Here is a 270,345-nt window from a genome sequence, read left to right on the forward strand (position 1 = left end):
AAAAATAGACTATAAAGGAACAGCATTTTTCCTTGTTTATTTTTATTAACTTGAGCTTTTGTTGAATAGAAAAGCAATTCTTTAGAATTACTTTATAATGTAAACGAAGAAATAAAGAATATTTTATCGTCATTATGTTTTATAGCTGTGTGTAGTTCTGGGCTGTAACAAAATCTTTTTATTCCATGTTTCAAAGCTTCAGTTTTGCAATTTGTGCTATTTATAATTCTGAACTAGATTTTTTTTTTTTCTTCATTATTTAAATCTTTTTTTTTTTTTTTTTTTTTGCAATTGCTGTGAAATGGAGGAAGCTTCTAGAAGCCTTTCTCATATCTGTCACTCTGTGGCTGTCGATTGAATGCGTGGGAAGAATCTGAAGAGTGCGAGAGTTGTGCTACTCTTTTTTGTAATATTGTAATAATAAAATAAAGTTCTAATTTATGCTTTCAAGTATGACTCCATTTAATTTATTGATTGTCAAAAAGCTGTTTTTTCTTCTTTAATTCTTCAACCTTGAACTGGTCATAAATGTTCATATACCCTCATCCAGTCTTCAAGGACTTTTGGACACTGACTCTTCTCAATCAGTGTCTGCTCATCAGGCTTTTATATATGATTAATTTTATATATTTTATATATGACTTAATGTAGCTATTACAGGAAATGCCAGACCATCCCACACTAAAAACAGGAAAGCGAACAAAATGAATCTGCTGCTCTTGTCACAAAATCACATTGCTTTGGCGATGAAGGAGTGAATGTTGTTGGTAGTGGTTACTAATAAGGTCTGTCTACTCTTGCAGGTACACAGCCTACAGGTAATGCAAACCAAATGAAAATGAAAATTCTGCTCTCACTTCTAAACCGATGAAGAGTTTCTGAGGCATTGTCCTCACAAATTATGCATTGCAGGCCCACGTCAGTTCTGGTAACAAAGGTCTTCTAATTCTTACACCGCCAATATATTGCTAAAAAAAATTAAATGATGACAGTTTTCAAGATGGCTTGTTTTGCATACCGGTAGTCCACTGAATTATACTCACATTTTATTAGTTTATTACTGTTCACAATACAAATTGTTAACATCTTTACACAGCGTATACATCCATTAACAGTTACTATATTGAGTAAAACTACATGTGTGTTTCATGTGTGAACAGTTGAATGGAATCATTCTGTTAAAATGTCGTGATGATGCTTAGAGGACCTCTTATCCTAATTTAAGAGAAAGAGTTCTTATTCAGGACTGAAAAGTCAACATTTAGAGGGAAAACTGCTCCCATTCCGGGTGAGGCAACTTTTCAATTGGCTGTCTCAGTTACGTATGATTATTACAGCTTGTTTTATTTCAAAGGGATACAGCGCCGGAAGTGACGCGCACCGACCGTGCACGTCGTCGCACATTTAAGCCGTCTGGTGCAGATGTAAATTTTAGTTACACAACAGGGCACAGCAGGACACTAGAGATCTGACTGAGGTCACAGCATCTCAGCTCTGCAGTGAAATAATGGCCAATGACATGACCCATCCACAACTGAACTTTAGTGAGCGTTCAGTAAAACAAGTAATGGGCTCTTGTGGACGCTTCCAATAATAGTGGAAATAAGTAGGCTAATGTTAAGCACAGTGGATTCATCATGTATGGACCTTATTTGCATTATCCTGTAATGCTTCTCGGTTGTTGTGTTACGTCAGTCACCACAAGAGGGCGATATACACAAACAGTTTTCCACATTGCCTTAAAATCAATCCAGCTGATCTTGCAATATCGTGTTTTTAATTTTCTCATTAATTAGCCTACATTATATTATCTGTTAAAAGTGAACGGTACAGTATATGTAAATATATAACGGTATAGATGCACTTAAATGTTCTGAAATAAAAGATGCTTAGCCAACATCTTTGTACAGTTTTGCATAGGCTACATTAGGTCATTCTAATTATGCAGAACATTTCCATGTCACCATTATGCGTCTCAACTCTTGCATCTTGTATATTTTGTTGTATACTGGTATATAGACACGTTTGAAAGGCTGGAGAGACATGAAATGTGATTTTTGAGTGTTGGAAACTAGGTTGGCTATTTGTGGTGCTTTTACTGTAAAAGTTTTACATATTGTTTTTAAATATTCATATTTTCAAAATGGAAATCATATTTTTATTAAGTGACCATTGGGTTGAATATTAGATACTTACTTTAATTTAATTTCAAGATTGAGTAGACAATGTCACAATTTTTTACTCTCTCCAAACTGACCGTTTGAGACACATTTGATGCTCAATAACATCCTGGGCTGTGTTTCGCAAAAGCACCATGAATGTTGTATGTTCTCTAAATGAACAACAGTCAAGTTTTATCCGGTCATATAATATAATTATTCCTATACCAGTTGTAATGAAAGGGAATTGCAAAATAGATAGAGATTCTAAAAGCATCAGACGGAGGTAGAGGCCTCAGCTAGAGGATCCAGCTCCTGTACATCTCTGTGCGGTCGTCTCTGTGTCCAGCGCTTACTGAACGTTTGTAGGAGTCCCCGCTGACTGGGCTCTGTAACAAATACATATGACATCATGTAGGATTAAAATAACACACACATACACACATATTTGTTTAACATTGACTACCTCTCTGAGGTTTAGTTGGGGAAGGTACACTTGTGCATATCCCAGGATCCTCGTTAATTATACCCATGTTTCTGTTCCATTGGTTCCAGTTGACTTCCTCCACACTGAAAGAAAGATTGTTCATTGTTTACGGTTTCACTCATAACTGTTTAATAGCAAACACAGAGGGTAACACAGGGTAAGTGTGCATTATTATGTTTGCATGCTAATATCATCTTTTCATAATGTATCATCCAATTTCAGATTTCAGACAAATGCAAACTTCAGATGTTGTGGAAGCCACCAGGGTCACCTGAAGCACCAGCGTCGATCAGGCTCTTGCCCTCCGCCCAGGTCCTTCTCTTCCCCTGAACGAAGCTTTGTCTTCAGACAATGGGGAAAAATCCACTCCATGTCCAAGGTGGTGATTGCACGCTGTGATCAACAATCATACTTATTGCCTAAATGAACAACTAAAATGGCAAATCAGTTCAGTGTAGAAATGGGTTGACCGTTTTCATTTTGCATTTGATTTTACCTGTAGTTTCCAGATGCTAGTGCTATCCTCAGACATCTCCTCCACGCTTCGACTCATCAGAGCGATCAGCATGTTCAGCATCAGAATGTATGTCATCACTATATACAGAATCAGCAGAATATAGAACACCTCCTTATATTTATAGTCATTGGTGAACTCCAGATCTCCCATGCCAATTGTAAACTTGAACAACTCCAGAGTGGTGAAGTAGATGTCGTTGAATGTGGGCTTGTTGCAGTCCTCAGTTCCATTAGCCTTAATTAAATGAGATTGCTTCATAGATTGCTCATCAAGGAGAGTGACCACGGCTGATGAGTAAGAAACAAATCATCAATGCACACTACCATTCAAAAGTTTGGGGTCAGTGTGAAGTTTTTGAAATAAAACCAAGGCTGCATTTATTTGATCAAAAATATGGTAAAAGCAGTAGTATAATTGCAAATTAAAATAACCATTTTCATTAAAATGTAATTTATTCCTGTGATGGCAAGGCTGAATTTTCAGCATCATTACTCCAAGTCTTCAGTCACATGATCCTTCAGAAATCATTCTGATATGCTGATTTTGGTGTTTAAGAAATATTCCTTATCATAATCAATGTTTAAAATAGTTGCATCATAATTTTGTGGAAACCATGATACTTTTTGTCAGGATTCTTTGATGAATAAAAAAGTTCAAAAGATCAGCATTTATTTTAAATAGATTTCTTTTTTTCACTTTTCACTTGCGATCAATTTAATGCATCCTTGCTGAATAGAAATTTAATTTCTTTATAAAACAAAAAACTAACTGACCCAAAATGTTGCAAATTTGTTGTGTTATGATGAACATTAAATTAATTGCAATGAAAGAATCATGTAAATTGCTGAATGTATGCAAAGGAGAAGGATACCTGTAGAGAACCCAATGAGGAAGACCATGTACACAACAAGGAATTGACGAATTTCTCCAAGAATCATCTGACAATAATTAAAGAGTGTACAAGTGTATTACGCACAGGAAGTAATGGTGTAGGTCCTGTTTCAACTGTAAGGACTAGACTATACTACAAGGAGACATTAAATGTGTTGCATTGCATCTTAGCACCCTATTTAACTAATACCCTACTCTGAAGGCCAGAGTGAAGGATGCTGGATAAGAGAGACAAATATCCCTTACCTTTTGTATCATGATACTGTAGATTCCCATATGTTTGGACCCTCTGAAGAAATAGAGTAGATTTACCCAGCTCAAGGCAAGACTTAGCACTAGAAAGGCCAGAAATTCATCCTGACCAAAACAGTACAGTACAGCAGAGACCAAGAGAAGCACGGCCTGCAGAAAACTAATGCAACAAAAAGCATTTAAGCGGGAGTAAACACTGTATGCACTTATTGATTGAGGTTTTATGTAGTAAAAAGTAGTTATACTGGTGCAGTTTAGCCATGTGCATATAGAGTATATAAATAGTGATTTCAAAAACTTAACCTCGCTGTGATAAGTTTTAACTAGTAGAATTATTGGCAAAGAATGTCATTTCATGCATGTATTAGGAAATGATTAATACTGAAATAAAACAAGAGTGAAGCGACTCACAAAAGCTGATCGGAAAATCCGTCTATGACCAGGGACTGAAATCTCGGGCGCTTCCTTAACATATCTATTAACTTGAAAGACAAGGGAATGCAGTTATTTCTGTAAAAAGTAAATAATAATAATAATACAAATATTTTGCATTTAAAGTTAAACATGAATTTGTTGTAAATCAACAGCATAATATTAAATAGACACATACCCCTTTAATAAAGAAGTATAGTGCTCCAATGAGAGTGATGATCTGTCCTGTCTGAAGCTTGAGACATGGCATTAAGTGTGCATATTTTTCAGAAGAAATTTTTATTTTTATTTTGAATGAATGAATGAATGAATGGGTCCCCACCTCCGGACTGCTGTGTATACCTACTTGGTTTTTACTGTGGTCTTTCCCTTCTTCGCGGTGATAAGCTACAGCAGTGAAGATGAAAAGGTAGATAATATAAATGATAAAGTTGAACATGAACATCCGTTTCGCAAATCTATTCCACTTTTCTTCAATTAGTCTGTTTAATGGCTCAATATGGAGCATCTTGTGGCGATTCTGAAATGAGATGAAATAACCAAACATGTTGCTATCAACAGCATTTATCGGAATACATATGCCAAATTAACATCCAGTGAACAAAAATATGTTCAAGAATGTTTTGCTAATGTTCCCATTAAAGGGATAGTTCTCTTACGAGTGTACTCTCGTGTTGCGTAAGTTTAGCTTACGCTACGGGAAAACTCCTTTTCTCGAGAATACTGAAGCAAAAAAAATTATCCTTAATTTTTAGAATGTAAAACGCATTTGCTGCAGCAAGCAGACCTAGGCGAGACAACTCGCGCACCTATTGGCTGCTCTGCGGCAACTGCTGCATCCTATCAGTGCGTCAGACATGACGTCAGCGCCAATGAGAGGCTCGCCTCGCGCTACGTCATGGCCCGCCAAGATGGGTGTGGCCTTAGCCTATAAATACCCATCGCTCAGGTTGCACTATGATTTCGTCTCCTTTCAGCGAGTGATTACACTTCGCTGGATCTCTGAGAGAAGAAGCTGCGCCATCGAAAAGCACTATCAGCGGGACGAGCTCGAGTTCTGAGGACGTCGGCTGGATATTTGCCGCCTTCACTCGCCGTACCTGTTGCGCCATCCGGCGCTTATATCCTTTTACTGCTCCGTGTGTGTTCGCCGCTGCGACACACACGTTTCTCTCTAAAAGAGCCAGGCATTTCTAAATGCCTTCCATGTTCTGCGGCTCGTGCAGAGCAGTCCTCAGTGACGGGGACTGCCACGTGCTGTGCGCTTCCTGCCTGGGTAAAGACCACGTGCTTGCCGATGGCGGCTGCCGTGAATGCGAGTCATTGCCTCTCTCGACCCTGCGGGCTCGACAGGCTTTGTTCGTCATCAAGTCCGCCTCTCCCATGTCTTCTGTTGGGCCGCGCCGTAAGAAGCGCCGCTCACAAAGGCCACCAGAAGCTTCGGTGAAAGAGCACTCACTGGTGGCGTCCCCGTGAGCCTCTTTCTCAGAGTCCCCCGTCTCCTTCCTTGACAGCCAGCGGCCCGCGGCGGCCAAGGAGATGGGGGATGTCGTGGAGGACGACAGCTGCTCTCTCCTTGCGTCCGGGAGTGAGGAATGGTCGGGTTCCATCCCTGACCCCGCCCCGTCGTCACAGGAGTCCAGTGTGAGGGCTTCCGTCGATGCTGAGCTTCTCCACCTCCTCACGAAGGCCATGGAGGACCTCGGCCTTGACTAGACTATGCCCAAGTAGCCCACGCCCAACAGGTTGGATGGCTGTTTTCTGCCGGGATGCCGCTCTGCACCTGTTTTGAGGCCTACTCCCTTCCTCTCCGAGCTGCACGATGAGCTCTCCAGGTCGTGGGGAGCCCTGTACTCGGCCAGGCTGAGGTCCTCTGTCTCTTCGACGCTCTCTGCGGTCGACGGCGCGAAAGACAAGGGATATCTCTCTATTCCTCCGGTGGAGGAAGCCGTAGCGACGCACTTGTGTCCGCCCTCTGCGGGATGGCGGTCCAAGTCGAGTCTGCCTACCAAAGCCTGCCAGATCACTTTGGCGTTGATTGGCCGCGCCTACGCTGCCGCCGGTCAAGCCGCATCTGCACTACACGCCATGGCTGTTTTGCAGATTTATCAGGCCAACCTTCTCCGTTCACTGGACGAGGCTGGACCAACGAAGGAGTGTGTGACGGACTTAAGGAGCGCGACGGACTTAGGTCTCAGAGCTACTAAAGCCGCCGCCCAGGCCATTGGCTGCAACATGGCCTCCCTCACCGTCACAGAGCGTCACCTGTAGCTAACGCTGTCCGACATGTCCGAGTCCGACCGCGCCACCTTTCTGGACGCTCCTGTTTCACCAGCCGGTCTCTTCGGTCCCTTGGTGCGATACTCGGAGGTGCAGAAAACGTCTCAAGCTATGAGACACTTTTTGCCGTGGCGCTCCAGCTCTGCAGCAGGCCACGCTAAGAAGCAGCCGCCCGCTCGAAGAACAGCGCCCCCACTGCCTCCTCCACCCACCCCGCAACATCGCCAGGCCCGGGATGCACGTCAGCGCTCGCGCTCTACTAGTCGCCGCAGACCGCCTCCTGCCCGGGGACCCAGGCCCAAGCTCCTAGCCCCCCTAGGAAAGCGCCGATGGTTAAGTCCCGCTGCGGCCGGACTCAGCACGACCCACTCTCTCAGTTCCCTCAAAGAGTGTATTCAGCAGCCAACGAGTCAGTTCCTCAATTCGCTCGCCTGCACACAAACGGCGTTTTTACGGCGACCCACATAAATCTCAAAAAGAGCATTATGTCTGGACATATTCCGGCTCAGGCCGAAGATGTTTTGAATGTAGGAAAGGTGCCCACTGCCCAGTGCCCACCCCTGCACACAAACACTACCCTCTCTGTGTGTCACACTCATCCAGGGTCGAAAACAATAAAGCTGGCTCAGGCCGCTCGACCGCTAAGATGGCAGTGTTTCAAGAGCAGATCACGTGTCTGCCTCTCAGCACACACACTTTGTGAAAAGCACTCTGTGCCTCGCGCCGCGAGCCCACACAGCTGTGTCTGTAATACAACATCTCCCCCTTTCTACGGCCGGGGTGCCAGTTACAGAGCCACCGCACGAAGTGCCGACTGCCCCATTCAAAATGAGCATGGTGAATGAAGTACGTCATCATGACTGGGTTTCCGGGTCCCCGAATACGAGCGACCGGAGCCCAGATTTCATTCTACCCCTGGCCATTCACGTGAAAGCATGGGAATTGATCCCAGGGGTCTCAAAATGGGTGCTAAAGATAGTGAAACAGGGCTACTCGCTACAATTCGCTCGCAGACCGCCGCGCTTCACAGTCTGGGTCGAAACTTCGGTGAATCAGGAAGTAGCACACCTACTTCGCACCGAGATAGCGAATTTGCTGAGAAAAGGGGCGGTGGAAACCGTCCCCTTGGCCGAGAGTGAGTCAGGGTTTTACAGCCGTTACTTCCTGGTACCAAAGAAGGATGGCGGGCTCCGCCCTATACTAGATCTCAGACGTTTGAACAAAGCGCTGATGATACGCTCGTTCAAAATGATCACACCCAGACAAATCCTCGCTCGAATTCGACCGAGGGACTGGTTTATATCAGTGGATCTGAAATTTCAGATCCAAATAGCAGCCCGTCACAGGCCATTCTTGAGATTCGCCTTCGAGGGCCAGACTTATCAGTACACCGTCCTTCCGTTCGGCCTGTCTTTAGCACCTCGTACATTTCCGAAGTGCATGGACACGGCGCTCGCGCCCCTCAGACGAAGGGGCATGAGAGTCCTGAACTATCTGGACAACTGGCTAATTATAGCAGTCGAAGGAGGAACTGGTGTTGCACAAAGCATTACTGTTGGCCCATCTGGAACAGCTGGGTCTCAGAGTCAACTGGGCCAAAAGTATTCTATCCCCCAGCCAGGAAATATCCTTTCTGTGGATAGAGTTGGACTCCAGGTCTATGGTGGCGCGCCTGACGCGAGAACGCATGGCATCGATCCAGCGCCTAGCAGCGACATTCACTGTAGGGAAGAATCTTCCCCTCAGAGTGTTTCAGAGGATGATGGGTCTCATGGCCTCAGCCTCGACGGTGCTGTGGCTGGGTCTGCTATACATGCGCCCCTTTCAGCTGTGGCTGAGACGGCGTGTGCCAGCGTGAGCGTGGACATCAGGTTTGCTTCGTCTCATGGTGAATCAGACATGCGCAGCAGCTCTGAAACCGTGGATGAGAGTTGGTTCGTACCAGTCCGGCATGAACCTGGGTATCGCCTCACAAATCAAAGTAGTCTCGACAGATGCTTCCAACATGTGTTGGGGCGCCCTTTACGAAGAGAGACCTTCTATGGGCCTGTGGTCAGATACGGAGAAGCGTCTACACATAAACTGTCTAGAGATGAAAGCGGTCAAAGACACCCTTCAGTTTTTCCTCCCCGCGTTAAGGAACCACCATGTTCTGGTCAGAACAGACAACACGTCAGTGGTGTCCTATATTAATCGCCAGGGCGGCCTCAGGTCCCGGAGCCTTCTTGCAATAGTAAAATGCTTCCTCATATGGGGCCAGCACAATCTGTGCTCGCTGAAAGCGGCTCATGTGCCGGGCGTCCTGAACATGGGCCCAGATATGCTATCCAGGGCCAAGCTTTCCCCAGGGGAGTGGTCCCTGCATCCCCTGACGGTGCAAAGCATCTGGGACATTTTCGGCAGAGCAGAGGTAGACCTGTTCGCGACGCAAACCAACGCTCACTGCCCAATGTTCTTTTCGAAAGAAAGAGACGCGCTGGCCCTAAACTGGCCAAGGCGCCCTCTCTATGCATTTCCCCCAGTCCCCTTGTTACCACAGTTAATCAAGCGAGTCAGGGAGAGCAAATGCTCGATACTCCTGGTAGCCCCGCTATGGGAGAATCAAGTTTGGTTCCCAGAACTGATAGAACTGGGGAACACAGCTCTATGGCCGATTCCGCTGAGGAAGGACCTGTTGTCCCAGGCCCAGGGCGCAGTTTGGCACCCATACCCCGAGCTGTGGGCCCTACATGTGTGGGCGATCAACTATCATCATTTCACCTCCCGGAGGGAGTGCTGAACACGATAACAGAGGCTAGAGCTCCGTCTACTAGACGGCTCTATGCGTCTAAATGGTCAGTGTTCGCTGAATGGTGCTCAGCTCATGACTTAATCCCGCTAGATTGTGAGGTAACGGCAGTGCTTTCTTTCCTACAAGAGCTGTTGGACAGCGGGAGAACCCCATCCACGCTCAAGGTGTATGTGGCGGCTATAGCGGCTTTTACGAAGCCTGTGAATGGCCAGTCGCTGGGAAAGAATGACCTCTTAAACCTTTTCCTCAGGCGAGCTAGGAGGCTGAACCCTCCTCGGCCACCCTCGGTTCCAGCTTGGGACCTTTCCACGGTCCTAAAGGCCATGAAAGGTGGACCATTCGAACCATTACACGCAGTGGAGCTAAAGTACCTGTCCTTCAAAACCGCTTTTCTGCTGGCACTTGCCTCAGTAAAACGGGTGGACGACCTACACGCGCTCTCGGTGAGCGCTACGTGCCTGGAATTTGGGCCTAATGACTCTAAGGTCATCCTCAAACCAAGGCATGATTACGTCCCAGAGGTGTTTGCGACTCCGTTTAGAGCGCAATTTATTTCCCTTTCGGCCCTCCCTGCGTCCGACAGTGAGGTTGGGGTTAACTTCCTTTGCCCAGTAAGGGCTTTAAGGATTTATGTGGAGCGCTCTGCTGCCTTTAGGCAAACGGAGCAGCTTTTCGTTTCGTTCGGTGGCCGTGTCAAAGGGCTAGCCATCTCGAAACACACCCTGTCCAGATGGATAGTAGACGCTATTGTGTCGGCTTATGCGTCCAAGGGCTTGGATTGCCCCTTGGGGGTTAGGGCCCACTCTACTAGAGGCATGGCCTCGTCGTGGGCCTGGACAAGTGGGGTCTCACTTCATGACATTTGTATGGCAGCAGGCTGGGCCTCACTGTCTACATTTGTAAGGTTTTATAACCTAGAAGTACCCGCCCTACAGGCAAGGCTGTTCTCAGTCCGATTATGCCATGTTAACATTGTCTACCCAACTCAGTTTGATTAGACTGTTGATATGCTGCAACGTCCTGTGGGCTTATGCAGTTTCAAGGTTGATGTACTGCCTTAACTGTATATATGTGTATGCACCTATCTCACAATACCGAGTCGTCCCGCCCTGTTCTGCCGTTGCGACCGTTCCACTTATACATGAGCCCCGGGCTACTGCCCTTGGGACATAAGTGTTGGAATCTCAGCACGCACGGCGCTTTACATAGGGTTCCTGTAGCGTAAGCTAAACTTACGCAACACGAGAGTACTCTCGTAAGAGAACGACACTCGGTTACTAACGTAACCTCGGTTCTCTCTAGAAAGGGAACGAGTGTTGCGTAGCCTGCTGTGCTTGTGCTGCGCTATGGTTTTGCTTCCAGTCGACTGAAATCATAGTGCAACCTGAGCGATGGGTATTTATAGGCTAAGGCCACACCCATCTTGGCGGTCATGACATAGCGTGAGGCGAGCCTCTCACTGGCGCTGACGTCATGTCTGACGCACTGATAGGTTGCAGCAGTTGCCGCAGAGCAGCCAATAGGCGCGTGAGTTGTCTCGCCTAGGTCTGCTTGCTGCAGCAAATGCGTTTTACATTCTAAAAATTAAAGGATAATTTTTTTGCTTCAGTATTCTCGAGAAAAGGAGTTTTCCCGTAGCGTAAGCTAAACTTATGCAACACTCGTTCCCTCTCTAGAGAGAACCGAGGTTACGTTAGTAACCGAGTGTCGTTCACCCAAAATGAAAATTATGTCATCATGTACTCAAAACTCATCATTTCTTTTTTCTGCTGAACACAAAAGAAAATATTTTGAAACAGTTGATGGACCCCATTGACTTCCATAGTATGGGGGAAAAAATACAAACATCCTTCAAAATGTTTTCTTCTAGGTTCAACAGAACAAAGAAACTCATACAGGTTTGGAACAACCTGAGATTGAGTAAATGATGACAGAATTCCCCTTTTTGGGTGAACTGTCCCTGGTATAAAATAGCCAATGTTAAAAAACGTTAAAGTTATTAAATACCAGACAACTTTGAACGAGCAGTATATTAATGTTACTGGAAAAGACATTTGTTCAAAACTTTGAGAGAACCTTGCCAGAATGTTAGCCAAAATTCTGAAAACAATTCCTCTCAGCTGGGATTTTGCTTCAGTAAAGTATACAAAATCTAAGAAATTATGCATTTTTGATTCTAGAATGAATCAGTATGAAATGAACAGGATGTCTTCTCACGGGAATCTCACTGCCATAAACGATTATCTCCAGTGCGGAGTTCTTCTCGTAGGTGTCAAGGGAGGCGAGGTCATACAGAGACGAGCACACGGGACCGTAGGCCCACTCCGTGATCTTGCGGGACAGATGTCTGCACCCCTTAAACTCCCGCTGTACGATGTGCTCAAACAGCTAGTTAACAAATGAAAAATTACATCTGAATGATTTTATCAAACAGGCACTTTCAAACCTATGCTAATAACATATAATTTCAAAATTGTTTTATTTAGTCACTTTTTAGTCTTTTAGCAATTTGCTCATTTTAGTAATCAGCCATGCCCAGCAGCAACATCAGCTAAAATATACAGAACAAAGGAAATAAAATAAATAAAAACATTAAACTGTGACTATAGGTTAAATAAGACAATGACTGTCACTGTATGACTGTGAATCAGTCTGCTGTCTGATTTAATGCCTTCTAAAGGAAAATAACATGTCAAATCACATGAGGACTAATCATCTGTAAAAAACCAGGAACATCCAAAAACAGAACTGACACTTACTGGGCACGCACTGCTTCAAATGAATCACTTCTTCAAATACATTTAGGCATTTTGCAAAACATAGTGAAATTGTTCATATTGGCACTCAAAAATCAGTAAACAACAGGGGGGAAAAGGTTTACCCTCAATTTTCCTGTTTTGGCGGCTAGTTGGATTGGTGTGAGTCCCTTATTATTTTCGATTTCCTCCAGTTTGATCTTGGGGTGAAGTTGGTCGGCTTTGATTAAGATGTGGTCATACATGGCAATGACAAACTTTGTGTTTTCAGGACTATCATCAGCTACGGATACTAGTGCGTGAAGCACCATGTTCCCATGAGAGTCCCTCTTCCTGACATCCACCGCCTGGTAACAGTTGTCCATAAGGAAGTCCACAATGTCTGGCTGATTAGTGCAAGCGGCCAGCGACAAGGGCAACTCACCTGTGCACAGAAGGTGTGAAAGATACAGGTAAGCCCAGGTACCCACAAAATGGGTCAGTAACATTGAGAACATTATGTGGAAGATTTTACCATTTCTACTGTATAAATTGTTGTCAGAATTATCCGTCTGCAAAAGTTCAACCTTATCGTTAGACCTACCAAAATAGAAGCACATTTCTTGATTGGGTTGAAAGAATTTCCCACAGGCCTTAGCATGGACATCGGCCCCTTTCTTAACCAGCATCTTTACAAATTTTGCACTCCTCCTTTCAATTGCAACATGGAGTGCTGTCTGACCTGCCAAAGAGATCAATCAATAACATTGTAAAATAGATTACATTTTAGCTACAATAATATAAAACTACATCTAATAATCAAATATTATGTAAAATGAAGCTATGATGGCTCTGACCTTTGTAGAAACTGTCTGTGTAAGCAGCGTTGACAAGATTTTTTAAATCTCCCAGTTTCTCTGCAATGTCCAGCAGATGTTCAATAGTGTCATTCTCGCCTTGCCTCAAATTTAAAAGCGCTTTCAGCAGGGCTGTCTTTCCATTGGACTTATCTGAAGAAGAAAAAACTGTTGTTTTATTATGTATTAAATATCAGTCATGAATTCACAGTACTATTCTGTGTATTCTTTGTACACTACCAATCAAATGTTTGGAATCAGCAGTGTTGGGGAGTAACGGAATACATGTTCATGTTCGCGTTACGTATTCAGAATACAAATTATGAGTAACTGTATTCCGTTACAGTTACCGTTTAAATAGTTGGTATTTAGAATACAGTTACATTGTTGAAATCAATGGATTACGTGACGATACGTCTCTGTTTCACGAGTTTATTCACTCTCTAAAAAAATTAAGGCAACTCCATGCATTTCCCAGAAGCCCCAATATGGAGAGGAAAAAAAAAAAAAAAAAAAAAAAAAAAAAAAAAAAAAAAAAACGCGGTTTGCGTGATCAGTCACAATGGAGATGGAGCCGGAACAACAGAGCAGGGCAAGAATGCGTTTCTATCTTGGAAATTCAAACAGCATTTCACATTAAAGAAAGAGAAGGGAGAACGAAATATAACTGTGCAGTGCAACTGCTTGCCAGCAACCAACCTCCTTTCAGCGTCCAAAGACTCCACCTCAAACCTGAAGAAGCATCTTAAAGTAGGCCTACGTTTTTTTTCCAAATACGTGCAGTCAAAACTTGAAATATAAATTCTCAGAAAATGCATTAATACCATAGTGAAATGTCTGTATATATCCATACTCCCTTAATAAAGGAGTCCAGACATTAGAAAAATATCGATCTACATGCGTTTTATATTTAATATGAGGGAAATAAAACATGCGTGACACAAAAAATCTTTAACTTTTAGGTGCCAATCTGTGAATTACACTGCGCAAACCAAAAGTAGGCCTACTCACCGGATGAATAAGGGTTGGCTCTCCACAGAACATCAAATATTTATTTTATTTTATTTTTCGTTTTCGCAGGCATTTATGAGGAAAAAAACCAATGTTATGGTCGTGAAAGTTCTCTGTTACGGACGTGAGCGCTCTGAAAGCGGCACTAAAAGACTGCTTTAAAACGTTCACAGAGACCTCAAACAGAAAGCACAAAGCCTTTCTTTAAAGTGAATTTCGTTTTGTATTAATTGTATCTTAATTTTAATCAATATTTCATCAACCAATTGCCTGGATTTAATAATAAGTAAATATAGCAGACAATAATCACGGAGGGGCCAGCCCGTGAACTGGAGCTGGGGTGCGTTTAAAGCATCGTTAGCCAACTATGGTCGCAAGTTCCGTCGTTATCAGCATAGTTCAACGATTTGGTGTTTCCCGAAACCATCGTTCCAACGAACGTTCGCAAACAGCATTGCAAACTTGTGTGGTTGGAACGACAGCTCTCGAGCTGTGGTTAGCATAGTTTCTAGTTTAGCCTACATGAGATGTAGACTGAATAAATCCTTATCTTTAGCAAAATAAGCAAGATGACATTCAGTACAACCCGTGTTATTTATTTAGAATACATACAAATGTAATTTACGTCTTTTAGTTTGTCAAGAGATTTAAAGCACCGTTTTTGAAGACTGCGCATGTGCGAACGTGCTCTACTATGTAAGAACGAGCCAAGTATTGAGTCTGGTAATAAAGCAAAATAACTGAGAAAAATTAGAAATGGTCTTCAGATGCCATGTCTGTAACTTATATGACAAAATCTAGCGTTAATTCGATCTCAAACAGATTAATTAAAATAAGTTATCAGTCCACCACGTGCGAGACGTCATAAACCAACGTGGTTGAACGATACTTTGCGACATACGGTTTCGGGAAACAGTCGTGACTAGCTACTTGATTTCTCCAACGATGCATCGTACTAGTTAAGCAGCGAGCTATATAGTTGTACGGGAAACGCATCCCTGGTTTCACAAATGAACGCCCGTTTCACACATAGCCTTGGCTACTCTGTTTGCAGTGCGTGTGCTACCGTATTTTTTCTCTCCCGTACCCATGTTAACAGGTTAGAGCTTTCACACTGCGGTCCATTTATCCGTTCCAGGAGCGGTGCGTATACAGCAGTGCAGCGATCGTTTCGATTTCTCAGCGATCGTCACCGAGTCTATTTCTGCTGTTCTGCAAACGCTGAATTAAAGTGGCAGCGCATGTTTCGTGGTCAAAATAAACACAGATTGAGCTGAAAATGTAGTAATTTCACCATAAATGCATATAATTAAATAAAATGTAGTAATACCATCATAAATGAATTTAATTAAATAGGCCTACTGCTTTTTTTCCCCTGGTCATCTGTTTATTTAAGATCAGGGTAAAACAATGAAAACTAGGCCTACAGTTTACTTTAACAAGGCGAAATAATGAACAACACTCGTCTGATTCATGGAGGTTGAAAAACAAGTTATTTGTGGCATGCAAGATTTAGCCTATTGTATTAAAATTTAAATGCAAAAGAAAAGGCATGAGAGTCGGCTGTTTTTGTCAATTTTGTTTTAATTTAAAATGTCTGTGATTTTAATAGCCTACATGTTAAATATGTTACCACTTGCTTGAACAACTTAATCTATATAGAAGTTATGCATTGATTAATACGTTGTTTAAATTGTTTAAACTTGAATACGTCTATTAAAGAGTGTGTAGGCTACAAAGAAAATTGCACCGGTGACAAAGCTTTTTTTAAATAAAAGTTGCTGAAACCTTCTGGATTTGAAATACAAATATTGTGTATGTGTTTGTGGTATCAGTGGATCAGTTACGCACTGCAAACGCATCATATGTGAAAGCACTATAGGGCGTGCTGCTCCTGCACAGCATACGCACGCAACACACAGCGCATACGCACTGCACACGGAGTATGTGTGAAACGGGCAGCGTATAAGGTAATGGGCCCTACTTGCCTCACAGACATGTCTACTTTTAAACAGAACAATTCAACACGAAAGAATTGCTCTCTGCATATGTAATCCGTATAAAATGTGCATTTCTCTCTGCAGCGTTCACTACTGCGAAGATCACGAGTCAGCATCGTGAACTTCATCTTTGTAGCCGACACTGACAAAGAAAACACTTGTTTAATAAACAATTAAAATATCTCCTTTCTATATTTGACATATTCATAATTATTACTTTTGCCGGTTCTTTGTGACAGCTTTTAGGTGCTTTATTGGCATACGCGTCACCACCGCATCACCGCACCACACCCCACAAGAATAGGCCTGTTTATTAAGCAGGATTTGATGTCTGACACTTATAAAATGCAATTCAATGTGGAAGTAATCCAAGTATTCAGAATACGTTACTCAGATTGAGTAACATAACGGAAGTCGTTACAAATTACATTTTTGGGCATGTATTCTGTATTCTGTAACGGAATACATTTTGAAAGTATCCTTCCCAACACTGGGAATCAGTGAGAATTCTTTTTTTTTTTTTTAAGAAATTGATACGTTTATTCAACAAGGATGGATTAAATTGATCCAAAGTAACAATAAAGACATTTATAATGTTTCAAAATATTTCTTTTTCTACTTTTCTACTTGTGAAAACTCTGTTCATCAAAGGATCTAGAAAAATGTTTCCACAAAAATGTCAAGCAGCACAAATGTTTTCAACACTGATAATAAAAAGAAATGTTTCTTATAAGCACCGATTCAGCATATTAAAATAATTCTGAAGGAATTTTCTGAATGTGACACTGAAGACTGGAGTAATGGCAGCCTTGGTGAAAACAAGACACTTCTTTCAAAACTCTTACCGACCCCAAACTTTTCAAAAGTTGTGTATTTTTTCTTCAATACAATTACATTGAGAGTCGGTGAGGCGTTTCATGTTTTTGTGCAGGTACTGATGTAAACCCTGCAGTTTCGACACCTCGCCACTGGACACAGCCTCAAACAGACTCTTGATGGTAAACCTCTCACGGTCCTGAGCCGGTTCCTCTTTTACTTTTCTGATTCCCCTGTATGCAGAATGTATGTGTTAAAGTTATGATTTCTGATTATATATTTGTCATACACTCCAGTGTGGTTTGATATATTAAGGAGCCCCACTTACCTGTCAAAGTTTAGGTTAAATTTAATTGTGGTTGTAGGTTCCTCTATGTCATCCAGGTAGTTAGAATCCATGGGCCTCTTGTCCTTTAAGGCACCTTTCTTCATCTGTTTGGCCTTTGACCTCTCCTCCTCTGTCTGGTCATCCGTCTCCAGAGTGAATGATGAGGTGTTGCTGTCTTTTGGTTTACTCATAGTGATGCCTTCTTAGTCTCACAGCAGAAGCTGTAAACTCCATAAAAGTGATATCATTAGCAGATACAGGACATTAGGTTTTAATTCCATACAAAAACGACCTAGGAAATGTGAGCCATGATCACAACTGGTGATTTATTTTTTTATAAGCAAATGGGACATTAGGAGTTGTGCATTGTTGGTAGTTCACGAAATGTTGCTTCCTTTGTTAATAATCAAATTACTATAATGTTTTTTTATATATAATGTGACTGAGAGTTGCTTCTATAAGGAGCTACTTGAGAGTCATAATGTATCTCAGAGCGTCTTCTTGTTATAAGAGCCATTAAAAGAGGAAGGACTCACAAATGATCCAAATGGAAACCCTATGACAGGAAGTCTGAACTACTGCTGCTGTTATAAATGGCTCACATTTGTTCATCTCATTGCTTTACATTGGAGGTGTGATTATAATGCAGCCATGATCATAAGAGCATAAACACATAACCCATCTAATGGATCTGTGGTTATCTTGGGTACACAACAAATCCATTCGTCATCAAAATAAAAATGTGGATTAATTTACAGATTTTCAAAGATTCAAGAGATAGAACCAAATACAAGAGTCAGAAAGCAGGTTCAGTTTATATGTGCAAGTGAAGATCTCTAATAGACCTTTGTTAACTGAATTATTGATATTCCGTCATGCTGTTATTTGCTATATGATCGCATCCAGGGAATAGGCCATGATTTTCCCATCACGGAAAACTTTCCCAGAGAATACATGGAAATGCATTTCTAACAGAATTCAGTGTCTAATACATTGGATATTTTTCGGTTTAGAATATTATAACTTAGTCTATCTGTAAATGGTTTCATATAGCATTACATACAGAGGAAATAGACTGTAATCCTGCATTAAGAAACTCCATTACACTGGCTTTGGGTAATCATGTAGCACAGGGTCAAAAGCCCTTGATTTTGTAAGGAAAAATGTCCATAGAAACAAGCTACTATCATCTCTGTTTTGACCGGGTTCCTGAGCATACATGTGATCTATCTTGTGACATTTTACCATGCATCTCTCACAAAGCTGGTTTTGTATTTAAAAGATGTGTCATTTTTACATGAATCAGTTTCTTTAAAGATGATAGAAAGATTTTGCTTTTATAAGCCAATGTGACATTCTAATACCAGCGTTAAGATCAGCAATTATGCTTGGATGCTTTTTCAGTATTTATTCTTTCTTAGGGGACCAATCAAATTACAAATCATTTATAAAATTATTCTATTAACAGACAGTGAGAACAGGAGCTATAAGGGATCATCTAAGCACCAGTTGAAAGAGGAAGGGGACAAAAACTATTCAGATAGAAACTCTGTGACAGGAAGTTGCAGTATCGAAGGAAATGCAAAATTTACAAGATATAAATCAATGTTTTGAGCATATTTGTATCTCACTTGCACATTAAACAAGAACTCAAATTGCTAAAATAGGGATTCATTATGTATAATATGAGTCATCCACTGTTCCTCATTTAGGGCATACACACTATTAACACAATAGATAACCATAAATAGACCTCTGGGATTTTAAAGACATTATTTAGATTTGTCAAAACAAGGATTGATGTTTAATGATCCTATCACAGCAAAGAAAGGGTGCTTAGGATACTAAAGATATATGAAATCATTTTCAGTCTGAATGTGCAAGCAGACTGCTCTATGGGTGAGGCAGCATAGATTGTTACAGCGTCTAACAGATATTTGATCGACGAATTATATCGCTTAATGTTGTTTTACGCTAGATGATGACCTAATATGCAATTACAAGATGCTGGATAGTCTTACTTACTAGAATATTATGACATGGCCTCTCTGCAAATTGGTTCAGATAACATTACAGTGGAAACAGTAAGACAGACACAATCTTTAGATTATCATATTGTCAGATTTAAAAAGACAAACTTTAAAACTGATCTGCAGAAATATGTACTAAAGTAGATTTCACAAGGACTTGTGAAGACATTTGGCAGTGAAAATCTTTAAACTTTAACATTTATTTAATGATTTACTACATTAGCAAAATCTAAATGTATTTAAATACTGCATTCTATTATGGTAAACCATTAAAATCCAAGAATAAAGTATCAAACATTTGTACTCACAAATCAACTTTGGTTTTCTAGTATCCCGTGTTGATGGTCCACTATGTTCAACTGAGCTTGCCAGAGGTATGATTCCTTGAACACAATGACGATGATGGCTCACGCTCTCTCAGTTTCATAGAGGAAGAGGGCGAGATGTTTTGAGGTTGCTGAGAGCCTTACAGAAAGGCGGGTTTATTGATTTTTAGAGTGTGTTGTTACGTATGTTTTGCCATGTCCATGCATGCCTTGTATCATTTATAATCACCCAGTCCTACATTTATATACCACATAATGCACTAAAAACCATCAAGCTTCTACTTAAATTGCTTCACTTATCTAGCAACACTGTATTCTACTATACATCTGAACTATCCAAATGAGCAATTGTTCATGTGCTGGAATATATAATATATATAATCAAAAAGGTACCTTTCTGAACAGCATATGTTTGGTTAGTCATAAGTCATCTGCACTTGTCTGCTGAGACGGTTCTGAGAAATTTCACTTTTCTTAACATGTACGGTTTCCTGCATGACAATGGTGGACTGTGGCTGAGTAAGATGGTTTGGCGCATATACATGGTGGTTTAGGTGCACACGTCACATGAACAAAATGAAACCTTGACATGCTGTTGAGGTTTAATGCACATGTGGTAAAGAATTTGCTCCTCGTCTTTATGTTATTTGAAGAAACAAACAGAAACTTAATTTATAGCCATACGCATCACATGTAATATATTGTAATTCTTTATTATCCACCAAGGTGGAAAATTGGCTTTGGTTCACCAGCACATAAAATAACTATACAGACAGTAGTAATAAACAGATTCACATTACATAAATATAAAAATACAGTTCATGCTACTATTATTTGGTTTATCGATCACTTGTGGAGTTGAGAATTTTAATAGCGTTTAAAATAAAAGACCTCTTAAACATTTTTATTCGCTAGAGGTATTCTATAGTGCCTACCTGATTTCAAGGGCTCAAATTGACTAAAGAGAGGGTGAGAACTATCTGCAAGAATAATCATCGCCGCCTTCTTTGCCCTTTCAGCATAAAGTTGTACTAAGGGCTTCTGTGGTCTGCCGACTATTTTGCTTGCCATTGACACAATTCTGGTGAGTTTGTTCTTAGATCTACAGTTAAAGTGATCGTACCAGTAGATTATATGTCTAATTTTGTGCACATAATTAATTATTTTGTCTTTGCAACTAATTTCTAATTGACTCAAATGACACCTAGTTTCAAGGGCCTTAGTGTGAGGCAGGTAGGCATCATGTAGAGTGGTAGTTTTGTCCAGTAGGCCAACTAATGCCATATCATCAGCGTATTTAAATAGTCAAGTCAAGTTAAGTCAAGTCATCCTCATTTATATAGCGCTTTTAACAATGTAGATTGTTTCAAAGCAGCTTTACAGAGATAAACGTATAATTTAAGGAAAGATTTTTGGCTTTATAGCGGTTCTTTAATAAAGTTATTTTCCAGCTAAAGTTAGTTTTGATTGATTCGCTTCCGTCGCAACGATCATTTGTTATTAAATTAGGGGCCGCTAAGACGACACCATTCTCTCTACACAGACTTTAAACGCGAACCTGTGAGAAACGCTGATGGCGTTCACATGCGCATTAAGAATTGGTTCTATAGTAATGTGGTTTGAATGTGCGCAGGTTTGGAATTCCCTACAAACCAAGCCTAAACAAAGTACAGGTCTTTCCTTATAAATTTTGATACAGAATTTTATTTTATTTTGTCACTTCGGGGTAGGTATGCGAAACGAATTTTCCCGAAAACGCTTTATCTGTAGAGTGGTAAAGGGATCATCCATAGGGAGAGACGAAGGTCCTTCGTCAGATCTGGATACGGCCTGGATCCGGCAGGCTGCGAGAAAACCTTGGGATAAACAAAGACACTAAAATTAGCGTAGATGCCATTCTTCTTATGATGTAACGAGTACACCAGGATTTATGGGAAGTGTTCCCGGTTCCAGCTGACCTAATCTATGCAGCCTGCTGTGTATGCTAGGTCAAAGATGTGTCTTTAATCTAGCTTTGAACTGACAGAGTGTGTCTGCTTCCCGGACAATGGTAGGGAGACTGTTCCAAAGTTTTGGTGCTAAATAGCAGAAGGATCTACCGCCAGCAGTCGATTTTGATATTCTAGGTATTATTAACTGGCCGGAATTTTGAGATCGCAATAGACGTGAAGGACTATAATGCGTTAAGAGCTCGCTCAAGTACTGCGGAGCTAAACCATTTAGTGCTTTGTAAGTCATCAGCAATATTTTAAAATTGATGTGATGTTTAATAGGGAGCCAATGCAGTTGTAAGACTGAAAATACTGGTTGAGGCCCTGGTCTGAGACAAAGGGCTAATTACCATTTGACCTCCCCCATACGACCTCACTTCCGCAAACTACTAAGAACTCACACAAGAATATGGTTTAATGTGAATGTTTATCATTGACTGTTATGTTTTTGGTGTCATTTGAAATGTCTCAAAGTGAGTGGTACAGATATCTCATATCCAGATAGATAAAATAAAAGGTAATAAGGTTTATAGAAGTTTAGAGAAAACTGGTTAAGCCATTTGAGGGTGGTTTTCCCCATCCCCCATATCACCTGGGCAAACAGGATAAAGGAAGGTGTGCGTGCTTTATCTGGTCTCTTTTTGGCTGGGTACGAATGGAGTAGGTGGTCTTTTTCTCTCTCTCCCTCTCTCTCTTTCTCTCTCTCTCTCTCTCTCTCTATCTCAGGTACAAGCTGGGGTAAGATTATTTGGTGTAACCAATGTATAACCATTGTACTAGATATTTGAATTGATTGTGGAATTAATCTCTGATATCTGAAACATTAAATTGTTACATTTGATTATTCTAACTGATTTGACATTGTTCATTTAATGGTTAAAGGGAATAGTCAAACATTCGCTCACTTTTATTGAGGCACAGATATTATTAAAACCTTTCATTTATGGAGTCAGATGAAATAACGAGAATACAACCAACCAATACTTTGCATGAGTGAGGACAGAACACGTGATAACCTTCCCCGTGTATTGGCGAACCGGCAATTGGACCAATATATAACGGGCCTTACACAGTGTTGACAGAACTGGGCTAATATGGTCATACTTCTGGTAAGAACTCGAGCTGCTGCGTTTTGGACCAGCTGTAATTTGTTTATTAAGCGTGCAGGACAACCACCCAGTAGAGCATCACAATAATCTAGCCTTGAGGTCATGAACGCATGAACTAATTGTTCCACATTTGTCACTGAGAGCATATGGCGTAATTTAGATATATTTTTAAGATGGAAAAATGCGGTTTTACAGATACTAGACACGTGACTTTCAAATGAAAGATTGGTATCAAAGAGCACACCCAGGTTCCTAACCGACGACGAAGACTTAAGAGAGCTGCCATCAAGTGTTAGACATTATTCTAGTTTATTACGTGAGGAAGTTTTTTGTCCAATAATTAGAATTTCTGTTTTTCAGAATTTAGTAGTAGGAAATTACTAGTCATCCAATTTTTTATATCAGCTATGCATTCCGTTAATTTTGTGAATTGGTAAGTTTCGTCTGGGCGTGAAGAAATATAGAGCAGAGTATTATCAGCATAACAGGGAAAACTAATGCCATGCTTCCTAATGATATCTCCTAATGGTAGCATGTACAGAGTGAACAGCAGCGGTCCTAGTACTGAGCCTTGTGGTACGCCATACTGAACTTGTGATCGATAAGACATCTCTTCATTTACTGCTGCAAACTGATAACGGTCTGATAAGTATGATTTAAACCATGCTAGTGCAATTCCACTAATGCCAACATAATTTTCGAGTCTATTTAAAAGAATGTTGTGGTCAATAGTGTCAAATGCAGCACTTAGATCGAGTAACACTAATAGCGAGATACAACCACGATCGGATGATAGGAGCAAATCATTTGTGACTCTGATGAGAGCAGTCTCGGTACTATGGTACGGTCTAAATCCTGACTGGAAATCCTCGCAGATGGTTTTCCCAGTATCAGCAGAAGCCACAGTTGAGGCCGGAAGAGAAGAGAGTGAAGGGCTAGCGAACAGGCCTTTTAAAGCTTGACAGAAGGCACACCTTGCAGGGCTGGCTCAACCAATCAGAAAGGGGGAATTTCTGAGGGGAGTTTTCTCTGTGGGAAGGATTTATGGCGTCATCTCAAGTGTGGTTAGACATCTGCCTTACCTCTTTTCTGTTCATTAATGCTCAGATAGATATAACAAACCCACACTGCATTCTAAGAGAAGGTGATGTACATCAAAGTGTGAGTCATTAAATGAGGATTAATTAGATAGGAGACATGATACAGGTAAGGTTACATTGACTGTTGGTTGGTTGTATAATAAAATACATACCATAGTATATACTATTACACAAGACACAGTCAATCATTCACACAGTTTCTGGGATGCATGTTCATAGATCAGTTCGTCTATGATTAATGCAGCAAAGTCTGTATTAAAGATTGTTTCTGTCTTCCCATTTTCTCTCTCTTGAGCATGTGGTCACATTCTTTTACACCCATAAAACCAACTTATCTGATCATGGTAGGACCTTCTTGCCCTGTTTGGGTGATGGGACCACAGATCCCAGAGTGAAGTTTAAAGATTTTTTGGTACATATACCAAATAATTGTTTCTGATTTGTCTCAGTCGTTACAAATGTGTTTGGTCACACTTTATATTAGGTGTCCTTACTACTATGTACTTACATCAAAAAATAAGTAAAATGTACTTATTGTGTTCATGTTGTATAGCAAAACACTTTTGCTGCTGAGGTGGGATACGTCTACGGTTAGGCACAGGTTTGATGGTTTTGGTAGGTTTAAGGATGGGTTAAGGTGTAAGGGAAGGGTCAACAGTGTAATTATAGATGTAATTACAGAAATTAATTACAGCTGTAATTACATGCAGGTATTTTTTTTAAATATAAGTAGAGTGTAAAAACATGTATGTACACAATAAGTGAATTTTATCAAATAAAAAAACATATCTTTACTGTCACTTTGGATCAATTTAATGCATCCTTGTGGAATAAAACCATTAATTTCTTTCCAAAAAATTCTTAATGACCCCATATTTTTGAACGTTAGTGTATAAGTAAAAATGCTACAGTCCACAACACTGATGTGGATGCAGTATAAAGTACTCAAGCCCACACACATGCTGGTTTAGCTGCTACACAGTTTTGTGCAAACTACAAAATCATATTCATTTTTAAAAAAAGAAAAGAAAAAATGACTCAGGAGATCATATAACTAAAAGCATTTGTGTTGCTAATATCATGTACAGCACATTCAGCATAATTTCCCCACTGCCAAATAAAAGTAATCCTTTCTATCATGTGCTGACAGATATTAAATCAAAACCATCTATGGCAGGTAGATAAAATCTTTAGCACATTTTTTGGTTTTAACAAAAATGGGTAAACATATTTATGGCCGAACAAATCATGTTTAAGTATTTAACATACTATACAGTCCTCTTTTTAGCATAAGCTTGAGCTGCTGCGCAGAAATATCAAATTTACAAGAACCCATGAAACACATAATATCTCTCATGCCCATGCCCTTGAGAGAGGACGCTGAAATATGAGTACAAAATCTGCCATGTTTACATGTGCTCATTGCAGTCGCATAACATCTCCACCTGGAGGCTGAACTAGTAAACACATAAACTGACCTCAGATTGAGTATGTACTGTATGTAGCTGATACAACTACAGTAGTCTGTAGGTCATGACTGTAGGTCATTTACTGACCAAGTCAATGAATTTTAGAAAATTCTAAAAAAGAGGCATCTAATCAACACTGCACCTGCATCTCCTTTGTCAGTCATGCAGGAGTACACACTACATTGGAAGTCTCCCAGTGCCGCCCCGACCGGTGTGTGAGCAGGGATGCCGTACCACTCAGAGAAAGTGTAACCAGCCACAGCCCCTGACTCCACCACCACAGGCAAGAGGTGCACAGGGAAACCCGCATCCTTCAGACTGGAGGACAATATATAAACACAGTCAATTCATGCTGTTGCAGAGACTCATCCAAACACAGGCATTCAGTTCAACACAGAGTAACTGTAATATTAAACATCATAGATTAGTTAGAGTCAGTTCCCTTATCGGTCGGTGACTTACACGTACGTCGTGACCGACTGTTAGGAATCTCGCTAGAGAGGCCAATCTACTTTGAGTGAAACTAAAACGAGCCAATACACATTGGCATGCAATCATTTCCATCAGCTATTCAGCGTTGCAGCGCGAGTATATAATGAGCAGCAGGTGTGATTGCATTTCAGCTTTTTGCTTCAGAGCCAAGCACTTCGATGCTCTCTACAAACTCCCAGGAGACTGAGAAACTTCGAGCCAGCTTTTTTCTCTGACTTCTCCACTTTGGTGCGGGCGTGTACAGCACGGCACAGCAGCGCGAGCGGTCTTCTTTTCTTTCTCTTCTCTCTCTTTTTTGTTTTGCCTTGAGCAAACAAAAAGCTGTTGTCACAGCTGGTAAGGTGCGCAGTGAGAGCGCTCAACAGCCGTTTTCACGGCTGGTAAGATCAGCGAGAGAGAAACAGCGCACAGACAGGTGCACATTCCTGTCTGTATTCGCAGTGACCGTTCCCCTGCGTGCCTCAGCACCAGTGATAGCAGTCCCTAAGAGAGCTTACACAGATAGAGCGCGTCTTAAAAAAAAAAATTCTATCTGTGTGTTTCTGGATGTCGTTACCTGGGATCGCGGGATGGTCACGATCGCTGCCTCGTGTGTCTGGCCTTCGAACACACTGAGGCAGCCTTCGTGGATGAGTACCCATTGTGGGAAGATGACCATCTCGGAGCTGCGGTCGAGACTCTCGTTCCTGCAAAGGGGCGGAGTCCCCGTGCCTGCGCCTTGATCTAACCCTCCTCAGAGGGTTGCTTCAGGCTCTGACACGGGAGACCTGAGGATCACGGTGAGCGCGCTTCCTTCAGGGAACCAACCCGCTAGGAACCGGAGATGGACCTGGAGATGATGGCCATGCTTTCCCGGGCCGCCAACAGGATCGGGCTCGTGTGAAACCCTACACCTCAAGGCTGGATGATTGGTATCTCGGGGTGGCGCGCGCTGGTTCTCAGTGCCTTTCTTCCCGGAGGTGAACGAGGAGCTCACGGGGACGTGGACGGCAACTTTTACTGTCAGAAACCATTCCGGTGGCTCCTCCTCCCTCCCCACCCTTGATGGTGGGGCAGCTAAGGGATACACACGTACCCCGCCAGTGGAGCGGGCCATTGCTATGCAGCTGTGCCCTAACTCCACTTGGTGCGGAGAACCGTGTCTTCCTTCCCGGGCCTGTAAGTACTCGTTCAAAGGCAGGACGGCGGTCACACTGAAATTCTTTCAGAGGCTCCTGGGGCATGTGGCAGCGGCAGCAGCGGTAACCCCGCTCGGGCTGCTCCATATGAGACCGCTTCAGCACTGGCTTCACGGCCGAGTCCCGAGATGGGCATGGCATCACAGCACTCACTGGGTGACAATCACACCGGTGTGCCGCCAGACCTTCAGCCCGTGGTCAGACCCCTCGTTCTTGCAGGCAGGATTCCCCCTGGAACAGGTGTATATAACGATATAGATGCACTTAAATGTTCTGAAATAAAAAATGCTTAGCCAACATCTTTGTACAGTTTTGCATCTAGGCTACATTAGGTCATTCTAATTATGCAGTACATTTCCATGTCACCATTATGCGTCTCAACTCTTGCATCTTGTATATTTTGTTGTATTCTGGTATATAGACACATTTGAATAATATATATAATAATATATATATACTTTTACATAAATGCTTCCTTAAATTACAACACATGCATATTAATTTAAAAATGTACAGTGTTCAAAAGATATGATGACCCTTGAGGTGCATGTTCTCTAAATGAACAACAGTCAAGTTATCTGGTCATATAATATAATTATTCCTATACCAGTTGTAATGAAAGGGAATTGCAAAATAGATAGAGATTCTAAAAGCATCAGACGGAGGTAGAGGCCTCAGCTAGAGGATCCAGCTCCTGTACATCTCTGTGCGGTCGTCTCTGTGTCCAGCGCTTACTGATCGTTTGTAGGAGTCCCCGCTGACTGGGCTCTGTAACAAATACATATGACATCATGTAGGATTAAAATAACACACACATACACACATATTTGTTTAACATTGACTACCTCTCTGAGGTTTAGTTGGGGAAGGTACACTTGTGCATATCCCAGGATCCTCGTTAATTATACCCATGTTTCTGTTCCATTGGTTCCAGTTGACTTCCTCCACACTGAAAGAAAGATTGTTCATTGTTTACGGTTTCACTCATAACTGTTTAATAGCAAACACAGAGGGTAACACAGGGTAAGTGTGCATTATTATGTTTGCATGCTAATATCATCTTTTCATAATGTATCATCCAATTTCAGATTACAGACAAATGCAAACTTCAGATGTTGTGGAAGCCACCAGGGTCACCTGAAGCACCAGCGTCGATCAGGCTCTTGCCCTCCGCCCAGGTCCTTCTCTTCCCCTGAACGAAGCTTTGTCTTCAGACAATGGGGAAAAATCCACTCCATGTCCAAGGTGGTGATTGCACGCTGTGATCAACAATCATACTTATTGCCTAAATGAACAACTAAAATGGCAAATCAGTTCAGTGTAGAAATGGGTTGACCGTTTTCATTTTGCATTTGATTTTACCTGTAGTTTCCAGATGCTAGTGCCCTCTTTAGACATCTCCTCCACGCTTTTATTCATCAGAGCGATCAGCATGTTCAGCATCAGAATGTATGTCATCACTATATACAGAATCAGCAGAATATAGAACACCTCCTTATATTTATAGTCATTGGTGAACTCCAGATCTCCCATGCCAATTGTAAACTTGAACAACTCCAGAGTGGTGAAGTAGATGTCCTTGAATGTGGGCTTCTTGCAGTCCTCATTTCCATTAGCATTAATAAAAAGAGATCGACTCCTGATAGATTCCTCATCAAGGAGAGTGACCACGGCTGATGAGTAAGAAACAAATCATTAATGCACACTACCATTCAAAATTTTGGGGTCAATGAGAAGTTTTTGAAATAAAACCAAGGCTGCATTTATTTGATCAAAAATATGGTAAAAACAGTAGTATAATTACAAATTAAAATAACCATTTTTAATTTGAATATATTTTAAAATGTAATTTATTCCTGTGATGGCAAGGCGGAATTTTCAGCATCACATGATCCTTCAGAAATCATTCTGATATGCTGATTTTGGTGTTTAAGAAATATTTCTTATCATAATCAATGTTTAAAATAGTTGCATCATATTTTTGTGGAAACCATGATACTTTTTGTCAGGATTCTTTGATGAATAAAAAAGTTCAAAAGATCAGCATTTATTTTAAATAGTTTTTTTTTCACTTTTCACTTGCAATCAATTTAATGCATCCTTGCTGAATAGAAATATTAATTTCTTTATAAAACAAAAATCTAACTGACCCAAAATGTTGCAAGTTTGTTGTGTTATGATGAACATTAAATTAATTGCAATGAAAGAATCATGTAAATTGCTGAATGTATGCAAGGGAGAAGGATACCTGTAGAGAACCCAATGAGGAAGACCATGTACACAACAAGGAATTGACGAATTTCTCCAAGAATCATCTGACAATAATTAAAGAGTGTACAAGTGTGTTACGCACAGGAAGTAATGGTGTAGGTCCTGTCTCAACTGTAAGGACTAGACTATACTACAAGGAGACATTAAATGTGTTGCATTGCATCTTAGCACCCTATTTAACTAATACCCTCTTCTGAAGGCCAGAGTGAAGGATGCTGGATAAGAGAGACAAATATCCCTTACCTTTTGTATCATGATACTGTAGATTCCCATATGTTTGGACCCTCTGAAGAAATAGAGTAGATTTACCCAGCTCAAGGCAAGACTTAGCACTAGAAAGGCCAGAAATTCATCCTGACCAAAACAGTACAGTACAGCAGAGACCAAGAGAAGCACGGCCTGCAGAAAACTAATGCAACAAAAAGCATTTAAGCGGGAGTAAACACTGTATGCACTTATTGATTGAGGTTTTATGTAGTAAAAAGTAGTTATACTGGTGCAGTTTAGCCATGTGCATATAGAGTATATAAATAGTGATTTCAAAAACTTAACCTCGCTGTGATAAGTTTTAACTAGTAGAATTATTGGCAAAGAATGTCATTTCATGCATGTATTAGGAAATGATTAATACTGAAATAAAACAAGAGTGAAGCGACTCACAAAAGCTGATCGGAAAATCCGTCTATGACCAGGGACTGAAATCTCGGGCGCTTCCTTAACATATCTATTAACTTGAAAGACAAGGGAATGCAGTTATTTCTGTAAAAAGTAGGGGTGTAACGATACTCTCATGTCACGAGTTGATACATATCACGATACTGAACTCACGATACGATATAATTGCATACATATGATAAAAGGTTAACAAAAAATTAACTGTTAATTAAAATGCTAAATTTGATATTACATTGTGGGTGTAAATGGTTGGCTTGGACTTGGTGCTGGAAACCCAATGCACAGGACAATAGGGACACCATAAAAATATTCATTATTCTGATGCAGAAAATACAGAATTAGTTTTAGACAAATATGCTTGCACTCTGTCACTGACTAGATATATTTAAAATAATGTAGGACACTTTTTACTGGTAACATAAGACATTTGGCATTTTCAGGACCCACAATATTCCTCCATTGCATTATTATACATTATATTCAACATTATATATTTTAGTTTAATGTAGTACTGACACTAAAACTGTGTGAATTTTTTCCTCACACAGTAACTTTTGTTTTGGGTGAACTATACACAATACATATTGTCACTATCCACGATACATATTGTTGCATTTTTGTACTGCGATATATTGTGACACGATATATTGTTACACCCCTAGTAAAAAGTAAATAATAATAATAATAAAAATATTTTGCAATTAAAGTTAAACATGAATTTGTTGTAAATCAACAGCATAATATTAAATAGATACATACCCCTTTAATAAAGAAGTATAGTGCTCCAATGAGAGTGATGATCTGTCCTGTCTGAAGCAGGTAGCCTTCACTATCTTTTCTATAATGAAACGGAGGCTTTAATGACTGAAAGAAAAGTGGGAGTGGGAATGAGACATGGCATTAAGTAGTGAAACATTTACATGTTAACAAGTTAGCATGCATAATGAGTAGTTTGAAGTTGGAAAAGGTTGATTGTCTGGTTCAGGTCAGTGTGCATATTTTTCAGAAGAAATTTTTATTTTGAATGAATGAATGAATGAATGAATGGGTCCCCACCTCCGGACTGCTGTGTATACCTACTTGGTTTTTACTGTGGTCTTTCCCTTCTTCGCGGTGATAAGCTACAGCAGTGAAGATGAAAAGGTAGATAATATAAACGATAAAGTTGAACATGAACATCCGTTTCGCAAATCTATTCCACTTCTCTTCAATTAGTCTGTTTAATGGCTCAATATGGAGCATCTTGTGGCGATTCTGAAATGAGATGAAATAACCAAACATGTTGCTGTCAACAGCATTTATCGGAATACATATGCCAAATTAACATCCAGTAAACAAAAATATGTTCAAGAATGTTTTGCTAATGTTCCCATTAAAGGGATAGTTCACCCAAAATGAAAATTCTGTCATCATGTACTCAAAACTTCTTTTTTCTGCTGAACACAAAAGAAAATATTTTGAAACAGTTGATGGACCCCATTGACTTCCATAGTATGGGGGAAAAAATACAAACATCCTTCAAAATGTTTTCTTCTAGGTTCAACAGAACAAAGAAACTCATACAGGTTTGGAACAACCTGAGATTGAGTAAATGATGACAGAATTCCCCTTTTTGGGTGAACTGTCCCTGTAAGGTATAAAATAGCCTATGTTAAAAAATGTTAAAGTTATTAAATACCAGACAACTTTGAACGAGCAGTATATTAATGTTACTGGAAAAGACATTTGTTCAATGTTAGCCAAAATTCTGAGAACAATTCCTCTCAGCTGGGATTTTGCTTCAGTAAAGTATACAAAATCTAATTATGAATTTTTGATTCTAGAATGAATCAGTATGAAATGAACAGGATGTCTTCTCACGGGAATCTCACTGCCATAAACGATTATCTCCAGTGCGGAGTTCTTCTCGTAGGTGTCAAGGGAGGCGAGGTCATACAGAGACGAGCACACGGGACCGTAGGCCCACTCCGTGATCTTGCGGGACAGATGTCTGCACCCCTTAAACTCCCGCTGTACGATGTGCTCAAACAGCTAGTTAACAAATGAAAAATTACATCTGAATGATTTTATCAAACAGGCACTTTCAAACCTATGCTAATAACATATAATTTCAAAATTGTTTTATTTAGTCACTTTTTAGTCTTTTAGCAATTTGCTCATTTTAGTAATCAGCCATGCCCAGCAGCAACATCAGCTAAAATATACAGAACAAAGGAAATAAAATAAATAAAAACATTAAACTGTGACTATAGGTTAAATAAGACAATGACTGTCACTGTATGACTGTGAATCAGTCTGCTGTCTGATTTAATGCCTTCTAAAGGAAAATAACATGTCAAATCACATGAGGACTAATCATCTGTAAAAAACCAGGAACATCCAAAAACAGAACTGACACTTACTGGGCACGCACTGCTTCAAATGAATCACTTCTTCAAATACATTTAGGCATTTTGCAAAACATAGTGAAATTGTTCATATTGGCACTCAAAAATCAGTAAACAACAGGGGGGAAAAGGTTTACCTTCAATTTTCCTGTTTTGGCGGCTAGTTGGATTGGTGTGAGTCCCTTATTATTTTCGATTTCCTCCAGTTTGATCTTGGGGTGAAGTTGGTCGGCTTTGATTAAGATGTGGTCATACATGGCAATGACAAACTTTGTGTTTTCAGGACTATCATCAGCTATGGATACTAGTGCGTGAAGCACCATGTTCCCATGAGAGTCCCTCTTCCTGACATCCACCGCCTGGTAACAGTTGTCCATAAGGAAGTCCACAATGTCTGGCTGATTAGTGCAAGCGGCCAGCGACAAGGGCAACTCACCTGTGCACAGAAGGTGTGAAAGATACAGGTAAGCCCAGGTACCCACAAAATGGGTCAGTAACATTGAGAACATTATGTGGAAGATTTTACCATTTCTACTGTATAAATTGTTGTCAGAATTATCCGTCTGCAAAAGTTCAACCTTATCGTTAGACCTACCAAAATAGAAGCACATTTCTTGATTGGGTTGAAAGAATTTCCCACAGGCCTTAGCATGGACATCGGCCCCTTTCTTAACCAGCATCTTTACAAATTTTGGACTCCTCCTTTCAATTGCAACATGGAGTGCTGTCTGACCTGCCAAAGAGATCAATCAATAACATTGTAAAATAGATTACATTTTAGCTACAATAATATAAAACTACATCTAATAATCAAATATTATGTAAAATGAAGCTATGATGGCTCTGACCTTTGTAGAAACTGTCTGTGTAAGCAGCGTTGACAAGATTTTTTAAATCTCCCAGTTTCTCTGCAATGTCCAGCAGATGTTCAATAGTGTCATTCTCGCCTTGCCTCAAATTTAAAAGCGCTTTCAGCAGGGCTGTCTTTCCATTGGACTTATCTGAAGAAGAAAAAACTGTTGTTTTATTATGTATTAAATATCAGTCATGAATTCACAGTACTATTCTGTGTATTCTTTGTACACTACCATTCAAATGTTTGGAATCGGTGAGAATTTTTATTCAACAAGGATGGATTAAATTGATCCAAAGTAACAATAAAGACATTTATAATGTTTCAAAATATTTCTTTTTCTACTTTTCTACTTGTGAACACTCTGTTCATCAAAGGATCCAGAAAAATGTTTCCACAAAAATGTCAAGCAGCACAAATGTTTTCAACACTGATAATAAAAATAAATGTTTCTTATAAGCACCGATTCAGCATATTAAAATAATTCTGAAGGAATTTTCTGAATGTGACACTGAAGACTGGAGTAATGGCAGCCTTGGTGAAAACAAGACACTTCTTTCAAAACTCTTACCGACCCCAAACTTTTCAAAAGTTGTGTATTTTTTCTTCAATACAATTACATTGAGAGTCGGTGAGGCGTTTCATGTTTTTGTGCAGGTACTGATGTAAACCCTGCAGTTTCGACACCTCGCCACTGGACACAGCCTCAAACAGACTCTTGATGGTAAACCTCTCACGGTCCTGAGCCGGTTCCTCTTTTACTTTTCTGATTCCCCTGTATGCAGAATGTATGTGTTAAAGTTATGATTTCTGATTATATATTTGTCATACACTCCAGTGTGGTTTGATATATTAAGGAGCCCCACTTACCTGTCAAAGTTTAGGTTAAATTTAATTGTGGTTGTAGGTTCCTCTATGTCATCCAGGTAGTTAGAATCCATGGGCCTCTTGTCCTTTAAGGCACCTTTCTTCATCTGTTTGGCCTTTGACCTCTCCTCCTCTGTCTGGTCATCCGTCTCCAGAGTGAATGATGAGGTGTTGCTGTCTTTTGGTTTACTCATAGTGATGCCTTCTTAGTCTCACAGCAGAAGCTGTAAACTCCATAAAAGTGATATCATTAGCAGATACAGGACATTAGGTTTTAATTCCATACAAAAACAACCTAGGAAATGTGAGCCATGATCACAACTGGTGATTTATTTATTTATAAGCAAATGGGACATTAGGAGTTGTGCATTGTTGGTAGTTCATGAAATGTTGCCTCCTTTGTTACTGATCAAATTACTATAATGTTTTTTTTATATATAATGTGACTGAGAGTTGCTTCTATAAGGAGCTACTTGAGAGTCATAATGTATCTCAGAGCGTCTTCTTGTTATAAGAGCCATTAAAAGAGGAAGGACTCACAAATGATCCAAATGGAAACCCTATGACAGGAAGTCTGAACTACTGCTGCTGTTATAAATGGCTCACATTTGTTCATCTCATTGCTTTACATTGGAGGTGTGATTATAATGCTGCCATGATCATAAGAGCATCTAAACACATAACCCATCTAATGGATCTGTGGTTATCGTGGGTAGGCTACACAACAAATCAATTCTTCATCAAAATAAAAATGTGGATTAATTTAAAGATTCAAGAGATAGAACCAAATACAAAAGTCAGAAAGCAGGTTCAGTTTATATGTGCAAGTGAAGATCTCTAATAGACCTTTGTTAACTGAATTATTGATATTCCGTCATGCTGTTATTTGCTATGATCGCATCCAGGCATAGGCGTCCATTTCGGTGGGGACCAGATTTCGTCGTGAGTCATTTTGTACCCACCACTTTTAACTTAACGTCCATAAATAATTGTACTTTGGGTTAGAATTTTTGACAGTTGTCAGTGGTTATGAGGAGCGCTATGAGAGAGAAATTTGGTGATCGTTGTTTAGGTACATTAAACCACGTAAAGCTTTTTCACGTTAGGACTTATAAAGCCCATGAGAACCGTGGGGAGTCAACCCACAGCCGCTCCGCTGCCCTGCTGAAAATGTGAAGCAGAAACGCTTAATGTCAGATAACGTCCATAATAATTGGACTTTGGGTTAGATTTTTTGACAGTTTTCAGTGGTTATGAGGAGCAATGTGAGAGAGAAATTTGGGGATCATTGATCGTTGTTTAGGTACATTAAACCACGTTAAGCTTTTTTCCTTTAAGCAGAAACGCTTAATGTCAGATTACGTCCATAATTTGACTTTTGGTTCGATTTTTTGACCGTTTTTAGTGGTTACGAGGAGCAATGTGAGAGAGAAATTTGGTAAGCATTGTTTAGGTAGCCTACAATAAATCACGTCATGTCATATTGTCAACATTATGAAGCAGAATAGTGGGTCATAGTCTAATGCTTTTTGAAAACTTAAGGCTTTCTTCTTCATAAAACGAGTCGGACATCATCACATTTTTGTATACATTTTTATTTACTTACTTAAGTAAGCTACAAGACATCGTCTTTAAAAACATGACCTGCGCGAAAGAGGAAAAAAAATGAATGCGTCATATGCGCTACCCAGCACTTCTGAAAATGCACTTCCGAATGCGTCTCTCTCCCCAGCACATTTCACGCCAAACTGACGCCCATAGGCCATGATTTTCCCATCACGGAAAACTTTCCCAGAGAATACATGGAAATGCATTTCTAACAGAATTCAGTGTCTAATGCATTGGATATTTTTCGTTTTAGATATGGTTTCATATAGCATTACATACAGAGGAAATAGACTGTAATCCTGCATTAAGAAACTCCATTACACTGGCTTTGGGTAATCATGTAGCACAAGGTCAAAAGCCCTTGATTTTGTAAGGAAAAATGTCCATAGAAACAAGCTACTATCATCTCTGTTTTGACCGGGTTCCTGAGCATACATGTGATCTATCTTGTGACATTTTACCATGCATCTCTCACAAAGCTGGTTTTGTATTTAAAAGATGTGTCATTTTTACATGAATTAGTTTCTTTAAAGATGATAGAAAGATTTTGCTTTTATAAGCCAATGTGACATTCTAATACCAGCGTTAAGATCAGCAATTATGCTTGGATGCTTTTTCAGTATTTATTCTTTCTTAGGGGACCAATCAAATTACAATTCATTTATAAAATTATTCTATTAACAGACAGTGAGAACAGGAGCTATAAGGGATCATCTAAGCACCAGTTGAAAGAGGAAGGGGACAAAAACTATTCAGATAGAAACTCTGTGACAGGAAGTTGCAGTATCGAAGGAAATGCAAAATTTACTAGTTATAAATCAATGTTTTGAGCATAGTTGTATCTCACTTGCACATTAAACAAGAACTCAAATTGCTAAAATAGGGATTCATTATGTATAATATGAGTCATCCACTGTTCCTCATTTAGGGCATACACACTATTAACACAATAGATAACCATAAATAGACCTCTGGGATTTTAAAGACATTATTTAGATTTGTCAAAACAAGGATTGATGTTTAATGATCATATCACAGCAAAGAAAGGGTGCTTAGGATACTAAAGATATATGAAATCATTTTCAGTCTGAATGTGCAAGCAGACTGCTCTATGGGTGAGGCAGCATAGATTGTTACAGCGTCTAACAGATATTTGATCGACGAATTATATCGCTTAATGTTGTTTTACGCTAGATGATGACCTAATATGCAATTACAAGATGCTGGATAGTCTTACTTACTAGAATATTATGACATGGCCTCTCTGCAAATTGGTTCAGATAACATTACAGTGGAAACAGTAAGACAGACACAATCTTTAGATTATCATATTGTCAGATTTAAAAAGACAAACTTTAAAACTGATCTGCAGAAATATGTACTAAAGTAGATCTCACAAGGACTTGTGAAGACATTTGGCAGTGAAAATCTTTAAACTTTAACATTTATTTAATGATTTACTACATTAGCAAAATCTAAATGTATTTAAATACTGCATTCTATTATGGTAAACCAATTAAATCCAAGAATAAAGTATCAAACATTTGTACTCACAAATCAACTTTGGTTTTCTAGTATCCCGTGTTGATGGTCCACTATGTTCAACTGAGCTTGCCAGAGGTATGATTCCTTGAACACAATGACGATGATGGCTCACGCTCTCTCAGTTTCATAGAGGAAGAGGGCGAGATGTTTTGAGGTTGCTGAGAGCCTTACAGAAAGGCGGGTTTATTGATTTTTAGAGTGTGTTGTTACGTATGTTTTGCCATGTCCATGCATGCTATGTATCATTTATAATCACCTAGTCCTACATTTATATAACACATAATGCACTAAAAACCATCAAGCTTCTACTTAAATTGCTTCACTTATCTAGCAACACTGTATTCTACTATACATCTGAACTATCCAAATGAGCAATTGTTCATGTGCTGGAATATATAATATATATAATCAAAAAGGTACCTTTCTGAACAGCATATGTTTGGTTAGTCATAAGTCATCTGCACTTGTCTGCTGAGACGGTTCTGAGAAATTTCACTTTTCTTAACATGTACGGTTTCCTGCATGACAATGGTGGACTGTGGCTGAGTAAGATGGTTTGGCGCATAAATGGTGGTTTAGGTGCACATGTCACATGAACAAAATGAAACCTTGACATGCTGTTGAGGCTTAATGTTGAGGGTAAAGAATTTGCTCCTCGTCTTTATGTTATTTGAAGAAACAAAAAGAAACTTAATTTATAGCCATATGCATTACATGTAATATATTGTATTATATTGTAATTCTTTATTGTCCACCAAGGTGGAAAATTGGCTTTGGTTCACCAGCACATAAAATAACTATACAGACAGTAGTAATAAACAGATTCACATTACATAAATATAAAAATACTGTTCATGCTACTATTATTTGGTTTATCGATCACAGAATTTTAATAGCGTTTAAAATAAAAGACCTCTTAAACATTTTTATTCGCTAGAGGTATTCTATAGTGCCTACCTGATTTCAAGGGCTCAAATTGACTAAAGAGAGGGTGAGAACTATCTGCAAGAATAATCATCGCCGCCTTCTTTGCCCTTTCAGCATAAAGTTGTACTAAGGGCTTCTGTGGTCTGCCGACTATTTTGCTTGCCATTGACACAATTCTGGTGAGTTTGTTCTTAGATCTACAGTTAAAGTGATCGTACCAGTAGATTATATGTCTAATTTTGTGCACATAATTAATTATTTCGTCTTTGCAACTTTAATTTCTAATTGACTCAAGTGACACCTAGTTTCAAGGGCCTTAGTGTGAGGCAGGTAGGCAACATCATGTAGAGAGGTAGTTTTGTCCAGTAGGCCAACTAACGCCATATCATCAGCGTATTTAAATAGTCTAAAATGTTCCTCCTTAATCGTAAACTCATTAGTAAAAAGAGAAAAAAAGCACAAGGGAAAGAACACAAACTTGTGGGCAGCCTGTGCTTAAAGTGAGCACTTCTGACACAATCCCTCTAACACAGACCCTCTGTGGACGGCAAGAAAGAAAGTTTCTAATCCAGAGGACTAAAGCTGTATTAACATCAAGATCAACAAGCCTTTTTAAGCAAATGTGTCTTCATTGAATTAAAAGCCGAGCTAAAATCCACAAATAAAACCCTGACATATGCTTTAGGATACGTGAGATGTTTTGTAACTGTATTAAGCAGGGTCAGTACAGCATCATCTGTGCCTCTGTTACTCTTATATGCAAACTGAAGTGGATCTAACCTAGAGGCAACAGTTGAAGTTAGATGATTAGCCAAAACTTGCTCCATATTTTTGCACAATATAGAAGTTATTGCAATTGACCGGAAATCATTTAGCATACTCGCACCTGGCCTTTGTGCCACAGGGCTAATTATTGATCATTTCCACAGTTTCGGGCACTGTACTTGTGTTGTGTCCAAAAGAAGCTGGAACAGCCTTGCAAAAACTCCTTTTAATTGAGGAGCACAGTCTTTAAGAAGGTGGGCTTTTAAACCATCTGGGCCAGTGGTCTTATTTGGCCTCAATTTACTAAGGCTTGCAATAACATCACCTTCATTAATAACTATTGATGTTTCTGCAGGGAGATTTTTACATATCTCATCACATTCTGTCTTACCGTCCACATTGTCAAATCTGCCATAAAAGTTATTTAAGTGGTTAATGAAAGTTTGGCTTTTACTTACAAAATGATCATCCTTTTTATTAGACCTTCCCATAGCGTGTTTAATCCCTCCCATCCCTGTTTTATATAAACAGTTAAAAATTTACCCTCTATCTCATTTTTAAAATCAATTTTTGCTATATATTTTTTATATACAGCATAAACTCAATTATAAGAAAAGAATTAGAATAAAAACAGCATGAAATTTGATGCATCAGAATCCAACTGTTTATTAACATCTGAAATGCCACTGAACATTGTAAACAAGAGTATTTTGTGGTTTTAAGGCTCTGTTCAGTCATTTAATGGAATTCAGAAATATTCTTTAAAAATACAAATGGTTTTGTATACAGTAGTTGTATAATGAGTGTAAATATTAAAAAAATTAAACAGTAGATCTTGACAGTCAAAAAATTAATCAACAAATGATATAGTATACAATTATAAACTGATCGATGTATAGTATTAAAACATTTTTAAATTAAATACACTTAATTGCAAAATGTGATTATTTATACATTTAACTGAACAGCAAAAAAAAAAAAAAAAAAAAAAACAGTTTTTTTTACAGTCCCATTATAGTAGGTCAGGTGTCTCAGAGACAAACGTCATAGGCACAGTGTCTTCTTATGTTTGGTCATTAAACACCATGGCAACTCCAACTGCTGAGTCCACATCTTTTCCGTAGACAACAGGAAATGGAAACACTCTCTCCACTTCCTGTTGCAGAACGGGGTTACATGACAGAGCGCTGCCACTGCCAATAATACACCTCACCCCAGCAGCCTGCATGCTCTGAGGGGGCATCATAGTGGCCAGGTTTTCAATAATGCCCCTGCACACAGCTCGAGTCATGTGACCCAGAGAGAGGTTAGAGGGCGAGATTTGCGAGACACTGGCACTGGTGGTGGGGTCGTGCCGCTCTCCTAGTAGAGTCGGAGTCACGGTTAGGTCAGTATTAGGCTGTGCCAAGGCAGACTGGATCAGCTGGGAGTAGATTCTGGACTCGTTTACTTCCAATGCTATGAGATAAAACAATGAATAATACACCTGAGAACCAAAAGCATACAACAAGAATACAACACTCTCAAAAATAAAGGTTCTTTATTGGCATCTAATGTAAAACCTTTAACATCCATGGAACCTTTCCATTACACAAAAAACTCTTTATAGTGGAAAAAGGTTCTTTAGATTATTAAAATGTTCTTCACACTAAGGAAAAAAATGGTTCTTTTAAAAACTGATCACTGAAATGTTCCTTGGGGACCCAAAAATGGTTCTTCTATGGCATTGCTGTGAAATCCCCCTTTTAGAACCTATATTTGTAAGAGTAATTTTATTGTTGTCTCTATTTTAAAGAATAAATGATTAATCTACGATATAAAAAGGTCAATTGGTCAAAAGTCAAAAAGGTTAACAATTGTTGATTTACCAAATTCCTTCATCCATGAGTCCAGCATTCTGACGAAGGTGGCCATGACATTGCCTCCATTTAGTGATGCGGCCACTGCCAGATAGGAGCCGTGCAAGTATGGGAAATAAGCGACAGGGCAGAGGGTGTCTGGAGAACTGGGAGGGCTGAACTCTGCAGGCATGCCGAACGTCAGCTGGGCTGAAGTGCTCATGTTCAACACTAGTGATTTAACATAATTCACAATTAATTTGTGTGTATCTGCCTTGTGTACACAGCAGTTCAAAAGTGTGGGGTTTATAAGATTTTTTTATATTTTTGAAAGTCTCGTGCTCAAAAATGTTGCTTTTTTTTTAAGGGATTCTTTCATGAATAGACATTAACTAGAAAATATAATTTATTTTAAAGGAGAACTTGGTAACTTTTTTAACTTAATAAAACTGTCTAGAAACCATTTGGATGGTTAAACAACCTGTTCTGGTAATATTGGTGACTTTCCCCGCTCCCCCCAGCGTTCCCAGGCGGAAAACCAACCTTGCAACTTGGGGACTACCGTCCCGGCAAAATAGAAATTGGAAGTCTCGTGAGAAGCGAGAACGAGAACGAAACACGAATCGCTTTACGGCAATTAGACATAAACACACACGCATGTATGATGTATTACCAGATTACCCACCTCGGTAGACAAAGCTCCACACGATTCAGTTGGCTTGCTCCGATCAAAACAAACGCACATGAGCAGCGGTAGAGAGGGGGAGGAGGCCGCCGCAAGTGAGTTTTTTACGACCGTGTTGTGACATATACGCCCCCCCACAGCTGTAGGGGGAGCTCGTGGGGAAAACATGCGACAACAAAAGGGAAAATCAGCGAAGAAGTGACTAGAGTTCGCTAGAGTTGCCGAGTTCTCCTTTAAATACAAATAATTTATAACATTATAAATGTGTTTGGTCACACTTTATATTAGGTGTCCTTACTAATATGTATTTACATAAAAATGTTGTTGTATAGCAAAACACTTTAGCTGCTGAGGTGGGATACGTGTACGGTTAGGCACAGGTTTGATGGTTTTGGTAGGTTTAAGGATGGGTTAAGGTGTAAGGGAAGGGTCAACAGTGTAATTATAGATGTAATTACAGAAATTAATTACAGCTGCAATTACATGCAGGTATTTTTTTAAAATATAAGTAGAGTGTAAAAACATGTATGTACACAATAAGTGAATTTTATCAAATAAAAAAACATATCTTTACTGTCACTTTGGATCAATTTAATGCATCCTTGTGGAATAAAACCATTAATTTCTTTCCAAAAAATTCTTAATCACCCCATATTTTTGAACGTTAGTGTATAAGTAAAAATGCTACAGTCCACAACACTGATGTGGATGCAGTATAAAGTACTCAAGCCCACACACATGCTAGTTTAGCTGCTACACAGTTTTGTGCAAACTACAAAATCATATTTTTAAAAAAAGAAAAGAAAAAATGCCTCAGGAGATCATATAGCTAAAAGCATTTGTGTTGCTAATATCATGTACAGCACATTCAGCATAATTTCCCCACTGCCAAATAAAAGTAATCCTTTCTATCATGTGCTGACAGATATTAAATCAAAACCATCTATGGCAGGTAGATAAAATCTTTAGCACATTTTTTGGTTTTAACAAAAATGGGTAAACATATTTATGGCCGAACAAATCATGTTTAAGTATTTAACATACTATACAGTCCTCTTTTTAGCATAAGCTTGAGCTGCTGCGCAGAAATATCAAATTTACAAGAGCCCATAAAACACATAATATCTCTCATGCCCATGCCCTTGAGAGAGGACGCTGAAATCTGAGTACAAAATCTGCCATGTTTACATGTGCTCATTGCAGTCGCATAACATCTCCACCTGGAGGCTGAACTAGTAAACACATAAACTGACCTCAGATTGAGTATGTACTGTATGTAGCTGATACAACTACAATAGTCTGTAGGTCATGACTGTAGGTCATTTACAGACCAAGTCAATGAATTTTAGAAAATTCTAAAAAAGAGGCATCTAATCAACACTGCACCTGCATCTCCTTTGTCAGTCATGCAGGAGTACACACTACATTGGAAGTCTCCCAGCGCCGTCCCGACCGGTGTGTGAGCAGGGATGCCGTACCACTCAGAGGAAGTGTAACCAGCCACAGCTCCTGACTTCATCACCACAGGCAAGAGGTGCACAGGGAAACCCGCATCCTTCAGACTGGAGGACAATATATAAACACAGTCAATTCATGCTGTTGCAGAGACTCATCCAAACACAGGCATTAAGTTCAACACAGAGTAACTGTAATATGAAACATCATAGATTAGTTAGAGTCAGTTCCCTTATCGGTCGGTCACTTCCACGTACGTCGTGACCAACTGATAGGAATCTCGCTAGAGAGGCCAATCTACTTTGAGTGAAACTAAAACGAGCCAATACACATTGGCATGCAATCATTTGCATCAGCTATTCAGCCTTGCAGCACGGGTATATAATGAGCAGCAGGTGTGATTGCATTTCAGCTTTTTGCTTCAGAGCCAAGCACTTCGATGCTCTCTGCAAACTCCCAGGAGATTGAGAAACTTCGAGCCAGCTTTTTTCTCTGACTTCTCCACTTTGGTGCGGGCGTGCACAGCACGGCACAGCAGCGCGAGCGGTCTTCTTTTCTTTCTCTTCTCTCTCTTTTTTGTTTTGCCTTGAGCAAACAAAAAGCTGTTGTCACAGCTGGTAAGGTGCGCAGTGAGAGCGCTCAACAGCCGTTTTCACGGCTGGTAAGATCAGCGAGAGAGAAACAGCGCACAGACAGGTGCACATTCCTGTCTGTATTCGCAGTGACCGTTCCCCTGCGTGCCTCAGCACCAGTGATAGCAGTCCCTAAGAGAGCTTACGCGTCTTTAAAAAAAGAATAAAAAGATGACGTTCTGGATGTTTCTGGATGCGGTCGTTACCTGGGATTGTGGGATGGTCACGATCGCTGCCTCGTGTGTCTGAGCTTCGAACACACTGAGGCAGCCTTCGTGGATGAGTACCCATTGTGGGAAGATGACCATATCGGAGCTGCGGTCGAGACTCTCGTTCCTGCAAAGGGGCGGAGTCCCCGTGCCTGCGCCTTGATCTAACCCTCCTCAGAGGGTTGCTTCAGGCTCTGACACGGGAGACCTGAGGATCACGGTGAGCGCGCTTCCTTCGGGGAACCAACCCGCTAGGAACCGGAGACGGACCCGGAGATGATAGCCATGCTTTCACGGGCCGCCAACAGGATCGGGCTCATGTGAAACCCTACACCGTGTCCCGAGCCCTCGAGGCTGGATGATTGGTATCTCGGGGTGGCGCGCGCTGGTTCGCGCAACCCCGCGCAACCCCCCCCCCCCATTGCCTTTCTTCCCGGAGGTGAACGAGGAGCTCACGGGGACGTGGACGGCACCTTTTACTGTCAGAAACCGTTCCGGTGGCTCCTCCTCCTTCACCACCCTTGATGGCGGGGCAGCTAAGGGATACACACGTATCCCGCCAGTGGAGCGGGCCGTTGCTATGCAGCTGTGCCCTGACTCCACTTGGGGACGTGTGAGAACCGTGTCTTCCTTCCCTGGCCTGTAAGTACTTCAAAGGCAGGACGGCGGTCCCACTGAAATTCTTTCAGAGGCTCCTGGGGCATGTGGCAGCGGCAGCAGCGGTAACCCCGCTTGGGCTGCTCCATATGAGACCGCTTCAGCACTGGCTTCACGGCCGAGTCCCGAGATGGGCGTGGCATCACGGCACTCACTGGGTGACAATCACACCGGCGTGCCGCCAGACCTTCAGCCCGTGGTCAGACCCCTCATTCCTGCGGGCAGGAGTCCCCCTGGAACAGGTATTCACAGATGCCTCTGCCACCGGCTGGGGTGCCATGTACAACGGGCATGCAGTGTCAGGGGTGTGGACGGGCCCCCAACTGCATTGGCACATCAACTGCCTCGAGTTGCTAGCAGTACGTCTCGCTCTGAGCCACTTAAAGAGGCCCCTACAGGGCAGAGACGTGCTGGTCCGTACGGACAACACTGCGACCGTTGCGTAAATCAACAGACAAGGTGGTCTACGTTCCCGTCGCATGTCGCAACTTGCCCGCCATCTCCTCCTCTGGAGTCAGAAGCATCTGAGGTCGCTTCGAGCCATGCATGTCCCCGGTGTGCTCAACCGTGTGGCCAACGAGCTATCACAAGCTGTGCTCCCGGGAGAATCTTGTCTGGAGACACAGGCGTAGAGTCGGCCATCTTGTCTATAGACACAGGCGTAGATTCAGGCATCTTGTCTGGAGACACAGGCGTAGAGTGAGGGATGGTGGAAGCCTTCTTCCTCCTCTCCCTCCGTTTATGATTGTGAGGCGGTGGCATCAAGCTTACCGCCTTTGGGGGCGCTGCAGTGTCTTTGGCCGCCTCTGGGGGTGCTACAGTCTCTTGCAAGGGCATGGCGGCCATCTTGCCTGAAGAGATGGGCGTAGCTGGTGTTGCCCATTGGCTATGATGATGTAGATACGTAGTGAAAGTCCAGGATTTCAAGCCCCTTCATCTCCCACCGAGGCAAAGGGTCATCAAGGCAGTTATTAAAAAGATCCTTCAGTGCTGCATCATTATAACCCATGCCTCTCGAGAGAGTCCAAAATGCCTGAGACAGACAACCCACCGTCCGGCCCTGCTAACGTAGGGTCGCTAAATTACAGAGTCGTCCCCTCCTCTCCTTCTCAGTGGTTGGGGGAATGATACGAAAACCCGTACTGCTGGATCTATACATTTTGATGGAGTCCTTCTGTCACGATATGCACACAAAAAGGTAAGATCCATGTGCAGTTTAATGGGGTAATCCGTAATCATAAAACCAGCCAGGCAAAGGGTCAAAATCCATACAAAGACAGTCCAAAAAACAAGAAACAAAACAGGAATGGAACTCAGAAGTGCAATCAGACATCAAACAAGGACTCCATGACAATAACTAAAACAGACAGGGTATAAATAGACAGATACAAACAATGTGAGTGGGGACAGCTGTGTGCAATGATCAGTGATGAGTTCAGACAAAGGATTATGGGAAATGCAGTTCATGCAGTGGTGGTGACGGTATGGGGAAGAGACCTCTAGTGGACACCCAGGGTTCACCAACCAGACACTGTGACATATAGATGGCAAATCAGTGGGAAAGCACAACCTGGTCGTCAGGTTCTTTAGGGGTGTGAGACGGTTAAACCCTCCTCGACCCCCCTCCATACACTCTTGGGACCTTTCCCTGGTGCTTCGAGCACTTCAGGATGCTCCCTTTTGAGCCTTTGCAGTCAGCAGACTTAAAGCTTCTCTCTTTGAAGATTTTGCTGCTGATTGCACTGGCCTCGATCAAGAGGGTAGGGGACCTGCAAGCATTTTCGGTCGACGAATCGTGCCTAGAATTCGGGCCGGGTGACAACCACGTTGTACTGAGACCCCGGCCTGGCTATGTGCCCAAGGTTCCTACCACTCCCTTTAGAGACCAGGTAATGAACCTGCAAGCGCTGCCCCTGGAGGAGGCATACCCAGCCCTGGCTTTGCTCTGTCCCGTTCGTGCTCTGCATATGTACATGGACAGAACTCAAAGCATCAGGACCTCAGATCAGCTCTTTGTCTGTTACGGAGGCCAGCAGAAGGGAAAGGCTGTCTCCAAGCAGAGGATGGCCCACTGGATAGTGAATGCCATCGCCTTGGCTTACCAACCTCAAGGTGTGCCCTGCCCGCTCAGGTTGCATGCTCACTCCACGAGAGGCGCTGCATCCTCCTGGGCGCTGGCACGTGGCTCCTCGCTAACAGATATCTGTAGAGCTGCGGGCTGGGCGACACCTAACATGTTCGCTAGATACTATAGCCTACGTGTAGAGCCGGTCTCCTCCCATGTTCTCACCCTAAACGGGTAGAAGCACTGAGAGGCCCGGCTCTGTCGGCTTGCTGGAGCATACTGTGCTCCTTATTCTCCAGAGTGAAAAACCTGTGAGTCCTCCAACACCCTCAGCCCGGACATGGTGGAACAGCTGATGCAAATGATTGCATGCCAATGTGTATTGGCTTGTTTTAGTTTCACTCGAAGTAGATTGGCCTTAGGGTTGCGCGATATGCTCCATTTTCATATCGTCCTATCGTCAGCCTGTGAGATCGGCGATACACGATATTATCGTGAGGGGGGCGGGGCTTACTTATTTGATTATTAACTTGCTTATTTACTCATCAATTTGCTTGTTTTATTACTTCGTTTTAAATGAGAATCTTTTTCTATTTTGCTAGCAAAGGTGGAGTGTTTATTAATAGGCTAAATCAGGTTATTTCCTGGTATAGTGAGGTAAAAAAAAAGATCCTAATCATTCTTGTATCTGACCATTCTTGTATATTTCAACATGTCAGCGGGAAATTTACGGACACACATGATCCCCTCATGCCGTTACTGATGCAGCATTTTGACTGTAGGCTGCTTCTGCACGAGATCATGAGAACACGTTTTAATTTATTGGGTCAAGAAAGAGTCGGAGTCTGCGATATGTCCTCCTACCAGTGCTCTCTCTGTCTGGATGCACTTCACTTATGCGCACCGCACTTCAATAAGCCGAAATAACGCGGGTTTTAAATGCCGGGAGAAATCAGAGGCAAAAATCTAAAAGTCGATCGGTACTTACTTATGACTTGACTCTGATAAAGGAAAATGGGTTAATCCGTTTACATGACCACATGCATTGTCAGTTTATTCAGCATAATCGAGTTAATAACGTGCATGTAAACGCGATCATTCCCTGAAAACGAAAGCAGAAACGGACTGCGCTTTCACTGCATTAACTGCGCGTTCTCTCAGAGACGACGGTGGATATAACGGTAGGCTACAGCATCTTAATTTACTGGCTTAATATTTCTCTTGTGGACTTACATTATTGACAGTGAAAAAAATAGAAGAATATTTCTTGTTAAACAAGTTTGAAGTTGCTTGTGATTTTCACAGGCAGAGTTTCACAGATGCTTCGTGTAGCCTACTAAAGACTTTATTAGGCCTAGGCGGCCTATATAATTTTATTGATATTATTATTATAATTAATATTTTGTAATTGTACTGTTTTTAGTGTTTTTACTGTCATTAAATATTTTGTTAATGTGCTATGGAAACAAAATACTGACGAACAACGATGCCGCGTCTTCATCTTGGCTCTGTATAAGAATGATGCGTCTGTTAAAACAAGCACTCTTGGCAATTTGTGAATGGATCACCTTGCAATTCAATTTCGTTGTGGGATGTAATTTTTTTCTGTTTTAAAAATATTTTCTTTGAGGAGTCCTCATACGCGCGCGTCGGTGACGTTGCATGTGTGGTTATGTGATGTCGCAAGTGTGGTTATGTGGTGAGATGTCGTTATGAATTTAGGCAAGGCAAATATAATTGTAACTATACTAGCTTCATAATAATAATAATGATTTAATACATTAATAGGAAAACGAGCCAATTATCGTATTGATATCGTCAAAGGCATCTGCCATCGGCGATATCTCTGTCTATCGTCGATACACGATACTATCGTCTATCGGCACAACCCTAATTGGCCTCTCTAGCGAGATTCCTATCAGTTGGTCACGACGTACGTCTCCGTTCCCTCCCTCAGGGAACGAGGGTTACCATATGTAACCGAGACGTTTCACTTGAAACGGGACTCGCAACAGAAGGGGCTTCCGCTTGTGCTCGAAAAGAGCCCTGCCCCCCAATATCACACCTCACACACAAGATGTGGAAATTAATGGGGGCTCAGGGCAAAAATGTCATAAAAAAAACAAAAAAACATTTTAAATGCCCCAAAAATTCAACAAATGGGGGAAAATGTCCCTATATAAGTTCTGGTTTTTAATATTTATAACAGGATAGTTAAGCAACATCACACACAAGCAAGTAGATATTATCGACCGATATTAGGCATTTTCCAAACTATCGGTATCGGCATTTATAATGGCCGATAAATGAATATTTAAAAAATAAAATAGAAGCAGCTAGGGCTGGACCCAAATATTTGAATATTCGTTCAGTGGGTTGGTATTCGATTTGAAAATTTGACATTTGAATATTCGTTTTCTTTTTTTTTCTAGAATGCCTAGATAGTGGTATATGGATTGCGTTTAAAAAATATATTATTAAGAGTGAAATATGAGATAACATTGTTTCAACAGTCTGTCTATTTTTCTCACTGGGGTTGGGGGGTTGGGGGGGGGGGCTCAAACTGTTTCTTTGAAACAGGTCTCTGAATTGCAAAGGCCACCTCTAAATATAATATCAGACTTGACTCACATTTGTGTGTTCCATTGGTTGGTGGTTGTGTTAAAGTAACCCCAGCTGGCAGCATTTTGTCCAGTCATGACACATTTGTCAAGACCTCCCAGCATGGAAACCACATAGTCTTGGATGGTGCCTGCATCACTGAAGTCTGACAGGAACTCCGGCCTGAATCAATGACATATCATTAAAACAAATTCAGTGCGGAACAATTGTATTTTTGCTGAAATAATTTAGTCTGAAATCTTGAGTGTGATTCTACCTGTGTTTCATATACCAGAAAATGGTGGCACAACCAAAGCCAGTGGCCACACTCAGGTGGGAGTCTGGTTTAGGTAAGGAAGACAAGAAGTCAGCGCTGCAGCGCCCATCCTGCCAGGTGATCAGCTGACTGACGTCTTTGGGAATGAATCTAATGATTTCATCTTTACTTAGCCATTCACAGCCTAATTGAGATGGATGACAGTACAAGTATTGATACCATTTAATTTAGGATTTATGAATGATCATGAGTGCCTTCACCACAGTTCCAAACCACAATGCCAGAAGCATTAAACATGCTTTTAATAGTTGTTCAATGATGTGTTCAGTGTTTAACCTGATTTAGATTTCCACAACACAATGCCATGCATTTGTCCACATACTCCAATGCACTTGACTTTTTTCAGCTTGTCTTTGGGTAAAGCGTCCATGCATTGGTCCAGAGCGGCAATTATTAGTGCAGGATCCTGCTCTTTGGCCTATTACAACAACAACAACAACAACAACAATAAATAAAGCACATTAAACAACACCCCCTCCTCCTCCTCCTCCTCCTCCTCCTCCTCCTCCTCCTCTTCCTCCTCCTCCTCCTCCTCCTCTTCCTCCTCCTCCTCCTCCTCTCTCTCTATATGTATGTATGCATGTATGTATGTATGTATGTATGTATGTATGTAGCGTCCCCTGCTCTCTTAGGATTTACCCCTCCTCTAAGTTCTGCTAGGGAGGAGCACCAGGTTCTGGTAATAATAATTACCCACTTCTGGTATTAATAGAAGTTATAAGCTGAGTTTTAATTTTCTGTTCTGTAGCAGGATAGATGTAGGATGCCAATGTTAAAGGATTTCACACTACAGGTAAGTATAGGTAAATATAGAAACGATATTGTTTTATTATTACAGAATATAGATCAATAAATAGTTAATGGATGTCAATAAATATATAAATGTCAATAAATAGATCAAATAAAATAAAATAATAAATAAGCCGATAAATAAACAAATCAATAAATAGTGTGTAAAGAGTAATAAAATATATCTATAAAACACTCTCAGTATAACATAAGTACCACATATACGTGTTTTCCCACAATACTTCTTGAGGTTAATTTCTCTCTATAGTCTAACTGTATCTTTTGACTGCCATCGCTTTAATCAAACATCTGTTACCTACATGTGTGTCTGTGGTGCAGCTGATATCAGAGTTTGTAGGGAAACTTCTACTGTCTGTCACTCTGTTGGACTGCGCCTCCAGCAGCACGACTTTAACTGATGTGGTGCCCAGATCCATGCCGAGAACAAAGTCACCAGAACAACTCTGTAACGTCGCCATGATCTCTAAAGAAATTACTACTTTTGTGCAGTCAGAGGAAAATGTGCAGTATGTGCATGTTGAAAATAAACTGCTCTGAATTTTACTACGTTGTTGTCGATGACCCGATCTAGCGATGTCCGATTGATGAACGAATCGCTCTTGTTTCGAATCTTTAGAATGAATGTGTTGAATCGGTTCAAAAAACTATTCTGGATGATTAATTTAAGAATCGGATTGAATAATTTGTTCAGTTCGCGAACAGCTCTTATTGACCGAGAACCGTCTCTTTTGAATATGTCGTATTCATAAACACCCATAAGTTATTAATACGTTTATGTATTTTTCTTGAGTGTCAAATCGAGTTCGAAAGAACCGAATCTCGCAAATGATTCTTACATCCCATCACCATTTTTGAACCTTCGCGGATCCCGTAGAGTGGGTGAAAGGTAAGGTAAATGAAATAAGCATATATTTAAACCGTAATTTTGTTCAGAGTTCAGAGTCTAATAATACACAAACGTGTATTACTAGACATATTATTGTTTGAAATGAAGTATAAGTTGGGCATGAAGATTAAACAAAATTAGAACTAGATTTTTATTTAAAGTCCCATGATGCTTAGCGAGAAAATGGCTGACCGAGAATGACACACGCTCTGTTTTATCCAGAATTTACCAAACCATTTTTTGAATACAGTCCTAGTTAAAATATAGGCTTAAACAAATATCTTATGAGGTTCGAGTGTTTAATGTAAATTATGCTTTCTTGAATCACGGAGGCTGACGCTTCGTTTGTGTTTATCAATATCTTGACCCTAACGGTAAGTGGAGGAGGGGATTTCACGTGAATGTATGATCTCTCAGTCGGCTTTATGTGGTCATCTGTCTTTCGCTTTTCCCCTGTCTCCTCTCAGCGTGTTTTTAGCATCACAGCATGGCCACAGTAGCAGCCAAACGCGAGGGACCGCAGTTCATCAGTGAGGTGGCCGTCAGAGGAAACAACGCGGTGCTCGACTACTGCCGCACGTCCGTGTCTGCTCTGTCCGGGGCGACAGCGGGCATCCTCGGGCTAACTGGACTTTACGGCTTCGTCTTTTACTTCCTTGCCTCTTTCCTGCTGTCTTTGCTCCTGATTCTCAAAGCCGGTCGACGATGGAACAAGTGCTTCAAATCTCGACGTCTGCTTTTTACAGGAGGCCTCGTGGGCGGCCTCTTTACTTACGTGTTGTTCTGGACTTTCCTCTACGGAATGGTGCATGTGTACTAAGGGACTCGGACAGTGCCGCAGCCGTGTAGATGTAGAACATGGCTTACCAACCTAACCAGTACTAGTAACATGATAGAGATGCTGTCTCAGGGTAGAGAGTGCTGATTGATGTACCACAGATCTTGTCCGTGACCATACTTACGTTTAGCCATTCAAAAAAAAAAAAAAAAAAAAAAAATTCTCAGTACTAATTGCACTGAACTTTAGATATTTAAAAATTGTGTGTTGTCTTTTTCTTTCCTCTTGTAATTTAATATTTTCCTAACACTTGTTCCAGGGCAGGGTTGGGTTTGGATCTAGTGTTGTCCAACAGGGAGACTCATTTGTTTTCAGCTTGCTTTCTATATATGATGTGCAAAACTCTGTGAACTCCAGGCATCAATCAGAACTATGTAAAAACACAATACCAACTTTAAGCTGTATAAATCACCTACTTTTATTTCAAATGTTTTGAGAAAATTAAATCATTAACCTCATGGATTAAACTGTGTGGTTATTTGAAGTGCATTATAAATATGAAGCAGCATTTAATATATTTTATTATTTGTTCTTTATCAATGAAATATTAAATATTGTGTAGCCTGTGTGTGGATAGTGTGCCAATTATGACTAGCAGTGTACAGTTTTTTGTTCTGGATTACTCATGGGTATTTTTATTTTTTTAAATTATAACACTTAAATTACTGTAGTGTAGTTTGAATTAAATATTTTGTCATTTTTGAGAGAGAGAGAAAAAAAAAAACCTGTTTGTTTATTCAGAATGAATAGGTGCAATCATATTTCTGGGTGTCCTCAGTGCCTAAACTCCGCTTTTAAAATACTTTTTGTGCCAATCGCAGTAGTAGTATAATCCATATGTAGACAATGTATACGTTATTGCAAGCATCCAGATATTCACACTACCATGCAAAAGGTTGGGATTGATAAGATTAATTTGTGTTTTTTAAAAAGAAGTCTCTCATGCTCACCAAGCATACATTTATTTGATCTAAAATACAGTACAAAAAATTATACTGTGAAATTGTACAATTTAAAATGACTTCTATTTTAATATATTTAAAAATGTATTTCTGTGATGGAAAATTTTCAGTGTCACATGATCCTTCAGAAATCCTGTTCAAGAAACATTTCTTATCAATGTTGAAAACTGAAAACGTGATGCATTTTTTGTTTTCAGGGTTCCTTCAAAAAAGTATTTATTTAAAATAGAATCTTCTGTAACATTATAAATGTATTTACTGTCACTTTTGATCAGTTTAATGAATCCTTGAATACAACTATTAATTTAGTAACAAAAAGAACAGTAGTTCAGAATACATTTTTTGAGATAGTACTGTTTTCACATTTATTCAAAATGAAAGCAACCCAGTGACCTAAGCCTTGTTCTTCAAATATTTTACGGTTTATTCAACTTTGGTTTGACAGTTTTGTAACAAAAACATCCATTGGCATTTAAAACACTACACTCAAACAAAGATGGTTCTTTACACGTAGTAACAGTTCTATTTAGAACTGTATCGTCATGAAGAACACCTTGCTGAAATGGTTCTTTGTGTTAAGAGTTTAGGGTTCTTTATTCCCGCCTTTTTGTTTTTCAAATCTGTAACTGTCAAAGCCTCCTCATTACTGGTTTTCTGGAGCTCAGCCATTCAACTACACAGACTGTCAACATACTCTCAACAGGTAAATGATTTCTTTCTTAAAATGTCTATACATTTTAACTTAATTTGTAACTGTTTTCCTACCAATCTTGTCTTTTTCTCTTTTTAGTTTAACAGAAGATGTAATTGTGACCAGCTCTGTTCTGTCTGAAGAACCCAAATTTGGTACTGTTTAGAACCATTTTAAGAGTAGGAGAGCATAAACAACACTGACACTATTCATCTTTGGTATGACAGAGCACAGACCCGTTATAACAACTCCCTTCATACATCCACAGTAAATCCAATGGGATTCAGCATCAGAAAAATCCTCTACTGGTTGCGTGGTGTTCTCAAAGTTGAAACAGGAGAAATGGTCTGTTTTTCTGTCCTGAATGACACTGTAGCCTGTGGCTTTCTCTCGGGACTGTGGGTTTTGAGCGCTGAGCTTGTGGGCTGGATCTGTTTCTCTGGGTTGTTATTGGGCTGAGATGACACTGATGTCAAAGGCTGCATCTCTATTTCCTGTTTCTCCTCCCTCTTGTGTCGCCCATCTTGTCGACGATGACCGTGGTGTCTTACATGCTTTCTCTCTCTGTGCTTTCCAGATTGTTTTCTAGAGGTGCAAATAGTATGAATGGTAACCATATGTAAATAATAACAAATCCACTGCAGTTAAACTGTTTAAAAAGCACATGACACGTTAGTACATTATATGAAATCACGAGTATAATCTTACTTTGTGATTGCCTCGAATTTTGTCTCTCTGTAGAAGGAGCTTTTGCTCATCATGTAGAGCAGAATCATGTCACAGACAAAAACCCCCTGTGGAATGAAATGAGCACCGATCACACAAGAGTCTGAGAAACATCTTTTATATATCAACCATTAGTGACACTGTCGGGAACTGGCTTATATACTCACAGCACCCATTAAAGCAAGTCCAGAGCCAATATTGATCGCTGTAGGAATGATACTGAATTTCCCGGCCTAGAAAACAAATAAGCTGGCAAAGTAAATACCATATTTTTACTATTTCACCATGACCTCAACAACAGGAATCTGTAATCATTTTGATTATCTCTTACCTTGCCATTCACTAATATATCAATGCGAATGCCATACACTTTAAATAGATTCCGATAGGTTTGACCTGCTGCATCACTGTAGTATCGAGCAAATCTTGAAAATGAGAGAAACATGTCAGCCAGTGTAATGATACAGTGCTCACCATCAAAATGCTTTGAAAGAAAAGTAAAGGTATAGAAAACTTAGCAAAATCAATAAATCCAAAATCAATAAATCAGAGCTATACCTAAAGTTGTAACCAGAGGTGACAGAGGACTGTGACTTGTCAGAGGAATCCAAGCGTGTGAAGCTATATTCAGGGTTACACTGAGATTCATCTTTATCCAAATCACAATTCCACTCGATTCCTACTGCAATTGAACCACCCTGTGTGTGTATATGAAAGAAAAGACAACATAACAATAACATTATCATCTTATTAAAATTACACTTTGTGCCAAATATGGTGCATCATGATATTCTTTTGCAGTTTGGGGAGTTAACTGTTCCCGTCAAAGTTTTAAAAATTTTGCATATAAAAATTAAATATGCTTAATCCATAAAGTGCCAGATGACACTTTTGCTGGAAAATGATGGCATGTCATAATTTCAACCCATTCTAAATGATGCTTCTAACACTATCACAGGTCACTGTTTTGCTTGTGATATTTTGTTATATTTGAATTATATAGCAGACACATAAGGGCTTGGTTTCACAGACAGGGCTTAGATAAAGCCAGGATTAGGCCATACAAAACAATAGCACTGATATATCTTAAGATATATCAGTGCAATTTGCTTTCAGTTAAAACAGCTCAAACATGCTTTAAAGTCCGAGACTAGGCTGAAGCCTTGTCTGTGAAACCGGGAGAAGGTGTTCAAATATATTTAAGTGTGGCTTAAGTGTCCAAATACTTTTTTAGGTACCTGGATCAACCTCTTGATATTATTGGTACGAGTAGCTTTTACAAAAATCCCAAAATCATACACTAAAAAAGAAGCTAGTCTCAATGTGGACATGGATATGATCTCTATTTGCTTATACACTGAACTGCTGCTTGAACATCAACCATGTGTTTACAATGTTGAAGACTTGCTTGTTTTAACTTGTCATGTCGTTTGAAGCACTTGCCTTTGTTGCCAAGTTCTGGAAATTGTATCCAGTCCAGTTAATCACATCTCCCACAAGAAAGATGGGACAATAGGGATGATGGTCCTTGTCATATCTGCATGACTTAAGGTATGTGCTGTTGGTGGTAGGCAGGATGTTCGATCTTGAGAAGAGAGAAAAGGAAAAAGGGGCGAAACATTATTTAATATACTGTATATGATGACATTGTGAAGATCATGCAGCATCATGAGATCATATGTAAGGACAGATGAACAACTGTCAGCCTGTCACTGAAATGGGCTGAGCACAGGATATCAAGACAGTAAGTCTCAGTGTATGCACCACACGCTGTGTTGGTATAAATAGAGATGAGTAAGCCTCAGACATTCAGAGCAGCTTGTGCTGTGTCGTGCTGTGCCATCAGTATCCAAACATAACACTTTACTGTGTGCAAGCAGGTCTACTCTTTCACACAGCTACAAACTTTTTATAAAGCATTTGGTTTTGCTGGTTTTCTCTGTTTTTTAGTATGCGGCTTTGTAACGACTCAGTGAGGAATTACTCTATTTCTGGTAAAAAGAAAAAAACAAGGCGGAATTGCAATACGGTGGTGCTCAGTTTGGATTAGTTCATGTGTTCAGGATTGCATGGGCTCTTTAAATAACTGCTTGCCAGATGACACTTTGCTTTTGAGCCACAGAAATGATCCTACACTGAGTGAACCATGAACTTTCTTATTCAGCATGAGTTTGAAATGACAACAGAACATCCTGTGCTGACAGAGAGAATCAATCCTGTTCAACTGCAGCATGAAAACAGTCCAAACAAATAGGTTCATGTTACTCAGCTGGTGTCCATACCTCACAAGCTAGAATTGCGAGATTTAATCTACATATTTTACGAGAAAGGGCTTTAGCAACAGTATCCTGTTTGGGGGGATTTTATGCATGTTATTGTTGCTCAGCCTAAAACTCTGATGGTGCTTTGCAAAGGAAATAACATGCAAAACATGAATCTGTAGAAAACCTAGTTGAAAAGCTTTAAAAAAGACTATTGGATGTTAGTTCAGTTCTGTCAACAGCATATGTGGCATGCACACATGAGCATAAAACTATGAGTGCATTACAAGTTCCAATCACTTGTTAGATTACTAAATGCTTTTGCAATTAGTGGCATTTCTGTCTGAGCATACTAATTTAGTTTCTGGAAAGTGAGAAAATTGATTCTATTGGCTTTAATACAAACATAAACACTGACACGATGGCTCTAGGCTTCACTTACTTGGAGAAGGCAAATTTTGGAAACTTGATGAAGTTCTTTACAAAGACTGTGAAGTTTTCTGCCTTTGCCAGCATGGGCTCCCTGTTGCAACATTTGGCACATTACAGGTACACACTAATATGTTTTTATTAAATTTTTTTAAATAGTTTCATACAGGCATGAATAGGGAATCATATTGCAAAAACTGCAACTGGTACAAAGCACTGTTCTCTTACGTTGGTGTGCGGCCATGCTCAACAGGGCACCATCCTTGAATCTCACAGGTTCCTGTGTCGTTTAGACAGCGGCCTGTCTTCACTCCTGAATAAACAACAGTAAAGTGTAGTCCCTTTAAGGCTTGGAATTTTAAACATACTAGTGGGTCATAGTATAAAACAATGTAACATCCTTTTTTTCTGAACAAGAATCTTGCACTTTCACAAAAGTCTTCCTTTTATGTAAATTCAGGAGTACAGTCATAAGGGAACAAAAGGCTTGGTATTTCATGCAGGTTTTGTGCTTACCATGCCCTGCTATAACAGTTTCCCCTTCCACACATTCACTGTTATTATTACAAAGACCATCTGGCACTTTAGGGCTCTGAAATAAGTAGAATGAAGTGAACACATACAACAAACTCAGTGGTTTTAAAATGTACAGATATCAAAAAATCCTCTAACTTCTATATGAATACAGCTCTCTAATTAAAACTAATAAAACTAAAAAACAACCTGTCTCTTACCTCAGGGCAGAAACCCAGTCTTTGGTTTGGTGTCACTAGGTAATTTGTCACAATAAAGAAGACCCTGTCCCCCTGTTAAAAATAATTGATGACATATTCTTACATAAAACATTTTCAACAGCAAATTAATGGAATGTGATACTCTCGCTTCAACTCTGAATCAACAAGCTTCATAATTTAAGGCTTTAGTAAATTAATTCTTTATCTGATAAAAGGAGAAAAAAAATCTTGCCTCTAATAAAAGCCCAAGGGAATGAGCTTCCAAGGCTAAAGCTTTAAATAAAAACTAGACTCCCCAAAAGCTGCCTGTGGCATATTTGATCCAGCTCATCTTACACAGCATCTTTTGTCTTCAAAGCTTCAATGCCATTAATGAACATAATGAAGGCATAACACTTTTCTGCAAACACAGTTTCGCAAAAGCATTAGGGGACTGAATTGGAATAGAAGGCTTTGGTTTGATTAATTCTAAACTTTAATACAAATGGTGAAAAATATTAAAGACTTTAAATAAATACCCCTCTATCAGTCTCTCAGCTGTAAGATTCAACTGTTCTGCATGAATTTAAACACAATTTTGACCAAAAAAAAAAAAAAAAAAAACCCCAGCTACTCATTTAGAGGACATGTAGATGAAAATAGATTTTCCATTATGTAACATTATAAACACAATGAATGATTATTGTTTAAATTCTTAGCAAACAATATGTATGTCATGTCATTATCTACAGTTATCTCCATAATCTAACAGATAAAATGGAGATAATTTTTGAGAAAGTCTATTAATAACAGAGTACATATGGTTTACAAATAGGTACTATACATTTCTTTCAAAGCAAATATACAGGTGAGAAGTGTAATTACTTGTGGAGGGATGACATAGTCCTCTGCACCCCATAGCTGCAGACCGAACTGAGAGCTGTTGGTGAAATCTACACCCTTGAGTTTGGTGATCACAGAACTCTGGATGGCTTCCTCAGTCTCCTGATATCCTTTCTTCCAAATAAAAACCCACCTTTAAGAAGACACACCCAATAAAAGAAAATAAACAACAATAAGTATAACTACCATTTACATTGTAAGAAATATAAAAAGACATTTTAATGGTTATTTAGAGTTTGTGTGATACATAGAGTAATGCTATAAGTCACATGTATGGCCAAGACACCATGAAGGACATAATAACTGCATTCCTTTAAGTTTTATAATAGTTCTTTTTTTGTAAAGGACAAGAAATAAGCAGCTTTAAATGGTGTTAAGTGGGCTGGTGCTTTTGTGTGTAGCATTTGGCCACAGCACATGTGATCCAGGTCATCTTACATTCAGCACCTTTTGCATCAGTTGCATGGTGTATGAAGCCCAAAAAGCACGTGGAAGAATTGGGAAGCAGAAGTGAAGAAACTATTGTCTGGTTCTAATAAATCCATGGACTGAAAATGGTGATTACGAATCTAAATCAAAACAGAAATCTTTTTCACTTCATGCAGAACGTGCAGAGACAGTGCAATGGTTTCAGTCTACTACAGGCTACTTGATATAAATAACATCCGAGACGTGGTGCGTTAACTGTCGGCTTATATTCGGTTTGATTAAATTAACATACAGTGACCAATGTGAGCATAAACAAACACGTAACGACCTTTTAAAACATTTACTTTTTAAGATTAAATCTTCAAAAAACTGACCGAGCCCGCTTGCTCACAGCAACGTCTAGATTTAGAGAAGCACAAGACACCTACCCGATCAGATATCCGACCACCGCCAGCTGAAAGAGTCTGAACAGAACTCCGATCTTTTTGTTTTTAGCGATGACAAATTTCTCAGTCTTGTAATCGAGTAGAGAGAAGAAAAAGTTACCCCAGCTCTGAGCCATGGTTCCTGTGTCATTGACGGCCTCGAAGCAGCTGTCAACTGCTCTGCGCTGACGACTGTAGCCAGTTCTTCCCACTAAAACATTTCGTCGAAACTTTTGGATTTCTGTTTTCTACTTTTGTTCCGGATATATTTCTTTATTTTGTCAACATTCCTATCAATGAATTTAACTGATGCAAGCAGTAAATAAGGACGAGGTTTTTAAGGACGAAACAAAAGTAACGTCTCAAATGAGCTTTCTGCTATAGCTTACTCAGCGGATAGCCTTTCCATATTTAAATGGTGGCAACACTTATGAGGTCCAACTTGTTTACATTAGTTAATATACCGGTATCATGTAATAAATACTTTTACAGCATATTAATCTAGGTTTATATTCATTGTGTTAATTTCATTTATACTATTACATTTTAACCCTTTCATGCATGAATTATGATAACCTCAGTCAGGATTTTTTTTCCTATGTGTTTTTATTGCTCTTAGGGCATGAAAAACAAGAATTGATTTTTATTTTATTTTTTTACAAATTTTTCAAAGAGATCTTCAGATGTCCACTTGAGTGGACAGCATGTGGTTGGTTTAAACTGAAGATATACTGTATTAAATATAAGACAATAATCAAACAGATAAAGTATGTGAATTTAACAAACTAATCAATGCAATTATATCAAATCATGTGAAAACTATAAAATATATACAAAAAATATAAATGCAAAATATTGCAATGGCTTCATACAACTTCATACAAGTTGCACTTTGCGTATCTATGATATCAGAACATGAGGACGTGATTCCATCAGAATTTTCTACAGCCTGTCAAGGTACAACTGTGGAAACCACTCAGATGCTCCCTCCAGTGCACCAGAGTATGGGGATTTACCCTTATTAGCTGATAATTCTGATTATGTTCAAGATGGACATGCACATTTCTATCATAGCCCTCCTCTGAGAAAACCTAGCGATACGTTTTTTCAATCTCATCTGAAATGATCAGTGTTGGGGGTAACGCATTACAAGTAACATGCATAACCCATTCAGATTACTTTTTTGATGTTACAAGTAAAGTAATGTGTTACAAGTAACATGCATTACCTAATCAGATTACTTTTTGATCTAACGAGTAATTAACTACAAGTAATGTGCATTACCTAATCAGATTACTTTTGATGTAACGAGTAAAGAAACGCATTACAAGTAACATGCATTACGTAATCAGATTACTTTTTGATGTTATGAGTAAAAAAACGCATTACAATAACGCACATTACATAATCAGATTACTTTTTGATGTTATGAGAAAGGAAATGCATTACAAGTAACATGCATTATGTAATCAGATTACTTTTTGATGTTATGAGTAAAGTAACACATTAAAAGTAACATGCATTACGTAATCAGATTACTTTTTGATGTTATTAGTAAAAAAACGCATTACAATAACATGCATTATAAAATCAATTACTTTTTGATCTAACAAGTAAAGTAATGCATTACAAGTGTCATACATTATGTAATCACATGACTTTTTTCGATGTCAATGAAAATTACATTCTAATAATACAAATACATTTATTTACAGTAGAAAAAGTCAATGCATATTAAGTTTTTAAGTTTTAAATTTCAAAAACAATATTCACATTATAATTATGAATTGTAGCTGAAATATAGCCATTGCATGCATGACGTCCACTACAGTGGACATGTGATTAATCAGAGTTTTCTTTCAATCTAAAATCAAAACTTGGAAATTTTTACTGTGATATGACCCATTAGATATTGCTTGATGCTGCAATATTTTTTTTTACCTACAAGAGTCTCCTAGGATAGAAGGAATCGGTGGATATTCTGGAGCAACTTGGCATGTCTGACTGACCCTTGGCCATCTTGGTTTGGAGGGGGAAAAAATCGAAACACAAAGGCTTGCCACTTGGTTGCAATTTATAGGATGATGCACCAGGGTCCAATGAAGAGATTGATGTGCAACTTTGCCATAAAAACCCGTGCAAATTCAAGAAAATGCTTTTTTAATAGCTGTCCACTGTAGTGACCACTATGCGTGAAAGGGTTAAGTTGTAAATTAACATGAATAATTAAGGAATATGAATGAATTATAAATGAATTAATAATGAATTATAAATCGACCTAGATTAATAAATGCAGTGAATTAATTCATAATACCTCATTAAGTAATGTTATGGAATTTAAACTTATTGTAAAGTGACTATTTTTCATTTATCAGCTGTTTAAGGATGCCGCGTTTGTACCAGTCTATGGTTTGGACGAGCCTTCATTTCCATGACCTTTCGGTGTTGTTACTATAGGCAAGGATTTATTTTTAGAAATAATTGTAGGCTATATAGGCCTAATGCGATGTCCATATGTGAAATAATTTGGAATAATAGATTTGAACAATTTATTTTCTCTACACAAACACTATAGCCGATTAAATATAGGCATGAACAAACATCATAGTAATTTCCATGACTAAAGGTTTTTTTTTTTTTTTTTTTTTACGTTCACCAGGAAAGCCCAATTAAAATTAATTGACCAACAACAAATAATAGGCTAATAAAGAAGGTACGCAATTCATAAAGTTTTGTTTAAAGTTACGTTAGAATTTCAGCTGGGTTATTTTAACAGACACTCGATGGCACCATCTTACCATTTTTGAAATTGATAGCAGCAGCTGTTAGAACAGGACCACCACAGGTGTTACTGAACTAGTTTTTCACCCCAGGTTCTTACCAACCAAATATAATATAACCAAATTAGGTATCTGCCATTCAGCTTTTAAATTAAACAATCTTTAATATTAATTTGTTACACTTATATAGCGCTTTCTAGGTACTCAAAGTGCTTTACAAGGAAGGGAGAAATCTCCTCAACCACCACCATTTAAAATAAAAAGCAAACAACAAGAAACATCACCCCAACTGCGATCCATTATCTATAGAAATGCTAGTGCTTGGCTCCAGGAATTTTTATTTGTTTGAAAATAAGTCCTATTTCACTCTTTTTAACTTTTACCAGATCTTGTATTACTAGTCATGCACAAACACAAAATCCACAATTTTTCATTTCAATGCTTTTATTTAGTCATTCTGAAGATAAAAAAACAGGTGGAAAAACATTAATACATGTAATGATTCAGATAAAGTATGAAGAGAAGAGGAGAAAAGTGGTGAGTGCATGGGGCTACTGAAATAATTAAATGTCCATCCCTGAGACTGTCAGTTTAAATATCTGAACCTCCTCTGAGACGCAGCACCAGATGCAAGGTGGACTCTTTCTGGATGTTGTAGTCGGACAGCGTGCGTCCATCTTCCAGCTGTTTGCCAGCAAAGATCAGCCTCTGCTGGTCAGGGGGAATGCCTTCTTTGTCCTGGATCTTTGCCTTGACATTCTCAATGGTGTCGCTTGGCTCGACCTCAAGGGTGATGGTCTTGCCTGTCAAGGTCTTGACGAAGATCTGCATTCCTCCCCTGAGACGCAGCACCAGATGCAAGGTGGACTCTTTCTGAATGTTGTAGTCGGACAGTGTGCGTCCATCTTCTAGCTGTTTGCCAGCAAAGATCAGCCTCTGCTGGTCAGGGGGAATGCCTTCTTTATCCTGGATCTTTGCTTTGACATTCTCAATGGTGTCGCTTGGTTCGACCTCGAGAGTGATGGTCTTGCCTGTCAAGGTCTTGACAAAGATCTGCATGCCTCCCCTGAGACGCAGCACCAGATGCAAGGTGGACTCCTTCTGAATGTTGTAGTCGGACAGTGTGCGTCCATCTTCTAGCTGTTTGCCAGCAAAGATCAACCTCTGCTGGTCAGGGGGAATGCCTTCTTTGTCCTGGATCTTGGCCTTCACATTCTCAATGGTGTCACTTGGCTCGACCTCAAGGGTGATGGTCTTACCAGTTAGGGTCTTGACAAAGATCTGCATGCCTCCCCTGAGACGCAGCACCAGATGCAAGGTGGACTCTTTCTGAATGTTGTAGTCGGACAGTGTGCGTCCATCTTCCAGCTGTTTGCCAGCAAAGATCAGCCTCTGCTGGTCAGGGGGAATGCCTTCTTTATCCTGGATCTTTGCCTTGACATTCTCAATGGTGTCGCTTGGCTCGACCTCGAGAGTGATGGTCTTGCCTGTCAAGGTCTTGACGAAGATCTGCATGCCTCCCCTGAGACGCAGCACCAGATGCAAGGTGGACTCTTTCTGAATGTTGTAGTCGGACAGTGTGCGTCCATCTTCCAGCTGTTTGCCAGCAAAGATCAGCCTCTGCTGGTCAGGGGGAATGCCTTCTTTATCCTGGATCTTTGCTTTGACATTCTCAATGGTGTCGCTTGGTTCGACCTCGAGAGTGATGGTCTTGCCTGTCAAGGTCTTGACGAAGATCTGCATGCCTCCCCTGAGACGCAGCACCAGATGCAAGGTGGACTCCTTCTGAATGTTGTAGTCGGACAGTGTGCGTCCATCTTCTAGCTGTTTGCCAGCAAAGATCAGCCTCTGCTGGTCAGGGGGAATGCCTTCTTTGTCCTGGATCTTGGCCTTCACATTCTCAATGGTGTCACTTGGCTCGACCTCAAGGGTGATGGTCTTACCAGTTAGGGTCTTGACGAAGATCTGCATGCCTCCCCTGAGACGCAGCACCAGATGCAAGGTGGACTCTTTCTGAATGTTGTAGTCGGACAGTGTGCGTCCATCTTCCAGCTGTTTGCCAGCAAAGATCAGCCTCTGCTGGTCAGGGGGAATGCCTTCTTTGTCCTGGATCTTGGCCTTCACATTCTCAATGGTGTCACTTGGCTCGACCTCAAGGGTGATGGTCTTACCAGTTAGGGTCTTGACGAAGATCTGCATGCCTCCCCTGAGACGCAGCACCAGATGCAAGGTGGACTCTTTCTGAATGTTGTAGTCGGACAGTGTGCGTCCATCTTCCAGCTGTTTGCCAGCAAAGATCAACCTCTGCTGGTCAGGGGGAATGCCTTCTTTGTCCTGGATCTTGGCCTTCACATTCTCAATGGTGTCACTTGGCTCGACCTCAAGGGTGATGGTCTTACCAGTTAGGGTCTTGACGAAGATCTGCATGCCTCCCCTGAGACGCAGCACCAGATGCAAGGTGGACTCTTTCTGAATGTTGTAGTCGGACAGTGTGCGTCCATCTTCCAGCTGTTTGCCAGCAAAGATCAGCCTCTGCTGGTCAGGGGGAATGCCTTCTTTATCCTGGATCTTTGCCTTGACATTCTCAATGGTGTCGCTTGGCTCGACCTCGAGAGTGATGGTCTTGCCTGTCAAGGTCTTGACGAAGATCTGCATGCCTCCCCTGAGACGCAGCACCAGATGCAAGGTGGACTCTTTCTGAATGTTGTAGTCGGACAGTGTGCGTCCATCTTCCAGCTGTTTGCCAGCAAAGATCAGCCTCTGCTGGTCAGGGGGAATGCCTTCTTTATCCTGGATCTTTGCCTTGACATTCTCAATGGTGTCGCTTGGCTCGACCTCGAGAGTGATGGTCTTGCCTGTCAAGGTCTTGACGAAGATCTGCATGCCTCCCCTGAGACGCAGCACCAGATGCAAGGTGGACTCTTTCTGAATGTTGTAGTCGGACAGTGTGCGTCCATCTTCCAGCTGTTTGCCAGCAAAGATCAGCCTCTGCTGGTCAGGGGGAATGCCTTCTTTGTCCTGGATCTTGGCCTTCACATTCTCAATGGTGTCACTTGGCTCGACCTCAAGGGTGATGGTCTTACCAGTTAGGGTCTTGACAAATATCTGCATCTGTAAACAAATTAAGAAAAATAAGATTAGCAACCATGCATAAACCAATATAAAAATATTGGCACACATTCAGTTACAGCAAAATAAAGGCAGAGCTCTTTCATGAATGCCTAAAGCTTCAGAAAGAGATAGCCTAGTATTTTTTGGAACACCACACATAAAATGTACCTATGGTCTAACAAGTATCTGTTAGGGATGGGTGTATTGATGCTGAAGTATTGATATATCAATACTGTACCAAAAGTAGCCTATAATATGAAACCATTTAGCCTATGCTTTTGGGAAACGCAGCATAGAACAATGCTTATCAGAGGACAGAAAAACATATGTTTGAGTTATTTCTAGGGGTGTGCACGAATTATCATTCCAAAAATACAATTTTAATTTTACTACATTGATTTGCTGGCTGTAGGCTAAATGTACTGAATCCATGATAAATGCCAAGCACTAAAACTCACAGATATAATTAAATGCACTGGGTGGCGCTGTGGAGCATGTTTAACAAGTTTTTTGTATTTTGATCTCATAATGTCGCTGTCTGCCTGGAGAAGTTTGAAATTACTTAGATGAAAATGATAACTAAATGATCTTACAAAATGGAATTACTTTTGATCACATGAATTAAGGAAACCAAGTTATCATAATATAAACCACCACAATGAGAAATCACATGAAATCCAAACACCAGTCCAATGAGGAAAGAACAAAAAAAAAAATTCCTAGTATCTGTGTTAGTCAATCAGAAAATGATGGAGGCAGTTCTGTCAACCTCAACCAATGGCATGAATTTAGGGTGGGGCTAAAAAAAATTTTTTTTGGGGGGGGGGGGGGGGGGGAATTTTTTCTGCCACAGTACAGCTGCATCATACATGACAATCTGTAACAAATACAATAGGCTAGGCCTACATCTATGGTGTATCAGAGTGTATTAATTATTTTTTTCTTAAAAAAGTAATGACAAAATAGGAATATGAGCCAAATCCATTTTATTACAGTGGGTTGTCTCTTTCAAAGGACTGCTTCCCAAAAAAAGAAGAAAGAAAAAAAAAACCGAGGGGGGAAAAAATGCATTATATAGCATTACAATTTTCTATGAAACCATTTTCCTCAAAGAACATGGAAGGCAAAATACATACGAAGTACGTGCTAAATTGTCTTAATTGTATTAAGACCATTTAGATTGTTACAAGTTATATTGAGTATTTATTGAATTTCCAAAAAGTGTTGAGCAAACAAACTAGCAAGAGGGCAAACCTACAAGATATTTTGTTTTATTTAAAAACTGAACTGCGCAACACCAAACATCATCTTCACTAACATGGCGGCTGTACAGTAACATCCGGGTTCTTTGTTCAAAGAATACTATGATTCAGCAAAAATACATAAGACAAAACTAACCAAATCGAAAGCAAAATACATGAACTTCACAATTAAATAATACATCCATTTCGGTAACGTAAGATGTTCAAGTCATTAACGTTACTTAACTTAGACGAACGCATTATAAATAACACAATACAGGTTAATACGTTTAGACATCCAGAAAACGACCGTATCAATTCAATAACCACAAGAAAAACGAAACATTAAGTCTTAAAGAACGTTATAAAACAAACTAAATGTTGAGTCTTACCTTTTATAACTTGAAATCGCTCCTCTCTGTGCTAGGAAACTGCCGTTGAATGCGACTGATACTGTATTTATACAAACCCAGGGGCGTGACGTTTACGGTACGTCACATGACCTGATTCTTCCGCAGTCAAACCTTTATTTGTTAAAACATTTAAATATGCTTTACGCTAAAGATTTATGATAAAAAAAACACATTTAGGAATGGTATGTTTTGTATCCGTATTTTAAGTGTATAATTATTATCATACAGTATCAAAAAAGGAAGTCTCCAGAATATGCCAGAATGGGCTATTCTGGTGATACACCCGAGGCAGTGATTGGCTGGTTGGGTTGTTTGTTCTCTTTGCTATTGGTGAATCAGACCATTGGAATCTGGACCAGACAAAGAACGAGCAGGCTATGTCATACAGTGATAGAAACAAAAAGAATAATCTGGAATTCATTATCTTAAACCAGTCTTGCTAATAAGTGTGTCAAAACTACAACCTGGGACCAGTTCTGCATGCTTTTAACTTTTTTAAACTTATAAATATAATAGGCCTACAGAAATGACAGGCTGTTATCCTTTGGTATGGTTTCTTCACAAATTACTGTTCCATGAAGTACATTATTTGTGTTTTAGCAGAGGCTTTTGTGAGACTTGTGCATGTCAACCAGTGCACTTAATATAGAACACAACTTGTGATGGCATTGCTTTGAAACATGTTGGCCTCAGACTCTCCGCAGTATCTGTTGCAGCAATGTAGGTCATTTTCTCTGGATGAGCAGACAGACAGTAACTCAGCTGGTCAACACTGCGACAAAGCTGGGTCTGAATTGCAAATTAAAAAATGATGGGATTTTGTTGAAGTTTTACCTTGTTGGAGTTTTTGTATAACCTCTTAAATTTTATTAAAGAAAGGTGTAATGCTTAAATTGTAATAATTGTCAGGGCTTAATTCTGTATTCTATAATACTGTACACAATTGCCCGGATTCACAGACAAGGCTTAGACTAAAATGCATGTTTGAGCTGTTTTAATCTTAAAATAGATCAGTGCCATTGTTTTGTTTCATGATGTTTTTTTTCTAAGGCACGTTTATAAAAGCTACTTAAATGTCCTAATTGAACTAAGGCCTAATCCTAGCTTAACCTAACCCCTGTCTGTGAAACCAGGCCTATGTGGTGGACAAGAAACTTTCTGTTTATTCCCATGTGACTTTGTGTTGCCATGCATGAACAACACTACAAACCAGAAGAACTAGCTCAAAGCTTGCTCTAAGGTTTCTGGTTACCTCTTGGTAATTCTTTCATCAGCACTTACAGTGCTGTGGGCAGGCTATTAAAATAAATACCACAAAATAGTTACCCAATTTAGGTAAACATTAATCAGTTTGCTCTTCAAAAAGAGATGGTATTGTGAAACTGCTCTTTGAGCCTTGTTTATCTGGACGGTCATCCTTAGTCGATTAGTATCGTTGTGGAATCAGGTCCTTGCTAATTCTTCCATGAGCTTGAACAGCTGCTAACAGATTATCTAGATCACCCAACTGGGCCAGTTTTCTTGAAACTGGGTGGTGGTGAAGGTGTTACATTTTAACTGATTTCACTCCTGATCATATACTGAAATTAACAATAAGTACATGGTAAAATAATCACCATCTGAGGGTTTTAGAGGGCAAGGACAAGATAGTAGTCCTTAAGATAGCGTAATCATCAGTTTGTTTTTAGCCTTATAGATATGGCCTGGTCTGCCCCGCGAGACTTGGCATTTGAAAGTGCTCTAATAATATCACAGGCTGGTCAGCATTTATGTTCATGTTATAAATGAGAGATTCTTTAAGCCCACTGCTCCCCTAAGGTGAAAATGTAATTTGTAGTGATTTTGCTTTTTGTTTTTAACAGCAAAGATAGGCTATATTTTCTATTGAACAACATACAAGGAAATTGTTTCTAAGACAATTACGGGAAATACATAACATAAATGTTCTTAAATTCACAAGCAATTTCCTGGTTACTATCGCCTGACCCACTGAAACACATCACACGAGCTGCCACATCACCAGACTGAACTCAAAATAATTTTTGTTCAGAAAGTTCCACATCACGTGTACCTTGAACTTTCAGGAGAGTGTGTTTGTGCGTATATCACTTGAACTATTTAACATCTAACTGTAACTTAATCTGTCATCAACATCAGACATTAGAAATACAGGGTGTTAAGAAATAATAATATTATATAATATTTATATAGGCAAACTTGCCTGTTTAAAAGTTTTACCACATTGTCAATTTAAACAGTCAATTTAAAGTTTTATATAACATCTTACTTTTGTGTCAAAATACAAATTGTTTAGGCTCATTTGGAATTTATATATTTTATTTAACAGCACACTGTCCAATGTGACACTGGATATCTGTATTAGGTTATACATTATTTGTTTACAATTCAGTCTATTTCGAAGAGAACAAGTTTTTCTTTCTGCTCTGATACTGTCGTGGACTTTGTCTGGGCTTGTTTTGCAACAGCTGAACGGGTGGAACCAGATGACGCCGAGGGCAAATGAGCTGGCTGAAGCATGTGACCCAGGCAGCCAGTCAAGTCAACAGTGTGCGTGTGTGTGTGTGTTTCGCAAGCAGGGCGATGGCTATCAACCAAGTATATAATGTTCTACAGGAGAGCATGCTGTAACAGTTTAAACCGGTTAGGTTGTAGACGACAAACAACTCCACCTTTACCATATAAGTTAAAGGTGCTAAACGAATGGCGTGCATAACTAAAGACGAAAGGTAGGCTATGTAACCTTCACTTTCACTGCGTAATGCAGACATTCACAGTGACGTGGACAAAACTGTGATCGAAAAAAAAGAACATTGGCACACATAAAATACACGGGTGTTTATCTTGCTGCCCACAAAAAAAAAAAAAAAAAAAAAAACCAATCCCTTAAAAACGCGAATGAAGTCTGTTGATTACATACATTGGTAAATACATGAGCCAATGAGGCACAGACCGTCTCCTGATGTAAATGATCTGTTGTTTGCAGGGAGCGTGATGGTCTTGTGAAACACACCGGAGGTTGTCACTGCGGCGCGGTGCGTTTTGAGGTGTGGAGCGCTCCAGATTTACACGTGTTCACTTGCAAGTAAGAAACATCTTCAACCATTAGCACAGTCACAGTCACAGTACAATGATCTAAGCGTGTGCTCACGTGGTTGCCTTTTGAATAGTCATTCGCGATGCATTTAGCAGTTGAATACCTTGCGAAATGTCATCTGGGTCATTCCACGATTGGGATGTCTTTTGCTGAAAAGACTTAGTTCTGTCAGGTCTTTGTCTACAAAGATTCTAGAATCTATTTCACGTCGAACAAAAAAGACTTGACATTATGTCATGACGATGTCGTTATGAAATCAATTTTATCTATGGAATTGTATCCCTTCTGAGAGGGAAAGAATAATCAGAAAGAGCTTTATTGCCAAGTATGTTTGCACACACAAGGAATTTGTTGTGGTGACAGAAGAAGCTTCCAGTACACAGAGACAACAACAGTAAACAGGGCTCAACCAACCTGGGTGGGAACACAACTTGAAGTACTAGGCCTAAATAAATATTATGTCTAATAGGTTACTAGGAATAATACATAGGCATGTATTGTGTGAATATGGGTTGGTTCACTGGTTGAATGTACGGTTTAATGACAAATGTATTGGAAATAGTACATTGGTAACCACACATATCGGTTTACTTTAGATACATTGATTTGATCAAGTACACATTTGCTCCTGTCACATTTACAGAGACGTTGTCCCAGTATGTAGATGCTTTAAATCTAATGAAAATGCTTTTATTAAACCACTACTACTACTTATGTCTGTGAGTGTGTTGTTAATTTATTACTATGTACTATGAAATCCTCCCACAAATTTAACACGAGTAATTAAGAAATCTCTGTAGGAAATACTATATTAGAATACTCATATTAGAATATCATGTGCACTTTATACAATGTGTTTTAGTTGTATTCTTTGTTTTAACTTAAAAGAATAATTTGACATCTCAAAAACAATTGTGACAACCCCATCAACTCGCCAGCAAACTAATCCTTACCAATATATTTGAACAAACAAAACATATTTTGACAAACGGATGTATGAACAAATCATTGTATCTAAAACAATGTAAACTTCAAGAAACCAACGTATAGCCTACTTAAAAATATACTTGTGTATACCCATGTATAAATGGTCAAAGCAATATATACTTGAACAAACCAATACTTGATTAAACCAGTGTATACTTCATCAAACCAATGTATCTAAACCAGTGCATGCTTGATGAAACCAATGTATACTTGAAAAAAACAATATGTACTTAGAGTAAAGTGTATGTGTATTTGGCGTGCTGTCCGAGGGGAGGGCTCCAACCTCAGAATTTGGCCCGAACCCAGAGTACAACCCACATATCCCTGGCTGGGATAACCAGCCGAGAGTGAGGAGTCGGGGGGGTGGAGGGATGCAGAAAACTGTCGAGGAACATAGTTGAGTCTATATATATATATATATATATATAGGCCTCCTCTCATGCTGATTGAATAGATCATTTGAACGTGTTCCTCCCAAACTTTGTTAATAAAACATCATATACAAACCCATGCATCTAAACCAATACATTGACAAAGCTAATGTATGCTTGAACAAACCCATGTATACTTGATCAAACCAATAAACCATTATACTTGATTAAACCAATGTATACTTGATCAAACTGATGTATACTTCATCAAACCAATGTATACTTGATCAAACCAATATATACTTGTGCCAATGTATCTAAAACAATATATAGTTGAAGAAACCAATGTATGCTTGAACAATCACATGTATACTTGATCAAACCAATACTTGAGCCAACTGATGTATCTAAACTCATATGTACTTGAGGAAACCACTGTATAATTGAACAAACCGTTGCATAAAGAAACAAACCCATGTGTATTTGATCAAACTACTGTATCTAAACCTATATATATATATATATATATATATATATATATATATATATATATATATATATATATATATATATGTGGTTATACCAATGTATTATAAACCAAAGCGTTCATCATTAAACCATACGTTCAACCAGTGAACCAATCCACATTCACACAATACATGTATTATTTCCTAAATAATCATTTTATTTATTTTATGTGGTGTGCAGAGTGAGGCAAAGCCACTTTGGGCCCCTTAGTACCAACTGAGCATTGTTTAAATGCCACAGCTTACCTGAGTGAGGGGGCAATCATGGTAACTTGTCTGTATTCATGGTAAAACTGCTGAAATTGTGTATCTAAGATGTATTTATATCTGGTTGTCTAAAATGTCTTTATTTCATGGATATCGATGAATCGAGTTTTCAGATTGCCTAGGCAATTTTCTTTTTTATGTAGTAATAATCAGTGCTCTGCCATCTGTATTTGCTCAGTATAGTTTCAGTTGTACTAGCGTTGGGTTTGTTTACGGTCTGACAAATATGTGAAGGGGCCACATGCATTTTTCTAGCTGGGGATACTTTGCGTTACGTCATCATCGCACCCTTTCGTTAATTCAGACAATATTCGTCTCTTCAGTGCTTCGCTGGCACCGGCTCGAATGGAGGAATGGAAAGAGCCAATACAAAAATGCCTGTAATAAAAGTTGGTTCACAAGTTGGTGTCAGCTTTTCATTGTTAGTCATTGTATTCACATCACATGAGAGAGACTTTTCATGAGGTAACCCACCTCCTGATGGTTTTGATTGCTGTTGTGTTTTGATTGCTGTTGTGTCTCAGTTGCAGCATTTGCACAAAGAAACAGAATCGTCACTTCATTGTGCCAAAATCCCAGTTCACCTTGCTGCAGGTATGTGTTTTGAAGCATGTACACAGGATCTTTTTGAGCAGAATGCATATAAGGTTATAATGTTATAGTTAATTATATAATTATGTTTCATAGGGATCAGACAACATGACCACGTACACATTTAACACACACATGGCCAAGCACACATTCTGCAAAACGTGCGGTGTCCAGAGTTTCTACACTCCACGTTCCAACCCTGATGGATTTGGTGAGTTTAATACAAGGTGGACCATTATTGGGATGTTTTTTTTTTTTTACAGACAATTTTTACCGCATTTTATAGACAAACCGCACTTTATCTTGCTTTGTTTTGAACTATGGAGCATTTCCTTTTTTATGTGAAGAAAAAGTTCTCTTATTTGGGTGTATTTTCACATGTATTTTGCCATGACTTTACAGGTGTGGCACCTCATTGTTTGGACACTGGAACAGTGAGAAGTGTGACTGTGGAGGATTTCTGTGGGCAAAACTGGGAGGAAAGTATGCAGAAGCATCATACTATTAGAAGTATGTCAAAACCAACAACGGACACATAATTGACGGTTTTCTATGGCCTTTTGAATAGTTTGACTTTCAGACTGCAGCTTCAGCCAGATGATTTAAGATGCTGTTTACACGACACTATTTTAAACTAAAAATGGAAAAAAAATTATGCGTTTTGGCAGTTCATTTACACGACAATGGCGCTTTGGGGGTCTGAAGACGCAAACTTTTGAAACGGGTTTCAAAGTGGAAGTTTTTGAAACTTTGGTGTCATGCGTATTGTGTTCGGTCTCAAACAACAAAATAACATCAACTACTGGCCTGGCAAGCATAATACAGCGCTTTTAGTCATCATCGTTTTGACAACGTTGTTGTCTGCACTTGAAACTACAGGGGAAAAAAACATCAGTTAATAATATATTGTTGTCGTGTAAACGTAACCTTAGATTGTACTCTCCTGGTTCTTAAGACATTTTTATCAGTGTAATTGTTGACAAAATTCACCTTAACAGACACAAATTTACAAAAATATTTCTCTTATGAAAAAAAATGGACCAAAAATATTGTATAATATGAAATATTAAATGACATACGGTCTAGACCTCCCCCTATATCAGGGGTGCCCAACCCTGCTCCTGCTGATCGACTGTCCTGCACAGTTCATCTCCAACCCTAATCAAACACACCTGAAGCAACCAATTAACGTCTTCAGGATCACTTGAAAATTAAAAGCAGGTGTGTTTGATTAGAGTTGGAGATGAACTGTGCAGGACAGTCGATCGGCAGGAGCAGGATTGGGCACCCCTGCCCTATATCCTAGAGCTAATTTCTAGGGATTTTATGATGATGAAGGGACGATCTCTTTGGTATTTTTTATTAAGAAATGCATCAACAGGAAAAACATTATGGTAAATGGAATGGAAATCATACTCGTAAAATGGAAATCATACTCTAATAGATATTTAGGACATCAAATGAGGATTGATATTTGTATTGTCTTCCAACTTTGTATTGAGGATGTTATGTCATGTATAAGGAAAACCACTAAAACCATTTATTTTCAAAAAGAAAAAAAGTTCATGGTGTTTTTTCTCACTTTATCAAATTTATTTTAAACAGTTGTTGCATTACTCCACATTGTTATATATATTCATAACTCAAGTCAAAACAGAGAACATCATAAACTTCCTAGAATTAAAGATTTGCTCGGAAAGAATTCAGAAGTACATGCCAGTTTTGAAACCATACTGAATCACAAAATTTGGTACAGTATTTGTTGATCCGTTTGGAACAGTGCTTTAACTTAAGTCAAATAAACGCAGTAAACGCAAATGTAAACAATATACAGAATCAAATTTAGTTTTCTCCATTCCCTGCACATACAAAGGCACAATCTGTTCTTTGGATTGAGCTACTCTATTAAAGTGCTTATCTAGGCTAAACCTTCCCAGAAAACTGGCTTTCAGAATATTGACTGGTTTGGGGTACAGTGTGTATAGGTCCATTATACCAGCATTTCTCCATCAGTGTCTGCAGGTTGAATATGTTCGCTGAACCTTTTTTAATATGCTGTCACTATATAGTATTTTAATGACAGCATATTTGGAATGGGGTTATTTAAAGAAATAAGAAACATGAAGTTAACCTTTACATAAAAAATGCAGTGCATAACTTTTAGTCCTACATGGACAGGAACAGTGTCCAAGACAATCTAATCTAATAAATTTTCACATTCTTTGTTTCCACAACGATGGCCTGGAACGTGTTTATGAACATGTAGCGTGAGAACAGTATGTAGAGCCGGCGGAACCACAGCAGCTGAGAGCGATGACAGAGCATGGCTTTCTGAGGAACGAAGAGGAGAGAGAAGTGAACAGACAGCAACACAGAGCAATTACTTAAATTTGCTGGGTTACTGTGCACTAATTTACTTTTTTTTTTTATAGCCCTTATAATAAATCAGGTAGATGACCTGACCAAAGATCACAAACTGACACACGAGGGCTTAACATGCTACTGTAAGGAGCCAGACTGGTAGAGGCAGTTCAGACAGAGAAACTGCATCATTCAGAGACCTCTCGGCAGGCTTAGTTAATGCTTACAGTAAAGGTTCAAAGTACTAATGTGTTAATCAGCAACAAGGAGCTTTTTACAGCTATGAATGTTCTGTATTCATGGTCTGCTATTCAGTCTTCAGTCTGGGAATACAGTGCTTAGCATAAGTGAACACACCCATGCTAAAGTTGACTAAAAAGAGGAATAAAAATCATCTTTTGAAAATTGATCTTAATGTCTTTAAGGACACCAGTTTTCTTTGTGAATGAATAATGTATTGTAAATAATGTTCTTCCTTAAAATACAGGATGCATAAGTCAGGACACCAATGTAACAGGACACCAGGAAACCATCATCACATACCCTTCACCATACCTAGAGATTGGCATGATTTTATTTCAGTTAGCCTAATAGCTAGTTTGATTTGCAGTGAGAGATGATCTTATGGAAGGAACCCCATGCCAATCTCTAGGTATGGTGAAGGCTATGTGATGATGTGGGGCTATTTTAATTCCAAAGGCCAAGGGAACTTTATCAGGATGCATAGTATCCTGGATCCATGAAATAATTAAATAACTGGCCTTTAAAAATAATGGGAATTTAACATAGGGGTGTCCTGACGACTTATGCACCCTATATTTTAAGGAAGAACATTTATTGATTTACGATACATTATTCATTCACAAAGAAAACTGGTGTCCTTAAAGGTTGGAGTTTTCCTCATTTTTTATTCCTCTTTTTAGTCAACTTTAGCATGGGTGTGTGAAGACAGCTGTACTGTAGAAGCTGAGAAACACGTGAGACACTCGTAACGTTTCATCGGGTCTAATCAGAGCTTAAGCTTTTTGTTTAAACAGTGACTCGTGACACACCTTGGCACGTTTATACTCCTCCTGTCCAATGAGACAGCAGAAATCAGAGGGGAGGAGCCAGCTGACCGGCAGCTCTAAGACTGATAGATACTTTCTGAGGATGCTGATGGAGTGAAGAGAGAAGATCTGACAACCTGTAGGAACAGATGGATTAAAAAAAAGTTAAGCTTAGTACTGGGTTTCCACACCTTTTGGACTTTTCTAAAGCTTTTACAGTTGATTATTATTATAGGAAGAGGATTTAATCAATCATTTCATAGAGATTGTAGTCACAATAAGCTGTTTCAATGGTGTTGTCTACATGCTACTAAATATTTTTTATCAAATACAACTGAATACATATACTGTAATAGACTAAGTGAAAAAAGAGGTGTAAAAACCTGCACCAGTTTGTTTCTTAAAAAAAAAATATATATATATATATTTGGTAAGGACTCACCTATAAACAATACTGTTCAAAAGTTTGAGGTCAGTAAAATCTTGTTTTATGAAGAAATTAATACTTTTATTCACAAAGGATCCATTAAATGGATGATTTAAATGTTACACATTTCTATTTCTAAAACTGCTGCTCTTTTGAACTTTCTAGAATCTAGATTTTTTTTTAAAAGCAGCACGACTGTTTAAACATTGATAATAATAAGACATGTTTCTTAAACAGCAAATCAGCATATTAGAATGATTTCTGAAGGATCATGTGACACCGAAGACTGAAAATTCAGATTTGCCATCACAGGAATAAATTACATTTTAAAATATATTAAAATAGAACACAGATATTTAAAATTACTCTTACAGTCTTACTGAATTTTGATCAAATAACCCTTTGAACATAAGATCATTTTAAAAAATCGTACATACCCTAAACTTTTGAATGGTAGTGCATAAAGGGCATGAACAAGCTTCTTGATGCGGTCACAGATAAACCTCCTAGTACTGAGAGTTAATGACAGGGTTATCAGAAAGAAGATCTGTCTGATTAAAGAAACACTGGGGCCTAGAGGTTCACTGAGGATCTGTGATGTAAAATACGATTTATCCAGAAACAGATGGGAAACACCGGATTAACAGGACTAACCTGTCCTCAAGTATGAGTGGACATACACTGAGAAATTTAAGTTAAATATAATAAAGCACATGTGTCAGTTTATAAAAAATAAATAAAAAATCATATAGCCACTGATATGTAACCCTTTGAAAATATTTTAATCACTAGCCTACTGAAACCAGAAGACATCTTCGTGTGACAGCATATCGACCCCTAGTGGTCTGAGTCGTGAACTGACCAGTTCATTTGCACCAATTTTGCACTAATCAATCAGATGTCTTTTCTCCCGATTGTTCTGTTCTTTCTGACACAATGTAGACACAGCAGAACAATGATCTCAGCAATTTCTCCGCTTGGGTGTAAGAAAGGGTTGGTCTAGCTCAGTGGTGCTCCTGGGAAACTGTTTATGTAAGTATACTGGAAATGTTTTCCAGAGTGCACTTAATACAGTGTACCAGTAGGTGGCGTACTTTGCCTAGAAAACATTCACAGCACTACCAACAAGGGCAAGATTTAAACTGTCAAGTCTTACTCTACAAAATGATGAATAATATTTCAAATAATATTATGCTAAATATATTTTTGAACGTAATGTAATAAGACGTACCTTCAGGTAGTCGTCCAGCAGAAGCCAGATGACTGTTGCCAAAGACATGAAAGAGAAAAAATATGATTAATGTAACACACCAAACTCAAACGCACATACACTCCAAAAACATTCTTAATGAGCATTTTTGTTTCCTTAAAACTTAAATTAACCTGATAAGCAGACTTGCTTAATTTTGAAACTTAAATGTCTTTCTCTTTAAGCATTTTATTTTGTTCTCTGGGGTCCTGTAGTTAATTTGCAAATCAGTTTCTTCTTATTTATTTTTAAATAATTTTTATTTAGTGTATCCAGGTAACAATTAAACAAAAAAATTAGATATAACAATAGCAAGAGGATATAACGAAATTAAGAACTGCAGATTTACTGTAGTACTTTTGACAATAAATATTATTCCAAAACTAAATGAAAATAATTTGCTAATCACTGTGTGCTTCCTAGCACCACTTCAGTTTGAAACTTCCTAAATTAACTAGAATAAATGTATTTTCTCATAATTTTTGTTTGTTCTGCCATTACAAATGCACTCTTCACTCAGCACACCTATATTGTATATCACATATTCTATATACGTGTAACTTGGCCAATAAACCAATATACTAATACTGATGATAACTCTGATTTATTTGTCTGCAGTCTTCGGAAGTGCCTCTCTCTTTCTCTTCTATTACACTGTGTGTGTGTGTTTGTCTTAAGGACACACACACTTCCTGAGGTCTGGGTTTTTCTCAGATTAGAGTGAGCTCTAAATCCATATGCAGTTCTTGGAACTGCCTGTCATGGCCTGGCTCTCCCAGTCACAGCACCTGTGTTGGCCCCGGAGCTCAGCCCACAACGACCAAGTCCCAGCGCCAACTTCACCACTGCTTCTTCCTCCCTCTCTCTCTCAGGCACAAACACTTGTCTGGTTCACTATCTTTGTGGGGACTCTCCATAGATGTAATGATTTTTATACTGTACAAACTGTATATTCTATTCCCTTACACAAACCCTATCCCTAAACCCACCCATCACACAAAACTTTCTGCATTTTTACATTTTCAAAAAAAATTATTCTGTATGATTTATAAGCTTGTTTCCTCACTGACACGAGTCCCCACAAGTCTGTGTGCATTCAGGGTGAAGTCCCCACCGGGATTGAAAAACATGTACACACACACAAAATAAATTCATCTACAACAGCACAGAAGAGACAGATGTCCGAGAAGATTGGCTCTGTTTCTTATAACCAAACATTGCTCAATACCTAAATGCGGTTTGTTCTGACTGTTTTACTGCGAGCCTTCATGTAAGTCATTGCAGGATTAGGATTCATACAGTATTTAAGGTATCAGGCAAAGTCCTGCAGTGCATTGTTGTAGCTTGAACAACAAGCTGTCTGATCTGAGACAGAGGATCTGTTTTTTCGTACTTTCTGAACTGATTCAGTATTTTGCTGCTCTGCTGGAATGTGTGTAATGTGAGCTTTTATTTGTGTAGTGATGGTATGATAGTCAGTTATGCATATTTCTTATGCATATGTTGTGATTATTTGATGATTATTTTAATTCCTTTTCTATGTAAAGCGCTTTGAATTACCACTGCTGTGTATGAAATGTGCTATATAAATAAACTTGCCTTGCCTAGATACAGTTGAGTAAATATTATACAGTAATACAACATTGTGAAATATTATTACAATAAAAAATATATATATATTTCAATATATTTTAAAATGTCATTTAATTCTTGTGTTGGCAAAGCTGAATTTTCAGCATCATTACTCTAGTCTTCAGTGTCACATATTCCTTCGATTTGGTGCTCAAGAAATATTTCTTATTATCATCAGTGCTGAAAACAGTTTTGTGCGAAATCATGATAACATTATTTTCAGGATTCTTTTAATAGATAGTTCAAAAGAACAGAATTTATTTGAAATCGAAATCCTTTGTAACATTATAAAAGTGTTTACTGTCACTTTTGATCAATTTAATTAATCCTTTCTGAATAAATGTATTCATTTCTTTCTTTTTTGTTAATCTTACTTACCCCCACAAGTAAAATATGAAATAACTGTAAATATAAAATCAGAGAAATTCTAAAAATGTTAAGATCCCTTTTATTTTGTCTGTTTGACTTTGCATTAAACTGCACTGTACTGCATTGCGCCAAATCAGAGAGAAGTGTATGTCACAGAGTCATTAAATATCTTCACACCACTTTACTGCAAGGCCAGTGTACATTTCTGGCTGGTCCTGGCTGGTTTATCTGGATTGGTTATAGTCTAGGTTGTGGGTTAACACAGCCAAACTGTTCACATGCAAAATCTAGATGGTAAAGCTGGCTAACTAAAGACATCTTGCTGATTAAGCTAGCTAAGATACAGGTCTGTTCAGCAGGGTATGCGGGCAATATCAAATCTACTGTAAACAGTGCATCAATTTAGCAAGAATGAAGCTCTTTCCTAATTCATCTGGACCCACTAGGAATAATTCAGGTAATGTTAAATAAGCAACATTAGGCTGTTTCCTTTTCGTAATTATAACAAGAAACATCAAACAGCTGGCCTGACTTCAGAAAGTCTCTATTCTTGGCTAAGCTATTGTTACAGTTGCTTTAAAAAAAAGTCATCATTTTTTTAGAAATGAACTACAATGTACAACTATTTATTTTTTAACTTATACAAATCTACTTTGAGTAACCACTAACATCCTGTTGTTGTGGAGTTAAATATTGCATTATGAAATCAGCACAAAGGTACCTGAGGGTCTTGTAGATGGCAATATGATTGGCATGTCCACTCACACCTCTGCCATCAAATGTCAGCACCTGCAGAAACACACCATAAATCAGAGAATGATAAATGCACTGTTATGCACACCACATTATATATTATTGTTATATTATACATATAATGATATAAAAATTACAGCCATTATGCATAAGCTTGAATTCACATTAAATACAGTAGCCTACATGTATTTTAAATTAAAATAAAACTTTACAATACAAAATGTTTACATTTATTGTAGACTAAGGTACCGTGAACTAACAATGAACATTACTTTAACCTACAGTATTTTTTAAAGATTTTTTCAGATTTATAATGTTACAAAAGATTTCTATTTCAAATAAATGCTGTTCTTTTGAACTTTCTACTCATCAAAGAATTACTCAAAAATATTTAGCAACTGTTTTCAACATTGATAATAAATGTTTCTTGAGCAGAAAATCAGCAAATCAGAATGATTTCTGAAGGATCATGTGACACTGAAGACTGGAGTAATGATGCTGACAATTTAGCTTTGCCATCACTGGAATAAACTGCATTTTAAAATGTATTCAAATAGGAAACACTTATTTTAAATTTCACATTATTGCTGTTTTCACTATATTTTTGCTCAAATAAATGCAGCCTTGGTGAGCATAGGAGACTTCTAATACAGTTTTAATATTTTAAGATCAGTAATAACATTTTCCATCTGCATTCTTTCTTCTCACTGAAGAACAGGGTGAAAAGGTGAACACAAGGTGATAAAAAAAGCAAAAGCAAAAGAAAAGAACTTGAAAATAAGATGAAACACAAGCCAAAGAAAAGCAGTAATTTGAAGACTCAGCAGTGGACTTGGGAGTGGGAGTTGTTGCCAGAACTGTGTGGAAAGGCTTCTATCTGTGCATCGTCTGCTGTGTCACCAGGCGAGGGATTCTGTCTTTGGTAATGGGTGCTTTCCAAGCGGCCGCTGCACATAGCTCAAGCTCCAAGGGTGGAGGAATATATGGTTGACAAAATAATAGATTGAGGCAGGTATGTAGAATGTTGCCAAACACAATGAGGCGAGTGAGTCAGCTTTCAGAAGAGACTATCGGCATGAGTGAGACAGAGAAACTCTAAATGCTGTGAACAGCAGAGAGGACAGAATAAATATGTTTATACATGCATGGTTATAGTCCAGCTACAATTTTTCTAATTGTCTATCTGCCCACAGTGTGCAACACATGTAAAATTTTATTTTCTAAGTATTAAAAACCTGTCGCACGTCATCTATGTCTTTCAAAGCATGTGCACAACAGTAAGAGTAAGGGCCAATAGCAGTCTCATTAATATGTGTACATGCTGGATTATCTAGGTCTGTTAGTAACTTCACATAAACAAAAATCGGACTGGTATGGTTTCAACTTGATGAAAGAATTTACACAACCTTAAAAAAAAAAAAGAGAAATTATTGCTTTAGTCCGACTGAAATTGAACTTTAACATACTGATATTTGCCCGCAAGAAGAACAAAACATAACCATGTTTACATACTGTACACACATATTATGTAAAGCATAAGGATCCTGGTACGACCAGCAGTAATGCACATCTGATTAAACCAGATGAGTCTATTTGTGTAATAGTGCCCTACCCACAATCCTCTGCTCCTTGTGAGAGAGCGGTAAAGAGCACAAGATGGCCACCACTCTTTTCCCACACGTTTGAAAGCCAAAATCAAATTGGAGTGTAATGTTATAGTTCAACATCAGTATTTCCATCCCCACAGCCTCTTCGACTTAAATCAAACATGAAATTAAGGGTGCAGCGGAACCGTGTGCTGATCCACTGGATTCAGCAGCCTGTATTAGTGAGTGAGTGTGCGGTTTAAAGTCCGACTGGACTGTTGCTGCAGTTGGCAGTCTGGTAGGAAGGATACCGGCTGCTCTTTGCATGTACACTTATGGATGTAAGGCGATGGAGGTAAACCAAGTCATGTTGCAAGGACATTGCTTTGTTTTCTGGCTTGTTTATGCAAGTCCTCCGTGCTTGGCTTTCTTTGGGAATTTCATGGCATGCGGGCTGAGAAAGAGGGAGAGTGAGGGACAAAAAAAACATTAAACAGTACACGTGAGAAAAAGAGAGGAGGAAAAAGAGGGAAAAATCTTTGTTCTAATCTTGATTTCAATTTTTTTAGGAGATCTTTTCTGGAAGTCCTTAGAGCAGGCTGATAGCTATCTGCGTTGGCTTGCCAGCAGTGACCCTGGGGAACCACGTGTCTGCTTCAGTGGTATTATAGGATATTACAGCACGTGTAATTAGGGCTAAATACAGGGGGGCAATGAAAAGCTTGTCTGAGTGAATTAATCTAGTTGATATGGTCTTAGACTCAAAGCAACCTCATGATTTAGACTTAAGCTATCAGATAAGCACAGTAAAATGTCCATTTAGATGGACTATTATTGAGACCTGACTGTCACATGACCATTTAAAGCCTCCATCCAGTCTAGGACCAGTGTTTTATGATGAAGTAATTATTTATTATTTCAACACTATTATATGGAGAGGTCTACATACTGTATATGACAGATTCTGTCAGAGCCAGTGGAATGCTAATTTCTCATCTCTCTTGCTGATTATTGTATGTTTATTTATCATATATTTATCTTTTGGTTTGTCCAAAAGTTCATCTGCAACCTTGTGTTCCCTTATCATCAGCCTCTTTTGTGTCTATCCAAGTGCCGGTTCGTTCTCAATACATTATTAATAATGTCTGAAACAAACATTTTAGATAGATATCCTTTGGGAACATTCTGCAAAAAAGCACACACTTGTTTCTTCTTTTTTGGGAACTTTTTTAGTGCACTCAACTCTTTCATAAATTTAAAAGGCCTATCACTGGTCTCAACTTCACGACTGTACCGCTGTCATGTCAGACTGCTCCGAGAGCTCTCCCAACCTGCCGATGTGTTCTAGAGGAATTTCTGTAGGTTTAGGTCATGCAAATAAACTCCAGTCTTCTGGATGAGGTGGACCTGGATGTATGGAAGTTTCCTACCAGACTGATGCCGTAGTTTTGGGTGTGTTTGAGGATCAGAGAGGAGACCAGTGCAGTGCTCCACTGGACCGCAGGGTCATCTGGAAGCTCTCTGCGTGAACAAGAGGAGAGAAGGAGAAAAGCATAAGTGTCATATGGAGATTTCACACATTTTTAAAATGAGACATAGTATGTAGGCAACTAGATTTTACAATTTTGAGTGTAAAATGGCTTTCAGAGTGAAATGTTCAGAGTGGTTCAAAGTGAGTTGATATATGGTTGAAAGGAGTGGAATGATGGAAGCCCATTAGTGCCACAAAATAAAAAAATAATTCTGCGATAAAGTAAGAAATAAAAATAAAGTCAGAGATATAAAGTCGCAATGCATCAAAATAAAGTCAAATTGGGACAAAGTCATAATTACCTTTGTATTTTTTTTCTCAGAAACAGGCTTTCATAGGTCCTTCTATCAATGTGTTTTTTATCGTCTGGGAGAAAACTTTATGTTAGAGTGATTAGATAAGTAATTAAACACCTCTCTCCAATATGCCACATCATTATAAGGGTATCATCCATACTTATAAATATGCCGTCTGTGGCACAGATGGTGCAGGACAAATTACACACCAAAGTTTAAGTGTGAGCAATGGTAATAGTGACTCTTGATTTTAGCAAGCACAACTAATGAGTGGCATTATATTCAATACTAAAGACACAAATGATGGAAGAGGTTTGTATATACTGTACTGTCCATGTTCTTTTTGTAAGTTTGATTTAGACTGAGCAAAAAGCCTCTATGTGCCAACATACACACAGCTGCAACAAAACAGCGAGGTCCTGGAAGGGCAGGTTTTGGCCCGGGGGCTACAGTGGCGAGCGAGAGTCTCTCTATCTGATTTACTGCCACAGTCTCACTACCGCTCAGCTTGAATGCATCCCACAGTCCTCTCTGAAGTCTGGGATCAAAGGTCACCCGGGCTTTTCCCTCTCATTCATCTGTAACTACAACTCAGGGAAAACAAGGGCCATGCATTAATCTCTCTCTTTTTGTTCTCTTTCTCTCACACACAACTTTCACTTGAACACCCCACATAGCTGCTGTGTAATGTATTGGGGTCAGAAGAAGCTCTGCCCACTGCGTACAATCACTTAAATGCATGTTGTTTTGTTTTCTTGCTGTTTTACTCCTAGACACCTTTATCAAACATCAAATATTAGAACAGCAAAAAGAAAGATAAAGAACAGTTGAGCAAGCAAGAGTGTAGGGATCTGGATTAAGAGACAGAAGCTCCAAAACATAGCGAGCTGCCTACCTAGACATTATTTTAAGTCATCGTAGGTGTGCTTGAGATGTGAAGGTTGTTCCAAAAGGTCTGTCTAAGACAACTTTTTTTGTGTGCAAAATTCTAAGGCAGCATTAGATATAGAGACGGGAAATGTCAATCCAATAATGCAGTGCATTAGATGGTATATGATTTAGGAGAAAAGTGGCAATAAAAGTAGTTACTTATTATAAATATAAGATAAGACTTTTAAAACATAGCCAGAGAAACATTTTCAGAGCTGAAAAAGTTTATAATTGAATTCTGGCAGGCAGGAAGGCAAACAAATTCACTGGAGGACTCTGTATCTACAATGATTCAATGGCCAGATTTTGGATATGGCAGGGCATAGTGGACTGTGATTGGCTGAGAGGGCCGGGTTGGCAGCGCGTACAAGTTGGCACTGAATGTGTTAAAGACAGCCGGTAGCAAAATCCCAGCTCAAGGTCAGGGGGTAAGACGAGAAGGGGGGGGGGGGGGGGGGGGTGAAAGTCAGAGTGAGAGAGAGAGAACAGATAAAGAGAGAGAGAAACAGAGCCAGTTGAATTGAGGCAACCTCCCTCTCTTGACAATGGGGCTCGACAGTTGTTTCTGTTCTTTTGTGATGGATCTGCACACAAATCAAATGCTGGTCAGGGTCACAAGGTCAGCTCTGAAGGATACCCTATCAGAGGCGGGGTGGGTGCGAGGTGATATGCTAGAAAATGGGGTGACTTAGAAATTGGGCAGTAGCAGTTAGGATAAGACAAAAGAGAGCACAGACAGATCTAATGTACAAAGACTCATACGATAATGTAAGAGATGGGACTTGACTTGAAAAAGAGGTATGAATGCCGTCAAGACATCTTTCTACCTACTTATCACAAAAAATAAAACCATTGATTTTATCCAAATATTATGAATTTGATGTATTATGATTTATTCTGCAGCACAGCTGAAGCAAAAGTATAATTATTAGCTTGTAAGGCAGCTTGATATTAGCGTGATATTCATCAAACAAATAAACAGTATAAATAATGATTTTTCGAAATTTGTATATAAAAACATTAGTAAAACGTACTCCAGAAAATTTTTACAGAAAAATACTATTTCAGTTTTTCAATATCAAAAATTCATGTTTAATCAATGTGTTACTTGTGGTTTCTTTGAAACTGTTTGTGAAATTTGTGTCTACACCAATTTTTCAGTGCACTAAACCTCTTAATACAATTTTTGTTTGACCAAAATAAAGGATATTTCCATCTTTGATTTTGCTTTCTATTTTTTTCTTTTTACATTTAATGAAATCTAAACATTTAGTTAAAGCTTAGAACTTTGAATAAATTTTAGTTTAGAAACCCCCATTGGCATTGACTTACATTTTATTAGAATGTTGCAAAAAAACGTTTGGACTGCACAAGTCACTTGGACAACAAAAATATTACATCACTGTCAATGATGCCAAACTGCTTTGGCTCTTACATGTCTGCTTTTAAAACAAAGCTATCGCATTTGACCTCAAAAGACAGAGAATATGGCACATGGGCCACTTTTACGATACTTTTATGGTGTTTTGGCATTTTGGAGCTTGACAACCTCGCCCCCTTTCACTTTTTTTATTATGTAAAGCCAGGATACTCTTCAAAACTTCACATTCAACGTCCAAAGGACAAAAAATAATGCGGCTTCAGTATGGCATGAGGATGAGTAAATTATGACAGAATTGTGGGTGAACTGTTGCTTTAATAATTGTAGCACATACACAAACATTCTTTCCAAAGTCAACAACAACTTGAGTGTTCAGGCTTTTTCGAGGCATTTTACTACACTGCCCTTTTAAGGGAAGAAACTTTCAAAGCTTACACCTAATCTTCTAGAACCAAGAACAAGGAACAGAAAGAGAGAATGATAATGAAATAAAGAAAAAAAAAAAAGAAGAGAAAAACACATGATCTACCAGACCTTTTTCAGAATGGATCAATGCAGTGTTGGCCTCGCTATAGCAACAGTGTCAAATGCCCCATAGTAACCTCTCTTCTCCCTCCCTTCCTTCTCTCTCTTGCTCGCTCGCTCGCTCACTCATCCGCATGTGCAATTGCTTGCAGGCATCTGAATGCAGCAGATGAACTTTAGCCTACTGAGGAGGCGGTGTGTGTATGTGTGTGTGTGTGTGTGTGTGTGAGAGAGCAGAGAGGGTGGGGGTGGGGGGTGGGGAGACTGGCAGCGTTTGTTTTGTCTGGTCACATGGGGCCAGGGCCGCCTTTCCTACAAGGCCCCGATGCATGCTGGGAAAAGCTGACTGCTGAACGACAGTTAACCCTTTCAGCATGGAAAATATCTGACTGAAATGGGTTAAGGTTTGCAGTTATGTTTGTGCAGATTTATGGAGTATAAGAAGCACTTTTATCAGTCAGTAGCTCTGCAGTGCAGCAAACTGGAAAGCTCAAGCTACATACTTCATTCATTTAGATGTTCAGGAGCAGCCAAACAGACTTTTTCAGCCAAATTTAGAACACCTATTAAAATAAAATTACACTCTCAAATACTTGGCACAAAACAGCCCTGCAGCTTTCAAAATATAATACAGAGAACATTGAGAAAAGTCAAAATTTTTACATAAAAAGCTGACATTTTTTTCATAATTACGAGACGGAAAAAAGTCGAAATAACAAAAAGTCACACACAGACAGAAGCATAGGCTACATGTGCACAGAAATTTGTTGTTAGCGCTGCCTGGTGATCGTATAAAACAGTTTCATAACTGAAAAGCTAAATGACAATTCTCAGTAGCAAGGTGGTAACGTTTCTGTTTTTGAAGCAGTTCAACTTATAGCTTTGCTACTAGTAGAGACGCTGCTGCCAAACACTGTTGAGAGTTCAATTATTCCTAACATAATTTCCAATTAGTATATATTCTACTTTTTAACTTATAATTATGACTTACCAAAGAATGATTTTTTTCTTATTTAACAGAAATGAGTTTCCATACATATTATATTGATATTAGTATTTTTTATTACATGTAATCATTTAAATAATTATAACACTTTATTTGGAATTAAATGAGAAAATTTATTTGCTGAGAAAACATCCAACCTTAAGATTATAGGTTAGGTTCCTTTATAAATTCTCAGACAGCCACTATGGGAATGCAAGAGCTCTTTTCTCTGAGAAACTGTATGTATATCTGGCTTAGTTCAAGGAAAACTTGCAGGATAATCTTACAAAAACTAACCTAACACCCACTGAAAGCTCTCAACACATGACAGAGACACAGAGAGAGACCTGTAAAAGGAAGTAAACAGAGGACAGGCTCTCAACCTGATGTCACCCTGCCAGGCAGGTGGACTGTATGGTCTGTGTTCAGACAGATGTCTGCCTCAATGAATAATACAGAAAAAGAGAGAGAAAAAGAGCGTGGGGGTCGACTAAGTACAAGTTCAGTGGAGCGTGTTCAGATGTGCTCTTATCACAAAAGCACTCCCATGATGCATTGCCTCGGTCAGAGTGTAGGCGGTCAATGCAGCTGTGCACCAGAGAGAGCAAAGCAACTCTGAGAAGAGGGTCACACGACTCATTCAGAGCCCATGAGGACACACTCTGAGACGGTAAGATACAACAAAGTGAGATACAACAGAACTTTACAATCAGAGTGTAAAATGAAATGGATATCACGTACACTCACATAACAATTCAATGAATCAGAAAGACAACTTTTAATTGCCAGCAAACAAGTCTACACAGATAATATAATTAGAGATGATAATCACAAGTTCATGAGGTTTACATCGTCCTGTACCACATTAAAAGCTGGTATAATGTCTGATCCACTCTGCAGATAATTCTGACTGAAAACCACCAACTTAAACAGGAAGAGGCTGTAGGAATGCACTAATTACAATGCTAGCTGTTATCGATAAGCTCATACTAAAAAAAATCAATACTATTTTTGTTTAAATTAACCAACTAAAACTAAAATATACTTTTTTGTCAATGTCAAAGCAATGTTATGATGCTTAAAGGTGCAGTAAGCAATTTTTGAAAAAAGCAGCTGAAACTGGATTGGACAGAGCTCCACAACAAACTTGTAGCCAATCAGCAGTAGGGGTGTCAACTCATGATGGGAGAGGAGAGAGAGTGAGCTGAGCAAGAGGGAGATTTGAAGAAAGACTTTAGAAGGAGAGACGGCTGAGAGACAGAGTTTTCCTGTCTTGCCATTGCCCTAAATGTACTGAGATTTCTCTGGATTCCCTGAATCTTCTCACAATATTATGTATGGTAGATATCGAAAGACCTAAATTCTTTGCAATCTTGCATTAGAAATGTGATTTTTGAATTGTTTGACAATTATCTCATGATATTTGGCATGAAGTGATGAGCCACTTCTTTGCTTGCAAAGACAGAAAAGCTCATTTTACACCCAATCACAAGACCCTCACCTATTACCAATTCCCCAATTTATCAGGGACTGTTTTAAAAAAAAAATTACCTTGGATATTCTATGAGCTTTTCACTTTTATTTTGCCTCTGTCCCAACTTTTTTGGCGTGTGTAGCAGCCATCAAAATAAAATAAAAAATTATATTAACAAAATACACTTAAGTTGGTCAGTGAAAACTTTGCAAATCTTTTCTTTGTACTTTTGTCAGTTTTGTCTGTTTTCTATTTGACTGTTTAAAAAAGTAATTTATTCCATTGATGTTAAAGCTGAATTTTCAGCATCATTACTTCAGTGTAACATGACCCTTCAGAAATCATTCTAATATGCTGATTTGATGCTCAAGAAACATGTCTTGTTATTATCAATGTTGAACAGTTGTGCTGCCAAATATTTTTGTGGAAACCCTGATACTTATTTTCAGGATTCTTTGATGTAGAAAGAAAGAGAAAGTTATATATATATATATATATATATATATATATATATATATATATATATATATATATATATATATATATATATATATATATATATATATATATATATATATATATATATATACACAGTGAAGAAAATAAGTATTTGAACACCCTGCTATTTTGCAAGTTCTCCCACTTGGAAATCATGGAGGGGTCTGAAATTGTCATCGTAGGTGCATGTCCACTGTGAGAGACATAATCTAAAAAAAAAATCCAAAAATCACAATATATGATTTTTTAACTATTTCTTTGTATGATACAGCTGCAAATAAGTATTTGAACACCTGTCTATCAGATAGAATTCTGACCCTCAAAAACCTGTTAGTCTGCCTTTAAAATGTCCACCTCCACTCCATTTATTATCCTAAATTAGATGCACCTGTTTGAGGTCGTTAGCTGCATAAAGACACCTGTCCACCCCATACAATCAGTAAGAATCCAACTACTAACATGGCCAAGACCAAAGAGCTGTCCAAAGACAAAATTGTACACCTCCACAAGGCTGGAAAGGGCTACGGGGAAATTGCCAAGCAGCTTGGTTAAAAAAGGTCCACTGTTGGAGCAATCATTAGAAAATGGAAGAAGCTAAACATGACTGTCAATCTCCCTCGGACTGGGGCTCCATGCAAGATCTCACCTCGTGGGGTCTCAATGATCCTAAGAAAGGTGAGAAATCAGCCCAGAACTACACGGGAGGAGCTGGTCAATGACCTGAAAAGAGCTGGGACCACCGTTTCCAAGGTTACTGTTGGTAATACACTAAGACGTCATGGGAGAAAGTCATGTGGTCAGATGAGACCAAAATAGAACTTTTTGGTCATAATTCCACTAAACGTGTTTGGAGGAAGAAGAATGATGAGTACCATCCCAAGAACACCATCCCTACTGTGAAGCATGGGGGTGGTAGCATCATGCTTTGGGGGTGTTTTTCTGCACATGGGACAGGGCGACTGCACTGTATTAAGGAGAGGATGACCGGGGCCATGTATTGCGAGATTTTGGGGAACAACCTCCTTCCCTCAGTTAGAGCATTTAAGATGGGTCGAGGCTGGGTCTTCCAACATGACAATGAGCCGAAGCACACAGCCAGGATAACCAAGGAGTGGCTCTGTAAGAAGCATATCAAGGTTCTGGCGTGGCCTAGCCAGTCTCCAGACCTAAACCCAATAGAGAATCTTTGGAGGGAGCTCAAACTCCGTGTTTCTCAGCGACAGCCCAGAAACCTGACTGATCTAGAGAAGATCTGTGTGGAGGAGTGGGCCAAAATCCCTCCTGCAGTGTGTGCAAACCTGGTGAAAAACTACAGGAAACGTTTGACCTCTGTAATTACAAACAAAGGCTACTGTACCAAATATTAACATTGATTTTCTCAGGTGTTCAAATACTTATTTGCAGCTGTATCATACAAATAAATAGTTAAAAAATCATACATTGTGATTTCTGGATTTTTTTTTTTAGATTATGTCTCTCACAGTGGACATGCACCTACGAGGACAATTTCAGACCCCTCCATGATTTCTAAGTGGGAGAACTTGCAAAATAGCAGGGTGTTCAAATACTTATTTTCCTCACTGTGTATATATATATATATATATATATATATATATATATATATATATATATATATATAATCACTATTTACAGATTTAGTCCAGGTATATTGTGCCTCCCTGTAGTTTAAATAAAGTCTAAATATTGAGAGGGGACCCTGATGCCAGGATATTATGTAGCAGGCTAGCCGCCAGCCAGTCAGTCAGATAGCAATTGCTGACTTCAACCAGTTCTTACCAGTTTTGCAACCAATGTACGTGAGTGAGCAGTCTGTGGACGTCTGAGACTAAAGTCCACAAGACTTTTTGTCACTCTAACTATGTGCACTCATGTAACCTTTATCTACTCAGTTGAGTGTGTGTGTGTGTGTGTGTGTGTGTGTGTGTGTGTGTGTGTGTGTGTGTGTGTGTGTGTGTGTGCGCGTGCGTTCAGAACTCTGAGTACGACAACAGTTGCTGCTGACTACAGGGTATGAATAGGATCATTGCATGCACACCAATCCCTGATCACTAGACAGCGACCTTTCCTGAACCAGCTCAGATCCCAGATGACCCTGCCAGGACGCTGACACTGACACACACACACGCAAAAGCTTAAACGTGCACATGAAAGCCAGAGATTATCACAGTTTGCTGAGGTCATGCTATGCAACCGAAAGACCCAGAAGCTCATCTTTCAGATTTACGTGTTATCAGTTCACTGCAGTCGTCAGTTATCTATGCTCCAGTGAAATCTGTAACAAATTAGATTAAAAAAAAGATCAGGATGACATTGATTAGAGTATTTGAGAGTGAAGTGATCTATGCTGTACCAAAGCTTACTTTTAGTCACTCACAAACTGGGTTTTTGACAAATGTGGGGTGAGATTTAAGCCTTGTTTGTTTGTGTACGTGCTTGTAAATGACTATAGAGGAAAGGATCATAAAGATTACAGTGTCAGCTCCCGGGTAAAGACTGAGATACGGTGGATAAGGTGGATAAGGTGAACGAGGAAAATTAGTCAGAATGGATCAAAGTTTATGCTGTGTGTACATTAGGTTAAAAAATAAAGATAGGGTGAGAGAGAGAGAGAGAGAGAGAGAGAGAGAGAGAGAGAGAGAGAGAGAGAGAGAGAGAGAGAGAGAGAGAGAGAGAGAGAGAGAGAGAGAGAGAGAGAGAGAGAGAGAGAGAGAGAGAGAGAGAGAGATACAGGCGGCCTGGGCGTTGTGCCAGCTTATTATGAAAGGTCCAGGTGGGTGTCTGAGTTTACATGATACTTATGACCTAGTCAACACACACACACACAAACACTCCCAGGCTTCTCAGAACACACCCTGATTCCACGTACCCTCACTAGAGCGGTCTAAAACAAGATGACTGTTCACTGACCCCACACTTACACAAAGAGTGCGTACCACACACACACACACACACACACACACACACACATACACACAGTGATCTAAATGACCCACATGGAGGTAAATGTGACAGCTGTGTCCAAAGCAGTCAAAACAAGGGTGTATCTGATCGTCCAACACACCAGGAAATGTCTTGTTACATTTGGGACAGCTAGAGGGTCCATTCTACTTTAGTTTTTCCATCCTTCCAAGAAACCAACAAACTCTAAATGTGGAGAAGTTTCAGCCATGCGATGGTGTTTTGGACCTCTGGGGATCTGCAGAATTTAAGCACGAAAACACCAATGCCAAGAAGGAAGCATAGAGCGCACGAATACATGCAGGGAAGAACTGCAGGCAGGGTGGGTCATTGCACTTGGAAAACAGCCTGGAAAACATATTACCATGACTATGCAAATTCTTTTGGGAGAACTTGAATTTGTGACACATACATCATATTTTTTGCCTGCCATTCTCTGGGTGGACAGGAAAACTCTGGTTTATGTCATTTAACAAAATCCCATTCGAGCAAAGTTTTTGAATTTTTTTTTAAATATTATTTATCTAAAATGCCTTCATATGATTTTTCAGCAAGAGACTTGCAATTATTTCCAGAGGAACTGGACTAGCTAACGACAATACAGAGTACAAGCTGTCTGAATTTTATTGTCATCCAGCCTGTCCAACATTTTAATTATTTTTAACAAAAAGCAAATACTCATTTCCAAACCCATTTGACTGGGATGAACCGTTACTGTGGCACAAGGGCACACACTGCAAAAAAATCTATTTTAACTCAGTATTGTCTTGTTTCAGTAAAATGCCTAAAAATACATTTATCTGAGAAACAAGATATTAAGTGTTGTTTTCAAAGAATTCCAAAAATCTTTAGACAGGTTTATTTAATGCAGTAATACACTAAAACCGGTTTTCCCTTTGAATGGACTTGTGGCTTTTTTACATTTTAAGCATAAACCTGACTAAGCTAAGAACTTCTTTGTCAAATATCTTTTTTTTTTTTTCAAACCAGCTGCAAGCTGAAATCCAAGCACACCGTGACAAAGTGTTATCTGAAATGCTGAAGGATTCCTAACTACATTCCAACTGTGGATTTAGGGTCTTTGGGAATAAAAAGTGTTAAGTTTACTTTAAAGAAATGACAAAAAATGCTTCAAAACTAAAAAATCCTAGCAGTAGCAGTATGCTCTGAAGAGACAACATTTTATAATCATGTATAAATGATCTCTAAAGTTAAAAAGAACAGCATTTATTTGAAATAGAAATCTTTTGTCACACTATAAGTGCCTTTACTGTCCCTTTTGATCAATTTAATGTGTTTTCAATGGTGTAAATATTACTGATACATGTCTCCTACTGTTGGTTACATGTACTTCAGCCAGACTCTGGCACAGCTAAGCAGTGTCAGAAAATGTGGGTAGGAAGAAATCTTATTTGGCCTGCCTGTATTTTGGAAATCTGAAATATAGTTAATATTTGAGAAAAACAGCTGATGATTCAGGAAAACACTGAAAATTCAACCGTACCACACAGATGTGACATGTGAGTGATATTGGTAATTGTGGGATCACAATGACTATTTTAGAAATCATGCCCCGTGTACTCTTTTTTTTTTCCAGGCCGTGTCATCATAGAGTTCTCAGGGGGGTTAACGACTGCCCTCTTTTAGTCTCCCGGCCTGGTTGTTTATGTTGGTGACAGATCAAGCTCCCATACATCATCTCGAGCTGTCTGTGCCTCTGTTGCAACAAGAATGGAAGGGTTTAATTTCTAGCCCAGCCACTCTTTGCTCACAGGGCAGCCAGGGGAGATAAGGAGGGGCCTGACCCAGACACCCTCAAAGGTACAATATGTCATTTTTTTCGCTGCTAGGGGTCGCTAACCTCTTACAATAACAAAGGCATAGGTTGATGACGCATAAGCAGAATTATGGAACTTGTCGTCATGCTGATGGATCTAATAATGTTTATGGATGAATGAATACATTGATGTTTTTTAACATGACTGTGGTGTGAAGCAGGGCGCGATTGCTAATGAGAGACAGATATCAGCACCACGCGCGAGTCCCGCGGATATAAGGGAATAAGGACATTTCATTCTACCGAACTACCCGCAAGTGCTGAATTACTACTCACACAGGTCAGTTTATTTGACGAATTAAACTTGTGAGGTAACGCAGCGCTGTTTCACTTGGTCTACACTATCACACTAAACTGCATTTGAGTGTGTTGAAAGTTATAATGTTATTCTATGTGTTAGTTTGTTGGCTGTATGAGACTAACAGTAAGCTAGATCAACATTAGAATAACATACTGATCATAATCTAACATTTCATCATGTTGAGCTATATAACATTGATTCGTTTTATGTACATTTGCTCCCCTGTCTAATAAAGTACATGCAAGAGCAGTGTCTCTGTCAAGTCGAAGTTAGTCACGGACGTGAAGCTCTCGAAAACGCCACGCTGATATTGATCCTCATTTTAGTTCTCCTTTTGTCCCAAAGACTGCTTGCCCTGGTCCATAATATTTGAACGAAACAACAACAGCGTGAGCGTGCCGCTAGACGTTACGCAGTTGTCCACGTCTGTCACCATGTTTACTATGGCAGTACGAGCTGAAACCAGGGACAACACGGATATTATGTCATTGACAGGCGACAATGACCAGGGACGAGCCATTATTTAAAATTGGAATTTCTCTGAAATTAAAAATCTTTGGTAACTTTTGGGATATTGTAAGTACACAACTGCAGTAAGCACATCACACTGTGCAAGTGATTTTTGGATATTTTATTACAAAAATCTTACATATTGTACCTTTAAAGGGGTCATCGGATGCCCATTTTCCACAAGTTGGTATGATTCTTTAGGGTGTTCATATAAAGTTTGTAACATACTTTGATTAAAATTCCTCAATGGTTGTGTAAAACAACACCCTTTTACCTCCTCAAAAACAGCTCTGTTCACAGTGACCTGTTTCAGTGCATGTCTCTTTAAATGATAATGAGCAACTGCTCACCCCACCCCACTCTTCCATGGAGGGTGTCGAATGGCTGATGGCAGAAATTCTAATTCTAAGTCAGTGGTCGTGGGCGGAGCATGAGCTTTATTACATCATAGTGCTCAGAAAATCCAAACTGCCTAATTATTGAGAGTGTTTAAACTTTTTGAGGATTTAAAAAAAAAAGGAGTGAGTGGATTTTTTTCATTGTATGGTGGTTGTGTCCACACACTGCAAAGACAGATTTATATGCAAATGCCAAAAAATTCATATAAAAGTGAATTTTGCATCCGATGACACCTTTAATGAGTTTGCTCACTCCGGCTGAAGCCTCAGGGGGATGGCCATACTGGAACTAAATGTTTATTTTCATAGCATGAATAAAACACCCCCACCAAGAGTAGACTACGGCTTATTGTCAGGGTTGGGAGCTGATTGATTGACACAGTCTTTATTATCTTTATGGAGTTATGTTGAAGATCAGGGTTGGCAGGTCTGTGCATCTTAATCATCAAGTGAGGACTTAATCATGTGCATTCATTCATAAGAAGAAACTGCATAGTCCAAGAAAATCTCCCATATATGCCTTAGCTGTGCTCGAGTCAAGTTCTAATTAATTAATTAATTTAACAGTAATTGTAGCGAGACATCTTGTTATATGTTTTCAAAATGATTTTATATTGTTCTACAGAATGTCACGAAAGAAATGTATATACACACATATGCATATACGTGTATTTTATTGTTGAAAACAGTTTTTGCTGCTTAATATTGTGTAAACGGTGATAATTTTTCCAGGATTCTTTGTTCAAAAGAACAGCATTTATTTGAAATAGACATCTTTTGTAGCATTATAAATGTCTTCACGCTCACTTTTGATCAATTTAATGCAACCTTGCTGAATAAAACTATTAATTTCTTTAAATAAAAATACTTACCCCAAATTGCTAAATAATAAGAAATGTTTCTTGAGCACCAAATTAGCATATTCACATGATTTATGCAAATTCAGCTTTGCCATCACAGGGGGAAAAAAATCATTAAATTATGTAAATCCAATGCAGTCTTTTAGATTTCCATTCAAGAAGTTATTCAGATGATTAAGATGTTATATTTATGACCACAAGTCATACAGGTTTGGATCAACTTGAGAGTGAGCAAATGATGACAGATTTTACATTCTGGGGTGAACAATTACTTTAAATGAAAATTGTGTAACCTGTGTGTGTAAGCCCTTACTTGTCTTCTATGACAGTGACATGGTTGGATGGAATTCCCAGCACTGCACAGCTGTCAAGCAGTTCCCTTTTGCGTTGGAGTCCTTGATTGTTGTAATTGCCTGAGGATTGCAGAAACATTTGATGCGTCTCTTTTACATTACACAAGCATGTCAAATATTTCAGCAGAAGTCCAGATTTCTTTACCAAATCATAGATTATTTATGCAAATTACATTATTAAAAAGCATGCATTTGCAAGGTAAAAAAAAAAAAGGGATCTGGCTTTCAATAGAACTGAAAAAATGATTCAGGTTATGGTTATAATTTATTTACAGAATAGTAAACCTACCTGTTGACAAACATAACAAATAAACGGATGCTTGTGATTCAACAAGTTTCAATATTGTAGGTGCAAAGAACATGCATTCGTCATCTGGATGTGCAGTGACTAAAAGAGCTCGAGTCTCGTTTGCTGTCATGCGCTGCTTGCCATCCTCTGAGTTTCGTAAGAGTGCGCCGGACCTCTTTTGTGTTGGACAAAATTGTGCGTTTCCAAAGGTGTATGAAGGGGTGGATATTTTATTTCGTAAGCGTGGCCATAACTGGCTAAATCTGTAATACACAAACTTTATAGAAACTGTGTAAGCCACTAAGACAAATATGATGGAAACGAAAACAAACATCTCGACCGCGCCATGAAAGAGTCCGTGTAGAACATCGTTTCCTGACTAATGGTTCCTATAGACCTGCAGATCGGATTGTTTGAACAAAAAACACTGGGTTATTGTAGGATATTATTTGTTTCCAACTTATATACACCTAATATAATTTTGAAGTCAGAAAAAAGCACAACTGCACGACAGAATTGATTAAATTATATTTAATAAACTCCTTAGCTGGAATAATTTCAAATGCGGAAGCATAAAACAATTATTAATACGGGAAACAATTCGTTTCAAAAAGTTGATTTTTAATACAACATAATTTCCCTGTATTTCTGGTGTGCAGCAATATACGGAGATTGAGGCTTGGGTGGGGTGAAGGCCGTGGGGAGAGTTTGAACGTCACACCGTTTCATCCTGTTTGCTTGAGAAAAAGTCTTTCACTCCATCTCCTCAGGTGCACCAGAGCTGCACAAAATGCAAACCACCGGGCATTCAGCAAGAAGAACCCGCCATACTTGTGACGTATATTAACTTCTGGCGCAGAATCTTAAATAAAACGACTCGAATTTATATCCACGACTCAGTGAGGACAAATAACAAGCCTGTGTTTGAAGTGTGTGTGTGTGTGTGTTTGCTCGCGCAGTCTCACTGCCGACGAGTTACATTACCGCACGTTTGAACCGCACAGACTCACCTTTCAGCGCTTATTGGAGTATCTTTAAGGACATGAGGTGAGTGTATTATTTAATGTGAATATTTTGAGCGCTTTGTGGTGAATTACACGCAGGCTCGTGAGAGCTGAGCGCGTATGTTCAAGATGGCGACGCAATTTTGAATGCAAAGGTGCAACATTCAGCTAACGGATGTTTCCCTTAAACTCTCCCCTGGCTCACTATATATTGATTTAGGTGATCTCTTATGAGGCTGATTTACATCTCTGTCTACCCGAGATATTAAGATTTTGTTTGTGGTTTCCGGTTAAATGTTGTTCCTCGGATTAACTAATATTAGCTTGCTGGCTAACGCCATTAGTGTGAGTTCATACCACAGCCAGGAGTTTATGGCTGAAAATCATCATTAAAGTCTGCTCCGTAATATACACACATGAGCTTTAAACATTAAATGTGTTATTCTTTTCTTGCATGTAAACAGTAACGTTAGTGTCTAAAATCATGCTTGAAACGAGAATAACAAGTGCTGAATGTGAAACCCACTGTATTCAGTAGGCTATGTCAGTTTCGCTGCCTGGAAATTAGGCTACATAAAGTTTGGACTTGTGCACCTATATACGCTTCACAACTGATGACAGTTCTTTGCAACAGTCTGTTGAAGTTATCAACCTTATAGATAAAACGTACTTTAATGACATACACGTTTACCAGAGACATTCAAATGTACTCATAAATATTGCATTGACTTGCTTGGGACAAATAAACAGTCTATTAGACAGGATTTTCCTTTATCTCAGTGTTTTGAAGTATTTTTGATATTTATATTTCATATTACACATACGTATGTATGTGTGTGTACAAACAGTGTATGTATATATTTGACTATAATGCTGAGATTTAAAGAAAAAAAAAAAACTATTTATGGTGTGTTTGTGTATATATAATGTGCCTTTATGTGCCTTTTCCCCCTTTTAGTGTAGGATGCACCCCTGTAAATTCAATGTGCATAACATCTAAATGAGTTTGTGCTCACTTCATAATAGGACTTGTATATTGAAGGGGAAGTACCAGCAGTTCCAGCATGAGATTGAGTGTTTTAGTCACTTGCAACATTTTGTTGTTGGTGAGTGTCAACTTCTAGCATGTCAAAATGTCGACTAGCACCCAGAAACGAGTGAAATGTGCAGCCAGAAATGTAAATATGTTTTCAGGAAATATTTTTCAGATCTGTTAATTAGGGTGCAGAGTACATGCACTGGCATAAAGGCAGAAGTTCACAGTGAGCATGTTCATAACTGCAGAAGGTAAGAAAAGTAGTTGTCGTTCACACTTACAGCCCACAATTAAGCAATGCTGGTGAATCCAGCATCTCTCTCTCTCTCTCTCTCTCTCTCTCTCTCTCTCTCTCTCTCTCTCTCTCTTTCTGTCTGTCGACCCTGCAGCAGAACCCAGCTCTGTTTGCGGCTCCACTTGCAACTTAATTAGGCTTGCCATCAGGAGAGATACAGAGTGTAAAGAGCCTGTAAAGAGTGCCAGGCCTGCAACAGAGTGCCCCCCCCCATCATTGCTGTTGCCTTATGTGCTGGCTGAGGGACAGTGGAGTGAAACACAGGACATGTAACTGTTGTGCTGCCGTGTCTGTGGCCAAGCGTGGCACGGTAATGCTAGTGAGCGAGCAAGCACCGGAAAATACTTAGAGGCAAGCTGCCACGTTGACTAAGTTTTGGAGGGGTTTTGTTCCCATTGTGCCATTAAAATTAGAGAGATATATTGATATGTTTTTTATAACTGATAGCAATTATTTGCATGTTTATGTGCCCGATAACTGATATACAGAACTGATTTATTACTGATAAATTAACTGATTCTATATTTGTTTAATTTCTGTTTTTGACAATTATAACAACAGTAATGAACTGAACAAACTGTTTTATTTAACACTTTTTAAATACTGCAATTTCTGCAGTTTCACTCTCTTCTTGCATACAAAACAAAACACACTTCTACATCAATAAATGGTCTGAAAGAGTGCAAAAAAAAAAAAACTTTGATAAAGGTAAACAAACAGGTAATGAATATAGCATGTACAAATAATTCTAACAAATAAAAAAGCATGGAACATTCTAAACCACCTAAATAATAAAAAAAACATTACTTTAGTGTAGCTTAATAATCCCAGTTGCATCTTTTTATTTATAACAACAGGATTAATATTAACAACATCAGTGTTTTTTTCTCTCCAGATAAGTAATACCAAATATGTTATTTACAGTAATGCTATAGATTGTTGTTTTATTTGAGAATCAAATAAATAAGCTTAACAAATATTAACTTTACAATGAAGAATTTAATTGAAGTTTTTAGGCGTTTAAAAACAGGGCTTATGCAAAACACCATTCATATTAGGATACTCTGGCTTATTAAAGAGCCTACAAGACTTAAATTACAAGACTCAAGCTTTCAAATCACTTGTTCTTAAATCACTTGTTCTTAAATCACAAGGCTTAAAAACGCATTGTTTCTTGAGACAGCATGATGATATGACTCAGGTGCTAAAGTCTGACATCATCAATTGACAATCGGTTCGTGAGATCGGCCTATTTTAGTGACTCCCGATCGAGTCATAGAATGTGATGATCAGCTGATACTGATCTCCAGAGCAGATCAATCGTAGCATCCCTATATCTGCGCTTTATCTGTGCGTTTACACAGAACTTCTCGCGAAGATAATTAATTTCCACAGAGCTGTAATTATTTAGCTAATTATTATAATATAACTAATAAAAGTTATATTGTAGAAGTTAATATAATTTAAGGAGTTTCAGTTTTTAATTTAAGGGAGTTTTCCTTTTTCATGTTTTCCTTTTTCTTTAGTGTGTTATGTAGCTGTTCATATCTCAATGTCTCCCACAAAAATATTTATTCTATCTAAAAGAGAAGACAGATCCAGACCTAGCTAAAACACCTCGATCGAATTCTACCTCACCGACCTACGTCACTAGGTGGAAATATTCGCATAATGCCGCCCAAATCCATACGCAAAGAAAGAAGGGGTGGCTTCAGTTATCAGTAGTGTTGTTGCCACCATGTTGTGAGACGCTGTGTGTTTCTATGCAAAAGCAACACTTTATTTGGCCTTCCAAAGGTGGACGCAGTTAGGAATCAGTGGTTGATTTATTTACAACACTGTTCCAGAACAGTACAACTCAAATGTTCGTTGCATTAAAGGTATAGCAGAGGATTTTCCCGAATTTTAGAAAAGAACCGCCCTACCTGCTCCCGAGAGGGAACGCCTATTAAACGTGTGCACGAGAGAGCATGCACGAGCTAATCATAGCTTACATTAACTTTTACTAGCAGTGATTTTAAATGGATTTCTCCAAATAGCATGCCAAACTTTACCTGTCGAGTAGAATCTTCGCGACCGAGGCATCAGTGGGAAGCCCAACCTGTGTTTTGAGCGCACGCCATCGTGTGAATCGTGTGCACGAGCACGTGCGACGGCCTTACTTAAACATATCACCAGAATGATTGACACTTAGGAGGACCAATAGTCTTGATGATCCACCCGGAAAAAGAAAATCCTCCGCTATACCTTTAATGGCTGTTATGTTAAATAAAGTTATCAAGTTATTTTACCTTTGAAGTTTGAACACCTTGACTCATCTCCCCTCAGATGCAGTGCTTTAAAGGTGCCTTGTGTAATGTCCGCCAAAAAATCAATTCATACTCATACACACATTCCATACCAGATGGGGGCAGTATACCTCCAGAAAGTGAGTTGGTCTACTCTAGAGTAACAACCGAGAAACGGCATAGTCTCTATGCTCCGCCCCTACCTTCACAACGACCCTAGAGCCATAGCCGAAGCCGAGCCAACTCCTAATAGAGGACGTTTTGACTCCAGAGGAACATTGGTTGATGTCAAGTGATTTTGAAATATGACATCTTCAAGCTACTCCCCTTCACCTTTACCAGTGAATATGTTCATATTTGTTTTGTTCATATTACATTTTTATTGTTAGTTTGAATTACATTAATTTGACAGACAGCTTTCTCTGATGTTGACCAAGCTAGGGCCAACGTAACCAGAGCTGCCAACTCTCACGCATTCACCGTGAGACACACGCAATTGACACTTTTCACATGCTCTCACGCCACACATCAATTTTCTCACGCACAGAAAAATCGCGAAGCAAAGAGGACACTGAGACCGACAGACTAGACAGAGCAGGTTACTTTATGATATAAAAGAATCTCAGCTCTCAGATTCTGTCAATTTTATTACGCAATTCAAACAATAAATACCGTTTTGGCGCTTGTAAATGTTACACGACAGATCCCTAGCGCACGTGAACCGATCATCTCTACTAGCTAATAGTAAAAAAACGCGAACACTGTTGAAAGATACAGTAGGCTACAACTTACCAAAATGTATTCCTCATACATAATATCTCTTTCCTGAACTGAAATGTAGTAGTGGGCTGTACTTTCCACACGATTGACATCAGGTTCAAGTACGCCCACAAGCCGTGCGAGTTATTCGTGTATTGCAGTTTGGCTGGTGGTTATGTTGCCCGCATACCGCCTCCCATGGCCGAAACTGGTATTATGACACCTGTCGGGCTGTGGCTAGTAATTTAGCATGCTAATTCAGGTTGATATCTCTGCAGCACTATAACTTGTCATTTTTTTAATGACATCACCGCCCTTATTTCTTCTCATTCTTTTGATGCGTGTAGCTCATTTTTTGGATATTTTTACCTCAATTCTTACACATGGCACCTTTAAGGTTTAAGGCATTGTTTGTAGAGAGATGATCAAGGACTCCAGATATGTATGAGGCACATAGATACCAGGGAGTGTGTTAAAGTTGCCATGAAATGGAAATCTATTTTCTAAATGCATCTTAATGGTCTTATTGTGAATAATTCATCCATGCATGTTATTATTAGGAATGCACAAAAAATTCCCCTACTGAAAATTTTCTGTTTCGGGCCAAAATGGTTGTGAATGCCCGAAATCATTGACTAATTAACGCTTCCCCGAATGGCACATTTTGACTTCAGCGTCTATTTTGTGCACATAACAGATAAACTACAACAGTTAAACGTGTCCGCTGTGTCATGTGCCATGACTGTTTGACATGATCGATTTCTCTATTTTAATCGATACTGAAATGGATTCTTAAAGCCCCCCTGTGGCGAAAATCAAGTTTTTAATGTTCATATGGTTTAAGACAAACCATGTGCAAATTTATAAGTTAACACCATTGCTGCGTATTTTCTCCTTAGAACTGCAGGGAGCCAAATACGGTCTCATAAACATGGTTTGAAATCACTGGTGTTTCTGGCGTAATAAAATGCGGCATATACACGACGTATCTTTTTTTTTTTTTTCTCAAAACCCAATTTTATATGTGTAGCATTTTTTTCCAACTATGCAGGTAACGTTTTACAATATCTTGAAAAATTACTTGTATTACTTTTTAAACTGTTTAACTGATGATTATTATTAGTAGTAGTATTAATCGGTCTAAATTCTTACTGTCGCTTAATGGTTAACCAGTTAATTTTGAGCATCCCTATTGGCGACTTTAAAGGGATAGTTCACCCTATCCCTGTCGTTCTAAATCTGTATGACTTTCTTCTGTGGAACACAAGATATTTCTAAGATCTTTGGAGTCCAAACAACATAGACCCAACTGAAAGTCAGGTTAGTAACAACATGAGGGTGAATAAATGATGATTTCATTTTTATTTTTTTGGGTGAACTGTCCCTTTAAGATTGGCTAGCACAGAGAAACATCCTCTGGGAGAGGTTGTCATTTCATTCTGATATGGGTTGATCCTCCTCTGCCCAATAGTAATCTTGACCATCAGAACTGTTCTCAGATCATTGTTAAAGTTAAGATTTAACAATAAGCTTCCCCAGCACAAATGGATGTAGAGCTTTCAGTTAGACTTTTGCATATTTCCTTGACCGATCAAATCATGTGCAGAGTGGTGGTTTAGTGAATCTTTATATATTAATATGTCTCTATTGTGGGGTTGATGGGGCCAAATGACATCAGTGTGGCAGATGTTTCTGACAAATCCTGGATTTTGCAGGATGTGGGAGTGTTATGCTCGCTGTCTGCGCTCTTGTGCTGAATATTTAACTTTTACAGTGTTTCATTGTCAGGTTTAATTTATAAGTGATGTGTCAATGTTTGATATGTTTTATGAATGCTACCTGTTCAGTATTTTTCTCTTTGTGGATTGCTTTTGATATAGCCCTGAGACATATTTTGGGGGTAAGTGATGACAAAAGGTTGAATTTATGGCATGAATGGATGCAAGAAGATGGAGGGGCAGGTTGAACCTGATGAAAGAGAGACAAAAGGTACAAAAGTGAAGTGTGGACATATCAAACAATAGGTCTCCTCCTGATTAGGCTGTATTTTTGTTCAGGCTCTGACAGATAAGCATTATGATGTGTGTATGGAAAATCCAATCCGCACACACTCTGAGCTGAGGAGCACTCAGCCAGCTCCAGTCATGGAGATTCCTGCTGACTGATTTGGGTATGCAAACAGACTCTCGTGTTGATACGTGGGACAGAGCTTATTAGTGTGTACTGAAGTGTGACCTGTGATCTGAAAGCCAAATAAATGCCCTTGACCTTTTGACCTGATATGAAAATTTATTAACAGAATTTTTCAGGGTTATACAAAAAGCTTTCTTGCTAATATTCAAGTAAAATGGTAATGCATGGAACAGTCTAGCATTTGCTCTAATGATAATGCATTGATTTGAATGGAGGAATAGAAGTGTTTGTGGGGTCACTGGAATAGCCCAACTATTACTTGGTTTACAGTTTGTCTATGATAATGGAAAGATTGTGGACTTTGCTACAGTAAACCACTGAACCCTTCAGTAGCATCTGTTGTTGCATTTTGCTGTACGTGTCTTGTGTCAGGAGAGATGGATGCTGTCCAGCCACAGATAGCAAGGGCTTTGAGCCTAAGGTCTGAGTCCACAAATACTGTGTACATGTCCATGTCACCCTTACATTATTATCATTGCATTATTTTTACCTTTCTGTTTAAACAGAAAGTCATTTATGTGCTGCACTGAGTGTGCATTTTTACATTAATACATGACCTCTGGTGTACCAGTGCTTTGGCAACAAGTCATCTTTATTTTTATAGTGCTTTAAACAATAGATTTGTTTTCCCAAGCACCTTTACAATAACAAAGAGGAAAGTAACAGAATTAATGATGCAACCTTCATCAAATATAAGACAAATTTTCCTGTAAAGCAGCTGTAGAAATATATTATTATTGTTATTATTTGTGTTTATTTGGATAGGAACAGATGCATTATACATAGATAAATGCCAGCCATCTAATGCAAGTTTCATAGTTAAGGGTGTAATGGCACACACACCATGTCTCGATACGATATGAAACTATTGTGATACTTTAAGCCAAATTAAAGAAGATGGTTATATTATTATTAGGGATGCACTGATATGAAAATTTTGGCTAATACCGATAATTCTTTATTTTTAAAAGCCGATAACGATAGGCCTATATATTGGCCGATAAATCTAAATCTAAATCCAAATTTTATATGATTTTTTTGAGAGCCTGATTACAAAAGCAAAAGTCTCGCCATTAAAAGCCATGTCCCAAGCACTTCAACATAAATCAAACCTAAACAGTACAGTAGCCTATAGTGAACCAGTGTAAGATTCGTTAACTTTGAGTTCAAAATGAAGAGCTTCAACCCATATTCAGTGTGCAAATTGAAAAAGGAAAAAGTACTTGATCATCAAGTACTTGACTTGTACCTGAACTTTAAAGGGGATTTTTCATATGACAGTAATAGCCATATATGGTAAAATAAATGAAACTTTAACAAAGTTTTGCTCTAATTTCTATACATGCAAGAGATAAACCTGTGAGCTTTTACAAGTTTACAAACATGTCTCTAGGGGTGGGTGATCTTCCTAAAATTTCATATCACTATCTTATAACAAACAATAACGATCTGAATCGCGATCTTCCCAATTTTGAGGTGTACTATCGAGAATATCCAGACTGTAAACAAGCCTATGGACTTTTCTGTTTTCACAATTTAAAACAATTATTGCAATAAACAATCAGTTTTCAAAATAGTGGTCGTTGACTGATATATATATATATTTTTTTATGGCCGATGCCGATATCCTAAAGAGCAGGCCAATATAAATCCTATATATTTTAATTAATATTTAAATTGGAAATTAATTTTTTTAAAAATCTATAAATTAAACAGACTTCCTTTAGATTGTAACTTCTAGATTCTGTAATCGTATTAAATTATTTTTCAGAATGTTGCCGTCAGCGGGCAACCAGGTGAGACACAGGGCCCACGACCGATCTAAATTATCCAGATAGAAATTTGTTGCCCATTCTCAGTAGGAAAGTGCCAAACAACATCGCTCTGCAACATTGCTCAAAAAGTTGCCCTGTGTATCATCACCTTAAAGGAACACACCGACTTTTTGGGACTTACAGCTTATTCACCGTATCCCCCAGAGTTAGATAAGTCCATACATACCCTTTTCATCTCCGTGTGTGCCGTAACTCTATCTGACACACCCACCGCTAGCCTAGCTTAGCACAAAGACTGGAGGTAAACGACTCCATCTAGCATACTGCTCCCAATAAGTAACAAAAAAAGCCAACATTTTCCTATTTACATATTGTGATTTGTATAGTCACAGCGTGTACAAATAACAAGGTCACATGAGACAGCACAGCCATCTTCTAACCGTATACATACTGGGAACTATATTCTCAGAAGGCAAAGCACTGCTACTTCTGCGGAGTGATTTACTCCAACTCTGAGCTTCTCAGGTGCTGCAAGTAAATCACTCCACAGAAGTAGCAGTGCTTTGCCTTCTGAGAAATCCAGTTAGAAGTAGCAGTGCTTTGCCTTTTGTATACAGTATACAGCAGTATGCTAGCTGCAGCCGTTTACCTCCAGTCTTTGAGCTAAGCTAAGCTAGCGGTGGGTGCGTCAGTTACGGCACGCACGGAGATGAAAAGGGTATGTAAGGACTTATCTAACTCTGGGGGATACGGTGAATAAGCTTAAAGGTGCTCTAAGCGATGTCACACGTTTTTTAGGCCAAAACATTTTTTGTCACATACAGCAAACATTTCCTCACTATCCGCTAGCTGCCTGTCCCCTGAACACACTGTAAAAAAATGCGGTCTCTGTAGACAGGCCAGGCTCCACAAACGGCAAGAAAAACAAACTGGCCCAGCCTGGACCACGAAACATAACAAACAGTGTTCCAGCCAATAACCGACAAGAATGATTTGGGGGTGGGGGTTAGTGTGTGTGTGCACATGAAGGGGGGTGTTGGGAGTGGAGGAGAGAGAAGCATGAAGAGGGAAGTTAGCTAGAGGAGAGATGTCCTAGACAACGACTAACGTTGGAATTATATTCTCTTGAATTTTGATATGGCCGACACACGACCAAAGAGACGACGTTCTGATGAACAAATAGCAAAGAAGAGGGAAAAGGAGAAGGAACGTGCAAAGTCCCGAATTTACATCGGAAAAGCCTCTGACTCGTTCATGACTGCTTCAGGAAGCACGAAAGGGAGGGGGAGGGGACGGGATGAGGAGGAGGGAGGGTCGAGCTAGCCTCCGTTTTGTTTGACAATAATTCGAACGTCAACAAGAAGTGATGTCACCCAACATCGCTTAGAGCACCTTTAAGTCCCAAAAAGTTAGCTTGTTCCTTTAAGTTTGTGTGCACTGGAAATCATATTTATTCAAATAAAGACAAGCTAACACTAATTTTACATACAGCACACTGAAAATGACAAGAATATGACATAGCGGGCAACTAAATATAGTGCAGCATAGTTTGAAATCAAGCGTTCAGTTTGTTAATCGTGTGTCTCAAGTGAAGCTGAACTCTCCTGTCCGCATTCAATTTACACAGACCGACTGTCAAGCACAGTAATACGCGATCATACAGGCTGCAAATGCGGACTTCAAAATAGCTGACTGCTGGATTCGACTTAGCCTGCAAGGTTTGTGAAATTAAAATGTTTATTAGATATTTAAAGATTTGTTTAAATGATATAAATACGCATTTGCTGAATGCTGACAGTAAATAGGAAAGTATTAGTAGTGTTTGCCTTTTTGTTACTAATAATATAAAAGCAAACGCTATTATATTCTTTTGTATACAGTTTACTTTCTGTGTTTAACAGTTCTATCCAGTAAGACAAAACTTGTTAAACCGAGACCATAACTAATGAAGACGGAGAATGTGAGCGCTGTGTGCTCAGAGCCGTCCAAATAAAAGTCCGGCTATTATGAGGACATAGAAGATCACAATCTCTACGATTCACTTGAAAAGTAGATCATGGACGTTCACGATATAAAATCATCAGATTGCCCACCCCTACATGTCTCATTACAAATCTAGTGAAGTGCTGTAATCGTCAACTATGCAAATGTTGCAGTCTCTTACTCTACCTCGACTTAGGAAGCTGAATTCTTAGGACAGCCAGTTACTTTGGAGGAACTTAAAGGGGCGTTACAAGGTGCTAAGAAAAACAAAGCGAAGCGCCAAGCTTAAGGACCACACACACCGGGACGAATATCGGCGTGTGTTATTCGCCAGCGCTTTTCAACACGTTTTTTGTGTTCACACCCAAGCGATTTTCGCTGACGATGAGCCGAGTGAACATGCAAATTCATTCCCTGACATTAGATGGCGCTTAATACCACTCCATAACAGTTCTTTTATCAATATTTTTGTAGTCGCTGTCGCGTTTGTCATATAGTTCTTTATGTTCCGTCACCAACGAGACCAGCAGCTCTACATTCATCTTGCCTTGCATCTTCCTCGTCTTATTTCTTCCCGGCAGTGTAGACGCTACTTGGCGTATATCTTCTTCGCCGTTACGTATGTGTGCTCGGCAAGACCGTTTTGTGTTTGAGCGCCCCCAAGTTGTGTTTTAACTTCAGAAGCTCCAGACACGTGAGCAAAAGCGGCGATCTCATTGGTCGGATAGTTTTTGACGCGGCGCGTCAAACCAAAAAAACGAACCTGAGGCGTTTTTTAAAAAATGACGCTTTTACGCGTGGCGTTTTTCGCGTCGGTGTGCACACTCACATTGGCGCCCTTTGTTTAGTCACCAGGCATTAAACGTCGGCGAATATCGCGCGCGAAATTCGTCCCGGTGTGAACAGGCCTTTAGACAGGATCCCGGCAGAATTATTTCTTAAATATTTTGATCTACTCGGCCCTGTCTTCCTGACAGCCATCCACGCGGCAGTAGAGGTTGGGGCCTTTCACCCACTGATGAATACGGCACTTATATCGCTGATATCCAAAAAAGGGAAAGATCATTCAGATTGTGCAAACTACAGACCCATTAGTTTGCTAAACACAGATATAAAAATGTATGCCAGAATTCTGGCCTTGCGACAACAGCGGTATCTGAATTCATTAGTCCACCCTGACCAGTCTGGCTTTATGCCAAAAAGATTAGCCGCGGATAACATTCGGAGACTACTGCACGTCATTCACAAATCCTGGGTTGTCCCACTCCAGCTGCGGGTTCTTTCGTTGGAAGCAGAGAAGGCGTTTGACAGGCTGGAGTGGGGCTACCTCTGGTCTGTTTTGGATGTGTTTGGCCTTGTAGAAACCCCACAGCCTCTGTTATGACTAATGGAGTACATTCTCTACCCTTTAATTTACAACAAGGCACAAGACAAGGGTGCCCTTTATCCCCAATGCTATTTGCAATGTCACTCGATCCCCTAGCCCAACTGATAAGACAGGAAAATCTCTGTTCAATTTCAGTTAACTCTTACAAACAACACATATCACTCTATGCAGATGATATTTTACTGTTTATTTTGGATCTTCAAGTTTAATTTCCCCAGATACTGAAGGTATTTGAAAAGTTCAGTATGATCTCTGGGTACAAAATGGATTGGGATAAATCCTCTTTGCTTCCACTTAATAGTATGGCTAAGAAAGTTAGACTGCCATGCAATATTTCCATTCAAACTTCAATAAGTTACTTAGGCATTGTTGTTCATTCTTTCCTCCATAGTATACCTGATGCCAACTATCTACAAATTCTGACTAGAGTTGAACAAGATCTCCAAAAATGGACCTCGTTGCCACTATCATTACGTGTCAGAATAGCGAGTGATAAAATTAATGTTTTGCCACAAATCAATTTTCTCAGTTCCGTGATTCTGTTACATGCACCAATTTTTTTTTTTTGCCACAAACTCAATTCTAAAATTGGTAAATTCATCTGGAATGGCAAGCAACTGAGATGGAAATTTGAAACACTGCAGCGTGCAAAACATAATGGAGGATGAGCGCTTCTGAATTGTATTATAAGGCCTCTCAAATAAAATTCATTTTGGTAGGTGGGTAGTTGAATTCATTTGTGTTTTCATGTTCTCATTCTGGCATGTTTATTGTCAAAAAAATTTAATATAATAAAAAAAACAAAAAAAAAACAATGCAAATGTCAAAATAATGTGTAACTGATGCCCGCTACGTTCCTAAATGCACCCTTAACTCAGCACATGCACAGATGGAGCTCACTGCATTAATTTACTGTGAACTCAGATGAGCCCCTTTCACACAGAGATTCCGGAAAAAACACGGATAAAGTGACCCGGGATTTGACCTGGGTTCGTTTGATTTGGTTCATTCACACTGCCAGTGATTTTCCGGAATCAGAGTTGTTCACACACAACCTGTAAAAATCCCGTAAAGACACGTGACATCGATGTGACTCTCAGCAGCGTCTTAAGTTTGCTTATGAGCTGCGATTTCTCTCTCGAGAAACCATGCTTGTGTATTTTTTTCTCTGATTCGATCATAAACTTGCGCATTACGTACCGTTTCACAGCTGTTGAACAATCCCGGCTTCAGCGTCATCACTACGACACGGCATTATTACGGCTTTTGTTCACACACCGCGCGTTCCGGGACTGAACACGGCAATGTTACTAGGTCCCCAACCCGGCATCGATCCCGGCATCAATCCCGGGTCGTGTTTGCGTTCACACAGAAGGCGTTCTGGCAATTTACCGGCAATTTACAAATCGCTGAACAAATCGTTAAAAGCGCTGTGTGAAAGGGGCTACGCAGAGCTGATCGTGTGAGCAAAGTGCACACTTCTCTTTGCGCAGTGCAGTCAGACAGTCTTTTGCAATTTGAAAAGGACACAAAGCTTTATCGAGCTTTCTGTGTTAGTGTTTTTTTTACAGCAATGGCGGAAAACACGACATTAAAGACCTTTTATGTTATCATGAGAAGTTGAATATATTTTTGGGCCGCCCCGCCAGAGTCTAGTTAATGAATGGGAAGCACTGAAATCTATTTGAGGTGGTCAGTGTTGATATTGTGGCAGCTGCCACAAATATATCAGTGTATGGGAAACACTGAGGTTTATAATATTACAATTTGAATATTTAACTTTAATTCACAAGAGTGTGTTCAATATATTAGTTACTATTGAATATTGTTGTGCTATAGCAACCCTCTACACACACCTTGACAAAATAATTAAAAAGTAATTTTTTTAGTTTACTCGCCAGACAGATATATTTGAAATATGATTCCACCAAATCAGCTTAAATTTGTAAAATGGCACATCTTTTTAAATATCGGGACGTACACTTAACATCAGTCAATCAAGCATTATATTATGATGATATGATAATTAAGCAATATTTAATGATAGAACTTAAGTAATTAGAACTAAAACTTTGTAACCATGTATAAATGCATATTTGTCATTTTAACTGAACATAGGACTGGTGGTGGTGTTTAAGATATTGTTGGTCATTCAGTGTTTCTGTAAAAAAATAGATAATAGTAATAATTATTATTAAAAGATAATACTACTACTACTGATTCTACTACTAAGAAAAACAATATACATACAATGCACTAAGGATTGATGAGCTGCTGGGTTCATGGATATTAATTAGCCTCTAACACACACTGGCGAGTAAAATTTGAGAATTTATTAGCCAATGTCTAATGATAGAAATGATTTAGTCGCCCAGAGTGAAGATTGTCACATATGCGAGTGATTTACTCGCAATGAAGAGGGTTGTATAGAGAATCAAATATTGGTCTTGACTACTGAAATTTTGGTATGGTGACAAACCATCTCAAGATGGTGTACATAAATGGAGGTGATCATAGATTTACTTCACTGCAGGCTCTGTGATGTATAGAATGTGAAGGATTTTTAAGCCTCAAAATGTTACAAAAAACCTGCAGATAGGCAGAGCCATGGAGCATTGAGTCATTCTTGAAGAGACAGATGCCACATACTGCAGTCAATTTCTTTGATGTGCTTTGTGTCGACGTATTGACATCATTAGAAATCTCATGGGCTTGATTAGATTTGAAATATCTTTTGTTGCTTTTAAGAAGCCAGCACTTTTTCTGGAAAACCAAGCAGAACATTTGCTTAGCAATCCTGTAAAACAAAGCATGTTTCATCAATAGGTCGCACATTGTAATCTGAGACCATGAAAAACTTTTTGTACCCAAGACTCCTTCAGAATTTTTGGCTCTTGAAATGTTCTTATATATTTTTTCCTTTTTCTCTCTCTTCCTCAGGTGGTTTGGCAGCACGATCATGCCGTCGTTGAGGCCTTGATTGAGTAGCAGTGCTCCAGGCCCCTTCTGAGCCTCCGGCACCCCACCAGGCAGCCGCAGCATGTCCAGTTCAGGATTTCCCCCCAGCCAGGGGTCCTTCAGCAGCGAGCAGAGCCGTTACCCACCACACTCAGTGCAGTACACCTTCAGCTCCACACGCCACCCAACGGTCAGTACCACAGACACCTTCACCTACACCGCACGATACACTGCCAACAAACTACATAACAGGAATGGTGCTAAAGTAGAATTGTAACAGTAACTTTCCTTTCCCTGAGTCGCTTCCACAAGACTAATAGCACCACCTTTTCTTTCAGAGCAGGCCTGATATACTGCTGCAAACAGCTAAAATTACATGTACTTAGTTTAAAGGGATAGTTCACCCAAAAATTCAAATTAGCACTTTATCAACTAAAATAACTAGCTTCCGGCAGACGGCCATATGCATCAATTTACGCCAATAGAGTAACACTGAACTTGCCGCACAACGTAATGACGAACCCGGTTGCCCAGTCCTGTTTGTTTGAACCGTGAGAGGTTGCTCTCATTACGAGTCAATTGCCGTCATTACGTTGTGGGTCAAGTTCAAGTGTTACTCTTTTGGTGTAAATTAATGCGTACGGCTGTCTGCCGGAAGCTAGTTATTTTAGTCAATATTTTTCTTACACAAACGCATTGCTTCACTTCAGAAGACCTTTATTAAACCCCTGCAGAGCCGTTTCGAGCACTTTAAATATGAATAGATGCGCTTTAATGGACTTCTAAAGTCAAACAGCCATTCACTCCCATTATAAAGCTTGGAAGAGCCAGGACATTTTTTTTATATAACTCCGATTGTATTCCTCTGAAAGAAGAATGTCATATACACTTAGGATGGCTTCAGGGTGAGTAAATCATGGGCTAATTTTCATTTTTGGGTGAACGAGAAAGGTGTTTTGTAAACTTTATAAACAGGTAAACTTTATAAACAGGAAACAGGTTTGATGGGGTTTATACAGCCTCTGTTTATCCCTAAATGTCAATAACAGTAGGACATTAAATACCAACAACCCATGTTAGTTAGACATGTACTTGCAGGGCTCAACGCTAAGAATTTTTTTTTCTACTGGTCCAGTTGGGTCAGGTCGGCCATTGGTTTAAATTTTTACTTGCCCTGCAAAAATTTCCACTGTTTACCTCTTTCCTCCTAAAAGCCAGACCTAACCCACTTAATTATAATAATTCATTACATTTATATAGCGCTTTACATGAAAGGGGGAATCTCCTCAACCACCACCAATGTGTAGCATCCACTTGGATGATGCGACGGCAGCCATATTGCGCCAGAACGCCCACCACACACCAGCTTACTGGTGGAGAGGAGACAGTGATGAAGTCAATCAGTATATGGGGATGATTAGGAGGCCATGATGGACAGAGGCCAAGGGGCAAATTTGGCCAGGATGCCGGGGTTACACCCCTACTCTTTTTCGAAGGACATCCTGGGATTTTTAACGACCACAGAGAGTCAGGACCTCGGTTTAACGTCTCATCCGAAGGACGTAATTGTTCACCTCTGTATAATGAGTGCTGTGTCATGGGGTGTTCACACATACAGCAGTTTTATTGCTAGAGTGGATGTATTATTGGTTGTAGTGGGCGTTTCTACTGCTGGATAATATCACATTGATTGGCTGCGTAACTGCCCATAGCTTTTTGAAATCTTACCACAAATAGTATGTGTTGCTGGTGTCATGGACAATTCAGTCCACCTGATAAGCTGAGTTTGTCTTGGACCCCACAGAATAGCTGTTTGTAATGTCTGATCAGACAAAAATATTACTTAATATATTAAAAAATTTATTGTAATATAATTAAACATTTGTGTTGAATGTAGGCTATATGTAGAATAAAGGCTAAGCGAGCGGTTAGCTTGTAAAACCTAAAGGCTCGAATGCACTACACCCCGACTTCCGATCTGGAAGAGTCAACGCTAATTGCAAAAAGTCAGAGCCAGTCTGCAGATTGTGGGCAGTGGAGTTTGATTTTTAATCGGGTACTGAATAGAGTACCCATTAAAGGTGACATATCATGAAAATCTGACTACTTCCGTGTTTAAAGGGTTAGTTAACCTAAAAATGAAAATTCTGTCAGTAATTACTCACCCTCATGTTGTTCCAACCCCATAAGACTTTCGTTCATCTTCAGCGTCGGCCAATAGCGAGCCTACATGGTGACGTACAACCCAGATGCGCTGCGCTGTTACACTACGTGAATTCATTCAGGCCCACACAGACGAAAATTAATAGTTGAATAAAGTCGTTATTTTTGTCGTTTTTTGCGCGCAAAAAGTATTCTCGTCGCTTGAGAAACTTGTGGTTGAGTCACTGTAGTCACTTGGACTATTTTAACAATGTCTTTACTAACGTTTCTGGGCCGGCAAGTTTGGATCCCATAGAAGCCTATGGAGGAGTGATCCAGCTCTCAGATTTCATCAAAAAAATCTTAATTTGTGTTCCGAAGATGAACGAAAGTCTTACGGGGTTGGAACAACATGAGGGTGAGTGATTACTGACAGACTTTTCATTTTTGGGTGAACTATCCCTTTAAGTGCTATAAATGGTTCCCAGGTGCCGTTATCAAAACGATCCCCGTTCACACGGATCTGTGAAAACAACTAATAACGCTGTATTATGCATGCCAGACAAGTAGTTGCCAATGTCACTTTGTAAAGGAGACTACGCACCAAACTTTCCAAACTGTAAATGGTTAGTTCATCCAAGAATTTTAATTCTACATTTACTCACTCTCATGTTGTTTTTGCGTGTCACGCAAGCGTTTGAACTTACTTGTTCACTGCAGTATGCGCATCGTTGTAAATCTGTTCATCATATAAAGCCATCGTGTCTCTTCAGAAGACTTGGATTTGGATTAGACTACTCAATTGATAATTTTTACGATGCTTTCATGACATTTTTTGGATCTTTTAAGTTTTAAAGAAATGTACTTTAAATGGCGGCTTTCATAAATATCTTAATTTGTGTTTGGAAGTTGAATGAAAATCTTATAGGTTTGAAACAACATGACAGAATTTACATTTTTGGGTGAATTATACTTTATAGAGCTGCACGAATCTGGAAAAATTGAGAATCACGATTTTCTCGTTTCATTTACATTTATTCATTTAGCAGACTCTTTTATGCAAAGCGACTTACAAATGAGAACAATAGAAGCAGTTAAACTAACAATAGGACAACAATATGCAACTGCTATGGCCCTTCCCAGTTTAATCTAGCGCAATACATGTACTTTTATTTATATATATATATATATATATATATATATATATATATATATATATATATATATATATATATATAGAGAGAGAGAGAGACAGAGAGACAGAGAGAGAGAGAGACAGAGAGAGAGAGAGACAGAGAGAGAGAGAGACAGAGAGACAGAGAGAGAGAGAGACAGAGACAGAGAGAGAGAGAGACAGAGAGACAGAGAGAGAGAGAGACAGAGAGAGAGAGAGACAGAGAGAGAGAGAGACAGAGAGAGAGAGAGAGGTATAGTTATGGAATAGAATAGAATAAAGGAGAAAGTGGTTGTATTAATGGATCAAGTGTTGCCGAAAAAGATGCGTCTTCAGCCGTTTCTTGAAAATGGCTACGGACTCAGCAGCTCGAGTTGAGTTGGGCAGATCGTTCCACCAGCAGGGAACAGTCAAGGTAAAGGTCCGAGAAAGAGATTTTGTGCCTCTTTGAGATGACACCACAAGACAAGATTCTCCCATGATTCTGAACCGACAAGAGACAACTAAACAAAATAACTTAATTTACTAGAGGTTCTGACAAAATGTTAGACTGGGTAAACCCAGCCTGATCTGCCGGCGATTTGATTTGATTCAGCTCAGGCTGGAAACCTGTACATTTTTCTATCCTGCCTCCGTTACAAATCTGTGGGGACCAATCACAAACTGGCTTATCCACCTGGCGCGCTATTGGCGATGGCAAGCAGCTTTTTGTTTACATTCAACATGGCGGCCACCGAAGCGCAGCAACCCGTTGATGCCGCTGTCGCTGCTGTTTTAAAAGATTAAACCGCTGATTAATGCTACAAACCAACACGTTTGTTGACACGTTTCCTGCCTGGAGTTTTCGCATCACTCTGCAAAGTACGTCACCTGGATCGTTGGTCTGATTGGTTGAAGGACTATCCAATTGTGTACCGAGTCATTTGATCTATGCCTGTTGATCACGCCTCTTGTGCAGTAGAAAATACAGAGCGGACTCCCCAGACTAATGTTCAATCTTAAAAGATTGAGCTTGGTCTGGTGATAGCCAGACTGACAAATTGTTAATTGCTGCAGTCTATTAAAAATGTCTAATTAATTTGAATTAATTATTTTTAGCGCAATTTTCCTACGGACAAAATTGCGATTGTTAACTCATGATTTCTGTTCTGTCTGTGCGCACCAATCTTGCACTTCTATCTCCTCCTCAACCAGACAACCTAGAGACTTCGGGTTTTCGGCATTATGTTAAGGAAGGTCTAATCTCGGGAACGCACACACAAAAAAAAAAAAAAAAAAAAAAAAAAAAACATAAAAAGATTTACTATCTCTTAGTGTTGTGATCCCATGACGTCAGATAATTGCGCTAAAACACTCACTGAGTTTTTATTACTTGTTTAAATATGTTTGAATGAATGATTCAGTGACTCAAACATAAATACTTGACTTGTTTCATTGCTGGATGAATCAGTTTTTTTTAATGAATCTCTTGATGAATGATTCAATTACATAGCCTACATTTTTAAGTCACTTGTTTCCAACTGGTGGCGTAATGAAATAATTGATACAATCGTTATTTGAAGCGCCAAGTTACTTTCAAAAGGATTTGCTCTATTTTGATAGCTTTCGTAGACATCATCAGTGTTTATATCAAAGCTATAAACTTTTATTTCAGTACTTCTGAGATAATCTGAAAATTTGTAACACAAAAATAACGATACTGTGTGGTTGACAAGATGCTGTTTCATACCTATTCATTAACTCTGGCTCTCTGGGTCTGCAGCAGCGTCAACGCAGATTTGAATGTTCCGCTGTGATTTTGTCAAAGGTTATTAGAAGGAGGAGAATTGTGGTATTTTTAGGAATAAGATCTCGGGGGTGTATGAATCAAGGTTGCGATCTTTTAGCGATTAATCGTGCAGCTCTAATACCTTATAAATACAGTAAGCTGAGTCTTGGATAAAACTAACTCTGTATCGCAGATCATATCGTTTCCATCAATGATACATATCGTCACATTTTTATATTTCGATATCTCGATATAACGATGTGTCTTTACACCCCTAGTTTTGACTGCAAATCGCTTGTAAGCTTAGTTTCTCTCTTCCCCAACAATCCCCCTCTGTCTCTGATGAAAGGAGGCCAGAAATGGCTGGGCCTCAACGTTACAAATCAATTTGGGTATCACTGTAGTACATTCCTCAGAGCTAAAGAAGCAGAAATAAACAGACCCCAGCTGTTCTCTCTCCTTTTTGGCGCTTTTTCTCTTTTTTATTCACATTACTCAATTATTTACACATTTCTTGTTTGCAGACATGGACATGACCATGTTTGTTCTGAGGTTGTTAGCAGTTTAGAATAGGGATGTGTGAGACTAGCTGACAAGTCGATTAAACGATACTGCTGCTACTAGTCAACTTGTAAATACTAATCATTTACAAAAACATTTTTTAATGTTTTGCTTTATTTTTTTTTTACAAAGGCTAATTTACCGTCAAGTTAATGTTACATTTTTAAATTAATAAATAATTTTGAAAAGTGTATATCTGCAGCAGAAGACAGTCATTTAATTGTACCTCAGGTTTTGCATGCGTTGGTTCTTTCTGTGGTACTCGTGGCAGTTCAGACTCAGAGAAATGTTCACTTGGAAGATGAGCAAGGTGAGGGAGTATTTTGACAGTCTACGCAAAACTTTTACATTTTCTTCTATGTCATGTCAAACTAGTATATAACTATTAAAGGAGAAACATTATGAATGGAACTTACTTGACACTTGAACAGTTTCTATATCAACATCCTAATGAAAAGAAGGCGCTTAAATAATATATAGTTGACAGAAAATGTCAGGCTTTTTTTGCCACTCGTCATGTAACCAGATACTTTTCATACAATTTTTCATACTTTTAACCCCTTAACTGTCACCGTCCCGTATACGGGACGCCTAACTTTACTTCCCTATATTACTATTTAATCCTAATCTAATTATGACAAACTATATATCGTTGGAAAGTTCTAAGACTCCTAAATAGATATTTAGGACTGTTTTTTTGTTATAAATTATGTAGGAACAGAAATAGATGAATTTATGACAAGAGTGCACCTAAAAAAATCTACATAATAACAGGAGTTCTGACCTTCGTCACAAAAAGTTGACGCACACACTTTTAATAATTGATATGTTGGTTTTTATGCTAAAATTTCATTAGAAAATATATAATCTAGTATTTGTCAATAAAAAATTATAAAATAATATTATCTTCTAAAAAGTATAATATATATTATCCTCTAAAATATTGTATTATATTTTTTTATCGCTTTTTTTTATTATATTACATATTTTATTAGTTATCATAAATTAGGTATCATTTGAAAGCTTATGATCTCAGAATTCATCCTGTGAAAACTGTTTTGAAATTGGACATTGTGTTACCATAGAAACGGTACTCTAAATTATTTTATCAGGCTCCTCCCCTTTTGGGCATCCTTATGTTTCATAATTTATGATCAAAATATTTTCTAATCTTGACAAAACACATATTGTCAGAAAGGTCTGAGTCTCAAGGTTCCATATTTTGTGACAGAAGTGATATTTGGACAGAAATGTATTAATTTGTTATGGTAGAATGCATACAGTAAAATTCAATGGAATTCAATGACACCCGGTGGCTATTTTTGGTAATACGCCTAAACAAAATCTCATGGGAACTTCATTTTTTGTGATATCAACTTCAAATTTGGAACACAACTTGGTTAGATATTTGGCTTTGATTTTATAGTAATTTTTTTGTAAAACATATTTTGTAAAATATATATTTTATATAAAATAAAAATATTAAATAAATTATATTTGATTTAATGTAAATTTAAACTTCCATAACTTTTTCATACTTTAATTTTTTGAAGTGCTTTCACTTCAGCAATAATCTGCTATTTTTTACCTTTAAAACAAGACCAAACTTAGGTCTATACTCCAAAGCATTCTTGAATTACAACCATTTAAGCTTGAATAGTGCATTTTAATGTCCATTTTCAAAAAGGGGGGTGACAGTTAAGGGGTTAATGTTTTTTGAAGTCTCTTTATAATAGGCTATTGGGTTTGAACTTCTTGGTCCTGCGATTCCTTCTGACTCAGTTGATTTGAATAAATGCGTCTACAATGGCTAACGTTGCTTAAGTGAACACTCAAGTTTAATATACAATAATCATAATGCAAGGCAAGCACGGGGGCGGGGGTTAGACTAGTCGACTAGTCAGTTGCAAAGTTTCTGTTGCCATTATAAAACTCTAATGAAATTAGTTGTTGCGCATATCCCTAGTTTAGAAGCATCTCTTGCAGTTGCACAGATGGTCACAAAGTGTGAGTGGTTTCTAGAGGAAATCTGATGTCTATCTATTTCAGTGAGGTGACCTCATACCAGAAGATCTTGCAGTAATCCTGCTGTACCACAGCCAATTCAGACAACTGTGATTGCATTGTCACCTTTTAGCGATACAAAACTGTCTGATCAGTATTAATTTTATAACATTAAATGTTTTTCATTTATTCTGACAAGATCCTACTGAAAGCTCTCTGAAACTGAGAGATTTAAAAAAATACTAAAATGCTAAGAAATGAGTCTGATCAGTGTACGCTTGACATGAGCAAAGCCAGTCAGGGATTCCATAAGACCAACTAGTCGTAGTGAGAGAGCCCATGACTGGTCCGTTTTGTCTGTAGATTTGCACTGAATAATTGTGATGCATGAGCACTATAACACTTATTGCCACATTGATGGAAATAATTCTTTAACTTGATGTTGTTAAAGTATGTCTTTTGCACTGATTTTGCACACTTCTTTTTAACTGAACTTTAGTCAGAGTGTGACATGGCTCACACATGGCAGCTTCGGTTGCTGAGCTGCTCTCAGTCCTGCTCTGCTGGTGTCTGTGGTTTTCTAATGGTATGATGAATAGGGTTGGGTATTGTTTGAATTTGAGTAATTCTGCATGTGTTATCGAATCCACGGTTCTTGGAAATTGGTTCTAAAATGGACACCAGCCCTAATGATGAATTGAGTGATTATGATCATCTCATCTGTAAAAGGTGCAATAAGTGATCTGGGAAATGCAAACTTTATTCATATTTTGAATATTTGAAAATATTCAACCCCCCCCCCCCCCCCCCTTCCTGCCCTGCAAATTGCCCCCCAAAGCCACGCCTCCTCCAAAACACAGGAACACGCTCAGACCAGAAGCGAGACGATCAGACACAACGTTATTGGATTACATTGTGTGTCATGCACAGATGAGAAAACTTTACAGTATAGTGAGTAACAGTACCACAATAAAGAATGTAAACAACTGTTTGCCTGCCATTCTCGCTCTGTCTGCACATTGTAGGGCTGAGGAAATATGGGCAGAACTCTTTACTGCACTCTTTACTACTTCAGAAATACCTTTTAAAAGGTATCCATGTGAATTAAACATGGCACAATGGCCTTCATCATCACAGTATGCTAATGCCTATCTAGTGCAAGGGATTTCATCAATATGCTGATTGAGGACTGTTGGGACACTCCAGGCACAGGATGGTTCTGTCGGGAGAGACGGAGTCGTTTGCACCTCAATGACACCTCTGTACCATTTGATTCACAGGACATATGCTTTCAACTACATACTGTTTATTTACTAGTGTGTAATATGTATACAATTCTAATATGTAACTGACATGTTTGGTCTCATCTGACAGCTTATAAACTGAAATGAATGGTGGTGAACTTAATAGAGATATTAAAGTATCCTAATGTACAATGGTTATTGGTAACTATTGGTTAAACATGCATTGAGGAGGATATGTTAATGTTCTTCTCCCCCTCTTGATCACCACATGTTTGCCTCATCTTTTGGTTTCCTGTCGGTCAGTCGGTTTCGGTGTTGGTATTCCACTCATGTTTAACAATGCTTTGCTCAGGGTATAAGAAGGAAAGGTAACTGTTGATCTGAGAAAGGCTTTAACCCATTCCCGCACACCAGTGTGTAACCTCATACTATGAGAAAGGCACAACAGTGCATTATTTGTTACAACTAAGTTTTCTATACAGAATGTTTTTCCATTCTACTGTCTGTATATTATTTAAACATGTAACTTAATAAATAACTTTGCGTGCTTTAAAGGCTTTGAGAATCTTTCCTTTTATCACTGATGACGTTAAAAGCTAAAGTGATTATAAATTTTGTTCAGGTTAAATCCTACGTTTTCCTATCAGTTCTTGGAAAGACCTTTACCTTTAAAGAATAAGAGGTTAAAGAATAACAACAACTTTAATGGAGTCAGATTAATTATATTGGAGTCAGATAAATATTTGAATTATACACATCATCCTTCAACTGCCTTTTGTTCTGATCATTGGTTCAAAATAGCAGCGTAAGCTTCCAGCCTTACACTCTGTCTGCACAGCGTACGCGAAACGTGCTGATGATGTAGTACGTCTGCATGAACAGACTGCGCAGTGGTATGCAAACACACGTTGACTGACAGGGAGCACATGGTATAATTTCACTCGGACCAAATGAAATAATTAAATGAACATTTTTGGTTCTACGCCTTTTACAGATTATATACGTTTATAAAAATACATTTAGACTGCTTAATGACATAGTGATTGATATCAGGATATGAGGAGACTTTCAACAAAAAAAAATCTGTAGAGAATCACCTATTGCACCTTTAAGTGCGTGTTTTATAATGGCATGTTTTACTAGAACATAAAACACTGGAGATTAAGTGGAGTGTTCTGGTGTGGCTCTTTATCCCTTTAGTTCTCTCTCACTATCGTCTCTCACTCTTTGTCTTTCTGCCCACATGTCTTTAAGGCTTCTCTGAGCCCTCATCAGTGAGTTTTTGTTTTGACCAGTTTTTCCTATCTGATGTGTGTGTCTGTGTTTGTTTAGGAGTTCACGGTTCCCGACTACCGTTCCCCCCTGCAGGACCAGCAGCGCCGCAGACCTTCATTACTGTCTGAATTCCACCCTGGGACTGAGAGGTGATACAACCCCCACCACACATGATTTCCTTCTGAATATTTTGCTTGGAAACAAATTTGAAATGTTTTATGTTATGCAGGGCTGACAGTAGGCTTGTTGCGATAGTCGGTGTTACCGGTGATACACGGTGTTTAACCCACCTACCGGTCATAGCACTTGACCACCGGCACCATCCCCATCGTGTTGAAGTTTTAGCCTATAGTAATAAAGCACTTAATTCAGTTAGTGATTACGTGCCTTCGTAATTTAGCGTAAGCGGAACGAGCGCCGCAGTAAAGCAGCAGGTGTCCGATTTCATTTATCATTTGAGGATAGTGAGGCGAGCTAACTGGCAAAGGATGGCGGAAGATCTGGTTTCAAATAGAAATGCAAACGTGAGTTTAATTTTTATATTAGTTTTTTTTTTTTGCACTTAAGTGTCCAGTGATTATTCGGGTAGGCTACCTTATTTAATGAAGTTTTTGATGTTCGTTCGTTTCATATTCGATGGTTGTGCGTTTTTTTTTTTTTTTTTTTTTTTTTGCTGAAAAAGGCAGGCACTTTATTTAACGAATAGTGATTTTTTTATATATAATTTCTTGTTTGATACTTGCACGATGTGTGCAGTGGTTCATTTTGTTAATAAATGCACTTTAAAGGTGTTTCATAAGTGCTTTTGTTTAGTTTTTACATGGTGTGTTAAGTTATTATTCATTTTGCAATAAAGATGTGTGTAATACAAGCGAGTGTCTTATTGTTTTGTGTATTTTTATTAAGAATAAAATAAATTAACCCATGATTAATTCAAACAAATGCTACTGAAAGGCCGCTAATTAAAGTGAAAGTAAATTGAGACGTGTGCACGTCCGCATTTTCGGCCACCCGAAATCCCCGACACGCAACCCCGGTGACACCGGGATTACCGGTTTTTTTACACGTCGATTAACCGGTGGAAAAAATCCGTCACCGCAACATCCCTAGCTGACAGCATTATCACATTTCAGCTGTTGATTAATTGTCATAACATTATTGGCATTTAACTATTTAGTTGAATATTTATGTCACTCATTTATTCTCATTGACAAATGTATAATTTCTTTTCCTAGCTTTTAATAAATATTGCACAGTGTAGAATGACATTAATGTAATATTTTACATTTTGTATAAAATTGAGCATTAGTAATAAGAATATACAATAGCAGGCTATTGCTGTCCTAATTTCTTCTGTTAAACCCTCAAGCCTTTTGAGATTCTGTGTGTAGCTAAAAGTTTTGTTTGTTTGATATGCTCCTAATTCAAAAACTCGTAGTTCTTGATGAAAAACTTTTTGATGTTGATATATGTTCGGAATATAAATTGCACAATGTTGCGATTCTCAAGTAATTGTTTTTACATCAAATAATTGTGATATAGCTAATATTATGGAAATTGAACAGTTGTGTGGTGTTTTTAGTAATGCTGTTTGGTGCTGAGGTTTTTGAAGCATAATAATTTTAATTAGAAGCATCTATCTTGTCTCCTGCAGGCCGCCGGAGCGCAGACATGGTTATGAGCATCAGTTTCATACCCTCTCAGCTCAGCAGGACCAGGAAACTCTTGAGGCCAAGCGTCCCCGCATCGAGAACGTATCTGAAACGCACTTTACAAGAGCTCAGCCCACCGGCATCTTACTGGCCCCTTCACATGCCACACAGGACACCATCAGGACCACTGGAGAGGTCAAGAAGGTGATTAATGTACATGCATACCAGAAGGATACCAGTGTGAGATTTAAACATTTCCCTATTCCATAAAACAGGTTTCAGTTTTTATTTCATTTCTAGCTGCACTAATGTGCCAGATTGGCTGTTATGATTGTTTGAAGGCTTGCACTTATTCTTTTTTTCCCTCTTGTTTTCTGTGACAGGAAACCCAGTTTAGTGTGAAGGTGGAGACCTCATCCCCAGGTGGAGTTCCACAGGTGGGTGAGGATGCGGACACATCGCCCTCCAAACTCTCCAAAGAGGAGTTGATTCAGAGCATGGACCGTGTTGACCGTGAGATTGCCAAGGTCGAGCAGCAGATTTTCAAACTGAAAAAGAAACAGGTGTGTAGCCTCACTAAACACAGATGAGAGAGAGACTTAAATGCTGCTACAGCTCAAGAACTATTTGCTTGTTCATTCTGTAAATAAACAGCTTATGACCATTTCAGGCGCTAGTTGTGTGTTGACAAGGTTTGTTTGTTTAAATCACAATCAAAACTGCTGACTTTCTCCCTGTACCTCCCAGGGTTCAGCTTCATGTTACTGGTGAATTACACTGGTGCTCTCTGCTAGCAGCAGATTGGATTTTTTGTTGAGTCTTTTATCCATAAGCCTTGTGGGAAATGTTGCTCATCTGAGAGAGGCTTGTCACAACTCCCTTGTCTGTGCCTACTATTCTTGCTTTTTGATGCGATGCCAAATCCTTAAGGATTGCATCATGATAATCCCAGAAGCAGCAAGTGTACATATGCATTCCTCAAGTCTGATTGTAGAGATACTAGCATGCTGGTTGAAGGTACTTTCCCTTCTTTTGGGGGCGGCAGTGGCTCAGTGGTTCATGTAGGTTGTCTACAAACCGAAAGGTTGGTGGTTCAATCCCCGGTTCCACCTGACCAAGTGCCGAGGTGTCCATGAGCAAGACACCTAACCCCAGCTGCTCCCAACGAGCTGGATGGCGCCTTGCATGGCTGACACCGCCGTCGGTGTATGAATGAGAGAGTGAATGGGTGAATGTGAGGCTATATGTACAGCGCTTTGCTGACCATAGGTCTGTGAAAGCGCTATATAAATGCGCTTTTCTCTTCTAAATGCGCATTTACCATTCTCTTCTGGCATGATGAAGAAAACAATAACTCAGAGAAAAACCATAAATCAGTTATCTTGCTTTGTATAGTCATGTTCTCATAAAGACTGGAAGTCAAAGTCTCAGTTTGACTAAAATAAAAAATGTTGTCTTTATTTTTCCACCCGTTTTTTTCTTTTCTTGCTCATCAACCGCTTGATCTTCAGTTTGTTTTGTTTGTTCACTCATGTTTAGGAGATGAAATAAGTTTCACTTCAGCAGCAAATTTAATTATGCAAAAAAGTTTCAGAAGATAAGTCACAGGGGAAATATTTTGAGGATGTGTATGAATGCAATATTACACCTCTGCACATCTTTGAAAAAGTTTTGTCTGTTGTTGGCATGCATCCCTCTGATTAGTGGTGCTTGCTGAGGCAAGTATCACTACTCTTATTATTATTATTATTATTATTATTATTGTGCATACTTGGGGATTTAACTTTGCAGTGTAACTCGTCCCACACCATTTGTTCTACAGACATAAATGATGCTTCAATTTGTGTGCTAAAACAGAGGTTTGTTGTTACTTTTCGGTCACACTTTAGATTAGGGTCCAATTCTCACCATTAACTAACTATTAACTACAACTTCTGCCTCAATAAACTCCTAATTACTGCTTATTAATAGGTATTAAGGTAGTTGTTAAGTTTAGGTATTGGCAGGATTAAGGGATGTAAAATATAGTCATGCAGAATAAGGTATTAATATGGGCTTTATAAGTACTAAGAAACAGTCAATATCCTATTAAAGGTCCCGTTCTATGTGATCCCATGTTTCAAACTTTAGTTAGTGTGTAATGTTGTTGTTAGAGTATAAATAATATCTGTAAAATTATAAAGCTCAAAGTTCAATGCCAAGCGAGATATTTTATTTAACAGAAGTTGACTACAACGAACAGCTCGATTGGACTACACCCCTCTACTTCCTTCTTTAATGATGTCACTAGAACCGTAACCTCCGCCCACAGGAACACAGGTGTATTGATGGTGAAATGTCAACAGACGTGGTTGATGTTTATCTATAATCGGATACCGCAAAAGTTTAATTCGAAGTTGTTAGTTTGCTCTGTCCATTTCACCACGGACTGTTTTTCTAACCTGGGATAATATCAAGCAGACTTCTCTCAGCGTTTCATACTGACGAAGGGGGCAATTTCAACTATATTCCAGCAAGCGGTAAGTAGTGATTTAATATGGAAGTAGCGATCACTCTTCACATCGTTCGTTTCTCTTAGTAGGATGAAAATAATCTTACTTAAACTGTGATTAATATACAGAAAGCAATCAAAGAACAATCCCTTTCCAATCGCCCAAGCTGTGACACACAGCGCGAGTTTATCTGGACACTTGCCAAAACTCGTTATGAAATCAATGACGCTGTTACACTGCACAACGAAGCTCTTACTGTATTTATATACCTCATGTTTGCATTGGTGAAATCATTAGTGAGAGTGCAGGAACTGCGTTGCAATGATAAGATCTTTCACGTGATCAACAGGCTGTCATCTGCTCAATGCTCATCATCACTGCAACCTTTTATGTGATGGGAATAGATCTAAATACTTAAAAAACTTCTCACGATTCGTTAATCCAGATAGCTGTAATAGTAAAAACGTATAATAGCTGTAATAGTTAAAGTTTTCCAGATAGTTCCACATGTAATGCCAGATATTTCATATGCAAGCATGTCAGCCAATCACAGCAGAGGGCGTTTACACTGAAGTCTCACAGCAGACACGCCCCTTCAAACAGAGTGTTCAAACCAGGGAATGAAATCAGGCTAGGAAATATGCCTTTTATTTCTAAATTATAACAATTTTTGATCTAAAAAACATACTAACATTATAAGGGCACCCCTGGAAACATTATAAAATAATAAAAATAATCCATGGAATGGGACCTTTAATATGCATGCTAATAAGCAACTAGTTAATAGTGATAATTGGACTCAATTCTGGAAAAGTACTTTTCTAAGCGATAACTTGGATTAAAGAAGTTGAGCCATGGAACAGAGACCTTTAGACATTTTATATATATATATATATATATATATATACTTGTTTTAGGCTTCAGTGTTAAGATATATTGTCGTGTTTGTTGTCTCTTAGCAACAACTGGAGGATGAGGCAGCAAAGCCAGTAGAGCCAGAAAAGCCAGTGACGCCGCCCCCTGTGGAGCACAAACATCGCAGCATTGTCCAGATCATTTATGATGAGAACCGGGTATGAACACATTTATACATGATGTCTTTCTCCCGCTCTCTCTCTCTCTCTCACACACAAAGAAACCTAGCAGATTGTGCTCTTTACAGATCATGTGTTTAAGTGTTGTTAGAGTGTATTTAAATAGTGAGCACATACTTTCACAGGTCTTTTTTTTTTATCTTTTACATTTTGTTTTCAGTGTAATGTGTATAATCTAAGAGCATATGACTCTAAATAAAACACAAAGTATGAACAGTGAAGGTCTTGCATAATCTTCATAAAAACTTGAATATGGTCGATATACTGAAAGGTTTTTGTGTTTCTGCCTGTTTATTGATGTCTGATCTGCCAAGACATGTGGCCGGTTGTATAAAACTGCTTAGACTAACCTTAGTCATCTAATTTGTTTCTTCAAGATCATTTTTTTTAAGTCAGTTACATAAAAAGGTACATGGGGTTAATCAGTCTTTTTGGAATCAAATTAGTCAGACTAGTTCTTAAGACAGTCCTTACTTAGTGGCTATGTTTATGCAACTGGCCATAGTGATGTCTCGTTATTGTAATTTCCCTTTGTTTATTATTTGATCCCTTTAAAATTCAAATTGTCTATGTCTGCATTTGCACTGCATTGGACATCCACATTTAGTGATTATGTGCACGTGGCGGTTCTTGATTGCCTGTTTTGGAAGGAAAGGTAGCTGAGCACAGTAACTGATCTGGAACAGATGATTTGAGACTTGGAGGTAAAGATGGTGAGAGAGAAAGAAGTACAGATGAAGGAAGTGAGGCAAAACTACTGCACTCCATCTGGTCTTGGAACATCTCTGAACTTTCTGATTCCATGATAGGCAATTTTACACACGGACAACACATGTACTTAGTAGATGCTTGCAACTGTTACAAAAACAGATTGTAGATTTGGGTGTAATGAATTGTGGAATTGTGTAATAGAGGCGTTTCCCAGACAGAACATTGGAGCTCAGGAAATGGTGATTTTTGACATGTTTATTTTTACTCCCTTTCACCCTGGAGGAGAAATGAGTGATAAATTATTTGTGTGCTTGTTTCTGCTGTTGAAACGTGCACAGTTTCACACATTCTGTCTCTATCAAAGCTGGCAGTCAACAAATGAGAGCACAGTTTTTTCGTTTAGTGTGGTGAGTCAGCAGGCAGACTATCTAACCACAGGGACATACGTCTGTCTCTTTTACCAACATTCTCTCTCTGTTGTGTCACAGAAAAAGGCTGAAGAAGCCCATAAGATACTGGAAGGGTTGGGGCCTAAAGTGGAGCTGGTGAGTACTTTGAGAAATTAATGCAATTTTTCTGATGCAATAGATTGCGTGTGTGTGTTCATCTTGCTAATCTGCATCATTTCCTGTCTCTCCACAGCCTCTGTACAACCAGCCCTCTGATACTAAAGTCTACCACGACAACATTAAGACGTGAGTATCCGCTCTTTGTTAGCTTAGGGCACTTAGTGCGGTATGACCAGAAATCCGTTTCACGATATTTTTTAAAATTATTCCGGTTTCACTGTATTATTTTTTTTCAAACATGACTGGGTGTTAACCACGTTTTCTACTGATTGAGAGAGGAAATACTGTAGTATATTGACTTAGAATGCCCTATTTTATTAGTGACTATTGTAGAAAAAAAATCCACACTAGTATTATACAGGTTTGCAAGGTTGTTTACAAAGAGGTGCCAGCAGGAGGCGCTTTAGGAGTGGGTGAAATAGCGGTTTCCCCGGTAACGGCTGTACACAAAGCAGCGCAGCACTCATAAACGCTGCTTTATCAGGAAACATAAAGAAAGATTCAATTGAAATAACATCGAAACTTTCCTAAAGACGGATACATTCAGATACATTCATATAAAAACAACCGCGCCGCGTTTTGATTTTGAAACGTGCAGTGCTCATGTTTATTCAACGATGTCAATGCCAACCACAAATAGATTTTCCAAAAGGCTGTGTTGATATTGTGAACCAATGTATGGGAAACACTGAAATTTAATTTGACAGCTATCAATTATAGTTTAACCTATCCATCTTCACCGTCATGCTTAGTAACACATACAGTGGTGCCCTCACCACAGTGCAAGTGAAAAGGGACCCCTCTCAAACAGTGTCGCACCTTGTTCCGATCGTTGTTAAAGCGACATATTAAAAATGAATATCATAACAAAAATAAACACTGGTATTCGGTATGAACCGCGATACCGCCCAGCACTATGTTAGCTCACAGTAAATAATGCTAATGGTGACTTTGACATGACCAGTCAGATGTGTAGGAAAGGGATTGCACAGACTAGATGATTAGTTCAAATTTAGGCCTGGCTTCAGTTGTCCTTGTTTTTGTTTTTTTCTTCCTATGGATGCACAATATATCGGTAGTACCATGTTTGGTTTTTAGCCATTATTAGAAGTAGAAGTTTTTTCATGCATTATTTGTTAAAGTAATCCTTTGCCCTTGTTTAAGTTCAATCCTTAAAATCACTAATTTGATTACGCCCTTAAATGTAGTCTTTAATTTTTAATTAATTTAGACAAAATAGTTATTTTTAAATCAGTTATAGGCCAAAAATTATTTATTGGCTCAGAAATCTAGTGTATATACTTGTTCTGGTCGGTCACAATATTAGATGTTCGCTGTGCAAATACATGGTACATACAATGATATACAAATACGGTACATACAATGTATACAATACAAATACATACAATGATATTATGTTATCTATAGACCTTATTCACAGCAGCGCCATCTTTGAATATTTACCGGGAATGCAAGCGAGGCTGTGAGGGATAGACATACATCTCTTCAGTGGGTTGTACTGCTATTTAATGTGTTTTTGAATTGTTCTGCACACGAAACACTGCAAAAATATCTTTCCAAGCAATTTCAGTAGACAAAAAATTCCAGACAATATGAGCTGTGGAAAATAATAAGTGCTCTATGAGCTTTATAGAGCTTTTTACTGAATAAATTAGTAAATAATACTATCGGTCAAATGTTTATTTAGTGCTTTTTGGCCAATAAATTACAATCAAAATAAGAGATGGATAATTTACGATATTATTATATGTATTATTAACACTATATCAGTATTGATTTTTTTTTTTATATCATGGCTGTCGTCAATATTGGTATATCGTGGCACCCCTAGTCCAAGACAGTATATAGGCACCTTTGGAGTTACCTTTGGAGTTTCCCTTGGAGTTTCGAACACAAGCCAGAATTATTTTGAGTGTCTTTTAGAGGCTGAAACAAATTATAAGTGATTGAAAGACAATTATTTTTTTTCAGCAAGCAGCATGAATCTTGCAGTGCATATATGTGAGCTTACGTTTCTCATCTCAGCTGTGAAATACTTAAAGCTGGATCAACTGTCTGCTTGAGTGTGCTGAGTCGCTTGTAGGGCTGTCAAATTAAAATTCTAATTTCAAATATTCGTTGAATTTAAAATAAACCTTCACATTCGAATGCAAAAACGGGGCATTCAAATTTTAGGTGTGCGTCAGGCAACTTAATCAGTGGTGCACGAGATACGATAAGAGTCGTTTTTGCATTTGAATGTTTTTGTTAGCCTATCCAGTTGAACCTGCTGTGTTGGTCATTCAAAACATTGCAGAAATCAAGAAGCTCAATGCTGAGAAGATATTGGTTGCGTTAAAACTGTAATCAAGTCGTTCACACCAAGGTTATAGTTGTGCATTTTTTTTATTTTAATATCGTTTTCAATTTTGCTTTTAAAGATCAGTTTAGTTTTAGTTAGTTTCATTATTAGTTTTGTTAGTTTTAGTTTTGTTTTTATTTGAACACATTTCTATTTAGTTTCAGTTTTAGTAATTATAGTTTGGCAGAGCAAACAGAGACACTTCCAGTGTAGACCAAAGCAAGTTTAATTTCAGCAAAGTTTAATGTTTCCACAGATTACATCTTAATAATAAAAATAAAATAATGGTTTGAGATCAAATAAGTGTGTGTGTGTGTGTGTGTGTGTGTGTGTGTGTGTGTGTGTGTGTGTGTGTGTGTGTGTGTGTGTGTGTGTGTGTGTGTGTGTTCGTTCGTGGTATTCCCTACATTGTGGGGAAATGTCTCCACATGTATAATATTATTATCAGTAAATGTTTTGTAAAAACAAAGACAATAACAGCACCTCTCAGCCTGTCAACCTTCATGAAAATATGACATCTCTAACATACAGTACTAGTACATTAACGTTTTTTTGTGCTTGACGGACTTGTTTTGCTGTTGCACCCGCGTCTTGGCGTCTCGCGCATGAAACAGCATTCTAAACGGTCCTTCATTGAGCGCGTCACAGGAGAGCGGTTAATCACTTCAACTTCACTTGCGTGAAGCTCCATATACAGACATTTTCAAAAGCCACTGGTCAGATTTTTCGCCACAATAAAGAGCTTATTAATTACGAAAACGATTATTTATTTTTAGGGCTGTCAAACGATTAATCACGATTAATCGCATCCAAAATAAAAGTTTGTTTTTACATAATATATGTGTGTGTGGTGTATAATTATTTTCTATATATAAATACACACACATGCATGTATATATTTAAGAAATATTTGCATGTATATACACACACATATATTATGTAACACAAACTTTTATTTTGGAAGCGATTAATCGTGATTAATCGTTTGACAGCCCTATTTATTTTTGCTAATTACTATTTTATTTCAGTTAGTTTTTCAGTTACTGTTGTTAGTTTCGTTTAGTTTTAGCTTTTCATTTATTATGAAGGTTTAATTTTATTTCAGTTTACGAAACCCCCTGAACACGATTTATAGATTATCAAGACAGAATATGCTAATCAGTGACTAGAAGATTACACATAAGATACATAAATTCATCAACTAACAATTCAGAAATGTCCTGATGCATTCTACATGTTGTTACTTCTTGAGTCTATCCATCATTGTCTGAATCCGGAACATAAGGCTAAAAGTTTTTGAAATTTTCAGTGCATGTGTGTGTGTGAGTGCAAGCTGTTGTTTTTCAGTTTTTCAGCCATTTTGACAGACCTGGTCACTTACATGATGTAAACAATGTTGGTTTGTAAACAAGTAGTCATGCAAGCCTTAATATGGACAAAATAATGGTCTCTCCTGATTTCCCTGTAGCAGACACACACAGAAGGATCAGTCTGATACTTGCCTCTGTCTGTGTGTGTGTCTATCTGTCTCTACTTGTGTGGTTATCACTGGTGGAAAGTCTGTCTGTGTTGGTGAGTTAAATTGAAACTGTTGCATGTATGTAGACAGGTCAAGGTCAGTCGGTGAGTCTGTCTATGTGTTGCATCTGGCTCAGACAGATTTCTATTATAAAAGCTGTTTTTTTTTTAACATTCCTGTTCTTCATAAAATCCTGAAAAAATGCATTACAATTTCCAAAAACAGCACAACCAATTTCAGCATTGATAATAAGAAGAAATGTTTCTTGAGCACCAAATCAGCATATTAGAATGATTAATGAAGGATCATGTGACACTGAAGACTGGAGTAATCATGCTGAAAATGCAGCTTTGCCATCACAGCAATACATTACATTTTTAAAATATATAAAAATAGAAAACAGATATTTTAAACTGAAATATCTGAAATAACACAATATTTTGACAAAAAATGTTTCTGTATTTTTATTCAAATAAATGCAAATAAATGAGACTGACCCCAAGCTTTTGCACAGTAATGTAGATAAACGTGAACAAATAAACACATTGATGCCCTTAAATTAATTTGGATGTTATAATATGTTATCAAACTAGGAGTAAAAGTCATTAACATTTTAACAAATTTTTTATGGTGCTTTTATCCAAAACAACAAAAGCGACTCATGAAAGACCGTAACAGGAGAAGTGCCAGAGAAAGATGAAGATGAAGATGAGACAAAAGGAAGAGAGTAGAGAGGGTTTTTAAAGAGTAAGAAAGCAAACGCACTAAGGTCCTGTTTACGCCTGATATTAAGTTCTGATCACAAGTGGATGACTTGTGTAAACGGAATCTAAAACGTTTTGAGATTGTCCACTTTCGACCACTTCCAGAGGTAGTCGGAAACGCATTCGACCAGATTGCTTTCATAGTGTAGATGCTCGTGTGGTCAAATGCACAGCCACAAAAGACCACCTGCTCTCCGCCTACTGACCTAATGCGTAAACATTATGGGAAACGCGCTAGCCAGACAGGATTTAAACTGAAGACCCAAGTTCAGTTTGAAGATGAAAACATACCAAGCACAATGTTCGCTCACTCTGACTCATCGCGTTCAATGTGTTCTTGCGGCTATCAGAGCAGAAACAAATGATAATACTCTCTGTATGTTTTTCCGTTGTTTTTGGTTGCGTTCATTTGTAAATTGCGTGAACTTTTTCCGTCCATTAGATCGAAAGATCTGAAAAAGCCAATATATTTACTCACCCATATATCCTCCCCTCGAAGAAATCAGGATAGAAGTGATCAAAAGTGGGCAAAAGAGATGGATTAAAACACAAGGTGTAAACGGTAACGTGTCGTCTTCGTATACTTGTGATCTGATCAACCAAAACGCATCTTAATACCTGGTGTAAAGAGGGCCTAAAAGTCAAGTGTCTTGAAGCATTTTTTTGAAAGTAGAGAGGGATTCAACTGTTCTGATGAAGTTGGAGGACTCATAAGAGAAGCAGTGATGTTGTCTGTGGGCAGGTTATGTATCAGCAGAGAGATCTTGTTCAGTCTGCATTGTTCGCTCCTTCTATGAGAGGGAATGTAAAAACAAATTGTTTTATTTTTTTTTTTCTGCAGGAATCAGATAATGAGAAAAAAGCTGATCCTGTTTTTCAAGAGGAGGAACCATGCACGCAAACAGAGGGTAAGTGTCTCTCTTTTGTGCAGTGGCAGAGAAGGAATTTGTTTGAGAGAGTGTAAGTGCTCCTCCATCAGGAGGGGTGACTGAAGTTACAGAGAAACTAGAACTATTTTGTGGTAAATCAAGAATGGATTAAGTATACAATCCTGCAGGCCTGTTTTCACACAGTTTTATGTTAATGTCTTTATAGACTGTGGCCTTTATTTGCACAAACACAATCTGCTTTCACATGTGATAGAAATGGCACTGTTCGCTTGGCAATCACACATTTAGTTTTTGTTTACAGGCAGATAAGTTAATTAGTGGATGTGTGGGGCAAATCATTATAGGGCTAAACAGAGATGTTAGTTTATGACTGAATAAAAAGACAAATAAACAACAGATAATAATGATGTGTTGTGGGAATAATGATCAGTCATTTCATTTGCTGAAAGTAGTTCCATGTTGACCCCTATACCTTATTTGACATGCCCTCATTTGCATATCAGTCAACATTTACTTATGATCAATTAACTTTTACTTATGATTTATAGTTTGTCTTGTGTGTCTGAACTCAGGTTAGAGGTTATTTCATGTCTCTTCGAAACAGTTGTGATGCCTCTAACTCTGTCCTTACCACATGACACAATACAGCAACAAGATTTAAAAACATTTTGACATTAACTTTTTGTGTGGCTTTGTGTAGGGTAGCCCAACCCAAATCTCATTTGCTCTAAATTATGCTCTACATAACTGCATATCAAACATTACATTTCTTCTGATTAGGACCTCTCTAATGGCGCTTTTCCGCTGCATCGTACAGCTCGTTTCGGCTCGCTTTAAATGGTACCACCTCTGTTGAGGTTCCAAGCTTATCGTACCGATACTAAAATGTGACATGAAAACTCTTCAGATCACTGATCGGTCAGAGAGAATCGTCACTAACAGCGTCATTGGATTTGCAACACGAGACACCAGACCCGCTAGATTTAAATAGTCAGCAACAGCCACTGCAGTATATTTTTTCGCACAATTTTTATTAAACAACTTGCTTGAAAAAAGAAATGGCTGAATCGTGGTGACTGGTCAGTAGACGAGGTGCCAGACGTTCATCTCGTTGGTAGATGAGGAGCGGATCCAGCGAGAGCTGGATATTGCGACCAGGAAATATATTTTTTAGCAACTTTAATGAGCAGTCTGTAACCCCACCCACTGTGAAGCGGTACTAAACTGCAGTCGAAAAGCAAACCGAGCCAAAGCGAGCAGAGTCGAACCGTGCCGAGCCGAGCCAAATCGTACCGCACAATGGAAAAGCAAAGCGAGCCGAGCCGTACCATGCCGAACCAAACCGAGCCGAGCCGTACCATGTAGTGGAAAAGCGCCATAAGATCACCCATGGTTAATGAAGATTGGCCATTTCCCTCCGTCTGTGTCATTCTGCCTCTCTTTTTTTGTCTTTTGTAGTTCAGGACTGATGAATGGTGATGTTTTTTTTTAATCCAGTTCCAAAAATAAGCTGCTCTAGCTGCACGGAAGCATTTTGATTGCTGTTTTGTTTTTTGTTTTTTTCTCAGGAAGGTGTAGTTCAGTGCAATCACTTGTTAATAGACTGGGTCAGTCAGGCCTGCTGGACCAAGAACAGTCAGAATTGTGACATGGCCGAAAGCCAACAGGAACGTTAACTGTTCAGAGAGCGTGAAAAACAAACCTTTTTTTGTTCTGTGTACTGTAGTATAGACACAAGTGCACTTGTCTCTCTGCACAGGTCTTGATCGAAACTCCTCTTGTTGAACATCTTGTTCTTGCTCACTCCCTTACCCTCTCCTTGGCTCACTGTATCTTCCTTTGTCTCTTTCTGTCTGTCCTTTCAGGTTTATATGCGACACTGCAGACCAAGAACATTACAGAGAATACAAAGTTATTACAAGATATAAATTAATAGGATGGAATTAACAGTGCAGATTTTTATTTTTATTTTTTATTCTTAGTCATCATGCTGATCTAGACTAGAGCCAGTGCATGCAGTTCTGTTCCCCTGAAGAACAGAAGAACTCTCTTAATTATATCAAACTTATATCACACAGCACTTCGCATTGAAAAGTTCAAAGCACAAATGGAAGAGATGTTGATGCGTAGTGTATAATATCAATGCAACAGTTAATTAAGCCTTTTCTTGTAACAGTTTTATATTTCATTTACTGTGCGTGAATGCATGAATCTACTCCCCTGTTGTCATTTAACAGACACCCAATAGCAAGTAACATGATTTAGAAACTGTAATAAACACCAGCAAGATAAAGTACTTTTATGCAAAACCATAGACCTTTATCTACAAATCAAACATAATAATGGGGGAACATTGAATGATCTTGGAGAGCGTTTAAAGGTGAAGCGTTTAGTAAAGCTGCTCTTTAAGAGTTGATTAGAAAGATTGACATCAGATTATTAAAAGGGACCTATTATGCTCCTTTTTACAAGATGTAATAAGTCCCAGGTGTCCCCAGAATTCATGTGTCTGTGAAGTTTCAGCCCAAAATACCCCACATATCATTTATCATATCAATTTGTAAATGCCATTTTTGAGTAGAAGAAAAAACATGCTGTTTTAGTGCAGGTATCTTTAAATGTGAATGAGCTGCTGCTCCCCGCCCTGCTTTCCAGAAGAGAGCGGAGCCTGTACAGCTTGTGCCTTGGATACTCTGCCAAAAATTAAACATCTTTTTTGCCTTTGTTTATCATCTCTATCGCAGTCACTTTCATATGGCATTGCAGTTTTTCAACATGAAAGTTTATTATCTGCATGCGTTTTAAAGCCATATCAGTCTAAACTTCTGATATATGGTTTTCTGAGCACGCACATCTGAAGCACGTGCACAGAAAGCTGGATATCAGACAGCGCGTCCCCTGAGTATTAAACTAAGTTCTCTTTCACGTCTTATTGCGCTTAAACTGTCAAATACATTGTCTGTGAACGTAAACAGCAAGTAAAGAAATCACATTTGTGTATTAGATCTGTGAAAGTAGCGTAATATAAGTACCTACTGCTATATATGCTATTATATGAATCAAACAACGACAGAAAATCACTCAGTGCTCTTGATTGAATAACTTCAGTAGCTTTAATAAGAATAAATTTCTTACTTGAATGCTGCTGTTAAATGCTCCGGCGAGGGGATAAACATGGCGGACTGTGTACTGCTCACTGAGGGCGGGGTTTATGGTAATAGGGCAGAGTATGTCAGCAGTTGTGGGTGGGGCCTAAGCAATATGACGTCACATTTCATAAAAGCTGAAAACGGCTTATTCTGAGACACTGCTTATGAGTTGTGGGGATTTGAAAAAAGGAGTAGGTGGATTTTTACCATTGTAGGGCACACATTTATATTCAAACACAATGTAAAAGTGAATTTTGCATAATAGGTCCCCTTTTAATATGTAGGATTTAGTTTTATTTCGCAAAATATTTTTCTGTTGTTTCCTTAGGAGCAGAAAATTTGCCAGCGGTATGATGAGCTGATGACTGAGTGGGAGAAAAAAGTTGAGCGGATGGAGAACAACCCACGCCGTAAAGCCAAAGAGAGCCGTACGCGCGAATACTACGAGAGGCAGTTTCCTGAGATCCGCAAACAGCGCGAGCAACAGGAACGCTTCCAGAGGTTAGCCAGCCCCCCCAGCTTCCATGATGACCCAATGAACGCTCTGTCATGCACACACATTTACCATTATTGCTTTTCCCTGACACAGTTGTGCTCTGTCCTGACTCAGCAGTTGGCCAATCAGCATTGAGGATCCTGTGGGTGCTAGGGTCAGAGGTCAGGCTGTGTACGTTCCTCGTACAGAGGTTGCAGGGCTTCCCTGAATTACAGGGAACTCGATCTGGAACACCACTAAAGCAGAACTGAAGAACATTTACATACCATTGACCTTGACACAGACGCTGTTGTTTTTGCTGATGGAACAAAAATGTATTTAGCAAAGTAGCCAGTTTATAGATATTCCAGTTTAATTGTGGATAAGACTATTTGGCAATATTGATTTCTTACTTAGACTTGTTTACCATAACAAGACTAGGGATGAGAATTAAAGAATGGACTGATTTTGAAGTTAACAATTCTTTATTACACAGTTAGATATGACCAAAAAGTCAATAATGAGGTAATGTCAAGTGATTGAGTCAGTATGCCCACAACTGCTCTGACTGATTCAGTCAGTGAGTGAGTCATTAGACAATTTTAAACTAATAACACATGGGTTTAAGACTTTTTGGGTAATTAGTTATAATAATTAGTTTGATTTACTTAGTTTTTATTCCAGTTTTATTTCAGTTGGACTAAAGCTTTAAATCGTACCAGTTAAGGGTGGGTGATAAGACCAGAATCTCATTTCTTCATATGAGCAATTTTATTTCACGACAACAATCATGATAGTTATTATTTGACTTTAAGCATGCCTATTCTTTAAAAAAATGCACATTTGAGAACCATTAGTGGAATTGAATGTCATAAATCATTTTGCTATAGCCATTGTTAAAAAAAAAATAGATCCACTGAATAAGAATCTTGCTTCTCAACCCCGTCAAGACCACGTCAGATCTGTTAGTTGTTAGACTTGTTAGTTCTGGCTAGAGATGCACCGATACCACTTTTTCCAGAACTAGTCCAATATTAATACTTTTATTTGTGTTACCTAGTTCCGAAACCTGTATTTTCATTGCATTTTTTATTTTTTAAAAATGTTGGGCAGAGGAATATGAATCAAATTAGTTTGCTTAGCAGTGCACAGCAGCTATATAGGCAGAAATATTTAATTTGTTTAACATTTTATTAATTGGATACATTACTTCATAGGCATCCTTCTCTGATATATACATTCTGCTCTCTGTTTGCTCTGTTGTCAGTGTTTCTTTCTCACAAGCACTGTACTGTACACGCTGCATCGTATCAGTTGTTGGTATCAGAGCATTTTAATGAGTACGAGTACACAAGCACAGGATCGTGCATCCCTAGTTTTGGCAATTTGTGCCTTTCCCTAAATTTTTTTTTTTCCCCCTCATAAAGGTTGCAGGAAGCAGGTCTATAATTCCGTTCATTCAGATCAAGCCATCCAACTTTACTGAATGCTGCTTGCCTGTCTTGATTGTTTAGACAAGCCAGAGTATGTAGCTATTGTTGCTGGAACAGTCTCTAAACCAAAGAACTTCAGAGCTCCAAAGCTCATGAATAGACCCAGAGGAATCTTGCCAATAGCTGTAACCACTGCTTCAAAGGCTTTTTGTGGGAGAAGAAACAGGGTGGGACTCTGGTCTGGTAGCTTGCTTGGGAAAGCGCCTTTACATGGTACAGAAACAAAGCCAGGAACAGAGAAATGCTTTCTCTCACCATGCTTCATCCTTCCCATCTTTAGGGTGGGCCAGAGGGGGACAGGCCTGTCTGCCACCATCGCAAGAAGTGAACATGAGATATCCGAGATCATTGACGGCCTCTCGGAGCAGGAGGTAAACTACTAGTTTAACTATCTGATGTATAACCTGAAATAAACTCTGATCCATATGGAAAAGATGACTGGGGCTTTACCCCAAGTTCAGAAAGTGTTTTAGAGCATCACCCAGATGAGTAGCAGGTAAACGTACACCCCATCCTTTTCCCATACATCAGACTTTATTATTTCCTGTGAGCCACTGAATTATCACACAACCAGACTATGCAGCATAAAATCTGGTTCACTTGCACCTTATTTTGGATAAGATCCTCCCACTTAGACAGGAAACAGAGGAACTGAAATAGGACAGAGACCAACCACAATTTTTGTATTATCTACTCTTTAATTCTAGGGTAGACATTATTTTTCATTAATTTTTTGTTATTGAAAGTGGTTGAAAGTCTTTTCACATCCTGATAGCAATCAATAATTAAAGTGGTCTAAATATAAAAAAGTAGATGTATCTATGTGGAAGTCTCAGGACCAAAAGATTGTTCTGAATGCAATAATAGGATGTCCTGCCTGCATGTCAACCTGATGCATACCTACACGCACCCTGCTCGCACAGACATCACGTTATTAGCACGTTCCATTAGGCTATGCAGAGTTGTAGACACATTGCTAGAGTCACAGAGCATTGCAAACAAACAGCAGCCACATTTCACATTTCCTCCTGAACCAAAACAACAAGCTTTTGCTGCGTTCACGCTGTGTCATAATTACGAGATGGCAAACAGTGACGTTTTTCTCTGAGCTGTTCTGACCGTGTATTGATGCCAAAATGAATCTGCAGCAGTCAGGTGGTACAAATCAGAGCTCTCCAGAAAAATGTAAAGTTTACAAGATGTAATCACGAGCTCTATGAGGACTGATTTCGTAATTTCGTAATTGTTCATTTCGACATGGCGCGAACAAACCTTTACTAAACAGTTTCAATTTCTAACAATAACTGTAGATAAGCTGTTTAGATCATTATTGTTGTAATGTTATGTGCATGGCTTTGTGCATGTGCCGTCGGGGTGCCGTCGGGGTGGAGACTTCAGTAATTTAAACAAGTGTTGCAGACCCTTCCTGGATCTCAACACCTTTTTGTCTCTCTCAGAACAATGAGAAGCAGATGAGGCAGTTGTCAGTCATTCCTCCTATGATGTACGATTCCGAACAGCGGAGAGTGAAGTTTATCAACATGAACGGTCTGATGGATGACCCAATGAAAGTCTACAAATCCCGCCAGTTCATGAATGTCTGGACCGAACACGAGAAGGAGATCTTCAAGGAGAAGTGAGTAACTGTGGCTCATGTTAGCATGTGTGAGTGTGTGTGCTTCATTTTCTCAACTTTGTCTCTTCTGTGGTGCAGGTTTATGCAGCATCCAAAGAACTTCGGGCTGATAGCTTCATATCTGGAGAGAAAGGTGGGTTTTCTTTTTTTTGTGATTCAGTTTAGGGCTGCACTATTAATCGCAATAAAACTGCACGCGATTTGGCGCAGGCTGCGATTATCTTATGCGCAGCTTGTCAGTGAGTGCGGCTGATCGGTAGTAAATATTGCTCCATCTGAACGCCAGAGGGCGCTCTCACGCAAACACGTTAAATATGCCCCGCCCAAGCGGCAACCTCCCTGTCTTTCTCTTGAAACCAACACGGAAGTGAATTCAACGGCAATTCATCGTCTGGCCGCTTGAGGCTGGGTACAGAAGTGAGTCAAATCTGTATCTCCCCCATGTTAAAATACCCAACTTTACAGCAGAAAAAAACACGTTTACAGCCTGGTGCAAAAAGTGGCTTTGGTCTATATAGCTTATTTTTCCCTTCATGACAAATGTGAGGGGGGTGAATTGTTGTAAACTCATCCGTTTACATTATATTAAGCCTTAAAGTTCTACATAATTAAGGGTGTCCACTTTTGAGTGACAGGTGGATTCCCGCTGCAGTGGTCATTAGTCATCATTAGCCGTTTGTCTGATGTTTGTTAGCCGTCACGTTACCTCAGCTAATTGTCTGACTGTAAAAATAAATAAATTCGTGAGTGACGCGCTACCAAGATGCCGACGGTCGGCCACGCACACTTTAGGCTTCAAAAACGGTCTTCAGAAACCTACGGGTGACGTCACGGACACTACGTCCATATTTTTTTACAGTCTATGGCCCCGCCGCAGAAGTACAATAACGGCGCATCATTCCAGGAAATCCCTATAGCTGTAGCTGAATAAACAGAAGATTGAAACGCTTTGATTAAACATGACTTATAAATACATGACTGCCTTCTGTGTAAGAAGGCACATCATCTCACAGAAGGATGCTCAACTGTCGTTATGAAGTGAGTTTGGAGTAAATGCATGTTATTAAATGTTGTCTTTTGTTGGACAAGAGGTTCATAAATGATTCTCGTGTTTGGAAAGATGTTTGACGCGTGTTGCTTTTTCAAATGCACGTTATAAGTGACTCAAACTCACAGTGCTTTCAGAAGAAGCAGCGCTTACAGAGCCGTACATCAATGACAAGCTGCGCATAACAAATAATCGCAGCCTTTGCGATTTCAAAATCGCGATAAGCCAAATCGATTTAAGTGCGATTACATGTAAATTGCGATTAATCGTGCAGCCCTAATTCAGTTTAGTATGGTGGATTGCTGTCACACCCAGAACTGTATGTTCACCAGTGGATGTTGTAACTGAAGTACTGTTTAACATCTTTACTGACTCAGATCAGTAAAGCTCACACCTTCCCACCTACAGACAGCTTTTTTTTGTTGCGTTAATGGTATCTTCTTTTCAAATACTAGCCCAAGTGATGCAGCTGTATTTGTATTTTCTCTCTCCCTGTGTGCAGTGTGTGTCTGATTGTGTGCTGTACTATTATTTGACTAAGAAGAGTCAGAACTATAAAACTCTTGTCAGACGAAATTTTGGAAATCGGAGGAATCGAAGGAATCAGGTATTTAAAAAAAACAACCTTTTTTTCCCCTTCACTTGTACACTTTTCTCTCACTCTAAACATGGATATGTATGGATATGTTGCATTAAAAATCACATCTCACATGTTACTTCCGGTTTATCCATCACACTGATAACAGAAGTTGAGCTCTTTGCATTGGGATGCAGTATTTCACACAGTAAGCTCTATTGCACATTTTGCAATACAGGTATTCTCCTCATATAGAACATTTGCATAATGTGCACAGTATGCATACTGTGTACTGCATCTATAGTAAGATTAGTGTGGAGTATGCTTCTCTGAACATAGCCTTTGTGTTTGAGCAGCCTACTAGGCTTATTGATTATTTTGGCTCAAAATTTCTCCGAAATTGGGGCACTGTTTGCGTAGTGTTTTGTGGTGGTGTTCAATGAATACCTATTAATAATTCATTATGTAATTAAAAATATTGTTGATTTATTTTTTTTACATGCACTGCTGTTCAGAGGTTTAGGGTCAGTAAGAATCATGGAATAAATGTATTACAGAATCTACAATAATATTAAGTAACACAACATTGATAATAATAATAAGAAATGTTTCTTGAGCAGCAATTAGAATGATTTCCTCTCATATGTGACACTGAAAATTCAGTGTTGCCTTCACAGGAATAAATAACTTTAAAATATACAAATTAAATTTAAATTGTAATATAATTAAATGTTTTTACTGTAATAATTAAAAAAAATGCAGCCTTCATGAGAATAAAAGAAAAACATAAAATCTTACCAGCCCCAAACTTTTGAACGGTAGTGTATTAGCAAGTGTATCAAAGTAAAGTGTCAATGTTGTCAATACTAACATTTACAAACATGAATCTGTTATTGACAAGTGTTTTGTCATCAAGAATGAGTAGGCTTTACTGATGCTCACTTCACAATTGCATTCACTGAAATACAGCATTTTAGTAGGTAATTTTTTTTTTTTTTTTGCCCCCTCAAGTTTGTTTGCAGCTATTGTTGCAAGCTATTATGTGGGGATTAGTTGAATTTACATTCATTCTTGTGATCATAAACAAGCAGAAGAACTGTTTTGAGATGCATTTTTAGTACACAAGAAGCCCCCTAGTGTTCAGTATGCACTTTTAAAACATCTGCATCTCAGTCTGAGGAAGCCAGTGTGTGTTTTCAAATGGCTCTGTTTTGAATGTTTTTTTTTCTTGAGAAGGGGTGTGTTTGATTCATGCTTAATGTGAGGTTGTGTGTTTTCTTTTTTATGAGAGGGTGTGTTTTGTGGTTGTTTTTGTACGCTGTTGACGCTGTCTTATAAGAACTCGGACCGTGTGTGTGTGTGTGTGTGCAGGTTATAGGGCAAAAATGCATCTGTGCTTTGAGAGTCTCTCTCTTGCTCTCTCTGATTTATGGAGGGCTGCACAGCTTTCCAGGAATCTGTTTTATCTGTTTGGCACAGCCGAGAGGCTCCATGCTGCTCTCAGGGACCACAGAGGGAAAGGAGAAGAACATGAGAGTTTCAGACTCCAACTTTAAAGCTGTTTAAGTGCAGTAGCTGCGGCTTCACACTTTCACGTGCATATACTCAAAAAACGTGTTTCAGGAAGGTGAAATCTGCCCATGGCATCCAAACCAGGTTATCTCATTGTGACATGGACAAATTGTTTCAAGTAAACATGAAATTGAAACTTGTGCCATTTACTTTCTTAATCTGTGTTCAAGGTCTTTTTGTATTTGATTCATCAGTTCAGGTTTGAAAAATATCCTAATCATAATCTTTCATCAAAATCAGTTGTTGTTCCTCTGAAAGAACATTCGGTTTCTCCTGACGTCACCTAGGCAGCACAGGCAATTGGTTAATCAAATTTACCGTTTAGGCGTTGTTAAGCTACTGTTGCAAGTAAAATGAACAGATCTTAAATTCTTGCCAACAGTTAATCAAGTCATTTAAATACGATTAAGTCTAATGTAATAAAAGAAACCGTGTCACGATGCTTTCGAGGAAGACCTTGACCTTCAGCCTCCATGTCCCAGTCAAACGTTTGTGCTTGTGGGGAAGGGACTATCTATATTATGAAAATTTAATGGGTTGTTAATGCAATATTATTTTAACTTTGTAACCACAGTCATAATTGTGCATTTTACCTGTTTTACATTTGGTTCTGCATATTTGGCCTGTTTCATCACATTCAATGTGATTTTGAAAGAGAAAGATGCAAAATGAGTAGACAGCTGCAAGAGATGGATAATTTTTTGGTGCATGGTTAATAATGTATGCCATTCCATTTTATAAATTTAGGCATATAATGACCTGGACTTGACGAAACAAATACTTCAATGGAAGTTAAAGGGACAGTTAATCTAAAAATGAAAATTCTTTAATTTAGTCACCCGTATGTTGTTTTCAACCTGTGTGACGTCCTTTCTTGTGTGGAATATAAAAGGAGAATTATTATTTTTTTGTCCATACTGTGAAGGTCAATGATCACCAAAACATTCTTCAAAATATCTCCTTAAAAGTTCCACAGAAGAAAGTAGGTCAAACAGGTTGGGAACTATGAATGATAGCTTAAAGAATGATAGTTTGTGAAACTGAAAAGTTCTATTTATTTATCTGGGTATGACAACATGTGGTTTGACCAAAAAAAAACCTTCAAGTTGTTTGCTCAGTGAAAAATTTTAATGTCTGCTATTTTAGGGTGACATTGATATCACATTGGAGTTTTATTAAGTACTATGTTGGGGGTTCTTGGTATTCTTTGTAGTATTTCACACTGTGAAAGCAGAATACTGAGTAGAGACATTGGTATTGTGGTATTGCAATCTGGTCATCTGATTTAGCAATCTGGTCATCAAATAGTGTAAAATACATTTCAGAGAAAGTTTTTCTCAATCTTTTCCACTGGCCAAATTGTATTTTTAATTGATTTATATTTTTAATGGAAACAGATAGGCCTTGGGCATTATTTGCACAAAACTATTTTCTCAGACAATCTGATATTATCATGATAAGCAATTATCTCTGTGGTTCAAACATTAAAACACAGCACACCACAGGAAAAGTTTTCAAAAACATCGCATCCACAACAAATATTTCTATTGATTGAATATAAAAAAATGTTGTAACTTCCCAGAAATGATTTAAGTGTTTAACTCCATTAATATGAATGACATATTTAATCTAAATGTTTATATCAGAAGTAAAACATAGTTTAAATCAGTATTTTATTTATTTAAACTGCGTCAGTTTCACTAAACGGCCCAACACGCTCGCTGGCACGGACATTTAAGAAGGGATGGATATTTGCTTCAAGTGACAGGCTTGGTGAGTGAAATAAAATTTGTTTTATCTTTCTGTAGATGTATCATTTTCTTTAGATTTTCTGTCTAAAAGTGACCAAAAAGACATTTAACTCCAGCTCACCATCGATGTCGCCAAACTGTTCCATCTCCAAAGCGTTCGTACGCATGGATCAGAGTTTGCGTGCAGGTTTTTATAAATCACAACTCATGCGTCGGAAGTGGCGTACGCCTCTTTCAGGGCCTGTTTTGTGCATACGCAACGGTTATAAATGAGGCCCCAGGTCTGTTTTCATGGGGGTGCTTTTAAACTTTCTTTAATTTCTTTTTCTTTACTTGTAATACCTGATCCTTAACCGTAAGAAAATATTAAAGATACTCAATAGACCAAATGCCATGTATTTTTATAACAAAGCATATTATAAAAATAATAGCATATTTGTAAAGGTAGGGTAGGCAATTTCGGAGAGGCTAGCAATATCAAGCTATCTTTGAAAGCATGAGATCCCACCCTCCCTTCAGAGCATCTCCAAAGCCACGCCTCCTTCAAAAGAGATGGCATTAAATTACCTTATGTCTCAAAGCACATAACATTACAATAATAATGAATGTAAACCACTTACAGAGCTCTAGTTGTACCACCTGACTGCATGATTGGACGTGAACATGACTGAACATTTTTTGGTCCTGAGACTTCCAAAGAAGATACATGTACATGTTTTAATATTTAGACCACGTCTATTATTGATTTGCTATCAGGATGTGAAGAGAGTTTCAACCAGTATTACAAAAAGTGTTTATAAAAAAAATTGCCTACCCTACCTTTAACGGTTGGTAAATGCTAGTTAAGTTAATCCAACCTCTGCTTGAAGTACAAGTGATATATCTTGAATACTATCGTACATATGAGATGAACTTCCACACGGCCCATCTAACTCTCGATTAGCCCTCTGTCGCATGTGTGTGTGAGCAGCTGCTGTACAGAATCAGCATTAATTACAGCTATATTTCAGCCTATCTAAACAGCACTGGATAAACAGTGCTGGATAAGAGTGTGTGTAACAGGACTTCTGTGAACACTGCTGCCATACTGATCACAAGCTGAGGCTGCGGGTCATTGAAAGCATGTGTCTTTGAGTCAGGAGTTGAGCTGCAGTAATGAGGAGATGATCTGATCTTTACACACACACATACTCACTCACTGCCTGACTCTTCAGCCATCAGTAGCCCCAGGTGCTTTCAGTGACCAGGCATATGCACAGCCTTTTTCGTTTGCATATGTAGCCGTAAGTGTTTCCTGGTGTCTCTTAGCTACGTGGGTATATACAGCACAGTTGTAGTTTCCTCTACCACCTGTTGTGATTTGTTACGTTTACATTCTGATTAAAAAGAGAGGACAAGCAGGTTCATTTTTTATCTCATCTTTAAAGTGGGTTGTGTGTGTGTGTGTGTTTGTTGGGGGGGGTGGAGTAGAGTCTGGTAACTGAGCTTGTCTGTGTGTGGGTGGAGTCTGTGACCCTTAGAGACCCATAAAAGTGTTTGTCAGTCGAGTTCAGCTTACGTGGAGTTCTGAATGCTGTTCCAAACAAACTTCTGCCCAAGCTTTCTGTTTCTAGAGTCCCCTGAGAATGTTTTAGAGAAAAAGAGGGGGAAAACAAGCCAAAAGAATATGCATAAGCGGGAAGAACAAACTTTTGTTTCTTTTTCTCTTCATTAAACTGGCAGCCCGTGTGTTCTGCCGTCCCTCCAGAGTTTTTTTCGGAGAAAGAGGGAGGGTTGGAGAATGTGTGTGTATGCGAGACACCCCTCCTGAGCTGCGCAGTGGTATGTGCCGTTTGCTCTGACACCAGTGAGAAAGTTGTGGAGCAGCTTGCTGTGCCAATCAAAATCCTGACGGGGCTGGGTTAAGATCGGTCAGTCTCTTCTCCCCTCCGCCCCGCGGGGATTACCTGGGCTGACCCTAGCACCCAGATTAGCTAGCGCTCGCACATATTTTTGTGTGTGTGTAAGTTGGAGATGCCACTGCTTCTTTAGCAGGCTCAAACAACCCCGTGGCATGCTTTCTCGGAATATGCGCCATTGATCTACCGAGCCGGGTCCCGCAGCTGAGGATCTGATCCAGCGCAACGCCGCTGTCAGACTGCCCGAGGCGCGCTCTCCTGCTCAGCCTGTTCCTGTCACTAACTCTGGCCTTGGCTGCACAGCATTCTGGGATATATAATGGGATGAAAAGGACATTCATGAGGAGCAGATAAACGTAGATGAAGGTACCTTATGAATTAGAGAAGGAAATGGCTGTTTGTGGAGTAGTTTTTGTGTGGTTTTGGAGGCTGTTGTGATTGTTTGTGGAGATTGCAGGGCTCTGTACTTTTGCTTAATGGGTTTAGCTGTGGTTGAAGTTATCATTTTTATTTATTTATTATATGTAAAAGGACATTTGTTTATTTTGTGTTATAATAATTTTATTATTGGTTTTATGTTAGTATATTATTTCATTTATCTGCACATTGCATGTATAAAAGCTGTGTGCAGTGGTGGTTAGCTTGGATATATGCTATTGCCTTGGTGACATCTACAGGACAGGAGGTGTGCTGCAAATACATTTTACCCTAATTTTTCATGCATCTGCTAAAGACATAACTAAGTTTAAAAATATATATATATATATATATCTCAAATTTAGGATTTTTTTTTTTTTTTTGACGTTGTTGATGCTCCGTTTTGTCGTCCATGTTATGCTGTTTTTCTTGGCCTAGTCTTCTCTCCCTCCTTTTCTTGGTTGGTTTATTTGACTTTTTGCAGTAGCTTATCGTCTTTCCTGTTTGTTCGTTTGGCTTTGAAAACAATGATACTATTTTTACTGAGCTCTCCATGTGCTACAGTTGCATCTTTCATGACATATTAATTCAGAGTGATAATCAGCTACTGGGGGGGGGGGGGGATTGAACAACTTTTAAATAGTTAAACTTAGAAATAGTTTTGAAGTTTTGTGATCTGAAGCAAATGGAGCAGTACTTATTTGTAGTGCAGTTTGTGTGAACCGCTGCTTCACCTCTGTTACAGAATAAAGTGTGTCCAAAGGTTGACTATAAAGCTGAGGTTTCCAATAAAAGATAAGGTAACATATTAGAATATTGACAGTAGATTAATATTTAATTCTTGCTTCCTCTCCCTCGATGCACATAACCCTCTGAGACCCAAATATTGATGTCATAGAAAATATATCAATATCCTCCTTGAAAAGAAAAAAAAATCCTGTCTATTAACGTAGTTTGTAAAAACAATGAATATTTATTCAAATGTTTTGATCTTGCAACCGTCATTTAGCCATTGGTAAGTGTGCAAGTGTTCTTAGTAACTGATTATAAAAACCATGGTGCATGTTTCTACACATCCAGGACATCCTGCGTTCTGTTCTTTTCCATTGTGCTCCAGCTGGAAAAGAACACAAGAATGTGTCTTGTGAAAATATTCCTAATGAACCCTAAACACACTCTTCATTAAAGCCACCATTTAAATTGACTAATCTTATTTTTTAATGGAATATTTCATTATTTATTATAAATGATTTATAATTTTTTTTTAATTAGTTTGCCCATTGTAATCTTTAATAAAAAAAAATCTTCCCCTACCTTTTGCAACAATATCTTTTCTCCTGTATGATGACGTGTTTTTTGGCGTGGGGGCGGGGCAATCTGTCAACAAGAGGTCACAACAATCCAATAATTTCCTGATGGGCAAAATCAATTCCTGCCCTACTTTTTTTTTTTTTTTTCTTGTTCGAGAAGCCATTTCACTCAGATATGTCACAATAGGGAAGAAAACTTCGGTTTCATGACAATTTTTAAGACCGATTTGTCAACTAGTCAGCCCACAAGAAGTTTGTTTGAAAATAAAAATACTGTTTATCACATCCCCACCCCCAACCTCCATCAGTCAGACAGTCTGTTTTTTTTTTGTTTTTTTTTTGTTTGTTTTTTTGTCTATACATCCCAGAATATTACTACATTTCTCTGACAACCTGAATATTACCTGAAAATGCATAGAGGCATTTTATAAGTTTATTAAATAACCTTTCCACTACACTAAAAGGCTGAAACACCAGTAAGTTCATCTCAGAGCTCTTACACACTAAAGTTGCATTAGGCTACATAAAAAAACATTTAGAATAAAAATGATGTCAGAATGCAGTGACCATGTTGTGTGACAACTTGTGGCATGCTTGGAGATTGTAGTTGTAAATGTGTTCCAAAGTAAATTTTTAATTGTGAGTTGCTATTGTTTAGTTTTACCAACATTCAGTAAAACATGGGTATTAATTAATAGCTTTAAAGAACTATTGCAGTTTTGCTTCAGGGTCAAAGTAACTCTCTGAAGGTTAAAGTAAAATTGGTCAAAGAGGTCTTCATCTGCTTTGTGTGAACCGGTTCATTCCCACGATCATAGTCAGCATTAACTTTATATCAGGGCTTTAATATTATATTAGGACATGAACAGAAGCTTCTCTATAGCAGTTATTTTAGTATTATACATATACTGTTATAAGTATGTATTTATATTTTGAATTAGTTTATTTTTCTATTTTCAGTTTTCATTTTAGTTTAAGGTTTAGTGTTTTTGTTGTTTTTATTGTTTTTAATATTTCTATTTAATTTTATTTCAGTAGTTTTAGTAATTTTAGTACTTCAAATAAAATAAATCAGTTAGTTGCCAAAACACCATTTATAATTTTCATTTAATGTTTTCATGTAATATTTATATTTCAGTTTTATTTCAATTAAGTTTTTTGTTAATGTTAATAACGCTGTGTTATAGACCCCAGCATATCTGTTATATCCAAGCAGTTGTATTGTCATGTTTCAAACCTGAAGTGCTCAGAGGTTGGTGAAATAATAATTGGTTTATAATGAAATAAACCACCATTCCTATATAAGCTGTCAAAAAACAGAATTGGGTGTAATGAAAGGCTTTGTGAGATTTCCGTGTAGAGTGTCTTTAGATGGAATGTAAAGTCAGTGTGAACTGAGCTTTGAATGGCAGAAATGGGCTTTTATTGTCAACCATGTGTCAGTTTGTCGATGTACTACAAGTCGAAGAGAGCATAGAAACAAGCACTTCCTCCTCTTGCCCTTCAACCTAGAGAATGAATGATTGATCCTCTGTCTGCTTTGTGCTTGCTATATGTCTTTCATGTATTGGACCCTTTCTCTGTTATTTTTGTTTTGACCTGAATTATCGCGTTTCCCTTCTCCCCCCTTATTTGTTCTCCATGTCTCTGTGGCAGAGGTTCTGACATTTTTTTTGGTCCCATCTGGCAGCTGCACAGCTTGTTTGTGTTGGCTGAGCTCTGCTTGTTCCAGTGCTTTGCTTCTCTTTCGTGGAACAGACCGAGGAGGAGGAGGGGCTCCAGTCCCTCTGTCCGTGCCAGCAACCATGATAAAGAACCTTGGGCCATTAGCACACTGGCTCCCTCTTCAAACCAAAGGAAAAAGACCTTCTCTACTGACTGCAGCCCTACACTTAGTCTAATGTTAATCTAAAGGAGACCTTGTATACTCGCACTTACATCTCCACTTAAAGTCCTCCTGTAGTCAATAATTTTATCCCTTAAAGCTCGTCCTTGATCTTTGAAAATTACATATTTAAAATAGCTTGAATGTAACACTACACCCTTGCTTCATTTCGTATGCATGGAATCATGAATATGCATATTGCCCCGACCCCACTTACTCACACGGGCTCAGAGATCCACTCTGCCAACTTTACTGTAGTAAACGCTGCACAATGGCAGGGCTCAATGCTAAGGATTTTTTCTACTGGCCTGGTCGGGCCAGTGGTTGAAATTTTTACTTGCCCTGCCAAAATTTTCACTGGCCCCAACACAAAAAAGTAATAAATAAATGAAATAAAATAAAATAGGCTTAGTTATCGTTGTTTTTGATCCATGTAACCTTAATAAATAAGGTTATGACACCAAAAACTACTAGCCTAACTTATACATTTTAAATATTGTTAAAGACAGTCAGTATTAAAATAAGAACAAATTACAAATAGTATATTATGTGCAAAAATGGGTTAAAATCACATTACATTCTAACATTGTAACATTACAATCTAAAAACAAAAATAATGATTTTATTTTTCAATTTCAACACAGCAGCGCAAGTATCTATCTGTCAGCACATGTATCTGTCAGAGTATCTGACAGGGAAAGCCGCTTTAAACGAACGGTAAACGTGTAGTTTGTAGCGAGGTATGTTGTTATGGAAAGGAGGCGGGAACCAGCGAACATTTAAACACTTTAATAATAAAAACAAACACAAAACGAAAGTAAAGGCGGAAGCCCCTAATGGATGACTGCTGCAAACATAAACAACACATATAACTGTTTAAGCTGAGACGCGGCTCTCTGGATGTGTGTGGCTGCGTACACAAAACTTATCACACATTGTGTGAGTACCAATCTGAGAGCCGTGCTTGAATATTTAAATAGGCGAGGCTTAAAAACACGCAAATGATCAACTTCCGTGAAGATGCAGCACTGGCCCGATCGGGCAAGTGACACTTCTGTCAACTGGCCCGAGTGTCTTTCACGCTGGCCCCGGGCCATTGGCCAGTCCTTATTGTCGAGCCCTGAATGGTATCGCTCTTTAGAACATCGGTAATGATAATTAATATGATTAGCCTTTTGCTTGACTACGTTATTGTTATGTGTTGCTAATGTTAAACAAACCATGTTCCCGTTCGCCATCTCAGAGTCGAACAGCTGCCTTCTAAAAATCAGCATCCTTAGAAATGCTTTGAACTACTTCGAGCATCAGTGGAGAAAGGCATATATTTCCACATAACATCGTAATATATTCATCATACATAATTCACCTGCTATATTGCTAAATAATGCCATGATTTTTCCACGTACACTTATCTAAAGTAACATTAAATGAAAACAGAGGTAAGACACACCCAGATTTAGGTTGGTCAAGCAGCACGTTTGCTGCCCTAAACAGAGATTCACTTCTTGTCTTTGCAAACAAAGTACACTTGAATCAGTGCCAAATATTAGTCATCACTAATCTGACGCAAAACTTGCGGTAAAATACGAATCCATTTAATCTACTTGGGAAAACAATTTTAGAGTCAGTCAGAATAAAATCAAATGTAACAATTTATGTCAGGTAAATGTATCATGCCAATTTCATAATCAGTTAAAAGATAATAAATACAAAACATCAAATGCTCTGGAATAAAGAGAGAAGATGCGAACCTCACATTATAAAATACATGATGCAAAGTGTTTTGCATACACTCAGCATCACGGTCTAATTTGAGTTACAAATCGCCCCGAGCCTCTTGTTGCAATTCATTATATACCCAGACCAAGATAGAAACTTCTTTCACATGGAAACATTTGCTAACAATGGGAATTTGCATTCAGAGTTTACACCTTTTGGGAGCAGGATGCCATTTGCCTGGAAGACACACCCTCCTCTGTGTGCCAGTTATCTCTAAACTATTAAATACCTTTTTACCTTTTGGTTTACTTTGGGAATGAGACCTCTGTACCAGTCGCACAGAGATATTTCAAATGACACCAAACGTGTAATACTGTATGATAATTATTCACATTAAACCAAATAGATTATTGGGTGAATTTTGGTGATCTCAGCATTAGGGCTGGGTATCGTTCAAAAAATTTCGATACCAATACCGATACCGATACCTTGATGTCGATACCGGTTCCTGAACGATACTTTTTTCGATACCAATTTTATGAAATCCATTTTAACAAGATTACATAACACATTACCTCAGAAAAACTTTGGTTTTATTTTTTCAGTTTGACTCATGCTGCTTAGCCAGTGCACAAAGGAACACATTTTATATATAAAGAGCTCATGCTCACCAAAGCTGAATTTGTTTGATCAAAAATACAGTAAAACTTGTAACATTGTGAAATAGTATTACAATTTAAAATTTTATTTGAATATATTTCAAAATGTAATTTATTCCTGTGATGTCAAAGCTGAATTTTCAAAATCATTACTTCAGTGTCACATGATCCTACAGAAATATGTTTGCTGCTTAATATTTTGGAAACTGATACATTTTTTCATGATTTTTTGATGAATAAAAATTTCAAAAGAACAGCATTTATTTGAAACAGAAATCTTTTGTAACATTACACATGTTTTAAGGTCATTTTTGATCACTTTAATGCATCCTTACAGAAAAAAAAATTCTGACTAACCAACACATTTTTGAACGGCAGTGTACATTCAGTATAGGTTATTATTGCACACTGTCAGAGAACAAGGTATCTCTTCATTTACCAGTCGAAGACGAACAACTTTCTGCTCTACTCCATGCACTGTCAAGGGCTTTATCATATTTGTCGTGGTACCGGTCTTTGCAGCAATTATTTTACTGCAAATACTGGATCACGTGCATGGAGAGTATGTGTGTGCGCGTGTGCGCGTGTGCGTCTCGAGTATGTGCGCGGAGAGTTCCGCTCGTCTCCTGTGCGTAGAGTTTGTGTGTATGTGCGTGAGCGACTTTAGGTGTGTCGTTGTGCATTTCATATACTTGTTTGAGCACTGACGTTGACGAGTTAACCCCTTAGGTATCGAAATCTGGTACCGAACAACAAGTCATTTTTCGATACTCGATAGTATCGAGGCAATTCGGTCAGTACCTAAAAGGTATCGAACTCGGTACCCAGCCCTACTCAGCATGAGAGAGAAGGAATGGGGGAAGAGGGAAAGACATGTAGATTAGGATAATTCTAAGATGAGACTTGCGTCTTGAATGGTGCACAAGAGTGAGTTCAAATGTTAATTTCCTTTGTTCTCTCAGAGAGTTGCCCTCTCTTCCAGTTTTTCCAGTCTTACATATGTATAACAATAGATGCAAAGGGAAAAATCTGATCTGTGGCACATGTTTTTAGATGTTCATGAACATTTGGCCATGTGCTTTCATGGAAACAGGGGGAAGAATGGTATTTTACTCCTGCATTCTGCCATTATGAGAAATACGCTCTTTAAACTCTCTCCCTTTACACTTACAACATAAAACATTAGGGTCATTGTGTATTGTATGTGTGGATACGTGATTCCTCAGTCTTTGTTCATCTGAGCACCACCTACTGGTCTTGGTTCTGATTAGCCCCTTACTCTGTTTAGCTTTTCTCCCTCTTGATCATCTGCTTCTTCTCTGTTCATATTTTTTCCATCTCTCCTTGCTGCTTTCTTTTTCTTTGTGACATCTACATCCTGTTGTTCATCACATATGTTAACATCATTGTATGCTTGACACATTTATGTCTGGCATTCTTTGAAAATTAGTTCCTGAAAGTTCCAGTCATGTCAATCATGCATATTTACCCTTTGACCTACATTCTGTGTTTGTGTCATATGCATTAGATCTTAAGAGTTATGTACTTATTCACACTGAAGATCACATAAGATTTAAAAATGCAAAAAAAAAAAAATTGCACCATTGAGCACAATGTTGTTTCTCTAAAAATGTTCTAAGCTCAAGGCAAGCAAAGTGGGTTTTATTTAAGGATGCACCAATATAAAAATGTTGGCCTATACCGATAATTCTTTATATTTGAAAGCCAAAAACCAGTATATTGGCCGATAAATCTAAATCCAAATCCAACCCTAACCCTTTTTATATAATTTTAGCATGATTACAAAAACAAGTCTCATCATTAAAACCCATGACCCAAACACAAAATTATAATGTTCTCATTATAATTGTATGTAGCCTATATGACAGACTTAACTGTTGCACTTATTATTTTCCTTTTTAAAAGTGATTTATTCATATTTCAAGCAATTGAAACAGTGCGCATCTGAAGTGTCTCAGCTAAAGGAAATAATCTATTATTTATCAGCTTTAATATCTGCCAAATTTTCTTATTGGGCCGATAACATTAAAAATTAAAGCTGCAAGCAGCATTTATCGGGGTTCAATCGGTTTAAGGCCTTTAAGCACATGTGTAAAAAGATATTGTTTTATTTAGCAAGCATGTAAACACTTAGAAAACGTAGGAAACCAAAAGTAATTTTAAAAGATCAAATAAGAGATTCAGTCGAGTCATTTTGTACAGACGTAAATAATGTATGTTGGATTGATGTTTATAAGGAAGTTCATCCTGATGATGCATTGTCAGCATTTGAAAGATTATTTTACCCTTTGGTGGACAAACATGCACCTATGAAAAAATGTACAGTGAAGAATGTTAGGGCACCATGGATTGTTAATGAGTTGAAAAACATTGTTTGGGAGAGATGTGGCAAAGGGTACAGCAAACAGAACTGGGAACAAGGAGGATTGGGACGTCTATTGCAAATTAAGAAATCAATTCACTTAAATTAATAGGAAAAAGAAAAGAATGTTGTACAAAATTAAAATAAGTGAATGTAAATATGATTGTAAAAAAATGTGGAGTACACTCAGTGAAATAATGGATAGGAAATCAAATCAAATTCCTTCTCCTATTGAGACAGGTGACTCATTTTTAACTATTTTTAAACCATATGAAATTGGAAATTATTTTAATGATTTTTTCATAAATAAAGTTGATAAATTAAGAGAAGAAATGTTGTTTGGCAGAACCAGTTTGCCACATCTTTAATATCAGTGTTGAAAAGGGATTTTTGCTTTAGCTTGGAAAGATGCAAAGGTTATTCATCTACAGAAAAATGCAGCACTGGGTTTTAATGGACATAATAGTCGACCAATATGTTTGCTATCAGTTCTTAGCAAAGTATTGAAAATGATAGTTTGTGAGCAAATTCAATTATTCTTTAAGGAGAATAATTTGCTCTCTAATTTTCAGCATGCATATTGAGAGCACAGATTGGTGACAATAACTTAGTAGGAGCAGTATTGTTAGATTTTACATTTACATTTACGCATTTGGCAGACGCTTTTATCCAAAGCGACTTACATTGCATTTCAAGGTACACATTTTACATTCTTATCAGTTCTCAGTTTCTTGCTTTCCCTAGGAATCAAACCCATGACCTTGGCGTTGCAAGCGCCAATGCTCTACTGTTTGAGCTACAGGAAAGCATGAGATTTTAGCTCAGCTTTTGATGTACTGGATCATAAATTATTGCTGGATAAAATAAAATGTTAGAAATGTATTCTTCATACTGTACATTGGTTTAAAAGTTAACTGTCTAATGGGACAATGTGTATTTTATAATGGAAGTTATTCAGATGTGAAAGAGTTGCAATGTGGTGTGCCTCAAGGAAGTTTAAGACCAATGATCATTCTCTTGTTTTAAAGTGTGCATGGACAGTCATGTATGCAGATGATAAAACATTATATTTACCTGCAACATCAATTAAGCAGTTGTCTACTGCTTTGGATGAGGAAATACAATCATAAAGTAGGAACGGAATAATAAGTTGGTTCTAAACTTAAAAACCAAAAGCATTGTATTTGCATCAAATTGCATCAAAAGTTGATTGCATCAAAAGTTAAATTTGTCTGTAAAGAGTGTGCCTATTCAACAGGTAGAGGAAATAAGACTTCTTGGAGTTATATTAGACAGTAGGCTGAAGTGGCCAAAACAGATAGAAAATATGGTAACCGGTATGGGAAGAGGTTTGTCAGTTATTAAGAGATGTGTAAACTTTTTACCACAACACTGTATTTCTAAAATTGTGCAAACAATGGTTCTTGCTTAGATTATTGCCCAGTGGTGTGGTCGAGTGCATTAAGTAAAGACAAAAAAATTGAACAATTACAATTAGTCCAGAACAGAGTGACACGACTCCCTTTAAACTGTAATAGAAGGGCTAATATAATAAGAATGCACTGGCGAAGGATTGTCTCTTTGCTTTGTTTTATAAGAAATATTTCTGTCTAGAGTTCCTAATGTCCTGTAATCTCAACTTTTGTATAGTAGTACTAGTCATAATTTTAACACCAGGCATGCATGAAAAGGATGTTTTTTATTTCCTGTTTCGAAAACCACTGCAAAACAACAGACTGTAATGTATAGAGGAATGAAAATATGGAATGATTTACCATTGATGTTACATATTTTTTATCAAGAAAAATGAGTTTGTAAAAAATGTTTAAAGGAACATAATGGCACAATATATAATAAATTGTTGATTTTGATATTTGGAATGAATGTTGGGTTAGGTTTTTACTTGTTGGGACCCCAGGAAGAGTAGCCACTGCCTAGGTAGTGGCTAATGGGGATCCAAATAAACAAATACACTTAGATCATAGATGGAAAAGACCATTTACAGCCAATACAGGCAATTTACTAAGGAAAAATATGTTTTTAGAAGTTTTTCTGACAGTTATAGCACCATGTCTTGTCTGATCTCCACCACTTTTATTAGGTGTCCTCAAAGTGTGTCCATACATACGTGTGTCCATTTTTTTGTAAATCTCATTTCGTTTTGAAGTTTAGACACTTTTATGAGAGCATAAAAATTATCCATGGCTGACATTGATTGTTTTTTTGTTTAGTTTTTTTTTTGTCAGTTCCAGTTCCTATCATAATTTTGACATTTGGGCGTTTAGCTATTGACCTATGTTTTCATCTTTCCTGTGGTGGTTTTGTCTCGATCGGACTAACGGTTTCGAAGATAATCGTAAGTTTCTTAAGTGGTAAATGACACCGTTACACAAACCATAAGGCGAAACCTGGCATGTTTGGTTTTGTTGGACTCGGCAAGGAGTCCAGTATTTCTGCAGTGGTTTGGTTACCTAGGAGTAGTTCGCAAAAGTAGGTTTTTCAAAAAAACTCAATTTACTCAAATGACGACTGAAGGGCGAGCAAATCCGAGGCATGTAGTTTGTCCGTCTTCAGCCAAGGATTCCAACGATATAAGACACTTGAGCCTGCACCTAACGGTTTAGGAGTTTTTATGAGCCATTTCGTACTTTTGACCGATGCTGCATCATGGGAAAAACAACAACAATAGGGTTTCAGGGTTTTTCAAATAAATTCTTGCTTTATTTTCAATTTATTTTACATAAAGATTCGGTCTAACAGCAAGTTGCTATTAATTTTATTAAACTTCATGTAGCGAAAATGCATGCATGTGCAACAGAGAACTTAAATGTAACTAAAATATTCTCTTTGATGAAATATTTGATAGCCTTAAATCATATTTCATTGAAGTCCTACATGTAAAGCAAGTAATGATATTGCCCATTTGGTGTTTGATGATACATAATCATTAGGGGTGTAACGGTTCACAAAATTCACAGTTCGGTTCGATACGATACGCTTGTGTCACGGTTCGGTTCGGTACGTTTCGGTACGTTTTTGATACAGCAAAAAGAAAGAAATGCCTGAGAAATTTCTTTGATTTAATTTTTTTTTATTCTTTTTTTTATTAAAACTAACATCATAAAGTATGATATTTTTTTTACTTTGAGCAATTCTAGAGCTATAATTGACTCTTCTTAGGAGCATAAACAAAACAGCTCCTTGGAAAAAATGAAATGTAATATTGTAGTAGTTATAAACAAAGGTTTATTTTAGTTCAGATTAACATTTGAGGGCAGCAATTGTATTCATAATGTCAAAATAAAACCGACGTAATGTTACTTGAAGGCATTGTGCCTACTATTCCTGCCAAACTTCCATGGTTGCAGTTAGTGTTACTACAGTAAATCCATGGTAAATGTTGCAGATCTGTGGACACTGGATAGTTCATTCATGGCACAGTGTTTCTTCCTGGTTTCCACGCGCTGTTTGATCCGTTAATAACAGAGAAATGTGAATGTTTCTCACTAGATCTCGCAGCGATGTTATTACTTCTGTGGTGAATTCAAATGCTTTCTTTACTGGATCTCTTATTAGCGCTGTGTAGTAACAGTGTCGCATGATCACGATCGGCTCGCGTCGTTCCGCTTGCATTACGTTTGCCATTTGATGTTGGGCAATGTTGTGGTCGCGCCGGCGTCTCTTACATTATGAGCGCGCTTGCCACGCGCAACGCGCCTACATTTGAAATAACGAAATTTTGGTCGGCAGGAAAAATGGTTCAACGAACCGTTCGGTTTGAAAATGTGTACCGAAAACCGAACCGAAAGCCTCGTACCGAACGGTTCAATACGAATACGCGTATCGGTATACCCCATAATCATTCCTTTACACTTCATGGCTCGGCTGAAACAGTTTAAGGTGAACTGCTGGTTTTTCTTGTGATGGGAACCTGGTCATAGGCCTGTGCTCTTGAAAAGGTCATCTGTCTAAATGCTTCTGTTATTGTGTTTTTTTTTCCTTTAAAGCAGATAACGCGACCTTCACAGGAAGACAAGACAGACGACAAGAACGAAGAGGACAAATCGGAGAAATCAGAGAAGAAAGAGGACGAGGAGAAGAAGGAAGAGGAGGAGAAAGATGAAAAGGAGGACTCAAAGTATGTATCATGGTTTGTTCCTCTTTTTTCCTTTGAATTGAGCTGGCCTCAATTCACCCTTTTGCCCCAACTCCACTGTGAAATCTCAAAAGCCACATACCCACTGAAAGTTTGGGTGTGACAACAGCACAGTTATTGTTCTGTTAGTACAGAATGCAGGATACACTCTCAAAATGGCAATGTTTGGAGAAAATGTTGCCCTTTATATCAGAAAGAACCTTCACGCTCAATCCACCCAAATAAGTAGGGGAGATGATCTGTTTTCTGTGAGGTGAGCCTTATTGTAAGAGAAGCTTAAGATTAACCTCATTAACTCATTTGGTTTGGAGGAGATTGTGTGCTTTACTCTGGACCTGTAATGTCACTGCCAGGAATTCAGCATTTCAGAACAACATTCAGATTTTTGACTTTTCTATGAATGCACAAAAGGGTAGAGTGGTGGTTTTGTGGTCTGGGTGTGCTTCTGTTAAGGAAACTCTGTAGTGAACTCCGTAAGACTAATATATCATAGCAGGTGAGAAACTTGCACAGTGTCTACATTTGCAACACTTAGCTCTGCTCACTTTTACCGTCTAAATAGATGTAACTGAATTGAGTTCAGTGCAGAGGAGAGCCTTTATTCCTCGTCTTTGCCTCCGCAGGGACATCAGTAAAGATAAAGAGAAGTGTGAGGGAGAGGAGGAAGAGGGTAAGGAGCAGAGCACGCCACGCGGCCGAAAGACTGCCAACAGCCAAGGCCGCCGCAAGGGCCGCATCACCACCCGCTCCATGGCCAATAACGAGGCTTCATCTGTGGTGGCTGAAGAAGCACCTCCACCGCCACCTGAACAAGGTAACATGCACAACTGTTACTTGCTGTGTTAGCCAGAGCTGCATTGTCACACACATATTTTTCGAGTATGTGTTTTTATGCCTTGCTAACTTAAACATTTGATTTAATGTGATGCATTGAATATTGTCATTCATTTTAAAAATGCTTATTTAAAACAGTTGTGCTGCTTAATATTTTTGTATAAAACCATGATAAATGTTTTTCTTGATTCTTTAGTGAATAGAAATTTCAAAAGAAAACATTTTTCAATTAGAAATATATATTAAAAAAAAAAAAATCTATTTATTTATTTATTTATTCCTTCAAGGGGTCAGTAACTAGAGGCCAGCAGAAAAAAAATCTTACCTTATTGTTGAGATTTACCTCTTTTTAATTCTCTTTCTTAAAACTGTCAGTTTTTGTAAATCATGTAACATTGTTTAGAAGTTTGGAGGTGACTGTCATGTAACTATGTTGACAATATTGTAATAAACTACAAAAGGTAGGTAAAAAAGTAACTAATCTGAATTACACACTGAAATATTGTGGGAACACTTAAGAATTAGTGATCTGTCCAAACAAACTAATTTGCATAAAATGAATCTGACTTCCCAATACTAGGGCAAGTACACACACAAGCGCACATGAGCCCAAGTCCTGATGGTTTATTCTGTGTGTTGCTTAGTTCTGCCAGAGCCAACACCCTCTTCTAAACCTGAACCGGTGCAGAGACCAGCTCGAGAGGCTGCAAAACCCTCTCTCGCAGCCAGCGCAGACACACGAGGTAAGCGCTATGTTTCTCACATACTTGCCCTCTTTTTTGTTCAAATAGTTTTTCACATCCACACACACAGGACCGTCGCAAGGGCTGTGCCAAGTGTGCGACCGCACAGGGCCTCGCTCCTGGCCTTCCAGACCAGAGCCAATGATTTTGTCTGAGCTATGAATAAAAAAATTATATAATTCATATTTTCTCATGTTATTTGTTTTATCTTATAATTTTAGTGTAGAATGAGTAAAGCTGTTTATTGTTAGGATGCCAAAAAATTTTTTTTTTCAAAGTAGCCTACCATTTTTAGGCTGATTAAATTTTTAGGCTGATCTGCCTCAGTGGTCTAACAGTGCTCGTCCATATCAAAATGATCGAGTTGACCAATCAAATCAAAGAAGCTGGGTCTTGTCAACTGTTTTACAATAGAAATGTTCAGTGATCACCAGTTATATACTATCTAGTGATGCAAACTACTCAACTTGTAATGAAATTTTGCCGTTTTGAATTGAAAATATTTGATCATGATTCATGTAAATCATGAATGAATGTGACGAGACAAGAAACGTTTGCGTTTTTGACATAGGCTATTAGTCATGCGAGTAAGAGTGAATGTGTGCACATTCTAAAATAAAATATAAATATAAACTGATTACTTCATAACTACAATTAGACCTAGAACTTATTTTACCATTCTTATTTACTTATTCCCTCAAATTGCTTTTAATCCTTTATTTAATTGCTTTATTATTATTATTATTATTATTATTATTATTATTATTATAAGCTTTATTCATAGTGCATGTCAGTGAGCACTAATTCTAATTGCTGCATTTGAAATGGGTCAAACCATTTTTTTTATTTGTCAATCTAAAACGCGTGAAAGTTGCGTTCGTTGCTATACTAATTCCTATAAAGCAGCCCCCTCGCACACTATGTTCGCACAGGGCCTCGCGCCCCTCTTGCGACGGCCCTGCACACACTCACTCACTTTACTCTCTCACCTCTCAGTGTGGTGCTGTGATGTCTGTCTGCTGATCGTGAGGTCAGACTCTAGAAGTGTGAGTGTGATCTGTTCCTCGGTGACCTCAGTACAAAGCCTGAAAGTCACCTAGTTTGCTGCTTTCTCTGACCGCAGCAAGGTGTGCGTGTGTGCATGTGGGGTTTGCTTCAAATGCTGTTGTGATAGAAGGGCTGTCAGACAGAAACACAGGGTTTGATCCTTGAGGCTCACAAAACAGCAGCTCTTCAGCATTATTTGACTTCTGTTCTTTCACTGACATCTAGAGCGTTTCTCTTCATTTTACTCTTTATTCCCTTTTTGCATTCTTTTGTTCCCTCCTTTCATGTTTTTTCCTGTAGCTCTCTTGCTCCCTCACTCTCTCAGTGAGATTGTTTGTCCATTCTTTCCTATCTCCGAATCTCTCTCTTCTTCCTGCCACCCAACGCCAGACTCAAGGTCTCTGAGTTTGTGTTGCCGTGGTGACAGCGGGTGGAGGGATCGCCATGGAGACAATAAAGGGAGGCAGGTAAACGCGGCGAGTCTCTGGAGGAGTTTGATTAGAGTGAAAAGGGGAATGAAAGGCCGGCCTGATTGTTTCATTTGGCTTTTGGTGCCACTTTAAAATGAATTAAGAGACCTCAGTGCTCAGTAATTAGTATTCATTACGTTTGCTGCTCAATGCAATCAGCGCCCACATCAGAAAATGTGGCTGATTAGCGCTCTGTACCTTAAAGATCGGTCACCAATTGTGTTTAGTCATTCCCGCTGTTTTGTGATGGAGTCTCTTGTCCGGCCTCTGTTCCTGTATTGTGGTCTGATAGCCCTCGTGTGTGTGAAGAGGGTCTGCCCATCTTGTCATTCTGTCATTAAAGTGGGTTTAAAGTTTTAAACAGGGACTCAAAAGCCATAATGCACCAATTCCACGTCTAAACTGCCATCAACATGACAAAGCAGCAGAGTACAAGCATATTAACTTAATACACACATTGGGGTCATTGGGTAACGTAAACAGCGTCTAGTGGGTCACCAAAGAGACGCGCATTTGAAGAGTTTTAGCGGAGACTTGCCGCGCTAGTCATCCAAACACTGGGGACACGCTCTCGCATAAATGTCAGAGGTTCACACTGTGCTAAATCTGTCATAGTGTTTAGTCAATTTCAAGAAGACCCTCTGAGCGGGCGGGAGAGGAGAGCACAGGCTGTCTTTCTCTCCGTCTCCGTCTTTCTCTCTCTCTCTCTCTCTTGCTCTCACTGTAGTTTGAGTGGAAATTATGCAGGGAGGGGTTGTTGCGCTGCTCGCTTCAGCTCGGCTACTGTTATGAGACTGACTGTCTAATGATATGGGTGGGTGAGTGAGTGTGTGTGTTGGTCTTAGACCCAGAAGGGTGGTGCTTCTGCACTCCTCCACTGTCTGCTTGAGATCAGCTGACTGCACTCTCCGAGAGACAGCGAGAAAGAGAGAGAGAGACAAGAGAGACTGGAGTTAGAGAGAGGTGAGACTGCCTAGTTGAGTCCAGCGAGCACCACGGAGGGAAAGCAATAAACTGAGCAAAGGACAGAAAGCTGTTGAGGACAGAGAGAGAGCCCGAGGGAGGGAAGTTCTTGAGGGGGGTGGAGGTCTCTGCAGCCCCCAAGTATAAACAGATAGAGAGGGAGGGTGCGAGATGAGCCGTGTCGTGTAGCGCTGCCTGAGTTCTCCTTCACTGACTCTGACGGTGTGTGTCGCTACAGGCGCGGTTGAAGCTGGAGAGACGTCTCGCTGGACAGAGGATGAGATGGAGATCGCCAAAAAAGGTACTGCTCCTCTCCCTCCCCCACTCCCTCTCCTTTTCTGGTTCTCAGTTGGCTTGGCTCTGTCTGATATCTTCACACATGCACAAACATTTCGTCTTACTTTTGTTCTACTTATTTGATGTCTTTGTGGTTTTGCATATTTTCTGTGTTGGGGAAGTTGGTTGGGGTTGCATTTTTGAGCATCCTCTTTGTAGTGATTATTCAGACCAAGACTGAGAGGAAGAAACTGAAATAACTGTGACCGTTTGACACACTAGAAACTTTACAAGACGACCATTCACCCCTAAACACTGTGAAAGAATGACAGGAATAGTGCAGAGGGCAAATGTTTTGCTCTGAGTATACAGTTTGGTTTCATTAAACTGAAAGCTTTTGGAGGGAATCTTACAGAAAACATGTCCAGGTCACATGTCACCCCATAATTACATGGGAAGAAACTGAAGCTTTGTTTTCAGACTATAATGGCATTATTTTATGACAATTTGGCACATTTTTTCCACAAAATCTAAAGGCAAAAAGTTATTGTTCTCATACAATGCAGATACATATAGTATGTAAATATACACTACGATTTAAAAGTAAGTCTTAAATTTTTAAGTAATTCATTAAATTGATCAAAAGTGAAAGTATGTTACAAAATATTTTTATTTCAAATAAATGTTGAACTTTCTATTCATCAAAGAATCCTGTATATCGGTTTAAAAAAATATTAAACGGAACGTTTTTCAAGATTTATAATAATAAGAAATGTCTCTGAAGGCTGGAGTAATGGATGCTGAAAATTCAGCTTTGCCATCACAGGAGTAAATTACATTATAAAATATATTGAAATAGATGTTTTAAATTATAATATTTCACAATATTACTGTTTTTACTGTATTTCTGATCAAATAAATGCAGCATTGGTGAGCATTAGAGACTTACTGACCCCCAAAATTTGAGTAGCAGTGTATATTTAAATATGATTAATTAATTAATAATAATTGTATTCTTTTAAATAGTCTATAATACTATTAGTCTAATAAATGTCTATGTTTCACTTATTTAAATGTATCCCAATTTTTAAAGGCATTGCATTGTTTATCCAGCAGAGGTGAGTTGTGCACTACATCGATCGATCAGCCATGTTCATCTGTACGCCTTACATGTGCATTTCCAGCATTACAGATGTGATATTTGTGGTCAAAACATTAAATGAAACTCAAGTACTAATGACCAGTATTCCCATTATTCTCAACAGTGAATCTACTTTATATTAAGTTACTAAACATAAAACATTTGAATTACAATATCTTCTTTTTATCAGTATAGTTACAGGCAGTACAATAGATATTACCATGATTTGTAACTAGTTTGCATTTCAGAAGTATAGTATAATTTCCTTGCATTGCAGTAATGAGAGATTTATTATTATTATTATTATTATTATTATTATTATTATTATTATTATTAGGAATGGGAATGTGGAAGAAAAATCTGCTTAATCTAAATGATCCTAAAATGTGCTTTTTTATTTATTTATTGGTGAAATATGACTGGGACATGATCTTGACGGCTTTCACAAGATTTTCTTGAACAGGCCTAGGTTCAGCTGCACACTTCAGTTTGCAGTTCTGCCTCCACAGTCGTTGTCAGTGTGACAGCAGGGATGGACCGAGGAAAAAAGGCTTCCTCTTTTTTTTGCATTGAATACAGCAGTGTAACTTATTTTCTGGTTGGTGTTTTTGACTGATTGCATTAACGACCTGAAAAGGAGGACAGTGAAAAATAGAAGTCCTCAAAAAGTCCTTTTCATCAAATAATAGAAGTCCTTTTTATTTACTTTATCACAATTAATTTTTCACTGAACGTTTGAGATTCTTGGTGACGTGTAGTCTTAAGATAATGATGAAGGCACACTTTTGTTTTTGCATTAAGCAAATTTACGCAAACACTATATTGATGGATAAACAAATTTAAGTGCAGTAAGTGTTTGTATTACGTAAAAATTAAAATCACTCAGACTCATTAACACACAAACTACCTCTAGAGTTTTTTAAAACATCAGTTTGCAGAAGTGTTTTCAGGTCAGACTGCGGTCATCTGAGTGCATTCCTTCTGCTTCCTCTTTCATTGTGCTCTTTTTCATCTTCTCTTTAGTAGAGGGGAAGTTCAGTCCACTGAGGAACAAACATGAAGTTGTGTGTGTTTCTCTCCCTGTGTCTTTTGCACAGACCTCTGGTGAGCCATCAATGTCACTGCCCTGTTCAGTTTAATTGGAGGACAGTCTAACATGATTGGCTCAGGACTAGGAGAACTGCACACAAAGTTTCAGTATTTGTTTGGAGGAACTGAGTGTTGTTTTATATTCTGACAAGAATCTCTGTCGCTGCTCTGCAGACATGAGAGGCGCTGAACTGTTTTTCGAAGTTCTGAAGTTCTTTAGTTTGATGATTTATTAAATCATGCACATTCTTGCTTGTGTTCGCATGAAACAGGTTTTACTCTGCCGCACAGTGCCAGTGGAGAGGGACAACAGAGAGAAGCTTTATGTAGAGCCGAATCAAGGTCAGCCCGTGCTATAAACCACTGCGGCTCAAGGTGGTTGATCTTGAACCATGATTTTTGCTGTGATTCATTCAGTACTCCACACCACACACAATTTCATTATGAGTCTAGGTGCTAGTTAAGGCCTCCTTTCCAGCTCACTGTGGCTAACTTCTTGGACAGGTTAGGGTTAGATTCAGATTCAGAATTACAGATTCAGTCAAGTACATTGACACTTTTTTGCAGGGCCTTGATAAATTACAAACTATTTTAAACCTGTGTCATTTCGAAACATCTAGTTCTTAGTATACATCCAGGAGCTGAATTCCATCCCACCTTGAGAATTAGTACAATTGTTTAATAACTTCATTTTGGGCTTGGATTCCTTGTGGAATTGCTTAGTTACATTATGTTTTTTCTTTGAACAATTTATGTAAGGTACTGATAAAAAAAATATACGTGTGTCGGAGGGAATTTGTGCATGTGAGCGTCACAGCCTCGTGGGTATTTGGCACTGTTGACTGTCCTCATGGTGTCTGAGAACATCCAGCTAGTTGGAATATCTCAGTTGGCAGTTGGTGGTGTGGGCTTTCGTGATCATGGAGGTGATCAGTGACATGTGAACTGCTCTGACCTGGTCCAATCTTTCACTGCAAACTCAAAGGCACATGCAGTATCACAGACATCATTTATTTTCTGTGCTGATTGTGTAGCTCGATTTACTTTCTGGGGATTACTTAAAATATGACAAACAAAAAATAAAGATGGGAAAACATTGCTTATTCAATGTAAATCTTTTTCTCACTAAAGCTGACAACTGCTCCTGACACGCATGAATGCCTACTATGACACACCCTGAATGGACAAATACAAATTACACACATTCACAGGGTAAAGTCGCTTCATGAACTGAATCCAAAGTTGGTCTATTATAATTGTTTATTCATTTTTATTTGCCACCAAATTGGGACATTGTAAGAACCTGAAAACTGGCAGAAGAAACCACTTTTCCATTTAACTGTTCCAGTCGATTTGTCATCCATACTGTTGTGGAGTTGGTTAGTGTGCCACTAGCTTTTAAGGCTTGGAAGGTTGAAATAGTCATTTCAAATTTCGAAATCAGGAATTTAGCTTTGTTAGTGAATGATTTCCCCATGCAGATTTCACATCAGGCTAAAGTTCACATGAATTCGCCACGTTGACCAACAGAAATCTGCTTGGTATAAAAGCGACTTCTGTGTGAATGGCTTTTCAGACAACACTACACTCTTCACAATGGACCTTTTTGCCCTCAAAATCTTGCAGAAATTTTGATAATGTGACCGCAAATTTAGAGAGTGAGTGACTGTTATTAAGATACCCATGGATAGCCATCCATTCTGATTTCTTGACCTAATATTTACAAAGGATTTGTAATCTGTGCAACCTTAAGTAATCATCACTAATGTTCCTTCCTGTTGGATAGTCAAAAATCAGGCTAAGGGGCTGTTTTACATGACACCGGTTTCAACTAAAAACGTAAAACTTTTTATTCGTTTTGGCCGTTCGTTTACACAACAACAGCGTATTGGATTTTTTCAAAAATATTTGAAAATCTGTTAATTTAAATTAAGTTTAGCGAGAAAGGCGTTATTTTTTTTAATCATTACATTTGTGTCACCATTGCTGAACAAGCTTATGATTAGCAAATATACACAACACACTTGCATTATATGCATTATATTCTTTTAGTTGAAAACATTAAACAACAAAAAAAGTTTACAGATAAAAACATTTAAGCCTGAGCAGAGTAAAAGGAAAAAACGCTAATAAAGCAGTCTGTGCCAGTTATCGTGCAGAACGTACGTATCCAGTCAAGTCAGCATATGGTTATCGTGTTTATATTGTTTCACATGTTCATGTTAAGAAAAAAAAAGAATATCCACATGCTCTGGTGAAAGTTTGCTCCTCAGTCTGGTAACAATAAGTCCAGGTGCAGAGGAAGTTCGGCTCGCTCGGGGGTACAGCTGAGCTTACCTGCTGTCATGAATGCAGTGATTCATAGCTGTCTTTCCTCATTCAACTGGTGTTTGCATCATGTGATTTTGTGGTGGTGATATTTATTATAACTCAGTTTCATCTGACAATGTTTCCACACAACTTGTTGATCCATTTGATCAAAAGTAATTCCAATTTGTAAGGTTATTTATTAAATGTCATTCCAAACTTCGCTGGGCCTAGAGGCAGTCGACGACAATTTGTGATAAAATACAATCAACTTGTTAACAAGCTCCATAGTGTTAGTTATGAGTTTTGTGAGTTTTCGTTTGCATGCTTAGGATTTCACTGCATTTACAGTCAGCAAAGCGACATATGTAGCAAAATTCAAATGTTGTTTAAAAAAATCTAATAATTACAGATCGAATATTCGACTATTTGTGCACACCCCTACTAAACGTTATTAATAAGGGTTTTGTTGCAGTTGGTGGAAGGTCTTTTCTCTCTTCATTTATAATCTTACCCTCTTTCTCTTGTGCACAGGGCTAGTTGAACATGGTAGGAACTGGTCAGCCATTGCTAAGATGGTAGGCACTAAGAGTGAAGCTCAATGTAAGAACTTTTACTTCAACAACAAGAGACGATACAACCTGGACAACCTGCTACGGCAACATAAGGTACAGGTACAGATCCAGCATTCACTGAATAAATCTGATACATCCAAACATTCCCATTACATGCTTCAAATATCTGATCAGGGATTTATCTCCTTTATTGGCCAACATGTTCATGTTCTTGTACTCAAGTGTTTCTATATTCAATCTAGAGATTGATCATGTTATTGTGGTTCAGAAGTTTCTGCATCACTGAAATGTTCACATAGGATATTTTCCGCATGGTTGAGTCCTTGATTTTGATTAGTTGATGTACATTCCAAGGCGTTTATTCGTTTTCTATATCTGAATTTGTTGTAGTTCCATTTTATACACTAAACATTAACACTACCTTTCAAAAGTTTGGGGTCACCTAGGCTGCGTTTATTTAATTAACAACAGTGATATTCTGAAGTATTATTGCAATTTAAAATAACTTTTCTATTTTAATATATTTTCAAATGTAATTTATTTATTCCTGAATTTTCATCATCATTACTTCAGTCTTCAGTGTCACATGATTCTTCAGAAATCATTCTAATATGTTGATTTGTTGCCCAAGAAACATTACTTATTATTATTATTATTATTATTATTATTATTATTATTATCAATGATGAAAACAGTTTTGCTGCCTAAGATTTTTGTGAAAACTGTGATAATATTTTTGGTTTAGGATTATTTGATGAATAGAAAAGTTCAGAAGAACGGTTTATTTAAAATTGAAACATTTTGTAACATTACAAAATGTCTTTACTGTTACTTTTGATCAATTTGAATTCATCCTTGCTGAATACAATTAATTTCTTTAAAAATAAGTGTTTTACTGACGCCAAATTTTTTAATTGTAGTGTTAATCTAATATCTCTCCTGGTTACTTGTTTTCTAGTTCAAAAATAATGTTTTCTTATTAGTCACAGTTGCTTTTGCTATTTTTTTGCATAATGCTTATAAAGTGGTGTTAAAAAGTAGTTACACAGAAATGTCTTTATGAATTTACATGATTATGGTATCATTTATTGTGAACTATTCCTTACAACTATTCCTCACAACTATTCCTCATGTTGTTGTGTGCAGGGTTCCCGGCTGCGTAGAAATCGAGACTCATCACAGAGCGATCCTGCGCCTGATGAGGACGAGGAGAGTGACGGTATGATCTCTCACTTTGGTTTGAACTCTTTTACAGTCACTGCTTCCAACATAAGCTATAATGGTTAAACAAACACCCTAAAACCCATTGCTGTCAGTGTCTTTCTCTGTGACCCATGAACCCGGAGTCTGATTAAGCAGAGAGGAAGAGGAGCTGTGGGGCTATAATGTAAAGAGAGCAGAAACAGACTGACACAGAAAGAGAGGGATGAAGTGAGAGAGCAGTAGTGCAGTGTGTTGACCTGTCTTACTGCAGTACGTTTGATTAGATTTGACAGTAAAACCCCAGACCGCGCTGCACTGCCACAGAGGTCAACATCCTCCCTCTACTTCTGTCTGTACGCTAATGAGTGAGACTCAGGAGCAAATAAGGGCAGATGAAAGGGAGAGGAAATGAGTGAATTAGACAAAAACACAAAGAAAAGAGAGTGGAAATAGAGGCACTGTACAGAAGGGATAAAAGATCTGTACTAATTCTACCTGCCATTCTTGCTCTTATGTAAGCGTTCCCTGGCTATAAAGCCTCAAAGTGTGCTGGAAGGAAACGGAGTGCTTCTGCTTTTCTGTTTGATCTGTTGTGCTGTTATTCAGGTACTGTTGGGAGTGATTGTCAAAGTCACCTTATTTATATAGTGCTTTATACAATACAGATTGTTTTTAAATCTGCTTTACAGTGATAAACAGAAAAATAGCTATTCGGTGATGCAAACAGAATTCAATTATGCTGTAGAGCAGCGATAAAAAGACAATAGTAAACTGTCATTATTCAGTTGAAATCAGTTCAGTGTTGAGTCAGTTTGTTTTAATAACTGTAAAGTTTGTCATAATTGAATGGGCTCAATTCATCTATACAGCAGCTCTGGAGAAAACAGTTATGTCATCATCCAGCTCAGTTCAGTTCTCATCTAATAGTGTCAGTGCATTCAAGTCAATAATATTGCCAAATTATAAATGTCCCCGATTAAGAAAGCCAAAAGGCGACATTTGCAAGGAACCCAAAGTCCATCTGTGACACTAGTCTGAGAAACCATGGGATATTCAGAGCTACAACACAAGTCTTTTATATAATTATATAAACAAGAAATTTATATTGAGTAACATGCATTTTAAACAAATAGAAAACCAGCCAATTCAGGCCAAGCAATACATGGCAAACACAGTGAAACATTTCATATCAGCACTTTTGAAACAACACTTGTACAATCAAATTAAAGAACAATGATAATTATTAGCTCTCTGTCTCTTTCCCTTCTTGTCCTCCCATTGGGTGCCTGTTTGTTCTCTACACTTTCTTTCACTCCATCTAGACTACCATTCAAAAATTTGGGTTATTTTATTCCTGTGATGGCAAAGCTGAATTTTCAGAATCATTACTTTAATTTCAGTGTCACATGATCCTTCAGAAATCATTCTAAAATTATGATTTGATGCTCAAGAAACATTTCTTATTAATAATGTTGAAAATAGTTGTGCTGCTTGTCATGTGCTAGATGCTGCTGTCTTCTGTTCTCCCTCCTCTCCTTCCCTCAAACCTCGCTTTTTTTGCTTTTTCTGCTTTTTTCTTTCTGCTGACATACTCCTGGAGCCAAGCAGGTTAGCCTTCATCCCTGTCTGTGAGAGGAACAGAGAACCAGATAGACTGTAAGAGTGGCAGAGAGCCTCTGCACAGCAAGAGTAGGAAGGAATTATAGATGTGGGAGAGGAGTCATTTTCAGACAATGGAGGAGGGAGAGAAAAATATTTGCTTTCTAGTTGTTGGATGTGTGCTACAGTGGGGAGAACAAGTATTTGATACACTGCCGATTTTGCAGGTTTTCCCACTTACAAAGCATGTAGAAGTCTGTAATTTTTATCATAGGTACTCTTCAACTGTGAGTGACGGAATCTAAAACAAAAATCCAGAAAATCACATTGTATGATTAAGTAATTAATTTGCATTTTATTGCATGACATAAGTATTTGATACATCAGAAAAGCAGAACTTAATATTGGTACAGAAACCTTTGTTTGCAATTACAGAGATCATACGTTTCCTGTAGTTCTTGACCAGGTTTGCTCACACACTGCAGCAGGGATTTTGGCCCACTCCTCCATACAGACCTTCTCCAGATCCTTCAGGTTTCGGGGCTGTCGCTGGGCAATATGGACTTTCAGCTCCCTCCAAAGATTTTCTATTGGCTTCAGGTCTGGAGACTGGCTAGGCCACTCCAGGACCTTGAGATGCTTCTTACGGAGCCACTCCTTAGTTGCCCTGGCTGTGTGTTTCGGGTCGTTGTCATGCTGGAAGACCCAGCCACGACCCATCTTCAATGCTCTTACTGAGGGAAGGAGGTTGTTGGCCAAGATCTCGCGATACATGGCCCCATCCATCCTCCTCTCAATACGGTGCAGTCGTCCTGTCCCCTTTGCAGAAAAGCATCCCCAAAGAATGATGTTTCCACCTCCATGCTTCACGGTTGGGATGGTGTTCTTGGGGTTGTACTCATCCTTCTTCTTCCTCCAAACACAGCGAGTGGAGCTTAGACCAAAAAGCTCTATTTTTGTCTCATCAGACCACATGACCTTCTCCCATTCCTCTTCTGGATCATCCAGATGGTCATTAGCAAACTTCAGACAGGCCTGGACATGCGCTGACTTGAGCAGGGGGACCTTGCGTGCGCTGCAGGATTTTAATACATGACGGCGTAGTGTGTTACTAATGGTTTTCTTTGAGACTGTGGCCCCAGCTCTCTTCAGGTCATTGACCAGGTTCTGCCGTGTAGTTCTGGGCTGATCCCTCACCTTCCTCATGATCATTGATGCCCCACGAGGTGAGATCTTGCATGGTGCCCCAGACCGAGTGAGATTGACCGTCATCTTGAACTTCTTCCATTTTCTAATAATTGCGCCAACAGTTGTTGCCTTCTCACCAAGCTGCTTACCTATTGTCCTGTAGCCCATCCCAGCCTTGTGCAGGTCTACAATTTTATCCCTGATGTCCTTACACTGCTCTCTGGTCTTGGCCATTGTGGAGAGGTTGGAGTCTGTTTGATTGAGTGTGTGGACAGGTGTGTTTTATACAGGTAACGAGTTCAAACAGGTGCAGTTAATACAGGTAATGAGTGGAGAATAGGAGGGCTTCTTAAAAAAAAACTAATAGGTCTGTGAGAGCCGGAATTCTTACTGGTTGGTAGGTGATCAAATACATACGTCATGCAATATAATGCAAATTAATTATTTAAAAATCATACAATGTGATTTTTTTGGATTTTTGTTTTAGATTCTGTCTCTCACATTTTACCTATGCTAAAAATTACAGACCTCTACATGCTTTGTAAGTAGGAAAACCTGCAAAATCGTCAGTGCATCAAATACTTGTTCTCCCCACTGTATATACTATATATTTAGCAATATTTAATAAAGTGGTCAAAAGTTACAGTGAAGACATTTATAATGTCAGAGTTCTTTTTAACTGTTCTACACATCATCGAATCCTGAAAAAATGCATCACCGTTTCAACAAAAATATTAAGCAGCCACAACTGTTTTCAACATTGATAATTACAAGAAATGTTTTTGAGCAGCAAATCATCATATTAGAATAATTTCTGAAGGATCATGTGACCCTGAAGACTAGGGTTGGGTAACCGCTGTGATTAGAACATTCAGATCGCGTGATCATCAACTTCTAAATTCAAATCTGACATGATATATGACATCTCAGCACTGTCATATATCACAACTATTCAGTGTTTTCAACCACATAAAGTTTATTTTATGTTTCAGACATTTAAATACACATAAGTACTAACAAAACAATACATTTTATAGTTTGTAAAATAGATACACAAGCAGGCAATCAAAGTTTGTTTTGTTTCGCGTCATGTTTAGTGTGAAAAGTCGATATCCCTACAACAGACCGGCGTACATCTAATCCTTATGAGCACTCCTTGTCACAGTTGTAAACATGACGGCGTTCTTCTTCCACGAGGGGTTTCGCGTCACGGCATTTAAGGTGATGCGTTCTAAAATAACACTCACCTTGTGCAGGACATGCAATAAGTCAGGAGAGGTGTCGTATTTTGCCAGAGAAGGCAAAAATGTGGTCATATTTTTGCAAAAAAAAAATGCTGAAATGTAAGCAAACCAAGAATACAGACTACTTAGCTGTTATTAGTACTGTAACTGTTTTTTAGTGTTATTTAGTGTTAAATTATTGTAGTTGGGTTAGGTGTCTTAGGTTTTATTGTGAATTTGTTGTGTTTTCTATTTAGGCTACTTATTTAAATATATTTAAGTATACAAAAATTTGAAAATATTGTTCGATTTTAAGAATTTTCTATTTTATTATTTTTCAATAAAAAAGCCGTTCTTTAATATCATTCACTATCGTTTTGATTCTTTTAATTTTATTTATTTATTTATTTATTTTAAGTATCGATTCAGGCACCGTTTAGGCACCGGTACCGTTTTAAAAGTATTGATTTGGCACCGGTATCAAAAAAAACCAAACGATACCCAACCCTACTGAAGACTGGAGTAGTGATGCTAAAGCTTTGCCAACACAATAATAAATTACATTTTAAAATATACTGTAATATAAAGTTATTTTAAATTAAAAAAATGTTTTACTATTGCTGTTTTTATTGTATTTTTGATCAAATAAATTGGTGAGAATAAGAGACTTCTTTCACTTATGTAGTAATCACAGGAACAGTTGAACAGTAGTATGAATGCAAAAGTTACATGTATTTTATATATAGCACTTCCTGGGGGCCTGAAGGGTGTGTCATCACGTGGCGAGGGTGGAAAGGTAGTGAATAGCCAAAGGATGTTTGCTGTTCAGAAGTGCATTAGCTTGATTGCTGTGATGCCGTGTGCAGTGATGGTGACCTCAAATGCCACCTCTGCTCTGTCACGGCAGGGTTGTTCGAGTTTTCTGCTTCTCTGCCTTTGTGTTTCTGTAGCAGAGATTGAAATATATTGGATTTGATATTCTGTGCCCTCTTTGCACAGATGAATGAAGAATTTAAAGAGGATGTGATGGCTCAGTCATACGCTCTTTCATCTCCTTTCCTCAGGTCCCGATAACAGTTCGGACACAGAGAGTGCGCCCTCTCCATCTCAAACTGACCCCTCCAAATCTTATGACTCGCTAACTCATCCCAACTCAGCTCTGGACGGCGCATCGGACCTGGACGTCACGGCAAGCAAAGGGCCGGTGGCAGATGACAGGGGCCAGGAGCCTCCGTACTGCGAGCTGCAGGTGAAAGTAGAGAAGAGTCCAGAAGGAGGTGCTGAAGACGGGCTTCCTCAAGATGAACGAGCACACTTGGCATATGAAATGCAAATCCATCCAAAGAGCGAACCGCAGGATGTGGAGATGACTGCTCCCAGCAATGAAAGAGGTCAGGTGCAAGTGAAGACTGAGCCGGAGGTCAAGGACAAGGAGGAGAAACAGGGGGAGCAGCACCACTCTGATAATGACTCTAGCGCCACCTGCAGTGCGGATGAGGATGTGGAGGTTGAACCTGACCGACAAAGGTTAGAAATTGCTGGTCCTGTTTTATTATAGGGCATTTGTACATAAATTGCTGTTGGTTTCTAGTATCATGGATAAAGGTGGTGCTTTAATTAAAAAAAAATAATAATAATAATAAAATTGTGTGAAATAGGAAATTTATAAATAAAAAAATTTACACACATTCAAATATAAAATGCTTAATTTAAATTCCGGTAGCTCCATTCCTATTGCCTGTGAGATCATTGGTTTAATTCCCAAGGAATGCATGATTGTGTATGTAAATTATTATTTATTTATTTTTTAATTAAACTTATTGTTGAATACAAAAAAAAAAATTCACAGACCAAATAGAAATCTGAGCTACTGGTACGACTGAAAACGAATTCTGCCTGTCAATAAATAATAAATTACTTGCTTAATAAAGTTTTATTTTAAAAGTTTATATTTTAATTTACCTACCTAAGTGAATATTTAGCTGTGCAAAGATTTTACAATTTTATATTGTACAAAAGTAGAGGGATAGAATGAATGAATGAAAAATCACTTCCGGACGTTTTGTTACTCACAGTATCAGTAGCTAATATGTTTTATTCTCTTGTTTCTTCCTTGCTGTGGCAGACTTTTCTCTCTGGAGAAACCGTCAATGCTGGGCGCTTCAGGGTCAGTGGTCGTGTCCTCAGCCAATCTCCTCAACATGCAGCAGCTTCGGGCCGCCACCATCCCCCCTATGGTCAGTCCCCATAGCCTCTACCCCCACTTAGCATTCAGATATGCCCCTCTGGACAGAGACAGGGCCCAGCCACCCCGCCACGTGAGTCCTGCCTCCATCTCCACCTCCGCAGATCACGCAGTGTGATTTGCTTCTGCGGCAATCAGCAAACTAATCAGCAAATGCCAATTGATTTTCCACACAGTGAAATCATGATGAGTGAGAATATGTTTGGTTGCTCTGGGCTGATCAGTTGTGCGGTTTGGAGGCTGTCTGTTTTGGCGATTTGGTGTGGCTATGAAATTAATTTAATCTAATTGAGGCCCTGATTGGCCGTTCACAAAGTTTACATAATACGAATGTAGCATCTTGTTGCAAAGCAAATAGCTATTACTTACTAATGGGATTAAGTCATGCACCTTTGCATTTTTTATGTAAATATTTAATTGTTTAAAATGTTCTAATTGAGCTTTTTTTGTGTACATCAATCCAGCATTTTCCCACATTTGAATCCTCTCTCTTACGGAATGGTTTGTTTAGGTTTCAGCTCCATTTGGTCACAGCGGTGTTCCCGGAGGTCCATTGAGCGGCTTTGCTATGTTCCAGCACCAAATCAAAGCTGTGCATGAGTCTGTGCAGGAGGACAAACAGAGACTGGACCAGAACGAGTCTGATCGCAGACCACGAGTCACCACCCACAGCCCCACTGTATTGGAGCGAGAAGGTGAGTCAGACCTAGGAGTGAGAGAGAGAATGCACAAAAATCGCTCACATGTGGTAAATTGAGAAAACCCCATAAATCCAGCAGCAAGCATTCCCTCTGAGTCTTTTCTTTGCCTTGCTCTTTGTTCAGTATCCACTTGAGATACTTGGAGAGTAGATTCACAGGCTAACAGCCTGTAGTGTTGTAGTTAAGACCACCTAAAGACCAAGACCAAGCCAAGACCAGAGTTTGTTGAGACCAAGACAAGACCAGAGTGTGTTGAGACCAAGACAAGATCAAGGCAGGGCGAGACCGAGTCAAGACCAAACCAGCACTCCTTAAAGCTGCCGTCGGCAACATTTTTTTGATCATATTCAGTGTAATCAACACTATAATCCGACAGAACAACATAAATAAGGTGGTTTTAGAAAAAAAACCGAGCTTCTAACTCCACCTGGAGCGTGTTATTTGTTTTGCAAAAATCCACCGCTCCCGCTTCATCAGGTCCAATCAGCGCAGGGGGGTGTGAGATCTGACTGTCAATCACAGGTCGTGCATATGCCACAGATCCCGCTTCCCCCTCGCGCACGTTACAATCACATGCACACACCTGAAGTTCGCGCAGTAACGAAGAGAGATGGCGGAAAAGATTTCAATTCCTCGGTTAACCACAGGACCTAGGATTTCAAAAACAACGAAGGTACAGAAAACACCTTTAGAAAATAAAACCTCCGAGTACTCCATGGTGTTGATCGATGCTTATGAGACGGGCGCGTTCACAGAAAATCTGGTGCACACGCACTGGCCTGCACAAACTCGATGGGAGGGTATTCGTTGATAGTGGGGGAGGGGCATGAGAGTTGTAAACATTCAAAATTTCGGCTAAGCCCACTCAATCTTCCAGGGTTGCCGACGGCAGCTTTAAATTAATCTAATAGATCCACATTTACTGCCTGAGAAATGTCTATTTAATCAATACATACAATTAGAATAATAAGACACTATATAGAGCTGTTACGAATCAAATGAAATCACTAACAATAAAATCATCTTTGCACTGCAGAGGGGGCACAGAAGGTGCATCTGAATTGGAACAATTACAACTGCATAAATAAGGTTGAGATTAATGTTTTTTTAAGTTTATTTAACATTTGTATAAAATCAATATTACATTTGCGATAGTGCTCATATTTGAAAATAAATTGGCCAATTAAGTCTTATTTGGTGCTGTGATGAGCATAATATATATATAAACTTTTTTCTTTTCTTTTTTTTTTTTTGCTTTATTAACACAATGTACCAAGACGAAGGCTTAATCTAACACGACATTAACCAACCCATTCTCACCTATGAAAGGTTATCCCTTTTCTTAGGGAATTTAAATCTCGGTGGTTTCACAACCAGAAGCTACGCATTGTTGTGGCATTATTGATTCTTTTCTTACTGTGAGTGACAACACGCTGAACATTCCAAGATGGCGATCGCACCGACGTTTCTGGAGCGGTCTAATGTGGCATTTACATATACATATCTATGGTGATGAACACCATTGCGAATACAAAAATCTGAACTTTTAAATATAAATAGAAAGTAGCGCAGCTGCTTTGTTTATGGGGTTACCAGTGTAACAGCTACATTTCTACTGTTTCATCAGTGCCATCTGCTGTCAGAGTGTGAATGTGTATTTTCATTCAGCGCGCCTTCACTCGTTCCGCCATGCTGCTCAAGCGTGTTGGGGTTGTTTACATCAGAGTGTGCGCATGGCTCTTTAATGCAGCACACACACAGTGTTGTACATTTTAACTGGTTTGAAGAAATGTATTTTTTAAAATGCATTCTAAAAATCTGAATATTTTGTAATAAATAATTATTCACAGTATTTTAAAATGCCCACGATAACAATACTGTGCATGTTCATTAATCGTGATGTATCATAGTACCGTATATCGGATTCAGCAAATGTCTAGATGCAAGGAAAGGTTGCCCATCTGCCTATATATTTCATATTTCAACATGTTTCACTCGATTTCACACATTTCAGGCACATTAACACATGAAATAGCCTGTTATGAAAATCAAGTTGTGACATTTTGGTTAATTACAAGGTCAAAACAATTTTTAAAAAGAACAATAATGTCCAAGAAAATTACTGGCATGGCCAATTTGGATGACAGTGCCCATCCTTCAAACTAATCCTATGCTTAAATAACATTTGTCACTTTTAGTTTGGGAAATCTCCTGACCAAAAGAACTGTCTCTTCAGGGGAAGAGAGCAATGAACAATACAAAATTGAGGTTACAGAAACACCCCTGAGACAAACAGACAGAAAGACAAGCAAATGGACCGCTGCCTAACCAAAAGATTGTGATGTGCCTGTAGTGCCTCTGTTCTATCCTCCCATGCACTTTTGCTCGGTTTTTACATGCCAAGAATTTTGAGTAAAGACAGTAACGGCAAAGACAGACGTTTTCTGTTTTTCCTCCTCCTCCTCTCGGTTTTATAATGGGTCTCCAAAACAGATTTTTGAAGGGTGTCAAATGCGCAGGAGAGAGACAGTGGACTTTGCTCTTCTCAGCTAAGAAGCATAGTGCTGTTTTTGATAGAGCCAGACAGAAGCAGCCAACCAAAAGGAACATTAGGTCACTCTCGTGTAGTGATATCCATTAGAAACACCAAGTTTTGCTCGACCTCTTTCTCACAGACTGTAGCTCTAAAAACCTGCCTTGACATTTCACTTTCCAGAGCATTTACAGTGATAGCACTGAATTAACCTTTCTATATCTATACCTGTGATTAATGTGTGGGGGGCTTTGAGTCTTTGAGTATGGTTTGAAGAAGATGTTTTCATGATCACTAGTAAAGGGGACTGCAATTAGATAGTGCACTTGTCATTGTTTTGTGTCTTTGCCGGTCTGCTTTATGTCTTTGAGTATCTGATAGCCTTTCCTCTCTGTCCTGTCCCAAGGTAAGCCGTTCGCTTACATGCCATATGATCTGAAGCTGATGGAACAGGAATCTCATGGTGGAGTGGGCAGACCCGGCTCTCCATACAGACTCTCTCCTCGGGAGCATAGCAAAGCCTCACCCCAGCCCGACGGCAGTAACGCCGCACGCTATAGTGTACCTCCAGGTAAGCAGTCCATGCACCCCGTATCCAGGCACAATTTTTTAGAAAGGCAGCTTGTTTTTGTTCAGGCAGATATGGGCACCAAAATGAACACTCACCAGTTGAGAGTACAAATTGAGTGCAAGAATGATAGTCTGACCCTCATTGATGTAAGCAACATGAGTGATTCAAATCAAAAGCATACAAATGGTCTACTAAAAAAATAGTGTTTTTTTTTTTATCTCAGTCCAAAAAAAAAATCCATAAAGTTTTTTTTTATCCTCAAGACAAATATTTTATTATTTCATATCATTACTTATTACCTTTCAAAAGTTTGGGGTCAGCAATATAAAAAAAATAATTAAAAAAGTATATTATGCTCACCAAGGCTGATCAAAAATACAATAAATAAAAACGAAATATTACAATTTTAAACGTACAGTATGTCATTTTTTTCGCCGCTAGGGGTCGCTAACCTCTTACAATAACAAAGGCGTAGTTTGATGACGCAACATTTGCTAAGAATTATGGATCTTGTCGTCAACGTCAAGCCAACCGATCTAATAATGTTTATGGATGACTGAATACATCGATGCTTTTATCATGACTGTGATATGAAGCAGTTCGGGATTGCTAAGAGACAGCTATCAGCTCTACACGCGACGCGAGTCCCGCGGATATAAAAGGAATATGGACATTTCATTCTACCGATTACCGAACTACACGCAAGTGCAGAATTACTACTCACAGGTCAGTTTATTAGACAAATTAAACTTGTGAGGTAACGCAGCACTGTTTCACTTGGTCTAACATTACACTAGCACACTAAACTGCATTTGAAAGTGTTGAAATGTAACATTATGTGTTAGTTTGTCTGAATGAGACTAGCAGTAAGCTAGATCAACATTAGAATAACATACAGATCATATTCTAACATTTTATCATTTTTGAACTATATAACATTGATTAGTTTTATGTAAATGTGCTCACTTGTTTAATAAAGTACATGTAGGAGCGGCCGAAGTCTCGGACTTGGAGCTCTAGGCATCTCGAAAACACCGCGCTGATATTGATTCTCGTTTTAGTTCTCCTTTTTTATCCAAAGTCTGCTTGCCATGGTCCATAATGTTTGAACGAAACAACAACAGCGTGCAAATAGACATTGCAAACTACATTGTCCACGTCTGTCGCCTTGGTTACTATCAGAGGGCTCTGGTTCATAGCTCTGGTTACCATGGCAGTACGAGCGGAAACCAGGGACAACGCGGATATGACGCCATTGACTGCGACAAAACGGAAATAAAGAAACGTGCCGTGTCTTCGAATTAAATGACAAATTTCTCCTGGTTTGAAAGTTGTTGGAAACAGTCGGGATAATGTAAGTACACAACTAAAAAAATATATAACATAGATATAGTGATTTTTGCTATTTTTAAAGCAAAAAAGTTACATATTGTGCCTTTAAATTACTGTATTCTATTTTAATATATTTTAAAATGTAACTTGTTCATGTGATGGCAAAGCTGAATTTTTATTACCCATTACATTGTTTTCCAAGATTCTTTGATGAATAAAAAGTTTGAAAGAACAGCATTTATTAAATAGATGTTTTGTAACATTATAAATCTTTACTGTTACTTTTTTCTTTAACATATATTGTATTATATTATATTATATTATTATACACAATTACTGTTTTCACTAATATACAAGTGGAAACAACATGTTCACTCTTTCTCTACCGTTCTGGGTTTTACTTTTGCTCTGGCTTGTGTACTAATCTATTTTATGCTTGAAACTTGGCATTGTAATGTGTACTTCAAATATGGTTGAAATTGCTTGCAATGTTCCTTATTTGGATGTTGCTTTGGGTAAAAAGCCTGCTGAATTAATACTAATTGTATTAAAAATGTGGAAAATTCAGGTCATGTAAGAAAATTGAAACCAATAAGAAAATTGTATGTCTAAAATAGCAGTGAAAAGAATGTTTGTCCATTATCTTTTTCTTTTTTTTTTTCTCTCTTTTTTTTGGGGGGGATGTATCAAACAAATCTAAATACTATGAGTCATTGTAGATGTGGACTTGATTGATGGCCTGTGGGCTTATTGTTCAGAGCACTTTCGAGTCCCTCTTGTTTGGACCTAAAGATTTTGACTTTGCAGTAAAAAGTATTTACTTTCATTAAGTCATACATATTCATGCTATATGGAGTATTTTGCTTCATTGTTATTATAGACAGGTACATGAGTGGGAATTTCAGTCATTAGCACGCTTGTCTAGAGCTTGTAACCTGACAGTGTGTCGCTAGCAGACACAGGAACCAGACTGCTTTTAGAGGAACATGTAAGATACATAGCTGTTATTAGTCAGGTCAGCAAGTTTCTTACTGAAGGAAACCTTGAAGCTCTCACGAGGCTCAGTCCATGTGACTGATTCCCTTATCAGCCCTACCCTTACAACTTGGAAACCGTTCTCATGGAGACAAACACTTATAGAACACACTGGACGTTTCTAGAAACGAGAAAAAATAATGTACGTCAAGTAAACAGAATGTTTGGGTGGGACTGTCGCTCCTGCAGGTTTATTTGATTTGTGATGATGTGGGGGAACAGTGATCAGGTTTCATGATGAACTTTGGCACGAGACTTTTGGTCTTCAGTTACCTCTACTGTGAGGACCTAGATTGAGCGGAATGATTGATGTTTGCATTATTGACCTGGTAAACAAAACTTTCTCTCTGTGTCCTACATGCTACATCAATAACACAACCACTACTGGTGATGCAACTGTGATTGACAGAACAAACTAGAGATATCACACATACTGGACTCCAAGAATAGCAAACTACTTAAATAAAAAATATATATATTTATACTTATATAAATATATACTTTTATTTAAAAAATGTAAATAATAAATTTAAAAAAGAACATATATATATATATATATATATATATATATATATATATATATATATATACACACACACATATACACACATATATACACACACACACACTACCGTTCAAAATTTTGGGGTCAGTAAGATGTTTTAATGTTTTTAAAAAAAGTATCTTCTGCTCACCAAGGCTGCATTTATTTGATAAAAAACAATAATACAAAAAAAAAACAGTAATATTGTGAAATATTATGACAATTTAAAATGACTGTTTTCTATTTTAATATATTTTAAATTTATTCCTAGCCTGGGTTTCCCCATGCTGCCTTGAGCGCAGCGCGATTTTATTCACGCTGCTAGGCACCCTGGATACCATGGACCAGATTTTCCCCTCAAAAAGGGAACCAATCACAGAACGGGGTGGGAGCAGCAAGACGATGACGATGATACCTTTCGATGCAGCCTTAGATAATGTTCTAAGTAGTTTAGAACGCAAGTTTATTTCGTCTTCTTCCTCGTCGAATTTCTGTCGCTCTACATACGTCATCTGGTATAATTGAAATGATTGGCTATGAGCTACGTACAGGCGCATTTGATAGACATTCGTAGCGCCCAATAAACGGCTCTGGGCATTCGTAAACCACGCCTCAGATACGAGAAAATGAACGTGATTCTTGTGATCAAAGCTGAATTTTCAGCATCATTACTCCAGTCTTCAGTGTCACATGATCCTTCAGAAATCATTCTAATATGATGATTTGATGCTCAAGAAACATTCATTGTTATTATCAATGTTGAAAACAGTTGTGCACAAATTTTAAAATGTCTTTACTGTAACTTTTGATCAGTTTAACTCATCCTTGATGAATAAAAGTATTGATTTATTTTATTTCTTTCCCTCAAAAATAAAATTAAAATACTTACTGACCCCAAACTTTTGAACGGTAGTGTTTAATGTTACAAAAGCTTTAGATTTCAGATAAATGCTGTTCTTTTGAACTTTCTATTCATCATAGCATCATGAAATAAAAATGTAAATAACTGTTTTCAACATTGATAATAATCATAAATGTTTCTTGAGCATCATATTAGAATAATTTCTGAAGGATCATGTGACACTGAAGACTGGAGTAATGATGCTGAAAATTCAGCTTTGATCACAGGAATAAATTACACTTTACTGTATATTCACATAGAAAACAGCTTTTTTAAATTGGAATAATATTTCACAATATTACTATTTTTGTTTGTATTTTTAATCAAATAAATGCAGCCTTAGTGAGCAGAAGATACTACTTTTAAAAACATTAAAAAATCTTACTGACCCCAAACTTTTGAACGGTAGTATATATATATATATATATATATATATATAATATATATATATAATATATATAGTCATGCGATCATAATGTACACTAGTATTCAAACTTTTGGGACCAGTAAGAATTCTCTTATGCTCACTAAGAATACATTTTTATTTGATCAAAAAACAGTACAATTGTGAAACATTATAACAATTTTAAAATAACCTTATTCTATTTTATAAATGTATTCAGTGTCACATGATCCTTCAGAAATCATTGTAATGCTGATTTGATGCTCAAGAAACATTTATTATTATTATTTTCAATGATAAAAATCAATATTGATATATTGATCTACTTAATATTTTTGTGCTAGATTTTTTTCAGGATTCTTTTGATGAATTGAAAGTTCAAAAGGACAGAATTTATTTGAGACTAATTTTTTTGTGACAATGTAAAGGCCCTTTCACACTGAACGCGTTTGAACGATGACGCTCTTGAATCGAAACAATAGATCCCTATGGAGCTATTCACACCGGGGTGATAAATTTACTGTTGTATGTTGTGCAGTGGACGAGGTTAAAGTTAAATGGGAAAACCTACGAGATGCATACACGAGGAAAATGTATTCTCGGTCAGCGCCACCTATCGTGCTGGCGTGAATTAGCTGAAGGCCATCAACCATTTCACATTCAGTGTGAAAGCTCAGTTTGCCGGCGATTCGCTTAGTTTTACCGTGTTGCACTCAGTGAGAGAGGGTCTTAAGAGTCTTTACTGTCACTTTTGATCAATCTTTCACTTCTCTACTGCATTCCCCAATCCCCAGTGAATCACATGGCCAGCCTGATACAGGCATTAAAACAGTAGCTCTGAACGAGAGAATGAACCATGTAAAGATCAAGGCAGGTTTCTGTACTGTTAGGCCTGAATTATTCTTATTTGTGCATAAGAATCATCCTGAACCGTACAATTGATACAGATAAGCTATTATAGCATGATAACATCACACCCTGCACTAAAGAACCACAAAGACTATCTCAGCTCCAGTTAACAGGCTCCTGCTTTTTACAGGAGACAGAAGGGTTCACGACTCAATATTTTAAAAGAGATGAGTTGAGAGACTGGGCTGTCTGGAAAGTGAAAAGGAAAGAAGTGCTTTTAGTGAGCAGCAGTGAAGAGAGAATTCATCCTCTTCTTGCTAAGAGCTTCAGATTAGACTCTGGCCTGTTTTTCTTTGACTGACTTTATTCGGGGTTTAGTTTGAGGCTCTCTGCATTTGGGTCAGCTTTCCTTTTAACCAGCTCTTTATTTTGAGTGTTGTTTTTTAGACTCTTATATATTAAGCTGGTCAGGCAGTTTTGTGAAAGGTCTTATGCAGGTCTTGCAGAAGTTTGGTAGGTTGTGTGCAGTAGGTCAGAAGTATTGAGCAGTGAATCTGACCTGCGAGAGCTGGAGTCTACATTTAAAGGTGCCGTATGTTATTTCTCAAACTCTCAGTTGCTGAAAGTGGTTGATATTTGAAATCAACCCAAACAAACACACTCTCTTCATTGCTCCGGCTCCAAAGATCACCCTTCAATCCTAACCTCCCTGCTCCGAGTCGGTCTTGAACCCCGATCGCTGGCATGCGAGGCTGGTGCACCACTAACAAAGCTGCTAAACAGTAAACACTAGCTGGCCTCCGTTACACACGTAATGCAAAAGTAGACGTCTATATTTATCGCAGCAGAAGCGCAACAAAATAGTGCTCCACGAAAAATAAAGCAAAGAAGATGAACGAATGACAAGGAAGCACAAAAAATGAACATACACAATAGTAATTACAAACAAGAGTTGTTAGTTGCCAACAGCACAGCAGCTCCAAACAAACAATGACAGTCAAAACCAGTGTTCCTCACGTATGGAGTGGAATCAAAGCAACCTCCGCTTCTGTTTTCAGGCCTTCCCACTGAGCTGTCTCCAGCCCTGGAAAGCTTTTCTAATATTAACGTGGGTCCTAAAGCTCTTTCCTGATCATAATTCCATTCATTTTCTCAGCCATCTCTCTATAGTCTTTCTTCAAATCTCCCTCTTGCTCGTTCTCTCTTCTCCATCGTCATTTGCCCCCTAATGCTGATTGACTACACGTTTGTTGTTGTGTCAGTCCGATCAACTTTCAAACAGAATTTTTCAAATATCGCTTACCCCACCTTTAAGCAGTAAGGTAAGAGAGGCCGTTGTGAATCGTTACGAATAAAGATTGTTGTTAGGCACGACTCTCAGTGCAGTTCAAAACACAGCACAGCCTTGAGTGACATTTGATTTTTAAAAGCGATACTACATAGTGTGTGTGTGTGTGTGTGTGTATGTGTGCAGGGGTTAAAGTGGGCCGGAACTGCGTTCCGGCACCTCAGATAAATTAATAAATAAATAGATTCAAATAAAAATATAGCTGCGAGCAGCGATTACGGGCCCAAGCCGGTGGCACCGCAACCCCGGTGCCTTTACCTAAAGGCACCGGGGTGGCGGTACCGCCGGCTTTGGCCCTTCATCGCTGCTCGCAGCTATATATATATATATATATATATATATATATATATATATATATATATATATATATATATATATATATATATATATATATATATATATATACAGTATATATATATATATATATATATATATACACACATATATAAATATATAAAAGACAGAAAATATTACTTGACTTACCTTATTCTGATTTTACGATACACTCAAAATATTCCACACCAAATCCTTTAAATTTAATGTAAAAATAAAAATGAAAGTAAGCAGTGTTGGGTTCACGTAACCCTCTCATTAGAATCAAAATGTTTCAACATTTGCCATGTATTTGGATGCTAAACTATTCTTTATTATAGGCTTTGTTCTTCACTCGTGTTCCAATATTGATGGAAAAAATCATCCTCTTCACATGCGCAAAAATGTGCTTGGAAACATCACAGTGGAGCGGTGCTTACTGTGAATGTACGAATTGTTCTACTGACTATTTAGAGCAGTGTAATTTTTATATGTTAGGTTGACTATTTTATTATTATATTTTATTAAGGCTATAATGATCAGGCTGCGATGTCAAGATTGCAATGCTGGAATGTGTGTGTGTGTGTGTGTATATGTGTGTTCATGTTTTTCTATCCCGGTGGGGACTTCAACCTGAATTCACACAGACTCATGGGGACTCGTGTCACAGTGGGGACCTAAATAGAGGTCCCCATGGGTAAACAAGCTTATAAATCATACAGAATGAGTTTTTTGGGATATGTAAAAATGCAGAAAGTTTTCTGTGATGGGTAGGTTTAGGGGTAGGGTTAGTGTGAGGAGATAAAATATACAGTTTGTAAAGTATAAAAACCATTAAGTCTATGGAGAGTCCCCACAAAGATAGTAAACCGTGTGTGTGTGTGTGTGTGTGTGTGTGTGCGTGTGTGTGTGTGGCGTGGGCGCGATGGAACAGTGGACACATAAAAACATACTCCGTCATTATACAGGACGACATTCAAACTGCAAAGTGTTAACTTATATTTGTGTACAGTCGCAATAAAACACAACATTGTGCTTTTGTAAAATAATTTCAAGCAATCAACCCCCGAAAGGCGCTAATTTTAAAATGAAACTAAAATGCTCATGGCTGCACGGGCATTCATAACGGTGCGCATCCACGGCGAGGAACGAGCAGAACAGAGTGAACGTTTTTCAGTTAATTCCTACTTCCATAGGAATTAATTTGAAACGCTCGCTCAACCACTATCAATGTCAGTGTGGACGAACATATTTTACTTTCGTTTTTAAGTTGGCGATTCAAAAGCCCCCAGCGGTGTCACACGTCGATTAACCGGTGGTAAAATATTCTCACCGTCACATACCTAGTATATTTTTAAGTAGATACAATAGGCCTACCTGATTTTGAACATAAGAGGGCAGTATAGCCCTATGTATGACTTGACTTTTATGGGACTAAATAGTACAATTACTATTTTTAAACTTATAAATATTTATTAAATTGAAAAAAAAAAGAATAAAATGGGTTTAGTTGTGATATTTTTATACTTTTATATAGAAATAAATGGTGTTTAATTACATTTTTAGAAGATGAGGCTTTAAGTGTTACTTTACTTTAGTCCCTCACTATAGCAAAACCGTTTGAGATGTTTAATATCCGTTCACAATTTAGCATCTTTAATGTATCTTTATCATTTTGAAAAAGTTTGGTGTGAATAAAATAAACCAGTTAGGAAGAGTAGCTAAAAACTCAGAGTCTGAAATATCCAAAAAATCCACATTCAAACCAAAATATCTGACTTCCTTTTGCTCTGAGCTAATAACTGTAAATTAGAAAGTTGTCCGGCTCGGTGAGACCAATATATATACTGATTTTTGTAACTGTTGGTAAAACTAACCCACCCACTTTTGTCAAACGCATGTTGAAAGTGACACACTTCCTGCTGCCAGTTGGTGGCGCTATAACTTTGACTCACGATAGTTACATCCATCTGATCTGCCTCTTACCACGAACACACTGCTAAAGTTTCATAAAGATCAGTTAATGTATGCAGAAGTTATAACACTTCGTCTCCTCTCTTTTCTCGCCATAAATTTGTTTCCTCGCCACGGCCAAACCGTTCGAGATATCAAAAATCCGTCCGCAATTTAGCATTCTCAATGTCTTGACTTCATGCTCACTGAGTTTGGAGGTGATTGAATGAATTCTCTAGGAGGAGTACATCACATTCCACAGCAAGCGTTTTCCAAACAACCCATAATAGCCGACTTCCTGTTGGGCTGGCGTGAAACTTGACAGAGGGAAAGTTGTTCAGCCCGATGAAATCTATATGTGTACCGAGTTTCATATTAATTCATGCAAGCGTGTTTGATATATGGACCAAGTTTTCAGACCCTGTTCAAGAGGGCGCTGTTGAGCCCCCCTGCCACGCCCGTTTCTGAAACTTTTCACATGTCTACTGGCTAATAAGTGTTATGTGTCTGTCGAGTTTCATCCAATTTCAAGCATGCTAAGAGTCTCAAACGCATCCGAAAAGAACATTAAAATTTGATGCGTTGCCACGGCAACAGTATCTAAGATATCAATAATCCTTTCACAGGTCTACATCTGCCGTGTGTTTACATTATACACATAAAGTTTGAAGCAAATCGGGTAAAAGTAAGAGGGTGACTTCAAAGCATTTTGAAAGTGACACACTTCCTGCTGCCAGTTGGTGGCGCTATAACTTTGACTCACAATAGTCACATCCATGTGATCGGCCTCTTACAACGAATACACTGCTGAAGTTTCATCAAGATCAGTTAATGTATGCAGAAGTTATAACACACTTCCTGTGTCCCATTATTCGCCATAAATTAGTTTCCTCGCCACGGCCAAACCGTTCGAGATATCAAAAATCTGTTCGCAAGAATTCATCCTCAATGTCTTGACTTTATTCTCACCGAGTTTGGTGTCGATCGGATGAAATCCCTAGGAGGAGTATTTCACATTCCATTGTATGCGTTTTCCAAACAACGTATAATAACCGACTTCCTGTTGGGCTTTTGTAAAACTTAGAGCACGAAAGTTGTTCGGCCCGATGAGATCTATATGTGTACTGAGTTTCATATTATTACACGCAAGCGTGTTTGATTTATGGACCAAGTTTTCGGACCCCATTCCAGGGGGCGCCGTCGAGCCCCCCTGCCACGCCCCGGTACCAGCTTCAGCCCGGCCCTGATGGCCGCGGGTTCTGACGTGTGTGCAAAATTTCAAGAGTTTTTGAGCATGTTAAGGGCCCCAAAAGTGTCAAAAAGGCAAAAAAAAAAATAATGAAGAAAAAAAAAAAAAATAATCCTTACGGAAACAATAGGGCCAACTTATAAATATTTATTAAATTGAAAAAAAAAAGAATAAAATGGGTTTAGTTGTGATATTTTTATACTTTTATATAGAAATAAATGGTGTTTAATTACATTTTTAGAAGATGAGGCTTTAAGTGTTACTTTACTTTAGTCCCTCACTATAGCAAAACCGTTTGAGATGTTTAATATCCGTTCACAATTTAGCATCTTTAATGTATCTTTATCATTTTGAAAAAGTTTGGTGTGAATAAAATAAACCAGTTAGGAAGAGTAGCTAAAAACTCAGAGTCTGAAATATCCAAAAAATCCACATTCAAACCAAAATATCTGACTTCCTTTTGCTCTGAGCTAATAACTGTAAATTAGAAAGTTGTCCGGCTCGGTGAGACCAATATATATACTGATTTTTGTAACTGTTGGTAAAACTAACCCACCCACTTTTGTCAAACGCATGTTGAAAGTGACACACTTCCTGCTGCCAGTTGGTGGCGCTATAACTTTGACTCACGATAGTTACATCCATCTGATCTGCCTCTTACCACGAACACACTGCTAAAGTTTCATAAAGATCAGTTAATGTATGCAGAAGTTATAACACTTCGTCTCCTCTCTTTTCTCGCCATAAATTTGTTTCCTCGCCACGGCCAAACCGTTCGAGATATCAAAAATCCGTCCGCAATTTAGCATTCTCAATGTCTTGACTTCATGCTCACTGAGTTTGGAGGTGATTGAATGAATTCTCTAGGAGGAGTACATCACATTCCACAGCAAGCGTTTTCCAAACAACCCATAATAGCCGACTTCCTGTTGGGCTGGCGTGAAACTTGACAGAGGGAAAGTTGTTCAGCCCGATGAAATCTATATGTGTACCGAGTTTCATATTAATTCATGCAAGCGTGTTTGATATATGGACCAAGTTTTCAGACCCTGTTCAAGAGGGCGCTGTTGAGCCCCCCTGCCACGCCCGTTTCTGAAACTTTTCACATGTCTACTGGCTAATAAGTGTTATGTGTCTGTCGAGTTTCATCCAATTTCAAGCATGCTAAGAGTCTCAAACGCATCCGAAAAGAACATTAAAATTTGATGCGTTGCCACGGCAACAGTATCTAAGATATCAATAATCCTTTCACAGGTCTACATCTGCCGTGTGTTTACATTATACACATAAAGTTTGAAGCAAATCGGGTAAAAGTAAGAGGGTGACTTCAAAGCATTTTGAAAGTGACACACTTCCTGCTGCCAGTTGGTGGCGCTATAACTTTGACTCACAATAGTCACATCCATGTGATCGGCCTCTTACAACGAATACACTGCTGAAGTTTCATCAAGATCAGTTAATGTATGCAGAAGTTATAACACACTTCCTGTGTCCCATTATTCGCCATAAATTAGTTTCCTCGCCACGGCCAAACCGTTCGAGATATCAAAAATCTGTTCGCAAGAATTCATCCTCAATGTCTTGACTTTATTCTCACCGAGTTTGGTGTCGATCGGATGAAATCCCTAGGAGGAGTATTTCACATTCCATTGTATGCGTTTTCCAAACAACGTATAATAACCGACTTCCTGTTGGGCTTTTGTAAAACTTAGAGCACGAAAGTTGTTCGGCCCGATGAGATCTATATGTGTACTGAGTTTCATATTATTACACGCAAGCGTGTTTGATTTATGGACCAAGTTTTCGGACCCCATTCCAGGGGGCGCCGTCGAGCCCCCCTGCCACGCCCCGGTACCAGCTTCAGCCCGGCCCTGATGGCCGCGGGTTCTGACGTGTGTGCAAAATTTCAAGAGTTTTTGAGCATGTTAAGGGCCCCAAAAGTGTCAAAAAGGCAAAAAAAAAAATAATGAAGAAAAAAAAAAATAATAATCCTTACGGAAACAATAGGGCCTTCGCCCTTTCAGGGCTTGGGCCCTAATAAAATCATTCTCATCAAATTCAATTATTCTCATCATTCATCAAATCAAAACTGAATACCACCCCCTGGCCCGCCTTCACAAACACGCTTCCCGACATTACGTTCTCAGTCACGGTTCTCCTGTCTGATTGAGTGCATCTACACCGGTTCACGCCTCCCCTCCCCGCTGAACGCCAGCGATTACTAATGCGGGAATGCACTCACGGTGGTTGAGCGCGCTACAGTTAGTTTTAGGTTCAATATTCCCTAGTTTAGGCTAGTTTTAGGTTCGATATTTTTTTTTCCCTTGTAATATATTTTAGTATTTATTATTATATTATATATATTTATTATATATATTTATACATGAGAATGCTTTGACGCGTTTCCACAGCGCTTGATGCCTAACGTTCTGCCAATTACACCAACTGCGGTAAACGTAGTCTATAATTTGTATTATTTAAAATTACTTTTAACATTTAGAAACAGACGATTTCAAATTCCCACAGCTTGTAAAAGGTTCCTATTGGCAATACTGACTTATAGGCTACAGCTTTCCTGGTAGCCTTGAGTGAATTAACTTATCTCAGAAAATGATTCATAAAACATATAAATATCAGTTGAGCCTATGTTTACTTTCTTCACTGACACAGACGAAAATGAAAAGACTATCAGTCAAAGTTCAGCTTTAGGAGGGGAAGAAATAGGGCAGGATAAGAAGACTGAGAGAAAAAGAAAGATGTAAATGAGGAGGGAGCAGGTGTTGACAAATATCTAATGACAAAATTTTAAAGCTATTTCTTATCAAGGTTTTTTTTTTTTTTTTTTTTTGGACTTCAAAAGCCCCAAATTGCACATTTGTAGGTCAGAGAAATCCAAATTTTCTCGGGGGAGTATGCCCCCGAACCCCCATAACTCACATTTGAGTCAGTTTTGACTTCCCATTTTTATCTTTACATTTACATTGTGAAAAAAAAGTTGTGTTCCGTATCTTCCTCATATCAGTGTAGATGTAGGTGGACCAAAATAAAAACATTAAAATAAGTATTAAATAAGTATTGTGCCACAGTGACACTCTTGTCCCAAAAAGTATTAATATACCACAATACTCAATATGTTGTCCCACGTGAGTTATATATATATATATATATATGTGTAATAGTATATATGTATATATGTGTATATGTATATATGTATATGTATATGTATATGTATATGTGGGTCATTCCAGAATTGGGGGTACATTTCGAGTCTCTAAGATAAAAACGTCATGTAGCTTTAAATTTGCTAAATTATTTTACTGATGAAGTCGTCAGAGCAGTGCAGACAACACACGAGTGTGTGTCCGTACTGTATGTGTGTTTGAGTGGGAGAGAGAGCGCGAGGAAGAGATATGCATTTTTCCATAATAACTAATAAATAAAACGTAATTTTGTGGCAAATAACATTAAAATTATTTGTTGTTTTTATCCTATTGTTTACTATATTTATTTGCTCGGGCAGTGTCTTTGTGGGTTTTAGTTCTGTGGGCTGTAAAGACCTTTGAAATAACGGAAATCATTTGGCGAAGTGATATGGAACTGTAATGCGGTCAAGACCTGCCTGGAACTAATTTAGCCGTGCGTTTCCCTGAAAATAAATTAGAACGTTCGTCAACCAATCAGATTCAAGCATTCAACATCCCCGTAGTATAGACCTTATGCGCCAGAGAAACAAGGGCGCAGCCATTTTTAGAATATTGTCTTTGAACTTCCGTTTTTGCGGTCGCTCTGTATATTTCTATGGCATTGCTGTCCAGGAGTAATTAGCTTTTGAAGTGGATTTACTTAATGTAAAGTTAACTAAAGTTATTATGAGGATTGTAATGTTTAAAGCAGATGTCTTAACAAATGTCAGTAGAACGGTAAGATTTTAAAACGAGCCGTTAATTCATAAATACGCAAGATTGATGTGAAAATACAGACCAGAAGACAAAAGACAACGAGCGTAGCGCTGTAAAGGGGCGGGGCTACATAAGGTCTATAATTGAGGATAAAGAGTGATCCTCTTTTGCCCGCCTCTTTTCAATCCTTGTTTCTCCTATCTTTTTATTCTCACAGTTCTTCAGCCAGCACCAAACCAGGCAGCTCAAGATGTCCGCATGACGTTTTCCCGCCACAGGCCACCCAATATTCCATCTCCTCCGCCCCTCATTCCCACCTCCAAACCTACAGATAAGCCCTCCTTCATCCAGGGGGGCTCCATTTCACAGGTAAGAGTTTTTGGTTGTTGTTTTTTCATTTAACAAATATATGATAGTGATTCCTTATTTGTTTATTCAGCTCTTATATTCAGCTTGGTTGTTATTTAAAACTTGTGGTGCTTCTGCTAAGTTTAAATGCTTCCTACATACAATGGGATCAGGCCAGAGGATCAGGAGTTTTCCTGGTATTCCACTCTGACTTGTCTTCTTCCACCCATGCCCTTCAGGGAACGCCAGGAACATACCTTCCGTCTCAAACACATGCTGTGTACGTACCGGAGGTAGTCAAGACCACAGCAGGATCGATCTCACTCGGCTTGCCAAGACAGCAAGACCCTGCCAAACCTGGTGAGATGCAAACGAGGGGTTCTGAGAGTATAAATACAAGCTCAGCTTAACTAGTCTTTCAAGTCGTGCTTTTTGTGGTCGAGTTTCGCTATGATAACCTCATGCGGTCTATATGTACTCTAAACACCTGGTTGTGGTTGTGTTTGTGTGTGTGTGTTTAGTGTCATATATTAAGCAAGAGGAGTGTTCTCCACGTGGACAGAGCGCTCAGGCAGAGGGTCTCTTATCCAGAGCTCAGTATGAGGGAGTAGTCAGAGGTGAGTTGATAAAATCTACAATAAAATGACTAAAATCAAAGAGTTAATCCCCTGTCATGAATGTGAAATAGAAGCAGCTCCAGAACATTTGACTACAAACTCAAACACTGACTGAACGGTGTTTTTCTTTCTCTCCTCTGCTCCCAGGAGGACCCATTCAGATTCAGGACATGAGAGGGCCACCTGGAAAAGCCCCAGAGGGCTTGACGTATAGAGGTGGCTCCATTACGCAGGTACCTTTATTATAGGCCTTTGTGTAGTATTTGTTTAATTTTCATTTATAGTTGTGAAGTATTTCTCACGCTTGCTCTTTCTAGGGCACTCCTGCCCTGACTCAGTCCAGTGTAGCAGCGGATCTCTTGAAAGGCACTATTGCTAAATTGGCCACAGAGGACCTGAGCGGCCCAGAGAAGAGCCGAGCTGAAGCCCATTCTAAAGCTCACGTCATCTACGAAGGCAAAAGCGGACACATCCTCTCTTTTGACGGTCAGAGCCAAATCTGCTTCCCAGTAGGACTGGGTGATATTTAATATTATTCATGTTATATTTGTGATGATATTAGGGATGTTAACCGATGACCGTTTGACCGATGGTTGACCGTATCAACATTAACCGATCAAAGTTGTCGGTAGTCGGTTAATTAAAAAAAAAAGTGATCTCTAAATAGGCTATTATAGACAGTGGACTTAACGCTACTACAGTTAACCATCTCATTCCAAGATCTTTTTGTGTGAAGTGAACAAATCCCTCACACTCAATTTTTCATAACTCGCCTGATTGTAGTAAATAAACTACTACTACTTAAAAACCAATAAAAACATTTGGCGCGAGGTCACAGCGTTTGGGTTCGCGCGCTCACAAGGTTTGCGATTGCGAAAAGTAAAGGCTACAGGCTAAAACACTCGAGATTAGAGCCAGGGCAGACGACAGGATGAAGCGTGCAAAGAAAAGTAGTGTGTGGGACCATTTCACCAAAAAGAATGACACAGATGTAAGTTGCAGAACTTGCAACTTGTGTGATACAGTGATTATACAGTAGTAGCACATCATCTATCCGCATAAGATGGGCTTAGATTTGGAAATACATTACATCTACATTTCAGTGGTAACAGATAAGGTGATGATGATCATCATCTTTCTTTATTATTGTTAGCACTACCTCAAACTAAAGCGGCGTCTTTTCGGAGCTGTCATTTTCTTAAATGAGCCGCGGCAATGTTTCAAATGAGCTTCTAACGCTAGACAAATGCCTTTATTTTCAACGCGATCACCTTGTACCCAAACCATTTCGAAACTAAGGAGCCATTTGTCCTCCGATTACATACAAGCTCCTCGGCGCCGTGTTTGCGGGACTTTTTGCCGCTCTCGCCGGCGGCGGTGTGAACGTACAGTGAGCGGGAGGCAGAGCGGCAGAGAGATGCGACAGAGTTGCGAAATTGCAGGCGCGGCTCGAAATGGCTGTTATTTCAAATAGCATAGCATATTTCAAACTAATCGGTTAACCGGTTTCAACCGGCTAATGAGGCTCGGTGGTCGGTCAAGAAAAATTTTTGTTTCCGCCATCCCTAGATGATATATGATTTTAAAATTCTTTTTGGTTTCTATTATATCGAATATTGTCAAAAAGTTATAGTTATAAAGTGATAATTTTTATGTTATATTGCCCAGCCCTAGTCACACCACAGCACAAGTGGAGTCAGATGGTGAAGTGCTTCATTTCAAGGGCTAAATGACATGTTTGAGACAAGAGTTTCTATTTTTATGGTGCACCACAGCCAGAGCTTACCAGGAGTCTTTTTTACATGGCCTATTGATATTTTTAGTTCATTTTATTATAATAATATATCCATCTCGCTTTATGTTCCCACAGCTATTAAGAACCCTAGAGAGGGCACTAGAAGCCCACGGATGGGGCACGATCTCAAGCGCACATATGACATCATGGAGGGGTCCCCTGGACACCCAGCACGTGAGACGGCACCTTATGAAGGTTAGTCATGTTTTCATGTGCTTTTTCTGAGAAGAATGAAGCACAAGAGTTGAAGAAGTGAGAATGTTTGCCTATGGGGGTTTTTAAAGACATTTTTCTCTGCCAGGTTTGATCAGCAGAGCATTGCCGAGAGAAACTCCACACGAGTCTAAGGATCGATCCATACTCGCAGGATCCATCATGCAAGGTAATGCTGACCCACCACACTCCTTCAATCCTGAAAATATGTAATTATTTTATAAAAAATATTTATAGTTAAAGACTAGTTGTTTTAATATAAAGGTTTTCAAATCATTTCAAATAATAATGCTGTTCCAACTTAGGCTTTTGCTTAACAACCAAATACAGGAGAAAACTTTTCATTAATATTAATAATTATTCTTTATTTATATATATATATATATATATATATATATATATATATATATATATATATATATATATATATATATATAGATAGATAGACACACAAATATACAATTTAAGGGAATTTCTAAATTATCTCTCCCTGTGTTTCAGGAACTCCAAGAACATCTGCTGAAGTCTATGATGAGGCCTCCAAGTACGGTAAACAGATCAAGAGGGAAAGTCCACCCATACGCTCTTTTGAGGGAGGCATCACGAAAGGTAAACCATACGAGGGGGTGAACACCATAAAGGCGACGGGCCGCTCAATTCATGAGATTCCTCGTAAGGAGACCCAAGATAGTCGGAAAACTCCTGTCCTGGAAGGACCCATTGCTCAGGTACAAGATTTTAGATTTTTATTGTTTCCCACACTGAAATGTACAGTACTGGTCAAAAGTTTGGCAACATTATTTTTAATGTTTTTGAAATAAGTCTCTTATGCTCATCAAGCCTGCATTTATTTGATTAAAAATACAGAAAAAACTGTATTGTGAAATATTATTGCAATTGAAAATAATGGTTTTCTATTTGAATATATGTTAAAATATAATTTATTTCTGTGCTGCAGAGCTGAATTTTCATCATCATTACTCCAGTCCTCAGTGTCACATGATCTTCAGAAATTATTCTTATATGCTGATTTGATAATTGTTTTTTATTAGTTTTGGAAACAGTTGTGCTACAGATGTGGCCTTTAAAAACGCGCGTTTTCTCCCGCGGCATTCGGCAATTCGTCTCGCTGAGTCTCGCAGAATTCTGCAAGTGCTTTCGGGGGGCGCTACTTACAAATTCCCTCAATGTGTTTTGCTTCACAGAATATCCACCAGGTGGCGCATAAAAAAACAACACACTCAAATCCTTACAAGATTTCTCTTAAAACACTCAAAGGGGTAATGGACAACGTTTACGAATTTGTATATATGCTTTGTCATCGCTGTGGTTTCCAGGAGATGAGTGCATGTAAAATATTTAACATTGCTTTTATTAAAACAGCAAAGTGACGTTCTTGCCAGCGCATAACTTTTTTGTAGGCTACAGCTATTAAGATGATTGTGCGTGCAATGCGCATTTATATAAGTGCAACAGAGAATTTAGTGTGAGCATAATACACGTGACTGCCTGTAAAAACCCAGCAGTATTTTATTTTATTTTATACACAAAATCATTCTAACATAATGAAAGGCTTAAATAATGCGACTTACCCAGATTCTTAATTCGTGCAGATATTTCTTGTGTGATTGTTCTTGTGCAGATATTTCTTGTGAGGTAATGTCGCAGCACAACGCGTTGCATTTATATTTTGGGCGCATCTGATTGCCATTACATTTTTTATAAATATTTTAATTGAACTGTCTTAATGCATTAAGCATAAAGCTTTTTCCACGTTAGTCTCAGAATGTCCGGGGTTGGCTTGAGGTCTTGCCGACAGGTTGTAAATCTTTTAAATATTCATATTCACAAAATCCATATAAAGGGTGATCAACAGTTATGACTTCTAAAATAAAATAAAAATGACCAGATAAGAGGTATCTGATTGACAGTTTGACAGATGTTGTTTTTAAAATTAATTATATCATTATGGGGAAGTGGTATTAAACATTTGGTAAAACATAATACAATTATTTTAATTACGCATTTTGTTCGGTTTTGCTTTTACAAAATGTTCTCTGTTTTTTATATAATTAATTTAACCTGAGATGTGCGTTATATCGCCTTGAATTTTGACAGTTTCATTGTTTGTTCATAATAATTTGATTCATAATTGTCATTTTTTCTAAAAGTAGCAATATTTTAAAGAGATAAAAAGACAGAGAAATTATGTTAGTCTGGTCACATATGGCCAGATCAATTAATCTATTGCAGAAATACAAGACAAAGTGCATGAGAAAATTAGAAGTATGCAAAAGAGCACAGTTCAGATATTGTTAACTGTAATTGAAGTGGTTTTTATAGGCTACACGTATCTGCTTTTTTTTAAATTGACAATTTAAAATTTTATTCGCCAACACGTTTTGTGATTGATTTACGGATTTATTACAGAAACATAGGCGTCGATTTCGGTGGGGACGGTGGGTACGCGTACCCACCATGGGTGCGTTTCCCGAAAGCATCGTTGGCCAACTATGGTCGCAAGTTCATCGCAATGTCCATTGAACTCTATTGGTAACGACGGAACTTGCGACCATAGTTGGCCAACGATGCTTTCGGGAAACGCACCCCAGATTTCCTCATGAGTCATTTTGTACCCACCACTTAACTTCCGTCCGTATTAATTTGACTTTTGGTTCGATTTTATTAACCGTTTTCAGTTTCAGTTTTCGCTCTGAAAGCGGCACTAACTGACTGCTTTAAAACTTTCACAGAGACCTCAAACAGAACAGCTGCCTTTCTTTAAATTGAATTTCGTTTTGTATTAATTATATTATCATTATCCTGTAGGCTATAAGTAATTCAATTAATATAAAGCGGCGATTTGTCCACAAATGACTTAAATTAACAACTAGCCTACTAGTCGACTAGGAAAAAAAACTTTATTCCACATATTTTCGAACCAGGCAACAGGACATCTGGGTTGAGCGAGTGACCCTGCGGAATGAACGAGCGGAGCGGAATATTCAGAAATGCGTTCTCTACTCACGAGCTCTGATCGGAACAAACCCCAACCTCACTGTCTGCTGAACTTGCGCAGAAACATCAAAATATAACCAGCTTTTTTAAATGGTTTTTAAAACTAAACACTATTTTAGCACAAATTATGAGCTTATTGGCGATTTTTTTTTATAATTATTGACAAAATTAGAATATAGTAAAAGTTTTTATTTTATTTTTTTTAAGTTTTGGGTGGGCCTGTTGAAAAGTGGGGCCGTGCCTGAGCTACAGGACATCGTCTTTCAAAACATAACCTGCGCGAAAGAGAGAAAAAAAATGAATGCGTCATTGTAACCAGAACTTCTGAAAATGCACTTCCGAATGCGTCTCTGTCCCCAGCACATTTCAAACCAAACTGACGCCCATGGTACTAAGCATAAGTGCAAGCAAACAGTTTCCAATGATCAATAAAACAGCATGTGCTGTAAATAAATTTAACTCATCCATAACATAACAACATTAAGTAGAAAAAGAGCAATGACAAATAAGATAAAACTAACAATTTAAATGTCTTTTAGAAATCTGTCTACTCAAGTAGGCCTACAGTATAGTTCACTTAACCACCAGTCACAACCAATTAAAACCGAAAAAAACCCGAAATCTAAAAACTTAAATCTGATGGTGTTAGTTGTGTTTTAACATAATTGTAATTTTTCACAATCTTTTGACCTGATTCACTGAACTCATATAGGTTTACTTTATTAATTAAAGCAGCACTGTCCTGGTACAGCATAATATTTTTTTCCATTTCAATGAGATCCAAATAATCAAATTAATAATAAAATAAAAAAAACTTTATTTTTTTATGTAGGAGTTAAATTTTTTATGTTAAAAATTGGAGTAGGATTTACTTAAATAAAAGCTAGGAAACAATTTTCACTCAGAAAATGCTAGTTAATTTAAACAAAATTATCAGCAGCTTTAACTTTATTACTTTTTTTATTCTTATTCACTCTTTGTTTTAGCGATGTTTATATACTATATTTTTGCATTTTGTTAAACTGGCCTGCACTAAAAAGAAACCAATGTAATCTTCCTGATTTAATCACGTAAAACACAAGTCTAAACACAAGCACCACTCTTCTGAATGATGGCAAACCTCCAAGAGTTTGTAAACCAATTGTTTGTAAAACATATTTAATGCTAACTTTAGGCCTACAAATTCAAAAAAATATTTTTTACAGTGTATAAATAAAACGACATGAAGGAAGTTAATTCCAAAATGTAATTTCACAGTCTTTGTTTTAGCTGCTTGTTTTAGCTGCCACAGAGTCAAGAAAGTACAAACCCCCCACCCCCCAGTCTGCCAATTCTTTGCCAACCCCCAATGCTAATCGATCTCCTCTCAGGGAATCAAAAGAAAACCGGTTTTTCCAGTTTTCACCAGCGTGTGGGCGGTGTTTTAATCCCTTGCAATTCCTTTGTTTAAATGCTATTTAAGCAAATCTACTACATACGCTTTAAGTTATTTCAAATTAATGTTTATAACTTATAAAAATAAGTTGATATCGCGTAACTTAATTTGACATATGTTGATATAACCAACTGGCATTATTATTATGGATGAATTAAATTTATTTACAGCACATGCTGTTTTATTGATCATTGGAAACTCTGCTGTTTGCTTGCACTTATGCTTAGTTTCATACCATGTAAAGGGAAATAATATAAAAAGTACTGTACAGTAATGCAGAAAAGCGCATCACAACCATGCTAAAGCTATTAAAAACGTTCAGATGCAAAAAGGAACTAAATGTAAAATTAGATAAACTAGTTAATGATATTGTGCAAATGCTCTCGGTCTCTTTAAAGGTATTCGCGAATTATTGTGTTATAAGACTCAGTTTGAGCAGAAATGAGTGAGAAACACCCATGAAACACCTCATATGTGCTGTAAGTAAGGGTCTTTCCTTGCCATTAATGCTTGGATAACAAGCATACGTTTCCTTCCATTAATAATAATAATGTCTAGTGCGGTACGTGGCTGTAGCAGCGTTTCCATTACAGATTTGCGCAAATGTTTTGCGCTATTATCTAAATATCGATAAAAAAAACTATTGCGAAATGACGGCGTTTCCATTAACCGATGTTATGCGACTAAAACATCCTTTTTTTATGGACAAAAAAGTCATTAAAAAAATCACGGCAACGGACGTTGGTTATAATATCACAGCCACCGCATTAGACATTATTATTATTATTAGTGGTGTGTTATCCAAGCATTAATGGCAGGGAAAGACCCCCGAACGACACATATTAGGAGTTTCTGGGTGTTTCGCCCTCATTTCTGCTCCGAGGATTTGATTGTGGCATTTCTTTGAGATTTAGAATCCAGTATTCCTATAGAATCCGTGTATCATTCGTTCAGTCGTTTTTTAATTTAATATTGAAAGTAGGAAAATGAGAAAACGGTTCCTTTTTCGATTTTTCATTTTTTCCAAAAAACGAAAAACAAGAATTCAGTTTGATTTTCGTTCTGAGGTAGAAAAATTTATAAACAGCTGGAATATTCATTTCTACACGTGGGCGGGAATGAACCGTTTTCTCATTTTTCTACTTTGAATATTAAATTAAAAACGACTGAACGAATGATACACGGATTCATGGGCTAATTATTGTTTCTTTTATGAATTTAATAAAGAATTCTGTCTCGTATTCTGTCCAAACGATCCATGTAGGCTACTTTTGTGTCCATTTGTTTTTCCTTTTTTAACCCCTAATTGAAAAACGAAAAATGAACGGTTGTTGTCTTTTTAAAACGCAAAGTTGAACACCAAAATTTTAATTTGAACTGGCTATACCAACTGCTGCGCAAAAAAGTAAATATCGACGAATTTTCAGATTTTTGTTTATGACTTTTTGCCCCTTTATTAAACATTTAAAATATTCACAAATTAATATGGAAAATATGTCGATTTTACTGGTTTCTAAGGCCAAATTAGAAATTGTCTTTCCCGCAGTGCTGAATGAGAAGAGCCATTAATATTATTAATAAACTATTGTTTTCTAAGTGTCGGCTAAAATCACATCTCCATCTCCGCTGTTAAGCAGATGCACTTTTAGAGAGAAATACACCTTTCATACGCATTACATAATGAGAAGGTATTAGCTTTCGATTCGAATTTGTTCGTTTTAAAGTGGACATTTCAAGCTTTAGCCTACATAGGCTATATTTTGTTTCAGTTCTCGCGCTCCAGTTTACGGAGATCATGAAAGTGCGTCTGATTGTTTCTTTTATTTAACAAAAGCACAGCGTTTTCTTGTTATTGTGAGTTTACACAAATAAAAGTAGTTGAGAATAATGTATTTTCTGTATGACCAGAAATGATAGAGTATTTTAAGTTGTCTCCACTGTTGATAGGAAAATGCAAGTGTTCGTGCCCGCGCCTCCGTGCCATGCAGTGCGTGCTCCGCTTTGTTCCTTTTTTGCATAAAAGCGTCTTCTAAATATAGCCTTTTAAATGTTATAATAAAATAATATAAAATTATTATTATTTGTGTAGCTATACATGGACTTCAAACACACCGCGTCTTCTAAGTGAAGTGACTGTAAATGCGCAAAAACTGTTTCCATTGCAGTTTTGCGAAATATTCCTTTTTCGAATTGCCTGAAAAACCACCTCATGAGAGCGTAAACACTTTGTGATAAATGGGAGTTTTTGCGAAATTGACGTGTTTCCATTAAGCGTATTTTCAATTTGCAATTTCAATTTGCGCAATTTGAAGGGTAATGGAAACGCGGCTTGTGATATATAAAACGTCCGTTGCCATGATTTTTGGAATGACTTATCGCGAAAGGAAAAAAATGACGCTGTAGTCGCATAACATCGGTTAATGGAAACGCCGTCATTTCGCAATAGTTTTTTATCGATAGGCCTATTTAAAAAAAAAAATAAAAAAAAAAGTTTTGCACAAATCTGTAATGGAAACGCGCCTAGTATGGCCTACATGAAACACGACTGCCATCTACAGGTTTTAGTGATTCCTGCGTCCAACACCTAATCCCCCTTCTGTAGGATCCTGCAGAATTTCGGAAGTGCTCGTGGCATTCTTCTCTCTGAGACGCGCATTTTTAAAGGCCACATCTGTACTTAGCCTAATATTTTTTGGAACCTGTGATTTTCTAACAATATATATCTTTACTATCACTTTTTATCAATTTAACATCCTTGCTGAATAGAAGTATTAATTTCTTTCAAAAATAAAATAAGAAAATTGACTGACCCTTTTTGAACGGTAGTGTATATTGTTACAAAAGATTTCTATTTTAAATAAAGGCTGTTCATTTTTTAACTTTGTATTCATCAAAGAGTCCTGAAAAAAGTATCACAGGTTATAAAAAAATATTAAGCTGCACAGCTGTTTCCAACATTGATAATATATCAGCACATTAGAATAATTCCTGAAGGATCATGTGACACTGAAGACTTGAGTAATGACTGTTGAAAATTCGGCTTTGCATCACAGAAATAAATTATATTTTAATGTATATTAAAATTGAAATCCATTATTTAAAATTGTAATCATATTTCACAATATTACTGTTTTTTTCTGTATTTTTGATCAAATAAATGCAGCCTTGGTGAGCATAGGAGACTTATAAAAAAAAAACATTAAAAATACATTCATATCACATCAAAAGGAAGATGGCTTTGAATGTCTTAAGAGAACAGTTTCTCTTCATGCATTGTTTTGTTTTCCACATCTATGCAGGGTATTCCTCTGAAGTATGAGAGCAGTACTGTGAACCCGTCGGCCATCAAGCACAATGTTAAATCTCTGATCACAAGCCCAGTGAAGATCTCACACTCTGCCATCGAGGCGGCCGAGCGCGAGAGGGCCAAGTACGAAGATGTAAAGGCATCCGAGCGCGTCCGACACACAAACTCTACGTCTGTCCTGCGCTCCACACACACAGAGGTGGGAAAAGCTCAGCTCAGTCCAGGCATGTATGATGACAGCAATGCACGCAGAACCCCTACATACACCAGCACCACCATATCCAGAGGATCACCCCTACTGCGAGGGCAAGAGGGTATGAATGCCTCATCTCTCATTTTGGCTCCTTTTTATTTACTCAAAACATTTTATTGCTCCTATAGATTACGTCTAGCAGTCAGTTTCACAGGACATCTTGCTGATTTTTTTTCTCGAATAGGAAGTATAACAACAGGTAAACCAGCTTCTCACGAGAGGAAGAGCGCTCTGACCCCAACCCAGAGAGACAGTATTCCCGCCAAGTCACCTGTTTCCGGGGCTGACCCTCATGGCTCTCACAGCCCCTTTGACCCTCACCACAGACCTGGGGTACCTGGAGAGGTGTACCGGACTCACCTGGCGCCACACCTGGACCCCAGCCTCGCCTTTCACCACAGAGTCCTGGACCCAGGTAATTTAAGGCACTATGGGATCTTTCCAGGGGCCAGAGTCATGAAAACAAATTAGATTAGAGTCCAGCATAGGTCACCAGAGAAAAGTCTGTCGTCTTCATCTGATGATCCAGTTATGATAGTTTGATTTAAAAATTACGAGGTTAAAATTTTTTTAAAAATGCAAGGGTGAATTGCTCACATTAAGATCCTATACATTTCATTCAGAATGTCAAACATTTTAATGTCAATGAAGATTTCATTTTAAAAAGTTTTTTACAAAATACGAAACATTGTACAACCATAGTTGTTTTGTAAATCTGATCCCTGGACTAAGATCTAACCTCATTCTAAACTGCATTACTTAATCAGAATCAGAACGCATGAGACGTGGCTACGCTTTTCTGGAAAATTAGTGAATTATGAATTAGTTCTGTTCTGAAAAACCACAAACAGGCCTGCACAAAAAACAGTTCATGCGTCACCCACAAAATTAATTAATTGTTCTAAGTAATGACTCTCTCTTAAAAGCACTACTCCCATCTCATTGGTAAACATCATGTTTTGGTTTTTCAACCTGCTCTCATGCATTAGGTAATAGCATTTCCTGCTCGACTCTGCTGTGGCAAATCCCCACCATTGACGTCAAGACAAGAACAGCTGTCTTTTCACCTCTAGTCCTTGTTTTCCTCTGTATATCTCAGCAGCGTTCATGTTCCAACGGCAACCGTCGCCTACAGGTTACCCCAACACTTACCAGCTGTACACCATGGAGAACACTCGGCAAACCATTATGAATGATTACATCACCTCGCAGCAGATGCGGGTCATACCACTCCCTGATGTTGCAAGGGGACTGTCACCACGTGAACCGTCCATTGGCATCCCATACCCACCAGCTAGAGGTAAGGGGCATGATTGTCTAAGTGTGTGTGTGTGTGTGTGTGTTTGTGTCAGTGAATGAAGGGATCAAAGGAAGAATGTAGTCTGTTGATATTGTGTTTGTGTGAACTAGTGGCAACCTTTTCCAGACCATCAGAAGCAAATGACCCTTAAACAAATTCTATTTGCACGTTGTCAATTCATTGAGATCAATTCGATTGTTAAATCCAGGGCTGGGGCTTTTTTTCTAGTTACATATGTTCACTCTGCATCCTATTGTAACATCTCCAGGAACAAGGTTACCTGTTAAACTTTGACCTGGTTTTGATGTGACATTATTTTGCATAAAATGATAAGAAGTTTCTTAACAATAGAGCAGATTCTGAAGGAGTTTGACCCTCAGACCCTTAGCAGGTACTGCTGTCTAAATTTACAAAATACATTGCTTCATGTTGCTAGTTCTAGTTGCTAGTTAATTTGCTTAGAGTGAAAAGCTTGTGGAAACCAGCTTTCAGCCCTGGCCTATCCTGTTATTGTAATTTGAACTCCTTTGATACATTATTGATGAGCTCATTCAAATTTTTAAATTCTTCTAGTGTTTCGTCTAGTGTCATAAGATGCTTCTAGAAGATCAGTAGAGGGTGTTGGCTCTTTAAGTAAAGTTGAAGCTGATTGGTTGTGGATGCTCACCCTCTGGCCCTTTGCTTCTGTCTGTAAAAGGAATAATTGATCTAGCCCAGATGCCACCTACCATCCTGTTACCTCACCCTGGGGGGACAGGTTCCCCCTCCCTGGACCGCATCAACTACATCCCTGGACCTCAGACCCCTTTCCCTCCTAGGGCATTCAACCCTGCCTCCATATCTCCAGGTGAGGATCCCACCCCTCCTCTCCTATCCAACACCTGATCTTCCCCATCTAGTCCTGGTGGTGGTGGTACTTTAGAAACTCGCCCCTTCGCTGCTGCTCTTTCATTAAAGATGCTTTCTTTCACCTAAAACTAACTGCAGCCGTTTTCTACACCACTATGGTGTCAATGCGCTACTACTAAATCTACAGTGTCACGGCAAAAATAAGTACATTTCTAATACGAGTCCTAAAAATCTATACCTGACCGAATCACTTCTTACCTGAACCTGACGTGCATAAATACATTTATTTTTTTAAAGGAAAAACCCAGCCCCAGACAGACCTGATTAAAATTAGTCCAGAGTCCAACTGAGCCAATTCCAATTTTTTTTTTAACCCGTCTGAACCTGAATGTTAGAAGTAGTGACGTCTGTACAACCCGTAATTATCAAATTACCCAAGATTGGAAACTAATATCACAGTTTAATGAACTTCCTGCTGAATTATGTGGGTGCTGACACACATTTTGTACAATTTTGAGGGGTAAGGTTGAGCTTATTAACATTTACAAAGAACGAAGAGAACTGCTGGTATCATTGTCTGCATGATATGTTCTAGAACAAATTGTGTCTTAAGATGTACGTAGAAATATGTAGGATGTTAGTCGGAATTAAAAAGGCAACGAAAGTGTCAAACTCCCAATTGCTGCAAGTACTTCCCTACATCTACCTCCCCTGAGATCCTGCCTGCACCTGCCCACCTGTGCATGCAGTGTAGGCAAATGTGGCCTCAGTTGTGTCATATTTAAAGCTTGTCTTGGGAATGCAGGTGGTCTGGAGGTAAGTAGACCTTAACAGTCTAAACATCTATTCACACTGAGAACGTAATTGCTAGATATATTTGCTCTCTGTGTGAATATGCTTTTAGAACCATTTCATGGCTCCTTGAATCTCAGTCTGTGTCAGTGTTGTACTGCAACAGCTGATCTTTAAAGGGGGGGTACAATGGTGTTTCATGTATTCAGAGTTGTTTACAGTGTTAAAGAGATGGATTCTCATGCTTAACATGGCCAAAGTTTTTTAAAAATATTTTGGACGAATAACGGAGAATTTCTGTGCCGAAAATCTTACTTCCGGGTTGGTACAAGTTTCGGCTGTTTTTTTTTTGACCGTGGATCTAATGACGTAGACCAGAGTGGAACTCCTTATATGAGCATTTCTCCCGGAAAAGCGCGGCCGCGCACACGTCAACCAGAGGAGAGCGAGACCGCGCACATCAACGCGCTTCAACAGGAAATCATCGGCAGCGCTGCATAGTGTCTCCAAAGTGTTTTTGGTGAGGGAAAGCTTACCAAAGAACCCAGCGTTAGGAACAGTGGATGCAGAAACGAGTTGTGTAGACTGTTTGTTCCCTGCATTTCGACGATGAATGTTTTATAAACAAAGCCCAGATCGACGGATTCTCTCTATGGCTCTGGCTTCGCCCACACGGCCCGCCTCCAGACGCTCGGTTTTTTCCGGAAAGACTCGGTACAGCCTATTTTCTCTTATAAATATAATAAAACTAAAGACTTTTTGGAGATATGAAGGATGCAATACTACTCTATAGGTACTCAAGATTAACAGGAGATTGAGTGAAAATGAGCATTTCACCCCCCCTTTAACATTCCATGTGCTTTGTCCATGTCTTTACATACAGAGTGCATACGGTACATACAAATATCTGTTTTTCCTTCAATAATAAATCAAGCTTGATTTTGTTTTGTTTTTGTTTGTTTTTTTCCTTCTTCTTTGGCATCTTTACTCAGGATTTTCTCTATCATCAAATCTTTCAACCTTGTGAATGCTGTATAAATGTTTACAGTCGTTTTTTTTGTCTTGTCAGAGTTTTTATTGTTTCCTCGGCCCTACAGGTGCTGATTCTCCTGTTGTCTTCCTTGGTAAAGCACGATACCAGTGTTACTAGTTTAGTTTTTTCATTTTCACTCTTCGCATCATCATACAACACTACGCTACTCGCGTATCTACAGAGGCAGCAGCCTATGAGCGTGAGGATTCTCTCTGACGTTTAGTCAGGGTCACGTCATTTCACCATAGCAAAATACTTATAGAGAGTAACCTGCACAATATATAATTTTTTTTTAAATTATAGAAAACTATTGAGTTTAGTCTTCATCTCATGTAACACAAGATCTTCAAATGAAGATCCACCGCTATGCTCCTTTGATTGCTTGATTGTAACCAACAAAGCTCCCGAACACTAGAAGCACCTGATGTAGCGATTTTTTTTTTTTTTTTTTTTTTTTTTTTTTTTTTACAAATATCATGTTTCCATTGATTGGTCGGAATTGCATTTGTTGTAATATGTGGCTGTTACATCAAAAGCAGTTTGTGAATGCATAAAGACACTAAAGCTGTGTCCCAAATCGCATACTTGTGCACTATTCTATGCCATTTTGTTGTATAAATAGTGCGAGTAGTGCGTTCACACTGAAAATTCTAAAAAGAAAAAGTGCACTTTAAGTACCCGGATGATGCACTTATTTAACCGAAAAAACAAAGTGTGGAATGTTGGACACTTCATGCACTCAACTGTCGCAGCTTTAATTACTTTTGGAGGGGGAGGGACTATCAGACTCCGATGTTGAAAGACAAAATAAACTTCTGAAGTTCATGCATTACACAGTTGAGTACATAGTGTATAAGTGCATAGTGTATAGTGCGTCATTTGGGACACAGCTTAAATATTCTTTTGAAATTCTTCTAAGACTTTTAAACAAAGACAATGATGAAGCATGTTTGTTTGTGAGCAGGTTTTGTAGTTAAATTGTTAGTTATGTCATTGTTTCTCCACCCACCCACAGGAATCAGCAGTGGAAATCAGTGGAAAAGGGATAAAATACTTTTATATATATATATATATATATATATATATATATATATATATATATATATATATATATATATATATATATATATATATATATATATATATATAAAATGGGTCAAAGTGTATTGAATAGATCAGTGGTTCCCAAACTGGTATATTTGAAGTGACCGAAGGAGTGCGCAAACAAAATGCTGTTTTGCCGTTCATTTAATTTTACCCCACATTAAAATAACATTAAAACTAAAATGGCGCACCTAGTATAAAAATAGGAAAATGGTAGTGCTGTAAAAGATCAAATACATGACATCCAATCAAATCACCTCATCTTTTGTGGTCAAAATTGACTGCATCCACACAAGCACTATGCATAATTGCATACAGAGTATCTGCCTTAGCAAATCGCACTACATTACAGTAATTCTCGACAATGTACTTTTGCAAAAGTGGGGATTTAGCTCTTACTAGAATGAAGAACAAGTATAGACACAGAGTACATAAAGACTCAAACTCTCTTCAATACAGAAACATACCCTGTGTGAGTTCTTGTTTTTAATGCTGATCATATATTATACGAGCAAGAATGCATTTTTCCCAAATATACCCACGATTGCAAATGTTACATTGAATTTATACAACAGTTCAAGAAACAAAAAGGTAATATAAAGTGACGTACATTGTAAATATTGTTTGCTCTATTTTGCAACAAAATAATAGTTCCAATGAAAGCCACAGCAGAACTGTTGTGCTTCTCCAACACTTCGATGTTTCGTTACGAATTATTTAATGACCTATTCATAACTATTGCCACTTGCTTCATTACTGAATGAATGACTCGATGACTCGCTCATCAAGACAGTAGCTTGCTTTAGTTTAATATTTAAAATTATCACTTCGTTTTTACCATTTCATATTTCTTTATTGAACATTTTTAAAACATTGGCATAAATAATGTTATGAGATATTGTAATTGCATTCAGGCCACCTCTGAGCAGCATTAAACTGTGTAAATACATCTAGATGTAGTTTGTTGCCACTGCAGCTTTTGTTGATTTTCATCTGATTGAAATTATTGATTTAGTTATAATAAATAAAGCAATAAATTAATTAAATTAATGGAATTTTCAGAATTTGACAAACATGACACATACATTTTATAGGGTTAGAAAAACTTTGTCTTCATAAAGGGGAAAAAATGCACCTGAAAATCAATTTAAGGGGGCAAATATTGTACCTTAATGGGAAAAGTAAGACAGCAGTGTAAGTGGAAGAGAGGGTATGCAGAAGGATATTAAATGCTTTGAGGTACACCACTCTAAAAGGTTTGGGAACCATTGGAATAGATAATGCCAGAGTTATTTATATGCATTTATATATCCACACAATAATTTTGCATCACTGAAATCATGAATCTGTCTTCTATCCCTTACAGTAACACAGCTGACCCCATCAAACTACAGCAAATGTAAAGGGCCCGTTTGATTGTAACCCCTGTTTGTTTTTTATGTGTTGCCTGTGCTTCACTCCCCACAGGACATCCTGCCCATCATAGTGCCAATGCAGCCATTGTGGAGAGGGAGCGAGAGAAGGAACGTGAGAGGGAAAGAGAACGGGAGCGAGACCGAGAGAGAGATCAGAGAGAACGGGAACGCGCCGCAGTAGAATATATGCGTGGAGGTAAGAATAATTGATACACAGAAGGAAATAATGGCACCAATAATAATCCATTCTGCTCCATCTTAACAAACTGAGCTATTCTGCCAGTTTTCTCAGGACTTATCACCGTTTATGTTGCAGGTCCTGAACAGCCTGGCCGACCAGGCAGCCGTAGTTCCCTGCGTTCCACCTCACCCTCTGTGCGATCACAGGAGGGCGTCCTCCAGCAGCGGCCGAGCATCTTCCAGGGCACCAACACTAAGAGCGTCATTACCCCACTCATGTGAGCAATACACACTATTCACAATACACATAAAAAATTATTTTTATTTTTAAATATGGCACTTTTATTCTGACAATACACAAATTTATCTTCCTTTGAAACCAGAAGATAATTGTTTTGTTTTTTATTCACTCTTGTCGTGTTTGGCTTTATGTAGTGTCCTGTCAGGCTTCTATTTTATAATTGAAATGAATTCCAAACACGCCGGCCTGGCTGCGTTTGTGTGCTTACAAGAGTGATTATATCTCTCCAATTTTGGCCTCACTCGAGTGGCTGTTTTTAAGTGCTACTTAATGGTTCATTTTATTTAATTTTTTGTTTTATTGTTTGCATGGTGATTGTACAGTACTTTGGTCTGCATGTGCAGTTGTAATGTGCTTTATAAATAAATGATATGATTGCAATAACTTGTAATATATGCTTATGTAGTTTTTTATTATATTATTAGTATATTAATTTGTATGAGCTAATATATTTTTTTTTATTTTATATATTTAAATAATTTATATTTTATTTGTTTTTATTATAACATTTTTTTGTTATTTTTTATGTAATTGTTGATTTGTAGATTGTAAAATTAGTTTTTTCTCTTATTAACCGTGCAACTTTTGCTTGTCCAGGCAAATGCCCTCACAAGCATCTGCACCTCAAGCCAACTCCCGATACAACAATGCAGCTGACGCCCTCGCCGCCCTGGTGGACGCTGCTGCCTCTGCCCCGCAGATGGATGTTGCAAAAGTCAAGGAGAGCAAGCATAATAACAGTAGCTCCCGGGATGATGACATGATGTCATCGCGGCGGGCAGCACAGGAGTCACAGGAGGTGGAGCGTCGTTCCATGCAGTCGCCATATGGGGACGTGTCACTTCCTGGTGGGAAACCTTCCCATCCTGTGTATGCAGAGGGTGGAGGAGCTGCAGGGAGCAAAGAGAAAGCCCCACCCACGAAGTCACGCATGGAGGAGGAGCTGCGCACGCATGGGAAGACCACCATAACTGCTGCAAACTTCATTGATGTCATCATCACACGCCAGATTGCCCCAGATAAGGATTCCCGTGAGAGAGGCTCACAGAGCTCTGACTCCTCCAGCAGCAGTGAGTGTCATCAGATAGACAAAGTTTAATTATAATTCATTTTGTGTAATAATAATCAATTTATTGAAACCAGTAGTCACGTAACACTTCACAGTTCTTAACTCAAATTTACTCTAACGTTCAAAAGTTTAGGATCAATAATATTTTTAAACATTTTTGACTGAAGTCTCTTATGTGATCTTTCAGAAATAATTCTAATATGATTATTTGCTGCTCAAGAAACATTTCTTATTATTATCAATGTTGAAAAAAGTTGGGATGCCTAATATTTTTCTGGAAACCGTGAAACAGGATTCTTTGATGAAAAGTTCAAAACAGCATTTATTGGACATAGAAATATGTTGTAACATTATACATGCCTTTTACAGTGTTTTGATCCATTTAATGTATCCTTGCTAAATAAAAGTATTCATTTATTTCAAAAACAAAATTCTTAACAACCCCAAACTTTTCAACGTTTAAAAGTAATGTACATACTACAAAGCAGAGCAAACAGGAAGCAATTGCCTGAGTCACTTCAACAGAGTCTCACCATAAGCTAGATTTGTGATAGCTGAGCACAAGGTCGTAGACATCTTTATATCATGCTCAGAGGCAAAAGAATGATTCAAGAAATTAGACAACTTGTAAGACAAATACAAGGCATGAACTTAGGGATTTACTAACAGAAGGCATTAACAGGACACCTAATGGGATGACCAGTGCCATTGAGGCCATGAGACCTAATAGTCTTAGGAAACCTAGAAAGCACAACCTGTGATCCAGCTGGAATTGAGACGGATAACAGTGACAAACCTCTGACCTCAGATTTGACAGGTTAATTCCATTATAGGGAGTGTAGTTCTTACCACGGGAATTAAATGTGTTCTCTTTCTTTGACTTACTATAAAGTCAGCTAGAAGGATGCTTCAGTGCCAACTACTTTGTAATCTACTCAGTTTTTATGCCACATGGGCATGGTGTTGCCAAAACACACTTCAGCTTAAAATATTCACATAGATATTAACAGATTTTAATTATAACAACAGAGTTTATTTATAACATATGTGCCTTTTGATGCATTTCTGTTCGTTTTGATGGTGGTTCCACAGTAGCAATACCCCCCAGGGGGTGTATTTGTAAGTAGGTTGAAAACAGTGTGCTAAAGGTGTAGATGGCACACCCTCTCTCACAACAAACAAGCTTTATTTACTTACAAGGCTATAACAGTATGTTTGCATGTCCTTCAGTGTCATCCAGTCGTTATGACGCTCCGGGGGGAATTGAGGTGATCAGCCCTGCTAACTCCCCAGCCCTGAGAGAAGAGAAGAATGAAGGACCTTTCCCATCAGAAAAGAGCTCTCAGCCACCCACAGGTGAGACTTCAAAGCCCTGTTGCCTCCACAAGAAACTGGAAACTGAGCGTGTTTTAATCAAGATGGGGTGAATCTCATTAAATATTTTAGGAACATGACATTTTACGGCCACATTCACATTTTCTCAAAGAAAATCTCAATCCTATTTCTATAATGCGTAAAAAAATATAACTAAAGATATTATGGAACATTAATTCATTGTGGTTTTATTTCTTGTATACTGCCTTCAAAAATCATTTGATTTTTTTTACTCTGTTTCAATAAAAAAATGCTCTTACAGTAATGACAATCACAATTAATAATAATTGGAATTAATAATAAATAAATACAAATTATCTTTGAAAAATAATTTTCGTGAAATTTACCCTAGTGTCACTTCTGTCAGTTCTTTGACCTGATCTTGTGTTGTGTAGGAATGAGGTTTGACATTAGCCGCCGGTACAGGCAGTCAGGAGATTCAGGACCTTCTGCACCCCACCAGCCTCCCTCCTCACAAGCAGACAGTTATGGGCCCGTCCCAAAAACACACCGCATCATGACCCTCGCTGACCACATTTCAGTAAGTTGCACTCCTACTCCTGATGCTTATGTCACATGTCATTCACTTCATTGCCCTCACTTTCTCTCTCTTTCTCTCACAGCACATTATTACACAAGACTTTGCCAAGAGCCAGGATCCTCCTCCATCATCCAGTTCGCTACCTTCCTCTTCATCCTCCTCTTCACTCTCCTCCACATTCCAGAGCTCTGGTATGGGAGGTGTTGTAGGTCGAGTTAAACCCCCTAACCGCTATAGCCCAGAAAACCCAGCTCCAACTACACACCACCAGAGACCACCAAGCAGAGTATCTCCCGAGAACTCTTCCGATAAGCCAAGAGCCAGGTACCCATCGACACAAAAACTAAATTGCTATATGAAAGCCAAGATTTTACTTAAATTAGTCATTTGTACAGAAACACACACAAGCCGCACAAGAACACATGCACATACAATGCTGTTCAAAAGTTTGGGATTGGTTGTACAGTTTTGATTTTTTTTTTTTTTAAGAAAATAATACTTTTAATCAGTAAGTGATTACTATTATACAATACAATATTATACAACTATTTCAAATAAATGCTGTTCTTTTGAACGTTCTATTCATCCTGAAGAATCCTGAAAAAATGCACCACAAAAATATTAAGCAGCACTCAGCAAGAAGATCATTTTTAATATTAATCATAATAATAAATGTTTCTTGACCAGCAAATCAGCATATTAGAATTATTTCTGAAGGATCATGTGACACTGAAAATTAATCTTTTCCATCACAGGAATAAATTACATTTTAAATTGTAATAATATTTCACAGTATTACTGTTATTTTAATCAAATGATTTCTGCCTTGGTGAGTATAAGAGACTCTTTCCAAAACAATACAAAAATCTTACCAACAAACTTTTAAACAATAATGTATGTGCGTATTTGTGTATGTCCACACCCAACTGACATTAAGAAAACAAAGAACTTAAAGGTGATGTAAGACATTGTTTAATGGAATGGTAAAATATTCTTGTTTCCTGACATATATTACTGAATTAGGTGTCCTTAAATGTCTGTCTCTGTGATGGCTACAGGCTCTGAAACTGCCAAAAAATAAATATGGTTAGATCCAGAAAGTGTTTTCTGCTTGTTCATTTTGCACATTTACAGGGCAGCCCATATATGTGAAGTAGGAAGCTGAGAGTGTGGTAGTTCAATTGGATCCTTCAAGTTAAATGCCATTTTCAACTTCACACACAGTTGTTGCTCTTTTTACCCCATTTCTAAATATGACACTACCTTTGGTGCAATAGTATTTTTATAGGGCAGGATTTTAAAAAGAAAGCGTGTATGTAATTCAGTTACTACATCTGGCTGAAGTTACAGAATGACTGACAGTCTCACTTCCTGTTACAAATCTGTGTAACAATGTAATACATTTGCATAATGCCATCCTATGGTCTTCATTGGCTGCCCGTGAATGACGTCTAATTTGTCTGCCTTCAAACACTGTAGTTTTAGCTGAGGCCTGGAAGAGTTTGATTCGTATTGTTGACATGTCGAGAAGACACTGTTTTCAGCACTGCGAATCTGCTTTGCATGCGCTTCAAAAGGATGTGGACTTGCACTGGAATTGATATGTAAAAACCGACTCCATCATTCATATCACCGTGTATCTAGCACTGAGGAAACCGGAGCTGAAATTCAGATAATAGGCATTACATTTCTGACAATCGCTATAAGTGGTAGACCAATCACAACAGACTGGGCCGTCTGACCAATCAGAGCAGAGTAGGCTCTCAGAAAGGAGGGGTTTAGAGAGACTAAATCTTTGAACAAACTGTTTTCAGACTCTTTGTGAAGTGAGGTGATCTGCAATGTATATTGTGAGAAATTAAAGTGTTTGGCATAGTTGGGGCGCTTTAATGCTTGCAAAACTCCTTACAAAATGCGTGAGATGCTTTATACACACTGAAAACAATGTCCCAGCAGCAGTCTCTTATCTTTCTTTCTCTCTCAGGCCAGGCAGGTCTCCTGATCGAGGTCGAGGGCTTGTCGAGGGCAGCTATGAGCCCATTTCTCCTCCTCAGGGTTATTCTGGGTTAGATAAACAGGAAGCCAGTATGCTGCAGAGTCAGAGACGAGAGCATGAGCTCCCCGAACAGAGGTAGTAACGCATTGTCTCTCTGCACTACTAGGTGTATGAGCCTTTATTTACACTTTTTTTTTTTAATTACATATAATTTTTCAGACATTTGTTTAAGAGAAAAAAACACTAAATCGAAAATTAAATGGTAAAGCAAACTGGACTGCCCATGTACCTGAATATTCAGACTGTTGTCTGTTTATTGTCTTTGTGTTATTTTTGGCCAACCCTATTCTTCACTGTGTGATCTTTTGACCTTTCTTTTGTTTCAGGACTGACTCGCGCTCCCCAGGCAGTGGCAGTTACCTGCCCTCATTTTTCACCAAACTGGAGAACACGTCTCCTATGGTTATGTCCAAAAAGCAGGAGATCTTCCGCAAAGCAGAAGTCGGTCAGTGACACTGCAAACCCATTTTGTCAGAGACCTATTCCCACTCAAGCTCAGGATATTTACTTCACTGCACTGATAATTTGACGTCTTTTATTCAGACAATTGCCACCTATTTCTACTTCTCATTTGCCCTTTCTCTGAACAGGTAATGCTCAGCCAGGCACAGAGATCTTCAATCTCCCGGCAGTAACATCATCAAGTGAGTTTCGCAACCATTATTATTAATTTCACCATAGAGAACTTACCTGACATGCCATTTACGTCAGTTGATGTATTTTCATGTTTCGTGCATTTCATGTTTTTCATAGTTTGACAAGTTTTAAACGCTGCTTAAATTATTCTCAAATTTTCCAATGTGTGTGTGTGTGTTGTCCTGTACAGACAGTGTAAACCCTAGAAACCACTCATTTAGTGATCCAGCCAGTAATCTGGGTCTGGAGGACATCATCAGGAAGGCTCTGATGGGGAACATGGAGGAGAAGCAGGAGGACCAGCAGCAGGCTCACCTGGGGACAGGAAACACTTCAGGAAGCATGAGCAGTATTTCAGAGAGCCGACAGGAGGCTAGCCCGTCCCCTAACACAGGTTCATACTGTAAACTGTGGTGTACTGTACACATCAATGAACATACATCTAAAACAGAACATTCTGCAAAAGTGCTTTGTGGGCCAGCTTATTAACATGAAAATGAATTTGCAAGGCTAATACTGGTCATTGGAGAATCACTCTAAATTAGGGCTGTCATGATCATATTTTCACCACACAGTTATCATGGCCTGAAGAATTTGATATTATCACAATATCTTTAGAAATAAAAAAAAATAATGCTATCAGTCAAATTCATATTCAGATTTATTTTGCGTTTTCTCAAAATACGCATGTAGACAGTGGGAGACTGTACAGCAGTACAAAACCATAATTTTGGCACTTCCTTCAGTCTTACACCTCATATTTTTTAACATGCTCCAAAAAACTCCCACATGGATTTTTTTCAAGTGCAGGTAGTGTCTCGCTTTCGTCTCTCATTTCGTCCATCATGATCTTGTGGGGCAGTAGTAGCTACACACTGTATCGTCATATTTTCTGTTATGATGGGTGGCAACCGGTGTTAAGGTTGGAGTACAACCACCTAATTGACATGTCAACCAGATGCTTAGTGGCTTTGGATTATTTATATTATCATATTTGTAGTATCAACATGACACCAGTATTTAATTTAAGTATCACGGTTATCATCAATACCCCTAGTCTCAATGTTTGCATATCATTCAAGACCAAACTGCTGATGTCCTTGTCCATCTTTCTACCTCCACAGCAGGAAGGCAGAAGCTTCAGAGCAAAGCTAGCAGCAGGAAATCAAAGTCTCCAAACCCAGGCCAGGCATACTCTGCCGGAGAGCGTCCCTCTTCTGTGTCCTCCGTTCATTCGGAAGGTGATTACCATAGACAGGCTCCCACCTGGGCTTGGGAGGACCGGCCGTCATCCACAGGTCAGCTACTTGATTCTTGATTGTTAGATTAAATGGTTTTGTTAGAGCTACATTTGTTGAAATTAAAATGATTGTTTGTTTCTCTTTCCTCCTGCCCAGGTTCCATGCAGTTTCCTTATAACCCCCTGACCATGCGCATGCTCAGTAGTACCCCTCCCACCTCCATGGCCTGCTCATCTCCCTCCATGCAGTCCCAGCAGCAGCCACAGGGTGGCGCCTCTGGCCCTGTGGCCCCGACGCGAGCTTGGGAGAGAGAGCCACCGCTTCTGTCAGAGCAGTACGAGACCCTCTCGGACAGCGACGACTGAGGCAGGTGACCCGCCTCCCTCTCCTACACAAGCGTCCATGCCTCACTCCTGATCACCACCGCCCTTCTTTCGCTGTCTTTATGACTGCCACTCCAGAGTGAGATTCTGCTGGGGAGGAGGTCGTACGTTTGGTGCTAATTAGTGCCCGCTGGTGGTCAGAGAGAGCATTGCTTAGAGCCACTCATTTTCAGGATTGAACCGTTGCTTTGATTTTTGGCCCGTTTGGGGATAAGAACTGGACAAAATCGTGGAAAAAATCAGAGACGTGGAAAGTCAAAAGGATTAAAAAGAACTTGTAAAGAGACTTGTTTTCTGAAAATTTGTTTCTGTAAAGATTTTGTTTGTCTTTAAAAAAAGAAAAATCAATGTATGTAAATAGAGTAACCTTTTGCAGTGTTTTTCATTTAACAATTATTTTTCTGCATTTTAACATTGCTTTTTAAATTTATCCCAGTTGGATGAATGGGTGGAACAAGACGCGTGGGAATTTTTGTGGTCAGTCGGGTTAAGAGCGTTGAGCTTCCCACATCTGAAAGTAATGGTCTAATCAAAACTACTCCCAACGAAACGCAAAAAGGACTTTATGTTTGCCCCCTCAGATGTGGACCCTGTCTATGCAGCACTGTTGAGATGTGTTCTGCCCTGTTACTTCAGGGAGGAAGTCACATCCTTCATCAACTGTTATAGGAGGACAGGACTAAATGAAAGACGGTATCAGCCTTTTCTGTTGTAGGAGTCTTATTCACAGTAAAACTTCAGATATGAGATGAATGTTTCTTCTGTTTTTCTCTCGCTTTTCTTTTCGACTTGGTTCTAATCTTCAGCAGTGGCCTGTTGCAGATCTGTTCAGAGTGTTCGACCCTACAGTTGAATGTCTGACAGTTGGACACGACTCGTCATCTTTAATTTGCCTACCGTTCTTACAGGGCTTTTCTTAGGTTGTACAAGGTCCGCCACCTTTCCCCAGTAACCCTTTTTCTTTTTGAAGAAGATGAATGTTACTGGGAGGGGAAAGTCCTCTGTTACTAATCATAAAGGAGCACGTATGACGTGTGTATTCTGTCAAAATGTGTGTTTTTTGTTTTGTTCTTTTTTCCTCCTAGACCACAAAACAAATACAAAGACAAAAAAAGGAAGTATCAAACTTGGTACATCTCTGCACCATCGTTGCACTTTTTTCCTTAGTAATTTTAAGAAGCTTAAAATCATACTACCTGTAATCTAAGTTATTCATGTCATGCAGAGGTCTGGAACGCTTTCAGATATGCTCATGTTTTAGTCACTTACTCCATCTGCATTGGGAATGTGACTTTTTTTTAATTAACTTTAAGCATGTTAAATCGGTACCATTTATCTCAGCTGCTGCACTCGTTCAGAGATCTAAATATCTGTCTGAAAGTGAATAAACTCAGTGCAGAACTAGTTGAATGTGATTAAAGCTAATGGGGGTCCCTGATATCTGAAGGCATCTCTTGATCCTGCTTTTTTCCACTTTATGTGCTTCTGCTTTCTTCAAATAACATCACCAGTCTGATCTTTATTTTAATATAATGGTTTTGTTTTCTTCAGAAGTTTAAAAAACAATGTTGAGCTCATGTTTGGATTTTTTTCCACATTCTTTTATTTTCTATGACTTTCAGCATCAATGTTATATTCATCCTGTTTTAATGGGATGTCAAATGTTTACAATGGCATTGACAAAAATGGTGAAACTTGAATCTTAAAGACAATTAAAATTGCTCATCACGTCAGTCTATTTCCAGTTTAGCTTTGCAAGGGTGACTTTCTTTTTTTCTGGTCCGTTCTGAATCAAGACTTGAAAAAAAGTAACTTGTCCCCTGATTTTGAAATCCAATGTTTGTATCACTCCGTCTCCTCAGTAGTGGATGAGAAATGTGCAGACCAATCAATAAAGTAGAACAGAGCTCCACCTCTCTGAAAAGGACAGCGCTGTATCCCCTGTCTCTGATGCTTTTCTTTGCAATCATCTACCAAAAAAAGATTGAAAGTCCAAGATATTGTGGAATGAAGATCCCACAGCAGAAAGAAAGTCATACTAGTTTGGAATGACATGAGGGTGAATAAATGATGACAATTTTCAGTTTTGGTTGAACTTTTTGAAGTTCCCCAGCTACTGAATGTTGCAGCATTAGTCAGAACAGTGCTGACTATTATAGCATCAGATCGTTTACTGAATATTTCTAGATATGGGTACTTGAATTGTTACTGGATGTCTACTTAATTTCATAATATTCTACATATTTATGACGTTTTGGCCACTAAAACTAGACAACTGGCTTCCTTAATTTGTATAAATGCATGCATGACATTTGATGGTGCCGTTTAGTGACATGGGTTTTTTCTCCTGTGTGGGCACATTGATGCTTCAGTCTTCACTGATTGTGTGGAAACATCTTAAAGTTCAACCTCTGTCTTTAATATACGTTTTTCTACTATACGTAATATAGTCATTCAGGTGAGTGTTCTTGTAGTTCACACAGTAGTTCACGGTGCTAGCAATGACAGCGTTGTGGGTTTAATTCCCAGGGAATGCAAGAACTGAATAAAAACATACCTTGAATGTAATGGAATGTTATTAGCGACTATAATAAGCCTGTAAATGGCTCTGCGTCAGAAAATGTCAACTCCAAGACCGTCCTTTACGCCACTGTCAAGCAAAGAGACAAAACATGCAGCAAGTGAGCAGCAAAACATCCAAATGAAAGCACTCAAGAACAAGAAAAAGAAAAATAATTTTATTCAGATCTGTATGTTTTTCTCTGCGTCCTGAGTGCTCTGAGAAACTGACCGGTAATGACACCAATCCACCAAAGCTTGAACTTCTCATCTGTTTTTAAGTGGGAATTTATGTGTTATGTTATTGTTAACACAAATACGTTTGTGTCTTATGGTGGTTTTAAAGGTATAGAGACATAAATCACATTTTAACTTTTTTTAATTAACTAATTTTCTACAACCCCAAATCAGAAAAAGTTGATGTGTCATTACAAGTGCACAGGTCATGTGAGTGATTCCTTCAGAGTGAACACGGTGAATCTGACTGCAGTAGATGTGAAAGATATTAATAAAAGTGATGTTAATTCAGCCAGTGCACATACCTGTATTTACATCCTGTTTTCGGTCGAAGTCCACAGTAATCGATTGTCGAGTTCACGCGACTAGGTTCAGATTCACCGTGTTCACTCTGAAGGAATCACTCACATGGCTGGGCACTTGTAATGACACATCAAGGATGTTAAGAGGCTAAAAGCAGGTTTAAAACTTGCCCCATTAAAGTCAACATGGTGCAAATTTTAAAAAGAGGATAACAAGGTGTAGGCAACACCGATTTTTGTCGTTGTTCTCTGTATTGACAGCACTCCAAATTTACAAAAAAATGACCGGAGTTCTCCTTTAAAAATGGACTGTGGCAAAGTGGAAAACTGTTCTGTGGTCAGACGAATCAAAATTTGAAGTTCTTTTTGGAAAACTGGGACGCCATGTCATCCAGACTAAAGAGGACAAGGACAACCCAAGTTGTTTTCAGCGCTCAGTTCAGAAGCCTGCATCTCTGATGGTATGGGGTTGCATGAGTGCGTGTGGCATGGGCAGCTTACACATCTGGAAAGGCACCATCAATGCTGAAAGGTATATCCAAGTTCTAGAACAACACATGCTCCCATCCAGACGCCGTCTCTTTCAGGGAAGACCTTGCATTTTCCAACATGACAATGCCAGACCATATACTGCATCAATTACAATATCATGGCTGCGTAGAAGGAGGATCCGGGTACTGAAATGGCCAGCCTGCAGTCCAGGGGCTCGTTCTTCGTACGTTGCTTAAAACATCCGAGATCAAATGAGACATCCAAGATGATATCATCGTGCTAATCATGATCCGGCTAATTAGGTTCTTCGAACACACTTGCCGGATATGATTAGTATAGCTGGATTGAGTTATCTGAGATAATTGCGCGTTCATGCGCTGGTTAAAAGGGGATATGTATCGATAGAAGAAACATTGATCAGCAACGCTGCTATTGGCTGCTCAGCGTGGCCAAAGAGCGCGCTCAGTTTTTCTCCTCAGCAGAGCAAGAACTAATAGTCGAAGTTTATTCGGAATTTTAATGTTTAATCAAAACGCCAGGAACACCTCAAAGTCTGCAAAAGCCAGGAGAGAGGGCTGGCAAAAAGTAGCAGACAATTTAAATCCGTTAGAAGTGGCCATGTTAGATGTTTTTATCACTTATTAGCCTATATTTTTGTATTTTAATAATTGCATAATTATTTGTGCATTGTAATGTCAGAGTCACCACACTAGAACATGGGAACAAATAAAAGTGAAGTACAAAAATATTCTACATAATGGTAATTTGTAGTTATATTATAGTCTCTTTTATAAAAGGCACTGTTAAATAAATGGTGTTCTGTTTATAAAAGCAACCAAGAAAAAGGCTGAGAAAAAAATAGAAAAGATCTTAGTAGCCTACACTGTAAAATAATTTTTGCTGCATTAAATTATAGTCATTTCAACTGTTAAATCTTGAGTAATGATGAATTGCTTTGACTTGTGAAAGTGAAAACTGATAAACTTATGTTAATGTAAAAATATTTTGCCATGAGTTATTGATCACATTTTTCCCCAGTGTAGTTCATTGTAATGACATTGTGTTTTCCTCTTTTGTGCACTTTTACATGATACACCAACACTTGTATCTGTTCCCAAGAAAGTGGTGGCTGAAATATGTGCAGTAAGTGGACATTTACTAACTTTCCAAAGGAAAGAAAGTATAAGACTTTGTAATGTCCATATGTTTCCATTGCACTGGACAGTGAATAAACCCTCTCAGATAACTGTCATATGGAGGAACTAGCCTACCTGCAAGTGCATAAATAACTTTACTTCATTTATACTTGTATGCTTTATGGCTGCAATATAAGTTGCAGGATTCCACATCTACAGAAAGGCCTACAGAAGAGTCTGCACAGACAGAGGAGACATAGGCCAACAGGTGGGCAGTGGATAGCCAACTTTTCCTTTTTATTTGTTGCATGAGGCATGTGTCTAATATCTCTTGTTGCAGGCACTTGACCACTGGCTTTTCTTTACAAAGAACAATTGAAATAAAACTCAAGGAACTAAGCATATGTGTCTTTTATTCAACATTTAATGAAAAGTGTTTTTTTTTTTTGGCAGTGTTGTGTAGTATGGCACGTGCAACAATGTCACAGGCCCTGTCAGGTGTGCAACCCTCAGACTTTTCAGACACTGAAATCTTCCCTTTAGTTAGCCAAAGTTCATTTCATTGTGTGCCCTTGTCCTGGTAGAAGCTGCATTGGTTTGGGTCAGGGAATGGGGTCATAAAACACCTGTCTGCAAGCTGGAACATGTCATAATCACCTATGAAAAAATGCAGTTCTGTTAGGATCAGCATAAGTGTATGTAATACAGTGAGCTTGATATTTAACTGTGGAACTTTTCTTACCACTTTCAAATAATGTGCATAAATGTGAATCTCTGAAAATTCTTAAGTCATGCACAGATCCTGGCCATTTTGCTTTCACATTTGTGATATGGAAGATTTTAGTCAAATGCCTTTTTTTATTTGATATAATCTGGAATATTAAGAATCACAATAGTAACTGGCCTGCACATTTACATTGTGAACCCCCTTTCTGTTCACATAATCCCCTTCATTGAGGCCTTGATGGCAGCCTCCACTTTAAAATGAAAATTCTGTCATTATATACCCTCATGTTGTTTCAATCCTTTATGAATTTCTTTCTTCTGCTGAACAAAGGAAGATATTTAGAAGAATATCAGTAACCAGACAGTTTCTGGTCTCATTGACTTCCATAGTATTTTTTTTTTTCCTACTATGGAAGTCAATGAGACCAGAAACTGTCTGGTTACTGATATTCTTCTAAATATCTTCCTTCCTGTTCAGCAGAAGTAAGAAATTCATACAGGTTTGAAACAACATGAGGGTGAGTAGGCTATATGATGACAGATTTTTAAAGTGGAGTATATATCCCTTTAAGCCTGAGTGGCATATAGGCTACTGTAATCGGCATGGTCATGATTGCATGATCCTCATAAAAAAATTATTATAGCATAAAAAAAAAAAATGCTTTAAAAAAACCTAAAACTGTTTTTTAAACCTAAAAGCGCCAGGTAAACTCCGAACGACACGACAGACAGCACTTTCCATCAAGTTCTCCACATCTCCAATAGTGTAAAGGAAAGAGCCACTCGCAAATAATCTTAGGGTACAGTTTGTGCTGTAGTTAAAGCCCGACTCCGACAAGTCGAAAATAAATGTGCGTTTCCAACAAATTAATAATGTAAACGACAATCTCACGAGTCACGAGAAAAAATATATATCTCAGAAAGTGCACTATCGCGCTGCCCTAGACTTCCCGTATCAGCTCCGCTTATGAAGCCGCGATCTAATCCTGTTTACATGAAATAAGCCTGCTCCCGAGCAGGTTTAAGTTTGCGCACCTGTTGCTATGACAGCAAGTCCAGGATGAGCGTCGAAGAACCAAACAATCCAAGATCATGCCAAATCGTCAACAATCAAATCCAGCTAACTGAGTTAGCGACGTACGAAGAACGAGCCCCAGATCTTTCACCCATAGAAAACATTTGGTGCATCATAAAGAGGAAGATGCAACAAAGAAGACCTAAGACAGTTGAGCAACTAGAAGCCTGTATTAGACAAGAATGGGACAACATTCCTATTCCTAAACTTGAGCAACTTGTCTCCTCAGTCCCCAGACGTTTGCAGACTGTTATAAAAAGAAGAGGGGATGCCACACAGTGGTAAACATGGCCTTGTCCCAACTTTTTTGAGATGTGTTGATGCCATGAAATTTAAAATCAGCTTATTTTTCCCTTAAAATGATACATTTTCTCAGTTTAAACATTTGATATGTCATCTATGTTTTATTTTGAATAAAATATTGAAATTTGAAACTTCCACATCATTGCATTCTGTTTTTATTCACAATTTGTACAGTGTCCCAACTTTTTCTGATTTGGGGTTGTAGAAGTGCTAATGACCAAACTAAATAATGTCTAAAAATGTAATGTGTGGAATACCCAAGAAGTAACATCATTTTGACCTTTTCTACAGCTACAGGGAAATGAAAGCAAATTAATAATTTTAGCATTGAAAAAAAAAAAAAAAAGATCAAACAAATGTTAATTTATGGGAAATATGAGTATATCAATAACTACCCCTATTTGTGGAACGAGTCTATCGTGTATATCTGCTTTGTCTGTATTTTTTCGATCTATTTGAAAGTCATACTCTTGGCTCATCTGCACGAGGCTGTGAATTGTGACTGCACTGAGGATGAAGGGTGTGAAACTGAACTGAGCGACTTTATCACCCAAACCACTGAGGTTCTTTGCGTACTTCCAGACAGGACCACAGATGCAACAGCACAGCAGGATCAAACAGGCGCAGGAGCTGTAATATTACAGATTACACATGTGGGATGTTACAGATTAAAGATGGTATAGAAATACTGAAGGCCAAGATGCTTACAAGAAACCAGTGTGGAAATTTCAATTTCCAAGAACAACTTTAAAGAAAGCCATGTTTTTTGTGGTTTTTGTGTGTTCTGTTCTGTTGAGTAGGCTGGAATAAACTACACGACTTTTGCTCAGATTTTTTTGCCCCGATTTGCAGTCTGGACGAGTCTACAATAGTTGGCAAAAAGTTTGCGCCTCCAAGCATCAAGGCGAGTTTCTGTGCTTTGTTGTGTTCGGTATGATTTGAAAGTCTAGTGTATGACCCTCAGTTGTTTACTGTATGATGTTTGATGATACATAGGTTTTCTCTGAAACCATTTAAAAATTCGGCAAGTGTATAATGTCTAGTTTTTCCAGCCTTTTGTTTTAATTATTGATGTATAGTGTGTGTGTTTGTCCTGTGATGGACTGGCCATCTGTCCGGGGTGCTTTCCCCTGCCTCTGGCCTAAGAAACTGGGATAGGCTCCAACTCCACACTTGCATGTGTTTTTTTTTGTTTTGTTTTTTGAGTAGCTTATCATATTTCATACATAAGGTTTTTATGGCTCATATATGCAATTCATTGCAATTTAATGATAATTGAGAGACATTGGGGACAAATAAATGTTTCCCAAAAGCCTGTTGTCATATTTGACATTTACGTTAACATGAAAAAATGTTAACAGAATTTTAAGTTTTTAACATTAAAAAAATATGCATGAATACTCCAAGTAAACCCAAGTTGCTTCTTGCCAGTAAATGTTCATCTTATATTTACTTAATAAAAATCATTAAAGATTTAACCGCAAAATAAAAAAAAACTTTACTTGATTAAAAAAAAAAGTATGAACTATCAATAAAAGAGTAGAAGGCATGAAGTAGATTGTATAGAGCAGGCTTTTCAGCAAAGTTTTGGTCATGTTGATAATATCTAGGCTCTAAAAAAATTACATATTAATTTATGATACAGTAGGCTAATATATATAATATATATATATAAATAGGCATTTTACTTATATTTTAACAGAATTTTACAAAGAATGTTTACTTTAAGTTACGAGAGAATAAATGTTTTAATAATGTGGCTAAAATGTTGTAACACGCATTACCAAACAAGCATTTGTTTGGCAAACATTAGAAATAAAATAAAAGCTATGTTTAAAACAAACAAACATGAAATTGTATTATTGTGTCCTAATAAGATGGAAAATAGCAATAAATAAATTTCCGAATGTCTCTTTATGGTCTTGCCCTTTTCAGGGTTAAGTTAATATTTCAATAATTGAATGACATGCAGGTTCACTGCTATTTGATGTTCGCGGCTTCAGTTTTATTTTGATTAAATGTGCATTTTCATTAAACATTTGATTAAATTAATTATATTTTCATTAACTCAGGAACCCCCGTTTAGGAAACCCTGCTTTAGAGCAGTGTGCAGAATTGTGGCGATTACGACCTCTGCTGGCTAGCTTGTGAACTGCTAAATATGCTGTGAGTGTGACCGAATTGGTTATATCAAGAGAGAAGGAATGACAATAACAGGGCTGGTAAAACATTAATGTCAGTAGGCACATGGAAATCTGGAAAATCAAATGTGGTTGCCACTGTTATTGTTATAATTTACAATTTAAGCTGTAATTAAAGTGCAGTACAGAAGTGCAAATGTAACCACACAAGCACTGTAAAATAATCATACTAAACATGATTAAGTTTGGTGAACATAACCAGGCCAAAGATTATTCAAAGTTTTTATACAGTTTCGTTCTCTGTTTTTTCATCTCTAACAGAAAAGTGCAATCTTTCAAAAGGAAACTGGTCCAGCAGCTGGACTCTTATAATTAGAAAGTGAGATAAACAAGTCTAGTAGGAAACCATGTCTGGAGGAAAGATTAATGTAGAGATAAAACTGTATGAAGTATAATGTTTGCTTAATAAGACTGCCAAGACTCAAGTCAACACTGGAGACGGGAATCATGTCCTCTGTGGGCTGGTAGCCTACTGAGGTTAAGAGATGCAGTGTTGATAGAAATGTGGTTAAGTTTGTTGTGACTGCTGTGGCTTACACTTTACAAATCTGTAAGACATAGCCAGGTGTCTTGAGATTTAGATTACAAGCTTGTTCAAAATAGCAAACATCCAGCTCAACAGGTGCGCCAGAAAAATGAGCAGGTCTCTGTTTTTGTTTTGTTTGTTTTTTAACAGTATTTACAGGGTAGTTTATAGGTAGCCTGACTTTAATATGCCACACTGGATTCTCCATTTTGTCTCCATATTTTTCTTGATATCAGTAGTAAAACTTGGATGCCCTGCTATTTCAAATGATGAAACTCCACCTACAAATTCTTTTAAAGGCAAGTCATTTAACTTGACAGCCAACAGTGGAATTGTCAAATTGCTGATTAAAAATCGGACAACAATGGTAGCCTACTATAAATATTACTTCTTTAACTCATAAATGGCTAAAAATGTTATTTTGTTCAGCTTGGTCTAAGTAATTTGCATGTGCATTGTATATACATTTTTTTTTACACATTAGAGTTGGCGATGAATAGCTAGCCAGCCTTGTTGATAAAAGCTATTAACTCCAATGTCTGGTTGGGCAAGACAAAACTACAAAAAACGCCTATAATTCTGCTCCCTTTTCCCATCGCATTTCAGATTGGAAAGGCATTTATTTACAATAAATATGAAGAAAATATGTGAAAAGTGGAATTAAAGTGCCTAACGGTTATTTAATAATAAATTGTTTATCGGGTAGGTGTGCTTTGTTCTAATAAGGCGGCATTTATAAATGTAATCATGTAGGCTACACTCAATGTTATTAATTGCACACTATTTTATAATGTACTAAAATAGGCCTACTGATGCAAATAGTAGCCTATAACTACTGTTTAAACTTGTTGCAAAGAAAATAGTGTTATTTTTACATAGTGTGAATAGAATCTATCGCTATTTTCACTTAGTGTAGGCTAATAGATATAGATAGAAAATACTGCTATTTTCACTGTGTAAATAGAAGCTATTGCTATTTGCACTTTAAGTGTAAATAGCATATAGGGCCTAATATCGTGATTTGCGCTTAGTGCAAAAAGAATATATCGCTATTTGCACTTAGTGTAAGCATATAGGCCTATCACTAAGAAAAAATATGCATCTAATTGCTATTTACACTTGGTGTGAATTCCTGTTTGCCCTATGTAAATAGCATTTATTGCTGCCACGTTATATAGGTATGGCTAGGCCTATCTAGGCTACACGACTTTTCCCTTTCCCCTAGAGGGCGATGACTGAGCAATTTATACAGAGCATGGCATTATGGTCTATCTATAGACTCAGAGTCACTCCGACTTAGTCCTGAATTATCCTGATTTAGTTTGACTTAGTATGCGCTAGTTGACTGACTTATAGAACTAACCGGAACTATGTGCTAATCTTTTCTTAAAATTAGCCTATGTCAAAATATTATTATATCATGTAGCCTACGGGTATGTGCGCTCCGCCCAAGAAAGATAATATCCCTCCGCGATGACTAAGATTCCTGCTGATGTACAGGGCCGGATTAACCATTAGGGCAACTGGTCACTTGCCCAGGGGCACATGACATCTAAGGGGCCCTGACAGGTAGGAGGAAAATACACAGAAATTTAATAAAGTTATCAAACACTTTACAGTCTTCACTGCATAAAGTGCATCTACGCGGGTTCACGCAGACTTTCCTCCCTCCCCGCTGAACGCCAGCGATTACTAATTGGTGAAATGCACTCCCGCTGGTTGAGCGCGGTAAAGTTCGTTTTAGATTCGATATTAGCCGGACATTTGCTCTATAGGGTCGGTAGTCTAACAAAGATATCAATAGCAAGATTAGTTTTAATATTATGTGACCATTGTACATCGACATGATGAAAATATTCATTCAAAATCATTCGTGCATTAATGCTGCATAATTATACCTGAGAATGCTTTGACGCGTTTCCACAGCGCACGGGAACGTCTGCCAATTCCACCAACTGCGGTAAACATAGTCTATAATTTGTATTATTTAAAATGACTTTTAACATTTAAAAACAGACGTTTTCAAATTCCAAAGCTTGTAAAAGGTTCCTATTGGCAATACTGACTTAGCCTATAGGCTACAGCTTTCCTGGTAGGCTATAGCCTTGAGTGAATTAACTTGTCTAAGAAAATGATTCATAAAACGTATAAATATCAGTTGAGCCTATGTTTACTTTTGTCACTGACACAGACGAAAATGAAAAGACTAAGTTCAGTTTTAGGAGGGGAAGAAATAGGCCAGGATAAGGAGACTGAGAGAAAAAGAAATATGAAGATGAGGAGAGCAGGTATTGACAAATAATCTAATGACAAGGTTTTAAAGCTAGCCTATTTCTTATAATTTTTTGGCCTTCAAAGTCCTAAATTGCACATATGTAGATAAGAGAAATCCAAATTTTCTCGGGGGACCATGCCCCCGAACCCCCCTAACTACGGGGGCCTTGAGTCTGGTTGCCCAGGGCACAGGAAATTGTTAATCTGGCCCTGCTGATGTAGCGATAATATAACTTCATTTTTTACCCTCTAAGTCACAGAAATATATTTTACCTATAGTTTCATCTTCTCAAGGCAGCTGGTACCACCCAGAGCATACTAAGCTAGTTCAATTCTACCTCAAAGTTGATGGCTTTCTAGTTTGAAAGACGGATGACTAGTTTGACTATGTCCTTTGGGAGTAGGCTACACGTGATTTTCAGTGCTTTTCATGGAGATAGGGAGTGTGGAAACACCACCAGTTGAACCCATTAGAAATGAGCTACAGTGGTGAAATCATGTACATGGGCACTATACAGAGGCATCAGTAGAAGTCTGTGTAAGAAATAAAGGATTTAAAGGACAAATAATAATAATCAGGTAAAATAAAATGTAAAATTTTGTGTCTGGTTTTTAATTTGATTTGCTATTATGCTAATGGATGAATGAGTTGCTTCAGAACTGAATCAACAGATTCTCTTTCAGTATGACCCAGTTGAAAAAGACGTAGGCCTACTATTAAATGAATTGCATTAAAATGTATTCTATTGCATTTATAGCCTAGATTATAGCCTATACTAGAAGTAGGCTACTTTGGAAAAATGCTTAGTTAAGCTTTTAAGAAATATGCTAAAACACAATACTTTAAATGAAATGCTAGTGCATTTACAGAAAACACTTATTTTACTTTTACTTAAAGTATATTTTATGTGTACTTTGTGTAAGAACACAGCGAAATGATTCAACTTTTATTGAGTTTGAAGTATACCTTATTTATAACCATGTGTAGGCCTACTGCAATATATTTTAAATATTTATGTAATGAACATGAGTTTTTCAAACGTAAGATATTTTGAATAACATTTTAATATGTTATATAAAGCACATTAATAAATACATTATAATGCATAGCGCAAGTGCATTCTTACAATGTACCAACTTATAATGTATTATAAACATTTTTTGTCAGCTGTATTGTAATAAGCATACTTAAAATCAATATTTTGTTTAGTTTGTCCTGACAGTTTGTCAGACTGTTGTCCATAACATGATACATTAATTGAAATAGGCTACTAATGAAATATTTCAACATCATATCATTTGAAGTGCTTCATAAATCCATTTTCCAAAGATTTGCTTAAAATCCCTACATATTTACTTGTTTACAACATTCAAACAACACACCTGACTAAACATGATTAGTTCTTGTTTTTGTTTATTTTCTAATATATATTTCTAATTACAGAGATTAAATTGTTAAAAGTGATGCTTATAAGAGAGCACACATCTGAGGCTGTGAAGGTTTTTGATTATATTACCCGTCAGGTACATTGTACTCAACGTACTGTCATTCAAGAAAACAAAACATTAAACATCTGCCTGCCTGCCTGTTCTTTGAATATTTTTTGTAAAATATTAATTAAAATGTGTTGTTTTACAGATCACCTGCTAGAAGACAAACTGATATAAGAGAGTAGAGACAAGCAAATAAATAAATAACAATATCAGTGAATTTATTATTAAACTCTGCTCATTGTGTTTTTTCTTTTTTCAGAAAATTGTATTGTGATGCTTATTTATTCAATATCATAGTGTACTTTTCAGTAATACAGGTATAACTGAAATGTTCTACAAATTATAGTACAACAAAAGTAGCTCTGTCATAGCAAGAGATTATATATGCTGCTGTACTTTTTTTAATGTACTCTAGGAATTTATTTTGTAATGTACACAAGATATAGTATATTAAAGTTTTCTAGATTTCAAATTGTATTTGTGTCTTAACTTTTTTTTTTACGTTTTAATATTCCATTTTGAATACTGAAACAACAGCTTTATAATAAACTAGTAGTGTAATGCTAATACATTTTTAATGAGTTGAAACCCTATTGAAATGTGCTTGAAGCATGCATTAAACTGAAGCTTCAAATATATTCTAAGTTCAAGAAGTATGAAAGTATTTTTTAAATGAATTCCAAAGAAATACACTTAAATTGCACTGTGTACTTGACCTTGTTCCATTTGAACACAATTTAAATATTAAAATATATTGCAAATAGCTTAAAATTGATCTTAAGCATATCTTAAAATGCACTTAATATACTTAAAGTTCCAAAATAACACAATTAAAATACACTTAGTAAAGTATAATTCAAATATAAGTAGCCTACATCAATTAAAAGCACAACTGAATTGTATTTTTTTTTGTTTTGTTTTTTTTTCACATGGGAATATTTAAAATCCACACAGTCATACTTGTCTATGGAGAGTCCCCACAAAGATAGCGAACCAGACGTGTGTGTGTGTGTGTGTGGGTGTTTCCACTGGAATTGCAAATATTAAAAAAAATGGGACAGCGTTGGGTTTAAACAGACATTTGCCACAATTGTCAAACACACACTGGCTGTTTGTATAGTTGTGGTGATATAGTGGTCTGTGTTTGAAGTATTTTTAATCTCTAATTTCTTTCCCATTTCGTTTAGTGTTATATAAATATTGAATGTATTTATACTGTTTTGAATTAAAATGTTTCAAATAAAATGGTTTGGGTTGCTGATGAAAATGTATATTGCATAACAAGTAAATCTGATAAATAAATGAATGTACAACATTTAAACTGTCTGTGCTTTCTTGGTGAAGCTTACAGTGGGTTATGTTTTAACAACAGCACTCTTTGTAATTGACATATTTTCAGATAAATGCGAAAACATCACATTAAAGTTAAGAGACAAAAACACTTAGAGCACTAAGTGTTAGAGCACTCAGTTGTTTATGGTCATTAAAGTGTTTAGGGTCATTGTCCTGCTGGAAGACCCATGACCTTTGACAGAGACCCGGCTTTCTCGTCTTGATTGTTTCAGCATGCCATGGGCAAATTCAAGGCACTCTTTGCTAGAGGCAACAAAGCTGCCAAGTTGATTTTCACCCCAAAAAATCTTTTGGCCTACTTGTTTTTGGCACAGGCGTAAATAAAAGTGCAAGCAAATATCTTCTGATATTACTCTTCAGAGTCTTCAAGTGAAGTGACATTAACTTTTCTGAAGGCTCAGGTTTGAGTTAGATTAGGGAAATAACACCAGTAGCTCTGAGAAGTCTGATCTCTTCAAGTGGAGGATTAGCTAGTTTCACTACACACTATCTAGTCAAATATGTCAGGCAAACAAAGTAATTAAAACACATCAGTTTCTGTTTGTTCTGTCAAATTGTTTATTCACTTCAACAGGAAAGCTTGGCAAACATCTTTTACCTGAAGTCATCTGCCTTGTTTCTGTGTGAACAATGTGTCATATACACACAGTCACTGACAAAGATTGTAGAAATTAAATGCTAAACCCACATTGCATATCAGATAAATATATATATATATATATATAAATATTGCATTTATTTAAAGTATAATCACCCAAAATGAATTAACTGTGAACACTCAGATAAGCGCGACTAGCAGGAAATGTTTGAAACGTGAATGTTCAATGTATTTAGTGACACATAGTTTGGTTTGTTTGAAGGAAATTTACACAGTGGTGTGTTCATTTAAATCCAAATACACACACTTCAAACCGTCTGAATCTTTCCCTCCTTTAAGTATATTTGGTTTTTAAACTCAAATATTATGTTTAATAAAAAAAATTCTGTCAACATTTTTATGTTTGCTATGGCAATGATGCAGAACATTGTTTACAGTATTCTGTTTATTAGCTGTACCTTAAAAATTAGATCCTGTTTCCGGAAAAAAAAAAAAATTGTTACCAGCAATACTATATAAGCCCTCCCTTTTAAAAAATGTTTTGTTCACAAGAGACTTGGCCTTCAGGTAAGTATTGCTCACTCTCTTGAATTACTTATGTTCAATCTTTTTAAACTAGATTTAAGACTAAAATCATCAGAAGTGGTAAATGTATTGTTACTCTGTTACAGCCATGGAGACAAGGTCTTTTCTTTTCTGCGTGGCAGTTTTAACAGTCACTGGTAAGATAAATTATATTGTATTATAATATGGTTTCTAACTGATAATCAAGATTTAATGGCAACTAACTTTTTCTCCTAGTACTTTGGTAATGCTTTTATACACTAATAATAATGTTTGCTTTACTATATATCACTATCTATAAATACGTTTAAAAAATGGCATTGACAATATTGTGTTTCTGTTTTACTACAGCAGTCAGCGGATGTCCAATAGGGCGTGAATTCATCACTGCTTTTATGACAAATTACCAATACGGCAAAGCCAGTCCGACGCTCTCCATAACAGCACAGGATTCCCCAGCCACTGTGAAAGTTGAGATAAAGGCACTGAGTTACAGTGAAAATGTGAACATAGGACGAGGTGAGACCAAACGGATTGTCCTGCCAGCAAACACTGAGATGGAAGGTGACGGAGTCTTCCGCAAAACTGTTTCCATCTCTTCTACTGCTCATATTTCGGTTGTATCATCCAACTTAAAGGAATACACCGGAGACAGCAGTGTGATCTTCCCGATAAATCAACTTGGCAAGAGTTATGTAGTTTTTACTCCAAACACGGGTCCAAGTCCATATAAAAAGCTGGTAGCCATAATCAATGGCAATTATATGAACACAATTGAGATTGTCTCCATTTCAGGATTTTTTGGGTTACTCACGAAGACCAAAACCATCACTTTGGCTCCCTACGAAGTTTATCAACTTCGCAGTCTGATAAATTTGTCTGGAACGAAAATCAAATCCACATCTCCAATAGCTGTCCTGGCCGGACACGAGTGCTCCATGATCATAGGCACCTGTGAGCATGTCTATGAGCAGCTGGTACCAATTGAGTCTCTCTCCAACGAATACCTGGTCCCTGCAATGCATCAGTCCTTCAGCCAAGACACAGCCTATGTGGTTGCCCCAGAGGACAACACTGTTGTGTCCATTTTCAATACGCATAAGTATCCCCAAAAAAGAAGGCTAAATTCTGGAGAAGTTTTAGCTGTTGATTTGAGCAGAAATGCTAAGCTCATCCAAAGTAGCAAAAACATCATGGTGATGTATTTCAGTAGCAATTTTCCAAATGATGAGTTTCTTACCAATGTCATACCAACCTCTGAGATGTCAAAATCATGGACCATTCACTCTCAAAATGGCTTTGATAACACTGTTGTTGTTGTTGCTGAAGCAGCATCAGCCTCCACTATCAGCGGTTCACTGAAATGGAAAACGTTCCCTGCTAATGACAAATTTGTATGGGCTACCAAGTCAATTGGTTCGCAGCAAGGTCCCATCACCATATCAGGTGATTCGCTGATGGCTGCTTATGTTTTTGGTGGGAAACCAAGGCATGGATATGCCACAACAGGAGTGTGTAACACAGGTAAGAAATCATGACTGAACAATGTGTTCCTTGTTTGTACAATCAGTCAGAAATTACATATTTATTATAACTGATCGAAATAAAAAAAATAAAAACCTTTCTTGTGTTCCCTAAGTTTTTACGTCAACACCGCCTCCACCAGACCCCTGTGAGACTGTTAAGTGCCGCCAGCAGGAAGAGTGCAGAAAGGGTGTCTGCGTCCCCACTTCCACTGCCACATGTCAGGCAGTTGGCGATCCTCATTACAAAACATTTGATGGAAAATTATTTGACTTTCAGGGAACTTGTACCTACATCATGGCAAACAATACAAAGCCTCAAAAAGGCCTCACACCGTTTACTATCTTGGCAAAGAATAATCACCGGGGAAGTAAAAGGGTGGCATATGTAAGGACGGTTTCTGTCCTTGTGTACAATCACACCGTGGTGGCTGGCAGCCAAAGAGGAGTAGTAGAGGTAAAAGTAAAAAGCACTTTATAATGTTTTTTGATGCATTTAAAACCACACTGAACAATAAGTAAATCTCTTTCTTTGGTGTTTGTGTTCTTGTTTTTCATTCTAGTTTGATGGTGAAAATACTTACCTGCCTTTGACTATAGATGGTGGCAAAATAAAAGTGGATCAGAGGGGATGGAATGTTATTATATCAACGGATTTTGGCTTAGAGGTTAAATATGACTGGAATATGATGTTGTATATCACAGCTCCAAGCAGCTATTTCCAGACTGTAGGTGGTCTTTGTGGAAACTATAATGGTGACCGAAGAGATGAATATATTGATCCCAAAGGCAAGGTGCTCTCTGATGTCATTGAGTTTGCCAAGACCTGGAAAGTTCCAGATAATGATTTGTTTTGTAATGATGACTGTAATGGACAATGCCCAAGTTGCTCTTTAAATCTTCAAGAGGAGTACAAAAAAGACACAAACTGTGGTGTCATGGCTAAAACTGATGGGCCATTTGCTAATTGCCACAAAACTGTGGATCCCCACATGTATGTAGAAAATTGTGTCTATGATGTCTGTATTAACAACGGTATCAGAAACTTCCTCTGCAACAACATTCAAAGCTATGTTGATGCTTGCATGTCAGCTGGAATCAAAATCACTGGAAATTGGAGGACACTTTCTAACTGCCGTAAGTGCAGTTTATTCAATATTTAGATTAATGAATGTGAATGGAACAGTGGTGCTGTTTGTTCAATTATGCTAGGATTTTGGTAGGCAATTAATGTGACATAATCAGAATATTTATATTTTTGTTTTTATCTTCTCCTCCAAGCTCTGGACTGTCCAGTCAACATGCATTATGATGCCTGTGGCACTGCCTGTGCCCCCTCTTGTGCTGATCGAGATGCCCCAAACAAGTGCACACTGCCATGTGTGGAAGGCTGCCAGTGCAATGCAGGTTTTGTCCGCAGTGGAGATGAATGCATACCTGTGAAAAAGTGTGGCTGCACTTACAAAGGCCGATATTATCTAGCTGAGCAGACATTTTGGAGTGACAATAAATGCACAGAGAAATGTGTGTGCAACCCTCAAACTGGAAAAGTTGATTGTACAATGACAAAATGTAAGAAGTCCCAAGTGTGTGACACACGGAATGGAGTGAGAGATTGTTACCCAATGTCATATAGTACCTGCCAGGGTGCAGGGGATCCACACTACCGCACATTTGATGGTAAAGCCTTTGATTTCCAAGGAACCTGTACCTATTATTTGTCCAAGCTACTCAATACAACTGACCCATCATTGATACCTTTTGAGGTGCTGGTCAAGAATGAGAACAGAGGAAGAAACATGGCAGTTGCTTACACTAAGACTGTATCCTTAACAGTCTATGGATACACGATTGTCTTGAGTAAAGATGACCCAGGCAAAGTGAAGGTCAGTACATTTAAAACTCTTATACAAATTAATAACTGCATAAAGGCATGAACAAATGTCATTATATGCTAACCTACAAAAAAACAATACTTTTAACAAAAACTTTTGTTAATTAGTTGGTAACTTGTGTCCTAAAGGTCAACAATCTGTTTGTGAAATTGCCATTTGAACTAGAAGATGGTCGATTCTCCATATTCCGCAGTGGGTACTTTGGTGTGATAAAAACTGACTTTGATCTGACATTGAAATTCAACTGGGATAGCCACGTAGCACTGACTCTCCCCAGCACTTACTACAGTCAAGTGGGGGGACTTTGTGGCAACTGGAATGACAATGTCAATGATGATTTGTTGACTCCTGGCAAAACCCTTGCTGCAACCCCAACCATTTTTGGAACCAGCTGGAAAGTCAAGGATGACCCTGGATGCTCAGATGGATGTCAGGGCAAAGCATGTCCTAAATGTGATGCCATTGAGAGAAACAAAGTCACTTTTACAAAGCCTTGCAGCATGATCACTGACAAACAGGGACCATTTAAAGGCTGCCATAATAAAGTGAATCCAAATCAGTTTTATGAGGATTGTGTGTATGATATGTGTATGTATGGCGGTCATTCGTCAGCACTCTGCAGTGCTCTTTCTGCATACACAGCTGCTTGCCAAGATGCACTTGGCAAAGTGGAATCCTGGAGAACCGACAGTTTCTGCCGTGAGTATAAATTCCAACAACATTTACTTCTCTTTAAATACATGTAACATTTACAAAATTAAATACATGTAACTGTTGTAAATATTGTGAAAATAGTCCTTAATATCATTTGTCCACAGCTGCATCCTGTATGGACAACAGCCACTATGAAGTTTGTGCAACAGGATGTTCCCAGACGTGCCGTGGCCTCACTGAGCCCAAGGCCTGTGAGGGGTCTCCCTGCTTTGAAGGCTGTATTTGTGATGAAGGCTTTGTCCTGAGCGATGGTGAATGTGTGCCTATGGAACAGTGTGGCTGTTCTTACGAGGGCCAGTACTATCAACTGGGTCAGGAATTCTTCCCTCAGGACAAGTGCCAGCAGAGATGTGTCTGCAAAGAGAATGGAAGAGTTCAGTGTAATGATGGATTCACCTGCAAACCAAACGAGAAGTGCCAGGTTCTGAATGGAGTTCTGGGCTGTTTCCCAGAGAGCAAAGCCATTTGCTCAGTTTCAGGCTTTGGGCTTTATCAGACATTCGATGGGAAGTCCTTCACTGTTGAAGGAGACTGTGAGTATAGATTGGCAGAGACAGCTCAGAACAAGGATGAGGACATGAACTCTTTCAGTGTATTAGTCAAACAGCAGTCCTCCTCTGAGATAGTCTTTACTCGAAGAGTGGAAATACAAATAGAACAATCCACGATTACTTTGCTGCCCGGCCACATCTGGGAGGTTCAGGTAATGTACTGGTTACTGAAGCTCTAACAATAGTTTAAAGTGATCAAATACTTTTTCTTACAATGTTAAAGTTTTATTTTGCTTTTTTTTTTTTAACAGGTGGACAACATTAAAACCAATCTCCCCGTGACTGTGGAGGAAGGACTGGCACAAGTCTATCAGAGCGGTGTTAACATTGTTGTGGAAACAGATTTTGGATTGAAACTGACATATGATACAGTCTCCATGGCCAAAATCGAGATCCCATCCACTTTTAAAAACATAGTCAAAGGTCTCTGTGGTAACTACAATGGAAACAGTGCAGATGATTTTCTCCTGTCAGGCGGTATTCAGACATCTTCCGTGGTAGATTTTGCTGAGTCCTGGGTTTCGCCATCAGACAAACTGATGTGCCAAACAATTTGTGGCCCCAAATGTTTAAATCCGGACAAAGACAAACAGACAGAGGCAGAAACAGCATGCAGTATGCTAATCACGGAGAAGGGACCATTTTCTGGTTGTTACGATAAAATTCCACCTCAGAAATTCTTCGATGAATGTGTTAAAGATGTGGCAGCACAACCAAAAGACAAGACCGTTCACTGTCGCCACATACAAAGGTATGTTGCCAGCTGTCAAGAGATTGGGGCGTCAATCAACAACTGGAGGAATAAAACCTTCTGTCGTAAGTGGCTGCATACTTTAGTTTTAAAAATAACTCTCCTCTAGCCTATCTACGTAGTGCCCCTTAATGCACCAAACCCTAAGTTTTTCTTTAAAAAGTCGCTGTTTTCTTCCAGCACTTACATGTTTCAAAAACAGTCACTATGAACTCTGCGCTGACACCTGTTCCTCGACCTGTGCAAGCCTGACAAAGTCACAGAAATGCCCAATGTGTCAGGAAGGATGTCAGTGTGATGATGGCTTCTTGTTTGATGGAGGTGAATGTACTACTTTGGATGATTGTGGTTGTAATATAAATGGAAAGTTTTACAAGGTGAGAATCTATCTGGTCTGTTCTTTTCATTTTATTTTTACTTTATTTATTTATTTATTTATTTACATTGACTTGTTTATCTTTCCCACCAAAATATCATTAATTCCTTTAATATATTCTGCAGTCTGGTGAGACAGTCGTTCGGGGAGAGTGTGAAGAGAAATGCCTCTGCAAAGCCGGAAAGTTCTCATGTGAACCCTTGGAATGTAATGAAGATCAGATCTGTGGCAAAAAAGATGGTGCCACTGGGTGCTACAGTAAAGGTATTTATATTTATAACAAGTGTACCATGAAAGCAAAATATATGTTTATATACCAGATATTTACATTTTCTCTCTTTTCTCTGTTTAATCCTTCAAGCAACTTACTGTCCAGTCAACATGCATTATGATGCCTGTGGCACTGCCTGTGCCCCCTCTTGTGCTGATCGAGATGGTCCAGATGAGTGCACACTGCCATGTGTGGAAGGCTGCCAGTGCAATGTAGGTTTTGTCCGCAGTGGAGATGAATGCATACCTGTGAAAAAGTGTGGCTGCACTTACAAAGGCCGATATTATCTAGCTGAGCAGACATTTTGGGGTGAGAAACAATGCACAGAGAAATGTGTGTGCAACCCTCAAACTGGAAATGTTGAATGTACACCAACAAAGTGTAAGAATCCCCTAGTGTGTGGCACACGGAATGGAGTGAAAGATTGTTACCCAATGTCATATAGTACCTGCCAGGGTGCAGGGGATCCACACTACCACACATTTGATGGTAAAGCCTTTGATTTCCAAGGAACCTGTACCTATTATTTGTCCAAGCTACTCAATACAGCTGACCCATCATTGATACCTTTTGAGGTGCTGGTCAAGAATGAGAACAGAGGAAGAAACATGGCAGTTTCTTACACTAAGACTGTATCCTTAACGGTCTATGGATACACAATTGTCTTAAGTAAGGAAAGCCCACGCAAAGTGAAGGTCAGTTCATCAAAAAGACTCTTCTACCTGTAATATGAATAACTGCATGCATAAGCAAGTCGAATGTTACTGTACACTCACCTACAAAAAAAATACAAATGGTGTTGAATATTAATTTATTTGGATGAATTTGTCTTAAAGGTCAACAATCTGTTTGTGAAATTGCCATTTGAACTAGAAGATGGTCGACTTTCAATATTCTACAGTGGGTACTTTGGTGTGATAAAAACTGACTTTGATCTGACATTGAAATTCAACTGGGATAGCCACGTAGCACTGACTCTCCCCAGCACTTACTACAGTCAAGTGGGGGGACTTTGTGGCAACTGGAATAATAATGTCAATGATGATTTGCTTACTCCTGACAAAACCCTTGCTGCAACCCCAACCATTTTTGGAACCAGCTGGAAAGTCAAGGATGACCCTGGATGCTCAGATGGATGTCAGGGCAAAGCATGTCCTAAATGTGACGCCACAGAGAGAAACCAAATAACTTTTACAAAGCCTTGCAGCAAGATCACTGACAAACAGGGACCATTCAAAGGCTGCCATAATAAAGTGAATCCAAATCAGTTTTATGAGGATTGTGTGTATGATATGTGTATGTATGGCGGTCATTCGTCAGCACTCTGCAGTGCTCTTTCTGCATACACAGCTGCTTGCCAAGATGCACTTGGCCAAGTGGAATCCTGGAGAACCGACAGTTTCTGCCGTGAGTATTGCTTTATTTCAAATATAATTATAACTCATTACTCTAGTTTGACATTAGTTCTTAATATGATCTATCCACAGCTACAAACTGTAAGGCACACAGCCACTATGAGGTTTGTGCGACAGGGTGCCCGCAGACGTGTCGTGGCCTCGCTGAGCCCAAGAGCTGTATGGGAACTCCCTGTGTTGAAGGTTGCACATGTGACAAAGGCTTTGTCCTGAGCGATGGTGAGTGTGTGGCTGCACAGCAGTGTGGCTGTACTGATAAGGGCCAGTACTATCAACTGGGTCAGGAATTCTTCCCTCAGGACAAGTGCCAGCAGAGATGTGTCTGCAAAGAGAATGGAAGAGTTCAGTGTAATGATGGATTCACCTGCAAACCAAACGAGAAGTGCCAGGTTCTGAATGGAGTTCTGGGCTGTTTCCCAGAGAGCAAAGCCATTTGCTCAGTTTCAGGCTTTGGGCTTTATCAGACATTCGATGGGAAGTCCTTCACAGTTGAAGGAGACTGTGAGTATAGATTGGCAGAGACAGCTCAGAACAAGAATGAGAACATGAACTCTTTCAGTGTATTAGTCAAACAGCAGTCCTCCTCTGAGATAGTCTTTACTCGAAGAGTGGAAATACAAATAAAACAATCCACGATTACTTTGCTGCCCGGCCACATCTGGGAGGTTCAGGTAATGTACTGGTTACTTAAACACTAACAATAGTTTAAAGTGATCAAATACTGTTGTCTAAAATGTTTAAGTTTTATGTTGGTGTTTTCTTTACAGGTGGACAACGTTAAAACCAGTCTCCCCGTGACTGTGAATGATGGACTGGTACAAGTCTATCAGAGCGGTGTTAACATTGTTGTGGAAACAGATTTTGGATTGAAACTGACATATGATACAGTCTCCATGGCCAAAATCGAGATCCCATCCACTTTTAAAAACATAGTCAAAGGTCTCTGTGGTAACTACAATGGAAACAGTGCAGATGATTTTCTCCTGTCAGGCGGTATTCAGACATCTTCCGTGGTAGATTTTGCTGAGTCCTGGGTTTCGCCATCAGACAAACTGATGTGCCAAACAATTTGTGGCCCCAAATGTTTAAATCCGGACAAAGACAAACAGACAGAGGCAGAAACAGCATGCAGTATGCTAATCACGGAGAAGGGACCATTTTCTGGTTGTTACGATAAAATTCCACCTCAGAAATTCTTTGATGAATGTGTTAAAGATGTGGCAGCACAACCAAAAGACAAGACAGTTCACTGTCGCCACATACAAAGGTATGTTGCCAGCTGTCAGGAGATTGGGACATCAATCAACAACTGGAGGAATAACACCTTCTGTCGTAAGTGTCTGCATGTTCCTCAAATGACCCTCTTCTTGCTTGTCCTCTTGCTGGCCTTCTTTTCACGTGGCCTTTAGTCAGGGAAGATACTGTGTAAAATTAAATATTCTCTCTAAAATCTGATTTCTGAGCCAGTCTTTAAAAACAATCTTGTATTCTTCCAGCACTCAAGTGTTCGGCAAACAGTCACTATGAGCTTTGTGCTGACACTTGTTCTTCAACCTGCGCCAGCCTGACTAACTCACAGGACTGTCCACCATGTCAGGAAGGATGTCAGTGTGATGATGGCTTCTTGTTTGATGGAGGTGAATGTAAGACATTGCAGGACTGTGGTTGTAATGTAGATGGAAAGTTTTACAAGGTGAGAAACCATTCCAGTTTCTTTCTTGCAGTAGTCAAACATCACACTAGTCACAAGAAAAAACTGACACTTGTTGTCTCTTATTTTTTCTGCAGTCAGGTGAGACAGTCATTCAAGAACAGTGTAAAGAGAAATGCCTCTGCAAAGCCGGAGTGTTCTCCTGTGAACCATTGAAATGTGATGCAGATCAGATCTGTGGCAAAAAAGAAGGTGTAACTGGGTGCTACAAGAAAGGTATTTATATTTAGAACAAGTGTACCATACAAAATATATGTTTATATATCAGGCATTTCAATTTTCTCTCTTTTCTCTGTTTAATCCTTCAAGCAACTTACTGTCCAGTCAACATGCATTATGATGCCTGTGGCAAAGCCTGTGCTCCCACTTGTGCTGATCGAGATGCCCCAAACAAGTGCACACTGCCATGTGTGGAAGGCTGCCAGTGCAATGCAGGTTTTGTCCGCAGTGGAGATGAATGCATAACTGTGAAAAAGTGTGGCTGCACTTATAATGGCCAAGTTTATCTAGCAGAGCAGACATTTTGGGGTGAGAAACAATGCACAGAGAAATGTGTGTGCAACCCTCAAACTGGAAATGTTGAATGCACACCATCAAAGTGTAAGAATCCCCTAGTGTGTGACACACGGAATGGAGTGAAAGATTGTTACCCAATGTCATATAGTACCTGCCAGGGTGCAGGGGATCCACACTACCACACATTTGATGGTAAAGCCTTTGATTTCCAAGGAACCTGTACCTATTATTTGTCCAAGCTACTCAATACAACTGACCCATCATTGATACCTTTTGAGGTGCTGGTCAAGAATGAGAACAGAGGAAGAAACATGGCAGTTTCTTACACTAAGACTGTATCCTTAACGGTCTATGGATACACAATTGTCTTAAGTAAGGAAAGCCCACGCAAAGTGAAGGTCAGTTCATCAAAAAGACTCTTCTACCTGTAATATGAATAACTGCATGCATAAGCAAATCGAATGTTACTGTACACTCACCTACAAAAAAATACACATAGTGTTGAATATTAATTTATTTGGATGAATTTGTCTTAAAGGTCAACAATCTGTTTGTGAAATTGCCATTTGAACTAGAAGATGGTCGACTTTCAATATTCTACAGTGGGTACTTTGGTGTGATAAAAACTGACTTTGATCTGACATTGAAATTCAACTGGGATAGCCACGTAGCACTGACTCTCCCCAGCACCTACTACAGTCAAGTGGGGGGACTTTGCGGCAACTGGAATAATAATGTCAATGATGATTTGCTTACTCCTGACAAAACCCTTGCTGCAACCCCAACCATTTTTGGAACCAGCTGGAAAGTCAAGGATGACCCTGGATGCTCAGATGGATGTCAGGGCAAAGCATGTCCTAAATGTGACGCCACAGAGAGAAACCAAATAACTTTTACAAAGCCTTGCAGCAAGATCACTGACAAACAGGGACCATTCAAAGGCTGCCATAATAAAGTGAATCCAAATCAGTTTTATGAGGATTGTGTGTATGATATGTGTATGTATGGCGGTCATTCGTCAGCACTCTGCAGTGCTCTTTCTGCATACACAGCTGCTTGCCAAGATGCACTTGGCCAAGTGGAATCCTGGAGAACCGACAGTTTCTGCCGTGAGTATTGCTTTATTTCAAATATAATTATAACTCATTACTCTAGTTTGACATTAGTTCTTAATATGATCTATCCACAGCTACAAACTGTAAGGCACACAGCCACTATGAGGTTTGTGCGACAGGATGCCCGCAGACGTGTCGTGGCCTCGCTGAGCCCAAGAGCTGTATGGGAACTCCCTGTGTTGAAGGTTGCACATGTGACAAAGGCTTTGTCCTGAGCGATGGTGAGTGTGTGGCTGCACAGCAGTGTGGCTGTACTGATAAGGGCCAGTACTATCAACTGGGTCAGGAATTCTTCCCTCAGGACAAGTGCCAGCAGAGATGTGTCTGCAAAGAGAATGGAAGAGTTCAGTGTAATGATGGATTCACCTGCAAACCAAACGAGAAGTGCCAGGTTCTGAATGGAGTTCTGGGCTGTTTCCCAGAGAGCAAAGCCATTTGCTCAGTTTCAGGCTTTGGGCTTTATCAGACATTCGATGGGAAGTCCTTCACAGTTGAAGGAGACTGTGAGTATAGATTGGCAGAGACAGCTCAGAACAAGAATGAGGACATGAACTCTTTCAGTGTATTAGTCAAACAGCAGTCCTCCTCTGAGATAGTCTTTACTCGAAGAGTGGAAATACAAATAAAACAATCCACGATTACTTTGCTGCCCGGCCACATCTGGGAGGTTCAGGTAATGTACTGGTTACTTAAACACTAACAATAGTTTTAAGTGATCAAATACTGTTGCCTAAAATGTTTTATGTTGGTGTTTTCTTTACAGGTTGACAACGTTAAAACCAATCTCCCCGTGACTGTGAATGATGGACTGGTACAAGTCTATCAGAGCGGTGTTAACATTGTTGTGGAAACAGATTTTGGATTGAAACTGACATATGATACAGTCTCCATGGCCAAAATCGAGATCCCATCCACTTTTAAAAACATAGTCAAAGGTCTCTGTGGTAACTACAATGGAAACAGTGCAGATGATTTTCTCCTGCCAGATGGTATTCAGACATCTTCAGTGGAGTACTTTGCTGAGTCCTGGGTTTCGCCATCAGACAAACTGATGTGCCAAACAATTTGTGGCCCCAAATGTTTAAATCCGGACAAAGACAAACAGACAGAGGCAGAAACAGCATGCAGTATGCTAATCACAGAGAAGGGACCATTTTCTGGTTGTTACGATAAAATTCCACCTCAGAAATTCTTCGATGAATGTGTTAAAGATGTGGCAGCACAACCAAAAGACAAGACAGTTCACTGTCGCCACATACAAAGGTATGTCGCCAGCTGTCAAGAGATTGGGGCGTCAATCAACAACTGGAGGAATAACACCTTCTGTCGTAAGTGTCTGCATGTTCCTCAAATGACCCTCTTCTTGCTTGTCCTCTTACTGGCCTTCTTTTCACGTGGCCTTTAGTCAGGGAAGATACTGTGTAAAATTAAATATTCTCTCTAAAATCTGATTTCTGAGCCAGTCTTTAAAAACAATCTTGTATTCTTCCAGCACTCAAGTGTTCGGCAAACAGTCACTATGAGCTTTGTGCTGACACTTGTTCTTCAACCTGCGCCAGCCTGACTAACTCACAGGACTGTCCACCATGTCAGGAAGGATGTCAGTGTGATGATGGCTTCTTGTTTGATGGAGGTGAATGTAAGACATTGCAGGACTGTGGTTGTAATGTAGATGGAAAGTTTTACAAGGTGAGAAACCATTCCAGTTTCTTTCTTGCAGTAGTCAAACATCACACTAGTCACAAGAAAAAACTGACACTTGTTTTTTCTGCAGTCAGGTGAGACAGTCATTCAAGGACAGTGTAAAGAGAAATGCCTCTGCAAAGCCGGAGTGTTCTCCTGTGAACCATTGAAATGTGATGCAGATCAGATCTGTGACAAAAAAGAAGGTGTAACTGGGTGCTACGAGAAAGGTAAGTTTATCTGTAATGAACATTGTAAATAATTTCCCAATTAGGTTTAAATGAAACCATAATACAGATGTACACCTCTGTTCCAGATCCTTGCAGTAACTATGAGTGCCGTGAACAAGAGTACTGCACTGTAAAGGACAATAAGGCACTGTGCGTTGCAAAGTCAAAGGCCTCTTGCATTGCCAAAGGAGATCCTCATTACAAAACCTTTGATGGAAACCACTTCTCCTTCCAGGGTACTTGCTCCTATACTTTAGTTAAAACTTCAGGCAAAGACCTAACACTAACACCTTTCAGCATCGTCAACAAGAATGAGATGCTCAAAGGCACACGTGGTTCTTACGTGAAGTCAGCCACCATTACAGTCAGAGGACATGACATCACTTTCGTCCAAGGCAACCGCAAACATGTGACAGTAAGTCAGTACCATCAAGTCAATGTTTAAACATCTCAGTGTCCCTCTAAGGTAATATTGTATATCAAGAGAAGCCGACCTTACACCCAGAGGGCTACCTTTCCTACAGACTTCAGTTCCAACCTTGCTCCAACACACCTGCTATTTTCAAGTAATTTTCAGCTTAATTGGCTGGTTCAGATGTGTTCAATTAGGGTTGGAGCTAAAATCTCCAGGAGCAGGGTTGACTACCCCTGTTGTACACTTTGGAAATTCTCTACTTAATATGTATGTTGCTTGCTCTCGTTTTATCCTATCCAGATTGATGGCACAGTTTCAAACCTTCCTGTAAGTTTAAACTCTGAGGGGATCAACATAACGCAATCGGGCACTACAGGGGTCCTGCAAACAGATTTTGGCTTGGAGGTCATGTTTAATTGGGCGAATACCCTCATGGTGACATTGTCCAGTAGCTATTATAATAACATAGTTGGAATGTGTGGAACCTACAGTAATGACCTGCTGGATGATTATGTCACACCGAGTGGTAACAGCATGACAGACATCACAGAATGGGCAAAGTCTTGGAGTGTCCCTGAAAGCAACAGCAACTGCTGGCACTTTCCCCCTTGCTCAGATGATAAGAAGTTACTATATAGTGGACAAAGCTACTGTGGCTTGTTAGAGAATGCGAAGGGCCCATTTGCCCAGTGCCATGACATAATCTCAAAGAGGCGATTCGCTGCTGACTGCCTTTTCCAAATGTGTCTCAATGATGGAAGTCAAAATGCTTTCTGCAATGCCTTAAATAATTATGTGTCCTCCTGTGCACTGGTAAAGGCTGACGTGTCTCCAGAGTGGAAACAGCTCGCTAACTGCTGTAAGTCATGTAAGCCATGACTCAAAATCATTGTTTAATATATGTTACATTAATGCTAACACTTTTCCTGTCTTTTATTCCCAACAGGATGAAGATTTGTTTTCTCAAGTCACTTGGATCCCAGTGAAAATGCAAATTACCAAATAAATAATATTCTGTTTTGCATTTCACAGTTAAAATATTGACATATAACATATCAGTTTTTGTCATTACTTAATATCACATTATGTAATATTAGACTTGGTGTTTAAAATTGATGTTTGAGTTTCTTTTCTTGAATGACTACTGTTAACATTACTGTTAGGGGTTAAAACTACATATAGATCATATAGATTTGTCCTATGCACAAATCAGTCTGTAGTTAATCTTGGGTTAAATTGCTCTGTTTTAAGCTTGATTTATTCCTTCAAATGCCTCCATAATTAACATTCTTATTAAATTCTTGCATCTATGTGCATTATGTTGATTTCATTTAGCTGTGTCATTTCCTGTGTCTGTAATTATAAGTGCCAAAAGTCATAAACAGAAATATAGGTTATGCAAACCGAATGTCAGCTTCTAATATTGGCATATCAATAATTAGGAAGTATTTTATATAAACATTCAACTGCTCCAGACACATCAAAGCATCCACCAATATGCAACAGTTAATATTTCAGATACTGTTCAACACTCACACTGACCAATACATTTTCATTGAAAATGCTACATTGTGCAGCTTAAGAATATATATAGTGTCTTGCATAGTATTCAAAACCCTTTATTTATTTCACGCTTTGTTATTTTGCTGCCTTATGTTAAACTGCTTTACATTACTTTTTTTCACATAAATCTACAATCCATACATCATAATGACAAAGAAAATAACAGATCTTTGACAACTTTGCAAATGTATTAAAAACTGAAATAAGTACATAATAATTAAAATCCTTAAATCAGTAGGCCTACTTAAAGCACCTTTACAGCCTCAAGTCTTTTGGGGCATGAGCTTTGCACATCTGACTGCATTTTGGGGATTTTCTGCCATTCTACCCCTCAAATCCTCTCCAGCTCTGTCAGGTTGGATGGGGATTGTCGGTGGACAGCCATTTTCAGTTTTCTCCAAAGATATTAGATTTGGTTCTAGCCCAGGCTCTGGCTGGGCCACTCAAGGACGTTCACAGAGTTGTGCATTGTCTTAATGTGTGCTTTAATATTTAATTAAGGTTAACTCTTTTGCTGCACTGAGCTTTCCTTCTACCCTGACAAGTTCCCCAGTCCCTGCTGCTTAAAAACACCCCCACAGAATAATGCTGCCACCACCACACTTTATTGTTGGGATGGTATTGTGAGCAATGGTGATGAGCAGTGCCTGGTTTGCTGTATACATGATGCTTGGAACTGAGGTTCGTCAGACCAGAGAATAATGTTTCTCACAGTATGAGAGAAGTGGGTTTTCATGTGTCTTGACTCTTTATTGAGGAGAGACTTGAGTCTAGCCATAAAGCCTAGATTGGTGGAGTTTTGCAGTGATGTTTGTCCTTCTGTAAATTTATCCCATCTCCATATATGATCATCTCTGAGCTCTACGGGCAGTTCCTTTGACCTCAAGGCTTTTGCTCTAATATGCTTTTTCAGCTGTTAGACCTTTTATTGAGAGGTGTTTGCCTTTCCAAGTCATACCCATTCAATTGAATTTTCCACAGGTTAAGTCCACTCGAACATCTACAAGCGAAATTGGAATGCTCCTGAGCTAAATGTCAAGTGTCCCAGAAAAGGGTTCGAATACTTATGCAATGTAATTATTTCAGTTTTTAATTTAATAAATTATCACAAATCTGTTTTTGATTTGTCATTATGGTGTATAGAGTAATGTGAGAAAAGTATTTTAAAGTAGTTTAACATAAGGCAATAACATAACAAACTTTGAAAAAAATGAAGGGGTTTGAATACTTTCACAGATCACTATATTAAAGGGAAATTACAGTTAAACCACATAAAGAGACTCAAAAGTAAGCGCAATGAAGACCAGAAGTTCAGTCAGCTGACAGAGTTTACTGAAGACAAGGTTCTCCACACCATAGAAAAATGACTTATAGTCAAATGGACAATCAGTTGACGTCATTTTTACAGGTTTGGATAGGTTAACAGTACAGACAGTTTTAGCAACATCCGAACATGGTATTCTGTTCTTTATGCAAATTAGTTAATTTAAAGACATTATAACAACACACGTTGTTCTATATTTGTAAGAAACTTTGGTAAGTGTCATATATTACAGAAGGACTCTTCTTATCTGGGGAAATGTTGAATTCTCCTGGAGACTATTCTTTGGCATGGTCACATGCCTCTAAAAGTAAACGACTCCTGCAAGCATAATTGGATAAAACATGGGCAAGATCAGGTCCTCGCTGGATCAGAACAGGAAAACTACATCCTCAAAAGGCACAGATTAAAATGAATAAGAATAAAGTACAAGAAATAGCTATGATTTTCAATTCATTATCTAATACAAGAAGGGTGACTATAAATCCATCCCCTTTACTGGCGGTTGTCGGTTTCAAAAACACAATCTGGAGTCAGTTCAGTCAACTTATTTTTATGAGCATACTAGGGCTGCACAATATATCAAAATTATTGAAATATGAATCAATAACTGGGGTCATTAGCAAAAGACAAAGAGAAAATCACTCAATAAATAACTTTTGTAGAATCATCAATATATTTAATTCATACAGTGAAAACTAAGCAGTGTTTTATTTTTACATTTGATTATTCAGTTTCTGTTGTTAAATAAACCTAATGTAGGCCTACCTGAAACCCTAAACCCCGTGGTTTACACTGATGTTAAAATAACACTTCTTATGCAAACACTGCTGTTCACTTTCAGAAGTTGTAGGGATATCTCTTGATGCAGGCACTTGACCACTGGCTTTTTTTTACAAAGAACAATTTAAATAAAACTCAAGGAACTAAGCATATTTGTCTTTTATTAAACATTTAATGAAAAGTCTTTGTTTTTTTGGCAATGTTGTGTAATATGGCACATGCCATATTGCCACATGCCATGGCACATGCCTGTCACAGGCCCTGTCAGGTGTGCAACCCTCAGACTTTTCAGACACTGAAATCTTCCCTTTAGTTAGCCAAAGTTCATTTCATTGTGTGCCCTTGTCCTGGCTAGAGCTGCATTATAACTGGTTTGGGTCAGGGATTGGGGTCATAAAACACCTGTCTGCAGGAACATGTCATAATCACCTATGAAAAAAATGCAGTTCTGTTAGGATCAGCATAAGTGTATGTAATACAGTGAGCTTGATATTTAATTGTGGAACTTTTCTTACCACTTTCAAATAATGTGCATAAATGTGAATCTCTGAAAATTCTTAAGTCATGCACAGATCCTGGCCATTTTGCTTTCACATTTGTGATATGGAAGATTTTAGTCAACTGCCTTTTTTTTATTTGATATAATATTACTAATCTGGAATATTAAGAATCACAATAGTAACTGGGCTGCACATTTACATTGTGAATCCCCTTTCTGTTCACATAATCCCCTTCATTGAGGCCTTGATGGCAGTCTATGGTACCAATCACGTTAGTGAAGCCTGAGTGACATACTGTAATCGGCATGGTCATGATTGCATGATCTTCATAAAAAATTATGATAGCCTAAAAAAAAAAAAAAAAACTGCTTTACAACATTGGGTCTTAAGTGGCTTGGAAATGGCAAAAAAAAAAAAAAAAAAAAAAAAAAAAAAAAAAAAAAACTAAAACTGTTTTTTAAACATAAAAGCTACAAAAAACGACAATCTCACGAATCACGAGAAAAAATATATATCTCAGAAAGAAAGTGCACTATCGCGCTGCGCTGGACTTCCCGTATCAGCTCTGCTTATGAAGCCGGGATCTAATCCTGTTAACATGAAATAAGCCTGCTCCCGAGGAGGTTTAAGTTTGCGCACATGTTGCTATGACAGCAAGTCCAGGATGAGCGTTGAAGAACCAAACAATCCAAGATCATGCCAAATCGCCAACAATCAAATCCAGCTAAGTGAGTTAGCGACGTACGAAGAACGGGCCCCTGGAGAAAAATAAATTGTAATTCAAGAAATGTCCACTAGGGGGGGAATCAAAGGCTGCAGGCAGTAGCTGACACAAACTATGTTGTGCGTCACTCACAAGCCAATACAGCTTGACGCCAAAATTGTCTCTGTTGACGCACAGACAACAACGAGTCCATGTGTTCTCCTTTATTAACGTCGATTTTCCCCTTTTGGTAATTGACTGCTGAAATAGTGTTCCATTTTATTTTAGTGTCAAAGAAGTTATAGAAAAGTTGATAAAGGACTGAATATTAAAAATGCAGGTTTAGTGCTTATACAAATTCACAGTTATAAAAATGTGTACAAAAATGTATTTAAATTACAGTTATGGTGACTGTTGTGATACATTGTGATACGTTGAAGATATATTGAAGCATTGCTGATCTTGTCTGCATATTAATGTGAACTAATGTATTGATGTATACATTCAATTCTCTATTATATATTGTGTTAAAAAAGAAAGAAATTAGTTCACAAGCCAATACAGCTTGACGCACAGACAACAACGAGTCCGTGTCTTCTCCTTTATTAACGTCTATTTTCCCCTTTTCCAGGGGTGCAACATATGCATATGCCGAATACCTCTGAAGCTGTACAGTATGTATGTATGTCCAGGGAGAAAGTTGCCACTTACTTACCCTGAAAGTTACCTATGTTTGAAACCAAAAATTGAGGTTATCTGCTTACACTGAGTAAACTTACCCAGGTAAGATGCATACACTACTTTTTGGAATACCCCCTAAATTGGAGAGAAATGTCTCAACTTGCAACAATATAAAATAACACCTAATATCAACATTACTCTCCAAAGAACTAAAATAATAATAATAATGTAATCCCAATGCAAACAGATTAAGTAAATTGCTATTTTGCTACAACTTTAAATTTAGTGTAGCCTACTTATGAATTTAAGATATTACAAAAAATGTGTTGTTTTAGTCAATTAAGCAAGCAGCCAAAATAAAGTATGAACATGGACAATTAAAAAAAAAAAAAATAGGCTGAATTAGATTGTCTTATGCTTCGGCTATCCTGGGGCTAAACTTATCCTCTATATTAAGACTGTCTTGAAGGGTAGGTTCACCCAAAAATGGGGGATGAAGAGGAGGAGGAAGATGATGAGACAATTGCTCATCTCTTGGAAGACAATTTGGAGGAGGATGAAGAGGATGCAATTCTCCCTCCAAATCTCTTTTCCAGGCCTAACAGTGCGACAGGTGAGTCTCCCTCTCCCATACTGGGAGACTTGGACCTTATTGAAATGTGTAAGAGAGCAGCTCTGATAAAAACTCTCTATGGACTGGCCATCAGAACAGGAAGGCCAGGGCATAGAGAGGGAAGTATATGATGGGAAGAGGCTGCCCAGCCAAGCAGTTTCCAGCCGTCTCAGCATGTGTTGCAGAGTTGGGCAGTTTTTCTCATAGACTGCCTGTTAAAGGTTTCTCTAGGCTGGATGTGCTTAATATGGAGGAACTTGGGATGTCCAACCCCCTCCCTGTAGAATTATTGGTGGCAAGTCACCTCCACCCCAATCGCCTGGCAGCCCTATCCTCTTCCTTTCCTTCACTGCCAAGACGGACAGAGAGGCTTTCCGCTTCTCTGTTTCAAAAAATCTACCGCTCATCTGCCCTGGCTGTCAGAGCTTTAAATGCCACCTCACTGCTCACAGCATATCAGGCTGAGCTCATGGAGGAGATGAGGAGGCAGATCGACGCTGGGTCTCCTGATTCGTCACTGTGGGAAGAGATCTGCGTCATGCAGTGGTGTTGTCACATCATGGGTTTGGCAGTGATGGGCGAAAGAGCGCTGTGGTTGGGATTATCAGGCCTGTCGGAAAGAGAGAAGACGGAGTTCCTTGATGCTCCAGTGGAGCCAAAAGTCCTTTTTGGGGCTGCTGTGACGAATATACGGGAGCAGTGTGACCTTCGCAAGAAAGATGGAGAGGCTTTTGAAACTTGCCTTCCCGGGAAGCCCACTGCTCGACCCACTCAGCCCACACGCCCTGGGTTTTCCTCTGCTTCCAGGATGGGACAGTCAGGGTACCCTAGGCCGCAGTACACACTTGGGTTTTATCCACAATAACACAGAGTTATTGTTTGCAGCTTGCTGTAAAACCACCACTTTTCAACAGTGTGTTAATGTCAGCGGCAGAAGGGGAGTCAGCTCAGATTTTAAAGGAAGAAATTTGGGTTGTGCCGCCGGAAGACAGCCATCACAGCTTTTACTCCCGGTACTTTGTCATTCCTAAAAGAGGGGGAGGTCTCCGTCCCATTCTGGATTTAGGGAACCTCAACAAACACCTCAGAAAATACAAGTTCCAAATGTTGACGTTAAAAATGTTATCACAATTTATTTGTCCCAGAGACTGGCTTACGTCAGTCAATCTGAAGGATGCATATTTTCACATAAGCATATACTCAGCACACAGACAATTCCTCAGGTTTACCTATCAGGACACAGCCTACGAGTTTTTGACAGTTCCGTTCGGGCTGTCACTAGCTCCAAGGCTGTTCAGCAAGTGTGTCGAAGCAGCGCTCACACCGCTGAGAATAACGGGTCTAAGAGTGTCAGCATATTTGGCCGATCTACTGCTATGTGTGCCGTCACAACAGCAGGCGGAGAGAGAAACAAAAATGCTTGTCTCTCATTTGGAAAGCTTAGGCTTCAAGATAAACGAGACAAAAAGCTCCTTGGTGCCCGCACAGGAGATAATTTACCCGAGTCTCAGACTGAACTCAGATATGTATCAAGCGTTTCTGTCGGAGGAGCGCATCAGGTTAATTCGTGGCTGTCTATCCCTTTTTCAGAATGGTGTCGTGGAAATTACTTTCACAACTTTAAATAATAATTGGAAGACAGCTGGAAATTTCAAAAGTTATAAAGATCTTTATTTCTTGCAAGAAAGGCTGTTCACCCATCAGTCAGAGTCTGATAAGAGAAGGCGCTGACTTCTCCTTTTTGCCCAGCTTATATACCCTTAACACATCCTGGTCTGTCTCAAAAGATCGCCTTGGTTTACCTTAAAAGGATTTTTGTTCAAGATCTCTTGTCTAACATAAATTCTATCTAGACAGAACAATATCACGTCTGCTAAAGGTTCCTGTTTTTTAGCTGCTGCTCAAATTCACACATTTTGCCTATCTTTAGTTCGACCCAAGCTGCGCACACATTTTTCACACTTGAAGTACAACAATAGGTCACTTTGAGTACACATAGTCTCTTTGCTACTAAGTCGTCTATCACCCAGAACATTTCGTTCCTGTAAGCTTGTCTTAACTTATGCATTTCTAAAACTTGGTTACATATCTTTAATAATGTGCTTTTAGCTTATATGATTATATTTCTTTAAATGCTTATGAGTAAAAAATGAATGTTCAACGTTAACACAAGTTGCACACATCTGAAAGTAAAAAACACATCTAAATGTAAAATTTCCATTACAATCCACCCCATGTTCATTCAAAGAACATACACACAATTTGACATTTACTTCTCCATAATCATAGTAATTTACAACAGGTAAATTTTCCCCATGGTCATTTCATTTCTTAGTCAAACTCATGTTCGCTCTCGTTCTCGTATACCTCATCTTCAGGCACTGTAACCTCAACTTCATCTTCTTCCCAACATTCTAATTCTAGCAATCTAATTCTATTTTCAGAAAAAAAACTAATCATACCATAGTACATTGCCTTTTAACTTTAGTAGACCTTGAGTCAAGACCCTTAGGCCTTTAACAGGTTGATACCTGCTGATTAACCATTTTTCTTAACCTTATTTTGCTAGCTTTTAGGCTATTGTTTTACTTAGTCAGATCTATTTAAGGATCTGTGTAATAAAATCTAACCAAAAAAGTTCTATAATTTTCATTTTTATCCTTAACACAAATATACCGTAAATAATTGCATTATCTTGTTTCAAACAATGTCATTAATTTTAAAATTAACTCTCACCCAGCTGTTGCCATGAGAATAGCTTTAGCTGCTGATGTGCCATTTTAATCATTAGTTACCAATCCTAAAATCCTATTTTTCCAGAATTAACTGATGGACATAACATGTCCTGCCTCTATTTGTTGGCAATGCGGAATAGTTCATAATGGATCCATTGATCCAGATCATTAAATCTGTAACTTCATTCTGAATTAAAAAAGCTTTTTAGAATTTTGCTTTGAGCAAATATTCTATTTCACTGAAATGTCTTAACTGTTTAGATTCATTTTAGTTTAAATTTAACATGTTTGGGTTACATTGTTCTTGGTCTAGGTTTTAACTTTGTGCCCCCTACATAATTTTTTTTATTTTTTTTTATTTATTTTTTAACATGTCCATATTTCATTTCTGGAAGCCGGCTAAATAAGCAAGTACTGTTACTGTATTCCTAGATAGACTAGACCCGCAGTCACCTCTCAGATATCAAATACAGACATTAGACAATACATGAAAGGAACATTTCAATAATCACACTGGTAACTTCTTTAACTAATAATAATCCATAAATTAAATATGTTTCCCAAAATCAATCTCCTTTTGAAAGTTTTTCTTTTGCTATTTTAACAAATGGAAACACCTAAAAAATATTTAATTTAGTCATCAATTAATCGCTATAGAAGTTTACCCTATTATCTATTCGGACCTATTCCGGCAAAGTAACTTATCCTCTCTTATTAGGGAACAATTATTACAACTATTATTTATTTATTTTTTTTATTTTTTTTTTTTTTAGCATCTATGATATCTGAATTAGGGTTCTAAAACCCTCAAGTTTCTTCAAAAATAGTCCTTAGATTATTTATTATCTTTACAGTAATGTACCTATTTAGAGTCCCTATACTCTATAGAATTAGGACATTTTCCTCTTCTTAATTTACATGTACCTGAAATATTCAAATTAATTAGTAATTGTTCAAATCCTGAGATCTATATCAATTCTCAGTCGTACAGTTTGATTGAACTGAATAAAACATCAATTAACATCACACACAATTAATTATTACACTAAGCTTAAACCATTAGTTGATTCACATCTTCCTCCAGATGTGTTGATCATCTCGTTGCCCCATGGACGTTCCATCTTCACCAGGGTGATTCTTTGCGAATCGTCGCAATGGGCTTTCCCACGTCGGCAAGGGAGGAAAGTTAAACTAGCACTTCCTTTGTCCCTCACTTGACGCTTTGCGTTGTCGTTGGTGTCGGCGTTTGGGGTTGCTGAGGCTGGTTGGTGTAGTTTAAGTCGAGATGCTTGGGCGGAGGTGTCACTGCACCCCAGATGGGACCTTGTTTGTGGAGTGAACCACTTCCTGGCTGCTTTCACCTGTGAATGGAGACCTTAAGTATTTTTGTTAATTACAACATCATGTATCATGTCGCCGGACTCATCTGCTTATCCGGCCGGTCGTCCTTTTTTGATGAGACCTGTAAAACTTCATGTTAAACAGTAACAAAACAATATTTTATACATTTGAAACAGAATCAGTTATGTTGGCTGAGATCCATCATGACATCCTGTAAAAAGTCAAAAGTTAAACATGGAGTAGACAGGGCAAGCTTGCTTGCTCTCTGCCTTCCCAAAGTTATACGCTGCGCAGGTGTGGCATTGTTTATTTCTGCCACAACAATAACCCATACCACAATAGTTAGCCAAATTCATCCATGGTTGTTATTTTATTGGGAATATTTTCTTCCCTGTTGGGTCATATTTTATCTGTTTAGATACAGCTGTTTTGATTGACATCATTTATGTCTCTGCACACCATAATTCACACACTCACTTTCACTCACTCCACACACCCCTCTCTGGCCAGAGATTCATTCATTCATTCATTCATTCTTGTCTGCCTTAGCAGTTTATGAACTGAATGGGGAACATATATTTATTAGGAGTGGAATACCACCAAATATGAACGGTAACAAAGTTCGACGACGACATAAACTACTGAACGTAGACACACTGTGGCATTCCCCTTGCGACAGTGTCTGAACGTTACGATATCAATTTTCAATTGTCCGATGCAGTCGTCATGTGTTTGAGTTTAACACAGTGAACGTAAACCTAACTTTTCAAAATCAAATAGATTAAACACTTTTAAATAGAAATCGTATAGACCTACAATTGCAGTTGAGAGAATCCGTTTTAATTTCTCAAATGCAATTTGTTATTCTTTGCACAATTTCAATTTTCCACTTTTTGCTGTTGCTCATAAGCTATTTAAAAGAATATTTAGAAATCTTCAAACAATCTTTGATTCATGGACAAAAAGAAAATAACATTTCTATCTCGTACCCCTGGTGATGACAGCATGTGATTTCAAAAGTTTAGAATTAGAAAACATTGTTTCTATTGAATCTAGAAAATTACCTTTAAATGAAATGGAGTGACCAATATTTTTGTCAAATCACAATTTATATTTAAAGTTGGTCACCCAATCTCATTCCCATATGCACAATGCACAAAAATTATCTTAGTTAAACATACAGTAAACCATTTATCTGACCAAACTAACTCTGAGGTTTTCAGTTCCTCAGTCTAGTTCAGACCATTTTTCAGCAAAAATTTCATCTGGCTCAACTGCTAACATGACATGTGCAATGCAAATCACTTTCTTCCATGAAATCATGGTCAGGAGGCCTTTCTGGCTTTGTTTTGCAGACCACACTGAGGAGTGCTCCATTCAAAAACATTTAATGTTTCAGTTGGCATTCGCACCATACTCATATCAGCAGTGAGGCCACTGTCATCACAATACAAATTTAGCTTTAGTTTACACATCAAATCTCTTCCCAGAAGATTACAAGGACAGGTAGTAGTTACAAGAAAAGCATGAGAAAATGAGCGATCACCAATCTGACAAGACAAATCTGCTGTTTATGGTTCCTTTACCAGATGCCCTGTGGCACTTCTGGAGGTTGCCCATTTTCCAGATAATACAGTTAAATCAGGCAATTGTTCATTTTTAATTACTGAGTTTGTCACTCCACTGTCAATTTAGAACTTAATTTTCCTACCCTCGATACTGATATCAATCATTGGTAATTTTGCAAATGCTTTATACATTCGTTCAGTGTCAGCAAGCAATTTTCTTCATTGCAAGAAACAGCAAGCACATTTTCTTCATTGCAAGGAGCAGAAAAAAGATAAGATTAGGCATATTTACCACCTGGGAGTCAGACCCTTCACCGTCGCTCCCCTCCCCCTCCTTCTTTCAATCTCCTTGTGGCTCTGGTGGCTGTTGGAATCCTTTCTTCTTTGGAGGATCCGGACAGTAATTTCTCCAGTGTCCTTTTCGCCCACAATTATAACAAGCTTCAGGGTCCATTGCGGGTTGGTCACCCATTCCACGTCCTCTTCCTCCTCTGCCTCGTCCTCTTCTGCCACCTCTTCCTCCTCCTCTTGAGTAATTTTCCATCATCAACCCTCCCATCTTCAGCAGAGCCAGTTGAGTGTCTTTGTCAGTCTTTTTCTGTTTGTTCTTGGCTTGGTCTCTCAGCAGCTTTTGTTGATGCGTTGCGTGTCGTCGAATTTCTTCCAGTCGCGCTTGGTGGTACCCCACACAAGACGTTTTGACCTTTTTCCCTATTTCAGGGTCCCCCATCCAGAAAAACAGTTTTCAGATATTCTTCATACGTACTTATCTTTGATTGTCTGGCCTGTGCTTCTCTTTGGGTTGGTGAACATTTACGAATTTTGGAGATGGAGGAGTGTAGTCTGGAGGAGCAGAGGGCAGGGTGATCGAACCTAGCAGGCTTCGATATGGGTGTTTTGGTGGTCTTGCTTGCAGACTCATTCCCATTGCAGACCTCCCATTGCTCCTGGTTGTCTTTGTGGTTCGTGGAGGGCCACTGCTGGTGGTGGTTGGTAGGGGGAGTAGGGAGCCGGACAGCGGTCGTCCTCAGCCAGGCGGGTTTTCATGCATCTCATTTCCTCGGAAGAAATAGAAACAGAGTTTAGTAAAGTTTTTCTGGCTTCCTCTGCCTTTGTCTCTCTACTATTTGCACTCTCTAATGGTGCTAATGCTGCATTTATCTGTCTTCTTTGTCTGGTAATTGCCTCATTTAACCATACATCTATAATTCGACCATCAAAGTCATAATTATCTTTTTCTGTATATTTTTGGACTTGTTTTTTGTCCAATTTTCCTTTGTCTTTTGCAGATGGCTTACACTCAGACATTAAACACACATTAAATCCGTACAATTTAATTAACTGTGTTATCCTATGATGCCACCACGTTCCATTTTTCTTGGTCATGGAACAATAATTCCCTTTTGAGAAATCCACGGTCTCCAACTCTTTATCATTAACATTACTCATTTTTGCACTAATTTTACTCAACAGTATTTGTATTTGCGTATTTAAATTCCTCCCCTGCGTGGTCACCACGCACTATATTTACTGTGTTAATTCTTCCCCCCAGCGTGGCCACCACACCTGCCTAAATCCGTCAATTTAGGACTTTCAAAATGCCCACATCCGTCGATGCTAGGTCTTTTTCCCAAACAAGTGCCTTCTTACATGTTCGAAAATTACTATCAGGCTTATTTCAAACAGCACCTTGTCTGGACGTTTGAGAAATTACTATCAGGCTTATTCTCAAACTCTGGCCCTTCTGGGAAAACAATTAACACATGGCATTTGAGAAATTACTATCAGGCTTATTCTCAAACCCTGTTTGGAAATTACTTTCAGGCTTATTCCAAACTCCTGACCCTTTTAGGAAAAATATTCAATACACAAATTATTTTCTTATTTACTCACGTAAATAATTTTCCCTCACCGTGCTTTTGCAGCTTGGTTCTTTTATTCGGGATCGCGTCCACCTAGGCCTGCCGTGGTGTCCACAATTCTCCCGTCCCTTGCATTTTTAGCGTTGGGGTATCGGAGCCAGAGACTTCTTGTCTTTGGGATGTTCAATCAATTGCTTCGTCCACGGAGGTCATCAGCTTTGCGAATCCCATCCTCGTCGCCATTTGTCGTGGAAATTACTTTCACAACTTTAAATAATAATTGGAAGACAGCTGGAAATTTCAAAAGTTATAAAGATCTTTATTTCTTGCAAGAAAGGCTGTTCACCCATCAGTCAGTGTCTGATAAGAGAAGGCGCTGACTTCTCCTTTTTGCCCAGCTTATATACCCTTAACACATCCTGGTCTGTCTCAAAAGATCGCCTTGGTTTACCTTAAAAGGATTTTTGTTCAAGATCTCTTGTCTAACATAAATTCTATCTAGACAGAACAATATCACGTCTGCTAAAGGTTCCTGTTTTTTAGCTGCTGCTCAAATTCACACATTTTGCCTATCTTTAGTTCGACCCAAGCTGCGCACACATTTTTCACACTTGAAGTACAACAATAGGTCACTTTGAGTACACATAGTCTCTTTGCTACTAAGTCGTCTATCACCCAGAACATTTCGTTCCTGTAAGCTTGTCTTAACTTATGCATTTCTAAAACTTGGTTACATATCTTTAATAATGTGCTTTTAGCTTATATGATTATATTTCTTTAAATGCTTATGAGTAAAAAATGAATGTTCAACGTTAACACAAGTTGCACACATCTGAAAGTAAAAAACACATCTAAATGTAAAATTTCCATTACAATGGAAACAGAGTTCTGCTCAGACTGTGTTTATGTCTTCTGGGGCTGATAGCCTCGACAGTTTATGTCATTCCACTGGGACTGTTGCGAATGAGAGTTTCAGCACTGGGTGGCGGCGCAGCACTTGTGTCCAAAACGCCACCTCAACTGCAAAGTGATAGTGATGTCACTCTGCATGCATGGTCTCTGTCAGTGGAGAGATCGCTCTTTTCTCGAGTCAGGGACTCTGTTGGGGCAGTTTCTCTGAGGAAGGTGATTACAACGGATGCATCGCTCACAGGATGGGGTGCAGTGTGCAAGGGCAGTATAGCAAAGGGAAATGGCCTGTCTCGCAACAGAACACTCACATGAACTTCCTGGAACTGTTAACAGTGTTTCTGGCATTGAAACATTTTGTGCAGTTCCTAAGGAGCCTCCACATTTTGATCAGATCAGACAACACAACTAATGTGGCATACATAAATCGCCAGGAAGGCCCACGCTCCCCTCAGCTTCACAGTCTGGCACGGAAACTGATCACGTTGAAGCATTTTCGTTCACTACAGGCAATGCATGTCCCCGGAATACTGAATGTGGGGGCGGATCTTCTTTCCAAAGGAAATCCTCTGTATTGAGAATGGACTCTCCACCCTCAGGTAGTGAGCCAGTTGAGAGGTTCAGCCGAGCTGCCGTAGATCTTTTTGCCTCGTACGAAAACACTCATTGCCCTGTATTCTACTCTCTGGCGAGAAACGGTGCGTTTATGGGTGTGGATGCTCTGGCGCACCCGTGGCCAAACAATCTACTGTACACGTTTCCTCCACTGAGTCTGATCGTACCAACACTAAAAAGAGTAAGGGAATGCGGCCACTCAGTCATACCAATCGCCCCGAACTGGCTAGGAAATTGTGGCTGACAGAGATAATTCAACTCCTGTCCGACCACCCCTAGCCGCTCCGTTGCGCATGGCATCTCCTCTTGCAAGCACGCGGGGAGATTTTTCACCCGGTCCCGGACAAAGTGGCTCTTTGGGCCTGGCCTGTGAGAGGTTAAACTTGAGTGTGCTTCATTGCTTGTGCCCTGTCTGTGCGTTACATCACTATGTGGACAGAACGAAAGCACTAAGGAAGAGTAATCAGTTATTTGTTTCATGGGCTGATTCTCATAAGGGTAAACCTATTTCATGTCAGCGCCTGTCCCACCGGGTAGTGGAAGCTATTATATTAGGTTATAATAGAATAGGTCTATGTCCTCCAGAAGGACTGAGGGCTCATTCTTCCAGAGGTTTGGCCCCCTCATGGGCACTATTTAAGGGCATTTTAGTTCAGGACATATGCAGCAGCTAGTTGGGCTTCGCCTCACACATTTGTCCAATTTTATAAACTGGATGTCACGGAGCCATCACTGGCTCATTCCGTCCTAAGTGAATATAAAAAAAACATATATTCCTATGTTCACATTACAGTTCTATTCTGAGAATAGTTACAGGTGTTGTGTTTGTTACATACATCACAAGTTGGTTGACATGTCTGCTTCGGACAGCATATCTGAAATACGGGAGTTGTCCCCTTAGTGAGATACCGAGTGAATGTTTGAAAGAGAACTTTAGCTTATGTAGACCGTTACTTACTTTTATGATGTCTTTACTACCTTTATGGGTAACACAGGCTCATTGGAAAAACGTACCTGTGGCAACATTTTTGCAAAATCCAAAATACGTACTACCAATACATATACATATCATTGCAATTTCCAACAGAAATGAACACATTTATTTGGACATGCATTACATTGAGTTTAAAACCTTGATATGACTAATGTGTGTACAGTGAAGTAAAGGTCATTTGTAAATTTACTTATTGCTCAATATGTATATCTTTGTGTATGTATCTGTATTTACATTCACATTTACGTCACTTCACCAAAAAATGAGACATAGTATATTTATGTAACGATTAAGGGTTCCTCAGAAAATAATTTACGGATACAAAGACAGTCCAGCAATGTCAATAATTCAAGGTAGGACAGGAACAGGAATTTGTGTTTGAGTATGTGCAGATTCTTTTGCATGTGACTGCTGCAAATGTTCACTGACATGCAACAGAACTTTGTACAAGTGTACGTTATTTATGATCCTTCAAGAAAACATTTAGAAAAAGTAAAAAATATAATGCTTGTACAGAAATGTAATATAGATTATTATTAGCAAAGTGAATAATCAAAACTTCAACAATCATACCCTAAATATGCAATAATTAACATTAATAGACTAATGCTCTGTTCACCCATGCAGGTGAAACACTGTGTTCATCATGACAATTTTTACTTATTAAAATAATTTGTTGTTAATGGATAGACTGGGCTACACTAGTTATTTACTGTATTTATCCTCTCTATACTCTCAATAAATTACCATCATATCTTGTTCCTTTCTTCAGTGGAACTTCAGATGTTTTGTAGAAGCTGCTCTTTTACATACAATAAAAATGTGTAAAGGGATGGAGGATTTCAAACTCCAAAAATAAGCATAGTATCATAAAATTAGTTGATTGCCACTCATGTAGTCTACTAAGTTTTGATTCTTATAAAATCATAGTTTTGTGTGAAGAAGAGACTGTATGATGTTATTTGCTGAAGCATAGATAAGATATTATATGAATAAGCTATTTGTTATTCACTAAAAAATTGAAATCTGAAAACAGTGGAACTTACACAGCTAGGGTTATAAAATATCAATAAGAATTACAGAAAAAAATTGAACTTGCAAGACTTTATAAGCACAATCTCATGTACAATGTGGGAAACACCATATTAACCATATCACATAATTTGCTGATTAAGTCTGTGGTTTATTATTTCTATTGTTGTCAAATGTGATGTTTAACTGAAACATATTCACTGTTCCATTTTGTGCCTGAGGGCAATGGGTTGGGTTGCTAACATATGACGCTCGTCCACTGAGCTTTATCTCTTTGTATCAAAAGACATAAGTGCTGCAACTGCAAGTTATCGCTACAATGCAATATAATGGTACTTTTTAAGCAACCGTGTAATCCTGCTATCTTATAATGTCATAATGAACAAAGAATCATGATGTTCTTCATATGTCATAGCAAACTTTCTTGCTTCAAAACAAAAGTTTACTGTTATTGTTGCATACCTGGAGTGTATGTGCTGTACTTTTTGTATTACATACAGTCTGTTCAATCAATATTTATTTAATATAAGCTGAGCAAACAATATAAGCAAACAGTGGCTTTCTGTAGAAACTAGGCATAGAACAAACTTTCGTCTTTAGACACGTAAAAGCAGGGCACATTCAGTTTATCCACTTAGACTTTAAAAACACCTATGTAGCATGGTCATTGAAACAGAAATTTCAGCAGCAGACTATTTCGGTCAGATTCCTTTCCCAGTTAGGACATTGAGCAAAGCATGTAGGCTACTGCTTATATCAAATGACAATGCCCATACACTGTACCTAAACTGATTGTTTACTGAAAGAGAAACAGAAATCTGTAAATGAGGCTAGATGGTTTCTGTTAGGTGTTACAGTTTTTTAAAACTGCTTATACACAGTTTCTGAAACTTTGGCCCTGTTACAGGACAGCAGGGACGAGGAGAGGCAAGAATCCAACTGCAGAAATTAATGCAATTTATTCACAAAACAAAGGTAATCCACATTGAAAATCCAAACCAGGAATGGAACAAAATCTAAGGAACAAGAACACAACAGCTTCACAAACACATGCAAAAATAACAACCGTCAAACGACAACTGAATCACAGGGGTATAAATATACAGAGAAACAATGGCTAAGGAACAGCAGGTGAGAACAAATCAGAGTAACTATGGAGAGAAACATGGTCAACTATAGAAACTAACAAGGGACAAAACAAACAGGAAAAATGAACAAAGGAAGAGAACACAGAAACATTTGGGAACAGAGAATACTCTTCAACACAAAAGTCCATACAAACATAAGTCACACCACCAGGATCATGAGAGGCTCCATTTCTCTGAACTCTACACACAAAACCACTAAACGTGCACATAACATGCAAAATGTTACACATCTCTTGCAAAAGCAGACATTTCACTCAAAACTTTTTAAACTAATAAAAAAATGTTTTTGCATATCTCCACACACATAAACCATCAAATGATTAGCCATGTACACAACAAACTAAACACGGATGTGCAAAATGTGAAACACTTCTGTCTTGTGTCATCTTCAGTGTGGATTGGAGTGCACAGGAGTTTGTCATAGCACTCACATGTACATGTATATGCACAAATACACTGTATATGCACAACTGTTGTACAATATGAACTTTACAGTTATTGAACTGAACTGACATGAGCTGAATAATGACACTATTGGCTTGTTAGAGCTGCTTTACAGCAGAATTTGAATTGGTTATTATTGTGAAGCTACTTTGAACAAATCTGTATTGTATAAAGTGCTATAGAAATAAAGGTGACTTGACTTTGTATGCATTCAGTATATATTTACAAAATAAACATAAATGCAAGGGTAAAAAATGTATTTGTTTCTCAAAACATTGAGTTTTGATTTCTAAGTGATCGATTTATGTATAAGTATTTTCACACACATTTGGGTGTAGGTAATTGGTAAATGAGTGTGGCATTTAAATGGCAGTGTTTTACAAATTAAACAAGAGCTGTTTGTTCTAATGTAGAGAACTGTGTTTAAGTTTGTTTTACAAGTACAGTGTAAAGCAGAAAATGTGCTTGCAGTTTTGTGGACTTGGTCTGAAGATTAGGTATATGAGTGAATGGTTTCACTGAGTGGGAACTAAAAACTACCACTTTTAGTGTGTAAGCAAAAAGAAAAAACTCAAAATAATGTTGCGTAACAAATATCTCTATATATATTTACATATTTCAACAGTGTTTTCAGTAACCATGTTTGTAAAAAATGATGCTTGCCTTCATGTGAGAATGTAATCATAGCAAGATATGCACGATTGCTGTCTGCATGCCATCATTGTTTGCTGATTCAAGGGCTCTCTAACCAACATCTCAGCGATCAATCGGCAGTCGTGACTCCCAGTTGTGGTTATATTCAACCAGCTTCATTTGTCATAAAGAAATGCAGGTTGAATAGCACAGTAGAGTCTGATAGAAAAAAGTTTCATGGTGATGTGAAATACTTAAATAACCATACTAAAACTATAAACTTGAGAAACTATTATTTAGCTGTAATCTCTTGGACCTTCTAGAGGTTGAAACCGCTTACCATAAAACCACATCCCCTGAAGCATCTGACTAGCTGTAGATTGTTTTCAGCATTAAC

The 270,345-nt window shown here is 38.5% G+C and overlaps 10 protein-coding genes across 34 annotated transcripts; 4 read left to right on the forward strand and 6 right to left on the reverse strand.

Moving 5' to 3' along the window:
* Positions 1 to 1,012: 1,012 nt before the first annotated feature.
* LOC307158672 (transient receptor potential cation channel subfamily V member 1-like) lies at positions 1,013 to 20,011 on the reverse strand. 2 transcript variants are annotated; one of them, XM_079871449.1, is made up of 16 exons: positions 19,895 to 20,011; positions 17,557 to 17,777; positions 17,307 to 17,461; positions 13,402 to 13,554; positions 13,149 to 13,286; positions 12,691 to 12,989; positions 12,027 to 12,197; positions 5,085 to 5,258; positions 4,917 to 4,973; positions 4,718 to 4,788; positions 4,301 to 4,466; positions 4,035 to 4,101; positions 3,143 to 3,450; positions 2,918 to 3,039; positions 2,626 to 2,729; positions 1,013 to 2,548 (listed from the first exon to the last, which is right to left on the reverse strand). In XM_079871449.1, exons 2-16 carry the CDS (start codon positions 17,745 to 17,747, stop codon positions 2,436 to 2,438), a joined length of 2,289 nt encoding a protein of 762 aa, XP_079727575.1. In that variant the 5' UTR covers positions 17,748 to 17,777; positions 19,895 to 20,011; the 3' UTR covers positions 1,013 to 2,435. The 2 variants fall into 2 exon arrangements, with proteins under 2 accessions (XP_079727575.1, XP_079727574.1); XM_079871448.1 differs by having other exon boundaries at positions 4,917 to 5,258.
* Positions 20,012 to 27,790: 7,779 nt separating this feature from the next.
* On the reverse strand, positions 27,791 to 37,583 carry LOC307158673 (transient receptor potential cation channel subfamily V member 1-like). Its single transcript, XM_079871450.1, has 16 exons — positions 37,467 to 37,583; positions 34,308 to 34,528; positions 34,058 to 34,212; positions 33,433 to 33,585; positions 33,180 to 33,317; positions 32,722 to 33,020; positions 32,058 to 32,228; positions 31,278 to 31,451; positions 30,957 to 31,061; positions 30,183 to 30,253; positions 29,766 to 29,931; positions 29,500 to 29,566; positions 28,614 to 28,924; positions 28,389 to 28,510; positions 28,097 to 28,200; positions 27,791 to 28,019 (listed from the first exon to the last, which is right to left on the reverse strand). The coding sequence occupies exons 2-16, from the start codon at positions 34,496 to 34,498 to the stop codon at positions 27,907 to 27,909; spliced, it is 2,340 nt and encodes a 779-aa protein (XP_079727576.1). The 5' UTR covers positions 34,499 to 34,528; positions 37,467 to 37,583; the 3' UTR covers positions 27,791 to 27,906.
* Positions 37,584 to 39,793: 2,210 nt separating this feature from the next.
* Positions 39,794 to 51,075, reverse strand: shpk (sedoheptulokinase). Its single transcript, XM_079871475.1, has 7 exons — positions 50,738 to 51,075; positions 49,905 to 50,046; positions 49,569 to 49,752; positions 49,322 to 49,474; positions 43,059 to 43,234; positions 41,018 to 41,218; positions 39,794 to 40,607 (listed from the first exon to the last, which is right to left on the reverse strand). Exons 1-7 carry the CDS (start codon positions 50,894 to 50,896, stop codon positions 40,213 to 40,215), a joined length of 1,410 nt encoding a protein of 469 aa, XP_079727601.1. The 5' UTR covers positions 50,897 to 51,075; the 3' UTR covers positions 39,794 to 40,212.
* A 178-nt stretch (positions 51,076 to 51,253) lies between these two features.
* Positions 51,254 to 53,611, forward strand: emc6 (ER membrane protein complex subunit 6). 2 transcript variants are annotated; one of them, XM_079871480.1, is made up of 2 exons: positions 51,254 to 51,324; positions 51,792 to 53,611. In XM_079871480.1, exon 2 carries the CDS (start codon positions 51,812 to 51,814, stop codon positions 52,142 to 52,144), a length of 333 nt encoding a protein of 110 aa, XP_079727606.1. In that variant the 5' UTR covers positions 51,254 to 51,324; positions 51,792 to 51,811; the 3' UTR covers positions 52,145 to 53,611. The 2 variants fall into 2 exon arrangements, with proteins under 2 accessions (XP_079727606.1, XP_079727605.1); XM_079871479.1 differs by lacking the exon at positions 51,254 to 51,324 and adding an exon at positions 51,558 to 51,698.
* On the reverse strand, positions 53,462 to 60,124 carry p2rx5 (purinergic receptor P2X, ligand-gated ion channel, 5). 2 transcript variants are annotated; one of them, XM_079871469.1, is made up of 12 exons: positions 59,705 to 60,124; positions 58,830 to 58,980; positions 57,966 to 58,037; positions 57,748 to 57,823; positions 57,460 to 57,544; positions 57,245 to 57,325; positions 55,985 to 56,126; positions 55,100 to 55,239; positions 54,873 to 54,966; positions 54,709 to 54,774; positions 54,524 to 54,609; positions 53,462 to 54,400 (listed from the first exon to the last, which is right to left on the reverse strand). In XM_079871469.1, the coding sequence occupies exons 1-12, from the start codon at positions 59,836 to 59,838 to the stop codon at positions 54,118 to 54,120; spliced, it is 1,410 nt and encodes a 469-aa protein (XP_079727595.1). In that variant the 5' UTR covers positions 59,839 to 60,124; the 3' UTR covers positions 53,462 to 54,117. The 2 variants fall into 2 exon arrangements, with proteins under 2 accessions (XP_079727595.1, XP_079727596.1); XM_079871470.1 differs by lacking the exon at positions 57,245 to 57,325 and having other exon boundaries at positions 59,705 to 59,958.
* A 2,225-nt stretch (positions 60,125 to 62,349) lies between these two features.
* LOC307158098 (polyubiquitin-C) lies at positions 62,350 to 67,539 on the reverse strand. Its single transcript, XM_079870383.1, has 2 exons — positions 67,226 to 67,539; positions 62,350 to 65,592 (listed from the first exon to the last, which is right to left on the reverse strand). The coding sequence occupies exon 2, from the start codon at positions 65,590 to 65,592 to the stop codon at positions 63,073 to 63,075; it is 2,520 nt and encodes an 839-aa protein (XP_079726509.1). The 5' UTR covers positions 67,226 to 67,539; the 3' UTR covers positions 62,350 to 63,072.
* A 2,252-nt stretch (positions 67,540 to 69,791) lies between these two features.
* cenpv (centromere protein V) lies at positions 69,792 to 75,451 on the forward strand. Of its 2 annotated transcripts, XM_079871478.1 has the most exons (6): positions 69,829 to 69,993; positions 70,251 to 70,349; positions 73,038 to 73,107; positions 73,201 to 73,315; positions 73,507 to 73,614; positions 75,371 to 75,451. In XM_079871478.1, exons 1-6 carry the CDS (start codon positions 69,968 to 69,970, stop codon positions 75,373 to 75,375), a joined length of 423 nt encoding a protein of 140 aa, XP_079727604.1. In that variant the 5' UTR covers positions 69,829 to 69,967; the 3' UTR covers positions 75,376 to 75,451. The 2 variants fall into 2 exon arrangements, with proteins under 2 accessions (XP_079727603.1, XP_079727604.1); XM_079871477.1 differs by lacking the exon at positions 75,371 to 75,451 and having other exon boundaries at positions 69,792 to 69,993; positions 73,507 to 73,977.
* pigl (phosphatidylinositol glycan anchor biosynthesis, class L) lies at positions 74,469 to 98,046 on the reverse strand (the record flags this gene model as incomplete). The annotated part of the gene is given in 8 exon segments (XM_079871476.1): positions 74,469 to 75,435; positions 76,518 to 76,651; positions 78,173 to 78,204; positions 80,913 to 80,980; positions 83,961 to 84,051; positions 97,349 to 97,448; positions 97,678 to 98,025; positions 98,028 to 98,046. Coding segments are annotated over 8 exon segments (921 nt in total). The 3' UTR covers positions 74,469 to 75,306.
* A 305-nt stretch (positions 98,047 to 98,351) lies between these two features.
* ncor1 (nuclear receptor corepressor 1) lies at positions 98,352 to 222,850 on the forward strand. Of its 21 annotated transcripts, XM_079871443.1 has the most exons (49): positions 98,352 to 98,724; positions 113,338 to 113,545; positions 123,581 to 123,672; positions 125,178 to 125,379; positions 125,559 to 125,738; positions 128,627 to 128,740; positions 129,961 to 130,017; positions 130,115 to 130,167; positions 135,528 to 135,594; positions 139,054 to 139,226; positions 140,974 to 141,064; positions 142,151 to 142,329; positions 142,408 to 142,462; positions 143,880 to 143,984; positions 161,556 to 161,698; positions 162,328 to 162,518; positions 163,183 to 163,281; positions 166,000 to 166,062; positions 171,109 to 171,242; positions 172,296 to 172,368; positions 177,427 to 177,889; positions 178,488 to 178,680; positions 179,119 to 179,302; positions 182,248 to 182,412; positions 196,455 to 196,606; positions 196,825 to 196,945; positions 197,107 to 197,202; positions 197,350 to 197,435; positions 197,520 to 197,688; positions 199,073 to 199,192; positions 199,299 to 199,379; positions 199,712 to 199,938; positions 206,963 to 207,284; positions 207,408 to 207,638; positions 208,323 to 208,523; positions 209,221 to 209,370; positions 213,769 to 213,806; positions 213,861 to 213,912; positions 214,033 to 214,174; positions 214,795 to 215,267; positions 216,497 to 216,622; positions 217,036 to 217,181; positions 217,264 to 217,505; positions 219,166 to 219,312; positions 219,564 to 219,682; positions 219,828 to 219,881; positions 220,064 to 220,267; positions 220,998 to 221,171; positions 221,271 to 222,850. In XM_079871443.1, exons 2-49 carry the CDS (start codon positions 113,438 to 113,440, stop codon positions 221,477 to 221,479), a joined length of 7,266 nt encoding a protein of 2,421 aa, XP_079727569.1. In that variant the 5' UTR covers positions 98,352 to 98,724; positions 113,338 to 113,437; the 3' UTR covers positions 221,480 to 222,850. The 21 variants fall into 21 exon arrangements, with proteins under 21 accessions (XP_079727569.1, XP_079727553.1, XP_079727551.1 ...); XM_079871427.1 differs by lacking the exons at positions 213,769 to 213,806; positions 213,861 to 213,912 and adding an exon at positions 213,668 to 213,700; XM_079871425.1 differs by having other exon boundaries at positions 213,769 to 213,912.
* Positions 222,851 to 237,322: 14,472 nt separating this feature from the next.
* Positions 237,323 to 252,312, forward strand: LOC307158126 (IgGFc-binding protein). The gene is made up of 26 exons (XM_079870433.1): positions 237,323 to 237,340; positions 237,445 to 237,495; positions 237,689 to 238,861; positions 238,977 to 239,317; positions 239,424 to 239,997; positions 240,142 to 240,746; positions 240,884 to 241,454; positions 241,574 to 242,172; positions 242,272 to 242,836; positions 242,952 to 243,148; positions 243,273 to 243,411; positions 243,509 to 244,113; positions 244,255 to 244,825; positions 244,906 to 245,504; positions 245,601 to 246,165; positions 246,330 to 246,526; positions 246,622 to 246,760; positions 246,854 to 247,458; positions 247,599 to 248,169; positions 248,250 to 248,848; positions 248,939 to 249,503; positions 249,668 to 249,864; positions 249,950 to 250,088; positions 250,175 to 250,503; positions 250,804 to 251,362; positions 251,450 to 252,312. Coding segments are annotated over exons 2-26 (11,055 nt in total). The 5' UTR covers positions 237,323 to 237,340; positions 237,445 to 237,446; the 3' UTR covers positions 251,452 to 252,312.
* Positions 252,313 to 270,345: the final 18,033 nt, after the last annotated feature.

Source organism: Squalius cephalus (assembly GCF_949319135.1).
Source record: "Squalius cephalus genome assembly, chromosome: 5".
Taxonomy (NCBI): Eukaryota; Metazoa; Chordata; class Actinopteri; order Cypriniformes; family Leuciscidae; genus Squalius; species Squalius cephalus.

Excerpts from the sequence above, each read along its gene's own strand:
- LOC307158672 (XM_079871448.1), bottom strand. The coding sequence starts at position 17,747 with ATGAGTAAACCAAAAGACAGCAACACCTCATCATTCACTCTGGAGACG. Across the intron at positions 4,789-4,916 it reads TATACTTCTTTATTAAAGGG|TTAATAGATATGTTAAGGAA; the intron begins GTATGTGTCTAT and ends TTGTCTTTCAAG. Across the intron at positions 4,102-4,300 it reads ACAGTATCATGATACAAAAG|ATGATTCTTGGAGAAATTCG; the intron begins GTAAGGGATATT and ends AATTATTGTCAG.
- LOC307158673 (XM_079871450.1), bottom strand. The coding sequence starts at position 34,498 with ATGAGTAAACCAAAAGACAGCAACACCTCATCATTCACTCTGGAGACG. Across the intron at positions 32,229-32,721 it reads CCAAAACAGGAAAATTGAAG|CTGTTTGAGCACATCGTACA; the intron begins GTAAACCTTTTC and ends TTTGTTAACTAG. Across the intron at positions 28,201-28,388 it reads GATCGACGCTGGTGCTTCAG|TGTGGAGGAAGTCAACTGGA; the intron begins GTGACCCTGGTG and ends TCTTTCTTTCAG.
- shpk (XM_079871475.1), bottom strand. The coding sequence starts at position 50,896 with ATGGCGACGTTACAGAGTTGTTCTGGTGACTTTGTTCTCGGCATGGAT. Across the intron at positions 50,047-50,737 it reads GCTGCACCACAGACACACAT|GCCAAAGAGCAGGATCCTGC; the intron begins GTAGGTAACAGA and ends TTGTTGTAATAG. Across the intron at positions 43,235-49,321 it reads AACCAATGGAACACACAAAT|TCTGAAGGATGCGGGTTTCC; the intron begins GTGAGTCAAGTC and ends ATTGTCCTCCAG.
- emc6 (XM_079871480.1), top strand. The coding sequence starts at position 51,812 with ATGGCCACAGTAGCAGCCAAACGCGAGGGACCGCAGTTCATCAGTGAG.
- p2rx5 (XM_079871469.1), bottom strand. The coding sequence starts at position 59,838 with ATGGCTCAGAGCTGGGGTAACTTTTTCTTCTCTCTACTCGATTACAAG. Across the intron at positions 58,038-58,829 it reads ACTATGTCATCCCTCCACAA|GGGGACAGGGTCTTCTTTAT; the intron begins GTAATTACACTT and ends TATTTTTAACAG. Across the intron at positions 56,127-57,244 it reads CCAAAATTTGCCTTCTCCAA|ATCGAACATCCTGCCTACCA; the intron begins GTAAGTGAAGCC and ends TCTCTTCTCAAG.
- LOC307158098 (XM_079870383.1), bottom strand. The coding sequence starts at position 65,592 with ATGCAGATATTTGTCAAGACCCTAACTGGTAAGACCATCACCCTTGAG.
- cenpv (XM_079871477.1), top strand. The coding sequence starts at position 69,968 with ATGGCGTGCATAACTAAAGACGAAAG. Across the intron at positions 70,350-73,037 it reads TTACACGTGTTCACTTGCAA|TTGCAGCATTTGCACAAAGA; the intron begins GTAAGAAACATC and ends GTTGTGTCTCAG. Across the intron at positions 73,108-73,200 it reads CCCAGTTCACCTTGCTGCAG|GGATCAGACAACATGACCAC; the intron begins GTATGTGTTTTG and ends TATGTTTCATAG.
- ncor1 (XM_079871425.1), top strand. The coding sequence starts at position 113,438 with ATGTCCAGTTCAGGATTTCCCCCCAGCCAGGGGTCCTTCAGCAGCGAG. Across the intron at positions 162,519-163,182 it reads TCCACCGCCACCTGAACAAG|TTCTGCCAGAGCCAACACCC; the intron begins GTAACATGCACA and ends TGTGTTGCTTAG. Across the intron at positions 172,369-177,426 it reads TGAGGACGAGGAGAGTGACG|GTCCCGATAACAGTTCGGAC; the intron begins GTATGATCTCTC and ends TCCTTTCCTCAG.
- LOC307158126 (XM_079870433.1), top strand. The coding sequence starts at position 237,447 with ATGGAGACAAGGTCTTTTCTTTTCTGCGTGGCAGTTTTAACAGTCACT. Across the intron at positions 243,412-243,508 it reads CACTGGGTGCTACAGTAAAG|CAACTTACTGTCCAGTCAAC; the intron begins GTATTTATATTT and ends TAATCCTTCAAG. Across the intron at positions 244,114-244,254 it reads AAAGCCCACGCAAAGTGAAG|GTCAACAATCTGTTTGTGAA; the intron begins GTCAGTTCATCA and ends TTTGTCTTAAAG.